The sequence below is a fragment of the Hemitrygon akajei genome, chromosome 4 (genome assembly GCF_048418815.1).
Source record: "Hemitrygon akajei chromosome 4, sHemAka1.3, whole genome shotgun sequence".
Lineage (NCBI taxonomy): Eukaryota > Metazoa > Chordata > Chondrichthyes > Myliobatiformes > Dasyatidae > Hemitrygon > Hemitrygon akajei.
In genome coordinates, this window is record NC_133127.1 from 68334966 (window position 1) to 68623323 (window position 288358).

General features: G+C 40.4%; 3 protein-coding genes and 1 long non-coding RNA gene across 5 annotated transcripts; 1 reads left to right on the top strand and 3 right to left on the bottom strand.

The window, feature by feature from the left end:
- Nucleotides 1-346: 346 nt before the first annotated feature.
- On the bottom strand, nt 347-49247 carry LOC140726002 (ADP/ATP translocase 4-like). The gene is made up of 8 exons (XM_073041903.1): nt 49070-49247; nt 47692-48007; nt 38111-38511; nt 25583-25710; nt 23732-23849; nt 10900-11054; nt 2308-2433; nt 347-538 (listed from the first exon to the last, which is right to left on the bottom strand). Exons 1-8 carry the CDS (start codon nt 49245-49247, stop codon nt 347-349), a joined length of 1614 nt encoding a protein of 537 aa, XP_072898004.1.
- Nucleotides 49248-50124: 877 nt separating this feature from the next.
- Nucleotides 50125-141293, bottom strand: intu (inturned planar cell polarity protein). Of its 2 annotated transcripts, none has more exons than XM_073042812.1 (16): nt 141036-141293; nt 112096-112691; nt 101057-101142; nt 90639-90848; nt 84329-84447; nt 83464-83553; nt 83289-83366; nt 67450-67639; nt 66575-66628; nt 61628-61690; nt 60889-61110; nt 58325-58804; nt 55540-55637; nt 53905-54094; nt 52928-53091; nt 50125-50662 (listed from the first exon to the last, which is right to left on the bottom strand). In XM_073042812.1, exons 1-16 carry the CDS (start codon nt 141122-141124, stop codon nt 50551-50553), a joined length of 2841 nt encoding a protein of 946 aa, XP_072898913.1. In that variant the 5' UTR covers nt 141125-141293; the 3' UTR covers nt 50125-50550. The 2 variants fall into 2 exon arrangements, with proteins under 2 accessions (XP_072898913.1, XP_072898912.1); XM_073042811.1 differs by lacking the exon at nt 141036-141293 and adding an exon at nt 130068-130248.
- Nucleotides 141294-155843: 14550 nt separating this feature from the next.
- Nucleotides 155844-227258, bottom strand: LOC140725922 (uncharacterized). The gene is made up of 10 exons (XM_073041853.1): nt 226915-227258; nt 226146-226552; nt 203613-203683; nt 179657-179719; nt 175870-176012; nt 172227-172323; nt 165713-165865; nt 163071-163243; nt 159428-159593; nt 155844-158117 (listed from the first exon to the last, which is right to left on the bottom strand). The coding sequence occupies exons 1-10, from the start codon at nt 227073-227075 to the stop codon at nt 157920-157922; spliced, it is 1632 nt and encodes a 543-aa protein (XP_072897954.1). The 5' UTR covers nt 227076-227258; the 3' UTR covers nt 155844-157919.
- A 118-nt stretch (nt 227259-227376) lies between these two features.
- LOC140725923 (uncharacterized) lies at nt 227377-235310 on the top strand. The gene is made up of 3 exons (XR_012098519.1): nt 227377-227473; nt 231077-231183; nt 235213-235310. It is a non-coding gene; the product is annotated as an uncharacterized lncRNA (long non-coding RNA).
- The last annotated feature ends 53048 nt before the right edge of the window (nt 235311-288358 follow it).

A 288358-nucleotide genomic window follows, 5' to 3' on the forward strand; every position in this document is an offset into this window, starting at 1 on the left:
AGGAAGACAATTTACAGAGACATATAGCATATTTAATCTCTTCACAGGTGTAATGATACTTGACATTCTCTATTTAGAATGGTTATAATAGTCAAACCAATATTTTTCAACAGTGCTGTTTCCTGAATTTATTTTTTTCTACCTACAATGTCAACTATTTAAATGAATTTGAGAAAGACTGCCTCTGAAAATTCACCATGGAAGTTCTAGTTAAAGATCCTGCACTTAAGTGTATAACTAAGTACAACTACAAGAAAATGAAAATTTTTAACTTTTTTTCTCGATGTTACTCAAGAAAAATCCATTCAGGATGCTTAACACACACTGAACTGCAAAATGTATTTTCTTAACGAGCTTTGCTTTCCAAAATAATTAGCAATTTCTTAATTTCATCATAGAATACAAGAACTAAAGCACCACCAGTTCCACGCAGGATATTTGAAAAGGCTCCTCTGAAGAAACCACCAAATCCCTCATGTTTATAAATCTTACGGAAGCAATCCAGTGTTCCAGTGTACTGTCTATCTGATTCGCCACTCTGTGGATTAAAAGTTCAAATTCTCAGTATGTCATGAGCTCTCATAATACTAACCTACATAATTATTGTGGTAAATTTATTGAGACTGTTACTAGTTACATTGAGAAATATTTAAATGTGAAGTTATTATATTTTGAAGCATAATTGCTACTTTGGAAAACATCAACCTTTGCAAATTACAGGCTACAGTTTCTATCTAGTTTGCTTTTCTCCCCAGATGCTATTTTGATTTCCAAATTCAAACTAAGTGCTTTAATAACGTTTAGAAATTATACATCATGGTAACATATTCTGTCACCAAATTATTGTTGACATCAATTGTGAATTTGAGTTGAATTTGAATTGTGCCTTCTGCGCACATTTTGATACGTTCAGACTTTAACACGTTCAATGAGTTAGTTCTGATATTAGCCTACAAGCTCAAAGAGCCTGGTAAAGCATATTAATTCAACACTTAGTCAGCAATTACCCAAGGAATTGTGCACCACCAAATGGGCCTGGCAGCTTCTGAATCATGAGCTGCTGACATCATCTTGTAGCATATCCAATGGGCCTGATGAAGGAAACTTTTTGGAAGATTAAAACACTAAATTAGAAATGTAAAAGAAAGAATGCTTAAAATTAAGTCTGAATTTTAGACTTCTTTCCCCTCCACTGACAAAAGAATATATCCTTACAGATCATTACAAGTTCTCAAAGATATTCAGCAAGGAGTAACTGAGTTTTTGAGCAGTTTGTGCGGTGTACTTTCCAAGTGTTTTTTATAGTACAGTGAGCTACATAATCCATTAAATATAAGTGAATTAAAAATTTTTGTGAAGTGTATCTGGGATGGTTTTCTGCAATCTACTATATATAACAAAACTAAAGCTAAGTCACGTGCATCATAGCAACCACTTAATAAATTGCTTTTCTTCCCAATGTGAAGATTGCTCAAAAAGCCCTTGAGCCATTCAGGAACATCATCTTTTTCACAGTGCATCATTATTTCCCTTCTGTTTCAGTAAAAGTCTCCCTGGATTTTTCTGTCCTTATACTCTTTGTACTTTACAAAAATTCAAAGACTCTGGTTAGCTTTGGAACCAGTAAGTGAAAAATGTAGCAATTTATTTGGAATTTCTAGTTCAACTCACTCACAGAACATTCAATGAAAAATTCCAGAAGACCTTAGGGCCTCATCAGTAAGATTTACCTCAGAAAATGGAACTCCCAGTCTTGTTTATGTACCATATTTGCTGAAGCAAATATATCACAATGCATTCTGCTTAGGGGAATATTAAAAAGACAAGTGTATGTGATGATTAGAGACTTAAATAGAGTGAACAGCAACACATATATTCTATACCAAGCCATGCTGGAGCTTCTTTAAGCTATCCACAACAATTTTGATTTGCTGTCAGATGTACTTGTATTTAAGGTATTGCTTCCGCTAAAAATTTAGTGACATCATACTTAGAACATTATTGTTTCTGATCACAGATCTTGACCTGTGTGCATTCACAACAGCTGGCCATGATACCTTTGGAACGATCCACTTTCACTACAATAAAGAAATAAAGTTTAGGTTTTATTGAATGTTTCACAAAAGTATTCAAAGAAGCAGGGAAATTAAGTCTTTGCCATTTCTTAGTATTGTAATGGTTAGAAGCTGAATACTACCATTTAATTTGACCAATCCAGGCAAACAGAGGTTCTGCTGGCTTTTTTTGGTACAACTCAGACAATTGCTCTGGAGAATCCAAGAATGCACCTCAAAATCTACTACTGACCTGCATCATCAAACGTCTTCTCACAGTGTCAAAAGGATAAGACAATACCCCAGAAAATGAGGTGACAGCCTGAGCAATCAAAAATGAGACAAACACAGGAGTATTTTTTTGGTTTGGTAACACACCCTGTGGAAAAAACAAACAAAATTTTACCAAGAAATAATTAGAATATGAATTAATGTTTGTCAACTAATGGGGCTGTGAGCAGAGCAGCCTGTTAAATAACCTATTTTTTATTCCAGTGAAAATTGAATACAGTATTTTAACACCCAGGCTATTTCCCTGAAAATACACCCTAAACATTTAGAATGCTGATGTTTTGATGCAATTGATCATCAAATGTTAGGCTTGCTTAGGATTCACTGTAATTACTGATTTATTTGGAAATATTGCACAAATAGCAAAGCAAAATTTTTGCTACATTCACCTCGTTAGGTAATTATATGTTTATTTGAAGCCTACCAACTAGGTGAACTCAGCTCAAGAGGACAGTAAGTGATGGAGGATTTACATTTTGCTGTTCCAAAAATGCAATGACTCAACGCATTTGTTTCTCCATTGAGTCCATCATGATGATGAGTTTGCGGGGCACTTGGATGCATATGATAAAATAGGTGAAAGTCAGTATGGTTTCTTTAAGAGGATATTTTGCCTGATAAAACTGTTGGAATTCTTTAAGGAAATTCTTTCTTACTTCAGTGGTTGGTAAGCTGATGGAGAAGATCCTGAGAGGCAGGATTTATGAACATTTGGAGAGGCATAATATGATTAGGAATAGTCAGCATGGCTTTGTCAAAGGCAGGTTGTGCCTTACGACCCTGATTGAATTTTTTGAGGATGTGACTAAACACATTGATGAAGATAGAGCAGTAGATCTAGTATATATGAATTTCAGCAAGGCATCTGACAATGTACCCCATGCAAGGTTGATTGAGAAAGTAAGGAGGCATGGGATCCAAGGGGACGCTGTTTAGTGGATCCAGAACTGGCTTGCCCACAGAAGGCAAAGAGTGGTTATAGACAGGCTATATTCTGCACGAAGGTCAGTGACCAGTGGAGTGCCTCAGGGAGCTGTTCTGGGACCCCTACTCTTTGTGATTTTTATAAATGACCTGGATGAGGAAGTGGAAGGATGGGTTAGTAAATTTGCTGAAGACACAAAGGTTGGGGGTGTTGTGGATAGTGTGGAGGGCTGTCAGAGGTTACAGTGGGACACTGAGAGGATGCAAGACTGGGCTGAGAAGTGGCAGATGGAGTTCAACCCAGAAAAGTGTGAGGTGGTTCATTTTGGTAGGTCAAATATGATGACAGAGTCTAGTATTAATGGTAAGACTCTTGGCAGTGTGGAGGATCAGAGGGATCTTGGGGTCCGAGTTCTTAGGACACTCAAAGCTGCTGTGCAGGTTGATTCTGTGATTAACAAGGCATAGAGTGTATTGGCCTTCATCAATTGTGGGATTGAGTTTAGGAGCCAAGACGTAATGTTGCAGCTATATAGGACCCTGGTCAGACCCCACTTGAGAGTACTGTGCTCAGTTCTGGTAGCCTCACTACAGGAAGGATGTTGAAACCATAGAAAGGGTGCAGAGGAGATTTACAAGGATGTTGCCTGGATTGGGGAGCATGCCTTAAAGGGAATAGGTTGAGTGAACTCGGCCTTTTTCTCTTGGAGCGACGGAGGATGAGAGGTGACCTAATAGAGGTGTACAAGATGATGAGAGGCATTGATTGTGTGGATAGTCAGAGGGTTTTTCCCAGGGCTGAAATAATTAGCATGACGGGGCACAGTTTTAAGGTGCTTGGAAGTAGGTACAGAGGAAATGTCAGGGATGTTTTTTTTACGCAGAGTAGTGATTTAAGAGACTCCTGGATAGATACATGGAACTTATAAAAATAGAGGACTATAGGTAACCCTAGATAATTTCTAAGGTAAGGACATGTTCAGCACAGCTTTGTGGGCCAAAGGGCCTGTATCGTGCTGTAGGTTTTCTATGTTTATAAATAACAGGCAGGACAGACAAAGGAGTCATTCATTTACTTCGATTTTCAGAAGACAAGGTGCTGCACACAAGGCTGCTGAAGAAGAGCCCATGGTATTTTAGCATGAATAAAAGTTTGGCTGATTGGTAAAAGGCGAAGATTGGGCCTAAAGGGGGCCTTTTGTGGCTGGTTGCTGATGACTAGTGGTGTTCTCAGGGGGTCAGTGTTGGTCAGCTACTTTTCATGTTTTATGTTAATGATCTAGATGTTGAAATTGATGGCTTTGTGGCCAAGTTTGCAGATGATACAAAGATAGGTGGATACAGTTAGTGTTGAGAAGGCAGGAAGTTTGCAGGACTTGGACAGAATAAGAGAATGGGTAAAGAAGTGAAAATTGGAATACAGTGTAGGTAAGAGTACGGTCATGCACTTTAGTAGAAGGAATAAAGGTATAGATTATTTTCTAAATGAGGAGCAAATTCAGGAATTTGAGGTACAAAGGGACTTGGAAGACCTAGTGCAGGTTAATTTGCAGTTTGAGTTGGTAGTAAGGAAGGCAAATGCAGTGTTTGCATTCATTTTGAAGACTATAATACAAAAACAAGGGTGTAATGCTGAGGCTTTACAAGGCATTGGTCAGACCACATTTGTAGTGTTGTGGGCAGCTTTGGGCCCCATATCCAAGGACGGATTTGCTGGCATTGGAGAGGATCCAGAAGTAGTTCATGAGAATGATCCCAGGAATGAAAGGGTTAACATATGAGGAACATTTGATGGTTCAGAGCCTGCTATCGCTGGAGTTTAGAATATGTGGAGATTTAATTGAAATGTACTGAACATTGAAAGGCATAGATAGAGTGGACATGGAAAGGATGTTTCAAAAAGTGGCGAGTCCAGTACAAGAGGACACAGCCTCAGAAAAGAATGTCCCTTTAGAACAGAGATGAACAGGAATTTCTTTAGCCAGAGGGTGGTTAATCTGCAGAATGCATTGGCACCAGACACACAGAGTCTAGACGAGACAGACGAAGATACCACGATGCACGAGCCAGAAGTGGAAAATGACAAAGATACTGATGCAGATTTGGAACCCTTTATGTTGAGTAAGCCTCACCTGATAACTCAATTTGAGTTAAATGATTTGGTCATAGACCTGAGTTTGTCAAAGGCAAAAGCAGAATTACTGGGTTCTAGACTGCAGGGATGGAATCTGTTGTCACAAAAGACACAAAAATTTCTGTCTTTCGCAGCCACCAAGATTTGGCACAATTCTTTGGCCAGGTAGTAATCTGAATTTCTGCACTGATATTAATGTCTTTTGACTGTTTTGGGTTTCCTGCATGATCCACAACAATGGTGTCTTTCTATTCTTTAGCGTTAAGCCTGAAAGCTGTGCTGTTACACAATGGCAATGTCCACCCTTTAATACCAATCAGCTATGTGATTCACATGAAAGAAAGCAATTGAAATTTGGAAGTCTTGTTGAAACACATACAGTACAGCAACTACAACTGAAATATCTGTAGTAATCTCAAAGTAGTAGCACTGCTACTAGAATGCAGCTCAGATACACCATACTGTTCGTTTCATTTGCTGTGCTAAAGAATCTCATTACATTAAAAAAGTTTGGCCACTCCGTAAGCAGTTGGTTCCATGGCAGACAAGGGTGACAAATAAACCACTTGTAGATCAAACAAAGATATTTTTGCCTCCTTTTCATATAAAACTCGGGCTAATGAAACGTTTTGTGAAAGTGATGAACAAGGAAGGTGAAGGAGTTCGGTATTTGAGACAAGCGTTTCCTAGTATAACTGATGCCAAGTTTAAAGAAGGTATTTTTGTTGGTCCACAAATCAAACAGGTCATCAATAACAAGTAATTCAAAGGACTTCTAGTAGGACCAGAGAAAATTGCATGGAAGATATTCAGGGACGTTGTTGAAAATTTTCTTGGCAACTACAACGCACCAAATGATATGCAGCTGGTTGTGAATATGCTTCCACCACACAAAAACATGAAGTAAAACTTATCACTGAAGATTCATTTTCTGCATTCCCATTTATACTTCTTCCCTGCCAATCTTGGCACTGTCAGTGACGAACATAATGAAGGGTTTCACCAGGACACTGTAGTCATGGAGAAGTGTTATCGGGACAACTGGAATCCACCAATGCTGATTATTTTGTTGAACACTTAAGCCAAAAGCTCAGTACAAATGAAAATCATCAACCAAACATTTATAGCTTAGTTGAACTATTGCAAAGTGTCAGCACTGTTATACAATTAAAGGCATTATATTCAATAAAGTAAATTTCTTGTCTATCCAAATTCCTATGGTATACAAGTAGTCTGAAATAATAAGTGTTCAGCTTCAAGCAGTCTGTCGTAACCATAAAAAATTCTGAGGAAGCAACACTTTTGAAAAAAAATTGCTGTCCAGTGTAATGAACTGGTTTTACTTTGTTGTGAAGGTTTACTTTCAAGGTTATTGAATAAGAATTCCAGAGTTTCCATTGTACAACAGTGAAGGGATGATGATCTATTTCTAAGCCAGTATAATGCATGAATTGAAGAGAAATATGTAGATGTTGCTGTGAGAGGTACCACTTAAATCTTGGTGACTTTTAACAGTATATTTTAAAATACTAAACAATGGCATCAAAGTACACAAGTGATGGATGTATGCTTAGTACAGATTTCAGTCAAGTGAAATGCGTTGTTGCAGATGTAGTTGAGTTTCTCCAGATATTGCTATAACTCATCATCTAGAGTAGACAATTTGAGACTACATTCCAACATACTCTGAGAGTGAAGGTAATCAAAATTTTGGTTTCACATTCACTGATTAATACAGCTTTTCTTAGAAATCCACAGAGTTGATATGCTCCCCATTTTTTAAATATTTATGTCTGCAGGTCCAATTTATGATTAATAATCTTCCAGAATGATAATGGTAAGGAAGTTGGTTATAACAACACTGCTGAAAGTAAAGGGGAAGTAGGCAAAATCTGCTTAGCGTTTAGCATAGCACAGCCAGTGCTTTACAGCTCCAGTGATGTTCAGTCTTGACTTTCAGAGCTGTCTGTGTGGATTTTGTACTTCTCATGATCGTTTCCTGTTTCCTCCCACATTCCTAAAGATGGGTGAGTTGAGAAATAACTTGGCCTTTGCAAATTGCTCCTTATTCAGAGATGACTAGTTGAACTGGGGTATTTGTACAGAATCTGGGATGGAAGGAATAGAGCGGGCTCGCTGTTGGAATGGTGCTAGTGGGCATTTAGTGATTAGCAGGAACTTCCTGGGTCTGCACTGCTCATCATTAATCAGACCATACCTGAACAGTGACCTTTATTAGTGCATGAAGCACACATTGCTTCACTATTTGTTTCAATCGAATTGAAAGTGTAGAGGCATCAAACATTTCTCATTCTGATTTTAGAATGGTGGGAAACACCAGAGATGATTGGTTATAGAACATTACACTGACAAATTCCTGGGGTTGAGATGAATGATCTCCACAACCTAAATTATCTTTTATGCTTGTTTGATATAAGTTAGAGGAAAGTTTTGACCCTGATATTCAGGTATTCATTCACTTCAGTTTTACCAAGGTTCCCTGACATGTCAACTTATAAAACATTGCCTTCAAGTTAAGGCAGCTACTTTGGAGCCAAATGGTCTTTGAGTCTTTGACTCTCAGTCAGCAAGTTTGTTCTGCTGAATAGCATAGCATACAACAGCTTCTGTCATTTTGCCAATTATTAAGAATATACAGCTATCAATAAACTTGATAGAGTGCAGAGAAAATTTACATGGATGCTGTTGGGACTTGACCTGAATTACAGATATAGGTTGAATAGGTTAGGACTTTATTTTCTGGAGCGGAGGAGAATGAGGGGAAATCTTATAGAGATATACAAAATTATGAGGGGTAAAGATACAGTGAATGTATGCAGGCTTTTTCCACTGAGGTTGGTGATCTAGAGCTAGAAGTAATAGGTTTAGGCTGAAAGGTGAAATATTAAAGGAAAATCTGAGGAGGAGCTATTTCAGAGGATGGTATGAGTATGGAATGAGTTGCCAGCAGAACTGGTAGATATGGTTTTAATTGTAGCATTTAAGAGAAATTTGATAGGTACATGGATGTGAGGTATGTGGGGCTATGGTGGAACTAGACAGAAAACCAGACCAACTGGACTAAGTGGTTCGAAGGGAATACCGTTGTGCTGTAGTGCTCGATGACTCGATACAGATGGGATGGTACTACTGTTTTTTTATGTAATAAAGACATATCTGGGCAATTTTCCAAATAGTAAGAACATAGCATAAGTGATTATAGCAGTGGATAAGGCTACAACTAGTTTTGGAGAATAAATCTTCAGCATTATAGTCAGCATTGCCATAAAGCTTTTCCTCTATCATTGTTCTCAAATGTTTCCTGTAATGTCATGGAATGAAACACGTCCACTTAAACATTATGTTAGATCTTCATTTGATGACTCAAATTTCAAAGTAGTGACATATGAATAACTGAACATTGTGTGCAAAGTATGATAACAATGATTGAGGTACATTAGCAACTTGCAAAATAATGACAATATTACATGCAACGGCAGATAAATTGAAACCCAGCTCCATTAATAGTTGATTTGCATTGCAAGCAATTGCAAGAATGTCTGCTGTCATAGAACCTTGGGGATATCAATCAAGTGTGTATAGGCAGACCATTACCCATTGTTAAGGAAAGGATTGACAGTGAAATGGAACATAGAAATGGCAATTCCACTCAAATTTCTCATTTCTCAATTAAGCTGTAGCCAACACAACATCTCTACTCTAAAGGGCTGTCAGCGCTGTGCAAAGCATGCTGTGCAGTCTTTGCTGGTTCTTCATAGCTAAGAACCCAAAATGTCACAAGCAAAGACCATGTCAGTATCAGACCTTGGATTTTTTATCTCTGCTAAAGTCACAAACTAATTTATCAAAAGCCTGATGCTGAAAATATCCATAGCAGCATCTGTGGAGGGAGAAACAACAAATGTTTCAGGTTGATAAGCTTTCATCAGAAATTATCATTACTTAGGTGTCAATTTCTTTTAATCCTGGGAGCTCACACTCCTACAAATAATCTTGTTATTATTAACCTGAAATATTGGCATTATTACTCTCCACAGATGATGCCTGACCCACAGAGTACTTTCAATATTTTCTGCATTTATTTCAGATTTCTAGATCATCTACCAAAAATATGCATACAAATTTTAATAAGCTGTTAACTTTTTGAAAGATGAAATGCACTAAAAACTCAGTATTTGGAACTTTTTTAAAATAAGGAGATAATTTCTGCAACTTAAATTCGCAGTATTACTTTTCACTTGCTGCATCATGGAGGACAATAGAACTGGTAGATCAACATAGACAGGGTTTAGGCCAAATTTATGGAGTGGGAGAAGGGTGAGAAACAGAGGAAAGATGGGCTAAAAAAAGGGGATGAGGATTTTGTCTTTCTGTTAATGACAGAAGATTACTTACAGCAAAGATAATGAAAACTAATTAAGTCCTCATCAAAATAATGATCAAACATCTGCTTGTCTTTGCAACTGGGCTGACACCCTGACAACTTCTGTACTAGATTTTACAATAAAAGGTAAAGGCAATGGTACATCCTAAAAGTTCTTGGATATGTAAGCCTGCTTCTGTCTGTAGGACCAGATTTCCTGTGTGATGTATTCAACAATGTTTATCAATACCTAAGTAAGGCAGAGCAGTGTCAAATTCAAACAATGTAATCACATCTTTGTTAATGTGCATTTAATGCATGGATAAGCACACAATCCAGAGATTTAATTTTAAGAATCTAAATCATATTTAGGAATTGATATTAAGTCTGCAATTAGGAAACATTCATCATGAGTGAATTACCAAGCAGTCTCTTAATTAGCACAACACTATTACAGCTCAGGACGTTCTGGAATCCAGAGCTGTTCTGTAAGCGGTCTTTGTACGTCATCTCTGTGGAATACATGGTTTTTCTCTGGATCCTCCCACAGTACAAAGATGTACTGGGTAGGCTAAATGGTCATTATAAATTGCCCTGTGATAAGGTTAGGGTTAAATGGGTTTGTTGGGGATTGATTGGGTGGCATGGCTCGAAAGACTAGAAGGGCCTATTCTGCACTGTATCACTAAATAAATAATTGATGTAATTTTTCTTCTGTTTATAGAAATAAATTGAAACATGTTCATTGGACATCCTAAGAATTAACCTGAGATTCAGAAACCTATATTAATCTGAAACACAAGTCAAAAATATATGTATAGAAAAATCATGATTTACTTGAATAAACATACCCAAATGAAGAATAGGTCAACCCAAAACAAAAAAAATCACAAAATGCTAGAGGAACTCAACAGGCAGTCGGCATCTACGGGGAAAAGTAGTTGACATCTTGGCCCGAAACGTTGACTGTACTTTTCTTTCCATAAATGCTGCCTGGCCTGTTGAGTTGCTACAGCATTTTGTTTGTGTTGCTTGGATTTCTAGCATCTGCAGATTTTCTCATTTATTAAAAAATATCAACTTATTTAGAGCATAAATATTTTAAAAGTCACCTTGATTGTGTCATAGCATCCGAAGTAGGAAGCTCGATATACAATGATGCCATTCACTGAAACAGCAAATCCTTGATAAAGTCCCCGAGGCCCATCTCGCTTTGCAATTTTCACAAGACAGTCAGCAAGACCTGTAAATTGCCTTTCCTGAGGACCTATACAGTTTAAATGCACACTCCAGTTACAATAAAAACATTTTTGACAGACAATGCATAAAATTCTTCTGTAAAATTAAATTGATAACTGTTATATTAAAATGCTGGACCAATGAGTCATATATTATATATATGGAACATATATAATACAGTAAAGGTAGTGCCAGACCAGCAGATCTTTCAGTTTGCTGTTATTTCGTTAGTACTCCAGCAACCTTAAAATTAATCTCCATCCCCCCCCCCCCCAGTTATCTGAGCCAAAGCACCCGAAGTGGGTCAAATAATCTCTTACACAGCAAATCTCAATAGAAGATCCCGTGCAGATCGAGCAGACCTCATTAACCAGATTAAAGATTTGTATCAAATATATGCCCAAACTAAGAATCCTGAATTATACAAGAAGCGTGTTGAACTCCAAACTAAATTTAACCTTCTGTCCACTCAACCTGTCGAACGCCAGCTTCTCGAAAGCAAGAGCCGCTTTTACATTCATGAGGATAAGTCTGGTAAATTCCTAGCCAATCAGCTGAGGCGCTCCAAAGCCAAACAACATATTACAAAGATCCGGAAGGAGAACGGAGACTTTACATCGGATCATTTAGAAATTAATGACGCATTTAAAAATTTTTATTCTCAGCTTTATTCCTCTGAATCCCTGAATGACAATATCTCTGTGGATCAATTTTTACAGAATCTGAATATCCCCTCACTTTCATCTGATTTCAAAGCCAAACTCAATGCGCCTATATCACCAGAAGAAATATCTTTTGCAATTTCTGCACTGTCCTCAGGGAAATCTCCTGGACCTGATGGGTTCCCTGTGGAGTTTTATAAATCATTCTCCTCACTTCTTTCTCGTCAGTTACTTTCAGTATTATCTGACTCGTTTAATTACGGCAAATTGCCACCCTCTTTCAATGAGGCATCTATTATTCTTCTTTTAAAAAAGGGCAAAGACCCAACAGAGTGTTCCTCGTACAGGCCGATCTCTCTGCTTAATGTTGATGTAAAGATCTTAGCTAAAGTGTTGGCTCATAGATTAGAAACCGTTATCCCCTCCATTATCTCTGATGACCAAACAGGCTTTATTAAAAACCGTCTCCCTTTTTTTAACATTCGGCGTCTATTTAATATTTTATACTCAGTTCCAACTGGGACTCCTGAATGTGTTATCTCCCTTGATGCGGAGAAAGCATTTGATCGTATAGAGTGGAACTACCTTTTTGCAGTCTTAGAAAAATTTGACCTCGGCCAAAGTTTCATCTCTTGGATCCAATTGCTGTACCTGTGTCCTACTGCTTCTGTTCTAACTAATTTTCAGAAATCCCAAGTATTTAATCTCAAACGTGGCACCCGTCAGGGATGCCCCTTAAGTCCCTTTCTCTTTGATTTGGCTATAGAACCTCTGGTGATAGCATTTCGAAATTGTCCTGAATTGACCGGGATTTGGAGAGGGAGTGTAGAGCATAAAGTTTCTCTCTATGCTGATGACTTATTACTCTTTCTCTCAAATCCGTCTACATCCTTACCTCTAATGTTTTCACTTCTTGACCAGTTTAGCCAGATCTCTGGCTATAAACTCAACTTACATAACAGTGAACTTTTCCCAATTAATAAAGAAGCACAAGAACTAATATTTCGTGATTTCCCTTTTAAAGTAGTCCATAATCAATTTACTTATCTTGGAATTACAGTCACAAGGAAGTTTAAAGATCTCTTTCGTGAAAACTTTGTCAATCTTTCATATGCTATAAAACAGAGTCTGGTACAATGGTCACCTCTATCTATGTCCTTGGTAGGTCGTATAAATGTTGTTAAAATGTATGTTCTTCCCAAATTTTTATACTTATTTCAATCTATCCCAATTTTTATTCCTAAATCTTTTTTTGATTCCTTAGACTGTATTATTTTGTCATATTTGTGGCAGAATAAGCGCTCTAGAATTAATAAAATCCACCTCCAAAAATCTAAAAAAGAGGGTGGCATGGCCTTACCTAACTTTTGCTTATATTACTGGGCAGCTAATATACGTTGTGCTGCCTTCTGGTCTTTCTTCCACGGTCAACCCGAGTGCCCTAACTGGGTGGCAATGGAGTTGAGCTCCACTAAAGAATTATCTATATCTGCACTTCTTGGCTCTGCACTCCCTAGCAGTCTGCCCAGATCAATAGCTAATCCTCTGGTTAGACACACTTTGCGTATATGGGCTCAGTTCAGGAAATGCTATGGTTTCCAGGGGTTTTCCGTTTCTAGCCCTGTCGCACATAATCACCTTTTTTTACCTACTACGTACGATTCAGCATTCCATGTTTGGTACAGGAAGGGCATTAGACATTTTGAAGATCTCTTCATTGATAATCGCTTCACTTCTTTTCAGCAGCTCTCCGTTAAGTTCAACCTGCCTAACGCTCACTTTTTCAGATATCTCCAAATCCGACACTTTACTGCTCCTTTAATTCCCAACTTTCCTGAAATGCCTGCGAAAAATGCTATGGACCTATTTCTTTCCATTAATCCACTAGGTAAAGGTTTAATTTCAATTATCCGAGATAAAATAGCAGCCTTACGACGGGCCCCTGTGGATAAAATTAAAATGGCCTGGGAGCAGGATTTAAATATCTCCTTATCCGAGGAGAGCTGGGACTCAGTTCTCAAATCGGTTAACTCAACCTCCCTTTGTGCTCGCCATTGCCTCTTACAGTTTAAGATTGTTCATAGAGCCCATATGTCTAAATCTAAACTATCTCGATTCTACCCTGGCATTAGTCCGCTCTGTGATAAATGCAAGAGGGGCGTGGCCTCTCTCATTCATATGTACTGGTTCTGTCCTACCTTGGAGAAATTCTGGAAAGATGTCTTCACTACATTATCGGGTATTCTGAATCAGCACCTAGAACCTAACCCCTTAATTGCTCTGTTCGGTTTTTGGGGCAAGACAGATTTATGTCTGGGTCTGACCAAATGCCGAATACTATCCTTTGCCTCTCTCCTGGCGAGACGCTTGATCCTCCTTAGATGGAGAGATGTTGCCCCGCCCACTCATGCGCAATAGCTTAACGACATTATGGCCTGCTTGGACCTCGAAAAAATTCATTATTCAGTTCTGAATTCGGATCTAAAGTTCCATAAGGTCTGGGGACCTTTTATCGAGTACTTTCATAACCTTCCTCTTGACTAGGGTTTTTGGTTTTTTTTTCTTCTTTTCGGTCCCTTGCTTTCGGCTCCTTTTTTTTTCTGGTAGTAGGCATTATTATCCTCTGTTACTAAGTGTATTCACAGTCTGGGAGTTTGACTGTCCGGACTTATACTCTTTATACTGTGTGGTGGTTGGTCTGGAGTTGTTGTTTTTTTCTTGTGTTGTGGGGCTTGGGGAGGACACTAAGCTCACCTGTCTTTAATTTAGGTGCTTTTTTGTTAAATTCTCTTCCTTTGTAGCATATTGTTATTGTATGCTTAATCTTGCAGTGTATTAATGCTCCCCACTGGGATTTGGGGTTTTTAATTTTGTAAAACGTTTTGAAAAACTAATAAAAATTTTTTTTAAAAAGCACCCGAAGTATACTTGCTGCAGGATGGAGAGCACCTGCTGCTTTCCTTGCATATTAATGATTTGTAAATTAGTCCTAATGTTAAATTTGTTATGCCACTCTACTTGCAACAAATGATTCACTTTTATTGTCATCCGTTTAAAAAATTTTTTTTAACAGGGTCTCTGACTTCTATCAAATAACCATCAGGATAATGGGTGATTGGTTTTGATTTTAATCTTTGAGACAACCAACTAACACTTTTTCCATTGCATTCATCAAACCACAATTGCCTTGTAGTGATGAAATTGATCATTTAATATGCATAAGCATTTGTGTTTTGTCCTTTTATGGCATTGACTGTTGAATGACTGAATCTTAACACTGCCAATTTTTGATGGCACTGAGATTCTCCTCTTTCTCAGATACATTACCATCATATATATCTTTTTTTTTGATTTTTGGGATAAATGGTAATTGCAAAAATTCTGTAAGAATTATATAGTTGTAAAGAAGCACAAACACTGATATCCAATATGACACTCTGATGAGGACTGGTGTTTATTTGGAGGTTTGAGTTGTATTGTAATCATGTGCATTTATCCAGTTACAAACTCACTATAGCAGGGGTCAAGCTGGTATACATCTACTACACACCACCTATGTAGACAGATTATAGCATCTCAGATACTGACTCATTGGGCCTTATATGTCCTTAATTAGACTCAAATCATCTTACCATTAAAATAATAAACTATTCTTTCTTAATTTGCTTGTTATATCTCCATCTTAGCTTTCAGTAATTCACATCCAAGGACATTCTGGTCCCGCTGTACATTAACACCTTTCAATCTCTCATTATTCAAAGGATTCTCCAGTTTCTATTGTTTTTAGCAGTTAACATGATAGTACTGCTACATAACAAGATGGAGAATATTCTCAGCATAAAGACAAGAAGCTTCAATAAGGATGAAGCAATACTGGAGGTAAAATTTACTAATACCATGACAAAAGATGCATTTGCAAGTAGAAGACTGGTAACAGTGAAATCAGCCAGAGTTTGGTTTTACCCTGGCAGCTAGATCTACCCATGTCTAACTGGACTTGCAAGTCTGTCAGTGGTAGTGTTGCTGACCCATTCATGGATAATGAAATTCCTTACCCACTGTATATTCTATGCTCTGGGTAGAGTCACTGAGTACCAAATATTGTGCAATGAAAAGGAGCACAAAATTATCAGTTAAGGGAGGCCATTAGTTACCATCACCATTTTTTTTTTGTTTCTGCCTGATTTAATGGCATGGATCTTCATGTCGTACAGCTGTGTGTTGTAACTTATTTTGCTAACTCAAGTGGGTCTGTTCTGTCAGGTCAGGATATATCCACAGATTGTGATAGAGAAATCTGAATGATTTGGTGTAACTGTGCAATTTAAGTCATTAAAATATATTCAAAGAAATAGGTATATTTTTAAGTTAGAGGACATGGGGAGAAGGCCAGAACAGGATACTGAAGTGAATGAATAACCATCAGCATGTTGAGTGGTGGATGGCCTATTCTGTTGAGGGCTGGATGGAAATAATATGTTGTTTGTAAGATATTCCTGAAGCAAGTAATCACCCTCATTATTTGTATTTCCAGCTGACTAGAGCCAACCATAGATCCAGAAAACCATCCATGAAACCAAGTGGCAGCAGGGACATGGTCGACATACTCAGTTACATATAACAACCAGAAGCCCTACACAAAAATAAACTCACTTGATAGCAGATATTAATGCACCGTCTATCTATTTTCAATCTATATCTGACATTAAGAAGTACTTGAAAATTTTAACAATTATTTTCTATCTAAAAGTAACAGAAGCCATGGATGACCGCACAGGTGTGTGCGCTGCTGAGGTCCCGTGACTCCGCCTTCAGAGCAGGCAACAAGGCAGCTTTAACAACAGCAAGGGCCAAACTGTCCTGAGCCATCAGAGGGGCAAAGCGTGCACATGCCCAGCTAATCCACAGTTACTTCCAGGACAGTGGCGACACGTGGTGCATGTGGAAGGGCATCCAGCACATCACCAATTACAAGACAACATCACCTAACTGTGCGAGTGATGCCTCCCTCCCAAATGCACTGAATAACTTCTATGCCCGGTTTGAGGCAGAAAATGACGTGGCGGCGAGGAAGTCCACCCCTCCTGCAAATGACCAGGTGCTGTGACTCACCGTGGCCGACGTGAGAAGAACCCTGTACAGGGTCAACCCACGGAAGGCTGCTGGACCAGACATCCCTGGTAGAGTGCTCAGAGGATGTGCAGACCAGCAGATGTTCTCACTGACATTTTCAACATCTCTCTGAGCAGCGCCACCATTCCAACGTGCTTCAAGGCCGCTACCATCGTCCCTGTGCCAAAGAAGTCTTCAGTGTCCTGCCTAAATGACTACTGTCCTGTTGCACTTACATCCATCATCATGAAGTGTTTCGAGAGGCTCGTTATGAAGCATATCAAGACCCTGCTGCCCCCTCACTGGACCCCCTGCAGTTTGTCCCAACTACTGTCCCAACTGCTCAACAGATGACACCATTGCCACCACCCTCCACCTGGCCCTAACCCACCTGGGCAAAAAAGACACATGTTTGGATGCTGTTCATAGACTTTTGTTCAGCATTCAACACAATCATCCCTCAGAAACTGATTGGAAAGCTGAGCCTATTGGGCCTAAACACCTCCCTCTGCAGGTGGATCCTAGACTTCCTGACTGGGAGACCTCAGTCAGTCCGGATTGGGAGCAACATCTCCAACACCATCACAATGAGCATGGGGGCTCCCCAGGGCTGTGTGCTCAGTCCACTGCTGTTCACTCTGCTGACCCACGACTGTGCTGCAACACACAGCTCGAACCGTATCAAGTTTGCCGATGACATGACCGTGGGGGATCTCATCAGCAAGAACGACGAGTCAGCTTGCAGAGAGGAGGTGCAGCGGCTAACGGACTGGTGCAGAGCCAACAACCTGTCTCTTAATGTGAACAAAACAAAAGAGATGGTTGTTGACTTCAGAGGGGCATGGAGCGACCACTCCCCGCTGAGTATCGACGATTCCTCGGTAGAGATCGTAAAGAGCACCAAATTTCTTGGTGTTCACCTGACGGAGAATCTCACCTGGACCCTCAACACCAGCTCCATAGCAAAGAAAGCCCAGCAGTGTCTCTACTTTTTGAGAAGGCTGAGGAAAGTCCATTTCCCAACCCCCCTCCTCATCACATTCTACAGGGGTTGTACTGAGAGCATCCCGAGCAGCTGCATCACTGCCTGGTTCAGAAATTGCACCATCTTGGATCGCAAGACCCTGCAGCGGATAGTGAGGTCAGCTGAGAAGATCATTGGGGTCTCTCTTCCCGCCATCATGGACATTTACACTACACACTGCATCCGCAAAGGAAACAGCATTATGAAGGACCCCATGCACCCCTCATACAATCTCTTCTCCCTCATGCTGTCTGGGAAAAGGCTCTGAAGCATTCGGGCTCTCATGACCAGACTATATAACAGTTTCTTCCCCCAAGCTATCAGACTCTTCAATACCCGAAGCCTGGACTGACACCTTGCCCTACTGTCCTGTTTCTTATTTATTGTAATGCCTGCACTGTTTTTGTGCACTTTATGCAGTCCAGTGTAGGTCTGTAGTCTAGTGTAGCTTTCTCTGTGTTTTTTTTAAATTACGTAGTTTAGTCTAGTTTTTTGTACTGTGTCATGTAAACCATGGTCCTGAAAAACGTTTTCTCGTTTTTACTAAGCACTGTACCAGCAGTTATGGTCGAAATGACACTAAAAGTTGACTTGACTTGACTAAAGCACATGTAATGTGAAATACATTTAAAATACAATGTTCTGTATTCTTGCTTTTGTATCCTGAATAATTACAATCACCATTCAAGTGGATGTACTTTCGCTATCTCTGCAGATCTAACTTTGCACAGAGTTCAAGAGGAAATTGCCAAGTGCAAGTACTATGAAATCTCAGCTAACTTCTGCTTCTCTCTGTAGAACCCAGCACAGACAAGAGATCTTGGTAATAGTTCAGTGCTCCTACACAAATGAGTGAGTCCTGAACCTATGGAGCCTTACATTTCCATGCAAAACAGCAGAATGCATCTGCATAATCTGGGCCACTGTGCTTAAATATTTTAAACCAATGGATGGGCAAGTATTAATCAAAACTCTGCTTAAGACCTGGAATACATTAGGCTTCTGATTTCCTTCTCTGAAAGACAATGGTGAACAACTTTAGATGGACTAGTTAATCTGGTAGCTTCCTGGTCTCTGTTTAGCTGTTTGCTTCTAAACCATTGGGGAAAGACCACCACTCTCCAGTGAGGCAGTTATAAGTAAACTCATATCAGACAGGACAAGAATCTGGGCCTACATCCAGAAAACGATTCATTTAATTAAAATAATTTGTGAGCCACTTCCTTTGCGAAATGCTTTACTAGATGTGTTTAAACTTTACATATTGGTTGATAATTGACTAACAATTTATTAGTTAAGGTACCAAATGTAATTATCTTTGAAATGGTAGTAAGATGTTCATGATCAGGACATTTCAGATTGAATAGCAGTTTTAATCTCTGCCATGACTATAACCCAAATTCACCATTTGTATGGACTTCTACATGTGCTTCAATTTCCGTTCCTTTCTGCATAGACCTTGGAACTTTCTCTCATCTCTCAGCTATAGCTAATATCCCATGCCAACTTTTGATTTCTCATCCTTTGGATATTTCTCACTGTGCCTAATCTCTTACTCACAATTTAGTCTTTCTTTAATCCTCCTCCTTTTCCACACCTGTATCCCTCTCAAGTAATCCCACATGGACATTCAGTACTACTCTTTCTTTCATCCTTCACTCCATCTCCTTGGTTAACAAATTCAAATTACCTTGATGTTTTGCTCACACTATGCTCCATTGCTCCTCTTTCAGAATAAAGCCTGGACACTGCAATTTCCCCCCATTCTTCTTTACAAAACTGCTTAAGCTCTGTCAGATTGCATTGGGACCGTGAGTGAACAGCCCTTATCAAGTCCCCTGACAAATTCTCAATTGGATTGAGGTCTGGACTCTGACTTGGCCACTCAAGGATATTAAATATGTTGTTTTTAAGCCATTCCTGTGTAGCTTTGGCTTTATACTTGGGGTTATTGTCTTGCTGGAAAACAAATCTTCTCCCAAAAGTTCTCTTGCAGACTGCATCAGGATTTCCTCCAGAATTTCCCTGTATATTGCTGTATTCATTTTACCCTCTACCCTCGCAAGCCTTCCACTGCCTGCTGCAGTGAAGCATGATGCAGCCGCCACCATGTTTCACGCTAGGGATAGTGTATTTTTGACAACATGCGGTGTTTGCCTTATGCCAAACATAGCATTTACTCAGGTGGCCAAAAAAGCTCAATTTTGGTTTCATCAGACCTTAGAACCTTCTTACAGCTGACTTCAGTCACCCTCATACCTTTTGGCAAATTCTAGCCAAGATTTCATGTGAATTTTTTTTCCAACAGTGGCTTTCTCTTTGTCATTCTCCCAGAAAGCTGCCACTGGTGAAGCACCCGGGCAATTGTTGTTGCATGTATAGTCTCTCCATCTTAGCCACTGAAACTTGTAACTCCCCCAGAGTTGTCAAAAGTCTCTTGGTGGCCTGCCTCACTAGTCCCCTTCTTGCATGGTTGCTCAGGTTTTGAGGATGGCCTGTTCTAGGCAGATTTACAGCTGTGCAAATGCTTTCCATTTCTTGATGGTTAACTGCACACCAAGGGATATTCAGTGACCTCAAAATTTTCTTGTATCCCAACTTGTATTTTCAATAACTTTTCTGTAGTTACCCGGAGTATTCTTTTATCTTCATGGTGTAGTTTTTACCAGGATACTGACTCACTAGCAGCTGGATGTTCTAGATATGGGTGTACTTTTATAATCAATTGAAACACTTTGACTGCACACAGGTGATCTCCATTAACCAATTATGTGACTTCTGAAACTAATTGGCTGCACCAGTGATGATTTGGTGTGTCATATTGGGGGGTGGGGGTGAATACTTATATAATCAATTATTTGGTGTGTTATATTGGCAATTTACATCTCTTTGTAGAGATCAGTTTTCACTTTGATATGAAGGAGTCTTTTTCTGTTGATCAGTATCAAAAAAGCCAAACTAAATTCACTGTGATTCAATGCTGTAAGACAATAAAACGTGAAAACTTCTGCGGCGGGGGTGGGCAGATGAATTTTTATATGGGCACTGTACAGTATCTCTCACAGACTCTACTCTTATAGCCTAAAAATGACATCTCTGATTACTTCCTTGTATCTCTCATCAATATTACACTTCAATCATCTTCCAATCTTCCTCCAGCATGACACTGCTAAATGCCACACTCAACCCATTTTCCACTGTACTGGTTAGACCATGGCTTTTCTTTCATGAAAATTAATTGGAGCTGCTTTGCTTAACTTCCTTTTCACTTCCCCTTTTAATGTTCTTAACTTTACAAAATAGCATAGGAGGGACCCATACTTGCCATGAAGAGTCTTATAGCTCTTTATGAACAATCCTGTTGTTTCCAACCCCTTTTCCATTGTGGCTTTGCAAACTATTTTTTCCACAAGAACCTAACAAATTCCTTTCTAAAAGTCATAAATATTCCAACAAAGTTCTCTTTTGCAAAATCATTTTGGATCACTGTCTTAAAAGAGAAATTTCACAGTATCGAGCATACAACTAGTTTACTTTTCTGTCAAAGGGCAGATCTGTTTGGTCCATGAATGTCATTTAATTCTTTACCGCCTAAAATACCTACTGCTGTAGGTTTATCCTTAACACTAAAAAAAAATTCCTGCTTGAATTTTTCAATCACCATCATCTTCCTGAAGATATTTCACTTTCCCCTTTCAAATGGGACTTAATGACTTCTTTGACACTAAGATCAAGACAACGTGCTTCTTTGAACCTTTTCCTTCCCAAGTGAGCAATATGTTAATCCTTGGCCTGAACCTCTATTCTGCAGTTTCACTTCTATCGGCCGTTATTAATCTACTTTCACTACATTGCGGATCAGGCATTCTTCCTCCTTTTGCAAGTGGTGTCTCTAATATTTTTAAAGCCGCCATATCATTACTCATTAAAACTTTTAACTTTTACTTTTTGACTTTGCATATTAGTAGCATACACTGAAATGGCTTTCCAAATCTATGCCAACATGACCTGCAACTCCTTGGTTGTATCTCCGCACTCAGGTTTCTACGGCAACTAAGATACAGACTCCTGAGATGTTCACCACTTTGCTGTACTGGTTCAGGAGATTCACAAATATGCAGATAATGTAAGATAAAGTAAGAGATTATGAACACATATGGTATGTTGGCTTTTAACAGCAAAGGATTTGGAGTACAAGTGTGGAAATCCTGCTGAGATATTGTGCAAAATTCTGGTAGGATTTCTTTCAGGGTAAAATGTGCAGTGTATGTCTCCATATGAACAAAAGGTACACTTGTCTTGAAGTCAGACAAACCATATTGATTCCTGAAATGAATGTCTTATGATGAAAGATGAATAAGACTGGCCTGGGTTGGGTCCGGTGTAACAGCATTCCAAAGACTTGAACATATATTGTTCAAAGAGGTTACATGAATGGTACTGGTTCACTGTACAAATAATGTTTCAATTTGATGAAATCACAGATGTATAAACAACAGCATTATGAATATATATGGACCAGACTATGAATGGGAAGAAAACCAAGTGTCGTTTGGTATTTCTAGTACATATTTTTATGAATACATTTTAAATTTTTAAAGAAAAAAGCCAGTCTTCATTCACTAATGTTTTTTAAAGAGGTGATTTCATGGAAGTACACAAGATTCCAAGAGATTGACAAGGTTAATGCTGAGAACCTGTCAGCTCTTAATGGAACTTTTAAAACTATGGGATAGAGTCTCAGGATAAGTGACAGAGCTAAGGAGAAAATACTTTACTCATAAATATACAGAATATTTCTGATATTCTCTTTACCACAAGAGGGCTGTAGCTACTCAGCTGTAGGATACACACAAAGCTGAGAATTTGATCTTCAGACTGGAAATCAAAATGTATAAGGATTGGGCTGATAAACAAGACAATATATGGCAGTACAGCGACACAAATGCTGCCTCATGTATGACCAAACTTGGGTACAATCAGACCTGTGGGGTGCTGCCTTTATAAACACTGAAGAGCATGTGTGTCTGCTGGGTTTCCTAGTTTTATCCTGTAATAACAGGCATCCGTTGGTCTCAAGAGACCATGGATTTGCACCTTGGAAGGTTTCCAGGGCGCAGGCCTGGGCAGGGTTGTATGGGAGACTGGCAGTTGCCCAAGCTGCAAGCCTTCCCCTCTCTACGCCACCGATGTTGTCCAAGGGAAGGGCACTAAGACCCAAGCAGCTTGGCACCGGTGATGTCGCAGAGCAATGTGCTGTTAAGTGCCTTGCTCAAGGACACAACACGTTGGCTCAGCTAAGGCTCGAATTCAGGTCACTGGACCGATGGCTTATCCACTAGGCCACGCGCCAACACCAAAGATATGCTTCTAGGTTATCTAGTTTTATATGTTACCAGTTAACGTGGGTTAATGCCAAAAGAACAAAAGGAAAGTTTATGGGCATGTAAAATAGATTAAGTTTCATGGCTACTACAAGGAGAGGGAAACAGCACTTATAGAGTTGTTCTACTGGAAGATCACATAGACCCGATGAAGTAAACTTGAGTGGCTGTATGACATACCCCGGTTCTCCTTATTTTTTGTTGTAATTACGGTCTCTATTATTATGAATGTGGTGAATTTCTACTGTTAATCTCCTAACTCTGATATGGTTGAGCCAATTATCCAATGCAAATCAATGGGAATGCTTTACTTAAATCAAAACATTGACTCTGCTGCTCTTGGCTAAATCTAATTGTTATCTCCTGAATATCTTTTCTGACAAGCACCACATACTCTCAAGCTTTAATCATTTCAATTCCTCCTCAATAGCCCTCTCTTCAACCCAAAGTGCTCAGTTGTCTAGCCCTATTTTTTGTGGTTTGAGCACTGACTGTATAATGAGGTAATTTTTCTTCATACTACCTTTGCCAACGTCAGCTGCCAAACGTGTTCGTGCAAAATCCAGTGGATATACAAAACAGAGGGACGTAGCACCCGCAGCTCCTCCAGATGCTAAGTTTGCTAAGAACCATTTTCCAAACTAAAATGAAACAAAAACTCATCCTTAAAATTTTTCACTCAACATAAATACTTTAGCTTACATTTACACTAAGATTTAATTTCAACTGTCAAGGCTTTTAACATAATTTACATCCATTCAACTTTTGGACAACTTATTTGTGTTCCCTTGCAAGTTTTACAAAACCTCACTTTTCCAGACTCTGTTAAATACATGTTTTAAAATTATATATAATTAATCAACTGCTGCACTATTTATTGGCAATAATTGGTACTAAAAGCACTCATATAGTAACAGTTTCTATTTAAGGAAATAAAATTTTATTCCATCAATATTGAATTTCCAGGCTCATTTCTACAAAAACATAAGACAGCAAGAAAAACCAAGGTTTCACCTCTCAATAAAGTTAACAGATATTCACAACCACTTAATGACTTAGCAGTTATCTATGTAAATGTAGCAAATGTGGAACTTGTGCAGATATATACATGTATACACATCAACCTCTCTCTCACTCAATGTCAGCAAGACTAAGGAGCTGATTATTGACTTCAGGAGGAGGAAATTGTTGGTCCATGACCTACACCTCATCGGGGGATTGGGCGATCAGGGGATTAGGGGTGGAGAGGTTCAGGAAATTTAAATTCCTTGGTGTTATCATTTTGGAAGACTGGTCCTGGGCCCAGCAAGCAAGTGCAATTATATAGAAAGCACAGGAGCACCTCTACGTCCAGGGAGTTTGCAAAGATTCGGCATGGCATCTAAATCTTTGACAAACTTCTACAGATGTGTGGTGGTGTGTAGATTGACTGGTTGCATCAAGGCTTGGTATGGAAATACCAATGCCCTTGGAACAGAAAATCCCATAAAAAGTAGTGGATACAACCCAGTCTATCACGGTAAAGCTCACCCTACCACTGAGCACATCTACACAGAGCACTGTTGTAAGTAAACAGCATCCATCATCAAGGACCCCCACCATGCAGGCCATACTCTCTTCTCGCTGTTGCCATCAGGAAGAAAGTACAGGAGTCTCATGACCCACACAACCAGGTTCAAGAACAGTTCTTACCCCTCAACTATTAGGATCTTGACCTGAGGGGTTAACCACTCAACTTCTCCTGCCCCATCAGTGAACTGTTCTCACAACCAACAGACTAACTTTCAAGAACTCTTCGTCTCGTTCCAATATCTATTGCTTATTATGAATTTTTTTTTTATTTGTACAGTTGGTTGTCTGTCCTGTTGGGTGTGGTCTTTCATTGATTCTATTGTTTCTCTTGGATTTACTGTGTATGCCTGACTGAAGGAGGACGAATCTCAGAGTTCTATTCTGTATACATACATCAATAATTAATGTACTTTGAATCTTTGCCCGCAAAAAAAATCTCAAGTGTTATATATGGTGAAATATATGTACTGTGATAATAAATTTACTTTGCATATTTGCTTTTCAAAGAAGCAACACCAAACTTACTTAGTGGTAGGGGGCACCATTTTAATTGTTCCACTGCTAGACCTTTTATGGTCCAACTGCAGAATAGAACTTAGCCTTGTCCAGATTCCTCAGGTACTGGTGTAAGGTACACTGCAACACTTTTTCCATGAATTAAACTTCCTTTACGATAATGGACATGAACAAAGTATGTTAAATTCTTCCCTTATCCATGCACCTGTTGTTCTATTACTTCAACAAAGACAGAAATTAAAGCAAAATAATATCCCATTTTTTACTGGTAATGTCTGTTTTATACCTGTTTTTCTTTGTCAATTCCTCCCATAAATAATTGCTTGTATTTATCCTTGAAGGCAAAATTCAGAGCCTGAGTTGGGAAATACCGAATCACATTTGCCAAGTTGCCACGCCAAAAACTCAGAAATCCTGAAAAGACAAAACTTGTATAAGAAGTGTTTCCAAGTGTTCAAAATAAAACTCAAAAATTGACTTGCAAATAGTAAAATAAAATAATAAAGACCCATGGTTTAATTAGCACTTTTGTCTATGAATGGAAGTCTTATCAAGAATCTCTAGGCCAGCATTCCAAGTGCAGTTTGTCTGAATTCTAGACTAATTAGAAGTCATATCTTTTACATAAAACATTTGCTTTATCAAAAAGTTGTTAATGTTATCATACTGGCAAATATTTAACAATTAATAAAAAGTGATTTGTGAAAGCTTGTGATGTACAAGATGACTGCAATATTCCTGCAACACCACAATTCAAAAGCGTTTCATTACTGCAAAATGTTTTGGGACAATCAGAGAGAAACACAAAGGGCTTCATATGAATGCAAGTCTCTGGAAATGGACTATGTGATGACAACAATAAGCATTCTCATAAACCCACCCAAAAGAAACGAGCTACAGAGATTGTATTCCATTTATTGAGGGTGCAAGCTGTTAGCCTTAACAAATATATGAACTGTTTAACAGCTTTATCAATATTATTACATGGTTATGAGACACTCAGGAGCTCTGTTAAATTAGTCAATGATCTATAACTGTCTGAGTACTATCAATTTTAGTACTGATTTGTGTTCCGTACCCCGTAACGGGTTAAAAAGGACCAGCAGAAATGGACACACCTGGAGTCTGAGTCTTCCGTTATAAACACTATTTTATTAGTAACTCCAGATGGACCCTCCTTATCCGCGAATTTCGCATGTGCGAGTTCAACCAACCGCGAATCGCAAAAACCTGGAAGTGCTCTTCCAGCACTTGTTGTTCGAGCATGTACAGACTTTTTTTTCTTGTCACTATTCCCTAAACAATGCAGTATAACAACTATTTTACATAGCATTTACATTGTATTAGGTATTATAAGTAACCTAGAGATGATTTAAAGTATACGGAACGATGTGCATGGGTTATCGTGGATTGGGATAGAAAAAAATCGGAAGTTCTCTTACTAAGTAAGTCGGAACAGGTACATCCAGTATTATTTAGTGTCAGTTAGTCAAATGTTTGTCTTCGTATATAGTATATATTTTACCTTTCTATGCATATAAAACACTTAAGAACGTATGTTTCAGCGCTGGGCTTGGGAACGGAAGTTCCCGAGTTCGATCTAGTGACAGACCACTCCCGAGTGCACTCTCCACCATACCGGGTTGATGTGGAGGATCAAAAACCCAAAAACTAAACCACTGTGTTGCTTAGTAATAATTGTAGCTTTCATCGGGGCAGAGCCTTTCTCACTTTATCCTTTAAAATTGTTCCGATCGCTGACTGACGTAGCCTAACGCTTTTCCAATGACCGATGGCATTTCGCCTCTTTCCGATCACTTTATTATTTCCACTATATTTTTTGAATCATTACCGTGATTATTTTCATGAACAGAAACACTGTGGATTCAGATCTCTACCTCTGGGTCCTAATGTCCACCACACTGAGACAGGTTAAATAAGGTCTGGGGTTCTGCTGGGTCCTAAGGTCCACTGCACTGAGACAGGTCGAATAAGGGACTTGAGCATCCGCGAATTTTGGTATCCGCAAGGGGTCCCGTAACCAATCCCTCGCGGATAAGGAGGGCCAACTGTATGTGATAAAGTAATACAAAACAAAGTAAGGCAAAACAGGTTAGCAAAGTATATGCATATGTAAGTGAGTAAATAAAGTTCCCAAACTTCTTCCAGCTCAGGTGATTAGATGATACAGTCTTACAGCGGTATGGTAAGAAGTCAGTTCAGTTCTGGAATTTGATTTGAGTAGAGTTGGGGGGGGGAGGGAGAGGGAGAGGGAGAGAGAGAGAAAGAAAAAGAGTTCAGGCATAATTCACTTCAGCTCAGTATTTGTTCTTTGCAGGCTGCCCTAATTCAAAGCCGCCCAAATTAGCAACAAAAAAGGGAGCTATCAGAAGACAGTTACACATCATAACGTGAATTAGAGTCCAGTCACAAACTGTGTTGATTAAACCTTGCCCAAGAACTCCAGCACCATCCTCCAACAGCATTGGGAGTGAGAGAGAGACCATTTGAACACAGGAACTTTCCTTCAGGAGCAGCGAGCAAGAGGTTGGTAGATGGTGCTAAACATCCTCTTGCCTACCTTAACCCACGTCTCAGAGCTATTGATGGTGCATCAATTTTATTGGCTGGAAGTTTTAAAACATGGAAAGCATTTTACGTCCCGAAAAATTGGACATTGATCCTCAAGACTCAGAAGCAGCTCTTGCCTTTGAACTCTGGCTTGCATGCTTCCAATCATACTTGGAGGAGATTCGTGTGACTGAGCCCGCTATTATGCACAGAATCCTCCTTTCGAGGGTCAGCCCGAAAGGTTACTCCCTTATCAGGGACCTGCCAACCTACCAAGGGGCACTGGACGCCCTCAAAAGACAGTACCTGTGGCCGGTGAACATCGTCTACGCAAGACATCGCTTAGCGACGCGGTGGCAGCGAACCGGCGAGTTGAGCGGGGAGTTTCTCCGAGTCCTACAGACACTCGTGTGGGCCTGCGACTGCAAGGGACTGATGGCGGAACAGCATGCGGAGCTCCTGGTACGAGACACCTTTGTTACGGGGATCAGGTCAGTGTACGTGCACCAGCGGCTGCTGGAAAATGCCGATCTTACCTTATGCTCAGCGATCGAGCGATCCCCCGTCGGTTCCGTGGACACCATAGACCCCGCCACCCATGAGCGAATCGACCACCGCTGCTGCCACTCGTGTCCACGAACTCCCCGAAACCGACCACAGCTGCTGCCAGTCGCAAGTCCGCGCAGTGTTACTTCTGCGGACTCGAAAAGCACCCCCGAAAACGCTGCCCCGCCCGAGAAGCGACCTGCTCCAGCTGCAGGAAGAAGGGCCATTTCGCGAAGGTCTGTAAGTCTGAACCACGAACGGGGTCGAGCAGCGCCACGTGCGAGGCATGGGGGCGGCCATCTTGCCTGCCCGCCTCATGCGAGACATGGGGCGGCCATCTTTGTCAGCGCCACCTCACCCCGCCTCCGACCCACGGGTGTTTACTGGGCACCAAGATGGCGGTTCAACTCTGGCCTCCGTAACCCTCGACCAAAGCGCCCCACACCAGCTTGCAAGGTCAATGATGGACATCCTGGTGGAGGGGCACAGGATTAGCTGCCTGTTTGACACAGGGAGCACTGAGAGTTTTATTCACCCAGACACGGTGCAACGCTGTGGACTCGTGACACGGCCGGTAAGCCAGAGGGTCACCATGGCTTCTGGGTCGCATTCCACAGACATCTGGGGGGGGGGGGGGGGAGTTGTGTAGCAACATTGGTGGTGCAGGGCACAGAATATCGGGACTTTGCGCTACTGGTCATGCCTCAACTGTGTGCGCCTGTGCTATTGGGGCTGGACTTCCAGAGCCACCTCGAAAGTGTGACTATGGCATATGACGAGCCCCTCCCACCACTCACGGTCAGGAACCCTCAGTTTTGTGGGACTTTGTCATATACCCCGCTACTGACCACACACACACACCGACCCGCACATCCCACCCAGCACCATGCCGACAGCTGCGCTACTGACGCCACTTGCAGCCTCTCCACCCTCAAGATCCCTCCCCCACTGCTGTTCGCCAACCTGACCCCCGACTGTAAACCTGTGGCAACTAAAAGTAGGAGGTACAGCGCATGGGGTCAGGGCCTTCATTCAGTCGGAGGTGCAGCGGCTGCTCAGGGAGGGGATCATTGAGCCAAGCACAAGTCCTTGGAGGGCCCAGGTGGTTGTTGTTCGGTCCGGGCAGAAAAATAGGATGGTCGTGGACTATAGCCAGACCATCAATAGGTTCACGCAGCTTGACGCATACCCACTACCCCGCATCGCGAATATGGTCAACCAGATAGCTCAGTACAAGGTGTATTTGACCATAGACCTGAAATCCGCTTACCATCAGATCCCCATCCGCCTGGAGGATCGCCCCTACACCGCCTTCGAGGCGGGCGGCAGGCTCTATCACTTCCTGCACGTCCCCTTCGGTGTCACAAATGGTGTCTCTGTCTTCCAGAGGGAAATGGACCAGATGGTGGACCAGTGCCAACTGAAGGCCACATTTCCCTATCTGGATAACATCACCATCTGTGGTCACAACTGGCCGGATCACAACACCAACCTCCAACAATTTTTCCAAGTGGCCAAAGCCCTGAACCTTACTTATAACAGGGACAAGTTTGTGTTCGGAACCGCCCGACTCGCTATCCTTGGGTATGTCGTGGAAAACGGGGTCATTGGCCCTGATCCCGACTGTATGCGCCCCCTGTTAGAACTCCCTCTTCCCACCACCCTCTCACGGTGTATGGGCATCTTTTCCTATTACGCCCAATGGGTCCCTCATTACGCAGACAAGGCCCGCCCCCTGGTCAAGTCTACCACATTTCCCCTCTCTGCCGAGGCCCGCGCGGCCTTCAGATGCATTAAAGGGGACATTGCCAAAGCAATGATGCATGCGGTGGATGAGACCATTCCCTTCCAAGTAGAGAGTGACGCCTCCAATTTCGCGCTGGCTGCTACCCTCAATCAGGCAGGCAGGCCAATAGCATTCTTTTCTCGTACCCTTCAAGGCCCTGAAATTCGGCACTCCACGGTGGAGAAAGAAGCCCAGGCCATAGTGGAAGCAATTAGGCACTGGAGGCACTATCTCGCCGGCAAAAGGTTCACCTTGCTGACCGACCAGCGCTCGGTCACGTTCATGTTCAGCAACCAACAGCGGGGCAAAATCAAAAATGATAAAATTTTGCAGTGGAGAATCGAACTCTCCACCTACAATTATGATATCCTGTACTGGCCCGGAAGGCTCAATGAGCCCTCTGATGCCCTATCCCGGGGAGCGTGTGCCAGCGCGTAGCTCGACCAGCTATACGCCCTCCATGCAGATCTTCGCCACCGGGGGTCACCTGATTTTACCATTTCGTGAAAGCCCAGAACCTGCCTTACTCCCTTGAGGACATCAGGATGATGACCAGGGACTGCCAAGTCTGCACTGAGTGCAAACCGCACTTCTACCGTCCTGAAAAGGCACAACTTATCAAGGGCACCCGCCCCTTTGAGCGACTGAGTGTTGACTTTAAGGGCCCCCTTCCTTCACTGATCGCAATGCCTACTTTCTCAACATTATCGACGAGTACTCGCGGTTCCCTTTTGCCATCCCCTGCCCCAACACCACTGCCACGTCCGTCATAAAAGCCCTGCACCAGCTCTTCACTCTGTTCGGATACCCCTGCTATATCCACAGTGATAGAGGGTCCTCCTTTATGAGTGACGAGCTGCGCCAGTACCCGCTGGCTAGGGGCATTGCTACTAGTAGGACCACGAGCTATAATCCCCGGGGAAATGGACAGGTGGAAAGGGAGAATGCCACAGTGTGGAAGGCCACACTTTTAGCCCTTAAGTCAAAGGGGTTGCCGGTCTCTCGATGGCAGGAGGTCCTCCCTGAGGCACTCCACTCCATCTGCTCTCTGTTATGTACGTCCACCAATGCCACCCCTCATGAGCGCCTCTTTTCTTTTCCCAGGAAGTCTGCCACTGGGATCACCCTACTGGCTTGGCTGACGTCCCCAGGGCCAGTGCTGCTCCGGAAACATGCGAGGAGCAATAAATACTCCCCGCTGGTCGAGAGGGTTCACCTGCTCCATGCAAACCCCCAGTATGCCTACGTGGTCTTACCTGATGGGCAGGAGGACACGGTCTCCGTCCGCAACCTAGCGCCCGCAGGAGTAGCGGACCACTACCCCAAACACCCCACGGTAACTATGAACCCTGTACCCGAGGTGACACCGCGCACACAGACTCCTCACGACACTCCCATACTGGGCGCCTCGCACACGCATGAGAGATCACTGACGCCTAGTGGGCTGACACCTCCAGTCAGGCTGGAACCAGCACAACCACCGTCTCCAGTGCAATCACCACCGGCACCTGTGCAATCACAGCCGGTGCTATGTAGATCGCAGCGACAGATTCGACCACCTGATAGACTTAACCGGTAAATATACTTGTAAGAAACTTTGCCCCATGGGGACTCTCTTTTAAAACAAAGGGGGGGGTGAATGTAGTGAACTACATATACCTGTCTGGACCCCCCCCCCGCTGACTGCTCCTGTGGCTCCTCCCACAGACCCCGGTATAAAGGCGACTGGAGGCACAGACCCTTCCTCAGTCTCCAGGATGTTGTGTGATGGTCACTTGCTGCTTGTGCTTTCTTCCAGCCAATAAAAGCCTACCTTAACCCACGTCTCAGAGTTATTGATGGTGCATCAGAGGACAAACTCAGTAAGTAGTCTTCAGTATGGAAGACACCAGTAACATACCAGAAATGTGACTATCACGGGGCAGAAGTGAATGCAGTCACTGAAACTAAAGAGAAGGTTCTCAGGAAGCTGAAAATTCTGAAGGTAGCTATATCACCTGGACCAGATGGAATAACCCCAGCATTCTGAATGAGTTAGCTGAAGAGACATTAGTCATTAGGAGTAATCTTTCAAGAATCATTAGGATCTGAAGGACGAGAGAATTGTAAATATCATTCAGTTCTTTGAGAGGAAAAAGATAGGCAATGAGAGGTCAGTCAGTGATTATCAAGATGTTAGCGTCCATTACTAAGTATGAAGTTTTGTTGTACTTGGAAATACATCACAAAATAAGCTGAAATCAGCATGGTTTACATCAGCTTTACTTATTTGTTGGAAATTTTTGATGAAATAAAAGGCAGGATAGAAAAAAGTTAGTGGATGTTGTTTACTTGGATTTTGACAAGGTTCCGCATCTGAGGCTGCTAAACAAGATATAAGCCCATAGTATACTGACATGGATAAAAGATTGGCTGACTGGCAGAAAGCAAAGATTAGGACTTAAGGCAGCCTCTTCCGCATGGCTTCCAGTGACTAGTGGTATTCCACAGGGGTCAATGTTGGTTCTGCTACTTGTCACGTTCATCTGGATGATGGAATTCATGGCTTTGTGGCCAAGTTGTCAAGCCTGAGGAAGATATGAAGAGAGGAGGAGAAACAGGTAGTGTTGAGGAAGCAAAGAGCCTGCAGGAGGACTTGGACAGACTTGGAGAATGGACAAAGAAATGGCAGATGGAACGTAGTGTATTGAAATGTATGGTCATGCACTTTGGTAGAAGGATCCCAGGTCGACTGGCGTTTATAGGACTCCCTGTGAATGCGGAGCAGCATGGTAGAAACCCGCATCAAGGAGAACAGCAGGTGTATCCATATGCGTTACCCAGAGAAATCCGTGGTCGCAGAACACTGTATTTGCAATGGCCATATGACTAATTTTGATGACATAAAACTACTGTGCCACGCCAATGGCTTAGGGACCACCTGGTAAAGGAAGCCACTGAACTAAACTTAAAGGAAAAAAGTTTTAACAAAGATGGAAGTCTCTCTCGAAGTAAGAACTGGAATTCCATTTTATAACAAGGTGGGAAGGGGAAACCCGATTGGATGAGGACTAACCAATCAGGAGGGACAGACTATGGAGCTATAAATACCACCGGATTAAACATGCCCAGGAATCATCCCTGATGAAGATGGTAGAGTTTGTCATCAAAACCTCCGTTATAATCGATAACTGAACCTGGCTGGAAGCCCTAGAAGAATTTATTCATCAAATAAGCCAGGAAAGAATTGAATTCTTTTTCATTATTTATCCTATGTGAAAATTCCACAAATACCACAATTTTCAATTGCAAGGCCAACAAAAAAGCCCTTCTACTTCACTGACCCATTACACAGTCTTACAGCTCCCACCATTTAGCTTAGCAGCTGTGATTTCATGTTTAAGGCCTTTCGCCATAATATAAGCTACAAACACAAGTGATTCTGCAGATGCTGGAAATCCAGAATAATATATACAAAATGCTGGAGGAACTCAACGGGCCAGGCAGCATTATCGGAAATGAATTAACAGTCAACATTTCAGAAGTTGGACTCTGATGGAGGTCTCGGCTCAAAACATCAAATGTTTATTCACTTACATAGATGGCTGCCTAACCTGCTGAGTTCCTCCAGCAATTTATATGTGCCACAATACAAACATAATTTTTTCAGCTACAATGAAGTGTTGCTAATTATAGAATGAATGCTACAATAAAGGGAGCAGTATTAAAGTGATTCCAAGGGTCTGTGTTATCGTAGTGAATATCAGTGCTTATAGATTTGCTCTCTGTAAATATTGCTAGTGCCACACCTGACAAGTTTACACCACTAAAGTTCAAATAGGGTTGAGGAACTTAGTCTGTGTATCTGAAATTTCTTAAACTAGAAAGTACTTTGAACAATGCAGCATAACCCAGAGCATCTGTGCTAACTATAATGCTAAGTTAAATCAAACCCATCTACTTACATATCCTTCTATTTCCTGAATGTTCATGTCCCTGTCTAAATGCCCCTTAAATGCCACTGTTGTGTCTGCTTCCATCACAATTATTTGTGACTCTCCTGTAGTTCGAAATTCAAAGTAAATTTATTATCAAAGTGCACATATGTCACCACATACAGTACTGCACAAAAGTCTTACCCTAGACTTTTTAATATTAATTTGTTTTAGATGGTCATTTTTGTCTTCCGCATGAGTGTCAGTAGAAGAGAAAAAATTAATTTCTAAACATTCATTTTCCAAAAAAATATATAGCTCAGAGAAAATGTTGTATTTTGTTAAAGAAAATAACATACTAAGTAAGATTGCTTTTCAAATAAAAATGTTGATTACTTTTTAGGTCCAGTACAAAGATAACAAACAGGCATTAATGATCAATGACATAATGAGTTGACTGAACTAAACTGATTAACTGAAACAGAAACAGATGTAAAAGCAATCAAACTGAGCAAAGAATAAAAGCTAAGGATGTGGCAGATTTAAGCTTAACCTTCAAATCATCAATTCTTACATCGTAGCAAGAGTGAGCATTGCAACAAGACACAAGGTGGTCATCCTACATCAGCAAGGTTTTGCAATAGACAGGAATTTCAAGATATCCAAACTCTTCTAAAGAAGCACGAAGAAACAAGTAAAGTTTAGGACCAGAAACCGTTGTCAGCCACAGGAACTAGGTGCCATAGGTGAATGATACATCAATCTGATATCCCTTCTAAATTGGAAGAAGTCCAGCACTATTATCAGCTCTGAACTCACAGAAACCACTAGAACCCAAGTACTCCATCTACAGTCCAGAGAATTATTGTGAGAAGCCATCTTCATGGAAGAGTTTCTGCCAAAAAGCTATTCCTCCGAAGTAAAAACAAAGCCAAGAGACTCACCTATGCACAAAAACACAGGGCTATTACTTCTTACAAAACTGCTTCAGCTCTGGGATGTTTGTGGGCTTCTTCACATGAATAGCTTGCTTCAGGTCTCTCCACAGCGTTTCTCTAGGATTGAGGTCAGGACTTTGACTCAGCCATTCCAAAACACAAATTTTCTTCTTTTTAAACCATTCTGTTGTTCATTTACTCGTCCTTTGGATCACTGTCTTGTTGCATTATCCAACTTCTATTAAGCGTCAGGTGATGGACTACAACCCTGATATTCTCCTGTAAAATGTCTTGATACAATTTTGAATTCATTCTTCCCTCAATGCTGTCCAGGCCCTGAGAAAGAAAAGCAGCTCCAAACCATGATGGTCCTTTCACAATGCTTCACAGTTGGGATGAGGTTTTGGTGTTGGTGCGCAGTGCCCTTTTTCCTCCAAACATAGTTTTTTGGCAGAAATGCATATTGCTCAACTTTTGTCTCATCTGTCCACAGAACATTGTCCCAGAAGTGTTGTAGAACACCCAGGTGGTCTTTTGCAAACTTGAGATGTGCAGCAATATTTTTTTTCTCGACAGTAGTTGTTTCCTCCATGGCGTCCTTCCATGAACACCATTCTTGTTCAGTGTTTCTCTTATAGTGGACACATGAACACAGACTTTTGCAAGATTTCTTCAAGTTTTTTGCTGTTATCGTTGCCATTACCAAAGATCACTTGGTGGCATCTTTGCAGATGCCCACTCTTAAGGAGAGTAGCAACAGTACTGATTTCCCTCCATTTGTAGACAATTTCTCTTACTGTGGACTGATGAACACTCAGGTCTTTAGAAATGCACTTGTAGGCTTTTTTTCCAGCATCATGTATCTCTACAATTCTTCTAAAAGTTGTTTTGATGAGGCAGAGCACTTTTACAACCCACACCTCCAATCTCATCTCATTGATTGAAACACCTGACTCCAAATAGCTTTTGTAGAAGGCATTACCCCAGAGGTTCACCTACTTTTTCCAACAAATACATGGAATATTGGATCATTTTTCTCAATAAATAAATGAATAAGTGTAATGTTTTTCCTGTTATTTATTTAATTGGGTTCTTTTTATCTATTTTTAGGACGTGTGAAGATCTGATCACATTTTCACAGACAGACTGACAGACGTACTTTATTGATCCCGAGGGAAACTGGGTTTCGTTACAGCCGCACCAACCAAGAATAGTGTAGAAATATAGCAATATAAAACCATAAATAATAAGTTAATCATGCCAAGTGGAAATAAGTCCAGGATCAGCCTATTGGCTCAGGGTGTCTGACACTCCGAGGGAGGAGTTGTAAAGTTTGATGGCCACAGGCAGGAATGACTTCCTACGACGCTCAGTGTTGCATCTCGGTGGAATGAGTCTCTGGCTGAATGTACTCCTGTGCCTAACCAGTACATTATGGAGTGGATGGGAGTCATTGTCCAAGATGGCATGCAACTTGGACAACATCCTCTTTTCAGACACCACCGTCAGAGAGTCCAGTTCCATCCCCACAACACCACTGGCCTTACGAATGAGTTTGTTGATTCTGTTGGTGTCTGCTATCCTCAGCCTGCTGCCCCAGCACACAACAGCAAACATGATAGCACTGGCCACCACAGCCTCGTAGAACATCCTCAGCATCATCCGGCAGATGTTAAAGGACCTCAGTCTCCTCAGGAAATAGAGACGGCTCTGACCCTTCTTGTGGACAGCCTCAGTGTTCTTTGACCAGTCCAGTTTATTGTCAATTCGTATCCCCAGGTATCTGTAATCCTCCACCGTGTCCACACTTGACCCCTTGGATGAAAACAGGGGTCACCGGTGCCTTAGCCCTCCTCAGGTCCACCACCAGCTCCTTAGTCTTTTTCACATTAAGCTGCAGATGATTCTGCTCGCACCATGTGACAAAGTTTCCCACTGTAGCCCTGTACTCAGCCTCACATCTGATCACATGGATCATATTTATGGAGAAATAGAGAAAATTTTACAGGGTTCACAAACTTTGTAGCACCACTGTAGTACAGTGCTATTGGGCAGGGAATTCCAGGATTTAGATCCAGCAACATGGAAGGACAGCTCTCAGTCTGATGTACAGGAGAACTGGCAGGTAGTTGTGTTCCCATGTCCCTTCTCTTTCCTTGTGGTAGCAGTCACAAATTTGAGGGGTCCTCCTCAATAGGTAAGATAAGTACCTACAATGCATTCTGTAGATGGCACATGGTGTCATTCATGCACTCACACATTCAGCTACATCAAAATGCATTTTCCTAGTTTGTACTGTTACTCAGTCGGGCTATTTAATCTATATCTCCACTACTTAATTTTGCCATCTACACTACATAGTGTCACTATCCTTTGCACTGTATTTCAGCATGTTGATTAGGTATGATTTGCCCTTTACAAGACCATCATTATCTCTCAATTAACAACTGTAATCTGTGAAGAATTTCAGTCACTACACTCTTAATTAGACTCAAGTAACTTCTTGATAACATCTCGGTCATGTATATCCAACAGAGCTAAATTTATGACTTGCTAGGATTTGAAATTTTGGACTGATTCGTTTATATAGACTTAAAGTGTGGAACACACATAAATTTTAAAAATAAAATGCCAAGTTGTTACCTTTCCTTTTTAATCAAATTTGCGTATGTGTAAACAAAATTTCAACACCGAATACTTGACCTGTATCTCAAGTAACGGGCCCTCAGAAAAAAACGCTAGCCTATACTATAAAAGGTGTGTTGGCAGGAGGGGGTGAGTGTATGGACCCATGCTCAGGCACTGGAGCAGCGCAGCCACGGAAAAGCGGCCATGTGCGTAGTCAGGCCCTCACACAACACGGATCCTAGGTGGGCCTGGTATTCTCGAACACCCCTCAGCTCGAATGGAAGGGATATTCCAATACGTTAAACGCTTCAAACGAAGGCAGGCAAAGTGCAATATCGTTAAAAGCCCCTAAAAGAATGCGTATACCCGGTCACTTGGCCCTAATGGTTGTTAGTTTACCGATGAATTGGGTTTGCGTTTCTTGCGCTTACCCTGCTCCTTGGGTATCCGGACGACGCAGTCAATAATGCCTTTGTACTGTTTCTCGACGGCAATCTGCTTGCTTGATGCCTGGACCTGCAGCAGTAACTTTACCCGTTCGATGGGCGCCACGGCGGTTTTGGAAATCGCAGCGGCAATGCCTCCAGCAAGCAGGTCTTTGACGAAAGAGGTAACATCAAAAATATTAGACCCAGAAGGCATCGCTGACGTCGAAGACCGATCGGTATGAAGGGCAGAAAGAGTTTGATTCGAAGCACGAAGCCAGCGCTTGTAACCGAGCCGAGCCGAGCACGTTGGGTTTGCGAGGGAACAGCGGTGTGTTAGCGCGCTGAGCTTCGTGACGCGGCAGAGGCGGGCGTCCCGTGTCTGTGTGGTAATTAGCGAGCGTCGTCTGTGGAGAAAGAAGCCTGTTTAACAATCCAACCTAAAACACAGGTGCTGGAAGATCTCAGCAGATCGCAAAATTGGCGGGGAGATTAACCGATTTGCTTTGAGAGGAAACGATGGAATGTCACAGAGCTATACTGCACAAAGTCATCCAAGCCCCGCCAATCCCTAAATACCGATCCCCATTAATTCAACTCTAATCGGCATTTTCCTCAGTGGCTCCCATAGGGTGCAGATCAAAGTTCAAAGTAAATTTATTATCAAAGTACATATATGCCATCATATCCAACCTTGAGATTCATTTTCTTGCGGGCATTTACAGTAAATACAAGAAACGCCATAAATCAATGAAAGACCACACTCAAGAAGACAGACACTATGCAAAATACAACAAGCTGCAAATACTGAAAGAAAAAAATAAATAATAAATATCAAGATCATGAGACAAGAGTCCTTGAAAGTAAGTCCAAAGGTTGTGGGAAAAGTTCAGTGAAGGGGTCAGTAAATTTATCACCTCTGGTTCAAGAGCCTGATGGTTGAGAAATAATTACTGATCCTGGACCTGGTGGACTGGGGCCTGAGGTTCATGTACTTTCCTCCTGATGCAGCAGCAAGAAGAGAGCATGGCTGGAAGATGGGGGTCCTTGATGATGAATGTTGCTTTCCCCTAACAGCGCTCCTTATAGATGTACTCAATGGTGGGGAGAGTTTTATCCATGATGGACTGGGCATCATGAGAGCAGATGCAGTGGAAGTGGTGGAATTGAGAGAAGGGGATGGCGTTTTTACAAGTAACAGGGTGGGAGGAAGTATAGGCCAGGTAGCAGTGAGAGTATGTGGGTTTGTAATAGACATCAGTAGATAAGTTGTCTCCAGAGAAAGAGACAGAGAGGTTGAGAAAAGGGAGGGAGGTTTCAGAATCGAGATAGATTTCCTCTTCTCCTCGCCTACTACCCCACCAGCCTCCGCGCACAGCACCTGCTCGCAGGATGAGGCTTTTGATTCAGTGAATGCACCATGCAAATGGTGCATGGATCTCCAATCAAGTTGTAGTTGTCTCAGCTGATCAGGGCTCCACAATGCTGGCCCTGCCACTTTTACCAAATGCAAGTTCAATGTGGCTTGTTGGTTGTTGTATTTCACCGTTACACATATCCTTCCCACAGGAGTTATCTTTTCTCCGGTGAAAGTTCTTAGTTGGATATCCATAGGCTTCAGTTCAGTATCTATGAAATGCCATTCAAAGTCCTTTGGTGGAATGACTGAAACAGCCAAGCCAGTGTCCAATTCCATTCTAATTAATTTTCCATTCACTTATGGTGTAATCCCGCTTGGTGGCGCAATAATATCAGTGACGGACTCTGGAGCGAAGGTTCCTGAGTTCAAATCCAAGTTGGGTTGAGCATCGAGCTAGCAACTTAGCCTCATAAAAACAGGAATAGCTTGCTACAGAAACACCGTCAAAAGATGGTGCTCGGATAACTCCACTGCCGAGTTAAGGGCTATTCTTCTTCTTCTTCTTCTTCTTCTGGTGTAAACCATATTGCTTGTTTCCTCAACACACACAAAATGCTAGAGGAACTTAGCAGGCCAGGCAGCATCTATGGAAAAGAGTTCAGTCGGCGTTTTGGGCCGAGACCTTTCAGCAGCACTGGAGAAAAAAAGATGAGGAGTAGATTTTAAAGGTGGGGGGGTAGAAATACAAGTCGATAGGTGAAACTAGGAGGGGGAAGGGGGATGTAAAGAACTGGGAAGTTGATTGGTGAAAGAGATACAGGGCTGGAGAAGGGGGAGTCTGACAGGAGAGGGCAGAAGGCCATGGAAGAAAGAAGATTGGGAAGGAGCACCAGAGGGAAGCAATGGGCAGGCAAGAAGATAAGGTGAGAGAGGGAAAAGAGATTGGGGAATGGTGAAAGAGGGGACGGGTGCCATTACCAGAAGTTTGATAAATTGACGTTCATGCCGTTAGGTTGGAGGCTACCCAGGTGGAATATATGATGTTGCTCCTCCAATCTGACTGTGGCCTCATTGTGACAGTGGTTGGCCACTAGGAGATCCCACTTTTACCATCATGCATCTCAGTTCTTGAAGTTTAAACAGGAAGTTCTGGAAACATTCAGCAGATCACGCAATGTGGATGGATTAAAAAAGTGCATATACCTGAAGTTTCTTTTCTTTTTTAATATTGTCTTTGTTTCCTTAAGGTTATCACAGCCAGGGTGGTAATAGGGCTAATCTACTTAGACGGAATATAAGGTTTTGTTCCTCCAACCTGAATGTGGCCTCATCGCAACAATAGAAGAGGCCATAGACTGACATGTTGGAATGGGAAGTGGAATTAAAATGGTTAGCTACTGGGGGATCTGGCTTCTTCTGGCAGACGGAGCATTGGTGCTGGCAAAGCGTTCACCCAATCTGTCAGGTCACAGCTTACCTACTGATGTCTATTATAAATCCATGGACTCTCACAGCTACCTGCACAAAACCTCTTCCTATTAATTGTAAAAAGGCTATCCCCTTCTTTCAATTTCTCTGTCTCCTCTGCATCTACTCTCAGATTGAGGCTTTTCATTCCTAAATGAAGGAAATGTCCTCCTCCTTCAAAGAAAGGGGCTTCCCTTCCTCCACCATCAATGCTGCCCTCAACCACATCTCTTCCATTTCATGCACATCTGCTCTCACCCCATCCTTCTGCCACCCTACCAAGGATAGGGTTCTTCTTGTCCTCACCTACCACCCCACCAGCCTCCGCATCCAGTACATAATTCTCCACAACTTCCCCACCATCTCCAACGGGATCCTACCACCAAGCACATCTCTCCCCCTTCACCCCACTTTCTGCTTTCCACAGGGATCGCTCCCTACATGACTCCCTTGTCCATTCTTTCCCCCTCCCCACTGATCTCCCTCCTGGCACTTATCCTTGTAAGCGGAACAAGTGCTACACCTTCCCCTACACATCCCCCCTCATTACCATTCAGGGCCCCAAACAGTCCTTCTGGGTGAGGTGACATTTCACCTGTGAGTCTGTTGGTGTTTGGTGCTCCCAGTATATCTTGTATATCGGTAAGACCCGACATAGACTGGGAGACTGCTTCACCAAGTATCTACGCTTCGTCCACCAGAAAAGCAGGATCTCCCAGTAGTCACTCATTTTAATTCCACTTCCCATTCCTATTCTGATATGTCAATCCATGGGCTCCTCTACTATCACAATGAGGCCACACTCGGTTTGGAAGAATAACTTATATTCTGTCTGGGTAGTCTCGAATCTGATGGCGTGAACATCGATTTCTGAAACTTCTGGTAATGGTCCCCTCACCCTCTCCTTCACCAGTCCCATCCCCCTTTCCCTCTCTCACCTTTTCTTCTTGCCTGCTCATCGCCTCCCTTTGGTGCTCTTCCCCTCTTCTCTTTCTTCCATGACATTCTGTCCTCTTCTATCAGACTCCCCCTTCTCTAGCCCAGTATCTCTTTCACCAATCAACTTCTCAGATTACTTCATCTCTCCCCCTCCTGGTTTTTCCTATCACCTTATGTTTTTCTCTCCCCTCTCCCACCTTTTGAATCTTCTCCTCAGCTTTTTTTCCTCCAGTCCTGCCGAACGGTCTCAGCCCGAAACACCAACTGTACTCTTTTCCGTAGATACTGCCTGGTCTGCAGTGTTCCTCCAGCCTTTCATGTGTGTTGCTTGGATTTCCAGCATCTGCAGATTTTTCATTGTCTGTCTTCTGTTGAATAAATAGAAATTGGCTATTGAATAAAGGATGGGGATCCATTGTCCTCACTTCCAATTTAGCAATCTCCACATTTAATGGACTATCCTCCATAATTTATATCTCTGCCAATTTGATTTCATGAAAAAGTAGAACCATCTGTAGTTAACAAAAATGATGAAGAATAATGTCAAGTTGAAAAATAAGGCAAAAAGTTAGCAAGGACAAATGGTAGACTATGAAGCTGGGATTGTTTTTCGGGAATTGACAGCAAATGCTAGAAAATTCCTAACAGAAAACAGATTTTGAGGGGAAATGTGCACGTATTATCAAAAACTGTAATAGTTTTCTATGGATATATGATAAGAAAGAGGGTGGCATGGTAAATGTGGGATCTCGAGAGAATAAGGTTATATAAATAATAACATTAAAATGCAATAGCAAATACTCAATTTTTTTTGTGTCGGTCTTTACTGTAGAGGACACTGTAAGTATCTGGAATACAACAGGTGGGTTGTGGAGGCTGGATCTTTAGAAGCAGGCAGAACTGTTTGATCATGTTGAATGATGGAGCAGCCTTGAGGGGCTGGGTGACCTTATCATGCTCCTATTTTTTTGGTTTCTTGTGTGCTCTTTCAGCCTTTCAAATGTTCTTTCTGTGACTCCATGATTTTCTCTTCCGTCTCACCAGTTACTTCCTTTCTTATGCATTTTCCATGCAGTCATGGGAAATGAAAGAGCTGTCCTTTTACCTGTGATTGGTGCTCCTCATATGATCTACTCACACTGGAGAAACTAATCATAGATTGAATGAAATCTTGGCAAAACAAGCCTGTTCAATCTGTAAGGTGATCTTGTCACTTTAATCTGCTATCTGACTTTGGCCCCTATGCCTTTGGTATCTTATCCCGTTCCTTGGACATGTTTCATCTTCTGATTTGTCACATTGCATTCCTCCAGAATATATAGTGAGTTTAACAATTTCAGATATTCAGCCTTTCCCATTTATATCCAAACTGGCCAATTCTGCTGAAAGATCATTATTCTGAAGTGTGTCCTCCATGTATGCTTAATGTCTGCTGTGTATTTCCAGCATTCAGGCGTTGTTTCTGATTTCCAATATTTCTGGTGTTTTGCTTCTATTGGATTTTGTATTTCTCAGCTCCAGCATTTTTTAAACTTTGTTTCTCTCTTATTTTCATTCATAACCTCTTTTACATTTTGTCAAAACATTATCTATGATTTAAAAAAAAACACTTTCACCAATCTCTCAGCTAACATCAACACTTGTATTATTGGGACCTGTTGGTCTCCTCCTTAAGACAAATGTTCCCCGAGTTTATTCTAGCCTTTCTGTAAAACTGTGCTTGACTTCTAACATCTCAGTTCTGATGAAAAGTGCTCCAATGTCCTCCCACGTTCCCAAGATGTAGCGTAAGGATTAAGGTTAATGAGTTGTAGGCATGCTATGTTGGTGCCAAAACTGTGGCATCACTTATGAGCTGTTCAACACAACCCTCACTGATTTAATGCAAACAAGGCATTGCACTGTAAGTTTTAATGTACAGTACATGTGACAAATAAAGATAATCTTCAAAAAAACTTTAATTTTTGAAATTGCATATTGTTTTCTTTATTAATGTAATGGTTAAATGTATCACTGTATTTTGACATATTGTTCAGGTCAGGGGCCTCAATTTTCAATTTGCCCAGAGTCCCAATAAATCATACTGCATTTCTGTTGCAACATTGTTTATTTTGATATTTTTCCAGAAGCTGTTTGCCTCTATGGATGAAAACTACAATAAGAATTCTGTCTGGGCGCCAAGCCTTCCTTTTATTTAATGGTTCTCATTGGTCACAAGTAGAGAGAATTGCATCATACTATAGAGTCTTTAAAAGATGCCCAGAAATTCCACTGTATTAATGTTGCAACCTGTTTACAAAAGCTAATCATTATTTCTTAACAAAATTATTGCAGATACATTAATGGAAATAAGAATGTACAACCCTCACAGAACACTCAAGAATTAGATTGATTGTAGAATTGCATATGAGGCTGGGGTATGCAGCTACACTGTGAGACAGAGTAAAAAACAGAAAAATGCACATAAACAGTCAAAACCAAAAAAAAATTGTAGATGGTCAGTGGAAGGTAGTTCCCACGTGAGACAATATACAGAAATGCAAAAATTGGGAATACATTAGTGAGGTGTTGTTTGCATTGTGGACAATTGGTTGTTGCAACACTTAGTTCTCAATTTATTGAATACACATTCCATGCTCATTTTTAGTTATGCCTGGTGTTATCTTTCCATATTATACCAGAGCTGATCCTCCAGTTTGATAGTAATGAGTGAGTAGAGTCTATGTCAAGACCACATGGAAATAGATATGGTAGTTTCTACTGCTTGGACAGTTTTGGTTCAGAACTTCAGATCAGTTCTGAGTCTCTCCCATTTAGCATAGCAGCAACACCACACAACATAATGGATGCTCTTGGTGTGAAAACGACCCTTTGCTTTCATGGGCACTCTACAGTCATTAGTCCTACCAACATTATTGCATGAAAATGCATGTACAATGGCTAGATGAGTGAGAAAAAAGTCAAAGTAGATTTAAACCCAGTATTGGTTAATCCACTACTTGCTATAGCCATGTCTGATCTGTGTTAAGTGTTTCTAAGCCAAATAGTTATGGACTTAATTGTCCCCACCCCAGTTATATTCTATATTCTTGCTACTTTGTGTTTTTCCTAAGTATTGTTCAACATGGAGGAGCATCAATTTGTCAGCTAAGGTAAGGTAGTAGATTGAAGTCAGGAAATTAGTAAAGTATCCTTGTTGCTAATTTTCTATTCTTACAATGAGAGGTACTGTGACCAAAGACAGGTAAGAGTTCAGTAATGAAAGCTATATAATAGTACAATGCAAAAGATGATAGGGAAATGCAGTAAGATAGTATCAGCAAAGCAGCAAAATGACCCCAGCATGATGCTGAGATACATCCTAGAATGAAGACATCATCACTAATGTAATCTGGGGTCATCGGGTGTTTTGAGTCTTTCAACATCAGACACTCTTGTCCAGGTGACCCAGCCCAGGTTGATCAGGCCTCGACTTGTGTCCCAGCAGCACTGGTCAATGGGCCACAACTCTTGATCCACAGCCACCTGGAGGCTCACTCAACAGATCGGTGACAGTCCTGTTGGCCCTTCTCCATGTAGCTAATGTCAAGGAGCTATGAACTTGGATCCCAAGATCTCTCTGCTCAGCAACGTTGTTAAGGACCTTGCCCTTAACAGTGTACCGACTTCTTGCATTTGCCTTATCAAGATGTAACACCTCACACTTACCTGGGTTAAACTCCATCTGCCTTTCTCTACCCATATCTGCAACTGATCTATATTGTACTGTAAACTTTGCCAGTCTTCTACACAATCCACGACTCCACCATCTTGGTATCATCCACAAACTTATTAACCCAGCCAGCTACATTTTCATCCAGGTTCATTTATATACATCTCAAAACAGCAGAGGTCCCAGCACTAATCCCTGCAGAAACCCTTGCTCTTCTTTGCACAAGCCAGTTCTGAATCCAAATAGCCAATTTGCCATGGAACCCATTATTCTTAATCTTCTGGATTAGTCTCCCATGAGGGACTTTGTCAAATGCCTTATAAAAGCCATGTAGAGAATATCCACTGCCCTACCCTCATCAATCTTTCTTGCCACCTTGTCAAAAAAACTCAATCAAGTTGATAAGATGCAACGTGTCCCGCACAAAGCCATGCTGTCTGTCCCTAATCAGGCCATGTATTTCCAAATGCTCATATATCCTATCTTTAAGAACTTTCTCCAGAAATTTCTCTACACCTGATGTGAGACTCGCCGGTCTACAGTTCCCAGGATTTTCCCTTGTTCCCTTCTTAAATAGATGTACAACATTAGCCACTCGCCAGTCCTGTGGCTAGAGAGGACACAATGACATTGGTCAAAGGCCCAGCAATCTTGTCCCTTGCCTCCTTCAATAACCTGGGGTAAATCCCATCATGCCCTGTGGATTTATCCACTTTAATACTCATTAGGAGGCCCAGCACTTCCTTCCCCTTGACCTTTAAATGCCCTTATGTATTTTTACACTCAGCACTGATCTCCTGGTCCTCTATATCCTTTACCTTGGGAAGTACTGAAGCAAAGTACTCATTAAGTCCTTTAGTCACATTCTCTTTATTTCCCTCCCCCTACTTATCCTTGAATGGTCCCACCCTCTCCATAATTATCCTCTTGCTCTTGATATATGTATAAAATGCCCTGGGATTCACCTTAATCTCACGTGCCAAGGAGTTTTCAAGGCCCCTCCTGGCTTTCCTAATTCCCTTCCTTAGTTCTTTTCTGTTTTCTTTATACACCTCATGTGCTTCGTTTGATCCTAAGTTCTGAGGCTTTTCATACTTTTCTTTTTTCTTCTTGACTAAATCCATCACCTCTCTGGACATCTAATGTTCTCTTATCTTTCTGTCCTTCTTTCTAACAGGAACACACCCTTCCTGTACTCTGTGCAATTGATCCCTAAACACCCTCCACATGTCTGACGTGGACTTGCCTAGAGAAAAGGTGTTACCAATTAATTCTTTTTCACTCCTGCCTAATACCCTCATAATTTGTCCTACTCCAATTTAAAACTCTTCCGCAAGGACCATACCTATCCTAATCTAGAGCTATCCTGAAAGTTATGGAATTGTGGTTACTGTTCCGTAACTGTTCACCCACTGAAAGGTCAGTCACCTGGCCAGGCTCATTACCCAATACCAGATCCAGTACCGTCCCTTCTTTCATTGGACTGTGCACTTATTGATTTAAGAAACCTTCCTGGATACACTTTACTAATTCTGCTCCATCTAAACTTCTTTCACTAAGAAGGTCCCAGTTTATACTAGATAAGCCGAAATCCTCCATGGCAACAACCGTACTATTTTTACACATTTCCTTAATCTGATTACATATCTGATCCTCAATGTCCTGGTGGCTATTGGGGGGGGGGGGGTCTAATACAATCCCATCAGTGTGATTGCATCCTTCCTGTTCCTGAGTCTTACCCAATGGAGTCAGTGTCTGGCCCCTCCATTATGTCTCCCCTGAGTGCAGCTGTGGTACTGTCCCTGATTAGAAGTGCAATTCCTCCCACCTTCTTTTACCTCCTCCTCCTCTACCTTTCTAAAACTTGGAAAACCTGGTACATTAATCACCCATTCCTGCCCCTCTCTCAATCAAGCTTCAGTAATACCTACAACATTGTAGTTCCATGTTCTGATCCATGCTGTAACTTCATCATCCTTACCCATAATATTCCTAGCATTAAAATACATACACTTCAAACTATCCAACCCATCATATCTGTTATTTCAATTTTGCATTTCAATACTTTCCCTGACATCTACCTTCCAGTCCTATCCTTCCCTTACTGACCCGGTGCTCTGGTTCCCAGCTCCCCGCAAATCTAATTTAAGCTCCCCAGCCAGGATACTGGTTCCCTTCCAGTTCAAGTGCAATCTGTCCTTGAGGATGCCATGCTGGTAGATCCAGGCCTTGAACTTGCCAGGTAGGCCTGACTTGTCCACACTGATAAGCCAGATTTCTAATTCCTTGGCGGTCTTCCAGATGGCAGCCACATCTCTTAGGCTGCAGTCAAAGACCTTCCCCAGGCTCTTGATTGGTTTCTCAGAGATGGGTGGGATACCAATATCATCCAAGGAGAAATGGAACTCGTCCTGTGTCTGCCTTTCTTTAACAACAGAGACTTGGATTTCTCTGGCTTAAAGCTCATCCTTGCCCACGCGACGAGTCTCTCTAGACCCTGGAGGATTTATTTATTGCCTGACACTGAAGTAGTTGTCACCATGAGGTCATCTATGAAGGCTCTGATTGGGGGACTGCCGCACGCTTGTCTTAGTCAGAGGGCCTCTACACTCCACTTCGGCTGCCTTAACCAACATTCTCATAGTCAGGGAGAAGAGAAACACTGAGATTGTAATTGGGTTATAATACCCTTCTTGAGCCGGTGCCAGCATTATGTGGTCATTCCTGGGGAGACTTGCAATCTGAAGTTCTTGTAGCAATCCAGGATGAGGTCCTCTAACTTTCTCAGAACATAATGTTGGTTCAGCGCAATCTCCACCAGCTTATGTGGTAATGGCCCGTATGTATTGGTAAGGTCTAACCATAGTACAACTGTCTCCCTTTCCTTCATGTGCTTCCTTCAGTTCTGATGAGTCAGGTAACAGGAAATGATACTGAAAAATATCTTCTCTTCCTCAATGAGCAGCGAGATGGATCTCAACTGCTCAATCTTCTTGGAATTCCCCACTTTGGGGATCCAGATGGCTTCTACACACCTTTACATATCTGCAACCTTTCCCTTATGCCAGATAACACTAAGGTCTTTCCAAAGAAACTGGAGGAGCTTAGGGCAGCACTTGTACACCTTGCAGTGCATGTTGCTGGGATCAGACGCAGAACTAGCTCTGGCTGCTTTGACTATTTCCTGGATCTCCTTCTAGCAGAGCTGCTTGCTATTGAACTCAACCACAGGAGGAGGAGGATTTACGAGGGCGCTCTGTTGCCCTAGCTCCAGCTCCCTCTCTAAGTTGCTGAGGGAATTCTGAAGGTGTAGATACATCTGTTTGGAGCTTCCGAGGTGGCCACTATGGCTTCTGTCCTAGCAGCTGCCTAGTGAATCCATAGGGATTTGCAATAAAGGCAGCTCATTTCATGGCTCATTCTTTCCCCTTTCTTCCACGTGATTCTGGCCTGTGCAATTTTGTAAGATTACTTCTGAGGATGTTACCAAGCTCGGCAAGTTGTGGTTTTTGTTCTTCACTTGCTTCCCCCTCCACCCCCCCTCCCCCAGAACGTTTAGTCAGGGATTGGAATTCTTGATGCAGCTGGTAAATTTTAAATATAGGGACTTTGCTGGCTTTCTTCTCCACTAGGCTGAAGCTCTCAGTAGCACAACTATGAGTCATCATGGAGGTTCGGGGCACTGTGGGGTGACCCCAGGCTAGGCAACTACACTTTGCAGGAAAATAATAGCAATACTGATCATGGTCTAAATTTACTGAAATTGGTGCCAGTTTGGTATTACTACAAATTGAACAATCAAAAAGAGGCTCTGCTACTCTTTAAGCTTGAATAACACTGGAAAAATGCAAAAAATTCAAGAGTTCACAGTTTTCAAAGGATGTCAGTTTGTAAACTAAAGTGGTGAAGATGTTATTTTTCAAATTCCACAACATGGCATATTACCAGCAAATGGTTTCAGATGCTTCAAGAAACAGAAGTCACAAATTAAATTAAACAAAAATATGTGTTAAATACCTGGTAAGATAGAATTTGAAGACAAGGTGTTTGTATTCTTTCTTAAATTCTGCTCAATGCAATGTGCAGCTCAAAACAGTTTTACATGTAGAAAATACACCTGAAAACAGGGAAAAATATCCCCCGCCCCTGCCTCCAAATAATAGTAGGATATTATTCTGGATTCTCTGTCTGTGGTTTTGTTACTGCATTTAACAAGCTCCTCAAGTTTAAAAATTCTTTCCTATAAGGTAGTTCCCCAGTATTAGGCAAGGATGCTCTTCATGGTGCATTACATTCCTCAAAAACATTCATTGGAAAAGTCTTACAAATCTTGTTTCTCTTCTATACAGCCAAGCTTCGGAAGCTTATTGAAATGGTTTATTACTAGTTTTTGTATGATCACTTGAGAAATTGAATACAACATTGACTGACATGTTAACGTTTTAGCTGCTCCATTTATTACCTTTCCTAAAGCAGTCAACCTACAATTCAGGTGTGTTATTTTATGAAAAGAAAACATGTGTAAATATCTCCAAAGACATATTTCAAGTAATAGTTCATTTTTAATCTATGGTCAGTTCATACAAAATTCAATAAGAAATGAAAACATTACAAATCTAAATTCTTTCAATTAGACTGCAATTACATTTAATTTATATCCAGCTATAGAATTGTTTCATTGTTTGAATTGGTCCAATTATTTTTACTGTTGTTTTAATAAACCAAGAATATTGTATGTTTTTATATTACTGGGTTTAGGTCAATCGATGGTACTCTGCTGTTCTATATGTATTTTAAAATACTTGATTATTTAACAGTACATCAACAATATTCAACAACATTTTGAATGCAGAATCAAATTAATGGAATATTACAAAGAGAATTGTGGAGCTAGTTTTAAATACAGTATATTTTGGAATGTGGTAATGTTATGCTCACAGAAAATGTTCTTATAAATTAACATCTACATTATGTAATCAATCCAAATGACAGTCTGAAAGCAAGCTCTACGGCAACCTCCGACACAGAATCATGGAAGCACACATAAAACTCTTGAGGATGCAGATCTAGAAGAAGTCTTCTGCAAAGTAAGAAGAGAAACAGATTGCTAGGATTGTGATACATGACATGGAAAACCTACATTTCAGTCCTGTGCATTAAAGCTTCTGTACTTTAACATGTCCTTGGTTTTCCAAGCCACAAAAGAGGAGAACTGTTTTTTAGGTTCCTAGAGCTACATTGGTGCAAGGAGATTGGCTACAGTTATACTCTGCCTCAAGACATACATATAGTTCGAACAGTTGAACCAACTGACAGTAGCTAAGGCCTATTGGTGTCTGATACGCTCATATCCATTCAGTGCAAAATCATGGAACAGAAATTTCTCCCCCAGTGTCCTAAAAAAAAATTGCTGTTTACAGCTTTTCCCAAGTGAAAAATTACAAGTTCATAATGATATAAATTGCATCATAGTTTAACTATATAACATTGTTGTTACTTTGGGCAAAAAGGTTAAGCATCAATACAAAGTTGGTAATTATAGGAGCAAATTTAATTCAGTGTACACTCAGTGGCCACTTCTTTTGGTATTCCCATACACTTGCTCATTAATGCAAATATCTAATCAGCCAATCATGTAGCAGCAACTCAATGCATAAAAGCATGCAAACATGGTCAAGAGGTTCAGCTGTTGTTCAGCCCAAACATCAGAATGGGGAAGAAGCGTAATCTAAGTGATTTTGACTGTGGAATGATTGTTGGTGCCAGACGGGGTGGCTTGAGTATCTCATAACTGCTGATCTCATGGGTTTTCAGTCTCTAGAGTTTGTAGAGAATGGTGCGTAAAACAAAACAAAAATAAAACATCCAGAGAGTGACAGTTCTGTGGGCAAAAACACCTTGTTAATGACAAGGGTCAGAGGAGAGTGGCCAGACTGTTTCAAGCTGACATGAAGGTGACAGTAACTCAAATAACCACACATTACAACAGTAATCTCTGAACAGAGAACATGCTGAACCTTGAAGTGGATGCACTACAGTAGCTGAAGATCATAGTGGGTTCCACTCTTACACCTGATAAACTGGCCGGCTAGTGGCACAATGGCATCAGCGCTGGTCTCGGAGTGAAGGCTCCCGAGTTCAAATCCAAGTCGGGCCACCTCCCAAGCATGTTTTCCATTCGTGCCGGGTTGAGCATCAAGCTAGCCAGTTGGCCTCATTAAAAAAAAAGGGTCGAGTCAGGAATGTTATATCGTGACCCGGTTAATCCGAAAGGAGACCAATCCTGACACCACGCACCAGACAAAAATGGCTGACTGACCGGTGCATCACGCTGAAAAAAAAGTGGTACTGAATGTGGATAAGATATAGTTCTAATTAATCCTGTTCCACTGCCTCAGGCCTTACCCTGGTGGTAGTCCAGTAGGTGTACCTGCCTCTGATGTTTGCTAGTAGCTACCTATTTGTCAGCTTACCTTCAACTAAGAAATTAGTATGCATTTGGTAATCTCTTATTACTGCTCTTATTGTGTAAAAATAATTACAGTAAATTAATCTGATTTTATGGCTGAATGAAATAATTCATATGTTAAAGGAAATAGTATTCATTCAGCAATAACAGCAGGCACACATGACTAGGGCTGGGGCCCATCATGATTCTCAAAATAAAATCAGCATATAATGTAAAAACTCAGCAGGTTAGACAGCACCTGTGAAGCAAACACTTAATATTTCAGGTCAAAGACACTCTTTAGAACTGAGAAAGTTAGTTAAGGTAGCAGAGAATGTATGTGAGAGCAAAGGAAATGCATGTAAGAGGGTTATTAAACAGGCAGATAAGTCTATGTAAGGCTTTAAAAGGATATTGAAACATTAGTGAAGGTGCGTAAATTGCAACAAGTGTGGGGAATGCACTTATTAGTAAGAATGAATAAATTAAAGCTCTCTTTTCTGCAGTAAAGAATACTTAAGAGTTATCAACAGCTTGGGCAGGGGAGATGTAGACTATTTTCATAGGACAGGCGGAGGTGAGCAACACAAATCCACTGTGGAATCTACCCTGGATTGCCAAAACAAAAAGATAAAAGAGCATAAAACAATAGTCTGAGAAACTGAAATATGGGGGGTGCAGTGTATAAACACCCAGCACAAATTGGGTGAGTTAAAAAGAACATGTTCTGTGCATGTTCTATGTAATGTAAAAGATGGCTCAGGAAATTAGTTATTGTGGATGCTAATAATGATTATTAGGGAAATAATAATGTAAACCTAATTATTGACTAAGAAAAATAATGCAATGAAAAAATATTAAGTTCAAACTTAACAGCTTTTAATCATATCGACTTACCCAACAACCCAGTAAGACATGCTGGGTGGTGGCTTCTTCTGTTCAGTCCAATTTTCAGGAGTACATTGGAATAAGATGCCATGTTCCTTTACTGGACCAAGTCCTGAGCTATTTTTCCTTACACTTACTGGAGTTGAATTGTGGATAATATCTGGATATTTTTCCTATAAATACATTTTGAAATTAAATCCTCATTATCTATAGATTATAAAAGGCAAATTAACATTTCAGGTAGATAAAACAAAAATGATGATAAAATAGAGAATATTTGCCAAGGTAGTGTAAACTGAATGCAATTTGCATTAAATAGTTAATAACACCTTGGCAAATATCCTCTATTTTATCACTAACTAATTTTTAAGTATCCTCCCAGAAGATATCAGTATGTATAAACTAAAACATCATTATATCCTTTTGAGAAGTTCATCATCACTGCTTCATTCTTAGAATCGAGCCCTATAGATAAATTCATAGTTCTAGTATCTGATGAGACAAAAATGCACACAATTAAAACATTAGTGCTTGCCATCACTCAGACACTAGGCTAACTATATGGTATTCGTAGTCAGATATTTGACAGGCCAAATAATAGATAATTCCCTTTTCTCTTTATTTTAACAGTACCATACACTGAATAAAGACAATGAAAACCACAGTTGATAGTATCAATTGATGAGATGGAGTTAGTCTCATTGAAAAAAGACTGCCACTTGTTTAATCATAGTAGCATTGTGCCCCAAACCAACATCCGATACAGGCTTAACTGATTTCTTCCACTTTGGACCAATGTAGATCAGAAGGAAATCATCTGTACTCAAACTAAAACAGATGAACGAACAACGTAGTAACTCACTTCATTGCTTTACCCAATTCCTCAACTTTTATGTGAATTTACCCTGGCCCATTCAGTACAAATTCTACAGATATCAATACATCACATTTTAAAATAATGACTATGTATTTTTAAATAACCTCACCCATTTGTCCAAAGTCTGTTGGAAAACCGATCGAATTGATAAGCAACAACGATGGAAGTTTTTGATTAGCTGTGAGTGAATAGAACCATTAAGTTGTGCAACTTCAGTATGTGTGGGCGTAATGAATATTCCCTGCATTGCTTCTAAGGAAATATAGTGAAAAAGAGTGTTTTCTGAGCCTGATGTCAATCTGAAAAACAAGATATAACAGGCTTTCAACAATGTTTGGTGTCAATTTTCTTTCATTTGAGAAAATACTTAATCTATAAATTGATATAATCTATATGACTTTGAGGCCAAACATTCAGCACAACCCAAGTCTTTCAGCATGCCTTCATCTAGTCAATAATTAGCTCTTTGACTTTGTGATACTGAATGAGAGGTTATTGTTGTGGCATCATTCAGCCAGATTTTCAAACTCCCTCCTGTATGCTGATTTGTCACCACCTTTGATTCGACCAACAACAGTGGTGTCAGAAAACTTAAATATGGCATTGGAGTTATGCTTAGCCTCACAGTTTTTTAAGTATAAAGCAGGGGACTAAGCACACAGCCTTGTGGCACACCTGTGCTGATGGAGATTGTTATTGCCAATCTGACCTAACTGGGGTCTTTAAGTGAAGAAATCGAAGATGCAATTGCACAAGGAGGTACTGAGGCCTAAGTCTTGGAACTTACTGATTAGTTTTGAGGATTGAATGCAGAGCTGCAGTCAATGAAGAGCATCCTGATGTATGCATCTTCATTGTCTAGATGTTCCAAGGTTGAGTGAAATGCCAATGAAATGGCATCTGCTGTACACCTGTTGTGGTGATAGGCAAATTGGAGCAGATCCATGTAGCTCTTCAGACAGGAATTAATATGTTTCATCACCAACCTCTCAAAGCACTTCTTCACAATGGATGTAAGTGCTACCGGGTGATAATTGTTGAATCAGGTTAATACGTTCTTCTTGGGCTTATAATTGAAATATATTTACTATCTTCTTATAATTGAAGCCTGCATGAAGCAGGTGTGTATCCCAGACTGCTGAGGTGAGAGGTTAAAGAAATCAGTGAACGCTCCAGCCATATGATCAGCACAGGTAAGAGATCAACATTGAAAGAGATACTGGGGCAATTTTACAGATTCACTTCCTTAATTTCTACAACTGATCATTTTAAATTTCCATGTTCTATGTTCATCTGTTTTTTGCTTTTCTGCTTTTACTTCAGCACTGTTTCTGTTGTCTACACATTCCTTAACTTTAATCAATCTACCAGTGTTGACCTGATGTTGGATGGAACAGCAGGACTTCTGTGATGTAATGGCATCACATTCGGGCATGAGTGAGGGTTATTACAGAAAGACATACGAGTAAAAGGAAAAATCCCAGACAATTAATAATTATCTAAACTGATAAATAATCTGTCAAGGACAAAGATATGAAAAATAATCAAACATTTTTATTAAAAATTAAGAATTTTACAGATACATCTCATATCTACAAATTACACTTATTTGAGCTCTTTATTTCAGTAATCAAGTAAGCAAAAAAAACCTGAGGAAAAGATAAAGCATAACCAAATCTGGAAACAAAAAAAAAACACAAATCAATTTTTAAATAACAAGAACACTGTATAAACTCAAACTTACTTTCTTATATAGTGCATTTCCTCAGTCTCTGTCTCAGGAAGGCTTTTCTTCATACTTCCGAGAAAAAATGGATTTGGAAAACTTTGTTTCTTCTTGTTCTGGAATTGTATTAGATTTTAACTAATTGATTTAAAATAAAATTTTATAGAAATAAATAATATTTTAAGTTTTAATTTAGCAGCAAACTCTATCTCCAAAATGTAAAACAGTACCGTTAGCATTGCTCAGCAATTAATTTTAATTATCACAGTATTTTTACTATTGGTGTAAACTATGAGATGATTCTTCTCTAGCACATAAGAGAAAGTGAAATTTTTTCCAAGAGTTCTAATGTAAACACCTTCTTACATGAGTAAATATAATATTTAGTACTTTAGATTTTGAGAAAATTTGCTGTAATTTAAATAAAGATTTCCTCCATTAACAGGAAAACAGATAGAATTTAGTGATTAAGTGCAGTTCATATTTGTAGTACAGGTCTGTCATTGATCAAAAGCCTAAATGCACAGCTCTGTGATCAAAAAACATTAGCAAATCCACCTGAGCTCACAACTCTATCAATCAAATTTGCACCCTAATATGCTGTAAGGAACCAAGAGGATTTGTGATTAACTTTTCAAAGAAGCTGTGAGCTGAGAGGGAATCCTGAGTTGTTCATACAAATTGTTCAAACAGGTTGCATTAGGGATTTAATTATGTGTGGTCTTCTCTGAACTCATGTCATGTAACTAGTAACAAAGATTTATAAGTTAATAAATTCTTAATTAAGCTGGTGTTGGCATGTCTGATTATTTCCCTGACAGCTTCGGAAAGTCAGCATCAGATTTATTATAATTAACATATGATGTGAAATCTGTTCTGTTGCAATAGCCGTGGAGTGTAAAGGCATAAAATTATTATTATTTGCAAAAATAAATAAATAGTGCAAAAATAAAAGGAATATTGCGGCAGTATTCATGGGTTCCTGGCCTATTCAGAAATCAGATAGCGGAGGGGAAGAAACTGTTTCTGAATCATTGAGTGTAGGTTTTCAGGCTCCTCATTAGGACTGCCAGAAGAAAAATTAGGATGTCAGTCTTATTTCCTTAAATACTGGAAAAATCAGTTATGAGAATTTTGCAGCTCATGTTTGATTAAAAGCAAGTTCAGAGCACCATTAATTTACTGTGGTTTGTCCTATACCTGAAGTAGTCAACATCTGTTAGAGATTGAAGCAAACCTGAATTGTGCATTTGTTCGCCATTCTTACATTTCTTTACATTATTAAACTTCTTTTTTAGAAGATCATTGCTCGCAGAAATTTGCCAGTTGCATTTTGTGAATGAATGTTCAGTGCCTGGTCTGGAAAAGACCAGAAGATTGCTTGAGATTTTCTGAAAGATGCTACCAAGTGGAAGGGAGTGAGAGACAAGACAAGGCTAAAACTCACATTGAGAAAGGGCACAGGGTTAAAAGTGGGGGCCAGAACACGAGCAGATGAGATGGCTTTGAGATTTAACTACCAGAAAGGAACTTCAAACCTTTTTCTCTTTCATGGGGAGATTTTTTACTCTGTACTTTCTTCAACGGCGGAGGCAGAGTTAAGATGGTGCTAAACGGCAACTCCTTCTCTTGCATCTTTGGAAACAGCTCTACTTCTATCTTTAATATCTTTATTTTTCCTTTTCAGGGTTCTTTTGAAGACCCTGACCTGGAGTTAAATACAAACTTTGGTTCTTTGTGGGAATGGGACCCGTTCTCGGGGTTTCAGGACTGGCCGTGGTTGTTTGGCACGCCAAGGGTTCGGCCTGAGAGTCCGGCTCGAATTTGAAAGCCTAAGATTTCGGGGCTCTGGAGACGGGCGGATCGAGGGTCAGGGTCATGGCAGGAGACCCGTGTGTTACTGGGAGGCTGGAAAATCTTTCGCTGTGGGCCTGAAGACCCGAGATAGTCGTGATCTTCAGGCACAGAGCTCATAAAAAGCAACGAAACAAACCTGCAAGGTTTGTGTCTTTGCTATTGCCTAGCTCATGCTTGTGCTCTGTAGCGAGTGCGCTTTTTTTTTGCTGGTGGGGATCGTTGCTTGCTGCCACTTACGCGTGGGAGGGTGGAGCTGGGGGGGACTTTGGGGTTCTCACATTTAACTGTCTTTCACTCTTTGGGGCACTTCTCTGTTTTTGTGGATGCTTATAAAGAAAAAGCATTTCAGGATGTATATTGTATACATTTCTCTGACATTATATTGGACCTTTGAGCTCAACTCTGATTATAACAAGCCATTAACATAATACTGAAAGTGATGCAAAGATCACTGAACAGATGAAACATGCTTTGCTTATATAGTATTATTATGATACCTTGGTCTGTATTTTTTGCACTGAGAACACTACTTATTGGAAAAGAACGTGAACACCTCTTGAACATCATCAGCTATTATTTCCATTGTAGTAACAGCAAGCTCAACAGAGCTTTGCTTCTTCTTGAAGTCTCAGTCCAAATCTGTGTAGTTGCATGTGACAAAGTTAACATATTCACCACTATTGTCAGATTCATTCTGGAAAGGACAGTAAAGGAAAAGCCCCTTTCTCACCAAACAGGAAGTTGGAGAGGTATGGATAAGGGAAGAATTCACAAATGAGTGACATTCATTTCTGTAGGCGTTCATCCAGCTTATACTAGTAGATGTCATAAAATTTAGTCAAATATATTGAACAAAATATTTTAAATGTACTTTCTATATATACACATTTCATGATTATTTGATGGCTTCAAACCATGCTATTACCTCAAGCACACTTCTACTGACCTCAGATCCACCAGAACCCAGAGTCTCTCTACGGAGATGCTTCTTGATGCTACTGGATGCAGAAAATGAATTGAAGTTCATACTGAAGGAACTAGTATCTCCAGATCTTTCACCAGCATTATCAGATGTACTATTGCTCCTTGGAGGACCAGATTTTGGCATCCTCATGTTGGACTCTCCAAATAATGTCCTTCGGCTTTTTGGAGATTGTGTTGACTTAGATGTACCTTGCAGCTTACTGATGATAGGGGAACTGGTGATACTTTCAAACTTGTCACGAGGAGGGAGGAACCAATCAGCACATGATAGGTATGGAGTGGAAGGACTGGTCAGCCTACCTTGTATACTGGCTTCTAGTCCCTCAAGCTGAAATAAAGTTGCTTTAACTTGGTCAACATAAATGCTGTCTGGTCCTGGATTTCCAATTGCTCTGGATGCACATCCTCCTGCTTCTAACACCACACACAGCATGAAGTGCCTCTGAAGAAATAGAAACCTTAATTAATTATTAAATTTCAAGTACTTCTAGACATTCCTACTGAATACTCATTAGAAGATCCATACCTAGGCAAAGGGTAGGGTGCTTATATCTATATTGTTACTTTTATGTTAATTGCAAAACGCTCCTCTGTAGGGATTAATGATGCAGTTTTGGTCACCTACCTATAGGAAAGATGTAGAATAAAATTGAAAGAGTACAGTGAAAATTTACAAGGATATTGCTGGGACTTGAGGACCTGAGTTATAAGGAAAGGTTGAATAAGTTAGAACTTTATTCCCTAGAACATAGAAGATTGAGGGGAGATTTGATAAGAGGTATACAAAATTGTGAGGGGTATAGATAGGGTAAATGCAAACAGGCTCTTTTCCACTGAGGTTAGGTGACACTGCAACTAGAGGTCATGGGTTAAGGGTGAAAGGCGAAATGTTTAAGGGGAACATGAGGGGAAACTTCTTCACGTGACAGTGTGGAATGAGTTGGCGGTGCATGTGGTGGATGTGATTTCGGTTTCAACACTCAAGAGAAGTTTGGAAAAGTACATGCATGGGAGGGTTATGGTCCAGGTGCAGGTCAACAGGATTAGGCAGTTTAAATGGTTCAGCACAGACTGGATGTGCCAAAGGACTTGTTTCTGTGCTGCAGTTTTCTATGACTCTACATCTGTTTTGGCTCGGTATTGTCATGTCTTGCTTTCGCATCAGTGTATCTATAGAGAAGAGCACAAAATCCACACAGACAGCAGAGTACAAAGGAGGTGTGAACTTATGGAGGTGATGTACGTGAATTTAAGATCCTACTGGCATCATTTTAAAGAGCAGTAGACTAGACTGTATTCTGGATTTCACAATCAATAAAAAAATGTATATTTTATTTTTTAGTTTAATTTTTGTTTTAAAGATTTGACTTGGTAACAGGCCCTTCCAGCTCAGTCTGAGTAGAGATTCAACCAATGAGTGGCAGGTCACGTTAGCAAAAGATTGGAAAGAAGCTGCTGTTTATGATGGAGAAAGAGATACTGTATGCTACTGATATGCAAAGACAAAAAGTAAAAAACAAAGGTTTTGATTAGAAATGATGCTGGTGGCTTTAAAAATATTGCTGACACTACTTACAAAGAGCTAACAATGTTTCCTTACAAAGAACCCAGGAAAAAATGCCTTATCAACAATGTAGTGAAAGTGGATTAATGGGAACAGATGAAAATGAAACTGCAGAATAGAAGTTCAGGCTAAGGATTAACATACTGCTCACTTGGGATGTGAAAGGTTGAAAGAAGCATGTTGTCTTGATCTTCGTGTCAAAGAAGACACTAAGTTCCACTTGAAGGGGATTATGAAGAAGTTTTAGGAAGATGACAGTGACTGAGAAACTAAAACAGGTATTATTTTTAGTGTCAAGGATAAACCTACAGCAGTAGATAGATTAGGCAGTAAAGAATGAGATGATATTCATGGACCAGTCTGATCTGCCCTTTGACAGAAAGATAAACTAGTTGAGTGCTAGATACCATAAATTTCTCTTTTTGAAATGGCCAAAAATGAGGTTGCAAAAGAGGGTTTTGTTGAAAATTTTATGACTTTTAAAAAGGAATTGGATAGTTTCTTGAGGAAAATAATTTGCAGAGTTGTAAGGAGAAAAAGGGATTGGAAACAATAGGATTGCTCTATGAAGAGCTCAGAGACTTCATGGCAAGTATTTTCAAGCGCTTTTTATTTAATATCCCACGGCATATAATGCAATTTGAGTTATTGAACTATCTTCAACATTTGTTCAGCCCATTGTACTTAATTTGTGTTTTTATTATTAAAGCTTGTATTGATTTATTTTTTTCATTTTACATTTAGAAATGGTTCCATTCAGTTGAGCTTAATTAGTGACCATATGGAATTACTACAATCATTTAAAGCCTTCACAATAAGAAACTATATAATTTAAAATGTGATGCAAGTAACTTGATCCAATGCATAAATGTCATACATCATACATCAACAGTACTTCCTTTAGAATGCTTACATTTGAACTACATTGCATCATATATTGACACACATAAATTGATGCATACCAAACCAACAATCAGCAAAAAGTATCTTCCTGTTGGTTCCTGGTAACCCTCAATGATTGGCTCACTACTTGATACAAGATATCTATATGGAAACACTTCACGCCATATGACCAACTGACCAATCCGTTTCTCTGCTGCTAGAGGAAGTAAGCAATAATGCTGACAATAAAGTGCGATGTCAAGGAGATCATCTTTGGGCAAATGATTGCCAATCAAATAACCCTTAAAAATAGAATGAAAATACAGAAAATAAAGTGAGAAAAGGATCGCTATAAAATCAAATATCATGAATTGCAAAGATCACAAAGTTATTGAAAAGAAATTCATTATTTTTCATAACAGAATAAATGTATTTCTGCAAGCTGTACAAATTATACACTAAGTTATCTTCACCGGTTGTACCTAATATCTAACTGAAAACACTTCCATCTCAAACCTACTAGCAAACATTTTTCAAGCCCTTACTTTTGGAATTAGGATTCATTCAAAAATTAAATATTATTATCATTACTTTAAGTTTAAAGTAAGTTAACTACAAGTTTAACAACTGTTTAACTTTAGATTCACTGAATCACTTTCCAAAGCACTTCCATCTCCACTGTCCTTGCAAATTTTCCTATTTACAAAATTCATGAATTGATCAACAATGTAGTATTGTTGTACAGGTTGTAATAATGTTAAGGCACAGTTTGATACTTTTCCTGAAGTTTTATCTTCTAACATCAATAACTACCCTTACCTTGAAGAATAGACAGGAGCCCAGTATCAGATATAATCGTTGCATATCATAATAATCTTCAGACTGAAATCAGGACAAGATAATTAGGTTCTTGGTTGCAACAGATTTGATAGAAACATAGAAAACTTAAGAGCAAAGTACAGGCCCTTCAGCCCACAAAGCTGTACCGAATATGTCCTTACATGAGAAATTACCTAGGGTTACCCATAGCTCTCTATTTTTCTAAGCTCCATGTATCTATCCAAACAGTAGGTTGACAACAAAATTAACTGACACAGGAGCATATATTCTCTTGATTTGACTATTATTTTAGAGAACAATATTCCAAATAGTTAATATCTGTGTAGCTATAAGTGTATCATTCTTTGCAAATAAAAGACAAGTTTTCAAAAATTACTGTTTTCAATGTGTCCCATGGAGCCATGGACACATACCTACAGGAAATCAGAGTTGCACCTATCTACCTATAGCCACGGACAGATCATCAAGTCTGTACCAACCACCAAGCACAGGGTTATACTAATCCTATGCTGATCCCACTTTATTCTCCCTACATTCTTATATCATCTCCCTAGATTCTACCGCTCACTTACACACATAATTGGCAGCTTTTCACAGTTTTTACATGTTGCTTTGCTTTTCTCCCCCTCTCTTATAGCTACCCTCATCAATCAAATGACTCCACCAATACCATTTCCATCCATCAGTGAGATTCCCTTTGTCCTATTCATCATTCCTCAATACTCTCTGCAACTTTCTTCTCCCTGCCCACCACCCCCAAGTCCTGATAAAGGTCCTCCATTTGATAGCTTAAATCAGTTTATCTTCAGCATGTCTTTCTGAGTGTTTCCAGCATTTTCTGTTGGAAAGTTGTTAATTATTGTATGGTGGTGGAGAGGGGTGTGAGATGGGACTGAATAAAAAGGAGGGGATTATACTTCCATCGTGGCGAGTCCACAAGTCCACACCTGGAATGCCTAATCCAGTCATGGTCTCCATGTTAATATGCTGAAAGAATAAATGTTTACCAGATGAATGCTTGAATAGAGTGAGTTATCTTACGAGAAGAGTTTGTTCAGGCTAGGCTTTTATCTGATAATGTTTAGAAGAGTGAGATATGACTTCATTGAAACATACAAGCTCCTGAAGAGTCTTGTCAGGACAGACATGGTGAGAAGTTTTCTCTTGAACTAGGAGAGTTACCCTTTCAGCTGGCTATGCTTCAAGCACCAGCAATCTCATTGTAAGTGATCACCCATTTAAACATAAATGAAATGGTTTTTTTTCCACTCAAAGGTTCATGTTCTTTAGAATTCTTTGCCTCATTTGGAGATGGAAGAAAACAATTTTTCTTTACAAGGCAGAGGAACAAGGTAGTGAAAAAATACAGTGCAGTGGGCCTGAGGGGGCTATTTGGCCTACTTCTGCCACCAAATTCACATGTACAGTACACCTCTCAGATTATATACTTCCTTTTTAACCAAATGAGATTCCAGGGAACTGTTTTCAAAAACTGCATGGGTCTCATCCCTCATATTTTTTGTTATCTCCTATGGCTCCTTGAGTTCTAGGCAATTCTCTATTTCTGGTGTCCTGTGCAACTCTAATTTTAATTGTTCCACCCCATGTAGTTATCTTTTCAGCTGTCTATGCTTCAAGCACCAGCAATCTCATTGTAAAATTCTTCTTCATTTCAGATATACCACAGAACTTCATTGAACAAGGCATTGGCACCTGCCCTAATCTGCCCTAATATCACGGAGCTGCTGCTTTATATCTTTCTGGACCTCCATTATTTCTTTCAGGATTTCGAAGATATTCGCCACTTCACCTGAACGAGGCCCAGCAGCCGTCTTGCTCGCACGCGGTCATGTCCGAGAGACGCTCGCTGCACTCCTCTCGGACGCAGGCTCCGCAGTGTCGCTTTTTTAATTTCCATTTCTTCTCCCCATTCTTGCCCCTCTTTTCAGTTCAAATATTTTTCGAAGAATATTATATTTGATGGGATAACGGGGCTTAATACGCATTTTTCCGGAGGAGCTAGTGACTTAAGCTGCCATTCTTGACGATGACGTCATCAGAACCCCTCTGATGGGAGTTCTATACAGGCCTCCAAACATTCGCCAGGAGGAGGGATACAAATTACAACAGGCGATAGAAAAGGCATGTAATAAGGGTAATGTTATGATAGTCGTGGAGGGTTTCAATATGTAGGTAGATTGGGAATATCAGATTGGTGTTGGATCCCAAGAGAGGGAATTTGTAGAATGCCTATGAGATGGTTTTTCAGAGCAGCTTCTGGTTGAGCCCACTAGGAAAAAAGTAATTCTGGATTGGGCATTGAGTAATGAATCAGATTTTATTAGGGATCTTAAGGTAAAGAAACCCTTAGGAAGCAATGATCATAATGTGATAGAATTCACTCTGCAGTTTGAAAGGGAGAAGATAAAGTCAGATGTATCAGTAATACAGTGGAGTACAGGGAAGTACAGAAGTATGAGAGAGGAGCTGGCCAAAGTTGATTGGAAGGGTATGCTATCAGGGGTGACGGCAGAACAATAGTTGTTGAAGTTACTGGGGGCAATTTGAAAGGCGCAGGATAGATGCATTCCAAAGATGAAGTATATTAAACAAAGGATAAGGCAACTGTGGCAGACAAGGGAAGTCAAAGACAGCATAAAAGCAAAGGAGAGGATATATGATACAGCAAAAATTTGTGGGAAGTTAGAGGATTGGAAAGCTTTTAAAAACCCATAGAAGGCAACTTAAAAAGTAATAAGGAGAGAAAAAAAATGAAACATGAAGGTAAGCTAGCCAAGAAAATAAAAGAGGATACCAAATGCTTTTTTTCAGATGTACAAAGAGTAAAAGAGAGGCAAGAGTGGATATTGCACCACTGGAAAATGTTGCTGGAGAGGTAGTAATGAGGGACAAAGAAATGACGGATGAACATAATAATTATTTTGTGTCAGTCTTCACTGTGGAAGACACTAGCAGTATGCCAGAAGTTTGAGAGTGTCGGGGGCAGAAGTAAGCTTAGCTGCTATTGCTAAGGAGAAGGTGATTGGGAAGCTGAGAGGTATAAAGTAGGTAAGTAACATGGACCAGATGGATTACACCACAGGGTTCTGAAAGATGTAGCTGAAGAGATTATGGAGGAATTAGTAATGATCTTTAAAGAAACACTAAATTCTGAAATGGTTCCAGAGGGTTAGAAAATTGCAAATGTCACTCCACTCCTTAAGAAGGGAGGGAGGCAGAAGAAAAGAAATGCTAGGCCATTTAGCCTGACTTCAGTGGTTGGGAAAATGTTGGGAGTCAGGATAGACAAAGAAAAGTCAGTGGATATTGTTTATTTGAATTTTCAGAAGTCCTTTGACAAGATGTCAGACATGAGGTTGCTTAACAAGGTAACAGCCCATGGTATTATAGGAAAGATACTTGCATGAATAGAAGATTGGCTGACTCTCAGGTTGCAAACAGTGGGAATAAATGAGGCTTATTCTGGTTGGCTGCAGGTGACTAGCAGTGTTCCACAGGAGTCAACATTGAGACCACTTCTTTTCACATTATACAGTATATCAATGATTTGGTAAATGGAATTGATGGCTTTGTGGCCAAGTTTGCAGATGATACAAAGATAGGTGAAGAAGCAGTGAATCATCAGCAGAACTAGGACAGATTGGAAGAATGAGCAAAATAGTGGCAGGTGAAATATATGCAGGGAAATGTATAGTCATGCACTTTGGTAAAAGGAATAAAGATGTAGACTATTTTCTATACAGGGAGAAAATTCAAACATCAGAGATGTAAAGAGATTTGCAAGTTCTTGTGCAAACACGAGGAAATCTGCAGATGCTGGAAATTCAAACAGCAACACACACAAGATGCTGGTAGAACACAGCAGGCCAGGCAGCATCTATAGGGAGAAGCGATGTCGACGTTTCGGCCCGAGACCCTTCGTCAGGACTGTCGTAAGTGTAAGTTCTTGTGTAGGATTCCCTAAAGGTTAACTTGGGAGTTGAGTCAGTGGTAAGGAAGGCAAATGCCAAATTTAGAAGAATGAAGGGAGATCTCACTGAAACCTATTGAATATTAAAAGGATGAGGTAGAATAGATATGGAGAGGAAGTTTCCTATAGTAGGTAAGACTAGGACCAGAGGGTACAGCCTCAGAATAGGACAACCATTTAGAACAGAGATGAGCAGTAATTTCTTCAGTCAGAGGGCGCTGAATCAGTGGAATTCATTGCCATAGATGGCTGTGGAGGCCAATTCATTGAGTATATTTAAAGAGGAGGTTGATAGGTTCTTGATTAGTCAAGATGTCAAAAGGTTATGGGGAGAAGGCAGGAGAATGTAGTTGAGAGGGATAATAAATCAGCCATGATGGAATGGCAGAGCAGACTGGATGGGCCAAATGGCTTAACTCTGTTGCAATGCCTTATTTTCTTATGGAATACTTACATTACTTTAATAAAAACAAGAACTGCTCGAAATTCTCTCAAATAGTTCTGATGAAGGGTCTTTGCCCTGAAACATGAAGTTTGTTTCTCTTCCAGCAGATGCAACTTCAACTGTTGAGCATTTCCGGTAGTTTCTATTTTCATTTAATACTTCTAACATCTGCAGTCTTTTTCATTTACTGTTGTTACTTTGCTACCCAAGCTCTAAAGTTCTGAATGCTATGCAAATAAGGTATATACTTTTCTACATAGAGTAAATATATTGAGTTAAAATTTTATTAAAAGAAATGTAAAATCAATTTTGTGTTATTTATGCTGTTTTGTCATTAACACATCATATTAACTGTCCATCAAATGGCCCATAACCATTTTTGGTAAATTATGAACACAAATATCAGCCAGCAGTTTTACATCGAGCACAACCTAGGATGGACTTGCACGCAATGATGATCTAGTGATATGAACTATTGTGGTATTTTTACCAGTTCTCCAAAGTCTGCTGATTCTAGATCACTCAATATGGTATCAATATCCATCTGAAATTAAAATAGAGTAAGTAAAATACAAGAACCTATTCTAATTATTTTCTAAAAAATCAGTTACTTTCCCCATCGTTACATATTAAACAACTAATGATTGTTTAACTTGTAAATTTAAAGGCACAATATTTCAAATAGTTATACATAATGGATTTTTAAACTGCAAATGATTATTATACTTTGACACCCATGTCACCCCTGCAGTCCCAAATAAATACTTAATAGACAGTTGTAGTCAGTTGCTTATTTCACTGAAATCCTATTACATGGGTAAGTGCAGATAACCAAGGAGAAAAAGGAACTTAAAATGCAGAATGAAGCAAGACAGATTACTAATTACTGTTCAGCTACCTCTACTTCTCCATGATGGAAAAACAAGAGTACTCCAGAAAAAGTTTGCACAAGACAAAGTAGACTGTTCTTCTAAATTCCTGAATGGAATATAGATTCCATTATCACTTTTGTCATTAGATGTTTATTTAATATTTCTCTGAATAGTGATATGCAAAATGGCTTGGGACAACAGTTTATATTTAAATACATTACTTTTTTTCTTCTTTCACATAAACTAGTATAAAATTAAACTAATAAAACCTTCATAAATTCATTTGCAAATGTGTTGTTCACAATGCCTGGAGAATTTCATACTTCACAATAAGCTGCATAAAACATCCATTGCTCACTTTCAGGATAAGAATGGTTTTGAATTTGTGATAGACAAAATGTATTTGAAGAGAAAGGAAAGCTGTACAATAAAAACGCTGTAGAAGATTCACTGCATAGGATACAATTGTTAAATATGAACATTTTCAACATACCTTAATATACTGGGGTAATGTAAGCCAGCGGACTCCAGGTAGTGTGTCTAAAAACAAAGCTGTTGAACTATTATAAAGCTGGGAACTGGGACTGGTACTACAGTTTAACTTGGCAGGTTGAACGGCTCGTTGGAAGTACAAACTGAAAAAATGGTCTAATCGTTGAAAATTCTCCGACTTGCAAAAGGCACTGGAAGAGGACAAAGCATCTTGAATTTAAGAAATACAGTTCAATATTATTTTTGTAAGTTTCAAACAATAAAATAATTCAATTTACAAGTAATATCACCTACAATTTAAGTGTTAGCACCTGTTTAGATATAATTTTCAAACTTGATGTAATGTAACTAGAGGAAATACTTATCTATGCCCCAGAACACAAAACAGTTATTAATATTAAAAGACATGAATATCTTTATGATCATGAATTCAACATCAACATCATTTTCCATTCAATTATTAGTCTGAGAAATGCTGATACAATCATCAAAAGGAAAATTTAACAGTAGAGAAGTTATGGAATTTAAATGCTCCTGGAAATCAACAATTATTAAGTTCAAGGTTTCACCAATTATGCTTAATTCGTTTTCTCCACACTGTGTGGCTCTCCAATTCCTCTATTTCAGAGATCAGACAGTATCATTAGGGCTTCGGTGACCTTAGAATTTTTCTAAAGCACATTGTTGTTTTTCAGTTTTTGCCACAAGTTAAGTCAGTCTACATGTAAACATGCAATCTGCTTAACTTCAAATGAAGTTGCTGACCCAAAATAAAAGTTACTTCTATTAAAATGACTGTCTTAGACTTTACGTCAGTGTAAGCATTGCTCTTGCCAGTATAGCTAATTCCTCTCACGGTTTGCAGGTTTACTTTAAAACCAGCTTTCTAAAACTCTTCTGATCACATTCTTTGATTTATCAGGTTTCTTAATTAATCGCTCCATCAACACTGAACTATATCATGAACCATACAATAGAATACAAAGACACTACATCTTGAACCAAACAATAGAAAACTAAAATTCTATACTTCTGTTGTTAGGTATTTTTAGTCCTTCTGTTCACTCCCCTAATTTAGCTCTTCAACCCCATCAAACAATTCTAATTACTTTATTTGCTCCCTTGTTGGCACCATGGGAGCATAGCAGTTAGTGCGACACAATTACAGCTCTGACCATGGGAGTTTAGACTTCAATTCTGGTGCCAACTGCAAGAAGTTTGTATGTTCTGTGTGGGTATCCTCTAGGTACTCACTTTTCCTCCCACAGTCCAAAGACTTACCAGCTAAGAGGTTAATTGGTCATTGTAAATTATCCTGAGACTAGGTTTGTGTTAGATGGGTGGTTTGTTGGGCAGTGCAGCTCATTGGGCTGGAAGGGCCTGTTTTGCATTGTATGTCTGAATTCTTTAACCGAGAGAGTTTTTGATTACTCTTTTAAAGCTTTTCCTCTGGTGAATTGCCATTCATTTTTTACAGCTTGAGTGTTTTCTAACTTATAAAGATTATTAAAATGCAAGTCTTTGCTACATTTTCAGAAAGGTTCACTTCCCGAAACAACTGGGAATTCTGAAGTTTTGCTTTGGCTTATCATAATTTTCATTTAGCATCTGTACAAAAGAAATAATAAAATTGCATTTATACAGTGCTCTTTACAATCCTAGGATAACCCAAAATGCTCTGCAGTGATTAAATACTTTTTAAGTATGTTTAGAATGTAGAGCATAGAACAGTACAGCACAGTATGGGCCCTACAGCCCAGGATGTTGTGTTAACTTATATAAAACTACTCCACAATCAGTCTAGTCCTCCCCTCCATTCTTCTTACATTCATGTGTCTAAGAGTCTCTTATATATTCCTGTTGTGTCAGCCTCTACCACCATCCCTGGCAATGCATTCCAGGTATCTACCAGTCTCTTTGTAAACATAAACTACCTCTTTACATCTCCCCTAAACTTCCTTCCACTCACCTTAAATGGATAATCTTTGGTCTTGGCCATTGTCACCTTTAGAAAACAGCGCTGGCTATCCTACTAATGCCTCTCACAATCTTATGCACCTCTATTACGTCACCTCTCATCTTCCTTCACTGCAAAGAGAAAAGCCCTAGCTCATCAACCTTTCCTCACACGACATGTTCTCTAATCCAGACAGTACGAGTGTCCCCCTGCTTTACAAATGTTCACTTTACATCACTTCGCTTTTACAAAAGACCTACATTAGTAACCTGTTTTCGCATTACAAAGAGGATTTTCACTTTTACGAAAATTTTTCCCATAGAAATTAATGGTTCTTCACTTTATGCCATTTCAGCTTAAGAAAGGTTTCATAGGAACGCTCTATCGTTATAAAGGGGGGGGGGGGACACCTGTACTGTAGTAAATTTCTTCTGCATCCTGTCTAAAGCTTCCACATCCTTCCTATAACAACACGACCAGAACTGAACACAGTATTCCAAGTGTGGTCTTAACAGTTTTACAGAGCTGCAGCATCACCTCATGCCACTTGAACTCAATCCCTCAACTAAGGAAGGCCAATGCACTATGTGCATTCTTAACCATCCTATCAACTTGCATGAGAACTTTGGGGGAATCTGTGGACTCTGTTCAGCCATACAGCTAAGAATCCTACCATTGACCTTGTATTAGACTTCAATTTCAATCATCCAAAGCATATCACTTCTCACTTCTCCATGCTTAACTCCATCTGTGGCTTTTCAGCACAGGTCTATATTCTGTTTATATCCCATTGTAACCTATGACAACCTTCTACATAACCCATAGCACCACGAACCTTTGTGTCATCTGCAAACTTACTAACCCATCCTGCCATTTCCCTCATCCAAGTCATTTATAAACGTTACAAGGAGCATGGGTTTCAGAACAGATTCTTGGAGAACACCACTAGCACAAATCTACAGGCAGAATACACTCCACCTACAAACACCCTTTGCTTTTTGTGGGCAAGCCAAAGTGAATCTGCACAGATAAGTTCAAAGTAAATTTATTATCAAAGTACATATATGTCACCATATACAACTCTGAAATTCATTTTCTTATGGGCCTACTCAGTAAACCCAAGAACCCAAGAAACCCAAGTCAATGAAAGATTGTACCCAACAAGGCCAACAAACAACCAATGTGCAAAAGACAATAAACAGTGCAAATACAAAATAGAAAAAAGGAAAATAATAATAATGATAATAAATTAGTAAGCAATAAATATTGAGAACATGAGATGAAGAGTGCTTGCAATCGAGTCCATAGGTTCTGGGAACAGTTCGGTTGCAAGTGAAGTTGAATGAAGTTATCGCCTCTGGTTCAAGAACCTGAAGACTAAGGAGTAATAACTGCATCTTCATCCTTTGGCAGCAGTGAGATGAGAGCATGATCTGGGTGGTGGGGGTCCCTGATGACGGTTGCTGCCTTCCTCAAATAGGGCTTCATGTAGATGTGCTCAATGGAAGGGAGGGCTTTACCTATGATGGACTGGGTCATATCCACTACTTTTTTGTAGGATTAGCCGTTCAAGGGTATTGGTATTTCCATACAAGCTGTGATGCAACCAGTTAATATACTCTCCACCACACATCTACAGAAGTTTGTCAAAGTTTTAGATGTCATGCTGTTACGCCTGTGCCCCAACTCTGAGGGGCCGAAGGGTACAAAGTAGCCCCCTCCTTTTTGAGAATCGCAAGATCGCTATTAATTCAGGTCAGGAGACCCAGGAAATGAGAGAAAGACACGCAGAATCCACAAGGGGTTTGGAATGTCCTGGCTCCTCAGCGATACAAAGCTACGGGAAACGGCCATTGTCTCTTGGAGACGGAATTGTGTATTGAGCACTGTGCTATTCATCGAAGCCCTCAAGGAATGAGCAACGTGGGCTGGTTGGGGGGAAGGCATCCTCCCAACCTGATTGACATCTGAGACCCCGTGAGTAAGGATAAAAGAAGGTCTGGGGAACAACCCCTTTAGACGCACCAGGAGAAACGCTAGAAATCCCGTGACAGCGTTTAATAGCGACAGCCGGTGGAAGGCCCACGTGTGTCCTTTCCCGTTGCCCGGGATTGAGGCCTTACCATGGAAGACGGCTTAGCTAAAGAAGAGATCACCACCGACGACATTTCGAAGGATCAACATCATAAAAAGGAAAACGGGCAAGTTCTAAAGAAATCATCTCTCTCTCCAACCAAAAGCTGCAGCCTGAATGAACTTGAGTGACTTTTATATTTCCATCGGACAATACATTATCCCCTAGACAACGATAGAGCTATTTCTTATTGATTATTATTATACCCGCGCTTTTAGATTTAGTATTGATGACGTATATTATCTGTATGTTTGCATTGATATTATTTTTGTGTATTTTTAATCAATAAATACTGTTAAAAATAGTACCATCAGACTTCAACGGACCTCTCTATCTTTGCTGGCAAGTGACCCAGTTACGGGGTACGTAACAATGCGGAATCTTCACAAACTTCTAAGGAGGTAGAGGTGCTATCGTACTTTCTTCATAATTGCACTTATGTGCTGAGCCCAGGACAAGTCTTCTGAAATAGTAACCCCAAGGAATTTATAGATGATGGCCCTCCCCACCTTTGATCCCCTGATTGGGAAGTTCATCAAACACCTTACTAAATCCATATACTGTATCCACCAATCTACCATCATCAATTTGTTTTGTCACTTCCTCAAAAATAGAGTCCACTTTATAAAGAACAACCTGCCCTCACAAAGCTACGCTAGCTATCCCTAATAGGATTATGTTTCTCCAAAGGCTCTTAAATCCTTCTCTAGAAATCCTCTTCATTAGGTTGCCCACTGCCTTATAGTTCCCAGGATTAGACATTGCCTAATAGAAGCATAGAAAATAGGTGCATGAGTAGGCCATTCAGCCCTTCAAGCCTGCACCGCCATTCAGTATGATCATGGCAGATCATCCAACTCAGAACCCTGTACCTGCTTTCTCTCCATACCCCCGATCCCTTTAGCCACAAGGGCCATATCTAACTTCCTCTTAAATATAGCCAATGAACCGGCCTCAACTGTTTCCTGTGGCAGAGAATTCCACAGATTCACCACTCTCTGTGAAGAAGTTTTTCCTCATCTCGGTCCTAAAAGGCTTCCCCTTTATTCTTAAATTGTGACCCCTCGTTCTGGACTTCCCCAACATCGGAAACAATCTTCCTGCATCTAGCCTGTCCAATCCCTTTAGAATTTTATACGTTTCAATAAGATGCCCTCTCAATCTTCTAAATTCCAGTGAGTATAAGCCTAGACGATCCAGTCTTTCTTCATATGAAAGTCCTGCTATCTCAGGAATCAATCTGGTGAACCTTCTCTGTACTCCCTCTATGGCAAGAATGTCTTTCCTCAGATTAGGGGACCAAAACTGCACACAATATTCTAGGTGTGGTCTCACCAAGGCCTTGTACAACTGCAGTAGAACCTCCCTGCTCCTGTACTCAAATCCTTTTGCTATGAATGCCAACATACCATTTGCCTTTTTCACCGCCTGCTGTACCTGCATGCCCACCTTCAATGACTGGTGTACAATCACACCCAGGTCTCGTTGCATCTCCCCTTTTCCTAATCGGCCACCGTTCAGATAATAATCTGTTTTCTTGTTCTTGCAACCAAAGTGGATAACCTCACATTTATCCACATTAAATTGCATCTGCCATGAATTTGCCCACTCACCTAACCTATCCAAGTCACCCTGCATCCTCTTAGCATTCTCCTCACAGCTAACACCGCCGCCCAGCTTCGTGTCATCCGCAAACTTGGAGATGCTGCATTTAATTCCCTCTTCTAAATCATTAATATATATTGTAAACAACTGGGGTCCCAGCACTGAGCCTTGCGTTACCCCACTAGTCATTGCCTGCCATTCTGAAAAGGTCCCGTTTACTCCCACTCTTTGCTTCCTGTCTGCCAACCAATTCTCTATTCACATCAATAGCATACCCCCAATACCGTGTGCTTTAAGTTTGCACACTAATCTCCTGTGTGGGACCTTGTCAAAAGACTTTTGAAAATCTAAATATACCACATCCACTGGCTCTCCCCTATCCACTCTACTAGTTACATCTTCAAAAAAATTCTATGATTCGTCAGACATGATTTTCCTTTCACAAATCCATGCTGACTTTGTCCAATGATTTCACCTCTTTCCAAATGTGCTGTTATCACATCTTTGATAACCGACTCTAGCATTTTCCCCACCACCGATGTCAGACTAACCGGTCTATAATTCCCTGGTTTCTCTCTCCCTCCTTTTTTAAAAAGTGGGGTTACATTAGCCACCCTCCAATCCTCGGGAACTAATCCAGAATCTAAGGAGTTTTGAAAAATTATCACTTATGCATCCACTATTTCTTGGGCTACTTCCTTAAGCACTCTGGGATGCAGACCATCTGGCCCTGGGGATTTATCTGCCTTTAATCCCTTCAATTTACCTAACACCACTTCCCTACTAACATGTAGTTCCCTCAGTTCCTCCATCTCACTAGACCCTCGGTCCCCTATTTCCGGAAGATTATTTATGTCCTCCTTAGTGAAGACAGAACCAAAGTAGCTATTCAATTGGTCTGCCATGTCTTTGTTCCCTATGATCAATTCACCTGTTTCTGACTGTAAAGGACCTACATTTGTCTTGACCAATCTTTTTCTTTTCACGTATCTATAAAAGCTTTTACAGGCAGTTTTTATGTTCCCTGCCAGCTTTCTCTCATAATCTTTTTTCCTTTTCCTAATTAAGCCCTTTGTCCTCCTCTGCTGGTCTCTGAATTTCTCCCAGTCCTCAGGTGTGCCGCTTTTTCTTGCTAATTTATATGTTTCTTCTTTGGACTTGATACTATCCCTAATTTCCCTTGTCAGCCACGGGTGCACTACCTTCCCTGGTTTATTCTTTTGCCAAACTGGGATGAACAATTGTTGTAGTTCATCCATGCGATCTTTAAATGCTTGCCATTGCATATCCACCGTCAACCCTTTAAGTATCATTTGCCAGTCTTAGCTAATTCATGTCTCATACCTTCAAAGTTACCCTTCTTTAAGTTCAGAACCTTTGTTTCTGAATTAACTATGTCACTCTCCATCTTAATGAAGAATTCCACCATATTATGGTCACTCTTACCCAAGGGGCCTCGCACAACAATATTGCTAAATAACCCTTCCTCATTGCTCAATACCCAATCTAGAATGGCCTGCTATCTAGTTGGTTCCTCGACATGTTGGTTCAGAAAACCATCCCGCATACATTCCAAGAAATCCTCTTCCTCAGCACCCTTACCAATTTGGTTCACCCAATCTATATGTAGATTAAAATCACCCATTATAACTACTGTTCCTTTATTGCACACATTTCTAATTTCCTGTTTAATGCCATCCCCAACCTTACTACTACTGTTAGGTAGCCTGTATACAACTCCCACCATCGTTTTCTGCCCCTTAGTGTTATGCAGCTCTACCCATATCGATTCCACATCCTCCAGGCTAATGTCCTTCCTTTCTATTGCGTTAATCTCCTCTCTAACCAGCAATGCTACCCCACCTCCTTTTCTTTCCTGTCTATCCCTCCTGAATAATGAATATCCCTGGATGTTGAGCTCCCATCCTTGGTCACCCTGGAGCCATGTCTCTGTGATCCAAACTATATCATATTCATTAATATCTATCTGCACATTCAATTCATCCACATTGTTATGAACGCTCCTCGCATTGACACACAAAGCCTTCAGGCTTGTTTTTACAACACTCTTAGCCCTTATACAATTATGTTGAAAAGTGGCTCTTTTTGCTTTTTGCCCTGGATTTGCCTGCCTGCAGCTTTTACTTTTCACCTTACTACTTTTTGCTTCTACCCTCATTTTACACCCCTCTGTCTCTCTGCACTTGTTCCCATCCCCCTGCCACATTAATTTAAAGCCTCCTGAACAGCAGTAGCAAACGCTCCCCCTAGGACATTGGTTCCAGTCCAGCCCAGGTGCAGACCGTCCTGTTTATACTGGTCCCACCTCCCCCAGAACTGGTTCCAATGCCCCAGAAATTTGAATCCCTCCCCCTTGCACCATTTTTCAAGCCACGTATTCATCTGAAATATCCTCCTATTTCTACTCTGACTAGCATGTGACACTGGTAGTAATCCAGAGATTATTACCTTTGTGGTCCTACTTTTTAGTTTATCTCCTAACTCCCTAAATTCACCTTGTAGGACCTCATCCCGTTTTTTACCTATATCGTTGGTACCTATGTGCACCACGACCACTGGCTGTTCACCCTCCCATTCCAGAATGTCCTGCAGCCGCTCAGAGACATCCTTGACCCTTGCACCAGGGAGGCAACATACCATCCTGGAGTCTCGTTTGCGGCCGCAGAAACGCCTATCTATTCCCCTTACAATCGAATCCCCTATCACTATAGCTCTCCCACTCCTTTTCCTTCTCTCCTGTGCCGCAGAGCCACCCATGGTGCAATGAACTCGGCTGCTGCTGCCTTCCCCTGATGAGACATCTCCCCCAACAGTATCCAAAACAGTATATCTGTTTAGGAGGGAGATGACCTCAAGGGGACTCCTGCACTACCTGCCTACTGCTACACTGTCTCATGGCCACTCCTTCCCTTTCTGCCTGTGTATCCTTTACCTGCGGTGTGGCCAACTCACTGAACGTGCTACTCACGACTTTCTCAGCATCGCATTATCATAGTATTCAACCCGCCCCCTTGGAAGTTTTCATGTTCTATTGTTTTACAACATTGAATCATAGTGGATTTAATTTGGCTTTTTTTGACACCGGTCAACAAGAAAAAGACTCCTGCATGGCAAAGCGAAAACATATTTCTACAAAGTGATCTAACTGAATTACAAATATAAAACACAAAATGATTAATTGCATAAATGTTCACCCCTTTAATATGACACACCACTTCATCACTGGTGCATCCAACTGGTTTTAGAAGTCACAATAGTTAAATTGGAGATCACCTGTATGCAGTCAAGGTGTTACAGTTGATTGTAGTAAAATTACACCTGTATCTGGAAGGTCCAACTGCTGGTGAATCAGTCTCCCAGCAAAAACTACACCATGAAGACAAAAGAACACTCCAAACAACTTTGTGAAAAGGTTATTGAAAAGCACAAGTCAGGAGATGGATACAATAAAATTTCTGAATCACTGAATATCCCTTGGAGTACAGTTCACTCAATCATCAGACATGGAAAGAATATGGCACAGATGTAAATCTGCCTAGTGTAGGCCTTCCTCAAAAAAGAGTGACCGTGCAAGATGGGGGCAAATGAGGGAGGCAACCAGGAGACCCATGACAACTCTGGAAGACTTACAAGCTTCAGTGGCTGAGATGGGAGAGTGTGCATACAACAACTGTTGCCTGGGTGCTCCAGCAGTCGTAGCTTTATGATAGAGTGGCAAAGAGAACCCCTCCGTTGAAAAAAAAAACCTCACAAAATCTTGGCTAGAGTTTTCCAGAAGGCATGTGAGAGACTGTGAAATCAGCTGTAAGAAGGTTCTATTGTCTGATGAAACCGAAACTAAGCTTCTTGGCCATTAGACTAAATGCTATGTGGTGTAAGCCAAACACTGCACATCATCAAAAACACACCATCCCTACTGTGAAGCATAGTGGTGGCTGAATCATGCTGTGGGGATGCTTCACTGTAGCAGGCCCTGGAACGCTTGTAAAGGTAGAGGGTAAAATGAATACAGCAATATACAGGGAAATCCTGAAGGAAACCTGATGCAGTCAGCAAGAGAACTGTGAGTTGGGAGAAGATTTGTTTTTCAGCAAGACAATGACCCCAAGCATAAAGCCAAAGCTGCACAGGAATGGCTTAAAAACAACAGCTGATGTCCTAGAGTGGCCAAGCCAGAGTCCAGACCTCAATGCAATTGAGAACTCGTCACTGGACTTGAAAAGAGCTGTTCACTCACAATCCCCATGCAATCTGACAAAGCTTTAGCAGTTTTATAAAGAAGAATGGGGAAAAATTGCAGTGTCCAGATCTGCAAAGCTGATCAAGACCTATCCAGACAGGCTCAAGGCTGTAACTGCAGGCAAAGTTACATCTACCAAATACTCATTTGAAGAGGGTGAGTAATTACGCAATCAGTTATTTTGTGTTTAATTGTCATAAATTTAGACCAATTTGTAGCAATTTGTTTTCACTTTGACACAAAAGAGTCTTTTCTGTTGATCAGTGTTAGAAAGCCAAATTAAGTCCACTGTGATTCAATATTGTAAAACAATAAAACATGAAAACTTACGAGGAGGAGGGGTGATTACTTTTTATAGGCACTGAATTCTCAGGGTTATCCCCCTTGCCTTTCTTGAACAACATTTGCCATCCTCCAATTCTCTGGTGCTGCTCTTGTGGCCAGTTAGGATGCAAAGATCATCGGTGCCCCAACAATCATTTCCCTCACCTCCTGTAGACACCTAGGGTATATCCCGTTTTGCCTGGGGACTTACCTATCCTAATGTTTTTCAAAAGCTCCAACATCGCCTCTTTCTTAACCTCAATATACTCTAACACATAAATTTGTACTATGCTGACCTCTCATGAATCAAGGTCCCTCTCACTGGTGAAGACTGAAGTGAAGTATCCATTATGGACAGCCTCTACCTCCTCCCAGTACAGGCTCATGTTTCCCCTTTTAACCTTGAGTGGTTGTACTCTCACTGTGGTCATCCTACTGCTCTTTATGTAAATGTGGAATACCTTGGGGTTTTGTTTAATTCTACTCACAAAGGCCTTGTCATGTCCTCATCTAGCGCTCCTAAGTCCCTCCTTAAGCTTATTCCTGGCTACCTTATAACTCTCAAGAATCCTGTCTGATTTTTGCTTCCTAAACCCTCCTCCTTTATGACTAACTGACTTCCTCTTGACTGGTACTATCCTTCCCCTGTCTTAATTTCTTCAGATATAGAGGACACCAAAAATTTCTTGAGATGCAAGAATAGATATCGGACCACTGGAAAACTATGCTGGAGAGGCAGTAATGGGGGACAAGGAAATGACAGACAAACTGAATAAATATTTTGCATCAGTCTTCACAGTGGAGACACTAGCAGTATGGTGGAAGTTCCAGGTGTCAGGGGTCATGAAGTATGTGAAGTGATCACTGATGGGGAGGTGGTTTTTGGGAAACATAAAGGTCTGACAGTAGATAATTTACCTGGAACAGATGTTCCCAGAGTTCAGAAAAAGTTGGCTGAAGAGATTGTGGAGTCAGTTAGTAATGATCTTTTAAGAATTACTAGATTCTGGAATGGTTCCAGAAGACTAGAAAATCCAAGAAGGGAGAGAGGCCAAAGAAAGGAAATTATAGGCCAGTTAGTCTGACCTCAGTGGTTGGGAAGATGTTTGACTGAATTACTAAGGATGTGGTTTCGGGGTACTTGGAGGCACATGATAAAACAGACCATAGTCAGGATTGTGTGCTCAAGGGAAAATCTTGCCTGACTAATCTGTTAGAATTCTCTGAAGAAATAACAGGCAGGATAGACAAAGGAAAATTGGTTGATGTTATGTACAGATGTGCTGCGCTTAACGTCCATTCGGACAACGTCCGATCACATATATGTCCGTAATCCTGATCGGAGAATGTGACGTAGCAGATGTAACCAATCCGTGTATTGTGCGTCTCGAGTGTAGTAAAGTTACCTCTCTGTTTAATTTTCTTTCGAAAATATTACTGTAAAGTGCATCATGGCTTCCAAATGCAGCAAAACCAGAGGCAAAGGAAAAGTATTGATTTGGAAGTAAAACAAAAGGTTATTCAACAATATGAAGGTGGAAAACCAGTGAACACTATTGCTCGAAAATGGGAGAGGGACCTATCTTGGATATGGAGAAATTGCTAATGACATGGATTGAGGACCAAACACAAAAGAGAATTCCTCTCAGCATGTTGACGATCACTGCTAAGGCACGGAGCTTGTTCGAAATGCTTAAAGAAAAAGCAGGAACAGATTACAATATCCAGTTTAGTGCTACTCCATATAGGTTTGCTAAGTGTTCACACAACGTCCAAGTCACATAACGTCTGATTTCACAGAACGTATCATGGATGTTAAGCGATGCATACCTGTACTTGGATTTTCAGAAGGCCACACATAACCTTATGATAACCTTTTCATTTCTGGAATCCTCCTTGTGAACCTCCCAAGTCCCTCTGCATCTCAGATTCCTCGATTTTCTCCCCATTAAGAAAATAGTCCACACATTTATTTCTACTAGCCAAATGTGTGACCATGAATTGACTGTTTCATAGACAATAATAATAATGGTATTTTAATTTGAATTTGTTCACTGTATTGTAAATACTTGATGTTTGTATTGTGTGTATTCTTGTACGAATAAACTTTTGTAGCTTTAAGACCATAAGATATAGGAGCAGAAGTAGGCCATTCGGCCCATCAAGACTGCTCTGCCATTCAATCATGGGCTGATCCATTTCTTCTGGTCATTGCCACTCCCCTACTTTCACCCTATACCCTTTGATGCCCTGGCTAATCAAGAACCTATCCATCTCTGCCTTAAATAAACCCAATGACTCGGCCTCCACAGCCACTCGTGGCAACAACAAATGATATGGGCTAATATTCACCAGCAGTGAGAATCAGGGGCTGGTTAGCACATTTGCACCTCATTGTTGTGGGGGGGGGGGGGTCATCTGCATCCGTCTTCCATGTAAAGAGTGTGAATGATTTGAATGTGTGAAATGTGAGGTGTGGCCACATGTCTTAGTAAGCTTTTGTGTGTGTGTGGATTTTGCTTCTAAGGGACACTGAATGTGTTGGGTTCCACCAAGTTGCTTTCTCCTTCTGTTCTCTGATAAGTGTTGTTCCTCTGCGAGAAATTAACTGTTTTTAAGCTTTTGTAGTACCATCGGAAGTTTTAGAGGAATAAAGCCTGGAATTTGCGATTTGTGTTTTGTATTCTAATCTGTTACTTTGTTTAGTTTATTTATCAGTTACTTTGTTTCTGGTCTTCTTAATCTGTTACATGTTTATTGTATCTGATATCTGTTATTTGTTTCCCAATATAATTGGTTTTAGGGATGACTCATTTTTCATACTGGCTATATGAAATTTGGGGAGCAATTCTAGTTGTTCTTTATGTTATCTAAATACCCAGTAACTAATCAGGAGCAAGTGCATTTGTATCTCCCTGCATTACAGAATGGCAAAGTGATGGATACTGATTTGTGGTGGGAGATCCTGTGATACACTCCTGAGGACGTCATTTGAATTTGCACACTGGACCAACAGGCTTACCCATTATTCCCACAGGGCAGTGCGCTTGATATGTGGTGCTGTACGTATGCCACCCCAATGCCCTGGATGAACACCTTGAATGTTTTGAATGCTAGCCTTTCCTAGCATGATATGGACAGACTGACCCAGGAACTGATTTCAATGGCAATGGCCTTGAATTACCTGCTCACAAAGAAAGGTGGCACTTGTCACAAATACTGCACCTACATTCCTCATGCGTCAGGTAACATCACTCACTTGGTTGATTACATCTGAGCGTCAAAGGGAGACAGGTAGACTACTGTAGTATACTGAAAGGTGACTTGGCTTTACAGTACTGGATATTGTACTCTTGTGTTTTATCTTTAATTTAGTTAAGAGTTTGTGAGAGTCATACTCATCTGAGGGTTGGATAATAACGTTCACAACTCTCAAGGGGTGGAGGGTCCTGTGGGGGGGGGGGGCTTATTCTGTCGAAAACCACTTCCATTGTGATTGGTTAGTTTAGAAATTGCAGTCGCTTTTCCCATTGGATAACTGCTAGCACATGAATGTGGCTTGCACTCTTCTTCCTTTGTTTAAGGCAAGGATGCACATGACGATTGGGAAGGTATGTTCTGCATGCACTTTTAACTAAGTATATTTGTTGAATGTACGTATGATGAATATTCAGCTTTGTAGTGTTTGTAACTTGGGAAACATGAAAGTTTGATTGAATTTTTAGTGTTTGTAAATAATTGATTAACATGTGTTATTCACAGAGAGTGCACTCCCTGTCTCATTTGCTGGACTCATGAACCTGATTCAACATTACACTGCCGGTAACTGGAGATGCTTCACAGGGGGTCTGTGTTGGGACCGGTTGTTTTTACATTACACATCAATGATTTGGATGATGGAATTGATGGCTTTGTTGCAGTTTACAGACGATACAAAGATAGGTGGAGGGGCAGGTAGTTCTGAGGAAGTAGAGAGGTACAGAAGGACATGAACAGATTCAGAGAAAGGGCAAAGAAGTGGCAAATTGAATGCCATCTCAGAAAGTGTATGGTCATGCACTTTGTTAGAAGAAATGAAAGGAATGAAAGGGTTGACTATTTTCTAATTGGAGAGAAAATACAAAAATCTAAGGCACAAAGGGATCTGGGAGTCCTTACGCAGGATTCCCTAAAGGCTAATCTGCAGGTTGAGTCTGTGGTGAAGAAGGCAAATGCGATCTTAGCATTCATTTCAAGAGGTCTAGAATATAAAAGCATGGATGTAAAGTTGATACTTTATAAAGCACTAGTGAGGCCTCACTTGGAGTAGTCTGAGTAGTTTTGGGCCCCTTATCTTGGAAAGGATGTGAAGAAACTGGAAAGGGTTCAAAGGAGGTTCATGAAAATGATTTCAGGATTAAATGGATTGTCATATGAAGAGCGTTTGATGGCTCTGGGCTTGAATTCACTGGAATTCGCAAGAATGAAGGCTGACCTAATTGAAACCTATCAAATAGTGTAAGGCCTTGATAGAGTGGATATGCAGAAGATGTTTCCTATGGTGGGAGTGTCCAAGACCACAGGACACAGCCTCAGGATAAAGGGGTGTTCTTTTAGAACAGAGATAAAGAGGAGTTTCTTTAATCAGAGTTGGTGAATTTGTGGAATGTATTGCCACCAGCAGCTATGGAGGCCTAGTTTTAATGCAGAGGTTGATAGATTATTGATTGGTCAAGGCATAAAGGACTACTGGGGGGGGGGGGGGGTGACCAGAGATTGGGGCCAAGAGGAAAAATGATCAGACATTATGAAATGGCAGAGCAGAGTTGATGGGCCAAATGGTCTAATTCTGCTCCTATGTCTTATGGTCTTAATTGGACAACCTATCCAGAGCCCCTGTTGACTTGTAGATTGAATAGAAAAGGTCCCTTATAGCATGTTAGCAGAACCAGTAATTTGAATTAGTGGATCTAGCTGAGGGATAATTGTTGGATTAAACATCAAATCATTTCATAAGATTTTTAAAAAAAAACCATCAAGGCAGATAAATATTTATGATCTAATACCCTCTCAGTGCTGTGTGGATTATGGGTTTCTAGGATGGAATTTCAACTCCTGTTACCAAGCCAAAACTGATATTTGTATCCACTGCTGTACAAAATTTTGAAAGTTGGTCATTTCTTCCCCCCACCGCTCCCCAAGTATGAATATAGATATACACTGGTGTGCTCAACAACAGCAAAAAAATAATAACACTGACTGCACAATATAGACCAAGAGATTAAATACTGTCTGATTCTCTTTAATCCAAATTCTCTTGATCCAACTTTACTCAAATAGTTAGTAGTAGAAGTTAGACTTCCAGAACAGATTTTTGTTTTCCATATCTGAGGGACTCAATGTGTAAAGGCTTTGAAAAAGCTGACTGAAACAGTTGAAGGTCTTTTACACACAGAAAAGGAAACAGCATTTGCATCAAGACTACTTAAGCTATCCTCACTTACTGAATTAAAATTCAAACTCGTATTTGGAATTTGCTGTCCACCTATTGTTTGTAAAAGAGTATTTTTTAGTACTTGCCTATCTAATGAGCTGTACATGTACTGTAAGGTTCTTACAAGAGTCTTGATCATGTTTCTTAGTTGTGGAAGAGGAACCCTTCAAAAAAGAGAATGGGTTGTTAATATTGCATGTTTCCTAGTAACTTCCAGTCAAAGAATTTTTATACCATATTAATAACAATGTTTTTGTTTACCTTTCAGCAGGTAGTCCAAGGAGTAGCAGGTTGCTACCTTCTTTCCAATATCCTATATTAATAAGTTTTCCATTCAGCAACAATGAAGTACTAACCAAGTAGAACAAAATAAACTAGTAAGCAAAGACTAAACAGAAATAAAAGTTAAGCAAACATCTCATTTATTATGGTTTTCTATACCCCAACTTTCTTGAGTAATAGACATGAAAAACTTAAAGATACCAAAATGAGCCATTGGTCCATCTAATTCATTCTATATGCCTTTGGTGACAATACATAACATTAAGATTTTTGACTTACTATAATACAAGATTGATTGATATTTCTTGTCATCTTTTTTTTTGCTATTACTATCTTACTAGACTTACAGGCTGGTTTTGAGATCCACATACTTGCTTTTTCCTGTTAAGGACACTGAACTGGTCTACAACTAATCTTTTACATACATATATAGTTGAAAAACTGCTCAGTAAGATGAACTCTTTAACAGAAATATAAAATGCACAAGTTGAAATCAGCCTATTTCAACCTTTCTGATGGACCAGGTAAAATTAGCAAGACAACACTATGCACCATATAAAATGAGCACTTGTCAAGTGTTATGGATATTAAAATATAAGCAGTTGAAATAACTACAAATGCAAAACAATATTAAGTTGAAAATTTAAAGACTCATGCAAAATAGAAAACATTGTATAGTGCAGCACATTTGCACTTTGAATTCAAAAGTGATTAACTGGAAGACCACTTGCATAAGGATATTGTTTATTACATATCAAACAAGATTATTGTTATTTTTGATCAAAAGTAGTTCAGTAACATTATAGTTCTCACACTGCATAAACGAAGTAAAATGTTTGGTCACCTGATAATATGTCCCCCAGTTATATTTTCCAGCATATCACAGAGGGTTATAAATATTCCTCGAATATTTTTCAACTTTTGAGATGCTTCAGACATTGGATAATGGTAAAGGATTTCTTGCTATGATAAAATAGGAAAAACTTGATGTTGTTACCATTAAATGGGATTGGCAACATCCTCAAAACAATCACCAGATTTTTACAGCTATGGCATAACCTCTACCCCAAGGTAAAGAAAATTATTTCATTTATCTTTGATTTTCATTACTTTCTATACCTAACTGTGATGTATTAATCGTTAATGCACTTTATCTCACAGGGCCTCCACTGCTTCTAGCTTTTCGCCATATAGGAAGTACAGTAATTTGTAATATTTACTTTAGGTTCATAACGGATTTGCTTGTGCTGAAACTCTTTTGCCAGCAACACAACCTGTTAATATTCCTGCCATATAATCCTTTATTTATTACTTTTACATTATTTTGTAATAGATCAATAAAGAAAGATCCAATACAATCCTTGATGCAACTCATACTCCTCTTGATCTTCAGAACATACTCTACTGAGAGAACTTAAAAATAACCATTTTACAATCAGTGAATGCTTTCTGTTTAACCATTAACCTCTCTCACCAATTCCCTACCTGAGGTTTGAAGTGAGAAAATACAGTAGCTTTCTGGATCCCAGTGAGGGAAAATGAAAGTCTAAGAAAAGCAAGTAGTTTTCAACAAAATAAATTAGAATATTTGAGGATTTGAATGGGCATATGTGGTTTCACTGATAGAACTCCCTAAACCAAATTTCCATCTTCCCATTTGTACTTAACATTTAAAAAAATGTCTTAATCATAGGAAAAATAGCTTTTAATCTGTTGCTGCAGGGATAGTATTTGATAGTGTGGGATTTTCCCAGAGGAACTGGGGATGAAAAGTGTCAAAGGTCAGTCATTCTTTCTAGTTCTTTTCAACATGCAGCAGCAGGATGACAGCATTTATTTAGCCTTAGCTGGCACTTGTAATTTTTCCATAAATAAACAAAAAGCCCATGAGGTGCTGTATGCAAACAGAAAGAATACATCTACTCTTCTCTGAAGAATCTCAACAGAAAACTTTGTAGCGAAAGGAGAATTTTGAGTCACCTTTAAGTATGTACAGCTTTCCACTTTAGTACAAATTGATTTAAGTCACTGAACTACTTTCTTTAATCAACAGCAGTAATTGAAAGAAAGATGAGCTTTAGCTTTCTTTACACTTTATTGTTGCTATTTACATAAAATATACAAAAAGTTAATAACATGAGATGAAAAATTCATGATGTTAATTAAAGGTTTTGAAACTATTATTCTCCCACAAGGCTAATTTCATTGCAGCCTTGATGGGCTGGGTTTGGTTATGCACCAAGTATGGGGAAAAAAACAGTTTCTGGCCTATATTTGTCCTTATACCAACAGTTGTAAAGCATGTTAAACATCTAGTCCATAAAGATCTTTGTGAGCAGTTTTCCTACATTATAACAGGGACCACTTTTTGAAAGTTTCAGATGCAAGGTGCCTTCTGAAAGAAAATTGCGAAATGTAATATATAAAAGTATTTCTCCTTCACCTCCTTTCACCTGTTAGCAGCTTGGTATTGGTATCCTGTACATTGCTGATCCAATATAATGCTCTTGGGCTAGCGGCACAGAGGTGTTATTGGTCTCTAATTCACTCCTGACCACAGGAGCTGTCTGTGTGGTGTTCGCATTTTTTTTTCTTGTGACTTTAAGGATTTTCCTCATTTTCCTCCCATATCCCAAGATGAAAGGTGAGTGGATTAACTGGCCACTGAAAATAACTTTTAATATGTAAGTTGTAGTGTATTTAATATTTCAGTAATATTGTAAATATACTGTTTAACTAAGCATTCCTTTGTTGTGTAATAACATGCAAGTCATATGCAAACGTTCATGTATGGCATATGACATTACGCCACTACGTCATTTGGAGTAAAGGCAAAACCAGACACTTTATGTCTGGGCTCCCTGAGTTCTCCTTTCGATTAATTTCTGAAGTTACAAAACATAACATTGGTGACGAGGAAGTTTTAAATGAATATGAAACGTCTACCTACACGTTGAAGTGCAGCGACATGTTCAAGTTTAAAAAAGTGCAGTGACATGTTTGAATTTTTTTTTAAAAAGTGCAGCGGGAGTTGGAGTTAAGAAAGTGCAACATGTTTCTTTGCAAGACGAAGAGAAAGACAACAGAGTTTTAAAAAAAAGTAGAAAACAAATGAATGCATAGGTCTAGAAACAGTGAGTATTGGGTGATAATAATCATACATTTGAAAAAAACCCAGAAATGACTGACGATGAACACATCAGAAAGATTGATATGTTCGAATGCGCAAAATATAATTGGCTGATGTATACTGAGCAAATTGAGCAGTATTTTGAAGCAAATGGAATAACCAATGAATTAAGTCACTGAACCACTTTCTTTAACCACAGCAGTAGTTGAAAGAAAGATGGGTTTTAGCTTTCTATACACATTATTGTTCCTATTTACATAGAATACACAAAAAGTTTTGCTGAGTGTAATAGATGAGAAAACATACAGTTTGCTCAGAAGTTTAAACGATCCAACTAATCCAGCTAAAATTAGCTTTGCTGATATCATGAAAGTAAAGCAGGAACATTTAGAACCAAAACCATTGCTGATTGTAGAACACTTTAATTGTTCAAATAGTTCTACTTATTACCAGAGAATGTATACAGTATGCAACTTAAGATTCTTACTTTTTGCAGACATCCACGGAATACAAAAGAATGAATGATTGAAAAACGTTAGAACCCCAAAGCCTCCTCTACCGCTTCTCCACACAAGCAGCAACAAAGCATCAACCTCCCCCTCCCCCACCATTTCAGTCGAAAGTGTCAGCGTCCACCACCTACAAACAACAGCAAAGCACCTAAAAAGAAATCATGATCAGCAGTCAACAAAAACTATTGTTTACCTGACAGTATGACATGCCACAGGCTCTCTCTCTCTCTCTCTCTCTCTCTCTAACAAGGGATAGAGAGATGTTATCCATTTCACAGTGAAAGGGAAGACCAACATACAGTCACTGTTACGATCTTAGTCTGCTGCGGCGCTTTTTATTCTGAGATTCTCCGACTCATAAGCAGAATCAAAAGGAAGGAGCATACTTCAGCATATGAGGCTGAATTGAAGAGATTGTCTGAACATTTTCAGTTCAGTGATGGGTTTAATGATCCACTGAGAGATCACTTGGTTTGTGGAATCTTATAAGAAAGCACTTAAAAACGGCTCGTAACTTTAATTCGCTGATGACACGGCCATAGTGGGGTGTGTCAGGAATTGTCAGGAGGAGGAGTATAGGAAACTGATACAGGACTTTGTGATATGGTGCAACTCAAACTACCTGCGTCTCAATATCACCAAGACCAAGGAGATGGTGGTGGACTTTAGGAGATCTAGGCCTCATATGGAGCCAGTGATCATTAATGGAGAATGTGTGGAGCAGCTTAAGACCTACAAGTATCTGGGAGTACAGTTAGACGAGAAGCTAGACTGGACTGCCAACACAGATGCCTTGTGCAGGAAGGCACAGAGTCGACTGTACTTCCTAAGAAGGTTGGCGTCATTCAATGTCTGTAGTGAGATGCTGAAGATGTTCTATAGGTCAGTTGTGGAGAGCGCCCTCTTCTTTGTGGTGGCGTGTTGGGGAGGAAGCATTAAGAAGAGGGACGCCTCACGTCTTAATAAGCTGGTAAGGAAGGCGGGCTCTGTCGTGGGCAAAGTACTGGGGAGTTTAACATCGGTAGCTGAGCGAAGGGCGCTGAGTAGGCTACGGTCAATTATGGATAACTCTGAACATCCTCTACATAGCACCATCCAGAGACAGAGAAGCAGTTTCAGCGACAGGTTACTATCGATGCAATGCTCCTCAGACAGGATGAAGAGGTCAATACTCCCCAATGCCATTAGGCTTTACAATTCTACCGCCAGGACTTAAGAACTTTTTAAAAGCTATTATTAATGCTTTTTGAGATAGTGATTTAGATGCATATCATATTTTTTACTGAGTTAAGTATTGTATGTAATTAGTTTTGCTACAATAAGTGTATGGGACATTGGAAAAAAAGTTGAATTTCCCCATGGGGATGAATAAAGTATCTATCTATCTTTCTATCTAATTTTCTCAGCTCACTCGTGTAATGTTTGTGTGTCAATGGTGTGACCACAGTAAGTGATGCTTGTTTTAAAGGATTCACACTTATTATATTGTGCTCTGAGCCCATAATATTCTCATCTTTTTAACACTGTCTTGAGATTTTGGAGATGTTCCTTGTCATCCTCTCCAGATATCATCCAGGTAACACAAAGTGCCTAGATAAACTTGCAATTCCTGGTCCATAGCTTTCTGCCAGAGTATAGGTGCAGATGCTACTCCAAAAATAAGCCTATTATAACAATAAAGCCCTTTGTGAGTGTTTATGGTGAGAAACATTTTGGACTCTTCTTCCATTTCCATCTGTAGGTAGGCCTGAGTTAAGTCCACTTTGCTGAATTGTTTTCTTCCAGAAAGGTTTGCAAAGATATCTTCTATTCTGGGCAGAGGGCGTTGATCTGCTTTCAATACTGAGTTGATAGTGACCATAAAATCACCACAGATCCTGACAGACCCATCTTTTTTGGCAATTGAGAGCACTGATATTGTCCATGGACTCCTCTCAACCTTGGAAATAATTCCTTCAGCTTCCACGTGATCTGGCTCACTGGCTACTTTATCATGGATGGAACCAGACGGGCTTTGTAAAACTTGGGTGTGGCATTTTCATTTAACACTACTTTTACCTTGATATGTTTGAGTTTTCCAATGCCATCCTTGAACACTGCTGTGGCATCATCCAGTTCCTTCCTTAATTTGCTATCAGTTGACTCCACTGCAGTGAATGTGCCATGCAGATGCTGGATGGATCTCCAATCAAGTTGTAGTTGGCTCAGTCAATTGTGGCTCGACAATGCTGGCCCTCCTGTTTTCACCAAATGCAAGTCCAATGTGGCTATTTGGTTGTTTTATTTCACTGTTAGAAATGTCCTTTCCAAAGAAGTAATCCTTTCTCTGGTATAAATTCTTAGTTAAATACTTGCAAGCTTCAGTTCAGTATCTTTGAAGTGCTGTTCAAACTCACTTTGTAGAATGACTAAAACCAGTCAAGACAGTGTCCAATTCCATTTTAATTAATTTGCTGCTCACTTCTGGTGTAAGCCATATTGCTTGTCTCCTGTTAGTCTTTACATTTCAAGACTTAAGGCTACCCAATCCTGTTTTGCTTTCAACATTATCAGATTTTTCATTCACTACATGCAGATCAGTGGTCGTTTTGAAACTGCAACTTTTTTTCTTCCCTGTGTAGTCTGTTTAGATGTTGCAATTTTGTTCACACTCACTTGCATTCTTGACTGAAATTCAGGGGCTGCTGTTCAGGTAAAGGTGAGGACTCTGTCTGCTGTTTCCATTGATACAGTGATTTCAACTGCTCTTTTAAATGCAAGTTGTGCTTTTATCAAAAATTCCACAAACTAAATGATTTCTCAGTGCACCATTAAGCCTGTCACTGAACTGACAACACTCTATCTCTAATTCAGCTCGTATGCTGAAAGACTCCCCCTTTTTTTGATTCCACTTAAGAAACATTTAAGTATGTTTATTAAAGCATTCTACAATCAACAATGGTTTCATTTTTAAATGTCCCTGCATTACATTCATGATCTCAGCAAAGCTCATTTTGGCTAGTTTGGATGAAGCAGTTACAACAACTAAACAAACCATATGCTTTTCTACCTAGAGTGCAGAGCATGACAGATTGGTTGTAACTGTGCATTTAAGAAGTGTCTAGATGAACACTTGCATTTCCTAGGCATAGAAGGCGAGAGACCAAGTGCTGGATAGTGGGATTAATACAGAAGGGTGCCCACTGGTCAGTACTAATGGGTTGGATCAAATAGCACGTTTCCATGCTGTACAATTCAATGACTCTAAAAACAAAATGCTAATAAAATTTTATCAATATATTTATTTGAACCATTAATTTATTTTACTCTGCTACTTTCACTCTACTCTGTGTAATAGGTATGTTCTTTGGAATATTGCTAAGTTGATCCTGATTTTGTGGCTAACAGCTACTGAGATATTGCATTTAGTTGCAGCCTATTGGTAGAAGATAAATCCAATTTTATCAAAAAAAAGCCATTGTTCATGGCAATAATATCTTCCATATACATTTTTGAAAGGATTATTGACATACCTCTTCCTTGGAGTTTTCAGATTCCACCTTTAAAGTTAAATACATTGCAATATGAGAAACATTTCCAGTATCCATTTGGAGATCTACAGTGTCTTGACCCCATACAAGTTTCACTAGATTGGCATCAGTGGGAACCGGTTTAGCAATGTGTTCAAAAGCCATGTCAGTTTGTACTTCATCACGGCTTAAGGTTTCAAATGTGAGTTTCACCTGTTAAGAGCCATAATAAAAAAATATTAAAATTGCTTATGGGAAAGAACATTGGAAGTGAAATAATTAGATATATCACAGAAAATAGGCTAACTCTATTCTCATGGTTTTGAAAATACCTTCTTTGTAGTGTACAGTTTATTCCCTTTTGAAAGATTTTTTAAATAAAAACAAAATGCTAGAAATATTATGGGTTTTGTAGAGAGAAAAAGGTTAATATTTTTGATCAATGACCTTTCATCAGGGCTGCTTGTGGAAGTTCTTAATGCTGTATGAAGATGCACTTCGCTTATTAGAACCGGACATTGTAAATTATGAAATATACTGTTCTTGACTTTTCATCCAATTTAGAAATGTAAAAGACCAGCTAAGGCAGTGATCTCTGGCCAATATGTTCCTGGTCTTACCACAACATCTCTGGAATGCGGGAAGAACTGGAGTACTCGGAGGCATCTGTGCACCAAGAGGTGGAACGTGCAAAATCTACTCAGTCAGCCCCCAGAGTCAGAATCAGACAATAGGGGGAAGGTAACTAACCTGTTGGCCTGAGACCAGGAGAAGGCAGAAAAGTGAATGGATTTAATTAAAAGATAGCAGTGGCATTTTAATTTCTTGGTATGCTGGAAGTAAAGGGAAGGTGGCAATGGCTTTCTTTTACATCTTGGACATGCAGGCTGCAAGGTTAATTGGTCACTGTCAATTGCCCCTAATGAATAGCTGAGTGGTAACTCTTTGGGGAGATGATTGGAATGTGGACAGGATAAATGGATCCTTAGCAGTTGACAAGGATGGGCGAAAGGGCCTACCTCTGTGCTGTGTATGACTCTAATGTTAACCTATGAATAATATTACTTTACCAGATCTAATCATAGCTTGGAGTCCTGCATGCTTTCACAAGTAAACCAGAATTTGTAACATGAAGATGATATCTAAGGAGATATATAAAATATGCATCTCCTAAATTAGGAGAGGTATGTGTGGCCTCCGTCTGTCATGGTTGACCATGGGTACTGCGCCCCTGGTAGTCACTGGTTTGTCGAGCAGCGTCGACTGTGGCTCTTGAGGTTGGCCTCTCCAGGGCGCAAGCCAGGGCAGAGTTGATATGGAGATCCATCTGTTGCCCATGCAGTGGGACCCCCCTCTCCATGCTGATAACAGGTCCAAAGGAATGATGGAAGTCGATACAGTTTGGTGCCAGCAGCATTGCAGGAGTTGCCGTGTCAGTGCTGGGTACAGTAGTCAGCCACCTTTGGGACTCCGATTCTGGATCTTTCCTCAGGCTTTACACCCACAGCCTTTCTCATCAGCTGGTATAGCACAGATGGTACATGCAAGATTGAGTTCAATGCTTAGGAGAAGCTTGGATAGGTACACGGATGGTAGGCATATGGAGGGCTATGGTACTGGTGCAGGTCAATGGAAGTAGGCAGTTTTAAATGGTCTGGCAGGGACAAGATCAGCCGAAGGGTCTGCTTCTGTGTTGTAATTTTGTATGACTCTTTGACTCCAAAATGAGTCCAGCTCTCTCATTATTAGATCTCTCTATTTCTATGACACTATTACTGAGAAATACTAACTTAAATATAACAACCAATTTATTCAGAAAAGAGGTTGAATTTTAAATCTCACTAAATCATTAAGGATTAAAACAACAAATGTTTTGTAAAACTTAACTCACAACCAATGTGATCTTATATCATTAATGAATTGATTTTCCATTCTCGTTCCATCGAAGAGTAGCTTTCATTGCTGAAGCAGATTAAACTTTCAAAAGGAAAATTAAAATTCAGCAAGTGGAATTCCTGTAGCTTCAGCTGTAGACTGAGTAGTTGATCTACATTTGTCTTTTATTTTCTTTTGTCTTTTTTTTACTCTATTATCCTCATTCTTTTTGTCTTTGCTTAATGCTAACAATGTCAACAGATTTTATTTTTGCATCATTTTCATTTAAATCTCTAAAACTCTCCTCTCTTTTGTACATTTCCTACTGTTTCCATTTTTCCCGAATTTACAGCCTTCTCTACAACTATCTTATCTATTTTCCCATAGAATTTTGTAGCCAGTTTAGTATGGGCCATTGCAACAATATGACAGTTATAAAGTGAATCAAATCTTTTCCTGAATGTTGAAGGGAAATGAATGATAGCAGATTTGGGGACACTGCCGAGGTTTTTAAAAAAAATGCTACTCTTTGACATTGGTGAAGAGCTACCATAATTGTTGAAGAAATGCCATCACAATTACATTTAATTATTTTGCTTGTTAGCACTTAAAATGTGCTCTAAGGAAGACCCATTAATGCTTATGAAGTTAAATACAACTCATAGGTTGCTTTGTTTCATTTTCAAAATTATTAACTATTAATTAGGTGCTATATAAGAAAATACAGGAGAATTGAATATATTGCAAATGAAATACTGCAATTTTCAGTTGTGTTAAACTTCCATTAAATTTACTGGTAGTAACTTGACTAAGTACTTATCTTCTGCATGTAAATTTCAATCCAGTTTAATGACTTTTAAGACCTTAAAAATGATATATGAAGCCAATCTCAGATGTGATAAACAGGTATATAAAAAACAGAACTATTTAAGAAAAGGAAAGGGAATCTGTTAGTCTATTTTCAATGGTGGGGAAAATGAAAGACAATGACAGAATATCTTAAAAAGAATAGAATTGAGCAGAGTCAGCATGAACTGATGTGATTGACTAATTATATGCAACTTTATTCCAATTACCCAAGGACATAATTGCCATAGGATGAATACAGTGAAGCTTCACGAGTCTGGTTTCAGGAATGCTGGGTTTGACATAAGAGGAGATAGTAGACCACATCCTTATTTCCCAGAGTTTAAAAAATTCTTACAGGGCTCTACAGCCTGGCTGCAAGGAGCATATTTCACCTGTCCGAGAATCAAGATCTAGTCTCAGAATAAGACGTGGTGAAGGTAAACTTCTTCAGAGGGTGGTGAACCTTTGGACTTCTCTACCCTATAGGTTTAAAGGAGGTTGTTATTTAATCCATCCAAATCAGAGCCAGAGAGATTTCTGTACATTAACAGATTCAAAAGATAGTACTGGAAAATATGTTTGATCTTTTACTTCAGCAGTGATCTTGATGAACATGGAGTAGACTTGATGGGCCAGATGGTATACACTTGTTTATTTTCTTCACACTTTATGGAAAATGGCTAAGGTCACCATGACTCCAAAAATGAAGGGCAAACAATAGATTGTGTGTAGAATCAATCCATTTAAAATGTCATTTGTCACATGCACATGAATGTAAACCGAAGGCTTGAAACACGTTCAACAATAAAAGGTTATCAAACAGCAAGCTAACAAATTGTTCAAGATTTTCAAAATCTCAAATCCTGAAGGTATTGCTAGGAACACAAAACTTACAAAGGGTACAACTGTGTGCAAGGACCATGAAATAAATGTATTTTTAAATTGATGTACAGAAAACAAAGGTAAAATAACACATTAATTGAAAGAGTATAGCCACATCAATTTGTATTTTGGAAAGCGAAAAGCAAATTTAGTCATGCATAAAAAACACAAAATGCTGGCAGAACTCAGCAGGCCAGACAGCATCTATGGAAGGAGGTAATAACGACGTTTCGGGCCGTAACCCTTCATCAGGAGTGAAGTAACATGGGATGGTCGAAGGGGGATAAGAAGTGGGGGGAGGGATAAAGTAGAGAGCTGGAAAGTGATAGGCTGGAGGGAAATGGGCTGGGGGAAGGTGGAGAATTATGGGAAATAAAAGAGAAAGAAAGGTAGGGCTGGGGGAGAGATTATAGTGAGGGGGGAAAAGAGAGAGAAAGAGAACCAGACTAAAATAATAGATAGGGATGGGGGTAAGGGTAGGGGAGGGGTATCAACGGAGGTCAGTGAGTTGGATGTTCATGCCCCCTAGGTAGCCTTCTTCCTGCCGGCATGAACATCCAACTCACTGACCTCCGTTGATACCCCTCCCCTACCCTTACCCCCATCCCTATCTATTATTTTAGTCTGGTTCTCTTTCTCTCTCTTTTCCCCCCCCATTATAATCTCCCCCCAGCCCTACCTTTCTTTCTCTTTTATTTCCCATAATTCTCCACCTTCCCCCACCCCCATTTCCCTCCGGCCTATCACTTCCCAGCTCTCTACTTTATCCTTCCCCCCACTTCTTATCCCCCCTCGACCAACCCATGTTACTTCACTCCTGATGAAGGGTTTCGGCCTGAAACGTCGTTATTACCTCCTTCCATAGATGCTGTCTGGCCTGCTGAGTTCTGCCAGCATTTTGTGTTTTTATTTATTTCCAGCATCTGCAGATTCACTCGTGTTGCCTTTTAGTCATGCATATTGGATTTATAAGACAAAAGCAAGGGTAACATGCCAAATTAAAACAAAATTATTAATTTACTTGATGTGGATGTTTTTGGGAAGATCAGGATTTATTTTCATGCTTAATTGTCAACAATCCATGCTAAGGTTAACAGGTGGCTTGGTTGTTTAACTAACCCTTGAATCATTGCAATGTTGAAGAGTAAATATTCCACAGTGCACTTAAGTAGGTTACATACTTTTATCCTGTAAGAATCCTACGACATGTTTCTGAGTCTGGGCTTGGAAACTGGGAGCTATTTGGAGAAGAACTGATGAAAGGTAATCAACCAAAAATGTTAATAATGCTTCTCTATTTAAAGATCTGCAGAGTATTTCCGATATCACCTGTCATTGTTTTCAAAAGAGAACCAGTTTTGAATCAAATTGACTTTGAAGCAAATTTAGGTAGAGAAAATAAATTGTTCACACTTCCATAAGTTCAAAAAATGACATAGCAAAAGTTAATGTTGTAACTCTTCTATTAATGACAGTGCATCCAAACAACTTAGAATAAAACATGCATGAAAATGTGCACTTCATTGAGACATAGTTCTTCAACATGCAGTTTAGAAGAGTATTTTAAAGGTGGTTTTCCCCAAAGTGTGTCATGATTAAACTTCTACTTTAGAATGACAGTAGAGACAACAAATCTGGAAACTCCATTGATTACATTTGAAAACCACTGAATACTTCATCTGTCTACGCTTCCAAAAAAAAAGGCATCTTTGAAATATACAAAAATACACAAAAAGATTAAACAAAAAATGTTACAAGTCTGGAAAACAGAGTCTGAGATATTTCAAAGGATTGATTTCACTGCCAGATTTCAGAGAACAGAGTTAAATTTGGTATTTAACAGATAACATAATTAATGGTTTTGGAAGCGAACTAGCAAATACAGTGCTGTTATCAGTTTCTAATTATCATTTGGAAAAGGTCAACAAAAAGCACCATCTACAATATTTTCTGCATCAAGAATGCAGGTAAACAAATGAACTCGCTTAATATTTTGCACAAATGATTCAATGTTAAAAATTTTATATTAGTGATTCTTAAGTGAAAGAACAACAAAACTGAGAATCACAAGATCAAAGGAAATAAACTTCTAAATTCAATGATGACACACTGATCCCCAAGTTACAACATTAACTTTTGCTATGTCATTTTGTAAATGCTTTATTTGCACTTAGCTTTCCAATGACAACAAGTAATAATAATGTTATTTATTTCAAGGCTTGTTTTAAGTAAGAGCCTACCATTATCATAGAAACATAGTAAACCTACAGGCACTTTGGCCCACAAAGCTGTGCTGAAGCATATGCTGAAATTACCTAGGGTTACCCATAGCCCTCTATTTTTCTTTGCACCTATCCAGGAGTCTCTGAAAAGACCCGATTGTATCCACCTCCACCACCGTCGCCGGCAGCTCATTCCACGCACTCACCACTCTCTGCGTAAAAAACTTACTGCTAACATCTCCTCTGTACTTCCAAGCACTTTAAAACTGTGCCCTCTCGTGCTAGCCATTTCAGCCCTGGGAAAAAGCCTCTGACTATCCACACAATCAATACCTCTTATCATCTTATACACCTCTATCAGGTCACCTCTCATCCTCTGTCGCTCCAAGGAGAAAAGGCCGAGTTCACTCAACCTATTCTCGTAAGGCAGGCAACATCCTTGTAAATTTCCTCTGCACCCTTTCTATGGTTTCCACATCCTTCCTGTAGTGAGGTGACCAGAACTGAGCACCTCCAAGTGGGGTCTGACCAGGGTCCTATACAGCTGCAACATTACTTCTTGGCTCCTACACTCAACCCCATGATTGATGAAGGCCAATGCCCGTATGCCTTCTTAACCTCAAGCGGAGCGGCCAGTGAGTGAGTGGGCCAGTGAAGGAGTGGAGATTTGAGGCTTTGACTCGAGAGGCTTCGACGAGAAGAGGCGGAGGACGAGCTTCACTCCAAGTGAGGTAAGGCCGGGTAAGTTCCTTTCAAAGGAGAAAGTTTCAAAAGTTGAGGCAAGTATTGGGTAGGTCATGTCAGCTGAGATCGGCCCCGTGGTTTGTTCACCCTGCAGCATGTGGGAAATCAGGGATACTTCCAGTGTCCCTGACGACTATGTGTGCAGGAAGTGTGTCCAACTGCAGCTTCTGGCAGACCGCATTGAGCGTCTGGAGCTGCAATTGGATTCATACTGGAGCATCTGCGATGCTGAGAAAATCGTGAATAGCACGTTCAGTGAGTTGGCCACATTGCAGGTAAAGGCTACACAGGCAGAAAGGGAAGGGGTGGCCACTAGACAGCGTAGCAGTAGGCAGGTAGTGCAGGAGTCCCCTGAGGTCATCTCCCTCCTAAACAGATATACTATTTTGGATACTGTTGGGGGAGATGTCTCATCAGGGGAAGGCAGCAGCAGCTGAGTTCATTGCACCATGGGTGGCTCTGCGGCACAGGAGAGAAGGAAAAGGAGTGGGAGAGCTATAGTGATAAGGGATTCGATTGTAAGGGGAATAGATAGGCGTTTCTGCGGCCGCAAACGAGACTCCAGGATGGTATGTTGCCTCCCTGGTGCAAGGGTCAAGGATGTCTCTGAGCGGCTGCAGGACATTCTGGAATGGGAGGGTGAACAGCCAGTGGTCGTGGTGCACATAGGTACCAACGATATAGGTAAAAAACGGGATGAGGTCCTACAAGGTGAATTTAGGGAGTTAGGAGATAGACTAAGAAGTAGGACCACAAAGGTAATAATCTCTGGATTACTACCAGTGTCACATGCTAGTCAGAGTAGAAATAGGAGGATATTTCAGATGAATACGTGGCTTGAAAAATGGTGCAAGGGGGAGGGATTCAAATTTCTGGGGCATTGGAACCAGTTCTGGGGGAGGTGGGACCGGTATAAACAGGACAGTCTGCACCTGGGCTGGACTGGAACCGATGTCCTAGGGGGAGCGTTTGCTACTGCTGTTCAGGAGGCTTTAAACTAATGTGGCAGGGGGATGGGAACAAGTGCAGAGAGACAGAGGGGTGTAAAATGAGGGTAGAAGCAAAAAGTAGTAAGGTGAAAAGTAAAAGCTGCAGGCAGGCAAATCCAGGGCAAAAAGCAAAAAGAGCCACTTTTCAACATAATTGTATAAGGGCTAAGAGTGTTGTAAAAACAAGCCTGAAGGCTTTGTGTGTCAATGCGAGGAGCATTCGTAACAAGGTGGATGAATTGAATGTGCAGATAGTTATTAATTCCTTGGGATTTTCCTGAATCTTGTCTGCCAAGGCCTTCTCATGGCCCCTTCTAGCTCTCCTAATTTCATTCTTCCTGCTACCCTTCTATTCTTCTAGATCTCTATCATTACCTAGGTTTTTTTTTAACCTTTCGTAAGCTTTTTTCTTCTTGACTAGATTTACAATAGCCTTTGTACACAACATTTCCTGTACCCTACCATCCTTTCCCTGTCTCATTGGAACGTACCTATGCAGAACTCCACACAAATATCCCCTGAACATTTGCCACATTTCTTCCGTACATTTTCCTGAGATCATCTGTTCCCAATATATGCTTCCAGTTCTTGCTGATAGCCTCATATTTCCCCTTACTCCAATTAAATGCTTTCTTAACTTGTCTGTTCCTATCCCTCTCCAATGCTATGGTAAAGGAGATAGAATTGTGATCACTATCTCCAAAATGCTCTCTCACTTCGTGATCTGACACCTGACCCGGTTCATTTCCCAATACCAGATCAAGTACAGTCTCTCCTCTTGTAGGCTTATCTACATATTGTGTCAAGAAAACTTCTTGAACACACCTAACAAACTCCACTCCATCTAAACCCCTTGCTCTAGGGAGATGCCAATTGATATTTGGGAAATTAAAATCTGCCATCACGACAACCCTGTTATTATTACATCTTTCCAGAATCTGTCTCCCTATCTGCTCCTGAATGTCCCTGTTACTATAGGGTGGTCAATACTGGTCACCCAGTAGAGTTATTGACCCCTTCCTGTTCCTAACTTCCACTCACAGAGAATCGTAGACAATCCCTCCATGATTTTCTCCTTTTCTGCAGCCATGACACTATCTCTGATCAACAGTTCTACGCCACAACCTCTTCTGCCTCCCTCCCTGTCCTTTCTGAAACATCTAAAGCGTGGCAGTTGAAGTTACCATTCCTACCCCTGAGCCATCCAAGTCTCTGTAATGGTTACAACATCATAGCTCCAAGTACTGATCCACACTCTAAGCTCATCTGCTTTGTTCATAATTATAATTGAATAAAATAAACTATTCAAAAAGCTAGATGCCAGAATTTAAAAACAGACCAAATTATCTATAGAAATCTGGTACCCTGAGAGTTATAGCAGCTCAGGTCAGAGCTGCTGTAACTCTCAAATTTCTTCTCACACCTTGAAGACAGGTGGGTGATAGTTCCAATTGGCCACAGTTAATTACCCCTAGTGTTCAGGTGAGTGGTAAAATCTGGGAGACGAAGAGGAGAATGTGGGAAGAATTAAAATGGGATTAATGTTGGTGTGTGCTCAATATTTGGAATAGAAACTGAAAAGTTGCTAAAACTCAGTAAGTCAGGAAGCATCTATGCATCCCTTCAATGGAACTTGAACCATTAACTATTTCTCTTTCCACTAATACTGCCTGACCTACTGACTTTTTCCCAGCATTTTCAGCTTTATTTCATGTTTCCACCACATGGATTTATTTTTAAAATTTTCATTTACACTTGCTGGTTGGTGTGGACATTCGAATTCCAATGCATGTGGAAAAAATCCCTGCTGACTGGATAAAGGGGTTAAAAAAATAAAACAATGCATTTCCATTGAAAATGCTGAGAAAAATGTTAACTTTCAGTCATGTAGATATTATAGAATAATTTTAGTTCAGCACCCTTAAAAATTCTTCCAGATTTAGCATGAAGTGATGGAGGGTGAAAATACACCATAACAATGGAATTGGGTAAAAAGAAATTGGACCTACCCGAGCAATGTTTTGATCCCTACATTTTCTGTTTTATATTAAAAGGTCAGGTTTTAATTTACTTATCCTTTCAATTTTCTCTCTTAAGTCAACATTTCTACTCCTATGTATATTGTTTCCTGTACTCAATTAGAAACTTAATTCATCCACTCTAACTAGTATTTATTTGCCTCTCAATCTTCTGCTTATTTCTCAATTTAATTAAAGCAATATGCAGTTGATTATCCTGATCTGTTAGGCCCCATGTGTTCAGCTTCTTTCACTATATCAACTCAAATTTTCAGCAATTGCTACAGAACAGTCTAAATCTTAAACATGTAAACGCTGGTATTGTATAATTTACTCTGAAATGTGTTCAGGGAGGGCTGACTAATTTTTCATGCACACCAACTCTATTAAATGACTATTGAGATACGAGCATGTTTCCCAATAAGCAGACACGTCTCAGTGAGTGTCCAGCAATATCAATAAATTCAACAGAAACACAACTAGATTGTGAAATTACACACTCCAATACCATATGAACATAAAGACAATTCAATAAAATAATATTCAAGTTGTATTATCACAAAACTAAAAATTCACTGGAGTGAATTTCTATCTTGACTACATGGGCTAGAATTCAATTGAATGAACTGTCCTCATGATTTTTACTTCAATGATTTCAATGAAATGAAAACTGGACAAGATCTTATAAACTATTGATGAACAATCAACCTCAAATTACTGATAATCACATGCAACCAAATATTCAGTCCACTTTGTTAACATCTGGGAATAATGTATAAAAGGGTTCCACAACAACAACAAAAAAATCAGCATGTTAATCTTATGTTTTTCATTCAAAATACCTGGGTTGGACCTGGAATACATGATAAGACACGTTCTATGTTCTCAGTGGTTACTTCCACATCATTCACAGCAATCAGAGCATCACCTGATGGACAGAAGATCTATGTTATTATCTGTGTTACATGTGTAATTTAAAGAAATTTGTGCTGTTGGATAATCAACTGTTAAATTTAATCTTCTACTATTTTCACCAAATAGAGTTCTAAACAGGCCTTATTATTTTGAAACAGTACTCAATACGGTCAACTATAGATGGCATAAGAAACTCTGCATTAATATCCCAAGTTGAATTATATACTAGTGTGATGATACTAAGTCTGCTGCCTGCAAATTCAAAACTTCAGAAGCGACTTTAAGCCCCATCTGATTGTGGAAATAGCCATTGTTTAAGTGGGCCAGTGTTAAGAGTGGTCAGGCTTTGGCTCAACAAGCTTTAATGAGAACAGACGGAGGCTAAGGGTGCCAAGTTGTTTGTTATTATTTGTTTTGATTGTGGAATTTGGGCTTAAAGTTGCAGCCAAAGGTATAACAAACTCAGTGAGTAGAATCTGAGTAAGTGACCCTTGTGAGTGCAAAACTCAAGGTTTCAGAGAGAGGTACAGATAAGAGCAGTTAAGCTGTTTTTTATTGTCTGTAAATCTTTAGTCCCTAGTTCAGTGTAGGCAGGATGGTTGAGGTGGTGGAATGCTCCTCCTGTGAGGTATGGGATTTCAGGGTACCTGACAGATTCCCAAACGTCTACATCTGCAGGATGTACACCAAACTTCAGCTCCTGAGTGGTAAGGTCAAGGAATTGGAGATGGAGCTGAATGTACTCAGGACAATCTGTGAGGCTGGAAACCTCAGATGAAACTTTTACTGATGTGATCACACCCACAGTGCAGGGTTCCTCTGTGGTCATTCTTCTCGGCAACAAGTATCCCTTTTTTGGATTCTGCTGGGGAGATAACCTATCAGGGCACTGCAGCAGCAGCCAGATCAATGGCACTGTGGCCGACTCTGAAGTTCAGCAGGGAAAGGTAAAGACAGGAAGTGTGATAGTGATAGGAGGCTTGATATTTAGGGGGACAGACAGGAGATCCTATGGCTGAGAAAGACACCAGGATGGTAAGTTGCCTCCCAGGTGCTAGGGTCCAGGACGTCTTGGAGCGGCTGCAGAATATTCTCAAGGGGAAGGGTGAGCAGCCAGAAGTCATGATGTATATTGGCACTAATAACATTGGAAGAAAGGGGGGAGAGGTCCTGTAGAGAATATTGGGAGTTAGGAAAGAGGCTAGAGAACATTATCTTCAATGTAGTAATGTCTGGATTAACCCCAGCGCCACATGCTAGTCAGGGCAGAAATAGGATGATAGTACAAATGAATGCGTGGCGGAGGAACTGGGGCAGGGGGAAGGTTTGCAGGTTCTTGGATAATTGGGATCTCTTCTGGGACAGGGGTGACCTGTATAAGAGGATGGCTTGCACCAAAGACATAATGTTTGGTTTGTCCACTGATTCCATATGGGTAAAACTCAAAAATAGGAATTGTGTAATCACTCCGATGGGATTGTACTCCAGAACCCCCACCCCCCCATAGCCACCAGGATATTGAGGAAAAGGTATGCAGGCAGATTAATGAAACGTGTAAAGACAATAGGTTTGTTGTCACAGGAGATTTCAACTTCCCCAATATAAACTAGGACCTTCTTAGTGCAAGTGGTTTAGATGGGGCAGAACTTCTTAGGTGCATCCAGGATGATTTCATAAAATCAACATGTTGATAGTCCAACAAGAGGAGGAGCTCTACTGAATTTGGTGTTGGATATTGAACCTGGACAATTGACTGATCTTTCAGAGGGTGAACAGTTGGGGAACAGTGACCACAATTCCTTAGGTTTTAAGAAAGCTATAGGTATGGATAAGTATGGACCTTGTGGGAGACTATTAACTATTACAAGAGCATTAGGCAGGAACTAGGAAGAGTTGATTGGGAACAGATGTTTTTTGGACAAGTCCACATCTGACATGTGGAGGGTGTTTAAACACTAACTGCACAGAGTACAGGACAGGGATATTCCAGACAAAAGAAAGGACAAGGATGGGAAGGTAAAAGGACCTTGGGTGTCGAGTGAGGCGATGATTTAGACAAGGAGAAAGTATGTAAAGCTTAGGAAGCTAGAATCAAACAGAGCCTGGAGGATTATATAAAAAACAGAAAAGAACTCAAAAAGGGAATTAGGAAAGCCAAGAGGAGCAATGAAAAGTTCTTGGCAAGTAGGATTAAAGAGAATGCCAAGGTATTCTATACATATATCAGGAGCAAGAGGATAACTAGGGAGAGGGTGAGACCACTCAAAGATAAAGAGGAGAACATTCGTTTGGATGCAAAGGATGTGAGTGGGGTCCTTAGTAAGTACACATCCGTATATACAAAGAAGGTCATAGGAGGCTAAGGTCAGTGCCGAGACTGTTAATGTGCTAGAGCATTTCAAAGTATTATGTATTGCTGCCGCAAAACAAGTTTCATGACATGTGCCAGTGATACTAAATCTGACTCTGAAGAGCATTTAAGGCAGCTAAGTCCCCAGGGTTTATGATGGGATATAACCCAGGTTGTTCAGAGAGGCAAGTGAAAAGACTGTTGGGGCCTTGACAATATCTTTGTGTCCTCTCTAGCCACAGGCAAGGCCCCAGAGGCCTGGTGAGTAGATAATGTTGTTCCATTGTTCAGAAGGGAACTAGGGATAATCCTGGAAGCTATAGAGTAGTCTCACATCCGAGGTAGAGAAGTCACTGGAGAGAATTTGTAGGGATAGAATTTATGAGCATTTGGAAAATGATGGCCTAATTAGGGAGAACCAGTATAGCTTTGTATGGGAAAAGTCCAGTCTTACTAACTTGATTGAATTTTTTATAAGGTGATGAGGGTGGTTGATGAAAGTAGAGTTGTGGATGTTGTCTACATGGACATACGTAAGGCGTTTCACAAGGTCCCTCATGGAAGGCTCATCCAGAAGATTAAAGATGCATGGGATCAATGGCAAATTGGGTGTTTGGATTCACAACTGGCTTGCCCATAGAAGACAGAGGGGTGATCGGAGAGACTTATTCTAACTGGAGCTCTGTGATTAGTGGTATTTCACAGGGATCTGTAGTGGTAGTTCTGATGTTTGTGCAGCATATAAATAATCTGGATGAAAATGTAGACGGGTGGGCTAGTAAGTTTGCAGATACGAAGATTGGTGGTGTTGTGGATAGTGTAGATGACTGGCAAAGAATATAGCGGGATATAGATGGTTTGCAGACAAGGGTAGAGGAATAGCAGATGGAATTTAACCAGACCAATTGTCAAGTGTTGCACCATGGTACGTCAAATGTAAAGAAACAGTGCACTGTTAAGGGCAAGACCATTAACAGTGTTGATGAACAGAATAAGGAATGTTGAAAACACACAAAATGCTGGAGGAACTGAGCAGGCCAGGCAGCATCTATGGAAAAAAAATACAGTCAACATTTCAGGCCGAAGGGTCCTGCCAAAGCGTTTTGGTCCAAATCATTGACTACTTTGTTTCATTGATGCTGCCTGGCCGCTGAGTTCCTCCAGCATTTTGTGTGTGCTGCTCGTATTTGCAGCATCTGCAGATTTTCTCGTTAAGGAATGCTGCATTTTCTCTGTAGCGGTTACACTATATTATCGTTTTACTTTGTATTACTTTAATGTACTGTTGTAATGATTTGCTTTGTATGAACAGTATACAAGGCAAGCTTATTACTGTACCTTGGCACATGTGACAATCAACCAATTCCAATTGTCTATGTAATTACAGCTACCCTTTTACTTCCTCGCTCCCCATCATCCAGGAACCCAAACACTACTGAAAACCAAAAAAAAAAGTACAGATGCTAGAAATCTGAAACAAAACCAGAAAATACTAAGAAAAAATATGTAGAAAGTCAGGCAGCATCTGTGGGAAGAGAAATAAGAGTCAATTCTTCAGGTCAAAGACTTTTCAACCAGACCTCTGATGAAATATCACCAACCTAAAATTTTAACTGATGATTCTCCCTCCATAGATTTTGCCCAACTTGTTATTTTCCATGATTGCCTTAAAAATCATATTTCTAGCATCTTCAGTTTTTTGCTTTTAGCTCACTCTGACCAGTCTTAGGCATCCTCGTGCAGAAGGCCAAGGAGAGGTCAGTGTACATTTTGGCTTGGTACATTGTAGCATTCCTAAATTGGCACAGGTTTCAACACTGTCATATAATCAATCATTGTGGTCTTGTATATCTCAGTTCCAGCTTTATTTCTGTCCCCTCTCTCTTCAGGTATTAAAGATGTCATTTTCCACTCCAAACCGTGCCTCCTCCAGATATAACTTTGCAAGCTTCTGTCAAGTTGCATCATCACCACTTTCACCATTAAATCTCATTATTCCCATCTATCAGAAATCCTCTCCGCCATCTTCCTTTCTCTGTAATCTAACACCTGTTTACCTGTCCACCTGAGAACCTTTCTCAGTTCTGATGAAAGTAATCAACTTTAACATTAAACATTTCTTTCTGCATTTTCCATTTTTGTTGCAATAATTTTGCCTTAGAAAGTTAAAATACATTCCTGGAAGCCTGTGATTGATAGTGGTTCATTCACTAATGAAATAAAAGCAAAAGAACTATGCCATAAATTTAGACTATAAATTATTCCTGAGCTGATCGCGGATGATAGTTAACTTTATGATAGCCAAACCAGAGTGCTGAAGGATATTAACTCCAGGAGAGTTTTGTTAATGTAGTTTTTCTGAAATAATCAGCTTCATGGCTTGGTTGATGTGTGATGTTTCTTTTTCCCCTTGTCATGATGTTTACCATTGAAATAAAAATGATAGAAAAAGCTGGAATGAATGTATAAAAGATCAGTACATCAGATTAGCAAGGTAAATGTTGGCCTTGGGGATTTTCTCAGGGCTATACAGCAGTGGTCCCCAACCACCAGGCCGCAAAGCATGTGCTACCGGGCCGCGAGGAAATTATATGATTTGGCGGTATGAAGCGATATGAGTCAGCTGCACTGAAGCTGAGTCATATCGCTTCATAGCGCCAAATCATATCGTTTCCTCGCGGCCCGGTAGCACATGCTTTGCGGCCTGGTGGTTGGGGACCACTGCTGTACAGGAATAAGGGAAGGATGGGAGAAATCCATCAAGAACAATAAAATGAAAGGTCTGGTAGTAAATCAATGATTGTGACACTTCAAGATAGCTCAAGTTTGCATTGACTACTGACATACACAGCAGCTCTCACAATTTGAATCTTGCAATAAATGCACTTATTTACTTTTTTATTTCAATGGCAAGAATAGCTTTTCCCTTAAAAAATAGGTTTTTGGAAGAATGACCTAATGAAATTTAATATAATCCAAAAGTAAAGAACATGGAAGATGCCTATGTAAAAGCCTTTCAGCAGAGGCTCCTGCAGTGTACTGCCAGAGGTGGTGTTGGAAGCAGATACAATTATCATGTTTAGAACATAGAAATCTACAGCATATTACAGGCCCTTCCACAATGTTGTGCCGACCATGTAACCTACTCTAGAAACTGCCTAGAATTTCCCTACTGCATAGCCCTCTATTTTTCTAAGTTCCATGTACCTATTTAAGATTCTCTTAAAAGACCCTATTGTATCCGCCTCCACACCATCGCTGGCAGTGCATTCCACGCACCCACCACTCTCTGCACAAAAAAAAAACTTACCTCTGACATCCACCTTGTACCCCTTTCCAAGCACCTTAAAACTGTGCCCTCTCGTGTTTGCCTATCGATGTCGTACTGTAACCTCGGACAACCCTCCAGACTATCCACAATACCCCCAACTTTTATGTCATCAACAAACTTACTAACCCACCATTCTACTTCCTCATCTGGGTCATTTATAAAGATCACAAAGAAGAGGGGTCCCAGAACAGATCCCCGCAGAACTGTTTTGTATTGAACTGTTTTTGCTCCGAGAGTTTGACAGACTTCTCTGCTGTGTCTGTCTCTCTGCACTTTCCCAGGCTAGTGGCCCACAGACTATTACAATGTATTCACTTTTGGGTGTAGCATGAAGGCATTGCTTCTGTGCTGTGGGTTGTACAGTGTTTAAATCTGACCAAACTCTTGCCCACCCACATTCCTCCACAGCCCCAGTGAGACTGCAGGATCCCCAGACAGGTCTGGAGTGGGGGGGGGGGGGGGAGATGGTGGCGGAGAGGACAGAAGGATCGACGCCTGACTTCAGGGAGCACACTGCTCTGCAACACAGAGTTGCTATTGTTCTGGGTTGGAGGGGAGGAGAGGGAAGAGGTAGAAGGGAGGGGATTGGAGGGTATTACAAGTGAATGGTTGTAATTTCTTCAAAATTAAAGTTCTGATAATGCAAATAAGTCTAAAAAATTAATCTTGCACCCTCCCTCCACTGCACCCCTCACTGTGTCAATCACCCCCTCCCTCTGCTACACCCATCCCCATGTCAACCACCACCTCCATCCCCATCTCCATTACTCACTTAATCAAATTGCTAAACTTATTCACATAGTTCAAGTACAGGACAATGAGATTAGTGCAAATGGACAAAAAAGTTGTCCAAATGTGGAGGGCTGAACAGCCCGTTTCAACTCCACAGTATGATTCCATGAGAGCAGTGGCCCCCAATCACCGGTCTGTGACCCAGTGGTTGGGGACCACTGCATGAGAGGATACAAAACAAAATCTTGGATACTTAAGACAACCAGGAATTACACTCCATGCAACTGAAATGGTATGTCTCAAGCAGCTTCCCTGTTGGTAATTCACAGTTTCATTCTTTTAAGAGTCGCTGTCAGAGTAAATGCATCACAATGCTTTAAAATTGAGAGAATATGAAAATATTTGTCCTCCAAATTAGTTTTTACAAACTAGTGGATTTCATAACTGCTTAACTGGATCAGAAAACATGGTACCTTTTTAAAAGAGACAGGTTGAGCTGTGACAGCATTCATCTCTCAAATTCTCAGTCGAAATTCCAGCCTTTTCTTCCTTATGTGTCTGCCTCAATCTTGAACTCAATACACAATCGTATCAACTGTCACTATAGCCTGCTCCATCCAGAATATCACCCCCACCCCATTTGTTCATTCAATAGTTTTGTCCTCTTTCTCATCTGCTCCCGCCTCAAAAGTAAATGTATCAAGCTCACAATCCTTGAAATTTCTGAAGAACTAAAATCAATACAACCAAATATGAAAAGTCGATATTCTATTGAAGTCACGATCTAAGTTCATTGTGTGCTTACTGAAGCTCTGTTAGTAGCTAGAGTTCTGTCTGGAAATAATCATGAAGTTCATTGAATACAAATCGGATAAATTGCATAAATCAAAATACTCAACCAATATATTACACTTTGGACTTACTGCCTTTAACTATTTATTTTCTTAGTTAAACTGCTTTCATGTCATCATCGGTTTGAGGTGATATTTGAAGCAAAATCTGAAGTACACTCATTGGAATGGAGTGTAAATGCACCATCTAGATAAATACTTTAATGATTCAAAAAAAAAATTACACTGTCACAGTAGCATTGCAAGTGCAGAGATATACAAATAGTAGAAGAAGAAAGAAAGAATAAAAAAGTTACCTCAGTCAAATGGGGGGGTGGGGGTCATCACTTATCCAGCTAAAGGTTGGCGTATTTAGAGCCTAACGGCTAAGGGTAAAAATTGCCTCATACAGCGCTCTTTGGAGCAGTGCAGTTGTCCTAGTCTGTAACTAAAAGTGCTCCTCCGTTCAGCCAAGGTGGCATGCAGATTGTGGGAAACAATGTCCAGAGTTGCCAGGATTTTCCGTATGTCCTTTGTTCTATCACGGCCTCCAATGTGTCCAGTTTGACTCCTATAACAGAGCCTGCCTTTCTAGTTAGCTTATTGGGTCTGTTGGCATCACCCGTGCCCCAGCACACCACCACATAGAAGATTGTACTGGTGACAACAGACTGGTAGAACGTGAAGGAGAGGCCTGCATACACCACAAATGTCTCCTCAGGAAGTAGAGGTAACTCTGACCCTTCCTATACATGGCCTCTGTGTTGGTGCTCCACTCATGTCTGTCTTCCAGGTGCACCCCCAAGTACTTGTAAGTCCTCACCACATCCATGTCCTCACTATCAATAGTAACAGGGAGCAGTGAGGGCTTAGTCTTCCTAAAGTCCATCACCTTCTCCTTTGTCTTACTGATGTTGAGCTGCAGATGATTTAGTTTGCACCATTTGACAAAATTCTCCACCAGGGCCCTGTATTCATCCTCCCTTCCTTCCTTATACACCCTTTGCTGAGTCGTCAAGAGAATTTCTGCAGATGACATGATAATGTCTAAAGTCTGATTATACAGGGTAAACAGGAAGGGAGCAAATACTGTAATAGTATTATCGTATATGTTTTTGTGTCATTTATTTAATTGATTCTTTATTTAATTTTAGGACTTTCATGAAATCTGATCACATTTTAGGTCATATTTATACAAAAATAGAGAAAATTCTACCGGCTTCACAAACTTTCTAGCACTACTGTAACTGATTTTGATACAGGATGAATACAAGAAGGTCTAGAGGGGTTAGGTTGCCAGAGTCTGTTTATAATGAAATTTAAGTGTCTTCTGATTCACAGCCATTTTAATTATTTTGAATACAATGATCCAATCCAAGAGCCAAAGTAAGCAATGTTTTTGTTCAATGTGGAGTGAGTCATATCAATTTTATTGTGTAACACACATATTAAGATAGTCAGTCCCTTGTATACATTTAGAAATTGTATATTTACACATTAAGATTGGACCATATTCTTCTATGCACTTCCAAAGATGCTTCTATGAATGACAACTTGCTAAAAACACATGGTTATTAGAAAATTTGTCTGAATCGTTTCATAGAACTAGATGGTTCCTATGGATCTGGCTGAAGTCAAAAACAAAAAAAAAGAAACCTCCTGCTGTTTGGTAACCATAGCGTTGAGAGCCTCCAGCTCTGGCATTCAAACCTGCTAACCTTTAGCTCAACCTTTCTCTAGTTTAAAATTACATTAAGCATTCTGTTCCCTCTTCCTTAAGTGTATTATCTGCCACGATTAATAACTGTTTATTGCATTGGACACTGATGTACATAAACTTCATTGTGCATGGGGAAAAAGAAAATTTGAGGTTATGACTTACTATTCAGGTACACTTAACCATATACAAGGTATAGACTGAAGAAAGTCAATGCTGCCATTCAAACTCAACCAAATCCTTTGACACTTTTAAGCCATTTAGTTTCATACAATGCATTCCCACCAAATAATCACCTGGATATACAAGTCCGAATAAATGGTTAAGATTTAAGGTGGTACATGACAATCAAATCACCCACTTTGTTCTGCAGAGCAGCAAGTCCTTTGGTTGTTCCAGGAGCTAAATTGATCAAACTAAACAAAGTGCCTTATGATGGTGAAAAAGGTTAGGGTTGTTCAGTGATGTGTGACTTGCTGTAAGATAACCAGCCTATGAATGGTTCTTATAATCACAATATTTCTGGCATGACAATATTAAGATATTCTTCCGGAATAAATGGTGACTTGTTTCTCTTGTTCAAGATGTTCATTCGTCTGGCTGAAATGTTATTTATTTTGTTTTGTTATCCATGGAACTGAGCAATATTGAACACTGCTATCATTAATAGCCATCCATGCTTCAGAGCTTATGATAGAAAGTAAATGACAAAGCAGTTCATGCCAGTTTGGCTTAAGTCACTGACTCAAGAGACTCCTTTATCTGTGCTATTCTTATCATTGAGAAAAGGATAACAAACAACCAGATTGAATTTATCCTGCTTTTTGAGGAAAAGAGAATTTAATATTTTCCACTTTGTCAGGCAGACACTCATAACCTAGCTATACCCAGATAACTGCTCTGGAAACACTTCTATTCCTGGAACAGAGTCTTCAGCACTACCACGGAACATGGTCGGAGTCTCTAAAAACTGTGTCAAATCCATGCTCTCAGCTCTCTTTGACATCATGTTTAGGGAATGGTTTTGGTTGAAGATAAGCTGATATGGAGGAACTTATGTGGAAGCCAAGACAGATGATCCACTCTAGATAAAGTTGACTGCACCTAGCACTCTGAACAGTAGCTGAAAGGAGCATTCAAAATGTCATTAGATCCAAAAGTAATAATGCAATGCATCTGATATTTGCAGCATCAGGAATAGGTTGGACAAACAAACCAAAAGATGTGTATTTTGAAAGTTCAAAGTATTGAATTCTAGCATCTGCATTGTCATTATAACTTACAACACTAGAATGACTAGTTTCCTGAACAAGAGTGGCAAGTTTGGAGGCATCAGTGATGAAGTGGTAGTTACCTAAACAATGGACAACAGATTTGTGCTGGCTGTGACTGGTGTTTGCAAAGGGATGCACACAGGTAGCAAGCCCACTCTAACTCCTGGACATATTAAATGACACACATCACACCACTCTGCCCCTGAATTCCATTTTATCCATCGACAAGGCTTGATTGTGTTGGGGTTCCAGTATTATACTAAGGAATGCATTTCTTGGATCCTATACCAGCTAGATCCAGCTTGAGTTTATGAGGCAAGACTTTTTTTTTTTTAAAGTTCATTGTATTCTTGACATAACTTTTTAAAAAATAGAATCTGTTGTAAGGGTGCAAAGTTCTGCTCACAGCTTTGCCTCTTCAAGGCTCTCTGAAAGTTCTAGAAGTGGGCCTCAGAAGTGAATTACTCAAGGTTAACTCTGTGCTTAAGCCTCCTGGATATGGAGGGGCAGTTTGATCAGATACAGGTGGGGAGGGACCATGAGAAGCAAACTGAAACTACTTTTCTGAATCCAGAAGCAAACCTTGTATTACAGCATGAGAAACAGGTTGCCAAATGGTATACACTTGTTAAAGTAGATTTTTCTGTAAATGTGACATTTATTGATTGGTATATCTTATATTCCTTTACAAAAATACATTTTACATGTACAAATATAGATTTTCACTCTTACCTATAAATATTTGACCAGTTTTCATTGCTGTACTGCCATGAATCAAACTGTAAACAATAATTCTCTCTTCAGCTGGTGTTTTAGCACCTGTGAATTTGTCCAAATGCTTTCTTTCTGCTGGATTTTTTCTTGAAGGCTGACAAACAATCCCCACGTAAGCTTCCAACAGCTTTGTCCTTTCTACAAGAAATTCGTTATTTATTTTATTTGGATTAACATAAACATACACATCCTTGTATGATAGCTGTACCGATACCCCAGTTCTAGGGTTTGGTTGGTGCTTCAATATGGAAACAGGTCTTGGTGGTTGATTACTATTTGGTTCATGTGCTTTGCTGCAAGAATGTCCGTGTATCCGGCCTTTCTTTTTTAAAACATTAGCAAGCTTTCTAAGTCCGTGTTCATGTATGTGAGGCTCTTTTAATTTATGGTCAGTAACGATCTCTTCTTCTTTATCACTAAACCTGACATGGTTGATCAAAGGTGCTGGCACTGAATTAGCTTGGATAAGTACATCCTCTTCATCTTCACTTAGTTCCAGGTAGAACAGCTCTCCATTCTTCTGTACATCATCCAACCATTCAGGTTCAAGATCACTGCAAAAATAGATAACAGAGTTGAAGTTGGAGGAAAATGTGTAGGAAACCTGGAAACTATTGCTAGGTAACTGGCTCACACCTCTAACTTTTGCAATGCTTTTGTTCTGGCTCCATAAGTCATTATATAACCATGCAAGAGAAAAAAAATCAATGATGCTCTACTTTTGCCTTTTAAAATTTTGCAGTGCTGCCAAAGACAGAAAAAATATCCAAAATGTCTCTTCCTACTTTAACTGTTGTTACGTACTCGTGACACGTGACAGTGGTACCCTTGTCACGTGACTGGGATTTAAGCTATACTGGACTTGAGGTAGTGGTCTTGTGATGGTGGAGTGACGTCATTTTCCCGCCAGTAGAGGTCATGTGACAGGCTTTTTTTTTAGGGTATAAAAGGAGGACCCCTCCCTGTGAGGAGGGGCAGTTCGTGGCTGGATTTGCCATGTTGACTTCATGCCACTGCGTGATTTAATGTGATGACGCAGTTTAGTTGAAAGATGAAGTTTTATCTAATGCCTAAAGTTTAAAAGGTCATTGCCAGCAGTTTCTCTACAATACTGCTAGTTGAGAATCAGTGGAGAGTGAAGATCGGAGTTCGGGAGTGTTACGGATTCAGGCAACAATAAATATATGAGTTAGGCAAGGGTTTTTATAACAAATAACACGTTTATTAAACACTGAAAACAAACCCCCCAAAAGTAAACAAATCACTAACGTAACCGGAAATCAGCTACTGTGCGGCAGCTTAAACAGTTCTTAAAGCAATGAAGCTTACAGTCCTTAAAGCGATGTTGCAAGAACAGTTCTTTAAAGTAGTATTGCCAAAAGTTCAAAATGCTCAGTCCATTTAAAAGGAGAGACTTTTAAAGACGATTTAAATTCTCTTTCATGTTGTTTTGCTTCAGTTCCCCAAAGTCGAACTTTTCCCATGAAGAATTTACGGAACAAAATGGCTTAAAGGCACTGACCTTTCCTTTACCGCACTGTCCTCAATCTTTTCTGCTATTTCGCAGAGATTAACACGAGAACAGTCAACGAATTCCTTCCGAATAAGGATCAAACAAGGTCAAACCCGTTTCACCGTCGAAATCGATTCTCCTCGATCTTTAACTCCCGAACTCCGATCTTCACTCTCCACCGATTCTCAACTAGTGGTATTGTAAGAAACTGCTGGCAATGACCTTTTAAACTTTAGGCAATAGATAAAACTTCATCTTTCAACTAAACTGCGTCATCACATTAAATCACGCAGTGGCATGAAGTCAACATGGCAAATCCAGCCACGAACTGCCCCTCCTCACAGGGAGGGGTCCTCCTTTTACACCCTGTAAAAAAAACCTGTCACATGATCTCTACTGGCAGGAAAATGACATCACTCCACCATCACAAGACCATTACCTCAAGTCCAGTATAGCTTCAACCCCAGTCACGTGACAAGGGTACCACTGTCACGTGTCACAAGTACGTAACAGGAGTTAAAGATCGAGGAGAATCAATTTCAACGGTGAAACAGGTTCGACCTTGTTTGATCCTTATTCGGAAGGAATTTGTTGACTGTTCTCATGTTAATCCCTGCGAAATAGCAGAAAGGATTGGGAATAGTTCTGTAAAGGAAAGGTCAGTGCCTTTAAGCCGTTTCGTTTCGTAAATTCTTCGTGTGAAAAAGTTCGATCTTGGGAACCGAAGCAACACGACGGAAAAGAGAATTTAAATCATCTTAAAAAGTCTCTCCCTTAAATGGACTGTGAGCATTTTGAACTTTTGGCAATACTACTTTGAAGAACTGTTTTTGCAACATCGCTTTAAGAACTGTTTAAGCTTCAATGCTTTAAGAACTGTTTCAAGCTGCCGCACAGCAGCTGACTCCCGGTTACGTCAGTGATTTGTTTACTTTTGGGGGGTTTGTTTTCAGTGTTTAATAAACGTGTTATTTGTTACATAAACCCCTGCCTAACTCATATATTTATTGTTGCCTGAATCCGTAACACTGTTGGTTGTCCTTTCTTGCTGATATATTGAAAAAGTGATGTAACGACTTTGTATCTTAACTGCTCCATCCAAAAATAAATGTCTTTTGTCCTAAAACAATTAAGTATGTTTTCTGTTTCCTTTCTGAAAACTATTTCAAATTTCTGTGATGTAGCTGCAAACATATTGGGAGTAGATTAGAGATGTCAAACTTCCACTTGAATCCAAACTGAACAAAGACAATTGAAGCTTAAGCAGACAATCTGGCTGCTAACTTTCCTTTGGCAACAACATAAGATTGTAAATATTCACAAAAGCAAATTCTGTTTCATCATCTTCAAAAAATACTTTCTGAATCTTGGATGATGTAAGCAAGGCCATTGATGCACAACAAGTTGTGATGTTCTTGACAGGATATGTTATACATGTCAAGAAAAAATGCTCATAATTTCTTTAGCAATCAAATTATTTAAAGGTTTTGGTTTTTATATTTCAAGTAACTGCATCATTATTTTTTAGCATGTCAAAATACAGTGGTAGACTGGATGAAGATCAAAAGCAGCCATTTTTAATTTCAAACACACTCCCTTTGTTATACAAAGCTGCAGAGACTGCAAGAAATATCCTGAAATATCTGCTAAATGTCATAAACTATCAAGTTGCTGAACTGTATGGTTGCTACTTACAACCGATTTCTATCATATAAAAACAGTATGATTGCATAATATTTTATATGAATACAAGAGTCTCAACATACAATCTTTCAACTATTCCTGGCATGTCATTACTGTGACTTCAGCTATCATTTTAGAGTGCATTGAATATTATTGATTTGGATAAAGACCTTAAGTGGGAAAGCAGGTTGAGTGGAGGATACAAATCAGCAGTGGAGGAATATAGTGGATCAGGCAGCATTTATGGATGAAAATGGACAACATTTAGGGTTGAGACCTTTTGTATGGATTGTAGACAGGTTAAGTCAGTGTGTCATGGTCCAGTTTATTGTCATATGCACAAACAGATGTCACAGTGGATTTAATTTGGCTTTTTTGACTCTGACAAACAGAAAAAGACACTTCTTTTTTAAAGTGAAAACAGATCTCTACAAAGTGATCTATGTTAATTACAAATATAAAACACAAAATAATTGATTGCATAAGTATTCACCCCCTTCAAGTTAGTATTTAGTAGATGCACCTTTGGCAGCAATTACAGCCTTGAGTCTGTGGATAGGGCTCTATCGGCTTTGCACATCAGGATTTCCCTCTATAATCGCTGTATTCATTTTACCCTTTACCTTCACAAGCCTTCCAGGATCTGCTGCAGTGAAGCATCCCCATAGCATGACGTAGCCACCACAATGCTTCACAGTATAGATGGTGTGTTTTTGATGATGTGTGGTGTTTGGCTTATGTTAAACAAAAGTGTTTAGTCTGATGGCCAAAAAGCTCAATTTTGGTTTCATCAGACCATAGAACCTTCTTCCAGCTGACTTCAGAGTTTCCCCATATGCCTTCTGGCAAACTCTAGCTATGATTTCATGTGAGTTTTTCCCCCCCAACAGTGGCTTTCTCTTTGTCACTCTCCCATAAAGCTGCGATCGGTGAAGCACAAGGGCAACAGTTGTTGCATGTGCAGTCTCTCCCATCTCTGCCACTAATTCCTCCAGAGTTGTTAAAAGTTTCATGGTGGCTTCCTTCACTAGCCCCCTTCTTGTACGGTCACTCAGATTTTGAGGAACACCTGCTCTAGGCAAATTTACACCTCTGCCATATCCTTTCCATTTCTTGATGACTGACTTAACTATACTCCAAAGGTTATGAAGTGGCTTAGAAATTTTCTTGTATCCATCTCCTGACTTGTGCTTTTCAATAACCTGTTTGTAGAGTTGCTTGGAGTGTTCTTTTGTTTTCATGGTGTAGTTTTTGCCAGGTTACTGACTCACCAGCAATTGGACCTTCCAGATACAGGTGTATTTTTACTACTATCAATTGAAACACCTTGACTGCACATGGGTCTCCAAATAAAGATCTTCATTTAATTATTTTTGTGACTTCTAAAACTGGTGGAAAATTAGTGAATTCTGTTTGGAAAATATTACATTATTAAATTGTAAGAATCAATGCAATATGTGAAAGAAGCTGAGTCTACAATGCTGAAATGTCAACAATTACATCATTAAGAGAGCCACAGTTGTAAATGCCAAACAAAACCTAGTTTGATTAATGATGCTTTAGGGACAAATATATTATGCTAAAATGTAATGCCTGTTTTGTACAGTGACTTTAAAAAATCATGCACAAAATAGACCTAATTCCATTCAGTGTGAACTTTTTGCCCACCACCCGCCCATGTTCCATCTAGTAGGCTTGTTCAGTTACTGTACGTTCTATCACTTTCTGAACTACCATTGATGGAACATGCAATTGGCTATAAAAGAATCTGCAAATTATTCTGTTTTCCAGCAACCATCGAGGCAACTTTCCAAAGACATCCATCACTGCTGACTCCAAATACACCCTAATTTTATGCAATCTAGTACACTGCAAGGCATTTCTCTCTCTGACAAATCATTCAGAGAGATTAAAAAATGTTCTTTTTAAAAAAAGTTTACGGCAACTTGATTTAATTTATTGTATAGTGTAGCCAAATGTAAAACAAGAGCAAAAGACTTGTAATGCTTTTATTAATCCTCCTTGACAGATGATTAAGTAATTACATCACATCGAAGACCCACACTTAGTGTTTTGAGAATAGCTTCTACCCCTCACCCATCAGATTTCTGAATGGTCTGTAAACCCATGAACCCTACCTCATTATTCCTCTTTTGTATTATTTTTGTAACTTATTGTACTTTTTATGTCTTACACTGTACTGCTGCTGCAAAAACTAATTTCGTGACTTATGACAGATAATATATCTGATTCTGATATAAAAACTGTTTTTCAATATTTGCCACTTTGCATCTATATGTAGTAGCCCCATTTTGTTTATGGTTTAAATACTCTGAATTTAAATTTAATTTGTTTAAATATTGATGACTACAGTTCCAACATCTCTTTATTGCTTAGGACATGTTTTTATATTTTGACCTTACGAATCTATGTTTACATCTCTGCTCCCAGACTGCTATTGTACTGCTTGACTTTTTATATGCCTGTTGCCTTTTATGCATTAGTAATTGATAATGGCTAGTGCACTTAAATTCGTGAGCTGGAATGTAAAGGGACTGAACCACCCTGTTAAAAGGAGGAAGGTATTCTCACATATCAAACAACTCAAAGCTGACATTGCTTTCCTTCAAGAAACTCATATTCGTTGTTTTGATAACTCCTGGCTTCTGTCAAAGTGGGCGGGTCAGCATTTTCATTCATCCTTTGCCGCTAAAGCTAGGGGAGTTTCCATTCTTATTAATTCAAATATTCCTTTTGAACTCCATAATAAAATATCTGATACAAATGGCCGTTTTATTATTGTTTCTGGTAAACTATATAACACTAAAGTTGCACTAGCAAACCTGTATGCCCCCAACTTTGATGATGTTAACTTTTTTGAACGGTTTTTTCCCTCACTACCAGACTTAAACTCATACTCTCTTATATTGGGTGGTGATTTCAACTGTTGGTTGGATCCTAAACTGGACCGATCGTCCTCTGTTACCAGATCACCTACTAAATCTGCCTTAGCTATTCAATCGGTTCTTAATTCGGATCTAAAGATCCATAAGGTCTGGGGACCTTTTATCGAGTACTTTCATAACCTTCCTCTTGACTAGGGTTTTTTTTTGTTTTTTTTTCTTTTCGGTCCTTTGCTTTCAGCTCCCTTTTTTTTCTGGTAGTAGGCATTATTATCCTCTGTTGCTAAGTGTATTCACGTCTGGGAGTTTGACTGTCCGGACTTATACTCTTTATACTGTGTGGTGGTTGGTCTGGAGTTGTTGTTTTTTTCTTGTGTTGTGGGTCTTGGGGAGGACGCTAAGCTCATTTGTCTTTAATTTAGGTGCTTTTTTTGTTAAATTCTCTTCCTTTGTAGCATATTGTTATTGTATGCTTAATCTTGCACTGTATTAATGCTCCTCATTGGGATTTGGGGTTTTTAATTTTGTAAAATGTTTTGAAAAACTAATAAAAAAAATAAAAATATTGATGACTAATTTCTGTTAATTTGTGACTTATTTCTAAGACACTGACTGCTAACTTATTTGCTAGAGATGTTAGTATGGGCACGTGGCTGAATAATCACAAAGATGATTTCTAAAAGCCACAAAAACATATAAAGATAAAACAGAAAATAACTACTGAAAACACATTACAAACCTCACTCCAGAAACTTGATCAGATAATCTGAACTGGTAATTCAGTGCAATACTGAGAGAATGCAGAAATTTTGGAGATGCTGCTTGAATTGGAAACACAAGTTTGTTACAGTAGATATGATAGAATTTGTCACGGGTTCAGGAAAGTTTCCTTCATCAGTATGTACACCAGTGCAATACTGGATCTGCTATCAGGGAATGAGACAGGGCAGGTGATAGAAGTTTGTGTAGGGGAACACTTTGCATCCAGTGACCACAATACCATTAGTTTCAAAGTAAACTTGTAAAAAGATAGCCCTGGTCCACAGGTTGAGATTCTAAATTGGAGAACGGCCAATTTTGACGGTATCAGAAATGATCTTGCAAGTGTGGATTGGGACAGGCTGTTTTCTGACAAAGGTGTATTTGGAAAGTGGGAGACCTTCAAAAAAGAAATTTTGAGAGTACAAAGCTTAAATATGCCTGTCAGAATAACAAGTGTAAGAACCTTGGTTTTTAAGAGCTACTGAGTCCCTGATTAAGAGAGGGAAAAAAAGGTGCATAGCGGGTATAGAAAAATAGGAACAAATAAGGTGCTTATTGGTGTACAAGAAATGTAAGAAAACACTTAAGAAAGAAATCAGGATGGTTAAAAGAAGGCACGAAAATGCTTTAGCACACAAGGTGAGGGAGAATTATAAGGGATCCTATAGATAAGTTAAGAGCAAAAGGATTGCAAGGGACAAAATTGATCTTCTGGAAGACCAGAATGGCAATCCATGCGTGGAACCAAAGATGGAGGAGATGGGAGAGCCACAGGGATTGGTGCTGGGTCCTATGTCATTTGTCATCTATGACAATAATCTGGATGATAATGTGGTTAACTAGATCAGTAAATTTGCGGATGACACCAAAACTGGGGGTGCAGTGGACAGTGAGGAAGGGTAACATGGCTTGCAAAGGGATCTGCATCAGCTGGCAAAATGGACTGAAAAATGGCAGATGGAATTTAATGCAGACAAATATGAGGTTTTGCACTTTGGGAGGACAACCAGGGTAGGTCTTACACAGTGAATGGTAGGGCACTGAGTGCTAGAACAAAGGGATTTTGGAATACAGGTCTATAATTCGTTGAATGTGGTATCACAGGTAGACATGGTTGTAAAGAAAGCTTTTGGCACATCGGCTTTCATCAATCAATGTACTGAGTACAGAAGATGGTATGTTACGTTGAAGTTGTATAAGACGTTCATGAGGCATAATTTGGAATATTATGTGTAGTTTTGGTCACCTACCTACAGAAAAGATGTAAATAAGGTCGAAAGAGCACAGAGAAAATTTACAAGGATATTGCCAGATCTGGAAGACCTGAGCTATAAGGAAAGGTTGAATAGGTTAGGACTGTACTCTATAGAATGAAGAAGCTTGAGAGGAGATTTGATGGAGGTATACAAAATTATGTGTATAGATAGGGTAAATGCAAGCAGGGTTTTTCCACTGGGGTTGGATGGGAGTACAACCAGAGGTCATGGTTAAGGGTGAAAGGTGAGAAGTTTAAGAGGAACTTGAGGCAAAACTTCTTCACTCAGAGGACCATGAGAGTGTGGAATGAGCTGCCAGTACAAGTGGTGCATGCAAGCTTGATTTCAACGTTTAAGAGAAGTTTGGATAGGTACATGGATAGTAGGGATATGGAGGGCTATGGTCCTGGTACAGGTCGATGGAAGTAGGTAGTTTAACTGATTTTGTTATGTGCCTGTTTCTGTGTTGTACTTCTCTATGACTATTATGTTTCTCTCTCCTCTACTTTCCCATCAAAAAGATTTGTTTGAGCTGGGGTCCCAGAACAGATCCCTGAAGCACACCACTGGTCACTGACTACCATGCAGAATATGACCTGTCTATAACCACTCTTTGCCTTCTGTGTGCAAACCAGTTCTGGATCCACAAAGCAAGGTCCTCTTGGAACCCATGACTCCTCACTTTCTCAATAAGCCTTGCATGAGGTACCTTATCAAAAGCCTTGCTTAAATCCATATACACTACATCTACTGTTCTACCTACAATGTGTTTAGTCACATCCTTAAAAAATTCAATCAGGCTCATAAGGCACGACCTACCTTTGACAAAGCCATGCTGACTATTCCTCATCATATTAAACCTCTCCAAATGTTCATAAATCCTGCCTCTCAGGATCTTTTCCATCAACTTACCAACCACTGAAGTAAGACTCACTGGTCTATAGTTTCCTGGGCTATCTCTAATCCCTTTCTTGAATAAGGAAACAACATCTGCAACCCTCCAATCTTCTGGAACCTCTCCCGTCCCCATTGATGCAAAGATTATTGCCAGAGGCTCAGCAATCTCCTCCCTTGCCTCCCACAGTAGCCTGGAGTACATCTCATCCAGTCCTAGAGACTTATCCAACTTGATGCTTTCCAAAACCTCTAGCACATCCTCTTTCTTAATGTCTATATGCTCAAGCTTTCCAAACCACTGTAAATCATCCCTACAATTGCCAAGATCCTTTTCCATACTGAACACTGAAGCAAAGTATGCATTAAATATCTCTGCTATCTCCTCCAGTTTCATACACACTTTTCCACTGTCATATTTGATAGGTCCTATTCTCTCACATCTTATCCTCTTGCTCATCACATACTTGTAGAATGCTTTGGGGTTTTCCTTAATCCTGCTCGCCAAGGCCTTCTCATGGCCCCTTCTGGCTCTCCTAATTTCATCCTTCCTGCTAGCTTTATAATCTTCTAGATCTTTATCATTACCTAGTTCTTTGAAACTTTCGTAAGCTTTTCTTCTCGACTAGATTTTCAACAGCCTTTGTACACCTCGGTTCCTGTCTCATTGGAATGTACCTATGGAAAACATCGTGCAAATATCCTCTGAACATTTGCCATATTTCTGCCGTATCCCTGAGAACCGAAAGAACTGACACCTGACCAGGTTCATTTCCCAATACCAGACCAAGTATAGCCTCCCCTCTTGTATGCTTATCTACATATTGTGTCAGGAAACAAACTCCACCCCATCTAAACCCCTTGCTCTTGGGAGATGCCAATCAATGTTTGGGAAATTAAAATCTCCCACCACGACAACCCTGTTATTATTACACCTTTCCAGAATCTGTCTCCTTATCTGCTCCTTGATGCCCCAGTTACTATTGGGTGATCTTTAAAAAACACCCAGTAGAGTTATTGACCCCTTACTGTTTCTAACTTCCACCCACAGAGACAATCCCTCCATGACTTCCTCCTTTTCTGCAGCCATGATACTATCTCTGATCAGCAGTGCCACATTCCCACCTCTTTTGTCTCCCTCCCTGTCCTTTCTGAAACATCTATATCCTGACACTCTAAGTAACCATTCCTGCCCCGGAGTCATCCAAGTCTCTGTAACGGCCACAACATCATAGCTCCAAGTACTGATCCACACTCTAAGCTCATCCTGTGATCGCAAGTAAGATGTCCAAGACCATCTCCCACAGTTATACTGCACCAACTTCGATACCTCCAAGTAGCGGGCATCAACACAGGCAGTGGCTAGGTCAGCTGCTCTGTACCCAAACCAGCTCCTCAGACACACTGGTGGGCTCCTCTGATATCCCAGCTGGCTCCTCCTATATCCCAATGGGCTCCACTTACACTCCTGCTGGCTCCTTCTCCGTCATCCTGGCCTCGGCCAGCCCCTTCGACACTTCCACTGGCTCTCCCTCCAAAATCACGGTCAGCCCCTTTGACGCCTTGGCCGGCTCTGCCACTGACACCACTCCAGTTACTCTGAACAAGCAACTCAGTGATGGAGTAGCCCCACAGTACCCAATGATCTTGGAGTAGAATTGTCTTTGGATTGTAGAAAACAAATTTTACAATAAAAAAAGCACCTTTGGTTGGCTGAGAGGCCTGTGTATTTGCACACGCCACCATCTTACCAGATATTATTTCTTCATTTTCTCTAGCCCACCCAAATATAGAAAAATATCCTCATAGCTTTGTTGCTGTCTTCTCTCAGCCTCTCAATCAAATGTGTTTTTAAAAAAATCCTCAGTGTTCGCAATCTCCATCTGTACTTATCATGGCCTGAGTTCACTGTCCTCATACAATTCCTAACCTTGTCCACAGAAAAACGTTAATGTACTGAAATGTCACCAGTGACATTATGCATACCAAATAAGAAAGAATATATACTGTCTCATCTTTTGTAATTATCATCACCTTGTAACAGTTGACTGTACAATTTTCCTCCAATGTGACTACTCCATCATCCTGCTGTAAGGCAATAGACCATACATACAAATTAAACAGCTTAAGCCATCTGTCTTTCAGACTTGCTCTGCCTTTAATAAAATCTTGCCCAATTTTAGACAGTAAAATGCCTGCAAATGACTCCTCTTCCCTATTGCTGTCACAAGATATAGGAGCAGAGTTAGACCATTTGACCCACTCAGCCTGCTCTGCAATCTCATCATGGTTGATTCAATTTTCCTCTCAGCCCCAATCTCTTGCCTTCTCCCTGTACCTCTTCATGCCCTGTCCAATAAAAAATCTATCAACCTCTGCTTTAAATATACACAATGACTTGGCCTCCACAGCTGCCAGGGGCAAGGAATTCCACAGATCCACCACTCTCTGGCTTAAGAAATTCCTCAGCTCCGTCTAAAAGAATGCCCCTCAATTCTCAGGTTGTGTCTTCTGGCCTTAGACTTCCCACCACAGGAAACATCCTCTCCACATCCAGTCTATCAAGCCCCTTCACCATTTAATAAGATTTCAATGAAGTCACCCCTCATTCTTCCAAATTCCAGTGAATATGGGCCCATTGCCACCAAATGCTCCTCATATGACAAGCCAATCGATCCTGGAATTATTGTCGTGAACCTCCTTTGAACCCTCTACAATTTCAGCACATTCTTTCTCAAAAAAGGAGACCAAACCTGCTCAAAATACCCCAAGTGAGGCATCACCAGTGCATTATAAAGTTTCAACATTACATCCTTGCTTTTATATTCTAGTCCCCTTGATATGAATGCTAACTTGCATTTGCCTTCCTCACCGCAGACTCAACCTACAAATTAACCTTTAGGGAATCTTGCATAAAGACTCCCAAATCCATTTGCACCTCAGTCTTTTGTATTTTCTCTCCATTCAGAAAATACTCAACCCTTTCATTTCTTATATCAAAGTGCATGGCCATACACTTCTTTGCTCATGTGTGGCACCTTGTCAAAGGCCTTCTGAAAATCCAAGTATGCAACACTGGCCGATTCTCCTTTGTCTGTCCTGCTTGTTACTTTTACAAAGAATTCCAAAATATTTGTCAGGCAAGAGGAATCCATGCTGACTATGGCCTATTCTATCATGTGCCTCCAAGTACCAAAACTTCATCCTTAATAATCGACTTGAACATCTTCCCAACCACTGAGGTCAGACTAACTGGCTGATAGTTTCCTTTCCTCACCTTCTCTCCCTTCTTGAAGAATGGAGTGATATTTGCAATTTTCCAGTTCTCCGGAACCATTCTCGAATTTAGTGATTCTTAAAAGATCATTACTAATGCTTCCACAGTCTCTTCAGCCACCTCTTTCAGAACTCTGGTGTCTACATCACCTGGTCCAGGTGACTTATCTAACTTTAGACCTTTCAGTTTCCCAAGGCCTTTTCCCAAGTAATGGTAATTTCACACACTTCATTACCACTGACACCTGGACTTCCACCACACTGCTAGTGTCATCCACAGTGAAGACTGTTGCAAAATGCTCATTTAGTTTGTCCACTATTTTACTGTCCCCCATTACTACCTCCCCAGCATTGTTTTTCAGTGGTCTGATACCACTCTTGCCTCTTTTTTTACACTTTAGGAATCTGAAGAAACTTTTGGTATCCTCTATATCAGGGGTGTCAAACTCATTTTAGGTCACGGGCCGGATTGAGCAAAATGCAGCTTCATGCGGGCCGGATCAGTCGGACGCGTGCGAACGCAGCTTTCGTTGCTTCCGTTTTTTCAGCCTGCCCTCATGTGTCTCAGTCTCTGCTATAACTACAAAGTGTTTCACTTTACAAATTCCGTTTCTTATGAAGAAGACTGCCGAATAAACACTAAAAACCCTGAAAATCTGGTACCTGAATAAACTCAGCATTAGCCATATCATACGCCATAGGCGCTTCGATTACTGGGGCCAGCTTTAATAGTAATTAGATATTATCTCGCGGGCCAAAGATAATTCCACCGCGGGCCAGATTTGGCCCGCGGGCCTTGAGTTTGACATATATGCTCTATATTATTGGCTAGCTTACTTCATCTTTACCTTCTTAACGAGTTTTATAAGTTCCTTACTGTTGGTTTTTAAAAGCTTCCCAATCCTCTAATTTCCCCACTAATTTTTACTCTGTTATATGCCCTCTCTTTGGCTTTTCTGTTGGCTTTAACTTCTCTTGTTAGCAGAGGTTGTGTCATCTTTCCTGTAGAATATTTCTTCCTCTTTAGGATGTATACATCCTATGCCTTCTGCTTTGCTTCCAAAAATTCTAGCCATCGCTGCTTTGTCATCATCCCTGTTAGTGTTCTTTTCCAATCAATTCTGGCCAACTCCTCTCTCATACCTCTGTAATTTCCTTTACTCCACAGTAATACTGATACATCTGACTTTAGCTTCTCCTCCTCAAATTTCAGGGTGAATTCAATCATATTATGATCACTTTTCCCTAAGGGTTCTTTTACCTTAGGGTCGCTAATCAATTCTGGCTCATTGCACAACACTCAATCCAGAATTGCTGATCTTGCATATCAGGGTCTTTTTACCCTTGCAGTTCCTTAGCTCTGTCCACAACGATTCAATACTTTCCAACCCTTTATCACCCTTATCTAATGATTTGATTTAACTTTTTTACCAACAGAGCAATGGCACCCCTCTGCCTTCCTGCCTATCCTTTTGGTACAATGTCCTGGACATTCAACTCTCAGCTATAAGCTTTCAGCCATGATTCAATTATGCCTTCAACATCATACCTGCCAATCAGCAACTGTGCTGCAAGTTCATCTACCTATTCCATATACAACATTCAGATACAACACCTTCAGTCCCATATTCACACTTTTTGATTTTGGCCACCTTTTACATTGCAAGTTATCTCCTTAATTGCAATTTTGCCCTACCCTCACTACATTTTGCCTGTTTGTAAACCAGCTACCTCATCTTCAGCACTATTACAACCAAGAGAAAATCTGCAGATGCTGGAAATCCAAGCAACACACACAAAAAACTGGAGGAACTCAGTAGGCCAGGCAACATCTATGTAAAAGTGTATTGTCGATGTTTTGGGCCAAAACCTTTCAGTAGGACTGGAGGGGAAGAAAAATGAAGAGTAGATTTAAAAGAAGTGGGGAGAGAAGAGAGAAACACAAGGTGATAGGTGAAACCAGAATGGGGAGGGATGAAGTAAAGAGCTTGAAAGTTGATAAGGAAAAGACACAGAAGGACATGGAAGAAATAAAAGGGGAGAGGAGCCCCAGAGGGAGTCGATGGGCAGACAAGGAGGTAAGGTGAGAGAGGAAAAAGGGGATGAAAAATGATGAGGGGGGGGGGGGATATCACCGGAAGTTCAAGTAATTGGTGTTCATGCCATTTGGTTGCATGTTTCCTAAATGGAATATAATGTGTTGTTCCTCTAAACTAAGTGTGGCCTCATCATGACAGTGGAGGAAGCCATGGATAGGTATATCGGAATGGGAATAGGAACTGGAATTAAAATGGGTGGCCACTGGGGATCCCATTTTTTTCTGGCGGACAAAGTGTAGGTGCTCGTGAAGTGGACTCCCAATCTACATCGGGTTTCACTGATATACAGGAGGCCTCACTGGGCGCTTATTCAATGATGTCTATTATAAACCCATGGACTCTTACAACTACCTAGACTATACCTCTTCTCACCCTATCACTGGTAAAAATGTCATCTCCTTTTCTCAATTCCTCCATCTCCACCGCATCTGCTCTCAGGATGAGGCTTTTCATTCTAGAATGTTCTCCTTTTACAAAGAAAGGGGCTTCCCTTCCTCCCCAATCAACGTTGCCCTCAACTGCATCTCGTCCATTTCACGCACATCTGCTCTTACCCCATTCTCACGCCACTCTACCAGGGATAAGGTTTTCTTGTCCTCACCTACCATCCCACCAGCCTCCACGTCTAGCACATAATTCTCTGAAATTTCTGCCATCTCCAACAGGATCCCACCACCAAGCACATCTTACCCCATCCCCCCTACTTTCTTCAGGATCGCTCCCTATGTGACTCTGTTGTCCATTCGTCCTTCCCCACTGATCTCCCTCCTGGCACTATTCATTGCAAGCGAAACAAATGCTACACCTGCCCCTACACCACCTCCCTCACTACCATTCAGGGTCCTACACAGTCCTTCCAGGTGAGGTGACACTTCATCTGGGAGTCTGCTAGGGTCTAGACTGTGTCCAGTGCTCCCAGTGTGGCCTCCTGGACATTGGTGACACCCGACGTGGATTGGAAGACTGGTTCACCGAGCACCTAAGCTCTGTCCATCAGAAAAAGCATGTTCTACCAATGGCCACCCATTTTAATTCCACCTCCAATTCCCATATGCCCATCCATAGCCTCCTCCACTGTCCTGATGAGGCCACACTTAAGACTGCAGGAACAACGCCTTTTGGTGTTTGGGTAGCCTCCAACCTGAGGCATGAACACCGATTTCTCAAAACTTCCAGTGCCCCCCACGCCCCACTTCACCATTTCCCATCCCCTTATTCCTCTCTCACCTTACTTCCTTGTTTGCCCATTGACTCCCTTTGGGGTTCCTCACCCCTTTTCTTCCTTCCATGGCCTTCAGTCTCTTTCCCCCATCAACTTCCAAACTATTTACTTCATCCCTACCCCGCACCTTTTAAATCTTCTACTCATCTTTTTTATCCAGTCCTGCTGAAAGGTTTTGGCCTGAACATTGACCATACTCTTTTTCCATAGTTGCTGCCTGGACTGCTGAGTTCCTCCAGCATTTTTGTGTGTGTTGCCGAGTTTATCTTACTTTCCTATGAAACTTCTTGCATTTAAATATAGGCACCCAAGGACGCCAGTCGCACCATGCTTAACCTTTTGATGCTGAACTTTGTCTGAAGTCTTACCAACACCTACCTCCACCTCTCCACTATCTGTTCTGGCACTCTGGTTCCCATCCCCTGCAACTCTAGTTTAAACCCCACCACAGAGCATTAACAAATGTTCCTGCTAGGATATTAGTCCCCCCTCCAGTTCAGGTGCAAATCATCCCTTCTGTACAAATCTGGAAGAGAGCACAATGATCCAAAAATCTTGTGTGTTCCCCTTCTACACCAACTTCTTAGCCAGGTATTGAACTGTATAATCTTCCTAGTTCTGGCCTCACTACTATGCAGCATGGGAAGCAATCACAATCTTGCACCTAACACCCTGAACTCCCTATGCAGAACCTCGTCACTTGTCCTATCTATGTCGTTGGTACCTACATGGACCATGACTTCTGTTTGTTCACCCTCCCACTCAAGAATGCTGAGGACTCGATCCAAGATATTCCAGACCTGGCATCCGGGAGGCAATGCACCATCTGGGAATGTCGTTCTCGCCCACAGATCCTCCTTTCCATTCTCCTAACTAACGAATTTCTTATCACCACAGCGTGCCTCTTCTTCCCCCTTTCCTTCTGAGTGACAAAGGCAGATTAAGTGACAGAGACCCAACCACAGTAAGGTCATTCCCACCCCCCTCCCCTGACAGTATCCAAAGTGTTGTTGATGGTGATGGCCACAGGAACACTCAGCACTGGCTCTTTAACCCCTTTCCCCTTCCTGACTATCAGCAGCAACACTCTACTTATTTCATACATGTCACTTCTCAGCAGTGTCATTTAACACTTTCACTGACTTCACCCTGTGCAACTGTAATCACCTCTGCTCGCAATCCTTTCATTCCCCGGTTGAATAAAAATTCCCTTCTTGTTAATCTCGGAAAGACTGAAACCACCAAGTTTTGGTTTCACACAAACTCCAGCCTCATCCTGTCCCAATTTCAAATGTGTTTTTTTTAAGTTAAGCAACTCTAGAATTTGAAACTAGCCTTCTCATTTTTAGTTTCCTGGCTTTGTAACTTTTTCTGACTATTCAATCACATTCCTTTGTCAAGCTTCATTTCACATCGTTCTAATGAAGTACCAATTTAGTACAATAAAGACAAACTACTTGTAAATGATCCCACTGTAACAAAGGAATGAATGGCAGATGACTTGACCAACAAGTATCAATCAACACTAACAATGTGATCATTTATTTAACTGCCAATTGTGGGAACTTGTGTGCTGAAGATATTTGCAACTTTCCCTTACATTATAAGTGACTTCATTTCAAAATATATATTCATTTTCCTGCCCCAATGCAAGTCACCATGCAAATACAGGTTCCTTCTTCACTCATCTGGTTCAGACCAAGCAGATCCTGAAAGCATGGGCTTACTCTTTATAGGGAGAAAATGTTCTAAATAGCCACAAAATCAAATTACATCAAAAATCAAACATATCAATTAAATGGTGTGAAATTTGCTCCCATTAGTCTAAAGAAAAATCTTCAATGACTGCCTCACCAAAAGTGCCCCACAGTCAACATTTCCAGTACAGTTGGATTATTTACTAAATGACCACAACAAAGTTTCTTTTGATGGTGACATGTTAACAATAAAACCGCATTAAAAAGCAGTGATTTTATTGATAAATTGCCGTCCATGCTTAGTAACGTGATCCACGCATGCTTAATGTGGTTGCAACACGAGAATGTGCACCGTTGAGCGGCGATGGGAGTGACTGAACAATACAATATCAAATATATTTCAAGCAGATGTCGGAGCAGTCCTTCAACTTTTTACAACGACAAACTACAGCCCAGAGAAAATAATAAACTACGTATTTAGCATTTGCACGTATAAGCTAAGAATTGCGAATAGATTTTTTCCCCGACAAGTCCGCCTCAAATGCGAACATACATTGCTGCAGACAACCACCAAGGCCAGCGGTCAGTCAAGGCCTCGACAGAAGCCGGGCCCGCGAACACTTACTCGGATGAGCTCAAGTCTAAATCCGGACGCGCAGCGGACGACGATGACACCGTCTCACTCTCACTCTCACTCTCCCCACTCCCGTCCTCCGGGGTGTACGGGATCTGGAGACTCCGCTCCTCGGAGCCCTCCGCCACCCCAGCCCGAGAAGACATCCCCTCCCAAAACTCGCTCGTCACCCGGGGGCTGCCCGTCACGTGATCGGTCCGCTCACCGCGACTGGCTGCTCTCCAATAACCATAGAAACGAAGGAAGCTAATACAATCCAAAGGCTGTTTACATAACCAATATTCTAGCTATTAGTTTGAAAAGTTGTCTATCGAAACATTTTAAGTGTATTTTAATGCATTTTTTAAAATATGAAGGCACTTGTTAGGCATTGCAATAGATAATATTAATATTTAGATCTCGTATTTTGCATCGGCTTTGGGTTTGTTGACCGTAAAAAGCACATAAAATCTGTCAATTAAAACGGTAAAAATTAGATCATGTAACGTCTTTATAATGCATTCACATAGCTGTTTGCAGGGAGGTGGTCTCGTACTGAAGATGGATATCGATAGGTTGCTAGACCCTCTCCACTCTTCCCATTCACCGTCTCTTACTTAGACCGAGGTTGTTTTGGATTCGGTCTACAGTCGTTTCTTTTTACTTGGGAGCATGGAGAGTTTCAAATTCAATAACGTCATATGTTTGTGGTTAATTAACTTTTAGATCCCTTCTAATACAGAAGCCAAGAAAATGCTATCTGTGCAGACTTTAGGAGATGCTGTGGCTCCACTCGGCTGAAGTGCCCCGGGTTTCCGTGAGGCGCCGTCTGAGAAAGCCATCTTTGCTGGACCCTAGAGGCGACAACACTGGTATCCTTGTTCCAACATTAATGAGTGTTCGATAATATGTGCATGAAGCAAACAACTGATCCCCAATGGAAACAGTGGGTCGATGGGCTTACTGCCAGAGAGCGCCAACTTTCTCTATCCAAGAGACAGCAGAGACACCATGGTTCAAAAATAATAGAACTTATTTATCCTCAGCGATGTGGTTGCTAGGAATTTTTGCAAAGGCACCCACATCTCCCAATGCAGGATCTGACAAGCCAACAAGAATCTTCTTTTATTGAAAAAGCAAAAAAAAAAACAGATGCTGGGATTTTGAAATAAAATAGGAATGCTACAGACACCTAGAATTCAAGCAGCATCTGTGAGGAGAGAAAAGAGTTATCAGTTCAGATTTCATCATTTTTTTAAGCCTCTCATTAACTAACATGGGATTTCTGCAAACGTGAAGAATCAAGACTTTAAAAAAATGCTTTAAAGTTAGGGCAAACAAGTACTTCCCCACATCTGCAAATTCTCAACCCTACTTCCTCATTCCTTCACCCTCATCACCAAATCATACTCGACATCAGAAACATATTACAACCTCCTTGGGACTCCTGCACAGTGGAACATCATAACTCAAAGAAAGTCATATCAAACAAGCCAATTTTAAATCTTATTTACTGGCTTTTATGAGAAAATGTTGATTGTCTGAGCCAAAGAAAAACAATTTTAATAATCATCCAGATGTTGCTCAGATTGAAGAGCATGTCTTATGAGGAAGGGTTGAGCAAGCCAGGGCTTTTCTCTTTGGAGTGAAGGAGGATGAGAGGTGACTTGATCGAGGTGTACAAGATGACAAAATGCATAGATCAAATAGACAGCCAGAGACTTTTTCCCAGGGAGGAAATGACTAATATGAGGGACATAACTTTAAGGTAATTGGAAGAAAATCCTGGTGGGGATATCAAAAGTACCTTTTTTTTTTACACAGAAAGGTGTTGGTGCGTGAAACCCCCTTGAAGGGGTGGTGGTAGAGGCAGATACATTTAAGAGGCTCCTAGTTCTGGAGTCCAAAGGAGGTTGTAATATGTTTCTGATGTGGAGTAATAGAGATATTGAAGAAACTCTTAGATAGGCACATACATGAAAGAAAAGTGGAGCGTAATGTGAGAGAGAATGGTTAGATTGATCTTAGGGTAGGTTATAAGGTTGGTACAACATCGTTGGTAGAAGGGCCTATACTATGCTATATTATATGTTTTAATTTAAAATAACTTTACAACCTCAGGATATTTTGAAGTTAACTCACTTTTGAACTCCAGTCTCTACTGTCATGTAGAAATTAGGCAATATGAATTTATGCCAACTGAATCCCATAAACAATGAACAAAGTTCAAATAACCAGTTGTGTATTTAATATTTCAGTAGTATTTGAGTAATATTGTAAATGTTATTTGATTAAGCATTCTTTGTTGTTTACATAATGCATTGTGGGTTATCTGTAAATGTATGTAAATTGCATATGTCATCATGCCACCAAGTGATACATGCGGGCCTCACTTAAGAGTAAAGATGAAGTTAGACTCGTATTACTGGCTCTTTTTTTTCCTTTCAGTTAGTTTTTGTGTTTTGGGGTTACAAAACCTAACAGTGGGGACAAGGAAGTTTTAAATTAACCTGAGACGACTACCAATCTGTAAGTCACTGCAAGACCTTTGAGTTAATAAAAAAGTGAAATGAGAAATGGTCAAGTAAAAAGCAACACCACACCTGCTTCTTTTGAAGGGACAGACACAGGCAAGTTTAAAAAAAAAGGCAGAAAAATTCACAGTGAATACCAGGTGATAATAATTATAAAAAAGGAGCAGAAATGGCTGGCTACATTAGAAAGACTGGTGCATTTGATTACACAACAGATAACTGGGTATTGTATATGGAATGGATTGAGCAATATATTGAAGCAAATGAAATGACCAATGAACAGCAAGTGCCAGTTTTGCTGAATGCATTGGGTTTAAAGGCATGCAGTTTGCTTTGAAATTTAATTGCTCCAACCAATATTGAGGACCAAAATCACTGTTTTTTTCAGAGCATTTTACATTTCATAAGCAGAATTAGAAGAAAGGGGAGTCAATTTCAACTTACGTGGCTGAATTGAAGAGACAGTCTGAGCATTGTCAATTCTATGATGGGATAAATATATACTGAGGGATTATTTATTTTATGGAATCTTATAAGAAAGCTTTCAAAAACAGTTCCTAACTAAAGCACAACTTACATTTAAAAGAGCAGTGGAAATAGCTGTACCAATGGAAACAGCATACAGAGATGCAATTGAGCTGCAGTCGGGGAAAGTAAGTGTGAACAAAATTGCAATATCTGGACAAAAACTGACCTGGCTGAAGAAATTGTACTACCGTTGTAGAAGGGGCTCACATACACCTACCAATGCAGATTTAAAGGCAAAAATTGCAGAAAATGCAACAAAGTAGGACACATGCAAAGAGCATGCCAAGTAAACAAAAATAAATGGACTGCACAGGAAGAGAGAAAAATAAAAAAGTCAAGCTGCAGTTTCAAAAAGAGCATTAATCTAGATGCTTTCCATGAAAAATTCTGGTAATGATGAGAGTGACACAGGACCACGTAGCTTTAAAATGTACAATATGAAAACTAACAAAAGACAAGCAAAAATAAGAGGAAAAACTGCAGATGCTGGAAATCCAATCAACACACACAAACTGCTGGAGGAACTCTGCAGGCCAGGCAGCATCTATGGAAAAGGGTCCAGTCGATGTTTCGGGCTGAGACACTTCAGCAGGACTGGAGAAAAAAAGATGAGGAGTAGACTTAAAATGTGGAGGGAGGTGAGAAAAAAAAAACACAAGGTGATAGGTGAAACTGGGAGGGGGAGAGGTGAAGTAAAGAACTGGGAAGTAGATTGGTGAAAGAGATACAGGGCTGGAGAAGGGGGAATCTAATAGGAGAAGACAGAAGGCATGCAAGAAAGAAAAGGGGGCAGGAGCACCAGAGGGAGCAATGGGCAGGCAAGGGGATAAGGTGCAAGAGCAAAAAGGGGATGGGGACCGGTGAAGGAGAGTGTGGGGGGTCATTAACAGAAGTTCAAGAAATCAATGTTCATGTATCAGGTCGGAGGCTATCCAGATGTTATTCCTCCAACCTGAGTGTGGCCTCATCATGACAGTAGAGGAGGCCATGGATTGACATGTCAGAATGGGAATGGAAAGTGGAATTAAAATGGGTGGCCACTGGGAGATCTCACTTCTTCTGGTGGATGGAGTGTAGGTGCTCGGCAAAGCGGTCTCCCAATCTACAGAAATCCACACTGGGAGCACCAGACACAGTATATAACACCAACAGACTCACAGGTGAACTGTCGCCTCACCAGGAAGGATTATTTGGGGTCCTGAATGGTAGCGTGGGAGGAGGTATAGGGGCAGTTGTGACACTTCTTCTGCTTAAAAGAATAAGGGCCAGCAGGGAGATCAATGGGGAGGGACGAATGGACAAGGGAGTCACGTAGGCAGTGATCCCTGCGGAAGGTGCGGCGGTGGGGTGGGAGGGAAAGATATGCTTGGTGGTAGGATCTCGTTTGGAGGTGGCAGAAGTTTTGGAGAATTTTGTGCTGGACACAGAGGCTGGTGGGGTGGTAGGTGAGGACAAGAGGAACCCTATCCCTGGTAGGGTGGCAGAAGGATGGGGTGAGAGCAGATGTGCATGAAATGGAAGAGATGTGGTTGAGGGCAGTATTGATAGTGGAGGAAGGGAAGCCCCTTTCTTTGAAGGAGGAGGACATTTCCTTCATTTAGGAATGAAAAGCCTCAATCTGAGAGTAGATGCAGAGGAGACAGAGAATTCGAAAGAAGGGGATAGCCTTTTTACAATTAATAGGAAGAGGTTTTGTGCAGGTAGCTGTGAGAATCCATGGGTTTATAATAGACATCAGTAGGTAAGCTGTGACCTGACAGATTGTGTGAACGCTTTGCCAGCACCTATGCTCCGTCTGCCAGAAGAAGCCAGATCCCCCAGTAGCTAACCATTTTAATTCCACTTCCCATTCCAACGTGTCAGTCTATGGCCTCTTCTATTGTTGCGATGAGGCCACATTCAGGTTGGAGGAACAAAACCTTATATTCCGTCTAGGTAGATTAGCCCCATTACCTCCCTAGCTATGATAACCTTAAGGAAACAAAGACAATATTAAAAAAGAAAAGAAACCAGGTATATGCACTTTTTTAATCCATCCACATTGCGTGATCTGCTGAATGTTTCCAGAACTTCCAGTTTAAACTTCAAGAACTGAGATGCATGATGGTAAAAGCGGGATCTCCTAGTGGCCAACCACTGTCACAATGAGGCCACAGTCAGATTGGAGGAGCAACATCATATATTCCATCTGGGTAGCCTCCAACCTAACGGCATGAACGTCAATTTGTCAAACTTCTGGTAGTGGCACCCGTCCCCTCTTTCACCATTCCCCAATCTCTTTTCCCTCTCTCACCTTATCTTCTTGCCTGCCCATTGCTTCCCTCTGGTGCTCCTTCCCAATCTTCTTTCTTCCATGGCCTTCTGCCCTCTCCTGTCAGACTCCCCCTTCTCCAGCCCTGTATCTCTTTCACCAATCAACTTCCCAGTTCTTTACATCCCCCTTCCCCCTCCTAGTTTCACCTATCGACTTGTGTTTCTACCCCCCCACCTTTAAAATCTACTCCTCATCTTTTTTTCTCCAGTGCTGCTGAAAGGTCTCGGCCCAAAACGCCGACTGAACTCTTTTCCATAGATGCTGCCTGGCCTGCTAAGTTCCTCTAGCATTTTGTGTGTGTTGAGGAAACAAGCAATATGGTTTACACCAGAAGAAGAAGAAGGATAGCCCTTAACTCGGCAGTGGAGTTATCCGAGCACCATCTTTTGACGGTGTTTCTGTAGCAAGCTATTCCTGTTTTTATGAGGCTAAGTTGCTAGCTCGATGCTCAACCCAACTTGGATTCAAACTCAGGAACCTTCGCTCCAGAGTCCGTCACTGATATTATTGCGCCACCAAGCGGGATTACACCAGAAGTGAATGGAAAATTAATTAGAATGGAATTGGACACTGGCTTGGCTGTTTCAGTCATTCCACCAAAGGACTTTGAATGGCATTTCATAGATACTGAACTGAAGCCTATGGATATCCAACTAAGAACTTTCACTGGAGAAAAGATAACTCCTGTGGGAAGGATATGTGTAACGGTGAAATACAACAACCAACAAGCCACATTGAACTTGCATTTGGTAAAAGTGGCAGGGCCAGCATTGTGGAGCCCTGATCAGCTGAGACAACTACAACTTGATTGGAGATCCATGCACCATTTGCATGGCGCATTCACTGCAACAACGTCAGTTGAAAGCAAATTAATAATGTAGTGTTCAAGGATGTCATTGTAAAACTGAAATATATCCCGGGTAATATAGTGTTAAATGAAAATGCCACTCCCGAGTTTTACAAAGCCCGTCTGGTTCCTTATACCATCCATGATAAAGTAGCCAATGAGCCAGATCACATGGAGGCTGAAGGAATTCTTTCCAAGGTTGAGTGGAGCTCATGTGCAATGCCAGCGGTCTGTCAGGATCTGTGGTTATTTTAAGGTCACCATCAACCCAGCACTGAAAGTAGATCAATACCCTCTGCACAAGATCGAGTAAATCTTTGAAAACTTTTCTGGAGGAAAAAAACAGCAAAATAGACTTAGCTGAAGCCTACCTGCAAATGAAATGAAAACGCTTCTTACCATAAACACTCACAAAGGGCTTTATTGTTATTATAGGCTTATTTTTGGATTACCATTTGCCCCTGCACTTTGTTAGAAAGCTAAAGGCCAGGTGCTGCAAGGCTGCCTGGGCACCCAGTGTTACCTGGATGACACCATTGTTACTTGTGAAGATGACAAAGAACATCTGCAAAATCTCAAGACAGTGTTAAAAAGATTAGATTATGGACTCAGAGCATAATGCAACACATGCGAATTCTTTAAACCAAGCATCACTTGCTGTGGTCACACCATTAACACACAAGAATTACACAATTGTGCTGAGAAATTCAAGCAGTCTAGAATACCAATGCCAAAGGACAGATTGGGGTCCTTTTTAGCATTGTCAATTACATCAAGCTCCTGTCAAACTTAGCTACTCTGCTCCACCCCTTGAACTTATTACAACAGATTGGGAAGAAAAGGCAATGGACAGTGAGGTGTCTTTCAAAAAGGTAAAGGAAATGGTGACTTTAGACACTGTATGCACACATTATGATCCACATTGTTGAGAGAAGCTTGCAATGCACTGTTCGCGATGCCAACACGTCCAGAAGAAACGTGTCCAGAGTCAACTCCAGAGCTGTCAGAGCTACTTCCTGCAGTCTTAGAGTCAACTGCTACAACCACCACAGAGGAGGCACCAGATTGTCTTCACAGCTACAAATCTCAGCTGCCAAGCAACGTGACCTCCCTAATCAGGAAAGACATTATCCCGCAAGAGTAAGAAAGTCTCTACAGTAATTAAAGCGTTAGACCTGACTGGGATAATTTAAAATTTACCATGCTGTGGATGTCTATATATTAGTCATATTATATTGTATACTGTGTATATAGTTGAGATGCATTTTATCTTGAGTTGGGATTTATAGCTAAGCAGGCAGGAGTGTTGTGTATTTAAATTTCAGTAGTATTTGAATAATATTGTAAATATATTGTTTGATTATGCATTCATTGCTCTTTACATAATGCATTGCGGATTATCTGTAAAGGTACATAAATGGCATAAGTCATCTCGCTACAACGTGCGCACCTCACGTAAAGGTAAGACTCAATTTCCTAGCTCTCTTGTTTTCCTTTCAATTAGTTTTTATGTTTTGAAGTTGCAAAACATAACACTAGTTAATTATTATTGCTAATTTTTCTGAGCGGAATGTGGGTCGAGAAGTACTACTTCTTTCCAGAAATCATGCCATGCCATCCATTCTGCATCTGTCCAGGCAAGTAAGAAAGAGCAAACATGAGGAAATCTGCAGATGCTGGAAATTCAAACAACACACACAAAATGCTGGTGGAACACAGCAGGCCAGGCAGCATCTATAGGGAGAGGCCCTGTCGACGTTTCGGGCCGAGACCCTTCGTCAGGACTAACCGAAAGGAAAGATAGTAAGAGATTTGAAAAGTAGTGGGGGGGGGGGGGGAGGGGGAAATGCGAAATGATAGGAGAAGACCGGAGGGGGTGGGATGAAGCTAAGAGCTGGAAAGGTGATTGGCGAAAGTGATACAGAGCTGGAGAAGGGAAAGGATCATGGGACGGGAGGCCTAGGAGAAAGAAAGGAGTAAGAAAGACCTCATTTCATTTGACATGGCAGAATGTGCCCTGAATGCCGAAAAGTGCCAAATTACATACTTTACTATTTATTACAGGGATGGCAACACTAACATCCCACAGACTGGGGCTTAAACTTGATTATGGTATTATAATTGCTGAAACAGCCAAGCTAAGGCAAAACTAATTTGTAAAATCTGGTTAATCAACACAAGTGGTATGATTTTTCTTGAAACACAATTTCACCCCATCATCCATAATTAAAATAAAACACTTTATTTCTAATTTGTCTTTCCATTTTACTTGGACTTAAGTAGATACAATGAACTGGAAAATCAGTTGATGAAATAATCACTTTCTACACAAGAATTCTAGCATTTTAATATTAATAAATATGCAAAACAGACAGTTAGAAGGGTGTGTAGGTCAAAGCCTGGTTACAGGAGTATGGTGAGAAAGGAGTGTCTGAATTCATTATAATTACTGTTACCTGAATCTGTATTTATGGGGGGGGGGGGGGGGAGGAGGAAAAATCATCCTAAATCAGACACCTCTTAATTTAATTTTTAGAAAGTGGACATCAAAACGGTCTTTTACAGTATATGGACTTATACTGGTATCAAATATTGTATATTATCTTGTTTATTAAACAAGATGATATATTTTCCCTGAGTTTAATTGTTCCCTACCAAACATTATTTTATGGCCTTTCATTTGTAAAAACTGACAGCTGCACATGATTCAGATGGGATTACAAGATTAAAGATTTAAATATTAATTTAAAGAATTCTTAACCCAACTCCAAGGAAGGCAGAATGAAATTAAACATTTGGTCTAAAGAAAATTAGTAGTCAAGTACCAATATTCACAACCCCAAAGATCCATGCACGTTCTGAAAATCAGATGATAACATTATACATCTAAATTCATTGTAACTTCTCCCAATTCATCCTAATTTTGAGATAAATTTAGTGTACACACACACACACACACACACACACACACACACACACACACACACACACACACATATATATAGTTTCTATAATGCTTGGCAGCATTGCAAGTTCATATTTAAAAAAATCAATTAAAGGATTAAACTAGATTATCATAAGTAACCACTTGCTTTTATATTTTTGAGAGAAGTTGGTATGAAAATTTCTTTATTCGATTTTTTGAGAACCCAAATCGCTCTCTGTGCCTATTCTAAGGCACAATAAGAAGTGAAAAGAATGGGACACATGGAAGCTCTCGAAATCCCAGACAGAATTTTTAAAGTTGATTGGCCTTCCGTTGGTCGGGTTCGACTGCAAACCATCGTTGTTGACGTGATACACAAGGCGGTACGCAAGCCAGGGTTGTACGATATGGAGAGCAAACTCTGCCCATGCCGCTGCCCCACCCCCACTCCCTCGGGCAGTTGATGAATCCAAAAGGAATGGCAGAGACCGATACAGTTTGGCACCAGCGGCGTCGTAGGAGACGCCAGTCTGCGTTGAACTCAACATTGGACTGCCCGAAGGAATCCAGCTCTTGATTCTTCCTCGGGGATTACTCCCGAAGCCTTCCCCATGAGTGGAAGGTAGGAAGGCAGCAGAAGTTTGAGATGAGAGTTTTCCATCTCCTTGATGAGCAGTTAACAACGGCGGACGAGCCCCATCTGCCCGAAGCGACTGGTTTTAAGGCGCTAGTAACCCGCTTTTGCCTCTACTGTCAGTAGAAACGGTTCCGCCCAGTTTAGTAGTTTAGCTACCCGTGAGCTCCAGTGGATGGACTTGGTTGTCAGAGGCTATTTGAGACGCACGGCATTGGGAGTATTTAATAGGTAGTGGGATCTCATCCTCACTCCTTCCCCCGGCTGAGGAACCATTGTTTAATTAGATGCTTTATAAAGAATAAGTTGTTCAGACCATCAGTCAAAATACCTAAATATCACATATTAGATATCGCACAGCATGATAAAAATGACGTGATCGAAATCTAAATTTCTCAAGCAAATGTTTTAATTGGAATTATGTTTATATCTAAACACAAACCCTTTCTTCGAGTAGACGATAGCAAATTATTTTGTTGACCGTTTTGAGTATTACATTTATCTCGAAAATATCGAGTGCTATTGAATAAGCATAAAGCAGCAAATTTAACATTTCAAGTCATTCTTTGTCCGCATCTGGCTATGAATACTATTTTGTTATGCCATATATTTTTGTCATTCCACCCTCGGCTTTATTCTTAGGCAGCGAAATGCCGTTAGATTAAATTCTGAGTTGCGCCGGCAGCGAAGCTACTGCAATAGCGCAACAGGACCCGCTATTTAAAGAAAACAAGCATTACCATTTCGCGAATTTTATCTTCATTGTATGATTACTCCAAATAAGCAGTACGTTTTAATAGCTGTTTAAAATTAATAAACTTCATTAATCCTGTTATAGTCATACTCTGGGAGACGAGTAATATATTTCGGATTACGGCGGAATTTAAAATGCGACCCAAATTGCAGGCTGTCAGTCACATGAAACCCATCAAATAGAGCTATGAGAATTTTATTAAGCTGTAAAGTTTCACTGTCCACGTTTCCATACATATTTTAAATCCAAAAGAAGGTTTCTGAGCATTTTGAAACATAATGAATTCATTAATCATTTATTTTCTGATCACCATTTATCCAACAATGATTCCAAGACTAACGACAAAAATAAATTCACTCCGTACCTTTTGCTCAGATGACGTAACATTCCATGAGAACGCCCAACAGGTTTAAAACTGCCGTCATAGTCCATTGGACACTCACCTGTGAACGAGTATACTCTGCAACGAATCCAGCTCGTCCAGATTTCTTTTTTCAGGTCGCGTAATGCCGTATTTCCCAACATTAAACATTATTCACTTCAGCTCGAGTGCATACATCCCGCCGTCATGTCGGACTGCTCATTTTCGCTAGATATGCAAACTGCTGAGTTTGTAGCTTTACCTCCGTCCTTTATTCCCTCATGTCTCCCGAGGACAGCATGGCTATTATCCCTCTGTCCAAAAGGATGTTAAGGAGCATTTCCAGACTGCTTCGCCTATTCAAGCAAATAAAGCTTGCTCACGTCTGAATGAGGTTAGAGTTCAGCTGCCAATCATCGAGGGACAATGCGCCTTTCGATCCTCGTCTTTGAAGAATGGAGCGTGATATGGATCTGATCCCTGAAAATAGAGCTTTAGAAAACTCGCCAGACACGGCGGGGTAAAAAAAAAATCTCCTAGACTTGCTGCCTCCACCGAAGCAGGTGGGTTCATCAACAACTTTTTAAAACTCGTCATATCTAATCCTCACAGATCTTAATGCCCAACTAGCTCCTCCCACCAGCGTTCGCTGGGGTTTGCTGTAGGAAGGAGAGGTATGATCTCCGAACTTTCACCTTTAACGTAATGACTCTTCTCCTTGCTGTACATTGAAAGCCAATTCCCCCAAAAGATTTAGAAAAAATATATACGCAATTCGAGGGTTAATTTCCTCAGTATTCTCATCTTTTGCTTAAAAAACAGGACACTATAGCAAGACTGCTATGTTCTTTCTATCCAGAATTGTGGTTTTGAGCCTGTTAAGAAGATTACATTTCTGTCGTGTTATGAACATTTCAGATGCAAAAATTGTAAAATGTATTCACCTAGCATGTTTGGATTTGCAAAATATTGTAAAGCTAATACGAACAGGAAAATTAAACATCAATTTAAACATGCTGAATTAAAATTATTTCTACTTTCATAAACCTTACACAAAATTAATTGCAATTTTAAATATAAAGTTAATGTGCTTAAGTTTAAGGACAATCTAACAGTTAAAATTGGGGTGTTTTGTCTCACATTTGAAATAGGAAATACTCTTAAAGCTCATCTAGAATACCTATGAATTTAACACTATCAATGCAGCCCTTAGATTGTAGAACCCATGCACCTGTAAAACGTATTTCTCAGTGTAACTAATGACAATGGAACTCATTGTGTCAATGCCTTTATTGTACCTTTTTATCCCTAAAAGTTGACATAAAACATGTATGAATGTTAAAATACTACCTGAATTAACATAAATGTATCAAAACAAATTCAAGTGGCCTGACTTATAACTTTATATTGTACTGAGCATTTGATGGAGAGATTCCCAGCACAGACAATTTTCTAATAGAGTCATAGAACACTACAGCACAGAAACAGGACCTTCTCCCCATCTAGTCTGTACTGAACTATTAATCTACCTATTCCCATTGACCTGAGCTCAGACTATTGCCCTCCATACCCCACCCTTCTGTACATCTATTCAAATTTCTCTTAAATGTTGAAATCAAATCTACCACTTCCACTGGCAACTCATTCCATACTCTTACCACATTCTGAGAGAAGAAGTTTCCCCCCTCCTGTTCCCCTTAAACATTTCACCTTTAACCCATGACATCTAGTTCTATTCTCACCCAACATCAGTGGAAAAATCCTTCTTGCATGTACCCTATCTGTACACCTCATAATTTTGCATACCTCTAACAAATCTCCCCTCATTCTCCTACAGACTAGGGAAAAAAGTCCTATTCTATTTAACCATACCCTATAACTCAGATCCTCAACTCCTGGCAATATCCTTGTAAATTTTCTCTACACTTTTTCAATATTAATGATAGCTTTCCTGTAGGTAGGAGACCAGAACTGAAGACAATATTCCAAATTAGTCATCACCAATGTCTTATATATAACAGGCCAACTCCTGTACTCAATAATTTGATGTATGAAGGTCAATGTAGCTAAAGCTCTCTATATGATCCTATCTACCTGTGATGCCACTTTCAAGTAACTATGGATCTGTATTCCCAGATCCCTCTGTCCTACCACACTCCTTGAGTGCTCTACCACTCATCGTCTAAGTCTTACCCTGGTTTGTCCTTCCAAAGTGAAGCACCTCACACTTGTCTGCATTAAATTCCATCTGCCATTTTTTAGCTGGTTCTCATCCTACTGCCAAATTTTGATAGCCTTCCTTGCTATCTACTATACCCCCCCAAGCTTGGTGTCATGTGCAAATTTGCTGATCCAGTTTACTACATATCATCCATATCATTGATATAGAATCAGAATTAGGTTTATTATCACTGGCATGTGAGGTGAAATTCGTTAACTTAGTAGCAGCAGTTCAATGCAATACATAATCTAGCAAAGAGAAAAAAAAACTTAAAAAAACAAGTAAATCAATTACATATATTGAATAGATTAAAAAAAGGTGCAAAAACAGAAATACTGTATATTAAAAAAATGTGTGGTAGTGTCCAAAGCTTCAATGTCGATTTAGGAATAGGATGGCAGAAGGGAAGAAGCTGTTCCTGAATCGCTGACTGTGTGCCTTCAGACTTCTGTACCTCCTACCTGATTGTAACAGTGAGAAAAGGCCATGCCCTGGGTGCTGGAGGTCCTTAATAATGGACGCTGCCTTTCTGAGACACTGCTCCCTAAAGATGTCCTGGGTACTTTGTAGGCTAGTACCCCAGATGGAGCTGACAAAATTTACAACCTTCTGTAGCTTCTTTTGGTCCTGTGCAGTAACCCCTCCATACCAGACAGTGATGCAGCCTGTCAGAATGCTCTCCACAGTACATCTATGGAAGTTTTTGAGTGTATTTGTTGACATGCCAAATCTCTTCAAACTCCTAATAAAGTATAGCCACTGTTTTGCCTTCTTTATAACTACATCGATATGTTGGGGCCAGGTTAGATCCTCAGAGATCTTAACACCCAGGAACTTGAAGCTGCCCACTCTCTCTGTTGTTTGTCATATAGATGATAAACAACAACAGGTATGACATTAATCCTTGTGGCACCTCCTGTCACAGAGGCAATGATCTAAAACTACTCTGGCAAAGCCAATGCCTAATCTAGATTACTATTTCATCCTGAATGCCAAGCAAGTAAACTTTCTTGACCAATCTCCCATGCATGACCTTGTCAAAAGTTTTACTAAAATCCACGTAGACAATATCCACTGCCTTGCCTTCATCAACTTTCCTGGTAACTTCCTTGAAAAACTCTATAAAATTGGTTAGGCATAACCTACCACACACAAATCCATCTTAATTATTCCTGATCTGTCCATGTCTAACCAAATACTTAAATATCCAGACCCTTAGAAGACTTTGGAGTTAATGTGTGGAGGTGGTGTGCAGAGCGAGTGATTGCCTTGGACATATTTCTTGTGATTGCAAACCCCGTTGGACATTCATAATGTAGAATACTGTAAGTCTGGTTCACTGGTTCATTGATGAGACTGATGGTGGATGAGCTGTGTAGCCTTGCTTCCAGCCACCCAGGGGAGTGACGCACTGTGGCACTACGGGAGAGAGCAGAGGCATGCAGGCGCACCGGAGTCCATGCTGGGGTGGGGGCTGGCCCCTCCCATCGGTGCAGCTCTCCGATGTTCGCTCGGTGGAAGACAAGCTGGATTATGTTCGTCTGAAGCTGTACTAGTGCATAATGATGGGATTGCTGCAGGCTTGTTCTTGACCACATCATTCTTGTCAATTTATAAGATATGACACTCAGGGACTTCAGCTATATTATATTTTTGAGTGACTGTATGTTTACTGCTATCTTATATGTGTTATATGTGCCTTGTGCTGTCGATGACTGTTGTAACTGTGTTCTGCACCTTGACCTCGGATGAATGCTGTTTTATTGGCTGTTTTCATGGGTTATTCATATAAGGTTGAATGGCAATTAAACTTGTACTTCAACTATTTACATCCCTTTCCAGACTCTTTGGATCCTCCTCACAAGTTGTAACTCAAGTTTGTATCTTCACCAAATTTGGCTACTATTGTGTATAGTCAAACTATTGGCTAATCCAAATAGTTAAAATACATTGTAAAAAGTTAAAGTTCTAGCAGTGACACCCCACTAGATACCGATTATCAATTTGAACATAACTCATGTATTCTAATATGGCTTTCTTGATTTTCGTGGGTCTCTATCCACACTAATATATTACCCAGAGTCCCCTGTACTCTTGCACTGTAACCTTTCTTTGTCATGAGGTAACTTATGAAATGGTAGGTTCTCTTTTTGTAACAAAAATAAATTATAAATTTTACTAATGGAACCTTTCACTAAGGGATTCAATTTCAAAATGGTATCCAACAAATCAGATTCTTGTAAATATGGAAACTTAGGTAATATTGTTGTAAAAAATGTCTAACCTGAAAATAGTCTGAGAGAATAGTCAAAAAATGTGTATGAGCGAGAGAATATTTGTTAATTAACTCCTCAAAAGTCATCCATTGACCATCACAAAATAAATCTGTAAAAGAATGAATTCCTTTATTTTTCCATAGAAGAAAAATGGGGTCAGTTGTTGAAGGTTTAAATGAGAAGTTTCGATATAAAAGACTAGATAACTTAAATTGTTTAAAATTAAAAAGGAGAACCTATCACTAAAGATTAAACAAGATTGGGAGAGAGAACTTACTATGACCTTTGTTAATGAAGATTGGTTACGAGTTTTGAAAAACGTAAATTCTTCTTTTGTATGTGCCAACCATTGTTTAATTCAATTTAAAATTGTACACCGTTATTACTTAACAAAGGAGAGACTATCTAAAATACTTCCTAGTATAGATAACTATTGTGATAGATGTAAAACTGAAGTAGCTACTTTGTCTCATATGTTCTGGTCGTGTTCTGCATTAAAATTGTTCTGGAAATCTTTATTTTCTACAATCTCTAAAGCTTTGAAAATTAATTTACAACCTAATAGATTGACTGTTCTATTTGGAATAGTTCCGCATCATATTCAGGGTATCTCATTTTCAGATCAACATGTAATCGCATTTGTTACACTACTGGCAAGAAGGGCTATCTTATTAAAATGGAAAGATATTTCTTCCCCTACATTAATTAAATGGTTTTCTCAAGTGATGTTATGTCTTAGTTTGGAAAAAATTAGAAGTAGAATTTTTGATCCTCGATTTGATTTTGAGAGAAGATGGGGTTCTTTTGCCAAATATTATCATTTAATTTGAATTAATTTATATGGTATCCTTCCAATTTTATTTTTTTATAAATATGAAATGGCAGTTGATGACTTTTTAAAATATATTTAGATGATGGTCAAATGTATTGCTCCGGGGGGGTTGATTCCTAATGGGTGTTTTTTTTTTGTAGTTAGTGGGTTTTTTTTCCTAGTTAGATGGGGTTCTTTTTTTCCCCTTCTTCCTATATATAAATTTTTTTCCATTTTTCATATTTTAAGATCAGTTTTTTTCTTCTGCTTTATTAATTGTATACATATTAATCTGTTGAAGTTTTGTATCATTTTATAGCTGTTGAAGATTATATATCAATAAAAAGATTCTAAAAATGAAATGAACTTATGAGGTATCTTCTGGAAATCCAAATACACTACATCTTTCTAGTTTCTCCCTTTGCTGTTTGTAACAAAGCCAAAGTGCTCTTACAAACTTGTCAAACATGATTTCCCTTCGATGAAAACAGGCTGACTCTGCTTGACTGTCTTATTTTCTAAATGTTCTGCTATTACCTTCTTGATAATGGATTTCAACAATCTCCCAATAGCAATTGTTATGCTATCAGGACAACAGTTTTCTGCTTTTTCTCTCCCTTCATGAATGGATGATTGGGTTTGCTGTTTTTTGATCCTCTGGGGAGTTTGGTAGATTGTAAACAGTACATCAACTATCTCTGCACCCACTTCCTTTAAAGCCCTAGATGCAGACAATGAAGGGTCTTATTAGCCTTTAGCTCCATTACTTTGTATTTATTTTTAAAGATAGGGATTGCTTTAAGTTTTTCTTTTCCTATAGTCCTCTGATTATCTTTAGTTTTGTGGATTTTTTAGTGATTTCCTCAATGACTGATGCAACATAATTGCTTAGGATCTCTGCAGATTTTCTATTCCCCTTATTAGTTCCCCTATCTGATTCTCGAAGGGATTAATGTTTACTGTAGTCACTCTCTACATTGTTCTATACCTATAGAGTCTCTTATGTTATTTGATAGTCATCTCCCTCTTTCTATTTTCTATACTCGTGCTTTGCAAGCTTCTGAAAGAATATTTCAATCCTCCAGCATACTATGAATGTTCCCAATATTGTAAGCTTTTTCTTCAATTTGATGGAATCTTAATTTTCCTTAATTAACCACAGATGTTGCATTCTTATTGCAGAACCTTTCGTTCACATGGGAATATGCATTTGAGATTTATGAACTATCCCTTTAAATGTTTGCCACTGTGATCTATTGTTTTGTTTGCTATCCTATTTTTATGATCCAATTTAATCAACTTGGTGCTGACACTACTGTCATTGCCATTACTTAAGTTTAGGACACTGGGTTCTCATCCTAAATTGCTCACACTCAAACTGAATTTTAAGTTCTACATGCTATGATCACTCTTCCCTGGGAATCTTTTACTGTGAGATCACTAAACAATCCTGTCTTATCACAAAATACCAGATCTCACTGTATTGATCTATGAAACCATTTATGAATTCTTCCTTTGTCAATTGATTGGTCCAACCTATTTGATTAAAATCATTCAGAATATGATTAGAACTCAGTGGAAGCACACAAGTTACTGATATATAGGACAGAAAATAGAAGCTGGAAAAATATTGGTGGTGATATTATATGGAGCTGCGAATCAGAGCTGAAAAGCAGGTGATATTTTGTTAATTGTAGCTAAACTACTTAAATGTTTAAATATTAAAGTGTAATCTTAATTAAAAGACCAATCAATGAATTAATACAGCACCACACAAACAATGTAAAAACTTGTGAAAATGTGTTTGTAACACATGCTGGAACATTAAAACATACACAGTATAGTATTGAACTAATGGAATACAGGGATTGAAGAATGTCTGAGTAAGTAGGGAGTAGGCTGTTAGGCTGGCAGTTGACTGAAAGGGCCGTTATTTACTTTAGTCATCTGGGTGACTGTGCCTAAGTGATGCTGGAAGTTTCGAGGTACAATATAAATGAAACTTCTCTTTACTGGGCTTGGGCTCCGCGGCGAGGAACCCACCTTTCTCGGGTTCGGTACGTCTAGGGTGTGTTTGACTTTGGTCCTGCCAAACCTGTGAGGTTGGGATGTCTCGCCCACCCAAACCCCAGTTTGTGTGAATGCTGTGTGACTTACTGCCCCTGCAAATGCCCATTGGGAAGAAATAACAAATCGTACGCTGCATATAATTATAAAGAATGTATATGTAAGAATGTTAACTTAACCAGTTATTACAGAAAAGAAAGGGAAAAGGAAGGGCTCATCATAACTAAACAGTCAAATGTGCACTAAAAGTCAAGCCATCTTGGTTTTCTTTAATTCACGCGTAGGACCCTCGGTCTGCACGAAAGCACACACCACCTTCTGAATGTCGCTCAGAATCCATCTCGAACAAATGGGAGCATTGGTCCTTCCTCCTTGAAGCCATACACCTGCACAAAGCACCTTGTGCAAAAGGGGTGGCATCCTCAGCCATCTTCCTTCCTTTCTTCTCCCAGCTCTCACCAAAAAGACCTCAAGCCACACCAGTGTCCCTCACAAAAACTTCTTTACCCAGCATTCTCTACAACCTTCTCCCAATTCCAGCACCCTAATTGGCTGATACCACATTCTTAAGTTGAACCACAAAGCCCCTTATCTCAGATCAAACCCAACCAGGCTGAAAGCGGAACAAATAGACTGCTCTTATAGAATGGCTAAAATGAAATACCTACACCATATAAGTAAAAATCTTAACCAGGTTGTTATATAAAGATATTGTAAGGCTCTAATGCTGTGGTTCCTAACCTGATGCCCAAGGAACCGTCGGTTAATGGTAGGGGTCCATGGCATAAATAAGGTTGGGAACCCTTGCCCTAATGGGAAAGTATTTGAGTACTCAGGTTGAAAAAACATTTGACAGGATATTTTGTTTGCAATATGCATTAGTGCATCTGAAACTATGTCAAGTGTTTCAGATAATGGAAAATTATTATTTTCTTATGATGAATCATATTTTCATCATGCTCCAGACTGGTTGGATACTCTGAATGTGCTGCTTTTCCTTCTTTGCACTTTATTACCTTTCCATGGTCCGTTTTGTGGAGAGCCTGCTGATGCACAATGTGTAACGGAGCCTCAGGGTATGCATTGGAAACAGCAGTGGAAGAATGTCTTATGTCTACTTATTCCTTTCCCCAAGTGTTCAGGGAGTCATGTTCTTATCTTCTGCTCTGTTACGCAGAGACTAAGATATTCCCATTTCATGCTGACAGAGATCAAAGAACTCTATGAGCAAAGTTACAGCCATACACCCAAGACTGCATTGTTTGAAAAATTAATGATTTTTAATTTAAGAAAAAGGTCATATATGTTCAATGTAATGTGAGCAACTATTCTGTCTTACTTGTCCAATTGCCTTGACTCTGAGCACAACTGAAACCTTTTTGCCTTCTGATCTTCAGTAAGAAGGAATGAAATCTAGGTAGTTTCCTTTGAATGAAAAGCTTTAATATTTTCCTTCATGCAACAGTGGAGAGAAAAATGAATATAAAGTTAGGCCAATCAACAATGGGTTTAATTTCCCTTTATTCCTGCAGCAAGTATCTTCAGCTCTGACGAGGAAAGTGTCAGACCAAGGATGTTCACCGTTACATCTACAAAGGAACCTTAACTGTTTCCAGATTGTAATCCATGCCCTAGTATAAGGCAATGAAGGTGATAGATTTCAGTGAGATCTCCCTTCTTGAATTGTAGACCCTATCTCATATGTTGCTTTTGCTGAGCTTCATGTTGAAGAATTGCTCAGTAAACATCTAGGATGGATATTGCCCCCCACCCCCCCACTTTCCCTATTCCTTACGAGCTCTGCATGCTCACAATTCATTTCTATTACAAAGAAATGGTTACCAACAAACCATGCTTTGAGTACGGTAACTGATTTAAACAAAGGTATTTGTTAGCAAAATGTCCTTTAGTGCTTGCCATATCACACTGATCTGTAAGAAGTGATAATTCCTTTAAATAGCACAAGTGTGGGTCCTACCTTACTGCTTAATGAATGTTCTGATGTGTAAGGTTAAGAAGTACTAGTTGAAGTGCTGAGCTCCAAAATTCCAATGTTGTCATCAAATCTGTGCTGGGTATTGATTGATGTCATTATCTGAATACTGCAGCAGTAATTCACCTGTTGTTTTACAAATGTACATGTGTGCTATGCACAACATGTAGAGAGTCTAAGGAGATTTACAGTGTTAGAAACATAGAAAACCTAGCACAATACAGACCCTTTGGCCCACAATGCTGTGCCGAACATGTACACAACAGGTTAACAATTTGAACTTTGCACTTAGGAAGTGTATAGGGACAGAATGCATATATTAAATGGAAGGATTTTGAAAAATGGAAAATGCTAATTTTCTTTTGCTGGCAGTGTTGCAAAACCTAATAATGGGCTATTTAAGGTATTGTTTACCTTGGAGAAGCTCTGTTGATAATAGGTGCACATTTCTATCCAGCACAAATATATGACTTCTGGCATTTGGATGGATTGGAGACTCTGGGTTATTGTAACTATAAAGTACTGCCCTAGTTTTGAACTGATTTAGGTTTGGAACCAATTGCATTGTTTTGTAGTAATATTTTTGCATACAAGATGATTTTCTTTTTAATTCTAAATGTAGATTAGAACTTATGAAAGTTCTTTAGAACATCTACTTACAGGAATAAAGTCTATATTAATTCCTCAGTTCACCCTAAATGATTTTTGATTATTTAAATTCTATCTTTGCTATCTAGCTTGCTATTAAGGGCTGCTAACTTATTTATTTTACTAATTTACTTATTTTAAATATTCCTAAGGTGCAGAGATGTGATGATCTTGCTTTCCTGTTCTTTCCTATCTGTACATTTGCAGTTTCTGGGTTTTAGGCTAAAATCAAGCAAATATTTCCAGCATATGAAAGTCATCTGTTGAGTGTAGCAGATATCTTGATGGATTCGTCTGGAGTGAGTTTAGGAATTATGTAATCAGAAACACAGATACTGAAGCCCTTGATGACATTTATGTGGGTAAATACTGTCAGTTGTAGAATCTCCTGCAAAGTACAGATGGAATGTCTTTGATCAAAAGCATTAACCCTGTTTTTCTATCCATAAATGCTGAACTTGTGTCCAGCACTTTTGCTTTTATTTCTCAAATCCAGGCCATTCTGATTGTAGATGTTCTTAATTTCAGTCCTTCTATATCTCCTTACCTCCACATTTCTTCTGCAATTGCACTGAAGGTAAAAGTGTGAGAGCTTCCAATTTCATGCCAGTGCCATGCTTGAACTGTTTGGATTTCCCCTCGTTTTTCATGGTAATACCCAGCTTCCAAAAAGATATGGGCCTTAGGTAGCATTGTAGCCTACCTAAGCATCGGAAGCAGCGGAGCACCACCAAACACGATGAGTTCTTTCTCCTTACATAGGGGTTTTTCTTATTTTTTAAGCCATAAAAGAGAGACAGGGTCTAGTGGAGCAGCCATCGTTGGAGTGAGGGTTGGAACCAGAGTGGGAACTTAAAGGCTTTGATGAGGAAAGGCTGAGGCCAAAGAAACAGGAAAAAAGGATGGGTTTTTACTTTCGTTATTGCAGATTTGGTCTTGGTTGCACATAGTACAGTGCAGGCAGGATGGCAGATATGGCAGTGGAATTCTCCTTCTGTAGGATGTGGGAATTCATGGAACCTGATGGTCTCCCTCATGGCTACACCTGTGGGAAGTGCAGCCAACTCCAGCCCCTGAAAGACCACATTAAGGAGCTGGAGCTGGAGCTGGATGAACTAAGGATCATCTGGGAGGCAGAGCAATTGATAGTTAAGACTCTTGAGCAGGTGGTTAAACCCAGAGTGCAGAATTCAGGGAGTAGATGGGCAAACACCGAGAGAGGTAAAGGGAGAAAGAAGTCAGTGCAGGGTCCCCTGCAGCCATTCCCCTTTAGATACTGCTGAAGGGGATGGTCTATTGGGAAAACAGCAACAGCCAGACCAATAGCACTGTGGTCAGCTCTGAACCTCAGAAAGGCAGGGTGAAGTCAGGTGGAGCAATGGTTATAGGGGATTCGATAGTTAGGGAGACAGATAGGAGATTCTGCAGCAGCAAAAGAGACGTCAGGATAGTGTGTTGCATCCCGGGTGCTAGGGTCCAGGATGTCTCTGAGCATTTGCAGAATATTCTTGAAGGGGATGGTGAGCAGCTAGAGATCATGGTATATATTGATACCAATAACATAGGTAGGAGAGGGGCAGAGATCCTGTGCAGTAAGTTTAGGGAGTTAGAAAGGAGGCCGAAGAGTTGGACCTTCAAGGTGGTAATCTGCGGATTACTCCTGGTGCAACGAGCTATGGAAGATCAGAATGGGAATGAGTGGCTGAGGAGTTGGTGTGGGGGCAGTGTTGCAAGATGTTCGATCATTAGAACCTTTTCTGGGGAAGGGGTGAACTGACCAAGTGGGACAGGTTGCACCTGAACTGGAGGTGATCCAATATCCTGGGAGAGAGGTTTGCTAATGCTGTTGGGGAGGGTTTAAATTAGATTTGCAGTGGGGTGGCAACCTAAGTGAAGAGGCAGAGTATGATTTTAACTTTCCCAATATTGACTGGCATCTCCTTAGAACAAGGGTTTGGATGGGTTGGAGTTTGTTAGGTCTGTTCAGGAAGGTTTCCTGATGCAATATGTAGATAAGCCAACTAGAGGAGAGGCTGCACTTGATCTGGTATTGGGAAATGAACCTGGTCAGGTGTCAGATCTTTCAGTGGGAGAGCATTTTGGAGATAGTGACCACAATTCTATCTTCTTTACCATAGCACTAGAGGATAGGAGCAGACAATTTGGAAAATCATTTAACTGGGGTAGGGGAAAATATGATGCTATTAGGCAGGAACTTGGGAGCATTATTTGGGATCAGATGTTCTTAGGGAAATACATGGCAGAAATATGGCAAATGTTCAGGGAACATTTGCATGGCGTTTTGCATAGGTGTGTTCCATTGAGGCAGGGATAAGATGGCAGGGTTAAAGAACCATGGTGTACAAAGGATGTAAAAAACCTAGTTAAGAAAAGAAAAACCTATGAAAGGTTCAAGAAACTAGGTACTGTGAGAGCTCTAGAAAATTACAAGGTTTCCAGGAAGGAGCTTAAGAATGAAATTAGGAGAGCTAGAAGGGGCCACGAGAATGCCTTGGCAAGCAGGAGTTAGGAAAACCCAAGGCATTCTACAGGTATATGAAGAGCAAGAGGATGAGATGTGTGAGAATAGAACCAATCAGAAGTGATAGTGGAAACGTGTGCATGGAGTCAGAGGAGCTAGTGGGGATACTTAATGAATACTTTGCTTTAGCATTCACCAGGGAAAAGGACCTTGGCAATTGTGGGGATGACTTACAGCGGACTGAAACACTTGAGCATAATAGACATTAAGAAAGAGTATGTTCTGGAGTTTTTGAAAGGCATTGAGTTAGATAAATCCCTGGGACCAGATGAGATATACCCTGGGATACTGTGGGAAGTGAGGGAGGAGATTGCTGATCCTCTGGCGATGATCTTTGCATCATCAATAGGGATGGGAGAAGTACCAGAGGATTGGAGGGTTGCAAATGTTGTTCCCTTGTTCAGAAAAGGGAGTACAGATAACCAATGTTCAAGAAAGGAAGTAGAGATAACCCATTATAGACCACTGAGTCTTACCAGTAGTGGGTTAGTTGTTGGAGAAGATCCTGAGAGGCAGGATTTATGAGCATTTGGAGAGATATATTCTGATTAGGGATAGTCAGCATGGCTTTGTCAAGGGTAGGTTGTGCCTTACAAGCCTGATTGAATTCTGTAAGGATGAAACAAAACACAGTGATGAAGGCAGAGCAGTGGATGTAGTGTACATATATTTCAGTAAGGCATTTGATAAGGTTCCCCACGCAAGGCTCATTCAGAAGGTAAGGAGGCGTGGGATCCAAACAGACCTTGCTTTGTGGATCCAGAATTGGCTTGCCCACAGAAGCCAAAGTGTGGTTGTAGATGGTTCGTAATCTGCATGGAGGTCAGTGACCAGTGGTGTTCCAAAAGGATCTGTTCTGGGATCCCTCCTCTTTGTGATTTTCATAAATGACCTGGATGAGGAAGTAGAAGGGTGGGTTAGTAAATTTGCTGATAACTCAGAAGTTGGAGGTGTTGTGGATAGTCTGGAGGTTTGTCAGAAGTTACAGCAGGACATCGATAGGATGCAGAACTGGGCTGAGAAGTGGCAGATAGTGTTCAACCAGATAAGTGTGAAGTGGTTCATTTTGGTAGGTCAAATTTGGAGACAAATTATAATATTAATGGTAAGACTCTTGGCAGTGTGGAGGATCAGAGAGATCTTGAGGTCTGTGTCCATAGGACACTCAAAGGTGCTGCACAGGTTGACAGTGTTGTTAAGAAAGTGTATGGTGTGTTGGCCTTCATCAACTGTGGGATTGAGTTCAAGAGCTGTGAGGTAATGTTACAGTTATATAAGACCTTAGTTAGAGCCAACTTGGAGTACTGTGTTCAGTTTTGGTCACCTCACTACAGGAAGGATGTGGATACTATAGAGAGAGTGCAGAGGAGATTTATAAGGATGTTGCCTGGATTGGAAAGTGTGCCTTGTGAGAATAGGTTTAGTGAACTTGGCCTTTTCTCCTTGGAGTGATGGAGAATGAGAGATGACTTGATAGAGGTGTATAAGATGATGAGAGACATTGATTGTGTGGATAGTAAGAGGCTTTTTCTCAGGGCTGAAATAGCTAACACAAGGGAGCATAGTTTGAAGGTTTTTGGAAGTAGGTACTGAGGGGATGTCAGGGGTAAGTTTTTTACACAGAGGGTGGTGGGTGCGTGGAATGTACTGCCAGCGATGGTGGTAAAGGTGGGTGCAATAGGGTCTTTTAAGAGCCTCTTAGATAGGTACGTGGAGCTTAGAAAAATAGAGGGTTGTGCGAAAGGGAAATTCTGAGAGCTCCTAGAGTAGGTTACATGGTCGGCACAACATTGTGGGCCGAAGGGCCTGTAACGTGCTGTAGATTTCTACATTCCATGTTCTATACACTATCCACTATGCCACCACTAATTGTGCCTGTCCCTGTGCTGCACTGATAGACTCCTCATGAGGTCTAACAGGCAGGAAAACCCAGAGGCTGAGCGTGCGCCAGGATAACCATGGTGCAAGCACTGCATGAAAAGGAAACATCTGTTACTCGGTGAGAGGTGGGTAGAGTACAGTATTTTTGATTGTCACCTGAGTCCTGCATTCAAGTGAGAAAGAGGGATTCTTGTCCTAGTTTAATAATTGTGTCTTCCCTTGGTATATGGCTCTTAACATCGGAGCAGTCCTCCAGTGGAATAGAATTGTTTTCGTTTTACTGTGGAGTAGTGGGGGTGGGACTGTGTATTGAGGTTTGGTGGAGTGGTGGGTGGCAAGTGGATTCACCTGGGAAAGTGGGCTGGAGAAAGGAGTATAAATTAAACAATTATCTAAATTGTTAAGAAAAAATCCACATTTTATATAAAAAAAATTTAATTCCACAGATAGAAGGTAAATGCAAATCTAATGCTATGGTGGAACAATCAGGGAAGTAGATGCTGCTATCTAGACAAACACCTAAAGCCAATGTAATTCACGTAGGCTTTTAATTGGCACACACATCCTCGAAAGTCTGCATAAATGCTGTTTCTAAAAATAAAAACGGTTGAACAAAAAATCCAAAGGCAAAAGCATACATATAAAATGTAATCTTTAACACTTTGTGAATAAAATCTACTGCAGTTATTTTGCATAGTGATAATTTTGATATAAAACTACTGAACATTGCATAATTGTTTAATAAATGTCAGAACAATATAATTTCCAGTAACCCTGTATAATATATAAATTTTGTAAAATGAAGCTGCTTATGAAATGAATTTTATGATGGATTATGTTACAAATGGTACTACTCATTAAATTATGCATTCTGTTTATGATAATATAATCACAGTAAGATTTACAATTAATAATAAAGATAATTTTATCAGGTATGTGCTTTTGTAAAACTGAAGTAACTTATTGGGCATTTTCCCCTTTATTATGCATATAGGTTGTAAAAATCACTAAGGCACAAGTAATACTGTATTAAGAATTTGTGAAACGTTTATATTAATACTGCAGTATGACATGATACAGCCTTTAAGCCTGAAGTTTTGATAGCAGTTCTGCTTGATATTGGACTTGTGGGAAGTTAATGCTCCAATGTCTTTGCCATCAGTTTGGTAATCATTCTGGACTACAATGCCAAATACGCCCACGAGTGGGTTTAATGCTCATGAGTGAAACTTATAAAACTAATTTGATGATAATCTAAATCAATACAAAGTTCTTATATTTGGTTTGCTTCACCATGGAGGAATAAATGTTATATGCAGTTGATAGAATATGTGATTAGTGGAGGAGGAGCTTAACTCACTTACAGTACATTGATAAATTACATATTCAATAAACACCTTCATAAATAAATTCAGAGTTTCAGACATTTACAAGCTGAAAACAGTTCAAAAATATTTAAACAAAAATTAGCAATTTGCAATAACATACAGTGATTACAGTGATCAAGGTTATTATATCTTATAAGGAGGGGAAAATAACTTCAGCCTGTCAATAAAAGAAAACATCAATGGTTTTGCAAAATAAATTGAAAACATGTTTGGAACCACACAACATTAGGGCTTACCCTAATATTCTGTCTGTAATCTAGAAAATGTTAAGTTTTTCCATGTGCATCTGTTCATCCTTGAACTCTGTCAAATATTTGAAGCAGATTTGAAAAAAGTAAGCACAATTTCCATTTGGATATACATTTTAAGTCAAGTTTTCCAGATAACAAAAATAGCTCCCGGGAAAAAGTACATAATAGTTCAGTCAAATAACTCCCTGAGTAATCAGAATTTTACCAACCCGTTTTCATAGTTGAAGCCACTTCCATTCTCCGTTTTGTAGTGGATATCCTTAGCCCTTTACTTCTACATCTGGCTATTTGGAACAAGCAATAGGCACAGGCTGATTTTAATTACATAATTTTGCAAGACTGTTTGCTCTGGAATCATTCTTGGATAACTTATTTTCTCTATGAGTAATTTAACCAAATATCACTTGCTCTGAATATCAGGATAGTACTTCCATCTGGAGTGCACTAAAATAAGTAATTTCAATGATAATAACTTGAATATTTACAGGCATATACTACTGGCACCATCTTATATGATAAAATACTTATATGCAAGAATGACTTGCATTGAATATCATAAACTTTCAACTTTCAACTTTTTTAACATTTGCATTCTACTTGATTCCTGAATATAGCAGCAAATGCATCATAGCCCCAAAATCAACAATATTGAGAAGTATATGCATTTGTGTAGTTTGATTGATGAACTTTACTTGACCTCTTAATCTTTTATGCATTAAAAGTAAAATTCTCCTTTCTTTGATACGTAATTGGCTGTTTTATGTTATGTAGTGCATCTTCACATTCTTTCTCAAAACAGAAGAGTTTATAAGGATGCATAAAGAAAGATGCTTGTGCCTTAATTTTGAGTGAAGAGAGTTATGTATGTTGTCATGGTTTTTACATTGTTCAAATGACGTGCAACCCATCCAGTGTATTGAGCACTTCCTCCCTCTGTGGTTCGATTAGGTGAAAGAATTCCATTAGGTTCAGTCCAACGCCTCTGTTGAATGGGTTATGAAAGTGTCCATCCTTGGTATGAAGATAACTGTATCTCTTCTGATTCATATGTTCATTTATTGTTAAATTAAGTGCAGCCATATAGAACTGTAAATGACAGTTAAATAATTCATCAGCAGTATTTCAAATGCAAAAAAACTTGTTAAATTCGCAATGTTTCAATCTTTAGACTGTTGGTCATAAATCATAGTTAGAATTCATTTTCTACTTTAGCAATCATTTCTTTTAAAATTAAAATGTTCATATTATTAAAGCCATAATTTGAACCACTGTGGTCCTTGTATAAATAGTTCATCATTGTATGATTATGTGTTGTTCAGTATCCAGTAATAAGTAAGCTGACATTTTCTATTTTGGATCCAGCAATATGTATTCCAGAGTCATATTTATTATAATCAGATGCATGCAAGTTATCCACCCTACAGCAGTGTCTCAAACAATATGGTAGTATTTTATTGTTTGCTTTTCCTTTATAACCTTTGAATTAGAGTAATGGCATTAACATAATATGAGATTAATATTGAGGCAGAATTGGCAAGAAGCAAACAACAAGAGTAAAGGGAAAACAGCAAGAGTTAAGAGGAATGAAAGGAAATGTTGAAAAGAGTAAATAGAAGAGTTGAAATCTCTTAATTTTAACTGTGGTAGAAGTAGCATGTTGTCCTTCACTTCTATTGAGATTTCTAACTTGGGGTCCATGGATACCTTGCTTAATGGTGTTGGTCCATGGCATAAAGAAGATTGGGAAACTCTGAAATCTCAGGAGAGTACAATGCAATGCAGCTACCATCCACTGCACTATTGACAACTGAAAAATTTCTTGGTCCAAGCAACTCTTTTGGAATGAATTAATGCTTGATGTAGAAATAACATATAAATCTCATCATATCCAGTACATATTGTATCTGGTGTGGAGCAAGCACTATTTAAAACTATCTCTGTGGTATATATAATTGAATTTAGAGTATAAATGTAAAAAAATGAATTGGAGGTGAACCTAAACAGGCTCACTTAAACTTGAAAATTTTGATTTGCCCTAGTGTTAGTTGCAAAAACCAAAGGAAAACACTAGAGGGCAACAAAGTCAGCATAAAATGAAAATAGTTACCGTATTTAACTTGTGCTTGTTACAACTCATAATCCTTTAATTATCTTGACTCAAGCAAAGTGTTTACTTAGTGAAGAATATAGAGCAGATACAGTATCTGTTTTTAAAAATCCTGTGATCTCTCTGGAAGCTGCTTAAGGAGGATGAATGAGGGACCAGTTCGGCTTGGGTATTTTACAGAGAGCAGTGCATACATGGAATGATCTGCCGGAGGAAGTGGGGAAACACAAGAAGGCAAAGGAGCTGGTGAAATAAAAACTGCAATGTTAAAGACCAGAATATCACTTACATATATGCCAGTCATTATTGCTGATGTGACTGCAATAACAGACAGGAATATGAAGCCAATTCCAATGAAAATGCTGCGTCCCATCTCATTAAACCAATCCCAAGCAAGATAGATTCCCATCACACTATTAAGGCATATTGTTGCTAGGAAACCCAAAAAATAATTCCTGTAAAATATACAAGAAGTTTATGAAGAATATTTAGTAGTTGTAAGTAATACATGTATTCCTTTCAGAGATTGTATTTTATCGCGCGCAGTTCCAGCTCACATGGTACTGAGCTTGTGTATCCCTGAATCTGAAATTACTGACTGAGCCTATCTTGGATCAAAGCAGTGAGGCCCTGAATGTGCGCTTCAGAAGTGCCCCAACTACACATCTTGACATTTAAAACTTGTTATTTTTTAAATGCAGGTACAACACCGGCATCTTCCATAAGAGAGTGGAAAATTTTCAGTCCACAATAGGCAAGACAAATCCAATCCTGTCAATTATAATCATATCAAGCAGCTCTCAATCATTAGCAAGGTTACTGACAACGTGATCAAACAGCACTTACTCTCCAATATTCTGATCCCTGATGCTAATCTTAAGCACTTTGAGGAAACTAGGCTCTAGAATTCAATCAAACAATGGTCCAAACCTATTCAGTCCAATCAAGCATTGGTCCAAACCTATTTAATATGACTATCCAAGTTTTTGGACCATTTGTCTCTCAACCGGTTTAGTCACCACATCGACATAAAATAGATCGTTCTACAACCACAACTTGCCCTCTTGTATTAATACCAGATTTCTTCAGAATTCAGAATGCTCAGGTAAATGCCATGAACTGTGCGTCATCCTCTGACTACAAGGATTTTAACAATTGCAGATTAGCTAGCAGAAAAAATATCAACTGACTGTTTAACGCAGATGACTGACAGAATGTGGGATTCCTGGCAAAGTCAACACTCAGTTCTAATTGGTCATAACAAGGGAATAGTGAACTGCTGCTCCATGAAATAATTACTCCCAGACTGCACTACGGAGGGAGATTCCACATAAGACATAGGAGCAAATTAGTCCATTTGACCATCGAGTCAGCTTTGTCATTCAATCATGGCTGATTTATTTTTCCTCTCAACCCCATTTTCCTGCCCTCATAACCTTTTCCACATAAGGATGGTAGGTGAGTTAGATGAGAACTTGCATATGGTGACAATCCCTTGTGTCAGCTCCTTTTCTTTTTGGTAGAAACAGCATCAAAGAGGTTTGGTGAGCATTCTATTCTTCATATATTTGCACCAACAGTGTACCTTGATCGATAAAATAAATGTTTAAGGTATCTAAGTACCTTTCTCAATTCATTAATCTGAATGATGTTGAACTTCTGGACTTGTTGGAAATGTACCTTATGCAAGGTTAGAGTATTTCACCATTTTTCTGTCTTCTGCTTTGTAAATGGAAGGTGAGCTTTGGGAAATCAGGAAGTGGCTCCAATATGCTATATGTCTCAGTATTTCTATTGATGTACCAATGAAGTTTCTGGTCAAAAGTCAAGTCAAGTTTATTGCCATTTAACTATATAAGTGTATATAACGTATATAATCATATAATGTGTATAGAAATGAGATAATGTTTCTCTGAACCAGGGAGTAAAGTACAGTAGTATGCATCACACAGAAAACACACGATAACTTATGAAGGTAAGGATAAAATCTACAGGTGAATCACACATTAATAACAAATTAAAGTGCATAATTAAACATTGTAAGGTATGGAACAAATTAACTGGTGGCACTTCAAATGTGATGCAGCAGGGAGTTCTGAAGCCTAATGGCCTGAGGGTAGAAACTGTTTCCCACCCTGACCGTTGTTGTCTTAATGAATCGGAGTCTGCTGCCTGATGGTAGAAATTCAAAGAGGACACTGGATGGATGGGTGGGATCCACAATGATACTAAGGGTCCTGAGGACGCAGCTCTCCTGATAAATAACCCTAATGCATTTCCAGTGATGAAACAAATGATAATACTAACATTGGATTTCAGGGTCTGGTCGTCAGTTGTCTTCCTATTGGAAATGATCATTACCAGGTATGTGTAATATGTCAATTTTTAGTTCAAACCTAACTGTTGTCATGTCTCACCACCAGAAACAGTACGGACTATTTCATTACCTGAGGTTGCAAAGAGAACTGAATACATTGCAATCAGCAGTGGCGATCTCCACTTCTGACCTTTGACTGACAAAGTATCATGACAAAAGCAGTCGAAGATAGTTAGATCTTAGATTGTGCTTTCTTGCAGCACTATTAGTTGAGCTGTCAAGTTGTTGGTGTTAACATACTTGCTTAAGGCAATTGTGATACTTCTATTAACATATTAATTACTCCGCTCAGGGAAAAGTTGCTCCAGAGTCTCAAAATAAAATGTGTTGGATAGCACCTTTACAAGGTCACTGATAACCTGGCATTTTGTCTCTGTCATTCCATTCCAACAGACAAGAGGTGTATAATTATACCTCCAATGTTATGCTCTGGCTTGTACTGATCAAATAAACATGTACAAACAAGCTGGATGAACTCAGCAGGTCGGGCAGCATCTGTTGAAAGGAGCAGTCAATGTTTCGGGCTGAGACCCTTCGTCAGTACTGATCAAAGTACAGGACTGAAGGCAAACCTACCTCAAAATGACCTAATGGGATCTAGGACTTGACTCTCTCCAGATGCTGGGCAGCAGGAGCATTTAGAGACAGAGGGAAATGGTTGGGATGAGTGAGCAATAAGAAGAGGGGAGAGAGAATGATGTGCTAGTGTGATGGTGGACAAAAAGATAGATGGGAGAGAGAGAGGCAAAGGAAGAGGGGAGAGAGAGAGAGAGAGAGAGGCAAAGGAAGAGGAGACACACACACACAAAATCAGGAAAAATGAGGGAAATGTACTGAGGAGCAGGGGGATACAAGAAAATCTCAACCTTTCTCATGCATGAAATCCAAGCTTGCCTGAATTGAGAAACACTTGGGCTCAGTTTGATTTATTGCCTACTCTCTGACTGTTGGTTCAGAGCTGCAGTCCCTCCACCTTCCTCTTGTTCTCTCCCTCTTTCCAATCTTTTTCTTTTCCACCCATCCACATCCCTCACCACCCCTTTCTTCCTGCTCCACTTTCTCCTTCCTCTGTCGTCACTCCATCACTTACCCTTATTTCTCTCCTACGTGAGCTTTCCTTGTTGTACAATGCAAAAATATTGCTATTCTAGTATTGTTTATGATGGGATTAGGAGCATAGTTAACGTTTGATCACTCTATTTATTAGCTTCAGGCTGTCTGTCGGTAAATGAAGCACTCTCATCATTTAGCTCAGAGCCTGAATATGGGTGGAGTACATGATAACAACAATGGACTGGCTCTTTTCTTTACCCTGTATGAACACTAAGATGGAAAAGGGAAGTTTTGGAAGAAAGAGGATGGAGACGAGGGAAAGTGAGATACCAAACGGGGCACAGAGAAGGGAATGGCAGAAGGTCATGATGAGAAGGCATATAATATTATTCTGCTTGCTTTCAGATCCAAGGGTAAAACATAAACTATGAGTAATCAAATAGTATCTTACAGTAACAACGTAGCGATGAAAGTTTAGAAGTCTGGCTGAACATTACTGTACCGGTTTCTGTAGCCTACATCGTTGTAGATGTAAGGACAATAATGATCAAAGTACTCCACACAGCGGTTAGTCACATGACAATGCTTGGACCGGAGAGGCTTCACAATGTGGCAAGTATGGCAAAGCCTCCTCAGTGGATTCTTTCCCTGTTTCCATTCATCAAAATAAACTGCCTAAAAATAGAAATGTCAGTGATCAAAGCAAAATGTTTATAGAAAATAGCCACAAAATCAGAGAATGCTGTAAATAATTATAGCCCACCGGTTTCCATATCAGGGAAGGTATCATATTTACCTGTGGGGCTCTACATTTGTCACACTTTGGTTTAGTTACTTAATCTGTTCGTATTCTTTTGGAACATCCTGGCCTCTTCTGCTCAGTTTACTACAACTCTTAAGTGTCATCTGCATACTTGAATATATAAGCCTCTACTGCTTTATCCAAATCATATATAACCAAGAACCAGTATAGATCTCTGGGAAATGCACCTTGAATGTACAATTAAAATTTTAACTTTGCTTTGAATTCACCTTTATCAGTCATTGCTCCATGCCACAAGGTTGGTTCTGTTCCTTCTGGTTTTATTTTTAGTTACAGTTGCTTGAGATAAAGTTAATTAAAAGAATTATCAAAAATTCATATGACATACAGTATTTCTGAATTCTTCATACAAGTTAATTTATGATTGTCTTATGCAGCTAATTTCTCACGGTTTACTGTAATGTCATGAGGATGTGTTGAGTAAATTCCTCTCACCGTGCCTTGGCATCCTCAAGCATTCAGCTGAATTAATCAGTCATGACCTTCCTTCAGAAGGTGAAAAAAGTGAAATAATTATTCACTAACAGAAAGTTAATGCTTCCTTGGAAATCGGAAGAGAGTAATCATATGTCTGTATCCTGCAAAAATAGAGTCAGAAAGTTTGAACCTAGTCTCGTTGTCAGGTAGTTTGAACCCAATCTGAGTCATAAGCTCTCGAGAGAATATCTGAAATGATTATTGGCACAAGTGTTAAAATATGCCTGCAGAGGCATTGCTGCTGGCAAGCAACTTGAAGGACAGTAACTCCTTTACATGAAAACAGCAATGATAAACAGAAGAAACAATTAAAAAATTGTAAACGTACATGATCATTAGGGTTTATACCTACAGATTATCCGTAAGTTCATCAAAGTTAGAAGTAGCGGAGTGTTGTGACAAATATTACAAACGTATATAAAATATGAAAAAATTGTATAAACCTTGCACTGAATTACAGTATGTATGTGCTTAAATGGGGGAGGAGAGATTTTGGAAATAGCATATTCTCAAGGAGCATTTATACTATGGTTCATAGCTTCTTGTTTCCAGTGTGATTCAGTCAATAGAAACCAAATACATTTAAGATTTATTGTCTTGCCTCAGAACTGTGCCTGATTTTTTCCCCATTGTCTGATGGATCTAGTTCATTTGGGAAGTTTTACTTGGTTTTGTACTAGGGAGGAAGTTCAGTTTTTACTTGAAAATGATTGCCACAGAGGAAAGATATAACATAAATGATGAATACTAAAAAGGAATTGGAGTTGCAACCCCAGGGTAAGGACTAAGGGAAAGTTGTAGTGACAGATAAGTAGCAAAGTTCATCTAGGCAGATTCTTAGTGCTCGAGCATATCCCCCTTAACTTACAATGAAGCAAATCTCACAACTATTTCAGCAGGAATGGCTTATGCCAGTCCTGAAGTGTAATTAAGGAAAGTATTATCAATTATTGTTAAGTAATTACAGGCTCAAATCAGACTATAATTATATTTAGCTAGGCATTCACAATGTGAAAATAGCTTGTAATATATTAAACATATCCAGCATTACATGTTTGACATCCTTTTAATTTAAAAATGTGGGTGAATAGTCAGCTTTTTCAGGAGTATCAACTATCAGTTGTACTCACCAGCATACATTTGGTACTAATGAAACCAATTCCGTCAGTGTTGACTTCAAGCAAACTGAACATGTGGGAAATATAAAGGGTGATTGTTACTGCTGCATGAATTTAGCTCTAGAAAGTAATGATGCATTTTTCTCCTATTATACTTGAGATGAATCAGAAGGTTCATTAATGAACTATAAATTCTAGTGGACTTCTCAGAGAGCTGCTCTTGGTAACTTACTGTAAGTAGTTTTCTGTAAGTAGTGTAAGCATTACCCAAACCTATTCTTCCTTTTGTGCTGAATTAGTCTGCTTCTCAATAACTAAGGAGTTTTAATGCAATAACTAATCATAGTCCAAATATACTGATAATTATTAGTTCTTTGACCAGAATTTTAAAAACTGTTTTGTGTTTGTTAATTTCACTTTGCAGCACAGAGCCAATTAGCATCTTATAATTGTGAGTGTGAGATTCATTTTACATATCAAGTAAAAAATGGTATTTTAATTCAGCTCTCTCCATTGCAATAATATTGAGCAGAGTCAGTGATTTCAAAAATAGAGTAACATTTATAATTCTTTAAAACACTTATTTTTACCTTACTGTTGATGAAAACACTTGCTTAGAATTAGAAACTATGACAGACTTGGCTACAAGCATTTGGTGAGGAAACAAGTCTTGCAATTTACTGAATGAGCAACTTCATTGGTGCATAAGGAAGCTGATTATTATACCTTTCTGAGAGCATGATCATATTCTTCACAGTCTCTGAGAAGAAAACCAGGATTCATTAGGGAAGCATTTAGGAATAGATACCACATCAGTACATTGGAGATCAAGAAGATGATATGGAAGCCCATTAGCCTGGAGAACGAGATTGAGACAATCTGCGCAATAGAATAGATAACAACTCCAGTCATTCATGGCAAATTAATGAAATTGCTTTTAAAATACACACTATGTAACTTAATATTTATTATATCTTCTTAAACACACTGAGTCAATAGAGCAATAAAAAATGAGTAAATTCTGTGGTTTATATTTTCATATGTATTGATAACCTAGTATTCGAGCAAACTTACTACCATTCACTTATCTCTCTGCTCATTTTGTTTAATTATAAAACAGTCAATTATTTGTGGTTCAGTTTAAATGTATATAAATTTGTCAGTAAACCATTGGTCAAAACTCAGTTGGATCTTTAACTTTTGTTAATGACAGGAAATCATATAACTACAAACATTTTTAGTGACTACAATATTCTGTTCAGAATCAGAATCAGGTCTAATAGCACTGGCATATGTTGTGAAGTTTGCTGTTTTGCAGCAGGAAAGCTACTGGCCATGATGGAGCTGGCTGAGTTTGCACTTTTCTTCAGCTTTTTCTGATCCTGTGCCGTGGCCTCTCTACACCAAATAGTGATGCAATCTGTTTAGAATGCTTTCCACAGTAATCTGTAGAAATTTGCTAGAGTCCTTGGTGACATACCAAATCTCCTCAATTACTGAATGAAATATAGCCACTGTCATGCCGCCTTTGTAATTGCATCAGTACGTTGGGCCCAGGAGAGATCTTCTGAGATGTTGACACCCAGGAACTTGAGACTGCTCACCATTTCCACGGCTGATCCTTCAATGAGGACTGATGTGTGTTTCCTGAAATCTCCAATCAATTTCTTGGCCTTACTAATGTTGAGTGAAAAGTTGTTGTTGTGGCACCTCTCAACCAGCTGAGCTGTACATTTCTTCAACACCAGCTGAAATTCAGCCAACAATAGTTGTGTCATTGGCAAACTTATAGATGGATTTTGAGCTGTGCCTAACCACTCAGTCGTGAGTGTAGAGAGAGCAGAACAGTGGACGAAGCACGCATCCTTGCAGTGCACCAGTGTTGACTGTCAGCGAGGAGGAGATGTTATTTTCAATCCACGATGACTGTGGTCTCCCAATGAGGAAGTCAAGGATCCAGTTCCAGAGGGAGGTACAAGAGTCCCAGGTTTTGGAGCTTATTTGAATAGAACGGGGGTACAGCACAGAAACAAGCCCTTTTGTTCATCCAGTTTGTACTTAATAATATGAACTGCCTAGTCCCATCAACCTGCACTCAGACCATAACTCTCCATACCCCTCCCATCCGAGTACCTACCCAAACTTCTCTTAAATGTTGAAATCAGAATTGCATCCACCACTTGCACAGGCAATTCGTTCCATATACTTACCACCCTCTGAATAAAGAATTTCCCCATATATTTCCCTTACACATTTCACCTTTCATCCTTAACCCATGACCTCTAGTTCTAGTTTCACCCAACCCCAGTGGAAAAAGCCTGCTTGCATTTACCATATCTGTACTCCTCATAATTTTGTATACCTCTATCAAATCTCCCCTTGGTCTTCTACGCTCTAGAGAATAAAATTCTAACCTTATCTTTCCTTATAACTGAGGTCCTGCAGTCCTGGCAACATGCTTGTAAGTTTTCTCTGTACTCTTTCAATCATATTCTTATCTTTATGTAGGTGTGGAAATATATCTGTAACTCCATGAATATTTAACGTTTGTAAAAAGTAATGTAATGAAATGAAAACTTACAAATGGGTTTGTGTTATATGGGAACAAACTATTTTCTTTGATGCTATTGTCCATGTGGTCCAAGGCTATATTTTGTCTTCAAAGTGAAGAGCTCCATTCTGAGATGCAGAATTTGCCAAATCAGCCCAATATTATCAGTAGTCAGCTGTTTATCTTTAAATTTAAAGTGAGTTGATTGAATCAGTGAGAACTGTTTGCTACTATATACTTTTTTTTAGGTTATACAGTGATCTTACTTTTTTTCCCTCAGGGTCCAGACTTAACTAAAAATAAGTTTTCTGAAATATTTGTGACTCGAATTTTTGATTCTCATCAAAAGTCCATCAGACAAAAAAGATGGAACAATTGCATATATTTCACAAACGCTTTGGGTCCAAACTATAACAAAATTCAGCAAAGCTGTCAAAAATCCTGCCAAAGATTTAAACCTGTAACGTGACATTCATTCTGAAGGGGTGCAAATTTTAATCAAGATGAAACAATAGAATCTAACTTTATGGCATAATTTTGGAACACCGTTTTTCAATGGTTTGAAATGATCAATTGCCTGCCATGGCAACATGACACTGACCTGAATACAGCAGTTCAATCACTGCAATTATTTGAATAACTGTATGAAAACTCTTGAAGAAATTTGAAAATGATGCAGAAACAAACTCATGCAAGACTGTTTCACAAAATTATCAAACAACTTCCAGTTACCTTGCTTTAGAGAAGCTAAAAGTTTCCCATTGAAGTCATTTATGCTTGTTGCATCAGTGCCCATTTAACTGCTATCAGAGGCAAGGCATTCAGATACCTTTGGTGCAACTTTTTATCTTCACCATCAGGAAAGTTTAAGAAAGGTGTAAACTGATTATTGACTAAGTGCCCATGAAAATGCAGAACAATTGTTTCTGGGTTGTTTTTGTTGGCCATCATTGTGCAACTAAACTTGCTGTAGTTTACATTAACATAACTTTTATGACAAATTCATATGTAAGAGGACAAACCAGACAATTTTTAAAAATTTGCACTGTTTAATGCAAAGTGACCTTTAGCCAACATTCCCTAAATTCTACATCATTTTTTAAAACTTTCCTGATCATGCCAATGACAGACTATGAAAAAGTATGTACAATTTTGATGATAGCAAGATTTAAATAAAATGCATCGGAGTAATCGGAATGCCTTGTCTTCAATAGTAGCTAAAACTGAAACTGATCCAACAAATTCACCATGGTGCTTCATTCTTTGAAAGCTTGAGAGAAGTGTTTATATAAAAGGGAGGATGCCAATTCTCATGAAATTTTACATGTGTGTAATTTTTTGTATTTTGGTTATGTAGCAACTAAAGCACAATTGTAATTAATATTTGAAAGAGAACTCAGTAATATAACTTGTTTAGTATTTCAGGAATGATAAGAAATTCCAAATATTGTGTAGATTACCTGATCTGTGTAAATCAGTGGAAATTTAGATCCATGTTTAAGGCCTTCAAGGCCTCCATATTTTGGAGTAGTTTATTATACTGTTGATATGATGCAGAATGGGTATCATAAAAAATGTCATTAACCTGACCTACTTACCCAAAGCAGCTGTCTTATTCAGCTATATAAAACTGAACAACTAATTTGTACATTTGCTATTTTAGTTTATTGGCCCATCATGTAACGCATTGCTTAATTCCATGAAATGGTGTTTGGTGATACATTGGTTTTCTAAATGAAGTGTGGGAAGAGTCTCCAATAGTTTGTTCTCCCACACATTCAATTAGTCCTTATCTGACTCTGGCTTGATTTCATTTGGACTTCCCAGCCACCCCAGCCCTGATTCCATGTTGGTTGTAAGATACTGTACATAAACTTGGAGTGGTATGTTGGCCAATTGTTCTTCTTGGAAGCAGTGCAAGGTATCCATTAGATACCATGATTAGGTTATCCAGCAAAGAAAGAACTTACCACTGACCACACTCCCTTCTGCGTTAAATGTCATGAAATTATATATTAATATGCAACAACCATAATAATATTCCTCTATGATACTTCCTTCTCCAACCCAAATCTTAATCTTGATAAGCACATTAGAGCAGTTTGCATATCATAAGACTTGGGATGCAATGGAATGGGAAATTACCTTGTATCATAGTTATCAGTAATACTTAGGCCTGGACTTTCTGCTTGGAATGGCAGTGAAACTAACACTGTTTATCAATTACATCATGTAAAACTACAGCAAACTTTGTTGCTCGCACATGGGAAGTTAAATATGGAAATGTGAAATTACTGCCAGTGACATCCTGTTCAACCACGAGGTGTGTGGTTACAGTTATTGCAAATTAAATCAGCATGGAATCAATTATGCGCTATGAACTTTTAATATTTATGCATCACTGTTAAGCAAAGTGCAGTGAAAAGGTTAAACTGATTTACTCAGGAATAACTGATTTTTAAGTGGCATTCTGAATCACATTTACTTCTAGCACTGAAAAACTTATTTTTCTAGATGCCATAATGACACTAAATTCAGTATTATATCAGAACAGAGAAAATGCACACTCCTGATTCCTAAAAAATTGTAAGCTGCTTTTTAATCATCGAGTGTAGAGGAATGCAGGACAGACACAAGGCCCTCAGCCCAACAAGCCCATGCCAAACAGGGTGTCCACCCTGCTAGTCAGTTTCTTCGATCCATATCCTTCTAAGCCCTGCCCCTGCATGTACCTATCCAAGATCTTCTTAAATGATACTTTCATACCTGCCTTAACCATCTACCCTGGCAGCTTGTTCCATACACTCACCACCCTCTCCATGAAAAATTTGTCCTCAGGTTCCTTTTAAATCTTTTGCCTCTCACCTAAGCCTACAGTATGCACCCTAGTTTGGGACTCCACCCCAACACCAACCTCCCCCCCCCCCACCGTTGCCATCCACCCTCTCTATGTCTCTCATGGTTTTGTATACTTCCTCAGTCTCCCACGTTACAAGGAATGGAAACATGGCAACACTTGTAGGCTGCCCCCAGAATATCCTCAGACTGTAGAAAGATGAGAAGATCTGCAGATGCTGGAACTCCAGGCAACACACACAAAATGCTGGAGGCATTTATGGAAAAGAATAAACAGTAGACATTTCCGCCGGAGATTCTTAATCAGATCCTGGATGACTCACCATTCTTTGGTTACTACCCAACTAGCTCTCCCTGGACTCCAGACCCAACCTTCCACACCAGCCTTGTCAAAGGCCTTGCTACAGTCCAAATAGACAATACCCACTGCTCTCCCCTCATCTTCCTTTTTGTTTACCTCTTCAAAGAGCTAAAAGATTCATCAAGCATGACTTTCCATGCATAGAGCCATGCTGACTCTTAATCAGACTCTGTCTATCCAAATGCTGGTAGATGCTTTCCCACAGAATTTCCTGCCGTAACCTCCCCTTGTTAACGTCATTCTGACTGGCCTGAAGTTCCCAGCTTGACCTTGATACCCTTCATAAACAATGGAACACCATTAGTCACCTCCTGATCTTTGGGAACTTCACCAGCAGATATCAATGAAGCAAATATCTCTGTAAGGGCCTTTGCAATTCCTTCTGTAGACTCCTACAAAGTCTAAGGATACACTCGATCAAGCTCTGGGGATTTACTCACCTTAAAACATTGCAAGGCTGAAAATACCTCTCTTTGGTAATATGAATGTCTTCCAAATCATCTCCACTTCTTTCCCCTATCTTCTGAGCAAATATGATTTTCTGCTCAGTAAACACCAAAGAGAATATTCTTAAAAGTCCTGCACATCTCCTGCAATATAAAACACAGTCATCCTGCTAATCTCTGAGGACCTACTCTCTCCCACACTACCCTTTTAGTTAAGCTAAAGCTACTCTCAACATAGCCTCTTGGGATTTTCCTTAATTTACCTGCCAAATTCATCTCATACTCTCTCTTTGCCGTCCTGATTTCCCTCTTAAGAATGCACTTAATCTTTTAATAGTCATCAAGGGATTCACTCATCCTTGATCTTCTAAATCCGCCGTATATTTCCTTCATTTCCTTGACCAAAGCCACAATATCACTCATCAGCCAAGATTCCCTAAACTTTCCTTCACCCTACCAAGAATATGCTGCTTCTGGACATTTGCCATCACACTGTTAAAAGCCCCATATTTTCCAATTGTTTCTTTCTCTTCAAACAGGCTCAGCCAATCAACCTGTCTAGTTTTTCCAAAATTAGCCCTGTTCCAGTTTAGGACCTTACCTGTGGACCTGGCCTGTCTTTTCCATCACTATCTTAAAACTAATAGAATTATGATTTCTAGAGGCAAAGTGTTCCAATCAGGGAACACTTCAGTTACCTGCACTGCCCCATTCCTGAAGAGGAGGTCCAGCATTGCACCTTCCCGAGTAGGAGCCTCTAAACTGTATATTAGCTCAGGAAACTTCCCTAGGCACATTTCTACCCCATACAGGCCCAGTCAATACAGGGGAAATTATAATCGCCCAGTAATACAGCTTACAAGATAATTGATAACACACTGCTTCATAATGTTGGAAAAGTACAGGCTGCAGTGTTGGAAAAAGGAAATCATATAATGATGTGTTAAATGGAAATTTTTAGTAATACATTGAATATTTTGCCGAGTATCAGTTGACTATAACTTTAGCATGTCTTAATTTACTGACCTGGGTAAAATAAGTAGGGTAACCCCACAACAGCAAACAGCCATAAAAGAAAAATAGTGGTCCTTTTGATTTTCCTGGTGGGCCAAAGACCAATGTACTGTAATGAATTAGAAAATATAGATGAGATCTCTGGCACTCAGTGTTGTAAAATGTATTGAGGCTACATTTGACAAATTAATTGAATTCAAGAACTCCAGTAAGCAGTAATATCAAAGTTCATATTTTATTTGGTTTAGAAAAATATCCCCCAAAGAAAATGAAGTTGATAATATTTTTGACATTATGAACTCTTCTTTGAGTACTATTTTTCCTACAGTTATAGTAAATCTAGACTATTAATTTATGTATAACACAACCAATATGGGGAGTAAAAATGCGTGTAAATGTTAAATAAAATCATTTCTAATACTTTTGCCAAAGGGAATTTGGAAACAAAAGATTTTATGGGATTAATAGAAATACAGAACAAACCCTCAGCTACTAACAAAAATACTAACAGCCATAAATGTTCTTACACAATTTAGGCATATATGAGATAAACCCCCTGAGATAAATGGTCAACATTTATGCAAGTGTGACAAGGTCAAGTACAACGTGAAAGCTAATGTAGAGAAACACATAAAATTCAGACTTATGCTTTTACAACCTGTGTCTAATGCTCCTGAAAATGATAATAAACATGTATGCAAACAACTCCATATAAAAGTGATTTCAAGTTATTGTTAGAAAAGTTTACATGATTACAGTTTCACATGGTTTGCAAACCATCTTTCAAAATGTGCCCTTCTTCAGAACTTCCAAAAGTATAAAGAGACATCCCTTTGAAAGAGAGATGGAGATAAATTCCTTTAACTAAAGGGGGTGAATTTGTGGAATTATTTGCCACTGAAGACCGGAGCATCGTCATTAGTGTATTTAAAGGAGAGACTAATAGGTTTTTGATTATTAAGGGGGCTAAAGGTTAAGGATAGAAGGTGGGAGAATGGGATTCTTAAAAAATCAGCTATGATTGAGTGATGGAACAAACTTGATGGGTTGAATAGTCTATTTCTGCTTCTATAGGTTATAGTCTAAACAACTAAAACAATGAAGAAAAATCTGAGCAACCTCAACTGATGCAACAGCTAAAGGACTTAAATCATTATATGCCATCTATTATTTGAGTATACCTGATGACCTTTGTAACAAAGTGTTACCAAGGCAGGAATGGTTCTCTTAAATAAATATTGGGTAGAATATTGTGTTGTTTTATGTTAGAACATTTCCTTTTTATAAACAATCCTGTTAATACTTTCTGTTTAAGACAGTACTTAGTTTTGAATATGGTTAATATCTTTGGTATGATAATAAAGAAAGTAGACAATTGCTTTAATTAATCAACTATATCAAGGTTTTACTGGTCACATCTTGCATTCATTACCATTCAGGCCAAAGCAGTCGCTTGACTGACATCTTCTTCATCACCTGAAGCTCGGTATTCTGTGGCTGAAGTGAATATCTTTGACAAAATGCATTATAGCGACTCACCAACATGTGATTTTCACCTTTCAGAAGGATGAGGGTGGCAGGTGCATTGGAACACCGCTACCTGGAAATTCTTCACCATACTGACTTTGAAATTTTATCCAGGAACTTTCCACACAGTACAGGGTATTATTATCAGAATAACTGGAAGGCATCAATAAGATGGCTCCTACTACTTTCTCAAGGGTTTTTAAGAATGGACATATCCCATTAATGAATTTGAAAAAAAATCTCTAAGTTCACTGATTTATTAATGAAATTATGATGGAAACACAGGAGGATTTCCATAGAAAGCCACATCCAATGTGTGAGAATGTGAGAAATTCTATCACTAAGCTGAGACGTATTATCTGTCCTTGTAATTAACAGTCAGTGAATGATGCTCACCCAGACAACAAAACTATGCGGTAAATGCATTGTTCTTATTTTGCTGCTTTGTTCTTATTGATAATATTAGGTTCATAGAGCCACGAATCGCTTCCCATACCTTCAAGATTCACTCTTGATAATTTGAACAATATCTTTACTTCTTTCAAAATTGTAGTTCACCCATTTTCATGGAATGTCCTCTGCTTAAAACAACTTGACTGGTCACTTCATGGAAAATCCAAAGCACAGAAGTGCAAGAGGCGACAAAGAGTAGTGGACTCAGCCATTTACATGATGGGTATAACTCTCCCCACCACTGGGGATATTTATAAGAGATATTGTCTTAGGAAGGTGAAATCCATCACTGGGGTCCCCCGCCATCCAGACCACGCTCTCTTTTCAATACTGCCATCAGGCAGGAGGTAAAAGAGTCTGAAGAACCACACTCAAAATTAAACAACAGATTTTTTCCCACTGCTGTTAGGTTTTTTAAGGTCAGAACCTAACACTACTTCAGACTATTTGTTTTTCTCTCAACTTTTACTAATGTTATTATGTTTATTTTGACATGTAAATTAAGTATAATTTATGTTGCTTTAGGTTTTTGTTAACTTAGGTTTGTCGTGTTTGTAACGTACTATGCAGCTGCTTTAAAAAGTGAATTTTCATGGCACTTATATCTGGATATGTTTGCCAATTACAATAAACCTGAACCTAAACTTGAACTTGATCCTCAACTCAACTTCTGCTGCCTCGATTAAAAAATGACCATAACTGAAAGCTCCTACTATCAGATAGGAATTCTGAAATTGGAGTTGGATCTCTGCCCATTTGAACATTTGTTCTCAGTTGTCCAGTTCCTATCTTTAAAGATCCTATCTGAAAGTGTAATTTTCAGGTTTTAGATATTCCTTCCTGTTCCTGAAAATTTCTGTGTAAAGGTCCTTGTGTCTAAACAAATTATTTTAAAACGACTGTTAAAAACATAGTCAAAGTAAGCTATATCAGTATTATTAAATGAACAATAATTCAGAATTACTTGTGAGGGGTAAGAATCACCTTTTGTATTATCAGAACATTCTTGCAAACCAAGTATCCTTTGGATCAATAACTTTATGTCGTGCTTATCTTATTCTATCTTTGCCTCACTTTAATAAAACATTAACCTGACTCTGCTTTTCTGGCTGTAAAGGTCACAGCAGCATCAAACACAATTCCTACAGCATGCAAACATAGAGAACTAGGAAGGACTCATGACTCTGCTGCAGTCAGCGAGACCTGCAAAGCAGCAAAATCAAGCACAAGATTCTCAATAGCCTATATAAGCATCCCCTCCCCCACCCTCTACTATTTATTGAATCAGGATTTTGACACCCCAAACAAATTGCAAACCTTCACACCTTGTTCAATAAAAGGGGTGATTGATCTAAACCAACCACCTAACTTGCATTAAGAAACCAAAAATTACCAAACCTGAGAGTAATTCCCAAGACATTTGGGGTTCTTTACTGATAATGTCATCCTCACACACATACACAAATTAGTAAAACAATTGCATACATTTCTTTATACTCCTTTTGAACACCAGAGATGGTAATTCTTCTATGTAGTAGTTATGCATATTGTCAATTTGGCAAATACCTTTGAAAGAGTTTCTTTACTTTAGGGCTCAAGTATATAACTTTCACAAATTGTTGTCATTATACTTTATTAGAAAATAAACGAAGCAACTGAATTTGCATTACTTTACCTCCAATCAAATTTCAGAGTCTGACTTTTTGATAGACTGATAATGTTTTCTAAATACACAACGATATCTTTATATTGACAACCTCTTGCAAGCTTTAGAGGTGTGTTCCCATTTTTATCCTCAATTTCCAATTCCACTCCATTCTACAACAAGAAAGAAAAGTGAGTGAAAAGTTTATTGGCCAATATTTTTAAATAGTGCAGTAAAAACGATTATTTTTGGAAAAGATTTGACTATGATTAAATTCATAATTTTTTGACTTATTATCTTTTTCATTTTCCCATTCATGCAGCCTCTTGTTTGTAATAATTCTGTTGCAGTTTTACTTCAGGCTATAGGCTCATGAGTTCTCTTCAAGTAATCAAATTGTGCACATAACAATTTGTAGTGTGAATACTTTATAATTTGAACCAAGAAATAAATGTATTTACACTTATAACTGTTATGCAAAACTTAAATTATACTCAGTACTAAGTACTGGTAATAAGTGCTAACCTGCTGCAGGTATTTAGCTGTAGCACTGCAGCCAGGGAGAGCACAAAACCTTATATTTGACAGATTTTAAAGCAGTAGCTTTGTGGCATCCACAGAAATTGATAAAAATTAAGTTATATTATTTGCTCTGAGGTTCAGGTGACCATTGATCAGAATGAAAGATGAAGCAGGCTGAGGTACCTACTGTAAATAGTTCTGTGAAGTCCCAAGAGCTGAGGATTATGCGTTGGTACTGGTACATATTTGCAACCCATATTAGAATATAAGAAACTGAAGGAAGATTATGGACTGGACTGTATCCACTACTTTTTGTAGGATTTTCCATTCGAGGGCATTGGTGTTTCTATCCACCACACATCTATCGAAGTTTGTCAACATTTTAAATGCCATGCTAAATCTTTGAAAACTTCTAAGGAAGTAGAGGTGCTGCCATTATTATTATTCATAATTACACTTACATGCTGGGCCCAGGCCAGGCCCTCTGAAATGATAACACCAAGGAATTTCAAGTTGCTGACCCTCTCTACCTCTGATTCTCCAATGAGGACTGGCTTATGGACCTTTGGTTTCTTCCTCCTGAAGTCAATAACCAGCTCCTTGGTCTTGCTGACATTGAGTAAGAGGTTGTTGTTGTTGTGGCACCACTCAGCCAGATGTTCAATCTCCCTCAACTATGCTGATTTGTTACCACCTTTGATATAGCCTACGGCAGTGCTATCATCGTCAAACTTGAATGTGGCATTGGAGCTGTGTTAGCCACTCAGTCATAAGTATAAAACAAGTAGAGCAGGGGTCTAGATATTGTTGCCAATCTGAACTGACTGGGGTTGGCAAGTGAGAAAATCGAAGACCCAATTTTACAAGGAGGTACTGAGATCAATTATCATACAAAGGTAACAGCAAGGAATTCGATACAATTTCAACAGCTACAGTGGAATCACTTAGTTGAAAATTTTGATTCTGACAATGCTAACACTGGAACATACAGAGAAACATAGAAACATAGAAAACCTACAGCACAATACAGGCCCTTCGTCCCATAAAGTTGTGCCGAACATGTTCCTACCTTAGAATTTACTAGGCTTACCTATAGCCCTCTATTTTTCTAAGCTCCATGTACCTATCCAAAAGTCTCTTAAAAGACCCTATCGTATCCACCTCCACCACCGTTGCCGGCAACCCATTCCACGCACTCACCACTCTCTGAGTAAAAAACCTACCCAACATCTCCTCTGTACCTACTCCCCAGCACCTTAAACCTGTGTCCTCTTGTGGCAACTATTTCAGCCCTGGAAAAAAGCCTCTGACTATCCACACGATCAATGCCTCTCGTCATCTTATACTCTATTAAGTTACCTCTCATCATCTGCTGCTCCCAGGAGAAAAGGCCAAGTTCACTCAACCTATTCTCCTAAGGCTCCCCAATCCAGGCAACCTCCTTGTAAACCTTTCCGTACTGATTTACATATCTACAATAGGAGATGTCTCCATACCTTCAAACACTTCAATGCTGGGACAATGCAATACACAAGGATTGTCTATAAACTTCTGAGGGCAGAGGAGCCACACACCCAAAATTAATGTTGTGAGGATTGGCTCTCTGAGTGCAGAAATATCCCAACTATTCATACAGCAAATATGCCTGTTATCATGATTGACATGTTTGGGGCAGGGGTGGCTAAGCTTTTCATGCACGAGTTCAGATGTGATTTTTTCACACACGAGTTCTACATTAACATATTTTTACAAGAATTGAATGGGGGTACAAGAGTTGTATGGCGTATCTGAACTCGTGAGTGAAGAAATTGACGCATGGAATATAAAAGGTTGGCCGCCCGTGGTTTGGGGCAATACCAGACAGGTCTGCAAGCTTCCTTGAACACAACCACAATGGTGTAAAAATAACTTAGCCGTAGTTGCCTGGTTTGAAGTAGGTCAATTAACATAGCTCAATTGCTTCAGGTTTAGCAGATGCACATGAGAACATTCTACACTGTGCAAACCATATCTGTGAGCTGCCAGCCTCCTGTTTTCTTCAAACAATTTTACTTGTTTACAAAGCTGTCCTTCAAACTGACTACTGCTTGCAATTTACATTATGAACTGAAGACTGGTTCCCATTTGAATTAATACCTGGTATATTCACACACCACCGGCTGGTGGTGTAGTGGCATCAGCACTGGACTTCAAGGCAGATGGTCCTGAGTTCAAACCCAGCTGGATCCCAACCTGGGCAGCAGCATCTGTGCGGAACGAAGGCCTGGCAATCTATTTCCGTATCTTGCCATGAAAACCCTATGGACCTTATGGTTTATATAGGGATATATATGGTTTATATAGAGATAGGGAGGTCCAGAAAGATTCAGACTCGACTAAAACGACTGAACAACAACAACAAAAATATTCACATATATCCAAAAATCCTGAATACTTGACAGAGGCTTTCAAAGATTCACTATACTTTGAGTGAAGAAATGTCTTGCTTCTGAATGGCAAACTCATTACTTTGATACTACAGGGCATTTGACTACACCATCTCTGAGGTCACCAGTGGATATCTAAATATGAAATAGCAAGGCACTTAAGAAGATAAGAATAGAATTGCGAAAAGTTGTGGAATTATGAAAATGAAATCTTGAGTGGACTATATCAGATCAGAAAAGAAACTGGGGCAGAATGAAGAAAAATGTTTAGAATATTGCAATCCAGCTTGTCACAGTACTGTCCAAGAATCCCACTGCCTGCTTTAATGTTTTATGTGGAAAATAATTGGACCACTAACTTTTAAAAACATTCCTGTGTTAGTTGGCTTTACATATCTCCTAAGAAATTGTAAATACATTTTCACTGTTACATCAGGTATTGAATGAAATCTGTGGGGTCTGATCAAGAAGTGAATTCTTGACTCTTCATGTCAGATTTGAAGTTCCATCACCTGTTTTTTTTTCACCTAACATTACTTACAGTGAAGCTCCATATTTGAAGGGTTATGATACATAATTTTGCAGTTATAAGTGATAGGCTTTTAAACAAGAAATTAAAGTGCAATTAATAATAATTTGTATGAGCTTCCCTCAGGGACAAGGCAGGGCCATAAATCCAACACAGGCTTCAACATTAGAACTAGTGTAACTGCAACACTGAATTCCCCAGTTTGAGAAAGATTTTCATTTGCTGTTATGTCACTGAGCAGCTTTATATTACACATAATGACTCGAACTTCTCTAAATTATTGAATGATCATGGATTGAACTTAAAATAATGTGGAGTTTTTCTCTATCTTTTAACGTACCTGCTCACACAGCAGCTGGACGGTGGGGAGATTGCCACTATGGACCGCTAAATGCAATGGTGTCTAGAAAAAAAGTGAACAGCAGTCTTATTTATCTGACTATTAAGGTAAAATATTTATTGAAACTTAAACCATTTCTTTTAAGTATTTTTGTCTACCCTTTGACTTTTAATAAAGTCAAACAACTCCAGAGCTATTTAGTTTAAAGGAACCGTTGCCGAATGAATTTCTGCAACATCAAGGTACAGAGTTCAAAGTACAAAGTTCAATGTTCAAAGTAAAAAATTTTATTGGAGGCCAAACATGTCAGCACATACAACCCTGAGATTCTTTTTCTGCGGCATACTTAGCAAATCAATAGAAGAGTATCTGTAAACAGGATCAATGGACAACGAACTGTGCAAATGCAGATATAAACAAGTAGCAATAAATAATGAGCATGAACTAACAAGATTAAGAATCCTTAAAGTGAGAGCTAAAATAGTTCCTGCCTTGGAAAGCCATTTACACTTACCTCAAGTCAGAAAATACTAAAAGGTTTAAAAACAATATGAGAAATTGCGTCCACAATTCAGACCATTTGGTAGCTGATTAAAACAGGTTGAAAATAACATTCAGTGAAAGATTGAGAGACCATTGATGGGTCACATAATTGGGAAACTTAATAGGATATTTAAACAGTATAGGAAATGGATTTGAAACTAGAACCTCAAAATTAATCATATTGGCATGTGAGGAGAGAAATCGTAAAAGAGCGACAAGTTAAAGCTTGCGCATTCTCATAATGTTTTGAAGCTTATGCAGACAGAAGGTATGCTTTTAGTTAAACCTTACCCTTAACACGATAATGGGCAAAACCAGTTTATTCATATCCAGTGGCTTCCCATTAATTGGGACACATTGGGACCAGTACATTTAGGCCCATTTAAGCGACTGCCACAATTAGCTGAAGTTTCATGGAAGTAGCTAAAAGGTATGTAAGAGACAAACTACCATCTGAGTAAGTATTTATGAATTTAAATGAAGTACAGAACAAATTAGAACACTACCAATACTGCTACAGTACTATAAAACTATGTATTAATTCCTATTGGTTATTGACAGAGGAATTCATCTGCCATGTTCTTTTGATTGACTATAAATGATCAAAATCAGCGCAGTCACCTGGTGCAGATAATTGACTGCCTTCATACAGTGCTTTGGACGATTGCATCCTCCAAATCTTCATTTTCATTGTAACACTGAAGATGATTGTCAATACCTTCATATTCTTCATAATTCCTAACTTGTTGAAGTAGTGAAATTGTTTCTTTTCACTCTTGGCCATTTCTGACATCTCCAAGCCTGAATGCTTGAAACCGTGGTGAGCAGAATAGTTCTGAATTGTTTTACTGCTTATTTCTCACCAACTCTCAGTGACACCCATCACTGCTTTTTGAACGCAAACACATGCTACTTAAAAACTGATCACTCTAAGCATAGTATAGTGTTTAACAGCTATGCAAGTGCATGTGACAGACACTAGTTAGAACTTGTTTGGCAACAGACTCTTGCTCCATTTAAGCGGCACAGTGTCTCAAATAAACTAAGGGAATCCCACCTACATTCTTGATTTAGTTTTTGTTCTTTAAGCGTTGCCCCAAATAAACAGCTGCCCCAATTAACTATTGGTCCAATTAATCGGAATCCACGGTATTTTATGCCTCAAGTGACTAGCCTCAATTATGCTAGATGTTAAATTAGGCACTGATCCAATCCTTCAGTTCTTTACACTGTGATTTGATACCTTATGATATTATTATCAGTACTGTATTCAACTTAGTTATATGAAATTCAGTTTTGTTTGAGCATGGCTGTTTATAACAAATGTGTTCATGTCTTCACTGAGAATACAGAATTTCATAAAATATTAATGATGTGAGATAGTAACTTCAGGACAGTGATTGTTTTCTTGTTTCCTTACAATACTTTGTAGATAGTTAGACCCTTTACTGATGATTGAAAATAATGGTTAAATTAATAGAACTGGAGCAAAAAGCAGGAAAAACAAAGTTGGGAAAATAAGGCTTGAATTGAATTGCACTGTTTTATAAGTTATTTTTAATTAGAAATTACTTTTATCTAGTCATTGTACTTTAAGATAAACGCAATATTTTCAACATGAATTTAACCTTGAAAACTTAAAATAACTGTCTAATCTGGAGAGAATGTCATTTTCCTACATAGTTGAAGGTTTAGCTATGGTGCAACTGAAAAAAATTACATATGCTTCAGCCATGAAATCAGGTCCCACTTTTAATGAGGACACAAGAGAGTCTGCATATGCTAGAAATTTGAAGTAACACGAAATGCTGGAGGAACTCAGCAAGTCAGACAGCATCTATGGAGGGAAATGAACAATTGATGTTTCACACCAAGATTCTTCACCAGGACTGTCTTTAATGAGTCTTGGATCTGTACGCCAATGGTTAACAACTGTGTGCACAAGATCTTCAATGGAATTAACTGCTCAGAACCTTCCAAGGAGGAGAACCTGAATAGCTAGCAGCATCATTCCCAGCCAGTCTTTCCAGACTGCACCTCTTCCAACTTGAACAAAGCTGGAACAGGTGCAGTCAAAATGTAGGCAAGAGGTTATCATCATCTGTTTCCATAATCACGGAGAAAGGATAATCTCCCGGAAATCTGAAGGACAACATGGAACCAGGACCATGAAGCTGAGAAAGAGGAAGCACCAGGGCTTGAGGTTATCAATATAGAAATGATTCTTCTAGATGTTCTAATTTTTTGTCTAAATTCAAATGGATTTTCTGTTGACATTTGTCATTTTGTCTTCATATATTATGCTGATTTTTTTAGCTTGCTATTCTATGCAAAATGATGGAATTTTACAGATCATGTGTAGATGCGATGGATAAATAAATAGTGCAGCAATTCCTCACTGTAAACAGCCAGAACCATCTCAAACATGCAGTCATATTTTAAATTATTTTGAGTCCGGTGCTGAAGTACCAGCATTCATATGTAGGAGGTAAAGCAGTATCTCAGCTTTGAAGCTGGTTCTGTGGCCTGTATCTTCACAAGACCCATTGATGGGCCTCACTGTCTCCTATTGTTTGAAGCCATTGTTTGACCTGGAGCTTTGGCCTCTGTCTCTGTGATTTTCATCTGGAACGTTGACTAATTGCTTGCATTGAGATTTCAATGAAGGAACAGTAAAGCCACCTGAGTCCTTTCTACAAATTAAGCACAGATGCTTGAAGGGTGACATTTGCCATTCTATTCACATTTTAAAAAATCTATGTGATGTCCCAGTTTTCACTTGTCAAGAGAAAGGAGTTTGTTCTTCTCCCCATGACTGTATGTGGTTCCTCCAGGTGCTCCAGTTTCCTCCCACATTCCAAGGTTCTGGTTAGTGAGTTGTGGGTATGTTCTGTTTGCGCTGAAAGCGTAGTGATATTTGAGGGCTGCCCCCAGCATGATCTTTGGATTGTGATTGTTGACGCAAAATGACTCGATTCATTGCATGTTTCAATGTATGTGACAAATAAAAATAATTGTAATCTTTAGACTCTTTAATGAAATAGCATCAACTGTTACAAAGTGATCACTTTAAAGCTATGTCATTCCTCTTCAAGAAATCAAATGACATTAATGGTTTTGCTCCCACATTAGCAAACCTATTGATAAATCACCTATATGATTGCAGAATCCTGCTTTCATCCCTTGACAACTTTGGAACGCACAGCTCTCCATTGCAAGGAGACAAATTATAAATCTGGAAAGGAAGGCCAGCCTTGCAATAAATCTTGTGTTTTGTCTTTGGAATTAACTGATCCCATGCTGATAATGAAAGTATGCTTTTCAAATTAACAAGATCAGCATTTGCCCATTATGGTTCACCCTGACATTCATTTTAACAGAGAATTGATAGTAAAGTTGTTACACATTTATTGGCTGACACTTTGGTGTTGAAATTGATTCTGGCTACGCTTCTATTGAGCCAGCTGACTATAAGACTTTTTAAGCATCACAAATGATTGAGATATACAAGGATTCTTAATGGAAGGAGCTCTTTGTTGTTAAGGTATTGGCATTGTCTGGAGAATAAAATCAATTACAACAGGTGCAAAGTTCCCGGTTGATGTCAATCAAGCCTTGCTAATTTAATGAGCCATTACAGAAGAAACCATGGAAGAATGATGGTAAATGCTAAAATGTCCTTTTAGCATATTTTAGTTTGGCCTTATCCGCAGATGACTGTTACAATGATTTTTACGTCTATGTCCAGAGACTCAAATTAAGGAAGCTACCTTAGTGAAAATGAGCAATTTCAGAGTTATAATATTCCCCTTTGCTCTGCGATTGTGTGGTCAGCTAGAGCAGAATGGGAGTCCTTGAGATGACACCAAGTGCTCTTTCAAAATGCCAAAATCTGGTTTAGTGCTTGTAGAAATTAAATCAATGCTGCCAGATATCTGTGAATGCGACGGAAACTACAGTTTCTTCAAAGTTAATATTATTATGTAGGCTCTGACAGCATATGCAGATAGTGTTGTTTCTCAACCTGTAGATACTCTAAGGTGCAGTCCTTTTGCTAAATTATAAAGGAAGAGCTGTGGATGACGAGGGAAGTGCTGCCACTCAGGAAGTAATAGAGAGTGCCCCAGGGTGGCGTATACAGCAGAAACTTACTTTGGTGAGGCAACACCAGTTTTCACAAAGCTCCTAATGCTGTGGTGGCTTTGATTTTAGTGTCACTCAGCTGCAGTGAATCAGAATCAGGCTTAATATCACTGGGATATGTTGTGAAATCTGTTGTTTTGCAGCAGCAGTACACTGCAATAATAATAATAATAACAATAGCAATAAATTTCAATAAGTATAAATAAAAAAATTAAATTAAATAGATAGTATAAAAAGAATGGCAAAATAGTTTGGTAGTGTTCATGGGTTTATTGTCCATTCAGAAGTTGGGTAGTGGAGGGGAAGATGCTGTCCCTGGAACATTGTGAGTGTGCCTTCAGGCTCCTGTACCTCCTCACTGACGGTGGCAATGTGAAGAGACCAAGCCCTGGGTGACGGGGATCCTTCATGATGGATACAGTTTCCGAGACATTGCCTTTTGAAGGTGTCCTGAATGCTGGGAAGGCCAGGGCTGGCAGAGTTTACAGTTTCTGCAGCTTTTTCCCATCCTTGCAGTCGCCCCTCCATACCAGATGGTGACGCAACCAGCTAGATTGCTCTCCATGGAATATCTGCAGAAACTTATGAATGTCTTTGGTGACCTGCCAATTCTCCTCAAACTCCTAATGAAATAGAGCCATTGTCATGTGTTCTTTGTAATTGCATCAATATGTTGGGCCAGGGATAGGTCCTCAGAGATTTTGACAGCCAGGAACCTGAAACTGCTTACTGTTTCCACTTCTGATCCCTTGAATTGAATTGACTTTATTTCTTATATCCTTCACATACATGAGGAGTAAAAATCTTTACATTTCATCTCTGTCTGAATGTGCAAATTATAGTAATTTGCAATAAATAGTATGTACAGTCAGATATATAACAGAACAGTCAATATAGCTTAGAAATACAATTGTATCAGCGTGAATTAATCAGTCTGATGGCCTGGTGGAAGAAGCTGTCCCAGAGCCTGTTGGCCCTGGGTTTTATGCTGCAGTGCTGTTTCCTGGATGGTAGCAGCTGGAATAGATTGTGGTTGTGGTGACTCAGGTCCCCAATGATCCTTCAGGACCTTTTTACCCACCTGTTGCTGTAAGTGTCCTGAATAGTAGCAAGTTCACATTCACAGATGTGCTGGGCTGTCCGCACCACTCTCTGTAGAGTCCTGCGATTGAGGGAGGTACTGTTTCCATACCAGGCAGTGATGTAGCCAGTCAGGATGCTCTCAATTGTGCCCCTGTAGAATGTCCTTAGGACATTCTTCAACCGTCTGAGGTGAAAGAGGTACTGTTGTGCCTTTTTCACCACACAGCCAGTGTGTACAGACCAAGTGAGGGTCCTCTGTGATGTGTATGCTGAGGAACTTAAAGCTGTTCACCCTCTGATGCACCATCAATAACTCTTTCTGAGACGTAAAGGCGAGATATCGGCTTTTATTGACTGGAAGAAGGAACAAGCAGTGGTTGACCACCATACTACATCCTGGAGACAGAGAGGCCGGGCTCAGACCTCAATCGCCTTTATACCGGGGTCTGTGGGAAGAGCCACAGCAGCAGTCAGCAGGGGGCGTGTCCAGACAGGTATTTGTAGTTCACCACACCCTCTCAACCCCAGATCCATTGATGTCAATAGGGGTTAGTCTGTCTCCATTCTTCCTGTAGTCCAGAACCAGCTCCTTTGTTTTTGTGACATTGAGGGAGAGATCGTTTTCTTGACACCACTGTGTCAGGGTGATGACTTCTCTGTAGGCTGCCTCATTATTATTTGAGATAAGGCCAATCAATGTAGTATTCTCTGCAAATTTAATTAGCAGATTGGAGCTGTGGGTGGCGGCACAGTCATGGATGTATAGAGAGTAAAGGCGGGGGGGCTTAGGACACAGCCTTGGGGAGCTCCTGTGTTGAGGGTCAGAGGGACAGAGGTGAGGCAGCCCAATCTTACCACCTGTTGGTGATCTGACAGGAAGTCCAGGATCCACAAGGCAGCTGAGATGAGAACTGGTGTGTGTTCCCTTGACTTCCCCTTCCTGATGTCCACAATCAATTCCTTGGTCTTACTGACATTGAATGCAAGGTTGTTGCTGCAACACCACTCAACCAGCTGATATATCTTGCTCTGGTACATTTGCTCATCACTATCTGAAATTCTGCCAACAATAGTTGTGTCGTCAGCAAACTTAAAGATGGCACTTGAACTGTGCCAAGCCATACAATCGTGAGTGTAGACAGAGTAGAGCAGTGGGCTAAACACGGATCCTTGAGATGTGCCAGTATTGACGGTCAGCGAGAGGAGATGTTACTTTTGATCCGCACAGATTATGGTCTTCCAGTGAGGAAGTCAATGATCCAGTTGTGGAGGTTGGTACAGAGCCCAGGATATGGAGTTTGTTGATTCGAACTGAGAGTATGTTTTTGTTGAACACTGAGCTGTAGTCGATAAATAGCAGTCTGACGTACAGTAGGTATTGTAATAGTCCAAGTGATCAAAGTCCGAGAAGACCGCCAGTAAGATTGCATCCGCTATAGACATATTGTGGTGATGGGCAAATTGCTGCGTATCTGGGTCCTTGTTTGGGCAAGAGTTGGTTCTAGCCATAATCACACTCCCAATCCACTTCACCACAGTAGATGTGAGTGGCACTGGGCAATAGTTGCTGAGGCCGCTCACCCCACTCTTCTTGGGCACTGGTATGATTGTTGCTCCTTTGAAGCAGGTGGGAACCTCTGACTGCAGCAGTGAGAGATTGAAGATGTCCTTGAACACTCCCACCAGCTCGCTAGCACAGGTTTTTAGAGCCCCACCAGGTACACCACCAGGCCCTGCTGCCTTGCTAGGTTTCACCCCCTGACATTGGACTCCGAGACAGAGATCACATTGTCACCAGATGCTCCAGGGATTTGCATAGGTGTAGTTTTATTTTCCTTTTCAAAATGCGCATAAAAGGTGTTGTGCTCATCTGAGAGTGAAGCATCACAAATGGCCTACAATTCCCATTAGAACCGATGTGCATCTGATTCTGTCTCTAACCTCAATCAGAATTGTTTTCTCAACCTTAAAGTAGCCTTCTGTAGGTTGTACGTGGACTTCTTGTACACATCCATGCACGTCTTGATGAAGTTGGTGACAACTGTGCTGTGTTCATACTAACTTGAAGAGGAATCCCTGAATCTTGTCCAGTGCACCAACTCAAAGCAGTCCTGTAAGCTCACCTCCACCTCCCTTGACCATACCTTCTTGGCTCTCACCACTGACACTGTGGTCTTTGGTCTTGCTGGGAGTAGAAGCACAGCCAGATGATCGGATTTTCCAAAGTGCGGGTGTGGGGTGGCACGGTAAGCATTCTTCATGGTGGTATAATAGTGGTCAAGTGTATGGCTCCTCCAGTTCTACATGCGATATGTTGGTGATGTTGTTCAGAGACTTAATCAAGCTGGTCTGGTTGCAATCTCCCACAAAGATAGGAAGAGCACCAGGGTGCTCGGTTTTGTGCCTGCTGGTCATTCCTCCAACGCCTGCCTGATGTTAGTCTGAGGCGGAATGTACACTGCCAGCAGGGTGATAGTATTGTGATAGCACAGTGGCCGCAGGCCATACTGGAGTCAAGTGACAAGTAAGAAGGGATTAGCACTGACTTCCAACATCTGACCCTTGAACTATGATTTGCATCTGTGATGGCTTTAGAATGAAGGAGTCAGACAAGCTCCTCGGACCCCTGGTACTGATTATGGCAAAGCTCTTCTAACAGAATATTGAATAATTTGAAGCCCTCATAATTTATTAAGAGCTCTAGGCTTTGTAGGAGAGCTTGACACCTCACAAAACTGCTCTATATAGTAGCTTGAAACATGGGAATCTGGTAATGCTGGAAAATACATGGACAAATCCTGTACATCTACTGGTCTGGAGAAAGGTGTACAGTGCAATTGATCCTTGAATATCCAGAGTAATAGAGGAATGCACCACAGCAGTAAAGGCAACAACATGCATGATGCAAATGGAGTCCCATACACAGTGTCTGGCAATGACTACCGTAAGCTAGAATTTGACAACTTGGCCTTGCTGTGGCTTCATTTCAGCATTATTTCTGTGGACAAAACTTTCAGGTCTATGCTTCCTACACCTGTCTGAAGGCTATCCTTTCCTTCTCCAACAGAAAAGTTAGTGGCTGTGCACAGGAACACAGATTGGAGGAGAAGCATTATCTGCACTTCTGCTTCACGTTTCTTATTCGATCTTTGCCCAGATATGCCCAATGATATCAATTTTGTTTGCCTTCAATGCTGCAACAGTGTCTGGTGTGGGTGGTGGTTGGAATGGGGAGGAGGGGGCAGGGTGAAGTGACTGCCAATAACAACAATACTACAACAACACACACAAAATGCTGGTAGAACGCAGCAGGCTAGGCAGCATCTATAGGGAGAAGCGCTGTCGACGTTTCGGGCCGAGACCCTTCGTCAGGACTAACCGAAAGGAAAGATAGTAAGAGATTTGAAAGTAGTGGGGGGAGGGGGAAATGCAAAATGATAGGAGAAGACTGGAGGGGGTGGGATGAAGCTAAGAGCTGGAAAGGTGATTGGCGAAAGTGATACAGAGCTGGAGAAGGGAAAGGATCATGGGACGGGAGGCCTAGGAGAAAGAAAGCAGGGGGAGCACCAGAGGGAGATGGAGAACAGGCAAAGTACTAAATATGTCAGGGATGGGGTAAGAAATGGAGGAGGGGCATTAACGGAAGTTAGAGAAGTCAATGTTCATGCCATCAGGTTGGAGGCTACCCAGCCGGTATATAAGGTGTTGTTCCTCCAACCTGAGTTTGGATTCATTTTGACAATAGAGGAGGCCATGGATAGACATATCAGAATTGGAATGGGACGTGGAATTAAAATGTGTGGCCACTGGGAGATCCTGCTTTTTCTGGCGGACCGAGCGTAGGTGTTCCGTGAAATGGTCTCCCAGTCTGCGTCGGGTCTCACCAATATATAAAAGGCCACACCGAGAGCACCGGACGCAGTATACCACACCAACCGACTCACAGGTGAAGTGTCGCCTCACCTGGAAGGACTGTCTGGGGCCCTGAATGGTGGTGAGGGAGGAAGTGTAAGGGCAGGTGTAGCACTTGTTCCGTTTACAAGGATAAGTGCCAGTAGGGAGATCGGTGGGAAGGGATGGGGGGGGGGGGGGAACAACAATACTACCATTTGTCCACATGTTCTAATGTGCAGGATGATGTTCCAAAGAATTAAAGAGTTCCTATCTTTTGTAAGGTTGGAGACCAAGCAAGCCACAGGTAGTCCATTCTGATATGACCTCTGGAGAGCAAATGCCACCATACCCCTCTCCTGGCCCGTGCCAATCTAATGTTGCTCACGCACATGGTCCACGCCAATCAGATTACTGGCGTTTCTGCCAACCTTGCTATTTTAATGCCAGCAGTTGGATTCAGATGTGCAGGAGCAGAGGGATCTGCAGGAAACAGTGGACATCACAGGCACATCCCTCCCCACCATCAAGGTGCTGCCTCAAGAAGGCAATATCGATTGCCAAAGATCCCCAGCATCTAGGCCGTGTCATCAAATATCAACCAAAAGGTGCAGAAGCCTGAAGTTCTGTGACAGCAGGTTCAAGAACAGCTACTCCCCTTCAACCATTCTGTTCATGAACCAAACAATAAACCCTGATCAGCTGGTTTAGTAACACTATGAGCGTTTTGCACTATGATGAACATTTATTTTGTTTTAATTATGTTTTCTTGTAAAATTGCGTATAATTTACACACATGACCTCCTATATCTAATAAAGTGGCCACTGAATACATGTTTGTGATCTTCTGCTGCTGTAGCCCATCCACATGTTATGCATTCAGAGATGCTCTTCTGCACACCACTGTCGTAACACATGATGATTTGAGTTACTGTCACATTCCTGTCAGCTGGAACCAGTTTGGCCTTTCTCCTCAAACTTTTCTCATAAACAAGGTGATTTTGCTCACAGGACTGCTGCTCACTAGATGCCTTCTGTTTCTTGCACCATTCTTTGTAAACTATAGAGACTGTTGTGCATGAAAATGCCAGGAGATCAGCTTCTGAGGTACACAAAGCACCCTGTCTGGCACCTGCAAATATTCTATGATCAAAGTCAAAGGGATTACATTTCTTTCCCATTCTGATATTTGGTCTGAACAACAACTAAACCTCTTTATCAGGTAAGCATATTTTTATGCATTGAGTTGCTGCCATGTGATTGGCTGATTAAATATTTGTATTAAGAAGCAGGTGTATGAAATAAAGTAGCCACTGAGTATATTTTTATTTTTCTTGATTATGTTTCTTATTTAATACTACATTTCCATAAGTTTATTGCACCTGTGCATACATGCACTAGTGCATATGACAATAAACTTGATTTTGACCTTGATATCTGAAAGTCAAACGTGAGTTTCTTCTTAGAGTTTGGAGTGTCTTTAAATACCATGGAGTTCTGGTCAGCATCTTTATGGATTCTCTACAGCTGGCTAGAATGATCTTGAGATGGAGAAGTGGCAATGACCTTGACCTTAAATGTCAGGATGAATATCAGCTTGTACTTGACATCTCAAAGTGGCACAGATCTCAGTGACTATTATCTAGAGAAAGCTTAACCTCCATTATCATTGCTCATCTGAAAAACTGAGGCATGAGCATGGAGCACAGTTTTCTCTACAGGGAAAAGCTCTGTCGTCTTTTTATGATTCCTCCCCTGCAGTCGCTATTCATGCCCATGGTCTAGTTCCAGACCTTTGAGCAAAGCAACCAGTTTTTAAAATGGCAGTAGACTTCAGTGGAAATCTCAGTGGTGACTTGCATCAACAGACAGTGCCCAGAGAATGAATAAGATGAAGCTGAAGTTTGTGACTGCCTATTTAATTTGCACAGTTGCGAGCAAGCATAATTGGAGTGTAGGTGATGAATAGCATTTGTATTTGGAATAACAATTGTGAATTTCACATAGCGACACTGAAAAATGGGCTTGTATGTCGGTTGATGCCATTCAATGTATGTCCGGCCACTGAAATGTGCCCCTCCCTGCACAAACACAAATTACTTGAAGTCCCAAGACAATTTTCCAGAATGACGCAAAATGACCCATAAATCACATTTTGGTCTCCTGGGTAAAATTAATTCTCATTTACCTGATGCCAAAAAAAATACGTACAATTGAATTCTGAGGTCAGTGTTTCAAGAGGTTTAGTGTGGGGTTAAATATATTTATTAAGCAAAGTTCAATTAAATGGTTGAACATTTGGTATCTTTATATCACATAATCTAATCATCCATACTGCTTGTATTGAAACATTCCATCATAATCACTGAATTGCAAGACCATCCACAACCTTTTATCTACGACCTCTTAGAATGTCATTACTTGGGGTCTTTAAATCATAGGTACATCACAGCCTGTTTAGATTTCCATTTGCATCATGTCAACAGGCACGTTTGGAAAAACTGGATCCGGTCTTTTTTGACTTGCTCCATGCATCAAGTTCATCCTCCTTTGCTATCCCTGCAGCAGCACCAACCTTTTGCAGCTGTGTGGATCCAAACAAGATCAGGACCTTGCCTCGACAGTTGTCCACTGAAGTGGAGAAATCTCCAATGGCATCTAAGCAGCAGAACCATAGGTCTTTGTCTCTGCTAACAGGCTTTATAATGTTCTGTGTTGTCAAAGGTATTGTCAACTGTTTTAAAATATCATTGATTGGTAGAGATATTTAAAAACGGTTGAAATTGATTTAAATAATCAAAATACACGCAGTGGCCTCTTGTACACTTGTACATCTGCTTGTTAATGCCAATATTTAATCAGCCAATCATGCAGTGGCAGCTCAATGCATAAAAACATGAAGACATGATCAAGAGGTTCAATTGCTGTTCAGACTAAACATCAGATTGGGGAAGAAATATGACTCTGTTTGGCACCAACAATCATTCCACAGTCAGAGATACTGGTGATCGCCTGGGATTTTTATGCACAACAATCTCTAGAGTTTACAGAGAAATGTACAAAAAACAAAAACATCCTGTAAGCAGCAGTGCTGTGGGCAAAAACACCTTTAATGAGAGAGGTCAGAGGAGAATGGCCAGATTGCATCAAGCTGACAGGAAGGCAACAGCAACTCAAATAACCATGTGTTCGTTACCACAGTGGTGTGCGAACATGTCAAACTTACAGAAGCAAAAGACCTCAAACATGCACTCTGTGGTCACTTATTAGGTTTAGGAGATACCTAATAAAGTGTCAACTGAATGTATGTAAAAGCACGTTAAAATATTAATTCACTTTTAAATCAGATACCCATCCCTCACATATTCTATATGAAGTTCAGGGACCATTTACAAAACTTATCCAGTCCCTCAGCTCAGGACAATAGGAACTACTCTGGAAGGCAATGATGAGTTCAGAAGCAGAAGAAGGGGTCCAAAATGCTGGCATCTGAACTCCAGAGAATCCTTGACTACCCTGATTCTCTACAGAACCGCCAATTAGATACCAGCATGATCTGGCTCCCTGTATATCAAAGCCTGTAACTCAATCTGTTCAATGTCTGGTGTGAACTGTGAAAACAATCCTTGGACTTACTAAGCAAAGAACCACAAGCAGACTAGGCGGTCTAAATTTATCTGCAGTGTAAGGTGAGACAAAGGACATAACGTCCGCTAAACTTAAATTAGCACAGCAGAAAGACAGACTTTGTCATATTACAGTTTATTCAGTCATAATTTATCCAGAACCATATTAGCTACTAGGCAGCAATTTATTAAGCTTAATAGTATCTAACTAACTCATCAAGAAGCACACCAAGCTGATAAATTATTGCTCATAACATGTTAAAATAATAACTATTTATGAATCAAATGAATTTTCAGCTCAATATGGAGAATAGGTTTCAGCAAAGGTTTAACGTGATGCATGCTGCATTACATGAACAATTTTATTTTCATTCTAATCCCAAGGTCCACAGATTACGTATAAGAAACCTGAGAAGGTGATAAGGATTGTCTAACGATTAAAGCACACAAGGTCATTTATAAATTGAATCTCAGACCTCAGGCAGGGCTATACAGTGGATGATGTGGGGACTGATCTATAAGGATCTACCGGTAATTGATGATGCAGGGACTGATCTATGAGGATCTAGTAGATGACATGGGGACTGATCTATGAGAATCTGTGGTGGTGTACATTACACTTTAGCATATTCCTTTTTTTTTTACATAAATCCCACTTTCATTAAAATGTTTGCTTCAAAGCCTTTCTTAATTCAAGTCAGATTTTAAATTCTCTGTTTGAATGCCTTATAGAATTGCCTTTTACCATTATAAAATGAATCTTCCTACTTAAACAAGTCTAATTTCAAAAAGGGGACACACGTCTTGTACCTTGAGCTCCTTTTTTATCTCAAAATGCTTTCCTCGTTCAGATTTTTCTGTCCTTGGCTGTGTTCTTTGAGACATTGACTTCTTTCAAAGGCACTCCTTTCTTTCTGGCAATTGGCCCAAGAAGTCACAATATAGATGTGACTCTTGATTGATTTGGGCATTATTTTCATCAATTCTTCAAATGTATTTTACATATTGCAATCAATATTGCTTAGGCTCAAAAAAATTTCAAAGAAACTAACAGTAGGTGGGCAATCATTAATCACAGCTTGGAGGGAAAGCTTTGGGCTTCATTAAATGTTAATGAGAGAGTTCTCCTGTCCTGTATCACTTCCATCCAATCTACTTCACACAGTTTGCCTAAAAAGCATATCTCAATCGTAATATGCTTCAAAAGTTTCTTTTTAAGAGGTACCTTTGTAAAAGATGGCAAACAGCACAAATACATATTTTCTAAATTTCCTCAATTATTTTACTCACAACCCATTCAGCTGATCGGAAGTCAGATCAGTGAAATGTTTGTACTATTAATAAAGTGCCCTGCTTGTTGACCACACAGAACAGAAAATTGTGGAAGCCTCACCTCTGGGATTTAGCTCTTTGGTCCGTGTTTGGACCAAGGAGGCGATGAGGTCAGGAGCCGGGTGGCCTTGACGGAACCCAAACTGGGCATCCGTAAGCAGGTTATTGACGAGTAGGTGCTGCATGATAGCACTGTTGATGACCCCTTTCATTTCCCTGCTGATGATCTGAGAGTAGGCTGATAGGGTGGTGATCGGCTGGGTTGGACTTGTCCTGTTTCTCGTCTACAGGACACACCTGGGCCATTTTCTACATTGTCGGGTAGATGCCGGTGTTGGAGGATTACAGGAAGGATATTAATAAGGTTGAAAGAGTGCAGAGAAGGTTTACAAAGATGTTGCCAAGTTGCAGAGAAAGGCTGAATAGGTTAGGACTTAATTCCCTGGAGCGTAGAAGAATGAGGGGAGACTTGATAGAGGTATCTAAAATTATGATGGGTATAGATAGAGTGAATGCAAGCAGGCTTTTTCCATTGAAGCTAGGGGAGAAAAAAAACCAGAGGACATGGGTTAAGGGTGAAGGGGGAAAAGTTTAAAGGGAACATTGGGGGGAGGGGGCTTCGTCACACAGTGGTGGGAGTGTGGAATGAGCTGCCAGATGAAGTGGTAAATGCGGGCACACTTTTAAGATTTAAGAAAAACTTGGACGGGTACGTAGATGAGAGGGGTATGGAGGGATATGGGCTGGGTGCAGGTCGGGCACAGCCACGAAGGGCCAAAAGGCCTGTTTCTGTGCTGTAATGTTCTGTGGTTCTATTTTATGCCCATAATTTTCTGCTATATGCAGCTGTTAGGTGAGGCTCCCAGTGATAGCAGCGATTCAGTACACAATCTCCACAGATAAAGAAACACAATCATTAATTTATTCCATTAGGATATAAAGTCTTGATATCTATTACTGTTTAGTGCATAACTTTGGAAAGACTCAGATATCATAGTTCAACCAATTTTAATCAATTCACCAAAATATGGTCTTGTTGATGTGGTAATTTTAGATAATGATGACTGAGTACTTTTATTCCATTGCTTTGTGTAGTATATCGCTCCAATGCAGATTTTCTGTCATTTCAGATACCATCAGTTGCATAGGTGCTCTTGTCTATTGTTACCTCAGCTATTTCTCAAACCCAAGCCTTGAGAAAGAAATGCTAACAGCCTTCTGCCAAAAAGGACATAACAGCTGAGCCTGAAACCTAACCATTCAGTCACACTCCGAAGAATCAGTGCCACCAGTTCAAAATGTTCTCCTGTAAGTAGGAGTCTGAGCTCAACACTTACACTTAAACAGTGCCTTTCCATTGTAGAACCATATATTAATATTAATCCATTGTAGAACCCATATCAAAGAACAGCCAAGCAGAAAGGGCCAAGGATCAGCAAACTGTTGTTCCTATTGAACTGGACAGGTGAAGACAAAAACATCGTTTGTGTGATCATTCTGATGTCACTTGGCTCAGCAGACATCTTGGTTGAGCTAATGTTTTTCCTTTCTATGTCAACTTTATTTGGTTTCTATGTTGATGAGGAGGAATATTGTGGACCTCAGGTAGGTATTGCGAATTGTGTATTCATTGTATACGTAACACTTCTGTCATTGTTCTGTTTCTGATAATGCACCAATGAAGCAATTAATCACAGAGAGAAATCCCCAGTGTAGTAAGACATCTGAGTCTCTCCCCAAAATTGCCAACAAGAAATTAGTTTTGTTGCCATGTTTGTCTTTTTAAAAAAATTTTTTAAATTGAATTTTCAAATAGGTTACAGAAAGAAAAAAGAAAATTATTGACCCATCCCCATCCCCTTAACCCCTCCCCCCAACATATCCCTATAGAAAAAAAGAAGAAAAAAGAAAGAAAGAAAGAATGTCTGGATTTCAGAAGATCCCCACATGCTCCATGGAGTTCATAATAGCTTTAATATGTATATTTATTTCTTTCCCCAGATAACCAATAATTTTATCTTCGGAGCACCTATATATTTAATCCTATTTTTTGTAAATAAGGGCGCCAAATTTTCAGAAATATTTCATATTTATCTCTTAAATTATAAGTAATTTTTTCAAGTGGAATGCAGCTAAAAATTTCATTCTTCCAACGATCTATACTTAAGTATGAATCCGATTTCCAAGTAACTGCAATAACCTTTTTGGCTACTGCCAATGCAATTTTTATGAATTCTTTCTGATATGTATTCAATTTGGATTTTGATTTTATCCCTTCAATATCGCCTAATAAAAATAATATTGGATTGTGTGGAAGTTGTATTCCAATAATTTGTTCCAATAAAACTCTTAAATTTGTCCAAAAAGGTTGAATTTTAGAACAAGACCAAGTAGAGTGTAAAAAAGTACCAATTTCTTGATTACATCGAAAACATTGATCAGATAAATTTGAGTTTAATCTACCGTAGATTCCGGATTTTAAGCCGCTACTTTTTTCCCACATTTTGAACAGCTTTGAACTCTGTGGCCTTTACTACGGAGCGGCTAATACATGATTTTTTTTCATGCCGCCAAAAACATTTTGCCTCGTAACAGTAGACCAATAAAATTGATGAGTAGTTCACAGAGGTCCAATGAAATTATACGATAAATCAAGCGCACTTTCACAATTAAATTATTGTAAATCAGTCATTTGTACTCACCCTCATCAACATGGAAAACACTCGAAGAAAAGCATTGTGCTGCCTTTATGGCAGTTATTTAGTTTATAATATTTTCGCTTAGTAATTCATTTTCTAGTTAAAGTTAGAACTGTTTTAACTATATTTGTTTTCTGTACTACATCGCGGGATGCTATGACGTCACACCCGGTTTCGCCGCCTCTTGTGGGAAAAATGCCGTTTGCGATAAACGGGACGGCGGGGGCGAGCGGCGGAGCGGCATTAGATCTGAGCGAATGCTGCTTTTAAGTTAAAGGCGATCAATAACTTTTCCTGGTAGGCTGCAGTATATATATTTTTTACCAGTCGTTAGGAGATATTGGAATGTTGTTCAGTAAAAAAGTATACGCAACGTATATTTAAAAGTAGCCGCGTTACAGGCACGGTTCGAAAAAAAGCATTTGCAATATGTATTTGTTTATGTTACCATATGGATTTAATTAAAAGTTAAAAAATCCTCACGTGTAATTTCTTTCTGTGTAAATATCTCATATTACAACGTGGGACACCTGCGGCCGAAAATCTGGTGCGGCCTAAAATCCGGTGCGGCCTGTACAAGTAAAAAATTGATTTTCTTTCTAAAATTAGAGCCAGCGGCTTTTAATCAGGTGCGCTCTGTAGTCCGGAATCTACGGGTATTTATTTTTTGTGGTGTAATATATATTTGATGTAAAAAGTTATATTGTACTAATCTTAGTCGAACATTTATTGTATTTGTCATACAATAAATGTTGCCATGTTTGTCTTTTGAGACTGGACCATCTTGTTATCAAACAGGTCTTGACCTTAGAATCTGATTAGAATGCACAACCATAATATGTAATGAAAAAGCAGCTTACACTGGAAAGTTTTCAAATGGAGCATTTGGTCAATAGCATTTGATCAATTGAATGTAAGGGTATTTGAAGATCAAGACCTCAGATGTGGCACAAATTTGCATTCTCCTATACAACAATGATCTTTGCCCTCCTATATTCTTCTGCAACCTGGATTATCTAGAGGAGGAACTCCAGGCTTTGGAAAATTTTTATCAACACTGTGCCTGCAAAATCCTAAAATTTCACTGAGAGAACAGGCAAACCAGTTTCAGCATCCCGCCATTGTTGGTAGAAACATACTTTACCAGTCTTTATGTAAGTGACATCAACAACAGTTTTCATTTATGTGGCAACTTCAACTCTACTAGAAACACCCCAAAATGCTTCAAGAAATATTTAAGGGAATTAAATTGATGTTAGACCTCATTAGGAGATATTAGGTCAGGTGACTAAAATTTATTTATTGAGGTTCCTTAAAGTTGTTATAGCTGGGGGTGGTAAGGGGGACAAGCTCCTACTACCTATTAAATGCTCTCGATGGTGTGCATCTCAAATAGCCTCTGACAATCAAGTCCAGCTCCTGGCCTTCACATGTGGCTTAGCTATAAACCTGACGGAACCGTTTCTACTGACAGGAGGCGGTTCAAAGGCAGTTACTGGTGACTTAAAACCAGTCACTTCAGGCAGATGGGGCTGTGCCAGTCATGGTTGGCAGTTCACCTAGGAGAAGGCAAACTCTGGTCTCAAACCTCCGCTGCCTTGCGGCTATACCTACTCATGGGGAAGTCTTCAAGAGTAAACTGCCAGGGGAGAATTCTGGAGCTGAAGTCCCGAAGGCAGTCCTACGCTGACTGGCAACTCCTGCAATGCTACTGGTACCAAACAGTGTTGGTCTCTGCCGTTCCTTTGGGTTCATCAGATGTGTGGAGAGGGAGAGCTTGCTACAGTACTTGGGCAACAGCTTGCCCTCCATGTCGTACTGCCCAGGCTTACATACCTCGGATTCTGTCTGACAGAGGCCCCACTCACTCACTCATTTATTGAGATACAGTATGTAATAGGCCCCTCCGGACCTTCGAGTCGAGAGTTATGGGATCTGTGGGAGGGAAGTGTTAGGCTGATTATGGTGTAGGTTTATATAGGTTAGCACAACATTGTGGGCCAAAGGTACATATTGTGCTGTACTGTTCTTTCTTTATACAGACTTTCTGGGTATCATTTTTCTTGAACCACATGGTCAAAGTGACCACTTAGATAATAATTCACCTTGATGTTGTGACTGATCAAATTTTACTTCAGTATGTTCCAAAGGGGTCAGGTGCAATTGTTCACCTTCTTTCTAATATGAACCCTGCAAAAATTCTCAGCAATCATATTTCCCACATTTGTCTTTACTTTTGCCATAAATTTTCTTCAAGATTTATTTTACTTATCAGCATAAACTGAATTAATAAATTGCATTTTAATTCACATTGAATCACTGTATGACATAACCAACAATCTGTGGTGAAAAACTGAAATTAATTGGTGAAAAATTAGTATTTGTTCACTTAGTTATGTAAAAGAGTGATATCCTGCAGAGTCCAAAGTAACAAAGGCAGCTCAACCGAATGAAGGTCAGGTCAAGACAAGTTTGAGGTAATGCACTTTGAGACATTGGATATGAACAGGACATATGCAGTAAATGACAGGGACCATTGATGTACAGTGGGACAAGTTCATAGCTCCCTGTAAAAGGTGACACAGGTAGATAGGATAGTTAAAAGGGCATTTGGCTTCATTGGCTCAGACACCAAGTATGAGCTGGGATGTTATGATGCAGCAACTATTAGCTAGGCTGCACTTGGGAGTATCATGTACAGTTCTAGTTGCCACACTACAGGAAGGATGTGGCAGTAGTACAAAGAGCACAGAAGTGATTCAATAAGATGTTAACTGGAATGCACGGCTTTACTTACAAGGAGAGACTGAATTGACTGGGTGTAATCTCACTGGAACATAGGAGGCTAAGGGATGACATATTGAAGTTGGTAAAATGATGAGAAGCAAAGGTAAAGTAGATGCTAAGAGTTTTTTTTCTTGATTGGGGGAGTCTAAAAGAAGAGGATATAGATTTAAGAAGAGAGGGGAGAAATCTAAAGATGATCTCATAGGCAGGTTTTTCACCCAGATGGTGTGCTTATATGGAATGAGCTGCAGAGGAAGTGACAGAGTTGTAACCTGGGCATTTGGACAGGTGCTTGGATAGGAAATGAGTAGAAGGATACAGGATTAATGTGGGAAAATGAGATTAAGTGTCAATAGGCATCATGGTCACCATGGAAGAGTTAGGTTGAAGGGACTATTTTTGTGCCTCTAATAATAAAAACCACAATTTTACATAATAGTTTTGGATGCATACACTTCATAAAATGTTGCAGATGTTTGCCCTCAGCTTCCTTTCCAGTTGTAGCAATATAGTGGTAGCACCACTTTATACACTGCGTTTGGAATCTGGAGAACTTGCTGGATTGTTCTCGTGTTTATTTATGGAGGGAACAGCAGATACAGACAGATGCAAACACCATCACGGTTTCCCAGATATTAGAGAATAACCATTATGATGCTCTGAATGCATCCAGACCTGGTTTTGCATTTATAGAGCAGAAGACTGCTGTCACAATACATCGTGGAATTTACATGTTGTTTCTCAGAATGAGGGCCCATGACTAGTGCTGTGCTACAGGGACTGGCTTTGGGACTCTTTTATTTCGTTATGTATATAGATGATTTTGAACACAAATGCATAAGGTTTCATCAGTAAGTTTACAGATGATACAAAATTAAAAGGTGTTGCTGATGGTGTAGATTACAGAGGGACTGTGATCAGTTTGGTAAGTGGGCCAAGGTACAGCAATGGATTTCAATACACACAAGTGTCAGATGATAGATCTTGGAAAGTCAAACCAGTGTAGGACTTGTGCTGTTAATTGTCGGGTACTAGGGAGTGTATGGAACAGAGGAGCCCAGGACTACAGGTGCATAATTAATTAAAAACAGGTAGTAACAGGTAGGCAGGGCGGTGAAAAAGGCACTTAGCACACCGGCCTTTATTGGTCTGGAATTGAGGGTATGATTTGGAACATTATATTACAGTTGTGTAAGTCCTTGGTTAAGCTGCTCTTGCAGTAGATAACAAATTTAAGTTAACAAATTTCACAGCATGTGCTGGTTTCTGATTCTGATTCCGATTCTGAGTACTGTGTTCAGTTTAAGTCACCCTGTGACAGGAAAGACGTGGTTGAACTTGAAAGAGTATAGAAAACATTTTTCAGCATGTTTGTAGGCCCGAGTTATAGGGCAGGGTTGGTCAGGATGGGTGTTTATTCCTTGGAACATACACCGAGGGGCAATCTTAAAGAAAAGTTTAAAATTAGACAAGGTGGCATAGAATTAGATGGTAACAGTCTTTTCTCCAGGGTAGTGGAATCTAGAACTCAGGGGCATAAATTTAGGCTGAGAGGGGAAAGATCTAAAAGGAAGCTGAGGACCAATTTTTCACACAGTGGATGGTAATATACACAAAAAGTGGTTGGGACAGCTACAGAAGTATCATTTAAGAAGCACTTCAGGGGTGTGGCTTAGATGTATATGAGGGCCAAATGCAGGAGATTGGGACTAACTGGGTGGGTAGCACAGACTCATTAGGCTGAAGGGCCTATACCTAAACTGTATTGCTTTATGACTTTATAGTGTCCTTACACTGATGTGAGTACAATAAATAGCACTCTGTCCCATCAGAGTGCATTCAACACTGTTTGATCTGCATGCTTGCACTTATTGCTGTTCTCTGCCAAGGGATGGATAAGAGGAACCTGTCACCTCCTTAATGTAAGACTGCACACAAACCACAAAATGTTACTTCTGCCCCACATGAGCCAATAATATAAAACATAATTATAATTTTGATCTTAGTAGCCCAAAGGGCCCGGATGTGCTCTGCTCCTAATGTTCTTGCTAATAGCACCCGATATATTTCAGCTAGGACTTAACTACTGAACTGGAGTCTCTTGTGCCTTGCTGTTCACTAAGATGCATACTGTAGGAATGTTCCTTGAAGAACCCTTGGTGTACCTTGTCTCTTTCAGGAGATCCTCCCCTCTATATCCTTCAGCAAGTTATCTTGCTCTGCATGCTCTCTTCATCCTCAAGAAGAAAGTCAAGCTTATCATCATCCTCCCTGTCATCCTGCATTCCATAATAAGCAGGATATGCATGTCAGCTGGGTTATACTTAAACCTTGTGAAGACACACAGTCTTTTGGTGTTGCCTTTGTTATTCCATAGACCTCACAAACTGCCTCAAAGTCAAAGTTATTGAGCAATACAGTACAGAAACAGACCATTCAGCCCATCTAGCCCATAGTAAACTGTTACTCTGCCTAGTCCCATTGACCTGCACCTGGACAATAGCTCTCCATACTCCTTCCATCTATGTATTTGTCCAAAGACTAAAAATACCAAAAAAAGTTATCCTAATCCAACTATCATCTTGTCAATCAACAGCAATCAAATGAAAGAAATTAATCTGCTTTATATTGCATTTTAGGGTCATTTTCATTTGCTAGGTATTGAATTGAGCATGCCAATTGGTGAAATGGAATTTGCTGCATTATTAAGGGAGGGCAATGTGGCATGAACCGGCTGGTGGCGCAGTGACATCAGCACCGGACTCCAGGAGCAAAGGTTCCCGAGTTCAAATCCAGTCGGGCCACTCCTGGGCACGCTTTCCATCTGTGCCAGGTTGAGTGTCGAGCTCGCAACTCGGCCTCGTTAAACAAAAAAAAAACTGCGCAGTGAGAAGGATGTGGGGGACCACTCACAGAATCTTTCCTCCAAGACAACCACTTGAAAAAGAGGTCACCAAGGCTCTGGCAGAGTATGGCACATAACAAAAATGTGACATTGATGGCATTAAAGCAGCATTCCATTTTGATTGCCATCAGAAACTGCCTTCATTATGTCTTCATCTGCATCTTGATGTCATGCTAATTCCCTTCTCAGGATGATGATAGCCACAACTCGCATTCATAGGATGCCATATTAGAAGTAAACTGCATGCTTGGCAGTCAACTGATGGTCTTTCTGCATCTAAATTCTACTGCCTGTACTTCCAGCAAACCAACACTTCTGTTGCACTACACTGAAATGTTTGCATAAATGATGTCATTATGTCCTTGGAGTGGAATTTGAACCCATCTCCTTTTGACTTGAAGGTGTTAATTCTGAAAATTAATTGATTATATCCATAAATTAAATAAAATTAATTGGACGTCTGTATTCGACATTTAATATAACTATGTCAATTTCAGTGGTCAAAATCCTTAACCCTATTACAATAGGAATTGATATTGTGGTCTACCTCCTACACTAGACAAATGTTTATTTGCAACACCAGCCATTTTGTATTCATTTGCATCAAAGCAAGATTCTGTAAAGCTTGATATCTGAAAGAAATAAGGAATATATTGCAAATATTCAGCTGCTCAAGCAGCGTCTGAAGGAAGAGAAAATGCTGTTGGACACAGATGGGAGAAATATTAATCAGTACTCCTGCAGATGATTAATTGCACATACAAATACGAACAAAAGGCCAAAGGTGAACAGAATCAGCTTTAGCTGTAACTTTCCACATTTGTATAGTTAATGGACGAAAACAAGCCTTCTGGCTGAGATAGCCAAAGACAGTCAGGAAGCATAGGCATTCCAACAAAGGATCAAATTTAGGGGACGGAAGGTTATGGAAGATTAAAGCCTCTTACCTGGCCAAAGTCATCCTGTTGCCTGGGATTAAAGCCAGAACATATCAGTAGGCGAGTTAACTCACAGTGTCCTGAAGAATGTGGGGGTGAAAGATACAAAAGATTGGTTCAAATTATTTGCTATTTGCATATAGTCAACTGATACTTTTTTTTTTACACACACACCAGATTCCATGCAATAAGTCTAATTGTAGCTGGAAACATAACAACTTTTGAAGGTTATAGCATTGTGCTCTGAAGCATTAAGGTGGTAAAGTAACAGTTGTACATTAGTAGTCACCATAGTGCAGAGTGTGAACTCAAATCCCAACAAATTATTTTATACAAAACAATGGAGTAGGCTTGCACATCGGCCAGTCTTTGTTCAGATCCACTAAAACACTGGCTTTAGAAGTCTGGAGAGATTAAACATAGGATAGATAGGGTCAGTAGGTAGGACATAGATTTAGTATAATCAACATAATATCCAATTGGTAACTAAGCAGTGGAAAACCTCATGGCACACACAGGTACACTATAAAATGAAAGTTTCTTTTCAGGTGCAAAAAGAAGTGAATACCAAAAGCATTGACATAGAATGGATTTTAAGGTGCAGCGTAAAGGAGGAAAGGGGAGAAAGATAAAAACAGGGCATGTTTCAGAGTTTTAAGCTTTTGCAGATGAAGGCATTACCAACAAAGACCAAGCAGTTAAATTTGGGAAGATTAGTACACCAGATCTGGAGGAATACAGATGTCCCATGGAAATGTGATGCTGGAGCATTTTTAGATAAACAGGACACCGATTATAAAAGGAGTTGAAAACATGAAAATTTTAAAATTGAGATGTTCATTAAATAGGAATCAATGTGTTCTAGTAGTCAAACACAGGTGTAATTGGATCGAGTAGAAGCTAGGCAAGAGAGCTTTAAACAGCTTTATTACTAAATAAATGAGGGAATCTGGCCAGGAAAGCATCGGAATAGTTAAGGCCAGAGGTAATAAATGCAAGGATGAACAGAGGTAGTGGCAAACTTGTGTGATACTGGTTATGGTGTAGACATGTGGTCAGCTGCACATCCTGGGGTCAAATATGATATTATGTTCTGATTCAGTTTAATTCAGTTTTCTTGAAAAGGGATGGAACCAATGCCAAGGAAATAAAGTTTGATGTGGGGTCTGATACAGTGGGAGGAAGTGGAGATTAGGCAAAAATCTTAACAATTTAGAAACATTGGAGGGGTTAAAAAGGTAGAGGTGGCTGATGTTTTTGGATGATGGTGCAAATGGAAGAAAACAGGAACTAAGGACTGATTATTGAACATAACAAGAGTTAATGGTATGAGAGAGGAAGCCATTTCAAATAAATGGATAGAACATACTCAACAAGTGCAAGACAACAAATGGAGAAAAATGCATTGGCAACTGTCAATGTGTACAGGAAAACAGAGGGGTTAAGGAAATGTGATATCTTTGTCACTATCACTAAGGTAATCTTCAGCTGATATTGTGGTTCAGTACATTTGGAACTGAAGTTCACTTTTCTCCCCCCTGCATGTTAGGTATTTGACAATCTTCTTTTCTTAATGGGTTCTATTGGGTTTATTTGTTTTGTTGTTGCCTGCAAGAAGACAAATCTCAAGGTTGTGTATCATATACATACTTTGATAATAAATGTACTTTGAACGTTGAACTTCGAATTTTCATGAGAAAACATGCACAGTACTGGTGCTGTGTGGCAGACCCACACCAGTGAGTCAGGGTGCTGTTGGAGAGGGTGCGAAGGAGATTTACTAGGATGTTGCCTGGATTGGAGGACAAGTCATATGAAGCAAGGTTAGCAGAGCTGGGACTTTTCTCTTTGGAGCACAGAAGGATGAGCGGGGACTTGATAGAGGTCTACAAGATTATGAGAGGCATAGATAGGGTGGATAGTCAGTATCCGTTTCCCAGGGCACCAATAGCAAACACCAGAGGGCTTATGTACAAAGTTAAAAGAGGGAAGTTTAGGGGAAACATCAGGGGTCAGTTTTTTACACAGAGGGTTGTGTGTGCCTGTAATGACTTGCCAGGGATGGTGGTGGAGGCTAAAACATTAGGGGTATTTCAGAGCCCCTTGGACAGGTACATGGATGAAAGAAAAATAGAGGGTTACAGGGTAGTGTGGGTTTGGTATTTTTTTTTAAGGAATATATGGGTCGCCACAACATCCGGGACCAAAGGGCCTATACTGTGCTGTAGTATTCTAGTGACTAGTGTCTAGTGTCTAGGGATTTACATCACCACATGCAGTAAAAGACCACGCACAATACTGGAAGGGTTCTGCTGCATTTTCATGGTTGTTCATATTAACTGTGCGGAATTTTGAAAGGTGCATGTATGGGTCCTTTGGAATGAAACCCGACTATGTGATGAAATGGTGGGTCCATTGAAAGAGGTGGCCCGTAACTGCAACAGCTATTGAATTTCGTTGTATGGCTTGAGGTGAATGAGCTGCTTGAAAGTGTGCTGAAACGGATACGGGAGAAGGCGTAGAGGTGGACAGCTTGAAAGTAGTGTAAGGCAGTGTTACCAAACCCTTGCTACACTGAGACTGGCTGATTTGGATTTTGCCAAGTATCATTGAAGATTCCATATATATCATGCACAATATAAAACTGTCTTCGTATTTGCTGATTGATTTTACATCGAAAACATCCTATTAATTTTTACATTCAAGAAGCCATCCAGCAAGTTGGCTGCATGTTAGGAAAATGTTTATCAAGGCTGCTCTGTTAACACTTGCCTCTTGGAACAATTGAAAAGATTAATCAGGGTAGCTTTGTTCTTACATAGCATGTGTACTCCTATGGTCCAACATAGTCTTCATGTAAAATATGAAGCTTCTGTTGCACCAAATTCAGGATATCCAGTACAATAACTCCATCAGTGAAACAACTGTTTCACACAGTGGTTAGTTCTATGTGCGCATGTAGAGACGGAATCAATGAGTTAGCATTCCTTTAAGCCAACGGCTTGTACGGTCAAGGTGCCCTTGAATGGCACCTATTATATTTCAATTATTTAGCGTGGAAAAGTAAAGGTTCCCTGAATGTTACCACCTTACACTGTGCTGCACAAAAAAACAAAACATAAAGAACACTCACAAAATTGAAGCAAAATACCATAATTGCTGGAAATCTGAAACAAAAAAATTATACATATGCAGATTAGTCAGCACCTGAACAGAGTGAAGAATACTTAACATTTTAAGTCAGTCATCTTTCATCAGAACTGTAAACTGAAATTAAGGGTTTATAAAGCAACGGCTGAATCAGGGAGAAGTTGGCACAGGTGGCTGAAGAAATGGGGGGGGGGGGGAAGGGGTGGGAGAAGGGTGGTGTTTAGTTGTCGGGGCATAAAGGGTAGGGTGAACTTCAGTGAAAGAGCTGAAGGCTCTACTGATTAAAGGACAAATAGGACCGCAATACAAAGGGGGTGCTAATGAGGGAGATAAAGAAATAAAGGAAGGGTGCAGAAAAGTGTAAATAAATAGAACATAGAGAACATGGTACAGAATTGAAAACACATATGATTTTGATTGTGGTAAGATTCTTTGTTGTGGATGATCTCAACTGTACACCTCCTCTGCTCCAAACTCCATTGCCAGCACCTATCATCTCAGGATTCAAATTCAACGATTACTGTACAAGGTGAGTAGAAAGAAACTAGTGTCTTATTCATCAAATTAATTAAAAACTGAAAAATCCAAACCTTAAATTATAAAATACAGACTGAATAATTTTCATTCCATACCATATGATGCAATGTTCAATCCATAAAAACAGATGTAAAATTAAGTCATCACAACAAACCTCTAGCAGATTTGTTATTGTCCACAGTTAGAAATGACACTAGTAAAACACTTAAAATGTTTCTAACTTATCAGATTCCTTTTTCTTCAGCTCTTTACCTTTTCCACCCACCTAGATTCACCTATCACCTTCTAGCTATTCTCTCCCCCCCCCCTTTCCAGTCCCAAAGACGGGTCTCGACCCAAAATGCCAATAGCTTATTCATTTCCATAGATGCTGCCTGACCTGCTGAGTTCCGGCATCTCGAGAGCATTGCTTTGGATTTCCAGCATCTACAGACTTTCTTATGTTAAAAAATTATTCTTTATTATTTTGTTCTTATTTTAGATCCTAACACAGGCTCAGAAGGATTATTTGGTCTATCAAGTCATTCCTTGTTTAAATATGTGCCTTCAATGCACTTTCAGATGATAATGCAAACTTTAGGGAGTGGTTGGAAGTGTCTGATTGTGGAAAATTATATGGTATATATGGACAAATCATTGCACTACCTTCACGAGTGAAAATACCTATAACTAATTCAAAGTTCAAAAGATAAAGGTTTGTAGATTTGAATTAATTACCATCAGCATGAGATAAATAGGAGCCCTAGGAGGAACAAATTTTACTTTTTATTTCACGGGTAAATATTTTCCACCAAAATCATTAAAAATATTAAAGCATGAAGTGAAGAATTGCACTAAGTAATAATTAAATAACAATTATTTAGCAAAACCAAGAATAGAAAAAAATGAGTAGGCTATTGCTTGAGAGGATACAGTGAGAATGATGTTCTCTCCAACGGAATTAAACAGAGATTTATGCAATAGGTTTATTCCTCACTAAAGAAGATGCTGAGTCCTTCTGCGAGTTTGTTGAAACATTTGAAATATTACGAGTTCCTTTTTTTAAAGGCAATCTCTAGACTGGGTATATTAAGACTGCCTCATTTTTTTCTGTGCTAATTTGATCAATAATTATTAAGTTTCTGAAACCAAACTGCCAATTGTCTTAGCGACAATTTACGGGCTATTCCACTCAGAACATTCTCCTAGTCCCCTATCATTCCTTCAAAGGTATCAAGGAACTTCATATGCATAATTTCATTCTGCAATTCCTTCTATTAAAGTATTTCCTAATAAGACTGATCAAACTTCCTTATGTTAGTATATATTTGGTTAGATTCTGACAGAAATGGATCAAGATATTGGGCAAGAATAAAAAAACCCGGGAATGAGGTCATTTGCTCCCTCAGTGGCTCAGATTTCTTAGCATGATTACTTCCTACCCTGAGCAAGCAAGTAGAGCTGGACAGTAATAAATCCCTTGCTATGTCCTGCTTTCAGGGACAGCATTTAAATTGGGTGACTTAAGCACATTTTGAGAATGTTAGCAAGGAGGAATATCTCAAAAGTGGCATTAGTAGTTGATGTGAGAGATATTTTGGTATTATCTTGTTAAAACTAGGTGAAGGGGAGGATTAAAGTTCTAGAAACAAATAGTATGTACAAAGTGTTTATATTTGTGCATTGAAATTGCTGTACTAATAGTTTATTATACAACTATTAATTTTAAGTTAGAACTGGATTATTACCCTGCGAGTAAAAGGGATGATAGCTGGAGTTCACTTGTCTACCCTTGTCAGGTCATTAAACGTGCTGCTGCACTGCTTTGTAAATCTAAAATTAAGAGAACTGACAATGAGTGCTACGACCACCTTGAAGTTTTGGGAAATCACACATGTGCATGTTCTTCTAGTAGTAAGCACATTTCTCAGGTCTCAAACTTGATTCAGAGTTCTCAAGGTTCTATGATTGGAAATATTTCTGTTCATCTCACAGGAACAAAATTCCTGAGGTAGTGAGTAGTGGTTGGTGTGATGCTTGCAAGGAAATCAGCAATTACTATACATGGAAAACATTGGACATACAGCTCCAATGCCATATTTAAGTTTCCTGATGACACCATTGTTGTAGGCTGAATCAAAGGTGGTGATAAATCAGCATATAGGAGGGAGGGAGAAAATCGGGCTGAGATGTGCCACACCACCACCCTCACTCAATGTCAGCAAGATCTAGGAGCTGAATATTTGCTTCAGGAGGAAGGAATTAGTGGTCCACGAGCCATTACTCTTCGGGGAATCAGAGGTGGAGAGAGTCAGCAACTTTAAATTTCCCAGTGCTATCATTTCAAAGGATCTGTCCTGGGCCCAGCATGTAAGTGCAATTATGAAGAAAGCATGGCCACACTTCTACTTCCTTAGCAGTTTGTGAAGAGTCAGCATGACATCGAAAATGCTGACAAACTTCTATAAATGTGTAGTGGAGAGTATAGTGACTGGCTGCATCACAGCCTGGTATGGAAACATCAATGCCCTTGAATGGAAAATCCTACAAAAGGTAGTGGATATGGCTCAGTCCACCATGGATAAAGCCCTCCCCATCATTGAGCACATCTACGTGGAAAACAACATTCATCATCAGGGACCCCCAGCACACAGATTATTCTCTCTTCTCGTTGCTGCCATCAGGAAGAAGGTACAGTTCTTACCCCTCAATCATCAGGTTCTTGAACCAGAGGAGGCAACTTCACTCAACTTCAATTGTCTATCACTGAACTGTTTCCATAACCTATGGACTCAATTTAAAGGACTCTTCATCTTGTGTTCCTGATATTTATTGCTTGTTTATTTATTTATTTATTTATTACTATTCTTTTTTTGATTTGCATTTGCACAGTTTGTTGCCTTTTGCACGCGGGCTGTCTGCCTGTTGGGTGCGGTCTTTCATTGGTTCTATTGTGGCTCTAGGATTTATTAAGTACGCCCACAAGAAAGTGAATCTCAGGGTTGAATATGATGACATATATGCACTTCGATAATACATTTTCTTTAAATTTGAAGGAAGGAGAAGGTTTCCTATGTGCTGTTTCAGGAAGTTTGTGTTTAATTTTTTTTTCTCTAAAACATCTGTTACATTCAAACATTTATACTTACTAATTATGAAACTAAGCCAAGACTTCTGTTTTTATGGAAATTAAAACATACTTATAATGGAAAATGTATTAGTTAATATATTGATGTGTTAATGTATTGATTAATTGAACCAAATGTGTAGAGGTGAGTACAACTGGCAAACAACATTATTCCTCATGTTTACTGTTGTTGATCTATGCTGAATTTGTCTTTCATTATCTCTTAGCGGTAAAATTTCATGAGGGAACAGTAAGATCACCAAACATTGTAGAGAAGGAGTGAAATCACTGCTTTTGGCTGTGAAAGATCAGCAACCTGAAATGTTAACTCTACAGATGCTGCCAGCCATGCTGTGTATTTTCATATCCCACCTGTAAGCTTTTGCTCACAATAGCCATACCTGGCAATTTTCGTGGTCAGTCTGAGTAAAGGCAGCATATAAATTGAAACTGTTGTTTCAGCTGGAGTCTGTGACTTTAAGGACTTAATGTACATTTAATTATATTAGTTGTACCAAGCAGCAGTATCACTTACTTGTGCTCAATCTCTTTGAAGAAGGTTTTGAAGCTAAGTTCCACTCAATTGGTTTCTTGTTTTTGACCTTCTTCAGTGTCCTTGTTCTTTTTGTTTGCTATTTCTACTGGATTTCCAGGATGCGTTTGAAAAATGGGACAACAGCTATAAAAGCCATCTATTATTGTTCTATGACAGTTAACCACTTTTCCACTAGGTTGATGCTTGCTCAGCTAGATCTTGCTTTATAGAGAAAAAACTGATTGCTAGAGTTGCTCAGCAGAAACAGAAGAATGGTGGACATTTTGGGACTCATGCAGAGGCTCAACCAGAAATGTAATCCATCCCTCTGCCTTCACAGATGCTGTCTGATCAGCTGCGTTCTCCACCAGTTTTACTCCAAATTTCAGCAACTGATGTTTCTTGCATTTAATCCTTTTTAGAAGTTGGTCTAAAAATTTGCTTTGCATTCAAAAGCTACCAATCCAAAGGATTTCTTTTGTCAGCTGTGGCACCACAAACAATGGAGGGTATTGATGAAAATGTCCCAATTGGTATAAATCAACTGCATGGAATTTCAGGGGAACAGTTTTTTAAAATCTTGCATTATCCAAATAAATGTTGGCTGTGTGGGCACACCAGTGCTGTCTGACGTTCTCTAGTCTCTGTCTGTAAAGGAAGTACTGACATTTGTCCTTTCTAGTCTTTTCTTTTTGCACACCCAGAGATGCTCTTCCAGCCCGATATTTACTTATTTTTGGGATCTGCTTATTCACTGACCTCCCCTAACCGTCCCCGAAAAGGCAGAGGTCAGCCACTTCTTCAAACACTGCATTTTCTGGTGAAGTGCTCCCACAGTAATATTGGCAAGGGAATCTCAGCAACATTGAAGCGCTGTTGATAAACTCCATGATGTGTGATTTGGAGAGGAAACTCCCTGACATTTTTAAAGCACTTTGCAAGCTAGTAAAAATAATAATGTTACATGGTATTCATTTATAACCGGATACTGTATATATTCCACTGGATTAATTATGGGCAGTGTTAGGTTAATTATTCAACAAAATGAAAGGATTATTACAATTGTATATATTGTTATATACAAAATGGGTTATCATAGTAAATGGAAGTTTCTGACTTATGAAGAAATCAGCTTATGCATAGTTCTCAGGAATGGAATCCTTATACAATCTGGGGACTGCCTATAGTCGATCATGCTCCTTGAATGGCAGATAATAGAAAGGCCTTAGGGTGTCAAGAGATGAACAACTTACTGCAGAATACACAGTCTTTGAATTATTTTTGTAGCTATGATACTAATGTGGCCAGTCCAGTTGAGTTTCTACCACATGGTGAAGGTAGAAAATTGTAAAAAATTTTATGTGGTAACGATGAAGAAACAGCAATTTGTTACCAAGTCAGGATGCTGTGTGACTTAGAAAGTAACTTAGAGTGTGTGTTGTTTCCAAACACTTGTTCTGATGGCTCCAATCCTTCATAACTTTTTTGTAAATAAGGAAGACATTTCTTTGAATCAGTGGTCATGATAGCTAGCAAATACTTCTTTTAAAGAGATGTCCCTAGTATTGTGCATGCAGATTACTGATGAGCAGATGTAATTTCCTGCAGCAGCAGGGTCCACTTTCTAACACATGTGGAGGAGTGTGCAAACATAGCAAAGGGGACATGAATTAGGCACCATTGCATGTGGATCTGATGTCCCTCCCAAATCCCAAAGGAATAACTACACATTCTTCTTTGCAATCTATGATGTCAAAGCCACGACATATTCTATTAAGCTTCACGGGCAGTGGACACATCTGCTTGTTATATTTGGAAGTATCTGATGTCCCAGCGAATGATTTGAGGTCTGCATAGGACTTTAGGTTTCCGGTAACCATAGCCTTGTAAAAATTGGATAAGCTTAAATAAGATGGACAGGACCCCATTCTGAATTTAATATGCTTGAGCCCTGCCTAAAAATAACCAGTGCCAGGCCTGTCAGGAAATGTAGAGGAGGCTTGACCCAAAAGCAGTGCAGCGGAGATGATTTCACTGTGAGTGAGCACTAACTTTAATAATCAACTGCAAAATAACAAGCCACTGGAGGCTACAAAACAAGAGGGAGCAGTTAATGAAATTACAGGCAACAAGGTAACTGAAGGCTGACTAGTTGGCATGAAAGCTGAGCAAGGAGTGTGGATGAGAACTGGGTTTATATAGGCTGCAGATGATAAGTTAGAAATGAGTGGCCAGTGATTCTTGTTAGCTGGGTGGAGATGGGGAGCTGTCTGCCTGTGTAGGCTTGACACCCAGTCACAGGAAGCCAAGGAGTATTGCTACTGAGGCAGGCTGTTTAATGAAATAGTTATCTGATTTTTTTTCTGTCCCTTTCTGTTTATTGCACAATATGCTACCTACTTTGAGGGGTTCCGCTCAATATGTTTTCTTTCCCCCCAAGACCTCACAAGCTGATTATTTCCACATTTGAAATGGGTAATAACTTGATTTACATTTCAGAAAGCCTGATAGGCATCCCTTTACTTTCACTCCATATTGAGATTTTAGGTCCCCACAACGGATGTGCTGCAGTTGGTTTTGGATATCAAAGGCTTCAAAAGAGGAATAGTCTTTTGATGCCTTTGATACCCAAAGAAACTTTTGATGGCCACAGTGATTCATATGGATGGATTAGGAATGTTATGTTAATGCACATGAAATGTGTCTGGAACTGTAAAAATCACATTAATAAATGTGCAACTGTTTTTCCGGATTTCAGTAATAATTGAAGGGAGAGCACTGCATAGGAAGAAAAGAGTAAAGTTCTATTTAACCTATGGTACTTTAATTGGGTTTGAATTTACTTGAAGGCATCTGAAGATTGGAAAGGATATTCCTTGTTTACATGACAGTATCCCACAATAGGAATTTGACATTTCAAAAAGTGAATGTTCTCAAAAGACCCTCGTTGTACATCACCCTTGACTCTGAAAGCATCTATTCAGTAACATTAGCATACTTTTTTCTTGAATTCTGATACAAATTAGCTAGTTGTTAAATAACTTGATATCAGTCAAGTACAAATAATGAATGAGGTAGAAGGTTACAGGAAAGGAATTTATATCATCTGAAACATGAACTTGTGGATCTCAAGTGTATCATTTGAGAAACTAGAGAAGAATAAATAGCATTGCAAAGGTTATATGTCAATGCCTTGGAATATACTAGCATTTGATCAAATATTATCTGCTTTGTTTGCCGTTGGGCACAATTATATATGTTAGATTTTATAAAAGACCTGAATTTGAGAAACACTTGTGGCGAGAAAGAGTAATATTGCACAATAATTTTAGAAAATGATTAATCCTTCTGAACTCCTTTCAATATTTAAATATTGCTAAGTTACTAATTCATTAACAAAAAGCATTTTAAACAAAAGACACTAAGACCAGGATAAGCAATAGGATTAACTGTGCATCTGACATGTGCAGATCTAGCATTTCAAATTAATCTATCAAGAAATTACTCTAGGTAAAGTATCTATTTGCCTGATTATGGAATGTACTCTCTCTCACAAAACGAATACATTTAACTTATTCATATCTAGTTCTGAAGACACATCTTGACTTCAAACCAAGCCGAGGGATTGCAAAGTGTGTGTTGGCAATGATAGAGTTGGTGGGCAGTGGTCCATGCAAATCTACCAAGTTCCTGTTGTATGGTCAGCTAGGAACATACCAGTTATCAGAGCTCTTGGATGCATGATTTCCAGAAGCCTTGTGGAGAAACCATCAAACCATTTGACAAATCTGCATATCCTATATTCTGTTGAAGAGTCAGTCTGACCGGTCAATCATCAGTGGAGTCTCAGATCTGTTCTGCTTGTCTCTTTCAAGCACTGCATTATTTATGCTACCATGAAAGTCTGATAGGTCTCTAATTTTGTTTTGCCGGGTACGTCACATTAGAATTAACCTGATCTCAAATGGATACTTTTTTTTTCATCTCCTAAAAGAGCAAATTCAGTTGCTGTTCAAATAACCAGTTACCCAATGTCATACAAAAGTTATCAATCGGAAATATTAACCACCTCTTTTCACTTATATGATTCTAGAAAATAAAGACAAGCACTCAGTCTTGGGAATCAAGTACTAGAGAGCATAGGTTTAGAAACATAGAAAACCTACAGCACAATACAGGCCCTTCAGTCCACAAAGCTGTGCCAAACATGTCCTTTCCTTAGAACTACCTAGGCTTACCCATAGTTCTCTGTTCTTCTAAGCTCCATGTACCTATCCAGGAATCTCTTAAAAGACCCTATTGTTTCCGCCTCTACCACCGTCGCAGGCAGCCAAATCCACGCACTCACCACTCTCTGCGTAAAAAACTTACCCCTGACATCTCCTCTGTACCTACTTCCAAGCACCTTAAAACTATGCCCTCTTGTGCTAACTACTTCAGCCCTGAGGAAAAGCCTCTGACTATCCACACAATCAATGCCTCTCATTATCTTGTACACCTCTATTAAGTCACCTCTCATCCTCCATCTCTCCAAAGAGAAAAGTCCGAGTTCACTCAACCTGTTCTCATAAGGCATGCTCCCCAATCCAGGAAATATCCTTGTAAATCTCCTCTGCACCCTTTCTTGGTTTCCACATCCTTCCTGTAGTGAGGCTACCAGAACAGAGCACAGTACTCCAAGTGGGGTCTGACCAGGGTTCTATATAGCTGCTACATTACCTCTCGGCTCTTAGGCTCAATCCCATGATTGATGAAGACCAATGCACCGTATGCCTTCTTAACCACAGAATCAACCTGCAAAGCAGATTTGAGTGTCCTATGGACTCGGACCCCAAGATCCCTCTGATCCTCCACACTGCCAAGTCTTATCATTAATTCTATATTCTGCCATCATATTTGACCTACCAAAATGAACCACCTCACACTTATCTGGGTTGAACTCCATCTGCCACTTCTCTGCCCAGTTTTGCATCCATCAATGACCCATTGTAACCTCTGCAGCCCTCCACACTATCCACAACACCTCCAACCTTTTTGTCATCAGCAAATTTACTAACCCATACCTTCACTTCCTTATCCAAGGTGAGAAGGGAAAGATTTAATAGGAACTTGAGGGACAGGTTCCTATGAATTTTTTTTTCCTATACAGATGGTGGTACATATATGAAATGATCTGCCAGAGGAATTGGTTGAGGCAGCTACAATAATAACTTTTAAAAGACAGTTGGACATGTACGTAGATAGCAAATTGGTAGAAGAATATGGGCCAAACACTGGACTTGCCCTGTATTCTGAGACCAGCAACTCTCATTCTGACAATCCCAGCCAGGAGAAATATTATCTCTCATCCAGTCGGTCTATGGCTGTCAGAATTTTATACATTTCAGTTTGAATCCCTTCCATTCCTTTGAACTCTAGTGAATGCATACCTAATTGATGTAATTTCACTTCATATATCAATCAATACCAGTCTACAGCCTGGCAAATCTTTGTTGCATAAACTCTATCACAAAAATATCCTTTCTTAGATAAACAAGCTAAGACCACACACAGTGCTGCAAGTGTGGTCTCACGAAGGCCCCACACAGTTGCAGCAAGACATCCTTGCTCCTGTACTCAAACATTCTCGTATGAATGTCAGCATACCATTTCTCTTCGTACCTCCATGTTTGATTTCAGTAAGAGGTGTACAAGAATACTAAGTTCCTTTTAATATCAATGGTGTCCAATCTAGCACTATTTAATTAATACACCACCATTCTGTATTTTCAACCCATCTTCACTACAGTGCATCTGCTGTGCTATTGTCCACTCACTCATCCTGTTACTTTGAAACCTTTTTCAATATTCAAAGTAAATTTATTACTCAAGTACATATATGACACTAAATACAACCCTAGTATTCATTTTCTTGCAGGCATACTCTAATAAATCTACATTACAATAATAACCATAATAGAATCAATGACAGACCACACCAACTAGTGTGCAAAAGACAACAAACTGTGCAAATGCAAAACTGCAGTACACTCTCTTCACAACTCACAATCCCACCAGTTTATTGTCATTGTTGAACTTTGAAATATTCCATTCTATTCCCTTGTCCAAATCATTGATATACTATACATCTTTTGAATTTCTGAGACCTCAGGCATTGAACACTGCAGCATCCCACTAGTTACTGTTGGAGAGTGTTCTGGAATTAGGTTGTATAGCAAAACATTAACTTCAGCAACCAATCTTTAGACGTGAACATGGACTGTAGATTTAAAACACTTGGGCCTGGTGGCTACAGGTTCGTGAGGTGTTACGAACACGGCAAAGAGCTGAACTGGTGGATATAAAAGGTATGTGTGCGTGTGCGTGCGTGTGTGCACGCGCGCGCTTATGTATGAGACTAAACTTTGTGTGTTAATTTGGCAAAATGTGGCCACCAGTTATTGAAGGTTCAGGACACCAGTGGGATGTGTACACTCGTTCCAGGAACTGTATTTTAGCATACGCGTTTGTGAGTGTGTGCGTGTTTTAACAATACATCTGTAACCTTGGAGTAACTGTTAGGTGTAAAGAAATACAACTGGCAATATGAGTTCAGATTACAGAATACATATTCTGTGGTTGTAAGTATGAACTGTTTAACTTTTGCCTGTTATTTACATTTTGCATAGTGGGGGAATTAGTGTGGAGATATTTCAAGGAGAGGTTGTACCCAGATACAGGATGGCACCTATTGAGGTCAGGGAACATCAGGTCGAGAACTCTGATGACCCGAGCCACCCCTTGATCTTGATTACGATATTTCATTAGCCCTTCACCCCCAAATAGAAGCAGAGCATTTTGTCAGAGATATCCTCACTTAAAGTCGCACGTGGGAATTCAGAATCTGGCGCAGGCTTGAGGAAATGGTTGAAATTCACCAGATGCACTTCAAAGCTATACTTGTGCAGGTAAAAAATGAAGTGCCCAAGGAATATGTGACACAGTATGGCCCACGGAGTGCAGGATGGAATGCGGGCAACTACAGGGAATGCCAGCTTTGAAGAGACCTATTCGTTCTTTAAAGAGGAAGTGAGGCAGCAACTGGGGAGGGTGAGTGTAACTGGGGAACGATAATATCTGATGAGCCAGCCATGGTTTATGCAGAATGTAAATATCGAGTGTATGAGGAGTATTCAGGGATGGATAATCTAAGGAGGGATGCTGAAAAAAACAAAGGATAAGAACAAATGTAAAAAAATCATTGTATTTCAGTCAGAGGTGTGAATCTATGGAACAGTTGTAGTGAGAATTTAAAAACATGCACCACACTTAACAAGTTTAAAAAAATTATTTAATGAACAAATATAAAATATGTGAATTAAAATGAATGGGAGTAATGTAAATAAATGATATTTGGAATTGGATTTTGTGTTAAAAGATTATGAATTTTTTGTTTTTGATATGTTGATTGATGCCAAATATGTTTTTGAATAAGTAAGAGCGGTAGGCGTAATAAGCTGTAGCTTCAGCCTACTCCCTTTCTGTCTGTTTTAAAGAATATCTACATTTTTTTGTTGTAATTTTGTCCTATGAAATCATCGTTGTAAATGATGCTTTTTGTTATGTTTGTACTGACCAAAATAAATTAATTTCATTCATTCAAAATGCTGAAGGAAGGCCTGAGCTCAGCCCACCAGGAAGTTTTAGATTTGGGGATAGCGGTGGGATCGGCCCATAGTTTCATGGGCTGGTGAGATGGACTAGAGGAGGGGGAAGAGAAACCGTAAAGTGGCTCAGTGAATGTAGCTGCTGTGACATCACAGTGAACTTGCTCTGTGTGCCCACAGCAGGGGCACGTAGCAAGGAACTGCTGGGATAGAGGTGGAAGGGTAAAGGAGGTGATTGTTAGAGCTGCAGCTTCTCAGGTCACGGTTGGAGGCAGTGTCCTAAAAACAGAGGAAAGTGTGAAAACCACTCAGGCAGAATCCACAGCAGCACCCTCTCTTTCCGATTTGACTGCTGACCTGATTATAGACAGACAGCTGACTGGTGGTCATCCATGGCTGTACACAAGAGGGTCAGCAAGGTGAAATGTTACTGCACAGGGATCTTCAGTGTCGATAACTGATCTACCCTTGCCCACAACTGGAGAGGCAATTTACATTACCAGAGCAGGAGGTGAAACAATGAGGGTGGAGAGAAGTCAGCCCCAAGTGCTTGAGATTGAGGTAGATTTTTCGGTGTGCCCAAACAATGAAGGCACTATCCTGAGAATAGACTCACTGAGTAAGGCAGATGCTATCACAGACTCAGGAAAAGGAGAAATAACATGGACAAGACAAGAACAATGAACATGTGTGACCCACAAAGCAGCTAACATGGCCCACAGAGAGACAACAGTCCCAAGCAGATAGGTGCGACAGGATAACGTGTGGAAATCATGTTAGGAGTTTCCAAGGAAAGGGGCCATGCACAGCCAGGAGCTGTTAGAGGCAGTGCTGCTGCCTGAGGAGGTAGCAGTGATTAAAGTAAAGGCTCACCAGAAAGCGGATAATAAGGAACAGAAAGGGAACGAGTAGGCAGACCTTAGTGTGAGGAGGATAGCGGAGAACGAGAAGCAACAGAGATTACAAGTGTACGGAAAGAAACTACAACTGCCAAGATTACATGGAGATTTGAGGGACCACTGTAACACATTGAGGGACTGAGCAAAACAACAGCATTAGAGAGAGCCGGAGGTAAAGGAGATAGTCCTCCCAAAGCTGAGCGACCAAGTCATGGTGTGGGTGCTGCGTGAAAAGGCAGGGTTTGCTCCCAGATGGACAGGACCACAGATGGTACTTCTGACAAATGACACTTGTGTCTGGGTGCAGACTCGGAGAGGTAGCCAATGGAAACACTGGACTCAGGTTAAAGCATATAACTCACCTTTTGTCGTCCCCACAGACAGAGCGGGAGATTAAGTGTACCCAGGAACTGTGTCATTGCAGTGAACCCTAGTGATGTACACCAGCCCACTGCATCAGACATGACCGCAGCTGATAGATGCCGACCACAACAAACGTGAAGGCAGAGGACACCGAGAGAGCATGGCCCAAGCTGTGAATAGCACGTTAAACTATAACAGTAATAGTACTCTGTAATGAAGGCTGGTTGTAGAAGGCAGCTGATTAGTTGTACAGTGTAGAATAGAAAAAAATATTGGGGAAAATAGATGAGAAGGGATCCAAGTTACAGCAGAGATATCAGGCTCCACCATTTCAATGGTGTGGCAGAATGAGAAAGGAAAGAAATTCCACATGGCATCTCAAACCAGTCATCCCCAGCCTAAATGGGGAGTGAATACAAATGAGCTGGGTCCTTTTAGTCATTGGGCCATCGATTGAATGGAGAGTCCAGAAGGGGGTGACACCAGGGTGAGGTCCTAGCAATCATTCAAAGAGAGACCACCCAGCCCCTCCTGTACACCAATGAGAGGGCCTGTGAGCCTGATACACTTACCTTGTTGGTGCCCTGGAAAGAGAGTAACCACCGGTAGCCACCGCAGAGTAAATGGGTGGAGATAAAGAACACGATTAAACTGCAAAGGGACAACAGGCGTATGAATGATGGAACTGCATTTTAAAGACTGTTAGTCAAATTTCTAGAACAATCTCTCCACTCCGCATCTTGTAGGTAGCCAGTGGGATGATGGCATAGATGTAGATACACAGAGTAACTGGGAGGGTTCCAAAGCAGGCATTTCTGCCACCCTATTTAAGTACACCCTCCTTAAGGTTAACCTTTCCTGGAACAAATTTATATTTGTCCAGGAGGGCCAAGAGGAGGACCATTGGAGAGTACTCTGGAGTTTGCTGTATAACCTAAGCATTAACTTCAGCAATCAACTTTTAGACCTGAACATGAACTGTAGATTCAATTTAAAATGCAGCTCTGGACAATAGGTCCCAAGAGCTGAGCTGTGAACTGCAGTTAATTGAAAATCCAAACAATGTTGATTAATATTCATTTTGGGTGTCTGGAGCGTAGGTGCAAAGAGAAAGGTATGAAAGTTATATGAAATTCGAAGGAAGCTTTGTAGATACATTCTAAGTATAGAATTGTCCCTTGATCTTTAGCATATAAAATGTCATGCAATATTGGGTCGAAGAGGCCTCTTCCTCTGAAAGGGTCTCAATGTGATGCCTGCTATGTCTTATTTTATTGAATAAAAAACTACTACACATCTGCCAGCTGTGTCTCTCCGGTGACTTTGTTTACTTTACAACGGTTACTACCAGCTATCTGAGAAAGAGTCATTTATTCCTATGTTCCATTTCCTGCCCATCAATCAAATTTACAAATATTGTTTGATCTTCTGAGTGTTTCCAATATTTTTCATTGTTATTTCCATGCAAACACTGGAAACCTATCTTACCCTTTATTTGACATGGCCATCTCCACCTGAAAGTTTCACAAGTGTCATTGTCAGTAGACCTTTCACCACTGGATGTGAGAGTGCATTGCCGCAGTCTTTCTAATGACTGTATGGACAGATACCACACCTTGCTGATTGATTGTTCTATTAACTGGATGTGAGATCTTCTGCAAGGACTCTTTGTCTGAGATAACCCATGCATTTTGGACACTGAACCACAGATTTGTGCTCACAAAACAGTACCTTTGAAACTCAGACACTTGCGTCCAGTGTAAGGTCTATGCAGGCAAGTTTACTATGTTCTGCACCTTGATCTTGTTTGCAAAATAAAAGTTTTTTAAATATATAAAAACACAATTGTAAAGAACAGTCACTGAAGTAATTTATTTTCCCTATGTCTGGCTTCAGGACTATAGTCCAGATTGTAACAAAGAAACATAGGTGTGAAGAGTTTTGGGCTATGATAATATGCACAGTGTAGGCAAAACAAAAGATTCCTTAGTAAGATGTATACCAACCTAACAAGAAAGTTTCTGACATATTCAAGATACTTTACCAAATCTCAAGAAAACTGCAACAATTGCCTTCCTAAATAGTGTTTGATCTTCCTTGTCTTCCATTTATCTTCCATTTCTATAAGAAATAGAAACTGGAATCATCCATTTAACCTCTTGAGCTTGTTCTGTCAATCAGCAAGATCTTGACTGATTTTTTTTTAAAACAGGACTTTCCTGCCCTATCCACATATCCCAGGAGTAATTTAATATTCAAAAATCTATTTATCTTTGCTTTGAATGCTATCAATAACTGAGCCTCTACAGACCTCCAGTGCAGTGTATGCCGAAAAAATTCCTTGAGATTTGGTCTACCCGTAACTTCAAAACAATTTCTACACTCCTCGAACAGAGGAAACATCTTTCCCAAAATTATCCTTTTCAGCCCTCAAAGAACTTTGGATATTTCAATTAGGACAGCTCCCATGCTTCTCAGCTTTAGAGAATATAATAGATTTAACAACTTCAATCGCTCCTCATTTGACAGACTGACATTCCTAAGAATCGTTCTGGTGTATCTTTGCTGTGCTACATCGATATTAAGTATATCCATTTATTAGGCAAGGAGACCAAAACTGTATAGAATACCACAGGTGAGTTCTTGCCAAACCTTATGTAATTGTAATAAGGCCTCTTTACTCTTGCAGTCAATTCCTCAAGCAATGAAGCCTAACGTTCCATTTGCCTACCCAACAGCCTGCTGTGCTTACATGTTCATTGCTAGTAACCTTGTGAACAAGGACACCCAAGTCCCTTTTAATATTAATTGATGAAAGATTATGAAAAGTTGAAAAATACTCAGCATTTCCAGTATTTTAATGAAGTGAGCAATTTCACATTTTTCTACACAGTACTTAGTAGCTTTGCCTGCCTTTTCATTGGCTACATAGAATAGTCCATGTTCCAAGCCCTCTCTGGTAACAGTCCTCAACTCTTCCTGTGCTACATTGAAGACTGCATTGGTGCTGCTCTATGCATCCATGCTAGGCTCGTCAATTTCATCAACTTTGCCTCTAACCCTGTCCTTAATTCACTTGGTCCATTTCTGACAACTCTCTCTTCTTTCTCGATCTCCCTGTCTCCATCTCTGGAGACAAGTTGTTTACTGACACCTTTTATACACCTACTGATTCCCAAGGCTATCTTGACTATACTTCTTGCCCCTCTGTGTCTTGTAAGAATGCTATTCCCTTTTCTCGGTTCCTTCATATCCGCTGCATCTGTTCCCAAGATGAGGCTTTCCTATCCAGGACATCAGAGATGTCCTCCTTCTTTAAATAACAAGGTCTCCCTTCCTCCAACATGGATGCTGCCCTCACCCGCATCTCCTCCATTTCCCGGACAACCACATTCACCCCATCTTCCCACCACCTTACCAGAGATAGGGATCCTCTTGCCTTCACCTACCACCCCATGAGCCTTAACATCCAACACATCATTTTCCACAACCTCCACGACCTTCATCAGGACCCTACCACCAAACTCATCTTTACCTCCCCCAACTCTCTGGTTTCTGTAGTGATTGCACCTTCCATGATTCCTTTGACCATTCGCCCCTCCCCACTAACATACCCCTGCAAGTGACAGAAATGCCAGATCTGCCCATTCACCTTCTTCCTTACCTCCATTCAGGGCTCCAAGCAGCCCTTCCTGGTGCATCTGTTGCAGTTGCCTATTGTATCTAGTGCTCCTGATGTGGCCTCCCCTACACAGGTGAGACCTGACATAAATTGGGGGACTGCTTTATTGATCATCTCCATTCCATTCACCAAAAACAAAACTTCCCAACGGCCGGCCATTTTAATTCCTATCCTCAATACCATTTTGACATGTCGTTCCATGACCTCTTCTTTTGCCATGATGAGACCACTCTCTTCAACTTAATCCACTTACAGCAATTTTTGGGATTTTCCCAGAGGAAGCAAGCAAAGTGTCTGCCTCCGCCCAACATGTGATAGCTTTTTCAACTTTACTGGCTAGGACAGCTATTTTGCTACACTGGAAAGAATCTAACTCGCCCACTGTTTTCTATTGGCTCTCCTCCATCATGTCATGTTTAAGCTTGGAGAAAATTAGAAGCCGGACATTTGATACATCTTTTGATTTTGAACAAGTCTGGTGACCCTTTATTCAATATTTTCACATGATTTAATTTATCTTTATTTATTTATTTTTCTTTGTTCTCTTTGGAGAATATCCTTGTCCATGAAGGTTTGGAGATGACTGGAAGGATGTGTTTTTTTTTCTCTCTTTCTTTTTTAAGTTTATGCTCATTTGGACTGCCCAATCTTTCTTTTTCTCTTTTTTGTTTTAGTTTAGTTAGTGGGGTTTTTCTTTCTCTATCAATAAAATTTCCAATCTTTTTTTTATGATTGCTATGAGGAGTTGTAATTTCTCTCTGACCATTGTATATATAACAGCATAATATATTACCTATTTGAGTTTGATATTATATGCTTTTTGTCTTAATATTGCTGTTTATATGTCTTTTATATTATCTACTTGTTAAACTCCTCTTCTGATTTGTATTTGTATATTCTTTATTTGAAAATCAATAAAAAAGATTGAAAAATGAAATGAAATGAGACCACTCTCAGGGTGGAAGAAAGTCACCTCATATTCAGGTAGCCTCCAACCTGATGGCATGAATGTCAATTTCTCCTTCTGGTGATTTTTCCCCCCTTCTTCTATTCTCTACTCTGGTCTCTTACCTCTTCTCCTCCACAGCTGCTTATCACCTCCCCCGGTGCCTCTCCTTCTCCCTTTCTCCATTGTCCACTCTCCTCTCTTATCAGATTCCATTTTCTCCAGAACTTTACCTTTCCCACCCATCACCTTTACCCATCACCTTCTAGCTAATCCTCTCTCCCCTTCCCCCACCTTTTTATTTTGACATCACCCCCCTTATTTCCCATCCTGAAGAAGGGTATCGGCCTGAAATGTTAACTGTTTGTTCATTTCCATAGACCTGCTGAGTTCCTCCAGTACTTTCTGGGTGTTGTGCTTGATCAGCCATGTTTTTGCCCACTTCCCACGAAGCTTTGTGTAATCAGCAAAGTTGGAAATATTACATTTGGTTTCTCAGCCAATATAAATTGCAAGTATTTGTTCCCCGAAAGAGATCACTGCAGTACCTCACCAGTCACAGCTGTCAACCTGACAAGGCCCTGTTAATTCCCACTTTGTTCCCCGTTATTAAGTAAGCTATGCTAGTAAATTACCCCAGCTCCATGTGCTCTAACATCATTGACCAACCCCTTGCATGGGCCTTATCAAAAACCTTTTGAAAAGCCAAGTTCATCTCATCCAATAACTCTAACTTGTCTAATTTACTAGATACATTCTCAACAAATTCCAAAATTAGTCAAAAGTTATACCTCTTTTATAATCCATGTTTGCTCCACTCAATGATATTATTATTATTTCTGTCCAGGTGAGCTGCATCATACAGCTGTGTGATATGATGACACTGATTGCAGGGATCTGTGTCGACCTGGCAGTTATATTGTCCATGTGTAATGTAATGATCATGTTCTTCTGCTTTGAGAGGAAGCAGCAAGAACAAATTTATAAGTATATTGTAACTCTTGGCCTCCCAAAAGGCCATACAAATGAACTTATTACGTTTGTTTTTAAATAATTTCTTCTCCAACATGCTTCCTGCTCTCACTGTTTACTACCCAAGTGCCTGGGCAGCAAACAAAACCACTTGCCTTTCTGTATCTGACATCTCCCACGCCCTGCGAAGCTCGACGCTGAATGCATCAAAAAATTACAGTCCGAAACCAGTTTTTCTAGACCTTGCAACTGAGAACAAAATACTCCATGTCGTCATGTTTTTTTTTAATGTTCTTAAGTTATATGAAGAGTATGGTTAAGGGGCAGAGACATGCGTTAGTAATCTTTTGTAAGGAACACCAGGTGGGAAGGACATCAGCTCAAACGATACATACAGATCTCATCAAATCTATTTCCTACTATAACATTAAGGACTATCTATGTATATAAACTGCTTTTCCATGGGGTAGAAAATGCAGCTCAATATCTCTGATGATTGCATTGTAAAGCTATCCGATCGACGCTACATCCCTCATCACAGCTGTTTTAAAAATATTAATAGTAGTCACTTTAGCTGTAAATCATTAAAACTTCACTGGATTTTTCACTGGAGTTCAACACGAGCTTTACAAAAGGAAAAAAAAGCCGTGATAGATATGTATCTTTTTAGCTATGGGTGTATTGCAGATTAAAGCTGTTACCTCACCTTGAGATGCTGCCCAGTGTAATGCGTTGTCACCTTGGCTGTCACAGATTTGGAGACTGGCTCCCTTCCCCATTAGGTAACAACAGAGGGCAACGTGTCCGTACTGCGAAGCTACTATCAGTGGAGTGCATCCTTTCTGGTCCCTCTCATCCAACGAAACGCCGGCTTGCAGCAATATGTCTATGAGAGTGATGTGTCCTTTCACAGCTGCCCAATGAATAGGTCGCTGCGCCGGTTCCGAGCGGCTAGGGAGATTCACAGGAAGCCTCAAGTCTGCTAAGTAACTCAGGAGAGATCTGGACCCTGTCAGGGCTGCCCAGTGCGCAAGCGTGTGCCCCTTCTCATCGTACTCACTCAGAACTTGCACGTCTTCTAGTTCTACTAATTTCTGCAGTTCTGTCGGATTTCTACTGAAAAAAAAACATTTCCTTCAACATTTAAAAAAATTAATCTCTGCAATTAATAACTATTCATCAACAATTGCAGGAAAAGTAATTTTAATTCTGGGCATTTAAGTCACTTTCACAGAACGCAGCGTATTGGCCTGTCTTATTTTATACAGAAACTTTCTGAATACCGACTTTTCTCCAAGATCAACTGTACCTCCTTATCATTACACGAAGGACACATCCTAGCGGCCAGGCACAGGGAGAACGAAAGTGAGTTACGGGAAAGGAAAAGAACTGAATTGATAAATGAAGAGGGCCAAACGAAGAAAAAGAAATTTAAGTTTTAAACAAGGAAATGCAACGAGCTGTGTAGTACTCACCCCTTTACCAGCGCAGGGACGGTATTCTGCCAGCAGTATCCGGCTTCCAGTTCTTGAGCGCCGGCAGCAACTTGTGCTTTGCTGCCGCTCTGGGCTTCCCGGCACTGTTGCAGCTCAGCTTTGAGACTGTACTGAAAGGCAGGTCGGGGAGCCATCACCATGTCTGGAACTGAACTTGTCCTAGGTGTGCTCCCACTGATTACTCAGGCCGGCTCCGCCTCCTTTTGCTCTCACTGCACCGCTTCATGTACTCAGTGTCCCCAAGTGTCTTCGCTTTGAAATCACACTTCGCCAGTCAGTTGCACCATGAAACTTCAAAATAAGTGGATGCTGGCGGCCCGAAACCATTGTATAAGGTACACCAGGAGAGCTGATTTAAATCTTTGAAAGCAATGTGCTGTGTTTAGATTAATATTGACAGGTACTGGAATAGATAATTGTTCCTTCATTTTCGGCAGCAGAAGCCTGGGGAGGGCAACGGGAGCCGCCCACTTCCGGTGATGGGAAGTTTCACAATCGGCAATGCAATGGACTCAACTCTTCAGCCCCAAGTATTTAAGTAGGTTGCATCAACCAAAGAAATTGGGACATTGAAACCGACGGTGCTTTTTTATGTCTATGAATTATCCAGTCTACGTCTGTCTCTCTCAATATTGCTCTTTTTATATCAGGGAGTTTTGTGTTCTCTAAAATAAGGCTTGCAATCTTTCTTTTTACCACATGGACCAATAGCAGGGAACCCCTGGAAGGAAAGAAGATGACTTTGAAGATTGGATATTATCATTACAAGAGAGAACCATAGAATTATACAGCAAAGAAATTGAACCTTTTGGCCCACCTCATCCATGCCCACCAAGGTGCCTTTCTAGGCTAATTCCATTGACCTCCAGTAGGCCCATAAGGTAGAGGGGACGTGGAGCAAATTTTTCCAAATGTGAAAGAGTCTAGGACAAGAGGGGACAGTTTCAGAGTACAAGGATGTCCCATTAGAACAGAGATGAGGAGGAAATTCTTCAGCCAGAGGGTGGTGAATCTGGGGAATTCATTCTGTGGATAGTTGTGGAGACCAAGTTTTTGGATATATTTAATATTGAAGAAGAATTAAGGAAAAGAAGGTGAGGATGATTGGGTCACATGCTGCGTAAGCTTTGTGCCACCAGACGTGTGCTAAAGTGGAATCCTCAGGGAAAGCAGAAGAGAGGCCGGCCTAAAGAACGCCAGGCAACGCCATATTTAAGCTGATACCAAGAAGATGGGTTACACTGATGCCAAGGGGTAACTTAAAAGACTGGTCCAGGACATAGGACTTGCTGTCATTGGCCGATGCCCCGGTAGGAGTGATGGGCTTAACTAACAGATTAATTTGATAGGATCTTGATCTGTAAGGGTATCAAAAGTTACAGGGATAAGGCAGGAGAATGGAGTTAAAGGGGATAATAAATCAGCCATAATGGAATAGTAGAACAGACTGATGGACTGAATGGCTTAATTCTGCTCCTGTGTCATAAAGTCTCATGAATTTTCTGTCCAACTACTTGTCCAAATGCCTTTGAAACATTGTAATTGTATCCACTTCACTATCTCCTCTGGTAGCTGGTTCCAGACATTCACTGCCTTCTGTGTGGAGATTCAAAGGGGACTTGAGGGGCAAGTTGTCACACAGAGGGTGGCAGGTATATGAAAAGAGCCGCTGGAGGAAGTCATGGAGACAGGGACAAATATAACATTTAAGGGACATTTAGGCAGGTAAATCATTCTGGTGATAATTTCTGCAGGAAATTGCATCAATTGTGAAATTGTTCTGGGCACCTTTAGGTATCGATCACATTCAGATGTCTGACATTTTCCTGATATCTGGCACACACTCAAATGTGCAGTCTATGTTTTTGCTCATTCCACCATGAAATAGAGCTTAGAACTTGAACAAGTGCACTTGAAGAGTTTTGAGAAGGGCCCATGACTGTGCAGAAAGCCCATTCATTATTTTAGGTCATATGGAGGAGGTGGAGGACACAGCTGATTTTTCATTGCCTTGGAGGCCTGTGGAAGATGCAAGTGACAAAGTGACGAAGTACGAAAATAGGCTACATACATTGTATATGGTGTGGATAGAATAATAGTTTGTGTGTGTGTGATGTACAATATTTGTATTAGTGTGCTTTTATGAGGTAGCTGTGGTTTTAGTGGGATCCTCGTGGAAACTGTATAAATTTCTCTTTAGCATTTTTTTTCTGGGTGTAAACTATCCTAACATGATTTTCCACTGGATTTTGACCAATTTTATGTAACGTTGGAGGGGATCTTGTTTAACACCAGCACCTAAGCAATGATATTTTAGCACATTTATTCCAGAGATGAGGGTGGTGTCTTATGAAAAGTGATTAAGTAATCTTGGTCTAGACGCACTTTAATTGAATCTCTTTGGGTATTCAACATTCTGAAATGGATTGACAGAGAGAATGCTTGAGAGACTGTTTTCTCACAATGGAGAACCTGGTGCTGAGGAATGGTCAATAAGTGTCTAGCATTTGGGACAGGGAAAAGGAGATTATTTTTAATGAGGAGAGTTGAACATCTTTGGAATTCTTTAATGGATTTTCAGCCATTGAATGTAATCAACATTGGAATATAGAAGCAAGAGTCAGAACCTCAAGGTAAGGAGAGTCTTCAGGACATTGATGAAAATAAATCTCTTCATCCATTGGGTACGAAATCTTTGGAATTCTCTGCTGATTAAGGCTATGGAGGCTCAGTTAGAACATAGAATAGTACAGCACATTACAGGCCCTTCAGCCCACAACGTTGTGCCGACCCTCAAACCCTGCCTCTCATATAACCCCCACCTTAAATTCCTCCATATACCTGTCTAGTAGTCTCTTAAACTTCACCAGTGTATCTGCCTCCACCACTGACTCAGGCAGTGCATTCCACACACCAACCACTCTGAGTGAAAAACCTTCCTCTAATATCCCCCTTGAACTTCCCTCCCCTTACCTTAAAGCCATGTCCTCTTGTACTGAGCAGTGGTGCCCAGGGGAAGAGGCGCTGGCTGTCCACTCTGTCTATTCCTCTTAAAATCTTGTACACCTCTATCATGTCTCCTCTCATCCTCCTCTCCAAAGAGTAAAGCCCTAGCTCCCTTAATCTCTGATCATAATCCATACTCTCTAAACCAGGCAGCATCCTGGTAAATCTCCTCTGTACCCTTTCCAATGCTTCCACATCCTTCCTATACTGAGGTGACCAATTGCTAAGTGTAAATTCAATTCAGCAATTTATATGATTTTGATATTAAAAGAATCAAGTAACACAGGTTAGTGTTGGAAAGTAGGCAGAAGTAAAAGGTTACTATGAGTGGTGAACCAGGTAAGAGGACCAATTGACCTACTGTAAGTGATTAATGAATATTGTGATTAGGCAGGACAGTGGATTTGTGGCACAGGGATATCCATGATCTAATTGAATGATAGAGCAGACCTGAGGAACCCAGTGACTAATTGTTTATAAAAGATTGAGTGCTGAGTTGATAGAGATGCTTTGAAATTGTCAAGGAATGAACAGAACAAACAGAAATACATTGTTTCTAGTCAAAGCAGTACTGAGAACAAGGAGATATAAACACAAATGACAGAATGGTTTGGAGATGATGGAATAGGCAACAGGGATCAATGATCAAAGCAGCAACCACATTTAACGTTTCAGATATGGTTAAGTCAATGGGAAGGCCAATGAAAGGGTATAAAAATAGAGCAAGCACATGGAACTAGAGCTGTTGCCTGAGTAAAAGATAAAGAGCACAATAATTTGGAAGGAAGGGTGTCTTTTCAAGCTGTAAGGCTTATGTAAATCAATGTAATTGTATTTTATTAGGGATGCAAGAACAGAATAGTCATGTTTTATAAGATATTGCAGAAAATACATTGCTGATCATGTCATAAAAATGGAACTTACAAGTTAGGTCCATGATCTTATATTAGAGATGGGAGAGGTTCATTATTTAATAACTTATGATGAACTATGAAGAGGGAAGGAAAGGAAGGGGAAGGAGTAAAGGAAGGTCACTGGGCGGAGCTAAAAATGGTGCCAGAGAGCGACATCTCCCAGATCACCACTGAAACAATTAAATTCTTCCTATTCTAATGCCTCTATTTTCTTTTTCAAGGTGGCTGTGGTCTTATCAGGATCTTTGATCCACAGTGGCACTCAAAATTGTGGTTCTGCATGGCGGACTGTTTCCGTTCTTGAAGCTCACCAATCAGCCGCATTTTGGTATGTCCAGGTTTGGCCTGAAATCGGGTGATTTCAGAACCTTGTGTGGCCCTGTGGACGTGAATTCTCAGCAGTGTAGCGAAAGCCGGAGGCTGTTGGAGGCCTCTGCACTCAGAGCTGGGTGCTCCCTCTCTCTCCCCTTCTCTCAGTGGTGAGGGAGAGTTTGCTGCCGATTCTCGAGTTGGGGAACCTGAAATAAAAATCAACATCTCAGAATGATTAATATTGAAATCACAACTGTTTGCCTCCCCTTTGCTATGGAAGGAGCGATAGCTGTCCCTCACTTGTTAGTGAGAGAGAGCGCATGTGGGATGTTGAAATGTTGGAGTGAACAGTTAGTTTTTGATGCACTGTAGATCATGGTCTCTCTTTGAGGGCTTTGCTGTTGCTTGCATAGTGAGTGGTGGGAATGCTGGTGCTTTGTGCTAGAAAAAGTGGAGGGAGGAGGGGGTTGATGCTTCTTGTGCATGGGAGTGGTAGGGGGCTTTGGGGTTCTTATGTTTTTTCTGTTATTCATTCTTTGGGGGTTTTCTTCTGTTTCAAGAATTTCTGTGGAGAGTGAGAATTTCAGGTTGTATATATATATTCTCTGATATTAAGACCATAAGAATTAGGCCATTTGGCCCATCGAGTCTGCTCTGCCATTTCATCATGGCTGATCCAATTTTCCTCTCAGCCCCAATCTCCTGCGTTCTCCCCTATCCCTTCAAGCCTTGACCAATCAAGAATCTATCCACCTTAAATATATATACATACTTGTCCTCCACAGCTGCCTGTCACAATGAATTGCACAGATTCACCACTCTCTGGCTTAAGAAATTCCTCCTCATCTCCATTCTAAAAGGATGCCCCTCTATTCTGAGGCTGTGTCCTCTGGTCTCAGACTCTCCTACCACAGAAACTGTCTTCTCCACATTCACTCTATCAAGGCCTTTCATCATTCGATAGGTTTCAATGAGTTCACCCCTCATTCTTCTGAATTCCATTGAATACAGACCCGGAGCCATCAAATGCTGTTCACATGACAAGCCATTCAAACCTGGAATCATTTTCATGAGCCTCCTTTGAACCCTCTCCAGTTTCAGCACAACCTTTCTAAGATAAGGGGCCCAAAAACTGTTCTGAATACTCCAAGTACAGCCTCATCAGTGCTTTATAAAGTTTCAATATTGCATTCTTGCTTTTATATTCTAGTCCTCTTGAAATAAATGCTAACATTGCATTTGTCTTCCTCGCCACAGACTTGACCTGCAAACTATCCTTTAGGGAATCCTCCACGAGGACTCCCAAGTCTCTTTGTGACTTATCTTTTTTTGTATTTTCTTTCCATTTAGAAAATAGTCAACACTTACATTTGTTCTACCAAAGTGCATGACACTGTATTCCATCTGCCACTTCTTTGCCCATTCTTCTAATCTTCCCAAGTCCTGTAGCCTCTCAACATTTTTAAAACTATCTAACCCTCCACCTTTCTTCATCTTGTCTGCAAACTTTGCAACAAAAGCATCAATTCAACAAAGCTATCAATTCCATCATCCAAATCATTAACATATAACAAAAAGAATTGGTCCCAACATGGACCCTTGAGGAGCAACACTAATCACTGGCGGCCAACCAAAAAAGGCTCCTTTTACTCCCACTCTTTGCCTCCTGCCAGTCAGCCACTACTTTATCTTTGCTAGAATCTTTCCTATAATACCTTGGGTTTATAGCTTGTTAAGCAGCCTCATGTGTGACACCTTGTCAAAAGCCTACTGGAAATCCAAATACACAACATCAACTGATTCTCCTCTGTCTATCCTGCTTGTTATTTCTTCAATGAATTCCAACAGATATGTCAGGCAAGATTTTCCCTTGAGGAAACCATGTTGACTATATGGTCTATTTTATAATGTGCCTTCAAGTACCCTGAAATCTCATCCTTGATAATCGACTCCAACATCTTCCCAACCACTGAGTTCAGACTAACTGACCTATAATTTTCTTTTTTCTGCCTCTCTCCTTTCTTGAAGAGTGGAGTGACATATGCAATTTTTTGGTCTTTTGGAACCATTCCAGAATCTAGTGATTCTTGAAAGATCATTACTAATGCCTCTGCAATCTCTTCAGCTGCCTCCTTCAGAACCCTGGGGTGTACACCATCTGGTCCAGATGACGTATCTTCCTTCAGACCTTTCAGCACTATCATTCCGATTCCCATCCCCCTGCCAAATTAGTATAAACCCACCCAAATAACTCTAGCCAACCTGCCTGCAAGCATACTGGACCCCCTCGGGCTCAGGTGTAACCTGTCCCTTTTGTACAGGTCATACCTTCCCCAGAAGAGATCCCAATGATCCAGAAATCTGAAACCCTGCTCCCCGCACTAGTTCCTCAGCCACACATTCACCTGCCAAATCATCCTATTCTTACCCTCAATGGCACATGGCACAGGCAGCAACCCAGAGATTACTACCCTGGAAGATCTGTTTCTCAGCTTTCTACCTAGCTCCCTAAAATCTCTCTTCAGAACCTCCTCAGCTTGTCTACCTATGTCATTGGTGCCAATATACACCAAGAATTCTGGCTGCTCACCCTCAAGAATGCCATGGACCTGGTCCAAGACATCCCTGATCCTGGCACCAGGGAGGCAACATACCATCCGGGTGTCTCTATCTCATCCACAGAATTTCAGCTCTGTTACTCTGACTATGGAATGTCCAATCAACACTACAGTTCTCTTCACCTCTCTGCTCTTCTGAGCCACAGCACCAGACTCAGTGCCAGAGACCTGGTCAGTATGTTATCCTTGTCAATACTATCTAAAGTTGTATACTTATTATTGAGGGGAATGGCCACAGGTGTACTCTGAACTAGCTATGCATTTCTCCTGTAGTCACCCAGTTCCCTGTAGCTCCTGTCCATCACCTCCTTACTCTCCTGAATGAGACAAAGGTCATTGAGCTACAACTCCAGTTCCTTAACTCATTCTCTCAGGAGCGGCAACTCTGTTCACCTGGTGCAGATATGTCTATCTTGGAGACCAGAGGTCTCCTGACTTCCCACATCCCACATAGAGTACAGAACACTGTTCCTAGAGCAATTCTTACTACTACTATGCCTGAACAGATGAGAAATGAACAAATAAGGATAGAGAGAGTTACTTACAAGACAATGTACCTCACCCAAGCTAGATGAGCCAAAGCCACTCTAAACACTGGGATACTCCAAAGGAATGGCCTCTCCACTTGTACCTGAGCGATTTTTATTGGCCCTTTCTAATGAATCCCTCTTGCCAATTGGTCACTCCTCAACTCAGGGAAAAACTGTAGTGAAACTCTGCCTTCAAAATCGCAATCACTCTCCTGATTAAAAAGTAGCTCTTTTCACACACCCCTGGTGTGGATTGTTCAACTCAGAGAAAACTGACTTGAACTTCTGCTTATTAAATCTTGGATGCAGACTTGACTGAAAGTTAGCTCTTTTTACACACTGCATTTAATAATTCCACATTAAGTGGAACTATTGAACTATTATAGGAGAGATTAAACAGTGAGATGTCTGACAGTGCAGGGCAAAAGTGGTTGATAAAGGGATGGGTATAGAAACTAAAGATGCGTACAGAAGAGCTCTAAATGGGAATGATATCAACAGCAGTCCATGAAAATGGGAGCAGTGTTATGATAAGTACTTGCTCTGGAAGCCTTGTGAAATGCTGAATTAAAAGATTCATTGGTGCTTTGTGAAGTTTATAACAGTTTAGGTATCAGGAACAGAGAGGTCAGAGTGAGATAGAAATTTTATCAAAAGGCAAGCTAGCTCAAGCTCAGCCACATATAGAGTGATGAGGTCCTACACATTGGAATGTCTGGTGGTGAAATTGCATGGGATGCTGCTATAGAAAAGGGAGGAAGTACTGGGAGTGATGAAATAGAGAAATTATACCATTTGAGTGTTAAAAGGGGAAGAGAAGACAAGATATATTTAGTGACATCATTGTATTAAATATGGTGAAAATGTTAAAAACAAACTTTGTTTTCTTGCTTGCAGGAAAAGTGCTCCATTGTTGGTGACTTCAGAATGGCAAAAAGGAAGCCCTTCATGAACTGGTTTTGATGAGAGGCTGTATGAGGCACAGTGAAAAACTATAATAAACCCATTTACCACACATCCTGTTCTGCATTCACATCGGGGTTATCCCACCAATGATAACTGGAGTGGAGCTCATGTAAGCTCTGGCCCTCTGTGGAAAGGCCTCCTTGACTGTCTTTTCCTTCTGACCTATCTGCCCAGTGACACAGCTCTGGCTCTGTAGGTTGCAAAGTGTCCTTAGCTCCCAGTTTCAAATAAAAATAATCTCTTACTCAGTAACCGCCTGCTTTCTAGGTGGAAAGTTGTAGATTAGCAGTTGTACAATGGCGAGCAACATGATGAGTCAGGCTTGTGCCTCACTCAGTGCTCCTTTCCAGGAGGGACATGTTAGTCATATTAACCTGTGCAACCAATCATTATGTAACAGTTGCTAGCTGATCTCTCAGTTAAGAACTCTCAAAATTTTAGAGGCTTGGTGTAAGATCACACTTCCATCATCAAGACTCTGGTCTTCACTGAACTTCCCAGCAACACATCTGATGAGAGGATATTAGGTTTGATAAGACACAGCAATGTTCTAAGAATGCAAATTGACTGTCCTTTCTCTGGGTGACAGCATTCCTATTCTCACACTGCTGCTGAACCAGTGGTCTTGATGTTGCCTGACAGTTGCTTCACATAGACTGCTGCCACTAATGGCAAGGTAGTACAGTTGCTTCACATAGACTGCTGCCACTAATGGCAAGGTAGTACAGTTGCTTCACATAGACTGCTGCCACTAATGGCAAGGTAGTACAGTTGCTTCACATAGACTGCTGCCACTAATGGCAAGGTAGTACAGTTGCTTCACATAGACTGCTGCCACTAATGGCAAGGTAGTACAGTTGCTTCACATAGACTGCTGCCACTAATGGCAAGGTAGTACAGTTGCTTCACATAGACTGCTGCCACTAATGGCAAGGTAGTACAGTTGCTTCACATAGACTGCTGCCACTAATGGCAAGGTAGTACAGTTGCTTCACATAGACTGCTGCCACTAATGGCAAGGTAGTACAGTTGCTTCACATAGACTGCTGCCACTAATGGCAAGGTAGTACAGTTGCTTCACATAGACTGCTGCCACTAATGGCAAGGTAGTACAGTTGCTTCACATAGACTGCTGCCACTAATGGCAAGGTAGTACAGTTGCTTCACATAGACTGCTGCCACTAATGGCAAGGTAGTACAGTTGCTTCACATAGACTGCTGCCACTAATGGCAAGGTAGTACAGTTGCTTCACATAGACTGCTGCCACTAATGGCAAGGTAGTACAGTTGCTTCACATAGACTGCTGCCACTAATGGCAAGGTAGTACAGTTGCTTCACATAGACTGCTGCCACTAATGGCAAGGTAGTACAGTTGCTTCACATAGACTGCTGCCACTAATGGCAAGGTAGTACAGTTGCTTCACATAGACTGCTGCCACTAATGGCAAGGTAGTACAGTTGCTTCACATAGACTGCTGCCACTAATGGCAAGGTAGTACAGTTGCTTCACATAGACTGCTGCCACTAATGGCAAGGTAGTACAGTTGCTTCACATAGACTGCTGCCACTAATGGCAAGGTAGTACAGTTGCTTCACATAGACTGCTGCCACTAATGGCAAGGTAGTACAGTTGCTTCACATAGACTGCTGCCACTAATGGCAAGGTAGTACAGTTGCTTCACATAGACTGCTGCCACTAATGGCAAGGTAGTACAGTTGCTTCACATAGACTGCTGCCACTAATGGCAAGGTAGTACAGTTGCTTCACATAGACTGCTGCCACTAATGGCAAGGTAGTACAGTTGCTTCACAGAGTCTGCTGCCACTAATGGCAAGGTAGTACAGTTGCTTCACAGAGTCTGCTGCCACTAATGGCAAGGTAGTACAGTTGCTTCACATAGACTGCTGCCACTAATGGCAAGGTAGTATAGTTCAAAGGCAGCATTTCCCACAGATTGGTTGGACATTTATGAATGAAGCCCCTTGATATTCCAGTACAGCTCGGGTCTCTGCAGTGGAGCCCTCCAGATGAAGTGCGTACAGTCTACCACAACAGGAAGCAGACAATGAGACAATGCTGGTGAAGCTCTGCGAATGCAATGCTGGCTTCTTTCAGAGTTTAATTCATCTCTTCTCGAGTGTTTGTCTGTCACCTTCCTAATGTAGTATTCGCAGCAAAGTGGGACACCTTGTTAAAATTACATCTCAGAATTAGGGGCAATCAGGAATTTAAATTTGACTTTTTTTTTGGAGGCAGGATGCAGCCAGAATTTGTACAAATCTAAAATGTACATAGGTGCTTATGCAAGGTTCCTTAATGCGCTTAATGCAGAGACAGGATATGTTATTTGCTTCTACTCACCCAGTCTCATATCCAGAGCTTTGAATGACCCAAAATTTACAAATCACAATCTTCTACATGAGTCAATAGATGAATTGAGTCTATACTGTGTGCTACATCTGGGATATCACTCCTCTGAGAGGAGGAACTCTCTGCTATCGTTTGTGCGCACAAACACCTGCTCTTTTGGCTCTCCTGCTGGACGTTACCTCCTGGCCAGTGCCCTTCTGCAGTCATTATCCCTTCTGGCAGGTCGTTGAAACTGGCAGTACAACTCCCCCCACTCCCTCTGTAACAAATTGAGGGCCCAGAAGAACTACTGACTACTCAGGCACAGGAAAGAAATGATAAGTAAAGGTGTAAGTAGGAGCCATAATCCAAATCCAGCCACTTTCTGAGGCTTTGACTGAATGTTACCTCCAAGCACAAATATTTGTTTCCCACTAGCAGCTCAGACTGCAGATGCTTCAAGATCCATTTAATTCTATACTGACTGTCCATGTGTGTCTGTGTATAATTGTGTGTGTGTGTATGTATTGGGGGCTGGTGCGGTTGGAAGTGGACAATGAGTGTGGGGTAGGATTGTTCACTCCTTTTGAAGCTAGGTGTCATGTGGTTGATACATGGTATTAGCTGGATCATCTTGGACAAGTTTTGCAGAGGTGAGATCACATCAGTGTTATATGAAGATGGACTGCAGTCAGGTGCATAATTTACAAGGACCACTGCTGCTTTATGAAGTTGGAGCCAAACTGAGCATCAGGAAATTGAGTCTAATTTTGCTGCTAATATCTTTCCAATGAGGAAAATATAATTTTAGCCCTATCTTTTGATTTCTATCTCAACTATTTCTTTATGGCTATGGCTATTCTCAATTACTGGACCTCCTGTTTCTGCCAGAACCTCTTCTAAGCCATCCATGGCATGTTCTAATAAAAAAAATAAAAATTTATTACAGCAATAAATTCATTAAAGACACGATTCACTTACTCGAATGCAATCATCATGAAATTTAAGAATGACTTATTTTGGCTACTTTAATGCTAACAGATTTCCCTTTATAGATAGATAATTTATTGATCCCAAGGGAAATTACCGTGTCACAGTAGCAATACAAGTACACAAGTATAAATATTAGAAGAGAAGTAGAAAGAATAAAATATGTTGCCACGAACAATCTAACAGGAGGGGCTCACCTCCCCGGCTGTAGGTGGACTCATTATGGAGCCTAACGGCCAAGGGTAAGAATGACCTCATGTAGTGCTCTTTGGAGCTGTGCAGTTGTCTTAGTTTATTACTAAAAGTGTTCCTCTGTTCATCCAAGGTGGCGTGCAGAGGGTGAGAAATATTGTCCAGAAATGCCAGAATTTTCAATTGGGACCGTTGTTCTACCACAGCCCCCAGTGTGTCCATTTTGTTGCCCATAACAGAGCCAGCCTTTCTAATCAGTTTATTGAGGATTTTGGCATCTCTTGTGTTGATGCCATTGCCCCAGCACACCACCGCATCAGAATCAGAATCAGGTTTATTATCACTGGCACGTGATGTGAAATTTGTTAACTTCGCAGCAGCAGTTCAATGCAATACATAATCTAGCACAGAGGGAAAAAAATAATAAATAAAATAAAACAATAATAAATAAACAAGTAAATCAATTACGTATATTGAATAGATGATTAAAAATGTGCAAAAAACAGAAACACTGTATATTTTAAAAAAAAGTGAGGTAGTGTCCAAAGATTCAAAGTCCATTCAGGAATCGGATGGCAGAGGGGAAGAAGCTGTTCCTGAATCGCTGAGTGTGTACCTTCACGCTTCTGTATCTTCTTCCTGATGGTAACAGTGAAAAAAGGGTATGCCCTGGGTGCTGGAGGTCCTTAATAATGGACGCTGCCTTTCTGAGGCACCGCTCCCTAAAGATGTCCTGGGTACTTTGTACGCTGGTACCCAAGATGGAGCTGACAAGATTTATAACCTTCTGCAGCTTCTTTCAGTCCTGTGCAGTAGCCCCTCCATACCAGACAGTGATGCAGACTGTCAGAATGCTCTCCATGGTACAACTATAGATGTTTTTGAGTGTATTTGTTAACATGCCAAATTGCTTCAAACTCCTAAAAAAGTATAATCGCTGTCTTGCCTTCTTTATGACTACATCAATGTGTTGGGACCAGGTTAGATCCTCAGTGATTTTGACACCCAGGAACTTGAAGCTGCCCACTCTCTCCACTTCTGATCCCCCTATGAGGATAGAAGAGCCTATGCTCTATGCTATGAGCATAGAAGATTGTATTCTAGAAATTCTTTGAGTGATCTGATCAGATGATAGATTTCATACAAAATTGAATTACATAAGCAAATGATTAATATTTACATGGTGATCACAAAATGTATTTCAGGACTTGCTTGTTAATATTCTCAACATTCTGTTGGATATATTGAAGTCTTGTAACTATGGGTGCACATGCATTTTATTACATGTTCATATAAATAAAATGATGTCAATAGCTTAGCATTTGCATGCAACTAGTTATGTGATAGCTTAAAATTGCCATTCCATTCAAGATAACTAGTTCTCAACATTCAGCACTGAGCTCTTTGAAGGTTATTACTAATGTGGGCTTTCTATATTCAGAAAGGTCTTATTCACAAATAAGAAAGACATTCAATTCAATTTCTGAAAATAAATCATCACATTGTCACCTATTTTACTTATTTCAATACCATACTGCTGATAGATATGGCACTCATTATGTTAGGGAATACGTCTTGTTCTGTCAAATACTATGAGTGAGAGCAAGGTCAAGGGTATAAATCTGTTACAGGAATTACTGGAATTCACTGGATGAATTACCTCTTTGACAAGGAGCCAATTAAGTTAAAAATCGAGAATAGATATTTGGGTTACAAATGGTCTTGTTATAAGATATATGGAGACCAGTATAACTAATTATACAGTGAGAAATGTGGATCTCACCACTTGCTTTAATATTACAATTTTAAGTATTTTGCTTGTTTTCTATCTAATCAATGATAATAAACAAAAGGTGTACTATTACCTTTACCTAACCTAAAACTGTTGGTGAACGGCATAGAGACAGTTCTTTGGAAACTGGCGACAAGACTCGAAGTAGCTGTAGCCTGATATTCTATGGCCAAAATATGTAATCTCGACTCTCTTTGTCTGTCCTTCAGACTGGATTTCAGCAAATGAAAAATGCTGTTGTGGTGCCTTAATGGGGAGGGGATAGGTTTTATTACCATACTATTAGAAAGTTGTTTGGGTTTACATACTAATTGGATTCCAAAATTGCCTTTATACAGTTAGTAAATAATAATTATGAGGTAATTTATATCTAATTTTAACTGTTAAAAGGCAGCATGTTCTATGGAATGACAGTAGCCAGGTTTACAGTTAAGGACCATAGTAAGGTACTGAAAATACTGTACATGATATTCTAATATTCTTCCCCATGTTACATTATTAAATACACTTAACAACTTAAAAAAATATTAAATGTATTAAACCTCATGGAAAAGAATGACAAATCAAAATGTTAAGTACCGGGTATTCATTGATAACTATACTTAGAGGCCTAAAATTTAGTGTCTCAAACTGTATTTTGTGAAATTATTGGAAAGAGTTAAAGAAGAACTAGCTTAATTATCCCAGCAGTACTAAAAATAATGAAAGGGTACCATTGAAATGAGTTGTTACGTTTAATGCACTTGGCTGGCTAATTTGAGGCTGATTTCCCAAACTATTGTAGATTCTAATTCATGTATGATGTGTCTTGAGTTCTTCAGGTTGCTTCTACTTTTGTTGCTAGTTTGGGTGATTTTGAATTGGGGCAGCCTACAGATAACAAACACTGAGTTGAGCTGAATATGCCTTTTGATTTTGTATTTTATATTCTGTGTTTTCGCTTTTTTTGTTGCTAATTGCGTGGTTTATATTTTTTTACGAGTGGGGAGGAGGGGTTGATGTTTCTTTCCTTGAACGGGTTCCATGGTTCTTCTTTGTTTCGTGGCGGTCTGTGAGGTAGACAAATGTCAGAGTTGTATGCTGCATACATCTGGTCTGAGGCCTCCGTCGATCAGGGTTGACCATGGATATTGCGTCCGAGCTGTCTGGATACGCAATCCTGGCCAATACGATACTTTGCCCCTGTAGCAAGCTCCCCCTTTCCATGTATCTGATGAACCCAAAGGAACGGCAGTGACTGATACAGTTTGGTACCAGCAGCATCGCAGGAGTTGCCAGTCAGCATTGAACTCAATGTAGGACTGCCTTAGGGACTCCAGCTCCGGAAGTTTTCCTTTGGGGTTTACTCTCGAAGCCTTCCCCATGAGTGGGTATAGCTGTAAGGCAATGGAGCTTTGAGATCAGAGTTTTCCTTCTCCTAAATGAGCTGCCAACTACGGCTAATGAGCCCCATTTGCCTGTAGCAACTGGTATCAGTAACCTGCATACATACTTTGATAATTAATATACTTTGAATTGTTGAATCTTGAATGCACCAAACCAAAATGATTTGTAACTCAATTTCTTGATTTGTTTTTATATTTGACTTATTGTCAAAAAAAATTGCAATAAAGGCCTACTTCTATTGCTTGTTGATCACCATATTTTGTGGTCAAGAAAATGGTCTTTCATACATCTTTAGACTGAGTGTCTCATTCATCATTTAATCTAACTTTGCCCTGCCATAGATACTGGTATCCTGATAACTGATTTACCTTGCTCTTCCTGTCCAATAGATATGTTTGTTTAGTCATTTGTGCACTTATGGCACTTTCTTTTAAGACAAAGAATCAGCTTGCCCTTTACTTTCTGCTTCTAAGGATGTCAGTTTACATTTGCTGAAGATTCATCGGCACCTAATTTCGCCTGAAGTCTAGTCCAACTGATTACAAGTTTATACAGTGAGGCCAAGAAATGGGTGAGTTGCTTGGGGTTAGAGTTGAAGAGAGTGCACAAAGTAGACAAGTGAAGTAATGGAACCAGCCTGACTGTGGCTCCATATGGGAATATCGTTATTAAAGTACTCCCAGGTTGTTCCAGGAGTACTCAATGATGGGTGGTCTTTGAGACATTTCTAGTGTTAATTTGCAGTGGACGATGCCACTTGATACAAACTTGTAGAAGGACTCATGTCTGATGAACAAAGGCTATCATGACTTAGTGACAGGTCAGTTTTCCAGAGTGCACCAATTAGACATCGAAATGTTTGCACTCAGGTTCCACTCAGGAAAAGAATCAATTTTGAGGCATGTAGCACTAAGACTATGGTTCTGAGCTAGGTATGATGATAAACTGTGCAACTTGTATAATATTAGTTGTGTACAAGATTGTTTCAGACGGTGGCTCAGTGGCTGTTCACAATACCTGAGCCCTGGGTTCAATCCTAATCATGGGTACTATCTGTGTGGAGTTTGTGCCTTCTCTGTGTGACTGTCTGGGTTTCCTTTGGTGCTCCAGTTTCATCCTACATCATAGGCTAATTGGCCACTGTAAATTGCCCCTTGTGTGTAGGTGAGTGGTAGAATTTAGGGAGAGCTGATGAGAACATGAGAGAATAAAAATGGGATTGATATTAGTTTAGTGTAAATTGGTGGTTGATAATTGAATATGCGGGCTAAACATTCCATTTCAGCCTTGTATTTCTCTTTCAATCTATGTAGCTATCTGCTCTCTGTTTTGCACTCGTTTATTGTTGAAAGTTTGGCTTGAAAGATAGCCACAGTAAAATTACCCAATTTGTTTTCAGAATTCCTCGATTTAGATGTGAGTAGGAATGACTGTATACTCATGTTATCAGCTGAATCAGCAATAAACGGGAATCAAATCTGTAATCATGCTGATCGATGCACTTCGATTTAATTTATCAATTAAACTCTTTGAAATGGTGGTGGAATTTTGATTGCTACTACACGTTGGAGTTAAAATGTGAATATGCAGAATGTTTCTACTTGTAAGGATTTAGCACCATCTAATGTATATAGGGTGAAGAACAAATCTCATCAATGAAGAAGAAATGGACAGAGGTACTTTAGGTTATTCAGGACAAAGAAAAGTTAGAGACGTGCAACAGCAAGTGAAGGCTGAAGAGCAATGCCAGAAATAGTAGAACCATTTCATATTTGAGATTGAGGTAGCTAGAAATAAATGATGAAAGCCTGTGGATTCTTAGGATCAGCAATGGAAATAATTCTGGTGAAGATCAGGGCGAAAGGAACAGTGACTCATTAGCATCTATGAATTATGTCACAGATGAGTTGTGGATGGAGGTGAAAAGAAGGAAAGCCAGGAAAATCTGCATAATGATTTTACTCTTTTACATATTGGCCCATTGATTAGAATCTGTATTTCCAACTCAAAGAAATTAGCATCTCTGAGCCAAGAAGTTCAATGACTTGTTGTCATTGTTGTCTGTTGTGAACTGCCTTTGCTCATACTCTGCTTGCCGTTTTAGTGACATAAGTGACATAGTGACATATTTTCTTTCTGTAAATCCACCAATTTCATCATGTTTTGTATATTCAAAATGACAAATTATAGCAGGGCTTTGTGTGATGTTGTGGCGACCCACTTCCTAGCGCACTCGAACCGGCTCACAAATAGCCAGCGCACCGGCACAAAGGCCAGGTCCACAACAAAGGGAAAAAGCCTGCGGGGGTTTGTGAGTACGTGTCCCTTAGAGCATCCGCGCCCGGGGAGGGCGGGATGAGGGAGGCTTTAAAGCAAGGCTGTGAAGTTCGAATAAAATTATCTTTGATTGCAGTTTACTGACTCGGTGTCGTTATTTTAGCGCTGCGTGTAGCACACCGCTACAATTGGTGACCCCGACGGTCCAAACGATTTTTGGACCGGAGATGACCGATGCCGCATCTGTTCATGCGGTTTCGTTGAAACTGCCAAGCTTCTGGACGCTACGACCTCACCTATGCTTCCAGCAAGCAGAAGCCCAATTCCCCATTCGGCAGCTGACCTCAGAGGACACACGTTACTACTACATGGTGAGCTCCCTTGACCAGGACACAGCAGCCCAGGTTGAGGAGTTCGTACAGTCTCCCCCGGCGGACGGCAAGTACACGGAATTCAAAGCCCTGCTCCTAAGGACTTTCGGACTCTCACGGTGCAAGCGGGCTGCCCGTTTACTGCACCTGGATGGTTTGGGGGACAGACCTCCATCAGGTTTAATGAATGAGATGTTGTCTTTGGCCGGCGGACACACACCCTGCCTCATGTTTGAGCAGGCATTCCTGGAGCAGCTGCCCGAGGACATACGCCTGCTGCTGTCCGACGTGGATTTCAGCGACCCCCGGAAGGTGGTAGCTCGGACAGACTTGCTGTGGAACGCCAAGAAGGTGAGTGGGGCATCCATCGCACAGATCACCAGGCCATACTCCCAGCAGCAGACCAGACCCGGCCCGGCCGCAGAGTCCACTAGCCCCAGCGGCAGGGGTGGGGAGCCCAACGAACACTAGTGTTTCTACCACCAGCGGTGGGGCACAGAAGCCCGCCGTTATCGCCCGCCCTGCCAGTTCCCGGGAAACACCAGGGCCAGCCGCCGCTGATGGCTACGGCGGCTGGCCATCGGGATAGCCTCCTGTATGTGTGGGACAAGAGGTTGGGACGCCGTTTTTTGGTCGACACCGGTGCCGAGATCAGAGTCTTACCTCCGACGAGTTACGACACCTGCAACAGGGCACCAGGTCCCCCCCGAGGGCCGTGAACGGCAGCACGGTAAGGACCTATGGCACCTGTACGGTGCAGCTACAGTTCGGCTCCAGCCGGTTCACGTGGGACTTCACACTGGCCGCCGTAGCCCAACTGCTTCTGGGCGCAGATTTTTTGTGGGCTCACAGCCTGCTGGTCGACCTGCCGAGGCAGAGGCTGGTCCACGCTGAGACCTTTCAGACGTTCTCCCTGGGAGAAGCCCAGTTGCCAGCCCCACACCTAGACTCCATCACGCTGTCCGACAACAACTTCACCAGAGTCCTGGCGGATTTCTCATCGGTTCTGGCACCGCAGTTCACGGCAGCCATGCCCCGACACGGCGTACAGCACCACATCCCGACCCAGGGACCACCCCTCCACGCCCGTGCTTGGTGGCTTCCCCCGGACAAGCTCCGACTGGTGAAGGAGGAGTTCAAGAGGATGGAGGAATTGGGGATCATCTGGCGGTCTGACAGCCCATGGGCCTCCCCGCTGCACATGGTGCCCAAAACGACAGGGGGCTGGAGACCATGTGGCGACTACCGCAGGCTGAACGAGGCTACAACACCGGACCGTTACCCTGTGCCACACATTCAGGACTTTGCAGCAAACCTGCACGGTGCACGGATCTTCTCCAAGGTAGACCTCATCCGAGGATACCATCAAATCCCGATGCATCCGGACGACGTCCCCAAAACGGCTCTCATCACCCCGTACGGCCTTTTCGAGTTCCTCCGCATGCCATTCGGCCTGAAGAATGCCGCACAGACGTTCCAGCGGTTAACGGACGCGGTGGGATGCGACCTGGACTTTGCGTTCATCTATTTGGACGACATCCTCATAGCCAGCAGCAGTCGTCAGGAGCATCTGTCCCACCTCCGTCAACTCTACGCCCGACTGAGTGAGTACGGTCTAACAATCAACCTGGCCAAATGCCAGTTCGGGCTCGACACCATTGACTTCCTGGGCCACAGGATTACCACAGACGGGGCAACCCCTCTGCCCGCTAAGGTAGATGCGGTCCGTCATTTCCCCCGACCCACCACGATTAAAGGCCTTCAGGAGTTCGTAGGTATGGTCAATTTCTACCACCGCTTCCTCCCTTCAGCTGCCCGGATCATGCACCCCCTGTTCGCCCTGCTGTTGGGTCCGGGCAAGGACATTACCTGGGACGAGGAGTCCGCTGCCGCTTTCATTCAAACGAAGGATGCCTTGGCGAACGCCGCGATGCTAGTGCACCCCAGAATGGACGTCCCTACCGCCCTCACAGTGGACGCATCTAACACGGCAGTCGGTGGGGTGCTGGAACAACTCATTGAGGGGCGCTGGCAACCCCTGGCGTTTTTCAGCAAACACCTGCGGCCATCCGAGCTCAAATACAGTGCTTTCGACTGGGAACTGTTGGTGCTATACCTGGCAATCCGGCATTTCAGGTACTTCTTAGAAGGTAGGCCCTTCACCGCGTTCACGGACCGCAAACCGCTTACCTTTACGTTCACGAAGGTGTCCGATCCCTGGTCGTCGCGCCAGCAGCGCCATCTGTCCTACATCTCTGAATACACGACGGACGTCCGGCACGTCTCGGGTAAGGACAATGTCGTGGCGGACGCGCTCTCTCACCCTAACATTCATGCCCTTTCCCAAGGGGTAGACTTTGAGGTGCTGGCAGAGGCGCAGCAGGCAGACGAGGAGATCCCTAGTTACAGAACCGCGGTCTCTGGCTTGCAGCTCCAGGACCTCCCCGTAGGCCCAGGTGAGAGGACCCTGCTCTGTGACGTCGCCACTGGCCAACCTCACCCCGTCGTCCCGGCAGCCTGGCGGCGGCGTGTTTTCGACTCCATTCATAACTTGGCGCACCCCTCCATCAGGACAACTGTCCGGCTGGTAGCCAACTGGTTCGTTTGGCATGGACTCCGCAAGCAGGTCAGTGAATGGGCCAGAACGTGCATGCACTGCCAGACGGCCAAGGTGCAGCGGCACACCAAAGCCCTGCCGCAGCAGTTCCACCCCACCCACTGGCGTTTTTACCACATTCATGTGGATATCGTGGGCCCCCTGCCAGTGTCGCGAGGAGCGCGGCACCTCCTGACTATCGTGGACCGGTTCACAAGATGGCCAGAGGCGGTCCCACTCACTGACACCACCTCTGAATCTTGCACCCGGGCACTGATCGCCACCTGGGTGTCCCGTTTTGGTGTACCGGCCCACATTACCTCCGACAGAGGCGCCCAGTTCACCTCCAGCCTGTGGTCAGCTATGGCCAGCCTTTTGGGGACACAGCTGCACCACACCACTGCCTACCACCCACAGTTGAACGGACTAGTGGAGCGTTTCCACCGTCACCTGAAGTCGGCTCTCATGGCCTGCCTGAGAGGAGCTAACTGGGTGGATGAGCTTCCCTGGGTCCTGCTCGGCATCTGCACGGCGCCCAAAGATGATCTGCACGCTTCGTCGGCCGAGTTGGTGTACGGCGCACCCCTGGTCGTCCCAGGGGAGTTCATACCAGCCCCAAGGGGGCGAGAGGAAGAACCCGCAGCAGTCCTGGGCAGACTACGCGAGAGGTTCGGTGACCTGGCCCCCATACCCACTTCGCAGCATGGGCAGAACCGGACCTGCGTACCCAAAGACCTGCAGAACTGTAAGTTTGTGTTTGTACGACGGGGCGGGCATCGGCCACCACTGCAACGGCCCTACGAGGGGCCGTTCACAGTGCTCAGGAACAACGGGTCCACGTTCGGGCTGGACATTGGGGGGAGAGAGGAGGTTTTCACGGTGGACCGACTCAAACCGGCCCATGTGGACCTGGCGCAACCGGTCGAGTTTCCGGCACCACGGTGCAGAGGCCGACCTCCCAAACAGGGTCCGGCCCAGACTGTGGACATTGAGGGGTGTATCGCCGATTCTGGGGTGGGGGGGGGGGTTATGTGGCGACCCACTTCCTAGCGCACTCGAACCGGCTCACAAATAGCCAGCGCGCAGGCACAAAGGCCAGGTCCGCAACAAAGGGAAAAAGCCTGCGGGGGTTTGTGAGTACGTGTCCCTTAGAGCATCCACGCCCGGGGAGGGTGGGATGAGGGAGGCTTTAAAGCAAGGCTGTGAAGTTCCAATAAAATTATCTTTGATTGCAGTTTACTGATTCGGTGTCGTTATTTTAGCGCTGCATATAGCACACCGCTACAATGTAACGCTTTCCTGTGGGTGGGCCAGAACTAATCTGGGCACCAAAGGGCTGAAAAGGTCTTTGACAGTCAACAAAAGCAATCGACAATGTTTGCAGGCAAGCAAAGCTTTTAAGCCCTTTGGGTATATCCAAATGACCCCAACTTTCAGAAGTTTTTTTCAAATATCATCAGCAAACAATTATACCATAAAAATTAAATTACTTAACATTCAAAGAAGATAAATCATGTCATTTAAAGACTAAAGTAACTTTAAAATGATGAAAGCAAAAAAGAAAAACAGCTATTTAAAAAAGGCATAAATTACTTGCTAGTGAGCACAAAGAACAGTAAATGCTGGAATCTGGAGCAAAGAGCAATCTGCTGCTGGAACTCAATGGGTCAAGCAGCATCTGTGGGTGGTGAATGAAATGGTTAAAGGGTGCCAATTCACCAGGATGATTTCTTCTGTATGGTGTCAACCTCCTTAAGTCTTGCTGGCACCATAGTCATTAAGGTGAATGGAGAGAATTTCATCACACTCAAAGGTTCCAAAGTTTATTTTATTATTAAAGTATGTACGCAGAATACAATTCTGATATTCGTCTTCTCCAGATAGCCATGGAATACAGAAAACCATGGAAGTCATTGAAAGATGAGAAGTCATCAACTTCCATACTGAATGAAAAAGAAACAAAACTCGCAAACCCCAAACCCCCCAACTTCTCCCTCACACAAAAACTAACATGGCAGCTAAAACGTCAATCCCCTAACTCCCAAGCCCCTCCCACACAAAAGACCCTCCCTTGCCAAAAGAAGTAACATTTCGCCCACCTGCCAATTGGCAACACAAAGAAAACACAGAAAAGCTGAAGGAGACCAACATAAACTACAGTCCACAGCAATAATCAGATAAGTCTTGGAATTTCGAAAGCATCCAGGAGAGAGCGATAGCTCGATCTCAGTGCCTGCACAGGGAGCGACCGCCGACTCGAGACCTTCATCCACCAACCCGCGACCACCCGAATTCTGGACTGACCTGACTGCTGACCCAGCCTCTGCTGCATTTTCAATCTTCATTGACGCTTCAATTGGTGAGAAAAGGAGTCGATCATGGCCCCACTCCCCATGTCTGGTCTCCTGCTCATGACAACTCGTGTTTATGGTCCTCTCCTGGAATTTCTTTGGGGGCAGCAGAGCACTAGATCACTGGATTGAACTCCAAACTGTAAAGCACCGGCTCCACCAGTTTCCAAAACACAATTAAGATAAAAAGAATAAGTAAGAGGTGTAGAAAAAGTGAATTAATTGACTATCTGGAAGATGTTGCCCAAGGAATCGTTGCTGGTGTCATCTTGACTGGAAGAAACCCTTGACTTGCACCCTGTAGAGGACGATATTAAGAAGTGAATTATTGATCAAAGGATAACCAGTCTCTGACCTGCTTTTGTAGTCATGGCATTGATGAGTTTGGTCCAGTGGAACTTCTAGCCAATGGTGACACCGAGGATGTGGATGATGGGGAACTTAGTGATGGTAATGCTGCTGAATATCAGAGGCAGGTAGTTAGACTTTCTGTTTGGGATATTTTCGCACTTGGTGATGAGTTATCAGTCACTGCATAATTGTTGTTAAGGTCTTGCTGTATGCACATGGAGACTGCTACACCTGCTGAGAAGTTATGAATGGAATTGAGCATCATGTAATCTTAAGTGAACGTCTTTGTTTCTCACTTTGTGACCATAGGAAGGTTATTACTGAATAGTTGAAGATGTTTGATCCTTGGGACTCTCCTCTGGAACATCTGCAGTGAAGTCCTGAGGTTGGGATTGTTGACCTTAAACAACAATCATCTTTATGTAAAGTGTGGTACCAGTAGCTGGAGTGCGTTTCCCATGTTGCCCATTGCCTTTGGTTTCGCCAAAATTCATTGATGCTTCCCATAGTCAAACGCTGCCTTGATGTCAGCAGCAATGATGTTCACCTCACCTCCTGATTTCACTTCCTTAGCCCATGTTTGGACCGAGGCTGTGATGAGGTGTGGAGATATGTGATGCTGGTGAAACCCAGGCAGGCATTGATGAGCTAGCATGTGGTGAATGAGTTCAAACTCTGCTCATAACACCTTCCATTGCTGCATTGATAATTGAGCACAGAATATGGACTAAAATTAGCAGGATTGGATTTGTTCTGCATTGACTGGAGCCCCGGCTCTGCAAGTTTACTGGGGTGGCCCAAGGCCCAATGTCTGCATCTCCCAATCTGAATTTGAGTCTGCTGAAGGCGGAACAAGATGGCCTCTCTTGGGGTTAGAGGACTGTGTACATGGAGGAACAGGGCTTGCATTGCTGCTGTTGTTTTGTTGCTTGTTGTGTTCAGTTTTGTTGTTCTTTGTGATGTTCTGCTGAACATTGTGAGCATGCTATGTCCTGAAGAAGGGTCTCAGCCTTGACTATTTATTTGTTTCCATAGATGATGCCTGACCGGCCGAGTTCCTCCAGCATTTTGCATGTGATGCTGTGTTGGAGCCGAACATGTAGCTACAGGTTGTCCCATCATATCCTAGGGCATGTTGGTTGTTAACGCAAATGATGCATTTCACTGCATGTTTCGATGTGAACGAATCTTGAATCATCAACAGGTGTATTGGGGAAATCTTGTAGATGCCAGGGTGGTAACTGTACTGGAACCTTAGGCTGGAGGTGTAGGTGGTTCTGGATCTTCAAGGTGTGAGTGCCAATGGAGGCCAGAGATTTGTGCTAGGTTCCTGGCATCCAGATTTCATGCACAACAGGATTGGGAAGCTTTGAAATACCAATAGTAGGCAACTAAAAAAAGTCATAAAGAAGGTAAAAATGAAATATGAAAGTAAACTAACCAATAATATTAAAGAGGATACCAAAAGTTTCTTCAGATGCATAAAATGTAAAAGAGAGGTGAAAATGGATATTGGACAGCTGGAAAATGATGCTGGAGTGGTAGTAATGGGGGATAAGGAAATAGTGGACAAAATGAATAAGAATTTTGCATCAGTCTTCCCTGTGGAAGACACTAACAGTTTGGTGGAAGCTCCAGGTGTCAGGAGTCAGGAAGTGGGTGAAGTTACCATTACCAGAGAGAAGGTTCTTGGGAAACTGAAAGGTCTGAAGGTAGGTAAGTTAGCTGGACCAGATAGTGTACAGCCCAACATTCTAAAAGAGGTGGCTGAAGAGATTGTGGAGCCATTAGTAAAGATCTTTCAAGAATCACTCAACTCTGGAATAGTTCTGGAAGACTGGAAAATTAAAAATGTCACTCCACTCTTCAGGAAGGGAGAGAGGCAGAAGAAAGGAAAATATGGGCCAGTTAGTCTGACCTCAGTGGCTGGGAAGATGTTGGAGTCAATTATTAAGTATGAGGTCTCTGGGTACTCGGAGGCACATGATAAAATAAGTTTCCTCAAGGGAAAACCTTTTGGAATTCTTTGAAGAAATAACAGGCAGGATAGACAAAGGAGAATCAGTTGATGTTGTGTAATTGGATTTTCAGAAGGCCTTCGATAAGGTGCCACTCATGAGGCTGCTTTAACAAGTTACGAGCTCATGGTATTACAGCAAAAGATTCTAGCATGGATAAAGCAGTGGGTGATTGGCAGGAGACAAAGAGTGGGAATAAAAGGAGCCTTTTTCTCTGGCTGGCTGCTGTGACTAGTGGTGATCCACAGGAGTCTGGGTGATCAATACTTTTTTTTGTAATTAAAAATTTTATTATTTATTCTTATTTTACAAAGCAGCACAGTATATCATAGGGCAGATACAGTACAACATATTTACACAGCCATCCCATGTCAGGAAAACATATAAAACTAAGAAACAGAAAAAACTTCTAATTTAAGTTTAAATTAACATACAACCAAAAATTGATCCCACGCGTCTTGCACTTTTCCCTCACTGTTAATTCTTCCCAACATGTGTTCATATGATGAAATCTTAACCATTTCCTCAGTCCATTCCCTCACAGTGGGACATCTGGGTTTTTTCCAGTTTTGCAATATAATTCTTGCAGCTGTGATGAGACCCACCTTTAAAATAGTAAATTTGTCATTGTTTACCTTAGGTATCATTGTTCTATCACCCAGGAGACAAAGCCGTGGGCACAAGGGCAGTGTAGAACCCAACCAATTCCTCAACAAATCAAGAACTTTATACCAAAATGGACGAACCATGGAACACTCCCAAATCATGTGAAAATATGTGCCCACCTCATTTTTACATTTCCAGCATAAGTGATTATCAACAATGCCCGTTTTGTAGTCTAGTTGGTGTCCAATAAGATCTGTGTACTATCTTATACTGAATACATTTCCCTCGCACTTCCCTAATATGTCTACCCACATTTGATAAAATATTTGACCACTTATTACCTTCAATATCACTTCCAAGATCCTTCTGCCATACTGCTTTGAGATTGTTACATGGTTCACCCACAGAGTGCTTGAACATTTTATAAACATTGATGCTTTATGAATTTCCTGTGGTAATGTAAAGTATTCAGTTAAAGGGTTACTTTGTGGGCCACCATTCTTGAATATGCTACTAACGCAATGTCTTATTTGTAAATGCTTCCAGAAATTCCCTTTATCTACAAAGTTATATTTCCTCTGTAAATCCACATACGATATAAAAATCCCATTCTCATAGAGATCATCTACTGTATTTACACCTTAATCTTCCATTCTTTCCAGTACACCATTCTTCTCCCAATGCATATCTCAGGGTTACTCCAGAGCGAGGAGTATAACTGATTTAAATGTGATGTTTTACAAGCTTTGTGAATTGTACTCCACACACTCCTTGAGTGAAATAGTATAGGATTTAGATTAGTCTTGTTTTCCACGTGTTGTGAGAGAATGTTAAGGGGAGAATGTGGTGCAGCCAAGCTCCGTTCTATAAATACCCAATCTAAATCAACATCAGCCCTGTCCCAATGTTTAGCTAACTTAGTCATTTCAAAGGATAATTTATATGCCCTGACATCTGGTAGATTGAGCCCACCCATGTCCCTGGACATACACATCTTACTCATTTTAATTCTGGGCTTCTTCTTATCCCATAGAAAGTCACTAATAATTTTGTTGTATTGCTTGTAGATCAAATCTGAAATATTTAAAGGAAGCATCATAGAAAGATAGTTAAACTGAGGTGCTATGACCATTTTAACTACATTGACTTTACCCCAGAGTGACAGTCTCAGTGCCCCCCACTTATCCAGATTATTTCTTATCCTACTCAATAAAGGCTCATAATTTAAAGTAATTATTTCATCCAAATTCTGACTGAGTTTGACCCCTAGATACTTCATTCCAACTGGCACCCATCTGAAATTAAACTGAGATACTGAATTTGAATAACACAATTTTGACATTGGTATAGCCTCAGATTTACTGCTGTTGATTTTATAACCAGACACTTCAGAATATAATTGAATTGTTTTCATTAGTGGGGGTAAGGTATTGGGAGGGTCACTAATCAGTAATAAAATACCGTCAGCATATAGCATCAACTTATGCTCCTTTCCGCCTCCCTTCACCCCTCTAATATTGGATCTGCTCTAATCATGATTGCCAACGGTTCCAAAAAAATCATAAATAACATTGGGGAGAGGGGGCAGCCTTGGTGTGTATCCAATGGAATGTTGAAAAATGGGGATATGATACCATTTGTAATAACTGCAGCCTTAGGGTTTTTATACAAAATTCTAATCCATGATTTAGAGATAGAACCAAACCCAAAGAATGACAAGGCCGTGGTTAAAAATCTCCCCTCAAGCCTGTCAAAGGTCTTTTCAGCATCCAGGGAGGTGGCAGTAACTGGGATACCACTTGAGGAGTTCAGCCATATTAAGTGCAGTAATCTCCTTAAATTGTCAGTTGGGGATTGCCTTTAATGAAGCCAACCTGGTCAGTGTTAATTATAGATGGCAATTCTTTCTCTAATCGTGAAGCCAGTACTTTGGTCAGTATCTTACAGTCCACATTAATTAAGCTTATAGGCCTATAACCGGAAGGGTCTATTGCATCCCTGTCTTTTTTTGGGATCAATGATATTAATGCTTCATTAAATGTGTTAGGTAAAGATTGCAAATTAAATGCTTCTGAATAGATTTTTGTTAGAATAGGAGCCAATATGTCCAGAAATTTCCTATAATATTCAACTGGAGATCCCCCATGTTCATAGCTGCAATAGCCCGTCTGACCTCATCCTCAGTAATTTGGGTATCCAAGGACTCAGCTTGTTGTGGGGATAATGTAAGCAATTTTATGTTAGCAAAAAACTGATTCAGCTCCTCCTGGTCATGATTAAACGGTGATGCATATAGATGTTCGTAGAACTGTTGAAAGACTTCGTATATTTCTTTAGATGATGACACTAATGTATCCCCTTTCTTAATTACAGGTATCACATTATTCGTACTCTGCTGCTTTAAATGTCGTGCCAGCAGCTTACCAGCTTTGTCATCACCTTCGTAGAAACTTGTTTTTAATCTAAATAATGCATATTCTGCTTCTTTGTTATATATGTTATTTAGCTGGAATTTCAAATTGCACAGATCTTTGTTTAAGTCATCGGTATATTGTCTTGATAAGACCTTTTCCAATGTGGTTATTTCTGCCTCCAGATTTTTTATTTGCTCCATACTTTCTTTCTTCCTTTTAGATGTTTGTGCTATTAATTGTCCTCTTATATATGCCTTGGATGCCTCCCATACTGAGGACAGATTTACTGTGCTCCCTACATTCAATTCAAAAAACAAAGTCAGATCCTCAGCCAGCTAATCACTGAAATCCTCATCTTTTAACAGCATAATATTCATTGGCCATCTACCCCTCCTTCCCCTTTCAGTATTTAAATCAATTTGAATTTCAACCGATGCATGGTCTGATAATGCTATTGGGCCAATTTTACAGTCTATCACCTGTTCAACAATGGAGTTGGATATTAGAAAAAATCTATTCTAGAGTAGGATTTATGTCGATGAGAGAAAAACGTATATTCTTTTCCAGATGGATTCACCAATCGCCGTATATCCACCAGACCGATATCCTCAATAAGTTGATGTAAGGCTGCCCTGTCCCTAGGTAAAGGTGAAGTCTGAAATTTGCTTTTATCAATAACAGGGTCCATTACTTGGTTAAAGTGTCCTGCTAAAATTATTTTTCCTTCCTTGGTACCTAAAATTTCATTCACCTTGTTAAGAAAGTCTGGGTTTTCCTTATTAGGTGCATATATGTTACAAAGTACTATCTTCACCCCATTAATAAGGGCATCTATACAAATTATCCTGCCTTCCTTGTCCTTAAATTCTCCAAGCAATACAAAATTAAGTTTTTTGTTAACTAAAATCATTGTCCCATTTTGTTTGCTATTAAATGATGAATAGAATACCTGGCCCACCCAATCTCTTCTAAATTTCAGTGCTTCAACATCTTTAAAATGTGTTTCCTGGAGAAATGCGACATCAATTTGTTTACCTTTAAGATACGATAAAATGTTTTTCCTCTTGATTGGGTTTCCACACCCATTAATGTTCCATGATATGAAATTAACCATTTTCATGTCCTAAACTTCATGCACACATGTTCAAAAATATACATTTTCCTGGATGACTGAGTCTGGAATGCAATAATTCCAAAAAAAATCCGAAGAAAAACCTGCTGTACTCTATCCCCATGCTCAATTATTACCAACAAACACTGCAAATGCTGCGCTTTCAAACAACAATTAAACAACCAACATAACCCAAAAACATAGCGATAATATATTCCTGCCAGATTAACTAACAAATAAAAACAAATAGGCAGGATAAACTCTACAAAGAAACAGAAAAGAAAGAGACACATGATATGGTCCGCCAAGTACCGTGCCAGCTAGTAAGCCTAGCACTAAACTTTAGTGCTAAACTAGCACTAAAAAGTGGAGCTTTATCCAGCTCCCCACCCACCCTGTTGTATCTAAAAGTTATCTTCACCTATTACTGTCTCTCAGTCAATGCCAACGCCGCACTTTTCCTGAATGAATTTCTCTGCTTCTGCAGCAGCTGTAAAGAACTTGTTCTTTCCTTTCCATGTGAAGCGTTGAACTGCTGGATAAGCGAGTGTATACCTCACGCTGACTCTTTGCAGCATTTTCCGAGCCATAGTAAATGCCCTCCATTTTTCAGCCAATTCTCTGGACATATCTGGAAAGAAGGAAACTTTGCATCCCTCCCACTCAACTCCTATTTTTGCTTTGGCCGCTTGCAGCACTTTCTCTCTGGCCGAAGAGCGCAAGAATCGTATTAGGACCAACCTGGGGGGGGGGAGGGCAATCCTCACCCGGCCTAGTAGCCGGGACCTGAAGTGCCCTCTCAATCTCAAACTCTGCATTCAGTTCGATGCCAAATCCCTTGGACATGATTCTTTGCACACACTTAATCAGATCGCCCATTTACGCAACCTCCTTTAAACCGATCAGCCTGACGTTGTTGCGTCTGCTCCTGTTCTCAAGCTCCTCGATACGGTTCCACAGCAGATCCAAGCGTTTATTATTCTGCTCGCTGGCACCCACCAGTTGCACAGTGGTGTCCTCCACACTGGAGAGGCGACCCTCGGCTTCCGTCAGCCTCTCTTGAATGGCATTGACGGAGTTCTTCAACTTCGTTGTCGTTTCCTTAATCGTAGATACATCAGTAGCCACCACGAGTAGAGTGGAACTCATATGACTAACCTCAGCCAGTAAATTCTCCATGTTGGAACCTTGGTCCATCTGTGTTGTTAGTGAGCCTTGAGCTTCGGATTATGGGCCCTGTCTTGTAGCCACGTGGTTTGCTGTGGTGCTCTTAGGTCTTGGCATCGTACAGAATTATCTCACAAAGTTGTTATTTTTTTAGTGGAAAAAAACCAAACAGTTTTTAATTGTGGCACAGCTGTATCCGGATAAGGCAGGATAAATATGGTCTAATTAATAGAATTTTATGGTGGGTTGTCGGAGCTCCACTAACATGCAGCCATCTTGCCTAGCACCCACGTGACTCCAGGATCAATACTTTTAAGGTTGTATGTCAATGATTTAGATGATGGAACTGATGGCTTTGTTGCAAAGTTTGCAGATGATATGAAGATAGGGGGAGGGGCAGGTAGTTTTGCGGAAGTAGAGGGGCTACAGAAGCACTTAGAATGGGCAAAGAAATAGCAGATGGAATGATGATGAAGGCATTCGTACGTCTTGAAGGAAAATGGATAGCGGCATCGGAGGGTCCACTTCAGGGCATAAGCCTAGGCGGAAGGTATGGAGATCCTGGGGTGCCCACTGGTTAAGATCCCCCTCTCAGCCTCACCAGTGTAGTCTAAAGGAAAACAAAGCAATACGTTTGGCACCAGCTTGGCTGCGGGAGTTGCTGGGAGGCTGTTCAGTGATCTCCAGCTGCCTTATGGGATCCACTGCAGCTTTTCTGTCTGTGTTTACTCCCGTAGCCTTCATCTCCCCTGAGGCTACACACAAGGTAGTGGGGCTATTTACCCATAGGTGGAAAACAGTATTGGGAAGTACATGGTCATGCACTTTAGTAAAAGAAATGCAAGGGTTCACTATTTTCTGAATGGAGAGAAGATACAAAAAAAAAATGGAGATGAAACGTACTCGGGAGTCCTTGTGCAGGATTCCTTAAAGGTTAATTTGCAGGATTAGTCTGTGGTGAGGAAGGCATATGCAATGTTTGCATAAATTTCAAGAGGGATTAGAATATAAAAAGCAAGGATGTAATGTTGAGACTTTATAAATCAATGGTCAGGCCTCACTTGGAGTATTGTGAACAGTTTTTGGCCCCTTATCTTAGAAAGGATGTGCTGAAACTAGAAAGGGTTCAAAGAAGGTTCACAAAAATGATACCAGGATTGAACAGCTTGTCATATGAAGAGCGTTTGATGGCCCTGGGCCTGAATTCACTGGAATTCAGAAGAATGAGGGGTGACCTCATTGAAACCTATTGAATGGTGAATGGTGAGGCCTTGATAGAATAGATGTGGAAATGATGATTCCTATGAGGGGAGAGTCAAAGACCAGTGGACACAGCCTCAGTAGAGACAGGCATCCTTTTAGAAAGGAGATGAGAAGGAATTCCTTTAGCCAGAGAATGGTGAATCTGTGGAATTCTTTGCCATAGGCAGTGGTGGAGGCCATCTTTATGTAGATTTAAGGCAGAGGTTGATAGATTCCTGATTGGTCAGGGTATGATGGATACAGGGAGAAGGCAGGAGACTGGGGCTGAGAGGAAAACAGGATCAGACTTGATGACATGGTGGAGCAGACTCAGTGAGCCAAATGGCCTAATTCTGCTCTTGGATCTTATGGTTTTATGGAACTGCTGTACCAGGAAATGATGCAACAAGTCAGGATTTTTTCAATAATGCATCTGTCGATGTTAATTACAGTATTTGGTAACATTCCAAATTTCTTTAAGCATTCAAGGAAGTAGAGGCACTGACGTGCCTTCATGATGACTGTATCTATGTGCTGGGATCAGAACAGTTCATGCAAAATATTAAAGCCCAGGTATCTGAAACTGCTTACTCTCTCCACCTAGGACCTCCGAATGAGAACTGGTATATGTCTCCCAACTTACCCTTTCTGAAGTCAACAATTAGCTCACTGGTTCTGTTGAAATTGTGTGTGTGATTGTTATTGCTGCACCATTCAACCAGATGTTCTCACTCCTGTGTATTGACTCATCAGCATCTGTGATTTAGCCAACAACCGTGGTGTCATCAGTGAATTTATACGTGGTACTGGAGCTGTGCTGAGACACACTGTCATGGGTAAACCAGGGGACTAAACATGCAATTGATGACCATTGAGGAGGAGATGTTGTTATGGATCTATATTGACTGAGGTCTCCCAATGGGGGAGTCAAATATATAAATTCATATCCTAAAATGTTTGAGTAAAACGATTAAAAAGACTTACTTGCTGTCAATATTAAAAAGTACAGCTACTTGCCTACATATTGCTAAAGTTTTTCTTTGATTAAAGATGTTTGAAATAGATTTGGATACCTATTTCCCCCTACTTTGCTCTGAAAAGTGATGTGCTGGAAATGACATTAGTACATACAGAACTGACGAGGAAATTAAGTCATGATTGCAAAGCTGATTTATGACTGGAAGAACCTGGTTTAATTTCTGAGGTGATCCTAAAATGGTGACAATAATGTTTAATTCCAGAAAAAATTGATTTACTGCTGCATAATGCAATGCATCTGGATTTCGAGGCTATCGTTTATTAGGATATGATTTACTTTTCTATTTTAATGCACATATTAACATCCATTTAAGTAGATAATTTCTTTCAGTTTGGACAGAACATAGGGATGTGATTATAAAAGCAATTGAGATTTACCTAGTTAATAATCTGTTTTTAAATTATTGATTGAATGTCAAGGTATTGATATCAAGCAAATATTACCATTAATGTACATCTGTAAAAGTAATTAAAAATGGATAGGAGAATAGCTATTCTATATTAGAACACTCTTACCCTTTGACTCAACAGTTCATACCAACTGCAATGAGTTTCAACTTGATGGTTGCAATATTTGGGTAACTTTGCTTGGTTAATAATGAATGTAGGCTGACAGAACAAAGCTGTTTTTAAATGGTGAAAAATGAGCGATCTCAGTCTGAGGTCACATTTATGCATTGGTGTAAACAAAATCCAAGAAAGTTTTTTTTAAAGGTGGAATCAATGACTCAGGTAGGGCAGAATAAACCTAGTTCAACATCTGATCTATACCTGACCTAGGAGTATTATTGCTGATCTTGCTATCTACAATTGGAAGAAGTTTCTGATCCCTGGTGCATTTATATGCATAAAATTTGGTTAAAAAAGAATACTCTAGGTACTGTATGGCACACTACTTCAGACAATCAAAAAGCATGATGTCTCTTTCAACTGAAGCAATAGGAATGCATTTTCCCATTAGTTATAAACACATGCACATGAAGCTGCCAAAAGATTTTTTTTGCCTGAGAATAGTGAGATTTATTGCAAATAAAGGACAAGAATGGAGCTTAATTTACTTTTTAAGAACCATGATTTTTTTTCTGAATGCACGTAAAACAGGAGGGGTCACAGCATGGAGATGATTAAGGTTAGGAAGACGATTTATAATCTTTCATTCTTAAAATTAAATATTTTATTAAAAACATATGTAAATTCATGCACCCAGGGAGCATGTGTTTATCTGGCACTTTCAACAGGAACAATGAGATTGCCTTCTTAATTTGTTTTAGAATTCCCTGGTTAGGTTGAAACCCACTTCATATCACTTATTGCTTATGTTTTGTTCTCAATTATGTTTTCTCTGACATTTAAAATAATAGACAAGACTTTGATTTTAGTTGACCTCATGTTACTTTAATTTTAAAAAATGATCCACATTGATGTTACTGCTATAGAAAGAAAAACATGTGAGAGACTGAATAATTAGAATCAACAGATGGAGCTTGAACTGAGCATACTGTATTTCCTTTGTACAGAATACTGTATTACCGGTATTTCAGTATGTTACTAGATTCAAGATTTAAGTACATTTATTATCAAAGAATATATAACTTATACCCTTTGAGATTTGCTTGCTCACAGGTAGCCACAAAGCAATAAACCTGAAGAAACCCAATTAAAGACAAAAAAAAAGCAAGTCCAACACCCGATGTGCAAGAGAAAGAAAAAAAAAGAAAACATGCAAACACTTGAAGCGAACAAGGTATCTTAACTTAAAACATTAGTAACTTCATTTTAGTTGTGTGCTTCCTGTTTACAGAATCAAATCATGTAGTTTTTTACATTCTAAATGATGATCTGAAAAAGGATTTTGACTGCAGTATGCTTGAATACCACTATATTATTTGCAGAAGAATGTTAACGCTTCTCTCTCACTTCTCAATAATATTGTTTTAGCTAGTCTACTGAAAGGCAATCCCCTAGTCTCTCTCCTTGTACCTAGGTCTGCTGGAACCTTTCATGTCTTTCCCATTTTTTAACATCACTAAAGTAAATAGCCTTCCATTTCCCTTTCTAGTTAAGGTATAAATTACATGCTTTGCTTTTGACTGATATTTAAACTTTACTATAATCATATTTTAACTCATTCTCTTCTCAACAATGCGCAATTCTTTTTCTCCTTCTCTACATTTTTCCTTCTTTGCAAAAGACAGTCCATATGACCATAAGACCGTAAGGAATAGGAACAGATTTAGGATATTCAGCCCATTGAGTCTGTTCCGCTAATTTATTTTCCCTCTCAACCCCATTCTCCTGCCTTTTCCCTGTAACCTTTGATGCCCTTACTAATCAAGAACCTACCAAGTCTGTTTTAAATTGTTACGAATGTGCCACAACTCTGAGGGGCCGAAGGGTACAAAGTCGCCCCCTCCTTTTTGAGAATCGCAAGATCGCTATTAATTCAGGTCTGGGACCCAGGAAATGAGAGAGAATCCACAAGGATTTGGAATGTGTCCTGGCCTCAGCGAAACAAAGCCACTGATAACGGCTATTGTCTCTTGGAGACGGAATTGTGTATTGAGTACTGTACTATTCATTGAAGCCCCTCAGGGGATGACCAGAGTGGGCTGGTTGAGGGATTGCATCATCCCAACCTGATTGACATCTGAGACCCCGTGAGTAAGGATAAAAGAGGGTCTGGGGAACAACCCCTTCAGACGCACCAGGAGAAATGCTAGAAATCCCGTGACAGCGTTTAATAGCGACAGCCAGTGGGGGGGCTCATGTGCGTCCTTCCCTTGCCTGGGATTGGCGGCCTCACCACGGAAGAACGGCTTTAGCTAAAGGAGAGGCCACAAGTGAACGGCCATACCAACGGGACTACCGACGGATCAGAATCATAAAAGGAAAGCCGGCAAGTTTTTCCAAATCTCTCTCTCTCTCTCCAACAAAAGGCTGCAGCCTGCATGAACTGAGTGACTTTTATATTTCTATCGGACAATACATTATCCCCTAGACAACGATAGAGCTATTTCTTATTGATTATTATTATACCCGCACTTTTAGATTTAGTATTGATGACGTATATTATCTGTATGTTTGCATTGATATTATTTTTGTGTATTTTTACTAATAAATACTGTTAAAAATAGTACCATCAGACTTCAACGGACCTCTCTATCTTTGCTGGTAAGTGACCCAGTTACTGGGTTCGTAACAAAATATACCCAATGATTTGACTTCCATTGCTATTTGTGGCAATGAATTACACAGATTTACCACCCTCTGGCTAAAGAAATTCCTCATCTTTAAAGAGATATTCTGAGACTGTGCCATTTGGTCTTGCTCTCGCACTATTGGAAGTATCTTCTCCACATCCTATCCATGTAGGCCTTTCAATATTCAGCAGATTTCAATAAGGTCCCCCCTTCGTTAGATAAATGAGAAAGCTTCTCATACATTAATCCTCTCATTCCCAGGATTATTTTCATAACCTCCTCTGGATGTTCTCCAATGCCAGCAGATATAGGGCCCAAAACTGCTCACAGTACTCCACACGTAGTCTGACTAATGCTTTATAAAGCCTCAGCGTTACATCATTGCTTTTAATATTTTAGCCCTTTTAAAATGAATGCTTACATGACATTTGCCTTCCTTACTACAGACTCAACCTGCAAGTTAACCTTTAGGGAATCCTGCACTGGGACTTGCAAGTCCCTTTGTATCTCCGATTTCTGAATTTACTCCCCGTTTAGAACATAATGTGCTCCTTTATTTATTCTACCAAAGTGCAAGGCCATACACTTCCCTATACAGTATTCCATCTGCTACTTTGCCCTTTCATCAAATCTGGCTAGGTCCTTATGCACACTCTCTGCATCTTCAAAACTGCTTGTCCCTCCATTTATCTTTATATCATCCATAAACTTTGCCACAAAGTCATCAATTCCATCATCTAGATCATTAACATTCAATAGCAGACCAACACTGCCACCCGTGGAATATCACTTGTCTTTGGCAGCCAAGCATAAAAGGCCCCTTCATTCTCACTCTTTGCCTTCTACCAGTCAGCCAATCTTCTATCCATGTAATACCAAGGACTCTTTTCTTGTTTAGCAGCTTCATGTGTTTAACACCTTGTCAAAGGCCTTCTGAAAATCCAAGTAAATGACATCCACCATCTGTCCTTTGTTTAACCTGCCTGATATTTCCTCAAAGAAATCCAACAGATATATCAGGCAATATTTCCCCTTAAATTTCATGTGTATCATAAACTTTTTCATCTTTCACTAATTTATATGTCCCTGTAGCCTCTTTGCAGATAAGTTTTTAACTTTTCTTTTATGTAGCATACACTCCATTGTTTAAACTTTTAAGGCCATCCAGACTTGAAAGGCTCACTAATCTGCAATTACTGATGAAATTGTTTGACCTTTTCATGTTTCAACTTCATGCCCCTATGATTGTATGAGGGCATGGTTAAAACTGGGTCTGGGGTGAAAATCTCCAGGTGAAATTCATCTTTATTTAGAGATACAGCACAGTAATAGGTCCTCCCAGCCTAACGATCCAGCACCACCCAATTACACCCATGTTTAATTAACCTACTCATCCTTGCATCTTTGGAGCATAGGAGGAAACTGGAGTACCTGCAGCAAACTCACGTGGTCATGAAGAGAATGTACAAACTTCTTACCATGAGACCATAAGACATTGGAGCAGAATTAGGCCATTTGGCCCATCAAGTCTGCTCCGCCATTTCATCATGGCTGATCTATTATTCCTCCAGCCCCAATCTCCCGCCTTCTCCCCGTATCCTTTCATGTCCTGACCAATCAAGGATCTATCAACCTTAAAAATACCCAGTGCCTCGGCCTCCATGGCTGCCTGTGGCAAAGAATTCTACAGATTCACCGCACTCTGGCTAAAGAAATTCCTCCTCATCTCTAAAAGGATGCCCCTCTGTTCTGAGGTGTCTTCTGGTGTTAGACTCTCCCACCATAGGAGACATCCTTTCCACATCCACTCCAACAAGGCCTTTCACCATTCGATAGGTTACAGAAAGTGATGGGATCGAGACTGGGTTGATGGAGCTGTCGTAGCATTATGCTAGCCGCTACGCTACTGTGCTGTTCCACAATGTCTGATTGGTGGAAACCTGCTGGCTCTGTGGAAGTTTACAGCAGTAGCAAAGATAGTGAAGGTGCAAGAAAAAATGCAAAGGATGTAAAGAGACAGAATTATCCAAAATGAGAAAAGAAAATCACATCTATACTAGGAGATTTTTCTTTCAAATACAACTAAACTTTATGGAAAGAAATGCTAACAATATAGAAGGGGTCATTTGACATGTTAGTTCACAGAACAATCTCATTGCTCACTAATTTTTTTCTCCCTACATTCACATCAACTGCCTTTGATTCTACCACCCACCTACATTAGGGACAACTTAGAGTGGGCATTTAACCTATCGACCAGTGAGTCTTTTGGGGTGTCAGAAAAACTGAACTCAGAACACACAGAAGAAATTCACACTGTAGAAGGGAGATTGGGCAAGTTCTTCACAGAGCAACAGTGGTCAGGGTCGAACCCAAGTTGCAGGAGATAGTGTGGTAATGGATCTAGAAGTGATGCCATTGTATTGATTGGCACTAGTCCTGAATACATACAGTTCTTGTATGTTAAGGAACTGGTCATCTCAGTCAATGTAATTGCCTTGTTACTATAGGAAGATCCCCAGAGATGATAGAGGTGTCAATTTAAATTTGGCTGTTGAGCTTTGCAATGGCTATTTGAATGATGACAAGAGGAGTTCTGTCAGGATCAGAAGTGAATGCAATTACTATTACTGAGGAGAAGGTGCTTGGGAAGCTGAAAGATCTGAAGGTAGTAAGACACTAAAGCCCTGGGTTCTGAAGGAGGTGGCTGAAGAGATTGTGGAGGCATTAATAGTGATCTTTCAAGAATCACCAGATTATGGAATGGCTCTGGAGGACTGGAAAATTGCAAATGTCTCTCCACTCCTTAAGAAAGGAGGAAGGAAAAAGGTAGGAAATTATAGGCCATTATTAGCCTAGTAGTCAGTACTTATTAGTCAGTAGTTGGGAAGATGTTGCAGCCCATTATTAGGGATGAGGTTTTGGGGTACATGGAGGTGTATGACAAAGTAGGCCAAAGTCAGCGTGGTTTCCTTAAGGGGAAATATTGCCTGTTGGAATTCTTTGAGGAAATAACAGGCAGGATAGACAAACAAGAGTCAGTGGATGTTGCTTATTTGGATTTTCAGAAGGCCTTTGACAAAGTGGTGCACATGAGGCTGCTAAACAAGATAAGAGCCCATGATATTACAGGAAAAATACTAGCATGGATGGAAGATTAGCTGACTTGCTGAAGGCAATGAGTGAAATAAAGGGGGCCTTTATTAGTTGGCTGCCATTGACTGATGGTGTTGTGCAGGAGTCAGAGTACGGTCCTCTACATGGGAGCCCAAGTGCAGGATTCCCTAAGAGTTAACTTGACAGTAGTCACAGTAGTAAGGAAGGTAAAGGCAATGTTAGGATTCATTTTGAGAGAATATATAAGCAAGGATGCAATGCTGAGGCTTTTTAAGACGTTGGCTAGACCATGTTTGGAGTATTGTGAGCAGTTTTGTGACCCATATCTGAGAAATGATGTGCTGCCATTAGAGGATGTTTACGAGAATGATCCCTGGAATGAGGAGCATTTTATGGCTCTGTGCCTGTACCCACTGGAGTTTAGAAGAATGGAGATGGGATCCCATTGAAACCTATGAAAACACTAAAAGGCTAAGATAGAGTGGATGTGAAGAGGATGCTTCCAACTGTGGGATAATTTTGGACCCAGGGGCACAGCCTCAGAAAAGAAGAATATCCCTTTAGAAAAGAGATGAGGAATTTTGTAAGATTGAGGGTGGTAAATCTGTGGAACTCATTGTCACAGGTGACTATGGAAGCCAAGTAACTGGGTAAATTTAAAGTAGAGGATGATAGGCTCTTGATTAGTAAGGGTGTAAAAGGTTATGGGGAGAAGACGAGATTAGGAAAATAAATTAAAAACATGAGAAAAATCTGCAGATGCTGGAAATCCAAGCAACACACACAAAATGCTGGAGGAACTCAGCAGCCTAGGCAGCATCTTTGGAAAAGAGTTTCAAGAGTTTTGATGTTTCGGGCAAAGACCCTTTATCAGGCCTTGGAAAAAAAAGATGAGAAGTCAGAGGAAAAAGGTGGGGGGCGTAGGGGAGATAGAAGTACAAGGTGGTAGGTGATAGGTGAAACTGGGAGAAGGGGAGGGGTGAAGTAAGACCTAGGAAGCTGATTGGTGAAAGAGATAAAGGGCTGGACAGGGGGGAATCTGAGAGGAGAGGACAGAAGGCCACGGAAGGGGGAAGAGCACCAGAGAGAGAGGGGAATGGGAAATAGGGAATGGTGAAGTGGGGGGGGGGGGGCAATTACAGGAAGTTCAAGAAATTGATGCTCAGACCATTGTTGGAGGCTATCCAGATGGAATATAAGGTGTTGCTGCTCCAACCTGAGTGTGGCCACATCGTGGCAGCAGAGGACCATGGACTGATATGTTGGAATGGGAATGGGTTGTAGAATTGAAATGGCTGGCCACCGGGAAATCCTGCTTTTTCTGGTGGATGGTGCGTAGGTGCTTGGTGAAACGGTCTCCCAATCTACATCGGTTCTCATCAATATACTGGAGGCCACACCAGGAGCACCGGATGCAATAGATTACCCCAACAGACTCACAGGTGAAGTGTTGCCTCACCTGGAAGGACTGTTTGGTACTGAGGGAAGAGGTGGAGGGCAGGTATGGCACCTGTTCTGCTTGCAAGGTTAAGTACCAGGAGGGAGATCAGTGAGGAGGGATGAATGGACAAGGGAGTCGCGTAGGGAGTGATCCCTGTGGGAAGCAGAAAATTGGGGGGGGGGGGGGGGGGAGGGAAGGTTGTGCTTGGTGGTGAGATCCCGTTCGGAATGGCGGAAGTTATGGAGAATTATGTGCTGGATTTGAGGCTAGTGGGCTGGTGGGTGAGGACAGGAGGAACCCTATCCCTGGTGGAATGACAGGAGGATGGGGTAAGAGCAGATGTGCGCGAAATGCCGGTGAGGGCTGTATTGATGGTGGGGGAAGGAAAACCCCTTTCTTTGAAGAAGGAAAACATCTCATTAGTTCTGGAATGAAAAGCCTCATCCTGTGAGCAGATGTGGTGGAGACGAAGGAACTGAGAGAAGGGGATGGCATTTTTACAAGTGACAGGGTGGGAAGTGGTATAGTCCAGGTAGCCATGGGAATCTGTGGATTTGTAGAAGATATCAGTAGATAACGTGTGATCAGAGATAGAGATGAGAGATCAAGAAAGGGGAGGGAGGTGTCAGAAATGGACCAGGTAGATAAGTTGGATGCTAAGCTGATGAAGTCGATGAGCTCAGTATGGGTGCAGGAAGCAGCACCAATGCGGTCATCGATGTAACATAGGAAAAGTTGGGGAAAGATACCAGTGTAGGCTTGGAACATAGACTGTTCCACACAGCCAACATAAAGGCATGCATAACTGGGACCCTTGTGAGTGCCCATGGCTACATCTTTGGTTTGAAGGAAGTGGGAGGAGCCAAAGGAGAAATTATTGAGATTGAGGACCAGTTCCACCAGATGGAGGAGAGTGGTAGTGGAAGGGAACTGGTTGGTCGGTTGTCTAGAAAGAAACAGAGAGCTTTAAGGCCCTCCTGATGAGGGATGGAGGTGTATAGGGACTGGGCATCCATGGTGAAAATGAGACGGTCAGGGCCAGGGAACTTAAAGTCATTGAAAAGATCCAGAATGTGTGAAGTGCCCTGGAAAACAAATCAGCCATGATCAGATTGTGGAGAAGACTCATTGGGCTGAATGGTCTAATTCTACACCTATGTCCTTTGGCCTAACGGGCTTTTGTAGTTTTTATGTGAAAGGAGAGAATTGCGATGATTTTCTTTATTTGGTTTTGTTTAGTACTAACAATATAGTTAAAAGTTCTAAGAAAACTAATTCTTTAGAGATTACAGAACAAACTGCTGCATTCAATGATCCCACAAATTCATCCTTCCATCGTATTGTGAGGTCCTCTTTAAGTTATTCCGCTCTCTGTACAAAGATTAAAAGGAACCGACTGAAAAGTACAATAAAACTCTCCCATCTGGATTCTTGCTTCACTCTGTCCAGGCAATTCCACAGCCATCAGTTGAACAATTTCAGTCATACACGCTTCTGGTACTTCCTTTGGGAGCATGGGGCTTATTGATGACAAAGCTTTGACAAGTGGCCAGTTTATGTTTTCTATGAGATAGCTTGCTAAATTTATTTTTGTTGCATTTATTTCAAATTTCATTGGCAAGATCTCCTAATAAACCAAAGTATTATTTAGCCAAGCGAATTTTGGCAACAATGCTCTATTGCAAATCTGTAGATTACTACCACCATTTCAAGACTTATTTTTGATAGGGCAAGGACTTTTTAGACGAACTCAGTGCAAAGTTAAAGTTGAGGTTATTGTCATTATCACAAGTACATACATGAACAGGTGCAGTGAAAAACTTGCAGCAGCATCACTGGTATATAGCACTACATAAGCAGCATTCATAGGAAAAAACATAAATTAAACATAAATTATACAAGAACTTTACAAGAAAAAAACAATCAGCAAAGAAATACAAGTCAATTTTTGTACCAAGTGATCAAAGTGTCATAGTGCAGTGATTAGGGTTTGGCTGGTTGCTACAAAAACAGAGTAGTTGAAGGGAAATACTTGCTCCTGAACCTGGCCAGGTGGGAATACAGGTTTCTGTATCCTGCCTGGTGGTGGCTGCACAAAGACAGTCCAATGATGGGATCTTTGATGTTACCTCTTGAGGCTGTGCCTCTTGAAGACATTACTGATGGTGAGGAAGGACATGCCTGTGATATACTGGGGCGAGTCCACTTGTCTTGCAGCTTTTTACATAGCTGCACATTCGAATTGCCATACCAAACCATGATACAGTCAGTCAGGAAACTTTTAACAGAACATCCGTAGAAGTTTGTGTGGTGAACTACATATACCTGTCTGGACTGCTCCTGTGGCTCCTCCCACAGACCCCTGTATAAAGGCGTTTGAGGCCTGAGCCCGGCCTCATTCTCCAGGATGTAGTGTTGTTCATTCTTCCAGTCAATAAAAGCCGATATCTCGTTTCTTACGTCTCAGAGTGAGTTATTGATGGTGCATCAGTTTGTTAGAGTGTTCTGTGAAAAGCAGAACCTTTTTAGCCTCCTAAGAAAGGAAAGACCCAGGTATGCTTTTTGTAAGATTGCATCTTTGTGCTGGGCCCACCCAATAGGTTAACACCCAGGAATTTAAAGTTGATGACTCTCTTCACTGCCAATCCCCCAATGTAGACTGGTGACTGTTTGCCCACTTTCCTCTGCTTGAAGTCAATAATCAGCTCTTCAGTATTCTTTGACTTTGATCAGGAGGTTAGTTTTTGCAGCTCCATTTAACTAGGGGACCAATCTTGCTGCTCATCACCACCTGTGATTCATCCGACAACAGCATTGTAACTGGCGAATTTGAAAGTAGCATTTACTTTTCTGAAGATAGCGTTAACAATCTCATGAAAACAGAAAGAGCGCTCAGTGAGCCATCTCCGATAGAGAGTCATATTACCTTCAAAGATAAAGGTTAATATTGTTTGTCACATGTACAGTGAAACATAGTGAAATGGATCATTTGTGTCATCGTTTGCAATGAGATTGGGGTGGTCTGCAGGTGTCACCACATTTCCGATACTAACGTAACATGCCCACAGCTCAGTCACCCTAAGTGTATGCCTTCAGAATGTGGAAGGAAACTGGAGCACTCAGGGAAGTCCATGCAGTCACAGGGAAAACATACAGACTTCTTAAAACAGCGTGGGGCCTGGGGGCATCAAAACTTGATCAGTGATGGCAGTGTAAAGTGACTGCATTAACTGCTATGCCACAGCACCAAGCTTTAGAAACTATATAGACTTCATCCCCACTGTAATAAATGTTGAAGGGGGTTACATATATATGGACAATATAATGCAGTACATATCTTTTATGCTACACTTTTTGTTTAATGCGAGTAACACTTCAATCAGGTGCAACACGCGACAGACATCTCTATTGCAATGTTCTACCACACTTAGATTTGCAAGGCCCACAATCTTTAAACAATAGAGTATAGTAGACCTTAATTGGATGATGAATCTTATGAACTGAACTGAAATATGCCTTTTGAGTGGCTGGGGTTGATTTTTTTTTCTTTGGACGAAATCCATGGTTCTTCGCTTTGTGGCTGTCTGTGAGGGAGATGAATCCTAGAGTTGTGTACTGCAAACATACTTTGATAATAAATGTGCTTTGAATCCATTGAAATCCTGCTCCATCGTCACTCAAGATAAACAATACAAGATTCGCTGTTTAGAGCGATTTGGATTATGGGAGAAAACATGTTAGGAGATATTGGCAGATCTATGCTGAACTGCAAAGGGATACCTGTAAATTCTGGCGAGCTTGTGAGACACATTTAGACAATGTAGAGGTGAGAACTAGTGAACAGGGTGGCATTAGCAAATTCTGGGCCATATCTGAATGGATTTAGACTGTGGAGAATGGTCAAAACTCCCAGCAGTCTGGTTGTTGAACTCCTGTTGGTTTCAAGCTGGTGCTGGAACAAGTCCATTCATTTATTGAAGGGGAGACCTATAAATTGATAATAATTGGCTTTAATATCTTTAATTGTTTAAAGTGTTTTAAGTGTTTTGTAACTTAGTATTTTTTGTAAATAATTTAATCTTCTCAAAACATGTTCAATTGATGTTAATAGATTTTAAATGCCCATGAAAAGCAGAGCTGAGGGTTTGGTTTTGCTGGCTTTCAAATATTTAGTGAAACCTGTTGTGGTGAACCTTTTTCTGACCAACCCATGTGATGCTGTGGTAGTGCATAAGGCCCTGACACCATGCATAACGTGTTTATCAGCAAGTCAACATTAGGTAACTTGTGCATGTCGTCTATCTTAGACAGCAAATTCTAGCTCAGTGTGATTACTGCATTATTGTCATTGCTCTCTTCAATATTCCCTCATAAATGATCAGCTGCAATTTGATTGGTAGCACTCTCAGTTCTGCATCAGAGTTCAGGCCAGCATGCTGGTGCAGTACTGAGGAAGTGCTGCACTATTAATGGTGCCAGTGCTGGCACTCGTGAAGGAGCCTTGCAACAGTTAAGTACCATGCTTAATGTCTTTGTAACAATGAACCAGAAGTAGTGTCAGGGAAGTTTGACAAAAATTAAAACCTAATTTCTACTCCACAAATAGAAATTACTTGGAAAGTGCTGGACCTTTTTACCCCATTTACAGATGACCAAGTGGAATAAAAACAAATCTTGTCATTTAAATACTGAAATCATGAAGCGGGAAAAATATGTTGCTTACTTTCCTAGATTTTCTATGTAGTATTTAGAAAAACATGGAAAAATTACTGATCCATCTCTTTCTTACACACTATTAATAATTAGCCATATTATGTTCCTTTAACTTCCTGAGGAAGGGTTGTGAAAAGTTGTTCTTAGCTCTCCTGAATCAGCACATTTGCTACAGAATGCCCAACTAGGCATCACACAATATCCATTTGCTCGTTCTTGACTGGATGTCTTCCTTAGCACGACAACTCGAATATTCCAGCAGTTCAAGACTTACATGGTTCTCAATCTTTGCTAATCCTTATATCTTTAACAGTGCCTTGACAATATAATTAAAACGGAACTAATAAAATCAGGATACAGAAACCTTACAGTGACCTCCTTAAATTGACTTTTGCCAGAACAAACTGTGTTTGAAAAACAGAATTTATCATGTTTGCCCCTTTAGTTATAAAGTTATTGGCAGGAAAAAAATTAGCTTGGGGGCTCTGTACTTTCAAAAATAAGCACTTTACAAATCCTAGAGATTTACAGCAACAATAAACTTCTGGTTATTGATGGTGCAGGCTGAATATATGAATCTTTTTCCTTATGGCAAACTCTTATTGAACCATGGAAGTCACATCTGTTGGAAAACCAGAATCTTTCATATTTACATTGACAAATCTTTCTAAAATATGTTATGAACAATATGGTATGTGTTCTTTTAGCCACCATGTGTAACCTTGCCTGTTGTAGTAATGCTAAATCTGCATGTGGTGGGTGAAGGTTTCCTGAGGCATTTGAAATGAAATTGTAAACGAGTTCTTTATATACAGTATATTTTTTTGATTTGACTATAAATCATGGAGACAGAAACACAAAAAAGCAACATTAATTTTTAGATTCTTATTTCTAGCAAATACTTTTTATGTGAAAATTAAATTTGCAACTTTCAGTGCATATTGTGGGAGAGAAACAAGCATTGATATTATAGCAATAAAGCTGGTCATTTATCAGGAATAACATTATCATAATCAAAAAATGAAAAGACATAGAATGTTAACTTGGCTATTCCACCTCTATTTTCATTTTACCTCTCATACAATTTATATCTCTTGTTTTCTGACTATATTTTTTATAAATAATTAATTAAATTTAATTGCTGCTTTTTCAAGGCTTTAAGTTTAGAGACAAGGAGGAGCTATAACTGCCTTAAAAACTGGCTTCTAACTGGCTCACAATGTATACCCCCAGAGCTATTTATTTTAGGTTGGTTGAAATCCCAAAGCACTGACATGGTTGCAAAATGCATGTAATGCTGATAATCTCTGATTGTTGAAGATATGGTCAAAAATGAATGTAACTTTTCAATGTGCATGTTGTTATACAGCTTCTTAAAACTTTCATGATTTTGTGTGGGAGTTGCTGGAAGATGGGGATTATTATTCTCAGGGATAGGAAAATACTGATTAATGATGCTGTTGGCTGAACGTATTAACCTTTCTCCTTATGGGCAGAGCACATGAGGGATCTGAATGAATGGTGAAGGGAAGCATACATGTTATTAAAAAGTGAGATTGAGAAGTTCTGAAGGCATTGCCACAATGTTAGAAATAAAAATCAAAATGGCAAATTCTTTGTAAAATCAATATACTAAAAAACTGAAAATGAAAGAGAATGGGTAAAAAGGATATACTGTAGAAAGAAGAAATATGTAAATAAGTTAGAATTTGTGTTTAGAATCTGCAGAAAATAAATTCCAGTGCCTAGAAACTGGAATTCAATCTTTATGATGAATTAACTGTTTGCTAATTTTAGGAGCATCTTGATAATGCCATTTATGTGCAAAATATGGTGTAAAATTGACGAAGTCAAGAAAGCATATTTGACCTTAATCCCCATGAACTGTGAAAGTGAGCTATCTTTGCTTAAAAAAAACAATATTGTGATTTATTCCCTTTATAAGATACTTAAAACCCAACCTGCATACTTTATACACCCTTCCTCTTGCTGGACAAACAGCAGCAATAGCTTTTGTGCGCTGACCCAGGGAAACTGGGTCAGCAATGATAAAGTGACCTGACGTGAAGTCCAATGGGCAGGAGGTGCCATCGTGAATGATGGGGATAGGGTGGAATATGGGATGTTAATGGCACATGAGTCTCTCGTGGTGGAAAGCTCCTAAGCTTGGGCAGTTCACACGTGGTCACTAGCTGCTGCATTCGATGGCTACGCCAGGTCACAGATCAAAGGGTTTGTGAAAAGCTGTTGCTAGTTCATTGAAATCAAATCTTATCTATACTGAGGACTGCTGGTAATGAAGTTTTATAGATATAAAGAGGATGATTTTCATTATGTAGGCTGATAATCATGGGTGACTATTAAATCACCCAGGTTTCACTTGTTTTTCCTTGTTGAATTGTGCGTCAATAACACAGGTTATAAATGGTGAACTTTCTATCCAATTACTACTGTTACTATATGTGCCAAGCTTACTGATGTCCAAAATATGATTAGGAATTGACTCTTGGAAACCACAACAGCAACAGGAAGCACCCAGTCCAGTTTCCCATTGGGGGAGATAGGAAAAGTTTAGAAGTACTGCAAAATGCCCAGAATTGGATATTATGTTCTGTTTATATAAAAAAAATCATTCTTGATTTTCCTCCTATCCAATTTCTCAGCTCAGAACTCCAAACTTCCTAGTAATTAATTTATAGCACCGGAAAAGTGTACGGCACAATTAACATATCATGTTGTTGGAAAAGTTTTTAATTAAGAGGTGACTTACAGTGTTAGCTGAGTCCCTGTATATTCTGCAAGCACAGGAAATTACACCGTTATTGCACTTCAATGGATACGCTGATCTTTTAAATCTAGTCAAAACTGCCAAACCAGCAGCAGCCTACCCACCATCAAGGACATAGACACAGAAAGGTGCCAGAAATGGGCCAGTAAGATCATGAAGGACCACCAATCCAGCTCATGTACTGTTAATTGCATACCCACCATGGAGGAGGCTACATAGCATCCATACCAGGACCATCAGACTCAAACACAGTTACTTTCCCCAAGAAGTAGGGCTGATCAACATCTCCACCCACTAATCCTCCCCTCCACACACCCCACCACACTACTTTATCACTTCCTGTTAGTCACCTTATTTACAGACACTCCTGTGTTGGTGTCACCTTATGGACATACAATCAATCTATGTATATAAGCTATCTTATGTATTTATATTTTTTTTATTGTGTTCTTTATCTCATTGTGTTTCTTTTTGTGCTGCATCAAATCCAGAGTTACAATTATTTTGATTTTCTTTACACGTGGGTACTGGAAATGCCATTAAACAAACTTGGATTTTGAAACTTGAAGAGTACATTCAGACAGAAGATCTACTTTGGCCCTTGCTTGAAATGGCCGGTCGACTGACATTTCGGTAAATTTTGAGCACTATTTGTCTCTCCATTTTCTGGCCACAAATTTATGTCCATGGTAGATTTGAGTAGGCCATGAATAATCAGACCAAATCTTGGGGAGCACACATGTCTGGATCAATAAATGTGGTTAGGATTTGATTAAGGTTAGAGATTTAGGGAGTGAATGGGTTAGTGGCTAATTCATAAACTGTTCAAGGATGAAAGTATAATCACAAAGCAGGAAGTTGTTTATCTCTGCATCTGCTCATGTTCATTCTGGGTTGTTGGCATCATTGACAACATTTACTTTTCATCACTGGTTGTCTTGCAAGCATTATTTTCTGCCTTCTTAAAATAACAGCAGTTAAAGGGAACTCAGAGAAAATTATCCAATATCTAGAGTTTGTTATTGTCATTGAACAGATTCAGTTTGGGAAATTCAATCCAGGTTGCTAATCAATCTGCAGATAAAGAGGTAAAGAAACGCTTAGCTTTATTTGTCACAAGTATGTCAAGATGCTTACATTGTGAAATGTGTCGCTTGCATCAAATCAAAGCAGCAAAGATTGTGCAGAGCAACCCTCAAATGTTGCCTTGCTTCTGTCAGCGGCATAGCATGCCCTCAACTCACCAATTCTACCGTACGTTTTTGGAATACAAGAGGAAATTGGAAAATCTGGAGGAAACCCAGATACTCACAGGAAGAACATACAAGCTCTTTCCAGGAGGTGGGAATGGAACCGTGATCTTACTGCTGGTGCTATAAAGTGTTAAACATGAGAAAGTCTGCAGATGCTGGAAATCCATAGCAGCAAACACAAAATGCTGGAGGAACTCAACAGGTCAGGGATGAATAAACAGTCGACATTTTGGGTCAAGGCCCTTCTTCAGGACTGGAAAGGAAGGGCGAGATGCTAGAATAAAACAAGGGGTTGCAGGTGAAGCAGGGTAGATAGAAGGTGATAGGTGAAGCCAGGTGGATAGGAAAGATAAAGGGCTGGAGAGGAAGGAATCTGTTAGGAGAGAAGAGTGGACCATAGGAGAAAGGGAAGGAGGATGGATCCAAGAGGGGAGGTAATAGGCAGGTGAAAAGAGGTCAGAGGCCAGAATGGGGAATAGAAGAAGAGGGCAGGGGGAGGGAATTTTTTAACTGGAAGAAGAAATTGATGTTCATGCTCTCAGGTTGGAGGCTACCCAGATGGAATTTGAGATGTCGTCCCTTCACCTCGAGGGTGGCATCATCTTGGCACAAGAGGAAGCCATGGAACAATATGTTGGAATGGGAATAGGGATCGGAATTAAGATGTTTGGTCACTGGGAAGTTCCACTTTAGGCGGATGGAGCGGAGGTACTGGACAAAGCGGTACCCCTATTCATGAGGGGTCTCACCAATGTAGAGGAGGCCACATTGGGAGCACTGGACACAATAGACAATGCTACTGAGCTGCCCTACATAGTCCTGACCTGGCATGGCTTAACAAACTTAAGATGAGCTGCAATGGGAGAAAGTACTATTGAATTATTTTGTTAGAAGAAACATTGTTTTCAATTTAACTAAATTGTACCTCACTGGTGGTGCTTAATATCAGACATCCAAAATTCCTCAGCACAAACGTCATTCAACATTAAACCAATGTCATGAGGTTAGCTTTGGCAGACATAACATGAATTAAAGGGGAGAAGATAAGCATTAAACAAGAAACAGCGTTAGAAGTAAGTGTTATGCTAATATAGATTGAGAGTAAATGTAAGTAAAACACAAAAAGTAAAGAAGAGATTCTGAATGAAATAGAGGCAAGGAATTACATAGCAAATGGAAATTTGATTATTATCACAAATTTCTAGTGTATGTGATTTATCTATTTCTGAGATGTTGTACTCTCAGGACTGGGGAAGGTGGTTAATGGGAAAAAAATGTTAGCTGATCAACATGTTTACATACTGGTTGTTGAAAGATAAAGACCAACTGTTAAAATACAATTTCTCTCTTACCAGCAGTTTAAGACGGTAGAGAGTTTGCTTGGTTTTAGAGCTTTACGGCAGCTCTCTGCATTATCCAAGCAAAAGTTTCAGAGGCATGTCAGAAGGTCATACATGTCAGTGGTGTGTGGTGTATTTCTATACATTTCTCACTATACATTCATCATCAATTGAACAAAGGAACACTCACATTATAATTAAATTACTTTCTAATAATAATAAAAAAAAATCTGAGCCTAACACATGCTCAGTCAATAGGACATCTACTTTGTTTTTGTTGGGACTCTTCCAGTAACTTTCTGACTGCATTCACTTTTTGTACTCACGTTTGAGTCTTTTTTGGTTCATATTTAGTTTTCTGTTCTTGCATTGAATCAGTGCTCTTCCGCTGATTTCCCTTAATCATTATTCTGCACTACTCATTCACTGAACTGTCCTTAATGTGTCATTTTTCTAATCTGTTTCTTGATCCTGTTAGGAAACTGATTGAAACATAAAAACTAATTGAGAGGGAAACAAGAGAGCCGGGAATGCGAGTCTAACTTTGTTTTTACTGTAAGGGACAATGCATTATGTAAACAACCCACAGTGCATTATGTAAACAACACAGAATGCCTATTCAAACAATATATTTACAATATTATTCAAATATTACTGAAGTCTTAAATACACAACAGATCCAGCAGCTTGAGAAAAAGATCTTTTCTGCTGTGTAGGTAGTGACCCAGATCAGTCTTATTAAGCGACTCCAGATTCTTCCTAAAATTACAATAAAAACACAGGAAAACTGAGTTCTCAGATTGGAATTTCCTCATAATATTAGGACAGATATTTCTCGCAGTGCAGATTGACGAAGAACTCTCTTTTGCTACCAGATCCTAGTATTGGGCTGACTGTTTCTGCAGCAAGCAAGCTGTAATGTACTGGATGGCACTGCAGTAGACTGAGGAGATTCTTTTTTATCAATGGCTAGTGCAGTTGTACTCTCAAACTTCCCAGGTACATAGTGGGTTATTGGTACTTTAAACTGATAAATTGGCAAAAACTAAATACACTATCTACAAAATTGTGGATATCCTGGGCTCCCAGAATTGCATGCAGCTTAATCAGCTAGCAAAGTAAGTTCATTGAGATGAGGGACATCCATCATATCCAATGTGACAGCTTTGGCCCAGTGACAGAGCTCAGGCTAGTACCGATAATCAAGCCTGACGGTTCATTGTGGTCTACAGGGAGAGCTCTTTCAGAGAAGCCTTTATACAAAAGCTCTGAAGGATGTGGAGATCTCCACACATAAAGGAGAATGCTGCAGTCTCTTTCAGTGTTGTGGCTGGTACTTATCCCTCAACTCAAATAATCAAAACAGAATAGATGATTATTTACCACATGGTGGGACTTCGCCCTGAGCAAACGGCCTTCTATTTTTCACCACATTTCTAGAGAGAGTGCCTATCAAACTATCTAATTAACATTGAATTGCTTGGAATGGCTGGAGAGATTTGGAAAAACAATATTAATTTCTTTCTTATCTTAGGGTATCTGCCCTCTGGGATGACTTATGTGTGGTGTAAAGATGTAGAAAGGATGGTTGGCCATGTGTTTAATTCTTCACTATTTTGATTTCTGAGATTAGCATCGCTCTGTGGGAGGTGGACGTTTGATCCTTCCCTAATGGATGAAGGAAAAATAGAAAAAATGGCCTCTGGCCCTCTCGAAATTTGGCCCAATTAAACTCTGGCAATGGCTCACAAATAAGTTAGATTTCTCTTTACACTGACTGCATTGTCTAAAGCTGTTACAAGATGCTCCTAACCATGCCAGCTTCCGGGAGTTAGATGCTCAAACCCTCCAGGGTATATGGCCCCTTTAAGGGGTCAGGATGATCCTGCCAATTAGCAATCCTGATTTGGGTGCCAAGAATTGAGAATTTAAAGAGAATCTCAACTGAGGTTTGGTGCTCAATCATGAACCCTGCTAATGATTTTGTCTAGTGTTTCTTTTGTGATCAGTTCCCAATCTAGTTTGAAACCGTGTCTCATGCCTTGGTTCGGATACCCCAGCGTTTGGGCCCAAGCCATCCTCATCAAGGACTTCCATCACAGTGTGGTTGAGCCAACGTGGACCCTGTGGGGTATCGGAGCCATTCGTCACCTGTGGCCAACCACAGAGAGAAAGTTCAGTACAGAGATTGGAAATACGTGACCTTCAGGTCACCGTTTGCCAATTATTGCATGCAGGAGGCCAAGGTTGCTCGGTTGAGGCTGTCGGTCACTCTGTGGAACCAGTCCATCTTCCAGTTCTGGGGAGATTTGTTGGTGACTCAGGTTCTTGCTGCAGCTTCCTCATCCGTCCTGGTTCCCTTCAGAGTGCAGAAATGTGGCCTTCGTTATCTCTCTTCTGAGTGGAAGAGCCCTGGCCTGGGCCTCTGTGCATCGGGAACGTAGGTCAGAGATTTGCTCAGATTTGGAGAATTCATGGCTGCCATGAGGAAGGCATTCCATCACTCTGCTGGAGCCAGCCAAGTCTCGGACCGCCTGATGAAGATTCAGCAACTGACTACGCGATTGCATTTTGGACCTTGGCCCAGGAGAGCAGTTGGAACATGGAGGACTTGTCCATGTTATACAGCCACGGACTCCAAGATGAACTGAAGCATGCCTTTGTCCTGAGAGGGCCAGCAGAGCCAGTCGAGGTTCTGATTGACCAATCCATCTGTCTCAATAATCGTCTGGCAGAGCGAAAGTGGGACCACTTCAGGTGGTCGAGAAGAGGTGGTCCAAGCCCGATCTGTATGCATCGCAGTTCCACACCCCTACTTCGGAGAATGACCAGCCCGTCATATACTCAAGATTCGGTTGAACCTATGCAGGTCGGTTGCAGTGGGTGAGAGGTCCCGGCGTCAGAGTCATGGTCGCTGCTGTTACTGCAGGCAAGCTGGTCACAAAGCTGCAGCCACCTGGAGAGTTGCCAAGACCATCCAGTTTTGGGAGGACTGTGATGGAAGCAGCCACTACGCCCAGTCCCACACATTGTGGTTTCATGCTGATGGTGGAGGGGTAAGAACTTGAGGCAGGTGAAGGCTCTTGTGGACTGGGGACAGCGGGTAATTTTCTGGATTTGGGAACAGCCTGCTCATTCGCCATACCGTTGCGAGAGTTGAGCCAGTCCACACCCCCGATGTCATGGACAGCTGCCCGCTTTGTTCCTGCAGATCCAGCAACAGACTGCGGTGTTGCAGATGAGGATAGGGGACCACGTGGAAGACATTAGTTTCGACATTATTGACACACCACTCATACCCCTGATCCTTGGGCACCCTTGGCTGTCTCAGCATAGCCTATCCGTAGACTGGAGGTCCAGTCATCGCGAAAAGTGCAAAGTAACGTGAGGCCTACTGGCGACCCGACCCTGCTGTCAAGTCCAGACAAGCCGGTTCCGGACAACAGGGCTGTGCATGACCCGACCCTGTCTAGTTGGGACCACACAGGAACTAGAGAGAGGCAATCTCCTGTTCAGGAAAAGACCAAGGAGATGCCTGAGCAGTCTGGAAAACTTGTAGCTAAGCCCAAGGAATCCGGCCGCCAGGTCTTGAGGAAAGGAAAGGCTTCTAGGCCAAACAGGGCCGTTGACTAAAACTCTCAAATGGAAAACGAAGTCTACACTGTGACTGAAAAGAACAACTAAGAATAAAACAAATACACTAGTCTTCAGAGTCAGTCAAATCGCCTGTCCAATTTGTCAGGCAAGGCCGATGCAAACAGGCAACGAAGCATTGCTGTGCTGTGTCCAAGTCTTGACAAGCACTAAAACAAAAAGTATAGAGTTAAATACTATCATAATGAAGCTGATGCGTGCATATTCACAAGCGCCATTGCCATATCTACTGCGCTGCTGAATCCATGGTTGTGCAGGGCCCCCCTCTCTAGGCGCAGCCCCTGAGGCACCACAGACCTGTATCCGCTGGAAGTCCTGGATCAGTGACTTGTCCAAGATGTCCTTCGCTCGGATCCAAGTACTTTCTTCTGGGCCATGCCATTCCCAGTCCATAACATACTGGACCTTACCACATACCCGGCGAGATGCCAGGAGGCGCCACAGTGTATAGACAAGGGAACCATTTACTATGTGGGGAGGAGGGGGAGGTGGGGTGACTGGGGCCAGGGGAGAGGTAATAACCGGCTTGAGCTGGGAAACATGGAATACTGGGTGGATCTTCAGTGATGTTGGTAGATGCAATCTATACGACACCTTCTTGATAGCCTTTTCCACTACAAACGGTCCCACGTAGCGTGGTGCCAATTTCTGGTTCTCGACTTTCAAGGGAAGATCCCTTGATGCCAACCACACCTCCTCTCCTGGCTTGAATGGCCTCACCTGTCGACGGAGCCGATCAGCCTGCCAGGAACGCTGTTTCTGGCCACGCAGCAGAGAATCCTTGGCTCGTTTATAGGTGCGCTTGTAGCACTGGATCAGCTGTTCAGTAGCAGGAACTCCTACATCGATCTCCTGATCAGGAAAGAGCAGGGCCCAGAATGCTGGAATCCCTTCTGGCATTCAAAGGGAGACGTACCGGTGGAGACGACTGGAGGTTATTGTGGGCGATCTCTGCCCAAACCAATTGGGAGCTCCAGGATGTGGGGTTGGAAGAGGCAAGACAGCGCAGGGTTGTCTCCAACTCCTGTTTCACCCTCTCAGTCTGGCCATTGGATTGGGGGTGGAAGCCAGATAAGAGGCTGGCTGTGGCTCCTACAAGAGAGCAGAAAGCCTTCCAAAAACGGGAAGTGAACTGTGGTCCACGATCAGACAGTATGTCTTGAGGAAAGCCATGGAGCCTGAACACATGTTGAACCATGAGTGTGGCAGTCTCACGAGCCGATGGGAGCTTGGGGAGGGCGATGAAGTGGGCAGCCTTGGAAAATCGATCCACGATGACCAAAATGGTGGTGTTTCCATTAGGCGGGGGAAGACCAGTGATGAAATCTACTGAGAGGTGGGACCAGGGGTGGTGGGGTACAGGCAGTGGACATTACAGACCCGCAGGACACTGGCGTGATGTCTTGTTCTGAGCACAGGTGGGACAGGCAGATACAAAGTCATGGGCATCCTGGGACATAGATGGCCACCAAAATTGTCCTTTTATAAATTCTTGAGTCTGCTGAATTCCTGGATGTCCAGTCAGATGGGAGGAGTGACCCCCATTCCAACACTTTGGAACGCACCGCAGCAGGGAGGAACTCCATCCGGGCCTGGATCTGATTGTTGGGCAACCCTCACCTCTGCCTCTGTTCCCCTCCCAGCTGTCGGGTATTCTCTTTTACTGGACGCTTGGAACATGCCGCCCGGAAGTGTTCTGGATCACCACAATAGAGGTAGGAACCTGTTCTCCGGCGCTGCTCTCATTCCTCCTGAGACAGACGCATGTGCTCCTCCATGGGCTGGGTGGTGAGGGAGGGGGGGAGGGCGAGGGAAGACAGTAATCAGACGGTATGTAGGAAGTTTGAAACATTCTTTCCCTGCGCCACTCAGTCACCCGGTCGTCTCGAATAGCCAGATTCATCAGATCATCCAGACTATTCTGCTCGTCCCTGACAACGATCTCATGCTGGACCCCTGTGTTCAGTCCACGCTGGAAGGCAGTGATGAGAGATCTCTCATTCCAACCGATCTCTCCTGCAAGGGTATGGAATTTAACTGCATTGGCTCTCACTGTTCCTCTGCCTTGGCGTAGGTCCAAGAGTCGGTGGGCAGCCTCCTGACGCTGTACTGGAAGATCAAAAACCCTTCTTAACTCCGCCACGAAATGTCAGAACGACTGGGCTATGGGGTATCCTTGCTCCCGTAAAGCGTTGAACAGGCTGAGTGGAAGTTCATCAAGAATATTGACTGTGTACGCCAATTTTCACGCATCAACACCAAAATGACCAGGTTGGGCTTGGAGTGTCAGCTCGCATTGGGTAATAAAATTCCTGCAACCATCAGGATCAACCAGAATATCTGCCTGGAGGTGAAATGCTCACTTCTTGAACAGTCGTGGGAGTCGGCTCTGGTCCGGGCATGGGAGTGGGAACATTAGTAGCAGAGATTGTCGGGGCAGCAGAAAAGGAGGACCTGCGAGATGCTGGGAGTGGGACTGAGGTGGCCTGAAGGTGCTGACTTGCGCTGGCGTGAACGTTAATGGCTGTCAGCTGATGCTGGCTGTTCACAGTAAGTTTGTAGACGGCGGCTGTGAGTGCGGAAATCGCAGACAACTGAGTCTGATTATCTGTGGTGAGCTGTTGAACAGTTGTGGCTAGGGACAATACCTGTTCCTCCAAATGAGACTGGGCTTGTCGGCACGAGATTATCTGCCTCATTGCCTCCGTAACTTCACTGAGAACAGATTCCATTGCCTGTAGCTTGTCTCCTACCTGACCAATGCATCTCACGGCCAAGGTCAGTTGCTCTCTCTCTGCTGGGTCTATCCAGGTTCGGATATGGCCCAAATGTGGAGTGAGAGACACTGAAGCGGGTGGATAGTTCACAGACTTTAATGGGAGCAGTGTTAAAGGGAAAGGAAAATAGTCAATGTTTGGCAAAATAGGGCCGTTAACTAAAACTCTCAAATGGGAAACGAAGCCGACGCTGTGGCTGAAAAGAACAACTAAATATAAAATGAATAACGCTGGTCTTCAGAGTCAGTTGACTCGACAGTCCAATATCTCAGGCAAGGCCAAATGCAATCAGGCAACAGAGCATTGTTGTGCTGGGTTCAAGTCTCGACTAGCACTATGGCGACAAGTATGGAGTTAAATACTACCACAATGAAATAATTAGCTGACATGTATATATTCACAAGTGCAATTGCCGTATCTACTGCGCAGCCAAATCCGTGGATGTGACAGATTCAGTTTGTTTTTAACTATTGTGTGTTTATTACCAGTTGTTTTGAATTCTTCCACAAGTGAAAAATTTGTACTACAGTCTATTTTGTAGTTCTGTCTCAATCTGATTAGGATATAGTAATCATACAGAGCTCTGATATAATTATTGATTTGTTCTTTCAGGATTACAACTGATTACTAAATTTGAATGGAAAGTAATCATTTTGTGGCAACTTCCACATTCCCGGTGGGAAACAGCACCTGAACTGAGGATGCAACAATGCAGCCTTAACTCTGATTTGCACTCTATTTGACTGATCCTCTACATCTTGTTTCATTTATCTACCTGTCTGTCTGTCTATCTATCTAACTTATACTACAGTTTAATTTATTCACATGTTTTGGTGGTTGCTAAACATTGATATAGATTGCCAGATAAAATACAAGGTGCACTGGTTTATGTGCAAGATTTGCTCTCTAGCTAAGGTACTGGGTACGTCCATTACAGCATTAACACACACTAATATACTTATTTCTGTGTCATTGCCAAGTGTACAACATCTGTTCATGCATTCACACAACAGAGTGTGGTAGGGATGGTTATTTAGGAGAGATCTATTTTCTACCACTTGACACATCCTTTATCACAGAAGAGTCCTTTTTTGCTAAGTTGCAAATTAAGCTATTTACTTTTCACAGAAAAGTTGCAAATTAAGCTGTCAAAATAGAGATGAACTGAAAGATAAGACCATGGAACTGCAGATTAAAGACAAGGTTACTTATCTGACATTCATGCTTTCAGAAAAAAGCCATAAAAATAATTCTTGTTAATATGGTATAATGTACGAACTTAATCTATTCAGGTTGTGACACCAGGTAAATAAAATTAATTCCATGTCACAACTACTGGGTACCTATCAAAATATAATTGAGGTGCTCTGATAGCTGATGAACATATAGGTGGTTGAGTGCCTCTACATAAACTATGCATTGATTGGTACACAGTTTTCCTTATTTCTATGAAATGCCATTTGACAGCCTGTAATGTGGCTGGACTGCAATCTGAAATCTGTTCTAAAAGTCAGGTAATGTTAATAAAAATTGGCCACATCTTGATATTGCTTCATTCCTTAATCGGAGGCTAGCATGATGACCTCCTTTATACTGTTCCCTTCTATATACCTCCCTGGACTATAGTTGGTCCCTCTCCATATCAGTATTATGTTTTGTAACTCCAAAACATAGAAACTAATTGAAAGGAAAATAAGGGAGCTGGGAGATAACTTACGTACATTCGCATTTACTTTAAGCAAGGAGCACACAGGTGATGTGGTGCCATAATGATGTATGCCATTTACATACTTTTACATACAACCCACAATGCATTATGTAAACAGCAAAGGATTTTCAATCAAATGATATATTAACAATATTATTCAATATATTAAATATGAACACTCCCCTGCTTAGGTACAGTGCCTATAAAAAAGTATTCAGCACCCTTGGAAGTTTTCATGTTTTATTGTTTGACATATTAAATCACAATGGATTTACTGGCTTTGTTTGACACTGATCAACAGAAAAAGACTCTTTTGAGTCAAAGTGAAAACAGATCTCTACAAAGTGATCTAAATTAATTACAAATATAAAACACAAAATAATTGATTGCATAAGTATTCACCCCCTTCAAGTCAGTATTTAGTAGATGCATCTTTGGAAGCAATTATGGCCTTGAGTCTGTGTGGATAGATTTCCATCAGCTTTGCACATCTGGACATTGCAGTTTTTCCCCATTCTCTTTTACAAAACTGCTCAAGCTCTGTCAGATTGCATGGGGATTGTGAGTGAACAGCCCCTTTCAAGTCCAGCCACAAATTCTCAATTGGATTGAGGTCTGGACTCTGACTTGGCCACTCCAGGATATTAACTTTGCTGTCTTAAAGCCATTCCTGTGTAACGTTGGCTTAATGCTTGAGATTTATTTTGCTGAAAAACAAATCTTTTCCCAAGTCGCAGTTCTCTTGCAGACTGCATCAGGTTTTTCTTCATGATTTCCCTGTATTTGGCTGCATTCAGTTTACCCTCTACCTTCACAAGCCTTTCGGGGCCTGCTGCAGTGAAGCATCCCCACAGCATGATGCAGCCACCACCATGCTTCACAGTAGGGATGTCATGTTATTGATGATGTGTGGTATTTGGCTAACGCCAAACATGACCTTTAGCCTGATAGTCAAAAAGCTCAATTTTGGTTTCATCAGACCATAGAGCCTTCTTCCATCTGACTTCAGAATCTCCCACATGTCTTCTGGCAAACTCTAGCTGAGATTTCATGTGTGTTTTTCAACAGTGGCTTGCTCTTTGCTACTCTCCCATAAAGCTGTGACTGGTGAAGCACCCAGGCAACAGTTCTTGTTTGTGCAGTCTCTCCCATCTCATCCACTGAAGCTTTTAACTCCTCCAGTGTGGCCTCCCTCACTAATCCCCTTCTTGTACAGTCACTCTGTTTTTGAAGACAGCCTGCACTAGGCAGATTTATAGCTGTGCCATATCCTTCTCACTTGTTGATGATTCACTTAACTGTACTCCAAGGATATCCAATGACTTGGAAATATTCCCGTTTCATGACGTGGGCTTTTCAATAACCTTTTCTCAGAATTGCCTGGAGTATTCTTTTGTCTTTGTGGTGTAGTTTTTGTCAAGATACTGATTCACCAGCAGTTGGATCTTCCAGATACTATTCTTACTACAATGAATTGAAACACCTTCACTACACATAGGTCTCCAAAAACAGATCTCCATTGAAATGATTATGTGACTTCTAAAACCAACTGGCTGCACCAGTGATGATTTGATGTGTCATATTAAAGGGGGTGAATACTCATGCAATCGATTATTTTGTGTTTTATATTTGTAAATAACTTAGCTCAGTTTGTTGAGATCTGTTTTCACTTTGACCAGAAAGACTTTTTTTGTACATCTGTCAAAAAAAAGCCAAATTAAATCCACTGTGATTCAATGTTGTAAAACAATAAAACATGAGAACTTTCGGGGGGTGGGGGGGGGTGAATAAGATCATAGATATAGGAGCAGGATTAGGCCATTCAACCCATCGAGTCTGTTCCGCCATTCCATCATGGCTGATCCCGGATCCCACTCAACCCCATACACCTGCCTTCTCGCCATATCCTATAAGACTGTAAGACATAGTCTTTTTATAAAAGAATACTTTTTATAGGTACTGTATAAACTCCATCTCAATATAGAATGCATCCCAACCTATATAACAGTGTACAGTACTGTATAATACAACTGCGGTACAGACAATCACAACATAGTAAATTTTAATTTGCTCTATTCTAGATTAAAGATTTAATTGCTGTGGAAGCTTTCTTATTTTTGTGGGACAACATTTTTCCTGACAATGGAGGTCACTCTGGTTGGCAGGTGAGATTTTTGACTATAAACAATCTTATATTCTAGGACCTCCTCCATGGTGGCTGTAGGAATTGACTCTGAGACTGCAGGAACTAGTCCAGACAGCTCCTGGCACATTTCTTCTCCTTTTCCCATCTTATCTCTCTAGATCGACTTTGATATTTGCTTCCCTTTCCGTCCTGGCTTTGTTCTTCCTGTTATCCTATTATTTGCTAACTTCTCGAGAAATTAGGTCTTGCTTATTCTCTTCCATTTCTACTGCCACTGTTATTCTCTTCTTTCTTTTCCTTTTTGTCCTTTCTAGATTGTGCATTTTGATCTTGAGAAGGTCCATTTAATTCATTGGAGCATTCCCTTATTAATTTTTTCTTGCTCCCGTTATGATTTGATTTCTTCTATTGATTTCCTCATCCACAACATCATCTGACAAATCTTCTTTTTTTGTATCTCCATTGACTCCTTTCTTTTTGACCTTCCATTCATCCAGCTGGGCTTTCGTCTTTACATTTACTTTTACAAACAGCTTTCTGTCTCCCACTTTAAGTTTAAACAATAACCTTACTGCACACAGAGTAGATTCTGGTTCTTTATACTCACAAAAACCAAATGGTTACAACTTTCTGAAGCTCCTTGAACTCTCTTCCAGCTTAAAACCAAGCCACATTTTACAAATAAAT

Coding starts and splice junctions, on each gene's coding strand:
- LOC140725922 (XM_073041853.1), bottom strand. CDS start 227,075: ATGGTGATGGCTCCCCGACCTGCCTTTCAGTACAGTCTCAAAGCTGAG. Junction 203,684..226,145: donor ACACTGGGCAGCATCTCAAG/GTGAGGTAACAG, acceptor CACATTCTTCAG/GACACTGTGAGTTAACTCGC. Junction 158,118..159,427: donor CAATAATGACTGGCATATAT/GTAAGTGATATT, acceptor TGTCATTTACAG/TTCTATATGGCTGCACTTAA.
- LOC140726002 (XM_073041903.1), bottom strand. CDS start 49,247: ATGACTCATAGTTGTGCTACTGAGAGCTTCAGCCTAGTGGAGAAGAAA. Junction 48,008..49,069: donor ACCACAACTTGCCGAGCTTG/GTAACATCCTCA, acceptor CTGTTGTTAAAG/AAAGGCAGACACAGGACGAG. Junction 539..2,307: donor GAAGACGTTTGATGATGCAG/GTCAGTAGTAGA, acceptor TTTAATCCACAG/AGTGGCGAATCAGATAGACA.
- intu (XM_073042811.1), bottom strand. CDS start 130,222: ATGTCTTCTCGGGCTGGGGTGGCGGAGGGCTCCGAGGAGCGGAGTCTC. Junction 84,448..90,638: donor CTGAAAACTCCAAGGAAGAG/GTATGTCAATAA, acceptor ATTTTATCATAG/CAAGAAATCCTTTACCATTA. Junction 83,367..83,463: donor CTTGGACTACCTGCTGAAAG/GTAAACAAAAAC, acceptor TCTTTTTTGAAG/GGTTCCTCTTCCACAACTAA.